The following is a 288,358-nucleotide window of genomic DNA, read 5'->3' as shown; positions in this document are numbered from 1 at the left end:
TTCAATCACTTGGATGCCTAACCCTCACTGATGTAGATATTGTCAGATTCACTTTTGGAAGTGGGACCTGATCTATTATGGAGTATGTACATCACCCTCCCCTAGGTGCCAGTGGGAGCATAAGCCCCAGGAAAAGGACAGCTGAGTAGGGGAACGTATGAACTAAAATGTAGGGAGGGGGGGAAGTTTGTCTCATGAGGACTTGAACTCATACAAAAAATTAGCCTTAACATAGCACAAATCATACCATAGAGTTGTCAAAAAAATGGAAATAAAAAGGGGGAAGAACAGGTAAGAAATACAGATACCCAGAGATACTGAACCAAACCCCAAAAATAAGAGCCATTTCCAGGAAGCAGAGGAGAAGCAAAGAACTTTAATGAGTTGCCTGCATGTTTTTACAATGGAAAACAATGAGAACATTCTTATTTGCAAAGGCCCCTTCATTGCAAACAAATGGAACTCTAATAAGTGTAATTTGCAAGGCAAAAGTTTCAGAACAATCTAAAAAATCCAAGCAGAGTAAATCACTGTCAGCCACTGACACTGTCAAAACACTTTGAAGGAAAAAAAAATACAAAATTGCTCAGATATTGATAAGGATGTGCAGTTTATGTAAAAGTAGAGCAACTGCTTCTGAAGACTAGAAAGCCTCTTGGCTGTTACCTTGTTCAGGCCTTGAGAGGCACCAAGAAAGAGATCACCTCTGTGCTAAAAGATAAAGGGTTTCCCCTCAAAGTAGGTAGACTAGACTGTCTTACAACACATATGGAGCCGTTCTCCTTAATTTATTTTCCTTATTGAAGGTGGGTTCCAATAAGCAGGACATTTCTTTTGCAGCATTCCTCTGAGATGAGAGCATCTCAGCATGACCTTTTCACCACTCCATTTTTTACTACAGTACTTCAGTGAAAATTACGTTTATGAATACCAGGATAAGCCACAAATGTTTGCATCACAGAAAACAACAATCCATAATCTGATTTTGACAAGGAAATCTCTGCAGAAATTTGGCTACTGGAACACACATATCTTTAAAATGTTGCATACATTCAAAACATAGATGGTAGAAGATAATTCCCAACTGCCTTTTCATCTATTTCTCTTCTCCAGTGTTATTTCCAGCTTACTATTTGCAGCAAGGGAACTTAGTTCACTTAGTTAGATCCATTTCTAACTTGAGAGGGTCATACTGTTTGCACATTAGAAACGCAAAGGTGAGCAGGTCTGATGCATTCAGGACATTGCAGAACAACATCATGTATTGAAATAGACCACTGGTTTTAAATAGCCACAAAGCCATCCCAAACCTTAGGAATGGCCCCATTGACTCTCCATGCTTCCTTTAGTGATGCTGCAGGCACCAATTCATATTTGGAGACATGGAGTGTACGAGTAAGATATAAAACTCTGTTAAGAGTCAAATAAATAAGCAAATATGCAGCCTCCACTATAATTTCCTGACTTGATGCTTATGTGTCTAATTAATGGTGTTTAATCACACAACAGAAATTTTCACTTCAGAGAGTGTTGTGGAGGTTGAAAACATTAACACAGTTATCAATGATCCATTGAGCGTGCAACTCTGTGATTATTATTTTTTTATTATTATCCCAAAGTCTACAGTTAATCATAGCATCATACAATCACAGAATAGTTAAGGTTGAAAGGTACCTTAAAGATCATCAGGTTCCAAAATCCCTGCTATGAGCAAGGACACCTCACACTAGACCAGGTTGCTCAAGTCTCATCCAACCTGGCCTTAAAAACCTCCAGGCCATCCACAACCTCCCTGGGCAACCTATTGCAGCACCTTACTACCCTTACAGTGAAGGATTTCTTCCTGATGTCTAAACTAAATTGCCCCTCTTTCCATTTAAAATCATTACTCCTTGTCCATTACTTGTCCTATCACTATCTTCTCTGATGAAAAGCCCCTCCCCAGCTTTCCTGCAGCCCCTTCAGGTACTGGAAGGCCACTATAAGGTCTCCCCGGAGCCTTCTCTTCTCCAGGCTGAACAGCCCCAACTCTCTCAGCCTGTCTTCATAGCAGAGGTGCTCCAGCCCTTTGATCATCCTCACGGCCCTTCTCTGGACCCTCTCCAACAGCTCCATGTCTTTCCTGTGCTGAGAGTAAAGGAAATAAATATAACTACATACCACAGTTTTTTTCAAAGTTAAAAATATATTTGCTTATTAATACCAATGTACTGTAAAGTGTGGTGAATAATGAATTCAGAGGAGAGAGGGTGCCTGGGCACTGTTTTTGAGAATGCTGTTGCAGAAGGTATTACATGTCAGAAATATAACCATCTGAAATTTGTTAAATATTTTTTGTTGAAGAGCAGAATTTATGAAAAACATTTTGACAGGATTTTATTTCACACATAAATGAACACACATGCTCAGACCAAAACTTCCTGTTGTGAAATCATTGAGAATAACTGCTAAAGTGACAGACAGACAGACATGGTCTTTATATTCTGCAACTACTGCTTTCTGTCTTTGTCCTGCTCTTCCTTTCAGTCCATTATTTTTCTCATCCTAGCTCTCTTGTGGTCCCTAAGCCTGAAGAATCACAGACCCTTTCCTGCAAGTCTTGTATTTCTCATACATATTATTCTACAAACCTTTCTTTCTCTTTGCACTATGGCAAGTGATACCTGTAGGCAGAGAAGAGGAATATGAGGTACAGCCATCTTCTCTCTCCTGACACATACTGGTCACCAGGTTGGTGCAAATCTTTCTTTCTGAGTTCAGAGAAGGGTCCTGCAAAAAATGCTTCCTGGTCCTGGAGACAGGCAACTTGACATTTTTTTTCTGCTCTAACATGTAGCGAAAGCACAGAAAGAGTCTTAACCTCAGTATTGATGATAAAAAATAAGATGCTCGAGTGAATAAAAAGAAGAATTTCTGCAAAAAGGACTGTAAGTGTTTTTATTCCAGCTTTGGGGGTATCTCTTAACAGCCTGAACAGTAGAGCTGACCTCTATTTTCTAGCCTCTGCACACAAAAAAGAATGAAAGAGGAAAAAAAAAAAAAGAGACATTCTTTAAAAAATCAACTCCTTTGCTACTTAATAGGACTCTGATCACCCATGTAAAATGAGTCATGTTTTATTACACTCTTCTCTAACCCTGACCTCCTCCACTCAGACACACCTCATGGAAAGAAAGGTGGAAGCACAATTTCAAGGGCAAGAAGCAGGTAATAATATTAAATGGCCACGGTGGGACTGCAGCAATGGATTGAGCAGATTGGATTTGCCCAGTGCACCAAAATGCCCATTCAGCCCTCACCTCTTTACAGGCTGCCGTCCCAGTCCCTCTGTGATATATTTCATGGTCAAATTCAGGTGATGACATGGACAATTTAGTGTCTGAGTTCTTTCTAACCCAGGACATGGTGTTGTAATTACACGCTCCAGTGCAGGCCTGCATTCCAAGATAACAAACAACCTTGTAAAAGAGGGAGAAAAAAAATCCTTTAATAGAGTGCAGTTCCCTTCTCCCCGGACTGAGAAAGCAGAACAGCAAAGGAAATTTCACAGCATCACTGTGTACCTGGAAGGGCCAAACAGAATGAGTCCATGTAGCGCAAGAAACTATTCTCCAAGAGCTAATGACCACTTAAAGCATAGTTTCTTCCTGCATCATAAGTGTTTTGCTGTAGGCTTAATGCAAATGCAATTTTCATAGGCAGCTCTTTCCCAGATACAATACCTCTGTCAATACTGCTTCAGTCTCTGGTCTTGCTCAAAACACTCCTCATTGAGCATCAGAGGCTCATTCCATAAAGCAGTTTTCATGCAAGCAAATTATCTCCCAGCATACAGTCAATAAATATACACCCAAATTGTCTGCATTTCCATGCTTTGGTCCCAAGACTGTGGGAAAAGACTGTGGGTTAGGACTGCAAAGTACTGTGGGATACAAATGGTAGGAAAAAAATACCCATGTATCAGAAGGCAGAAGGAACAGAAGAGCAGATCACACAATTTCTCTTCAAGATATAATCAAGGGAGACCCAGTAGAGGCAAGATGAGACTGGTAGTAGCAATATAATCACATAGATGCTTGGAAAATGCTCCACATTTTTTACCAGTATCAGCTTCAGCTTTCATTCAAAAGTTGAGAGTTGTTGCCTGATCTGTTGGTTGAAAAACTTATGGTTACCACTGCCTCAGACACAGGATCGGTCTCTTTTTGGGTCCTTCAGCTCTCAGTCCAACATCCATTTCTAGACTGGGTCCTCAAGGTTTATCATTCTGTCATTGCCTTTTAACAGCCCTTGAGTATTTGTGTCCTTTAATTTGAGCTGCTTCCTGCTTTTTTTTTTTTTTTCCCCTTTACAGTCTATTTATACATATGAATGCATTCACAAGAAACATCCCAAAAGTCAAGTCAAGAGATGATAGATATTATGTATTAATAGATAAGATACCCTCTTTTCACTTATATTTTTTCAAGCTTTGTCAAGAACAGATGTTATTTTATCTTCAGGCCAACTGGAACAACAGCTCAAAGAGGTATGAACCATACCATTCATCTCAGCATGATGTTAATTCAGGGTTGATCTATATATAGGCTGGAACTGAAAAAAGAGCAGCCCTATAAATCATACCTGCAGTTCAAGTGTGTACATGGATATTTTGGAGGCTCATCCACATGCTAACCTGATTTGGCTGAATCAGTGCCAGAACCTGTGATAGACAAACCCCAGCGTCAGCTCCAGTGTCTTCTGTGCAAATCTGACAGAGATTTGCTGAAGAGGGAAAGGCCACTCTGAATGTAAATGTGTTATCACACCAAGATTCAATGATGAGTTCAGATTTAAACCTAAGCTACTATTTTTGTTCCAGTTTGGGTGCATATAAGCCCTTCAATGCCCAGAGATAACAGCTTAAATGTCACTACAATTAACCTTTGCATTCCCGATCACGTCTCTGTAACTTATCTACTTTGCATCACTCTATTGCCACACATGGACAAGCATAGGAGACACAATGCCTTATGTTTCTCCTCATGCTTCTCAGCGAAGAAACAAACTTAACGGAGTTGTGGGGCCTACTGGCACAAATCAAACTCAAGGAACCCAGGAAAGCCCAGAAACTCTTTGTATCATATACAAACCTCTGTGCAACAAGGAAGAAGAGGGGTGGAGGAATTTTCCAGCTACTGTCCCTTCCTGCCTCCACGCCTTCATGTCTTTTCCACATGGTTCTGTCTCTCCTGGTACCCTACAGGTGGCTTCACACATAATGAAGGCTGTCAAGCATCAGTTTGAGCCTCCTGGTGTCACGCAGCAGCACCTAATGCTCTCCTTCCCCTTTTGTCCCCTTAACAAGGTATCTCTGCATTTTGCCATGTGCTGAGGGCACATCCAAGCTGGTGGGCTACCTGACACCTAACACAGGTACAAGTGGCAGTCTAGCTGCAACAACTTGATACCTGGGCAAAATCCAGGATCGGGGGTTGATGGCCTGTTACCCCTACAAATGCCTTGTCTAAAAGCAGCCAAGCACATTAGCTGAAAGCAGGACAGTCTGGATATGCTGCACTCAGAGTAGTTACTAGACAGTGAACAGATCCACAGGTGATCACTGGACAAAGAGGCAGAGACCAGGCAAGTAGGAAAGGATCACCAAGAGTTTTGCAAATGCACAGCCCACGTGGAGGTAATTAGAATAAAGGGGGAAGGAAAAGAAAATTAATTTGTAGATGAAGATAGAGCAGAAAGGGAGTAAAGATGAAGCAGGGAAAATACTGAACTGGTGATGGCAAAATGCGGGCACCAGTAGAGATTTGACATTGCACTGCTGGAAACTAATTACAGTGTCATTTCTTTATCACGGGCTGACTTCTTTTGTAACACAAAAATACCTACTTTCATTATATTCAGGCTCTGAGAATAAATGTAAAAAATGTTCCTCATCCACATGACTTCAAACCTGGCTTTAGCACTCTGTGCAATACCTGCTCTGTGTTTTATGGGTGCTGAGCCTCAAAAGCAGGCTTTGTACATAGCAGAACATTATTTCAAGGCTGGGAGAGTAAAACTGCTGGTGATGTATACAAAAATGTTTACAATGTTGTGTGATCAAGTGTGGTGCATAAACACACCCAAGCTCTGTGCACATGCGATCACTGACATATTTATGCTGTGGCTCTGGAGCCTAAATGCAAATATGTGCAATAAAGCAGTAGACTGAGACTTTCAGGCAGGAGGGAACAATCAAGTACCATGTGATGAAACAAAACTGGAAACCACTCCATCTTCCAGATTCTGAAAGGAGATTTTTTAGAATATTTCAGTGTTAAATGCTAGTTTGAAAGGCATTGTAAAAACTTTTAATTTAAAATTGAAATTAAAAATAAGCCTTTCCTTTTGAAATTACAAACATTCCTAGGAGCTGCACTTCACTGCAGAAATTTCCAATGACAGCAAATAATATTGTGCTGGCAAGCTCTCAAGAGGCAGGCTGCTTTGCACATCAAAAACTGCTACCTGATGGTGATTTCACAGGAGGAGCAAGCATGTCTTATGCCAAGCCACTATCTTAAGCCTAACATAACAAAACTGAAATGGCTGAATATAAAATGCATGCTAAACAGCAAGGATAAAGTTATAGAATTCAACTGGCTGGTGACCTTACAATTCAACTAACAGATCATTTAGATAAATTTGACTGTTTTTCCATTCATTTCTATGAGCTCATTGATATGAGGTCTGTAATATAGCTATACACAAGCACAGAGTAAAGGAAAGAGAGAGCACTGTAGCCATATCAATATATCTACCAGATGCTGAAACAAAAAATACACTAATGAAGCTGCCGAACTTCAAGGGCCAGCTGAAGGTTAAGATGTGTTCAGCACAGGACTAAAGTTAATGTATGAATTTATATTGATTTCTCCATTTATCAAAAGTTTCACTGCAAATGCTCATGAGATGTGATTGCTATAAAATTAAAATTTGAAAAATCAAGTCAATACTGACTTGCAGCATCACATATTACTGTGTATAAAGAAGATTCTGGATGAACAAGAATTTTTAAAAAAAGGAGAGATGCTTGTGAGAACTTTAAGACAGTTGTGTTGCTTTGTATGGATTGCTCCTTCACCTAGGGGGAAGAGTACAGATAGCATCTTCACCCAGGAACATCTAGGTGAAGACACTCCTAGAAAAAAGATAGCTCACAACAAGTAAGATAATTAGTTTCTAACAGCAAGCAATACCTTTGCTAAGTGTTTGGAGAAAATGGTGCATTTTTGATATGTAGAATTCTTCACCGTTTTTTCATCACAAGCATCAAAATGGTTGAGGAGGGAGATTAGGGACACTGTTCTGACAATGAGAAAAAACTAGTGTATCAAGCTCTGTCTTCATCTTCCCTCTTCCGTAGCCTCTTTTTGCCTCTTCTCAGCCCTTCTGTACTTCGATAATGCAGCTGTTTAGTCTGGAGGAAAGAAAAGAGAAAAAAGTTCCTGCCTTTCTTCTTTCTCTGCACCACAAAACTTTCTCATCTTGAAATGCAACCACAGCAGACTCTTTTTTTTTTCTTTATTTTTTTTTTTCCCTAGTCTCCCACAAACTTCTCCCCACTAAACAGAAAATCACTGAAGATAAGTTTCAGGTCCATAGTTCTGGCCACTGACCAGTGACGTGCTGCCCAAGTTTTATGAAGAGGCCTTCCCATTCCTGCCAAATGTTCTCCATTTCAGCCAGGGATGTGTGACGTACAAGCTAATCCCAAATCATGAGCCTCACTCCATCAAGAGACTCGTTTTTAATCCCTCATGACTCTTACAGACACTGTAAATCTCCAACCCCCACCATCTATTTCTTATCTGCAAGAAAAGTCAGCACCAGTGTTCCTCTAACACACCCGTGCTGAGAGACTAACATAGCCAGTGCAACTGCTTAAGGGTCTGTTTGCTCAGCTTACAGGATAAAAAAAAATTCAAATACAAGAAGCCTGTTACAAGAAGTAATTACAGTCTCCTTTTGCTGTAAAGCTCTGACCACCCAGAGACAAGAGGCCCCATTCCTCTTGTTCCTCGGTACATTCCTACATTTCCCTAATGTCTGCTAGTCCCTAAAATGCAAGATGCCCTCCTCAGTGCACTCAGACCTTCCTTCCCTCTCTTTGTCATTTTTTTAGATAATCTTAAAATAAATAGTCTTGGCATCTGTTGCTAAATTCATCACCATTTATTACCCCACAGGAAGGTCTGTCAGATCAAGCCTCAAAGAATCATAACCTCCTTTGTCCCAGGGGCAAAACCATTCCTCAAAAACCAAGCCCTCAAACCCCCAGTTTTTAATCTCTCAATTTCTCTCTCAAACAACCTTTCTTCAGCAAACACCCTGTGGTCTCAGCAAGTAGGTAGAGAATAGACCAACAGCAATATCAATAGGCCCTTCAGCAATTTTACAGGGACATTTTCCTAAACAGCAGGTTTCCATCTGGTATTAACCCTGCTTTTCTCCCTCTTATTTTTCCTACATTCACTATGCAGTGACAAGAGAGGGGACAGCCATTTGCCCCTGAACTAGAGCAAACCAAGGTCACACACAGCAGTGAGATTGTCAGGAAACAGTAAGAGTGTCCTCCCACCCAAGAGAGGACAAGATGGGAGCCAAGGGCCATCTCAGCCCAAGAAGAAACCTAGAGAGTATCTGGAGAGAGACTCCAGCACCAGGGGGATGATAACCATTTCTGTTGACAGCCCAGCCAAGGCAAAGTGATGGATCACGTCTAGGGACCATCTTGGGAGCTCAGTGAGGAGCAGATGTAGAAGGGGGTTAGAGATGGGACTGGACAGGATATTAGAACAGAGGTTCCTGAACTGAAACAGAGACCAGGGCCCATGGGCAGTGTGGGTGGAGTGACCTTGCTGTTCAGGGCCATCAAGGCCAATTAGTGCATTAAGGTTCCTGACAGCTGTATCTTGATAAGCTGGGGTAAAGCAAATAACTTTTAAAATTAAGTCTCTGGTGGAACTCCTGGAGAGTGAGCCCTAGTCCACAGGCTGCAGTTTTGTACCTCTCACACAAAGCATCAATGAATTATTGCAGACCTAGCACCTCAGTAATAATAACAATGATGACATATAGTCTCTTGTGTGGTGGACTGAAAGAGGCAGTCATGGCTCAAACCTCTCAGCAGAGAGTTGTGGAAGCCAAGAATACTGCCAGTGGAGGAGAGGGATGATCCTGTGCAATGCTGGGACACCACCAAGATGAACAAAGAAATATTTTCTGTACAATTTTTGTGGGTTTTTATGTTTATTAAAAGAAAAAAATCTTACTGGAGCTCTAAGCTGATCTTTTCATTCCCTTGCAAGCTGAGCTGTCAATCTCCTTCCATTTTCTCAGGCTTTAATGCACCTGACACTCTGCGTGTATGATAACTTGTTATATCTTCTGCATCTAGAGCTTGCTATCCTACACAGCTCTTAATGTTGATGTGCAACTGCTGTAAAACATCTGGACCATACAGAACCAGTCTCTTCTCTCACCAAGTAAAGAATTGTCCTACATTAAGAGGAATGTTATTCCTTTCATCTTCTCTCTTATTGACTTGTCCAAGAAATTTTCCTGACCCCTTTCTTGCCTCTCCTCTGCAGTGCCAAAAGGCAAGAGACTCTTCCGCCCCTCCTCTTCTAATTCTGACTTAACTCACTCCTGCCACAGAAGAACCTTTCTACAGAACCACACTGCACTTCATCTGTGATCCAACTCTTGTGGGATCCCTATTCCCCCTTACTTTGAAAGAGGACACAGGTCTTTCATTTAAACATCACCCCAAGTGGGCTAGAGGCCCAGGCACTACCCCATGCAAAACATGCAAGTCACACTGCACAATGACATCCTTTTTTTGAACAGAAATCCCAAGAAACATCAATTGGCTTGGTTTCTCTCCCAGCTTATTTTGCTCTGACACACACCTTTGCTATTTCTTTTTTTTCCTTCTTCTTTCATACAGTCTTCATCAGAAGAAAATTTCCACAAGAACTACTGTTTTCTTAAGAGGTTCTTATATTGTCTTAACCTTAAGGAACTTTTATACTTGGGGTACTTTTTTATATATATTATTCCTTTCTCCTTCCTTCCTTCCTTCCTTCCTTCCTTCCTTCCTTCCTTCCTTCCTTCCTTCCTTCCTTCCTTCCTTCCTTCCTTCCTTCCTTCCTTCCTTCCTTCCTTCCTTCCTTCCTTCCTTCCTTCCTTCCTTCCTTCCTTCCTTCCTTCCTTTCCTTCCTTCCTTCCCTCCTTCCTTCCTCTCCTTCTCTCTCTCTCCCTTTCTCTCTTGTTTACTTCTTCTTTTCCCTTCCCTTCCCTTCCCTTCCCATTTCCCTTCCCTTTCCCTTCCCCTTCCCTTTCCTTTCCCCTTCCCTTCCCTTTCCCCTTCCCCTTCCCTTTCTTTTCTTTTCTGTACTTTTTCAATGCAAGTTGCGTATTTGTTTTGTAACATTGCTTTGTGAATTGCTTTGCTTCTCCAAGGATGAATCTTTATTTTAATTTAGGTTTTCCTTATTTCCCATTAGCTGCCTTGAGTATCGCCTGCGTGTTCCTCATGAAAAAAAAAACACCAGACTGACTATGCTTTGTTCAGGTTGGTTCTAGCTAGTCCATGTGGGTCAGCAAAGCAGAAAATAAAGGTGAAGAACTAGATCTGTAGTGGAAGAAGATAGGAAGTTTGGAGAACCCTTTCCTCACCACCCTCACTGTTGTGTACTCAACCACTTTCCTGTGACATTTTTCATGTATAAATTTGCCACTTTGAAAACCTGGCAAGCCTGCTAGGGGAGGACAGAAAAGTGGAGGAAATACAATGGGGAGGGCCAGGCTCTTCCACTAGTTTCTGCCACTGGCAAGATGAAAGACTCTGGGGTTAAGGACACGGGAGGTGCATCTGCAAGGACAGCTGAAACTCAAGTGGAGGAAGACGCTTCCAGAGGCAGCAAAGCAGAGGTCTGCATATTGAAAACAGACAATGGGTGTCAGATGATATTGATTCCTAGATGTCCCTCTCTCACCCATATATTCTTCCCATCTGAGCTCCACTCGCGTTAGGATGGGCCAGTGTAATCTGTCTTCCATATGTTGCAAAGGGAAACTGTCTCTTCAATGGCAAAACCGTATCAATTGTTCCCTGCCAGACCCCTCCCCGTGGCCAGTGATGAATGGCCCCAGCATGCAGCCTGCTCCGGGAGATCTGCACTTTGCTCACTGGAGATTGCAGCCTTTCTCCAAACCTTTCAGCAAGGTTTAACAAGTTCATATTTCTTAAGCAGACCATGTTCACAGAACTCTGTCAAAAGTGGATAAATCAGGCTGGAGAGTTACAAAGAGGCATTATCTTGTCACTTGGGCTGTTGCTGATGGGTACTTGGGAACCTGACTCCCACTCCCACTGCAATCAATAGTGGAGAGGTAGTAAGGTCTTTGGGACTCTGGGCCTTAGTGGCCAAAGGATTTTTTCTGTATGTTAGGATTTTTCTGTTGCATTTTTATGCTGCCTGTTGACCTCAATAACAATTCAGTGGTTCTGGACTGGTCCCAAACTTTAGGAGGTAGGAACCTGTTCTAAATAATCACTATTTCTTATTAAATCACTGCGTTCCTTTGTCACTATATTTTTAATTGAGGACATTGTTCAATTTCCTGCTTAAAAATATGGTTTTAAGGATGTGTCCTGTTGCCACAGTTTGGGTCCCACAAAAAGTTCAGTAAAATCTTAAATCCTGCACCAGTATGTAACCTCTTCCATAGAAAGATATTACATATAAAAAAACATACCTTTTTTTCCATTGACATGGAGCTGTAAACACCCGTTACCGCAATAGCAGGAAAAAGTCAAGTATGTCAGCTCAACGCTCCTGAGCAGCTGCAGCATCCCTGGCAGAGTGGAATCAGACTGCACTGTGCTCATTGCCTGGTTCTGTATAACATGACCTCACCGAAATATTGTGCATCACGACCTTGCTTCTGTTGATTCCTCAGCATCCTTACCCTTATTTACCTGACTTACTTTCTCTTGTTTCTCTTGTTCTCTCCACCTTGCTGAAACCTTTTTTTCTTCTGCTACTCCTTTTTTTTTAAATGTCCTGCTATGCTCACTCACCACACCTGCTACTGTCTACCCATGTCCTAAGAGAAGGGCTGCCCCCTCCCATCAGAGCCCTTCTCCTGAGACCAGAACCTTCAATCAAACCAGATGAAGCAGCTGCATCAGCAAAGACTCCCAGAAAGCTGTCATCCCTGACTTCCTCCTCTGGCAAAAAAAAAAAAAAGAGATTAAGGTAAGGGGAAGGTAGGTGCTAGTGCATCCCTAGCCAGCAGGTCTGAGTATTAAGCCCCTGAAAGTCACTTGCAAAGAAATGGAAACGGAAATAAGACAGGAACAGAAACCCGACAGCAACCCAAGCAGGAACAGAAAGCAAGGCTTGCTCCCCTGCCGGAGGTCCTGTGGGTTGTGGTAGTGGTATGAACAAGGACATGCTATCATCATCTGCATGAGACTGCCAAAAAGGTGGTGTGGTGCTCCCAGGCATGGCCCACTGAGGGGCCTACATTCTGGAAAGCAAAGGTTTCTGGGATGGCTTCCCCACAACAGCCTCAAGCCACATGAGTAGCAGGGACACTCAGTCTGCCAGGCTGCAGTTAATCTAGTACAAAGCCAAATCCCAGAAATATGTACAGTGTTGATGTAGCAGCCTCAGCACAAGCTTTTTTGATCTATTGGTTTGCTCCTTCTGTGTCACACTACTTGCTAGTGTAGATGTAAAGATTTATAGAGGAAATATTGTATTGGTGCTCATGGAGCATGAGAGGCAGTATGCCTGTACATGGGCATCAAAAGGCAAGGCAGAGCAGGGGTTAAACCCTGCTGATAACAGAGCAAGTGAAGAGACTGAGATGCACTGTAAGACCACAAAAGACTGCAGATAACAAAAACGAGCTGGGAGGCACTGGATGGAGAGCTGACTGCACTGAGGACATCACAGGTGTGAAACAACAGCAGTGTAATACAGCTCTAACTTGCCCAGAGACTTCTTTATCCACAGGGATACAACCAAAAATGACAAAAATAACGATATTTAATGTCTTCTTTTTTTTTTTTTTTTTTCACTGAGCAAACCACAGCAGACAAGGCAACATACCAAGCTTGTAACATCCCCTAATTCATAGGGCTGTGCCAATGCCAGATTTCTCAAAGACGTGTGTAGCACCAACTAGTTCAGCCATTAGCTCCACGCACATCAAGAAGCCAGGGTAATGGTTTAGCAGCCCAGCTACCTCCTTTCCCTCTCAAAGCAGGGCAGGCATTAGGTAGAAAAAACTAATGTGGTTGCTCTGCGCACAGCTCCTGTCACTGTGACACAAAGATTTTGCTGCCTGTTGGAGCATCTGAAGGTTTCTGTTCTCAGCATTTATGTGGCCAGGTGCAAATTTCCTAAAGGAAGGCAGTGGGGGGCAAAAGGAGCAGAGCTGTTGTTGCTGCAGGCCATTAACACCTCCTGGAGCTGTGCATGTTAGTCCAGGTCATGAAACATGGGTCTAGCCAGGCTGCACAGTCCTCCCTCTCCTCCCAGCTCTGGTCTCTCCCTACTTCTGTGTGCACAATGTTTTACACATACTGTAAATTTGACATGCCCATCTACCCTTAAGGAGCAAGGGGCACTGACTACACCATAGATTAAAGAATGCTAAAGACTGAAGAATGCTTGAAGGAGCTGGGAATGTTTAATTTGAGAAGGAGGAGGCCGAGGGGAGGCCTCATCAGTCTCTACAACTACCTGAAAGGTCACTGTAGAGAGGTTGGTGCTGGTCTCTTTTCACAGGTAATTAGTGATAGAACAAGAGGGAATGGCTTCAAGCTGCAACAGGGCAGGTTTAGACTGGACAGTAGGAAACATTTTTTCACAGAAAGAGTGGTTAGACACTGGAATAGGCTGCCCAGGGAGGTAGTTGAGTCACCATCCCTGGATGTGTTTAAGGGTCGTTTGGCTGTGGTGTTGCTGGATATGGTTTAGGGGAGAGCTTTGTAGAGTAGGGATGGTGGTTGGACTCGGTGATCCCAATGGTCTTTTCCAACCTGAATAGTTCTATCATTCTATGATTATTAGTTTAAAACTGAGGAAGTGGAGGAGTGGAACAACTGGAAGAGTGGGGAGTTGGCAGATTTAATCCTTTTTAAGCATGAATGCTGAACCTGTGGGATTCACTGTACCACTGAGGTCAACAATTTGTTGCTGTTCAGAAAGGGATTAGGGATTTTTATGGATAATGAGAACATATACAGTTTTATTAGAGAGATTTGGAAAAATGCTTTGAGATGAGATCTAAGTCCTTCTCATGTTTCAGGGCATAAGCCAAATATTAAGTGATAGAGGCTGGAAAGAATAATGTTATATTCAGTAATCATGTACTTTATCATTCCTTTCTACTTCTGATACAGCAGGCACTGAAAAGAGACTGTGGACTTCAGATCAATGGTCCTTCCCAGGTCATGCCAGGGCTGTTTCTAAGGCAAGGAGGGTCTAGAGTTTTCCAGTACAGCAGTGCATGTGGATCCACCCACCCAAACAAGGGCAAACAAGTGTTGTTCCCTACCCAGGCACAAATGCAGGTCTCTTAAAAAGTAGGCGCAATGTTTCCCCCTTTTTTACAGCAGGATGTTGTGCAGTTTGTGGCACGTTAATTATTATTTACGGGGCTGCTATAAAAATTAGTTACCTTTTTATAACAAAAGGCCCACAGCCAATATTTTATAGACAACACACAAAGGGGTTTGGAATTGATGATTTACAGATCAGGAAATAACACTTAATCAGCTTCCCTACCTTCCCAAGTGGGGCTGTGCAGTTTTACGCCACCTTGCCATTTTCAACTCATTATTTATTGATGTTGATTGCTTGACATTTCACAACAGGATACACTTGTTCTGAGAGGTGCACTCTGGGATTTATCCCGATGTGGCCAAGAGGTGTGGGTTATATTATTTTGCCCCCAAGTCAGCTGTATCGTATGTCCCAGCATACAGAGTGGTCTCTAGTGTTTATGTCACACAACATAAAACCTGCTTTCACGGAGGGCGACTGCTTCGCTTGCACCACCCACGCAGGGAGCCCAAGAATGCAAAGCAAATACCTCACTTACACCATCCCCGAGGCTTGGAAGGCACATCGCCCCCCTGCCAAAACACCACTGCTGCTCGCCACCACTCAGTCCTGTGGCATCTTTCATCCCACCGTCTTAAAGCTCTTTATCCCCATGAATCAATGAGCTGTCACCATGATGTGGAAAGACAGGGGATAGCTGCAGGTAATTTATAGATAACTAAATGGAGGCACTTCTTATGATCATACTCCCTCTTAAGTGCTACAAATCACAGTCAGTTGATCAATGTCTGCAAACCACTCGGAGTGGTTTGCTCTTCCTGCATCACTGCTGAAACACTGCTAAGGCAGTTGAGGCCATTATGGAGTGAAGGACAGTCTGATGTGCTGCCACCAGCAGCACGAGCAGGTGAGGAGCTGCTCAGCATCACACCTGGCGGCTCTGCAGAGCCGACAACAATGCTGTGCAGGAGGGAGGATGCTTTACCAGTGTTCTGCCTTCACTACCCTGCATCCCTTCCTTGCTGGAGGGGATACGGAATAAGAATTAAATTGAAGTTTGCAGTCTCTGACCCTGCAGACTGCTACCTGCACCAAACATGGGGTTACAGCATGATCATCCATACCTAGGGCTCTGCACTCCTAACATAGGTATTTTTAACTTGGGAGCTTCCAAGCCACAGCTGTCAGCATCTTTTGGGAAAGAGTCATTGTAAAAGGATGTCTGTAGCTCAAGTCAACCCAAAATAAAAAACGAAAATTTGCTTCTACTAGTTCTACACTCTCATGCAGGCTCGTATTAGGTCTTGCAGCCACATGCTGACCTCTAGCAAGAGGGTGGTTATTCCTTAAGTACGCACAGCTTTACATTCATCTCTGTCATACACACTGACAAACAAAAATATGGGACCAATGCTCATTCTTTTATCTGGAATTAATTTTTAAAGTAAGACTACTTCATGGCCAGCCAAAAGATAAAGAGCCCAGGGACAGCTTATTGATTTACTTTGCTGACTGTTTTTGAGGAGGCACTTGTTCTTCAAATTGTACTTCAGTGACTTTTCATTTACTGATTAAGAGTGGTTTTTTTCCTATTTGTTCTCTTATTTCTATTTTTATTTAAAATCAATCATAAAACTAGTTCTTATTTGTTAACAAGTATTGCTTTAAGACAAAGGAATCAACACATTCTTATCAAGGTCCCTTCCAACCTTAATGATTCTATGATTCTATGAAACAGTATGAAACATATTTCAGCAGTTTATATGTTACAGCTGGCTGAACTGGAAAAAAAAACAAAACATCTGCAAACATGCCAGCAACCCCCCATCCTATAATCCAGTCCTCCAGTCTGTCCAGGCTTTCTTGTCTTTTTCTATCATCTAGTTGTATGCCAACTTTTGGTTTATTTAAATGCTTAAACCAGGGCTCACAGGCATTTGTTACAGCTTTTGTTTGAAAGTACTTAGCACCTATTTAAACTCCACTTCACATGCTTCCACAAAGTAATTGCTCACAGTTCATCTCATGAAAAGGAGGCAATGCAGACATACATATACAGAAATACATGGTAATCTACAACCGGTAACTTTCTGGGAAAAAATAGTCTGAGCACGAAACAGATAAGAGAAAATCTCTAGGAGCTGTAAGTCATGAAGAGAAGCATATGGCCCGCTCAGTTCAGATTTTTGGCAACTTCACAGTGAATTACATCCTAATTTTTAACAAATGGCATCTATTTCATTAGGAAAGATTTCAGTAACATTTAGGTGGGAGCACAAGTCTAAAACCCTCCACAACTGGACAGAAAATGAAAGCTAAGAGCATGTTAAATCAGCAACTAATATATCTACAGTAAGCATTTAGTGGACAGAAGAGGAAAGATAAACCATTGTGCTACACAGGGCAGTATGCAGTTTCCAGTGCCACCACTTCAAAGGACCACTGGAAAACCTAAGAGCATCTACATGGTTTCTGTAGTGATGTAACAAATCTTTCTTCCAAACTGCTACCCATTAATCTTAAAAAACTTGAGATTGGGGTATCAAAAGTAATTCCCAGGTAAGACATTCCAGTATCTTAGAATATGTCTATTCCAATATGCCTTACTGCAAAAGCCATAATTAGTGTAGCTTATTCAGAATAAAGTTAAGAGCTGACTCGATTCACAACCTTAGGGAGCTAAAGAGAATTCAAACATCTAATCAGTCTGTCTAGTTATCACATGATGTTGAAATTCAACCCTACGTTGAATCATTAACATACATGTCTAAAGACAGGAAGGGATAGAGACCCTTGACATTCTTCCTAGTAATTGGTGATTACTAACTTTACTATCAAAATATGTACCTATTGTCAGTTCAGATTTGTCTGGTTTTAGCTTGCTGTCATCAGTACTAATTATGCCTTCCTATGGAGGACCAAATCCCCTACAGCACTTAGTTTCTGCTTTCCATGGAAGTATTTACACAGTATATTGCCTCTGACTATTCTATTCAAGGCAAAAGAGCAATCAAGTATGAAAGTTTCTCCACATTTTCTATAACTGAAGTTTCTGTAGCACCCAGATCATTGTCATGCTTCTCTACTCTCGTCAATTTTGAAAATATTTTAAAATAGAGAACCTGGAATTCAATTAATTATCCCCATCCCATTTTCACCGAGCTGAAGTCTCCTCTCTTCCACACACTTTCACCCCTACCTAATGACTGATTTAGTTCTTTCTACTATCTGCATCAGGTGGAGAGATCATAGAATATTAACATAAAATTATATTTTAAAAAATTATTCACTATGAGGGTGGTGAGACACTGGAACAGGTTGCGCTGAGAAACTGTGGATCCCTCCTCCCTGGAAGCGTTCAAGGCCAGGTTGGATGGGGCACTGATCAATCTGGTCTAGTGGGAGGTGTCCCTGCCCATGCAGGGGGGTTGGATCTAGATGATCTTTAAGGCCCCTTCCAACCCTAGCCATTCTATGATATGATTCTATGATCCCAAATTGAGGTCCCCATAATAGCATACTGATAAACTCTGTTGTATCATCCCTGTTAATTGCATCAACTGAACCACTCAGGAGTTTATTGTACAACAGATCTACACACTTAAAAGCCTCTTTGTCAAACTCTACCTCTCTCCCTCCACAGGGAGAAATTAATCACTCAAGGGCTTCAAACAGCATGTATCTGGGCCAAGATGTCTGATATTAATTAATCCAGCAAATGAAAAAAAATCCAGGGACTGTAACTTTAATTTAAGATAGGAGGAACATGCAATAGTCAACCTTCAGAATGAGAATAGGATACAGAAGACTCTCAGCTCCTTAAGTCTTTAAGTTAGTCCTGCACTTCTTTCAAACGTATATGACAAAGTTGAGGGGTGATCATAACGACCTTCACAAGGACTGTTTTGGATGGACCCTCCTCCTGAGTGTGGGGTAAATCAGTAGTAGCTGCCTACTCTAGATGGCCAGAATGATCCCTCCATCACTTGGTGGGTACTCTGAACCTCATGTGAAATACTTCTGTCTTGTCAAGAGGTTGATGTGGGAGGATCCAGTGGTCCTCAGGGAAGAGGTAAGCTGGGAAAAACCCAAAGAATTTCCTCTTGTGGCAGAAGTCTGTTCCCAGTGTGCATCTTTGCCAGGGGCTCTTTAAACACAAGGAACAAGCAATAAGCAGAAAAGGGATATGTAAGCTGGACAGCTGAACTATAGGAAACTGTAGAAAATGTTATACTTATGGGACCTGTCCAGCCTACCTGTGCATAATTCCCTGCTCCCAGAATGAAGTTTTTGAGTTCCTTGTTCAAAAAAGGATAGGCACTTTTAGTCTATTTGAGCCTTAAGTAATTTAGCTCAGTGCAGAAGTTACTGCTGAAATTCTCTAGCCCAAGCTATCCAGTGTTATGTGCAGAGCTCACACTCAGGCTTTAAAGTTGATTAATCAACTGAAGGAAGACTAAAAGAAGAAACATATCTGGCTTGATTCTGCTGAAACAAGGAGATGACACTGGTAATCCCTCTAAGGCTTCAAAGATCATATAGGCAGAAAGTAGAGTTCCTAAAGGTGACTGAGGTGGATGTGAGCGAAAGCAAGGGGATATGTTGATGCAAATTTAAGACAATTTCCATCCTGCCTTGAAGTTGAGTCAAGATCTTCTGTGGGTAGAGTAGGAACTTCACTGCTGTGGGCTTGTTAACTGGCAAAACACTGGAAACCACCTCAGAACCTTCTCCTCAGAGTGCTGCAATGAGGACCCTTGCCTCATCCAGAGTCTTGCTTGCTTTTCATTTAGGATCTCAGAAGAAGCATGCCTCCAGTCCCCCCCACTGCTTGCCCTGGTGGCAGGAATACCCCTTGCCTGTGAGCTAGGCCTGTTTGCTCCCAGCCTGTGAGTGGGGTCCCTCTTCAGTCGCCCTTGTACATGTGCACTTCATTGTACTAAAGCTATGTAGCAGTGCTGGCTTGATTTATGAGGGCTGCATTTCTTCCAGTGATCCCTGCTGGTACAGGACTCACTACTTCCCTTTTATGTGTCTGTGTCAGAGGGCAACTGGCAACCAGCTGTTGGAAACTGATTTAAAAAAAAATCAAAAACCACACAACAAAAACCTTTATTATCATCATGATATTATTTCAAGTCCCAGTACCTGCCTGTAGTCTCTGTAAGGAGAGCAATGGAAACAGTGGTTGCAGGCTAACTTTCTCACTGATGTGAAGAAAGTAAAATTAAATTATCAGATTTCCCATTTGGACAAGGCACTGGAGTTAGTGAACCAAAACACATTCCCTGGGAATCCCATTGCAAAGCAACAGTGATTCAGATAGAGGATGTGTTTTCCCAGTAGGGTTTATACTCAGAGACCATACAATATACGTATTTCCCCCTCCTAGGTGGGTGTTAATAAGGGGATATCAAAACCCCAGGAGCAATAATTACATTAACAGCACCTTTTTCTTCAAAACAGCTCTCCTCTCATACATGCAATCCAGTCAATCTATTGTGCTGTTGTACACTGTGCAGATGCAGCAGTGGTGGAAAGAGGTGGGTGGTGCTCAGTATCAGGGAGGGCTCCAGAAGTATTCTGGCACTCTGCCGCCTTCTCTCACCAGGCAAACACAAGGCTCCTCAGGTGGGTCTATAACCTCTGCCCTCTTCATGTGCACCCATCCTGTTGCCTCTCTAGGACTTGCCTCAAACCAAAGAGTTTTGGTTTCCAGCTGTGCCAGAATTACTGGGTGTCACAGTTTGACACTAGGGTGGCTGGCCACAGAAATTTAGGATACACAGACAGAGACACCAGCAAATGGTCCAAGCAGTATAGAAATGCATTGGAGAGAAGTAGCCAATCCATCAGTCTGAATGTTCTTGCCTCAAATGAACTTTGCAGAAATATATTATCTGGAAATCCACACATGGTGTTGACAGAATACCCCTCAGTCTACTTCACAAAGTTAGAAGTCTTTGTATTTGCAGCATTCATCCTCTTGAGCATGTCAGTCCATTCCTAAGACCTGCTGAACTTCAAGGACAATTGCAACCAATCTGAGAGAGAGATGAAGGTCTCTGAGGTAAGTTCTTTTTTTTTTTCCTTTTTTGTTTTTAAATTGACAGCTAAGTAGTGGAGAAAGGGCCCTGTTAGTGTTTTCAGCAATGGAAAGGCATAGGAAGGAGCTGGGGATATTGAGGTCAGATGGAGTGAATAGGTTAAGATCTAGAAGCCAGGAGAACTGGAGGTTCTGTGAAGGAAGAGGTAGGGAGCTGGCTTCTTGCAGCAGCAGAATAATAGAAAAAGTGTAGGGATGCAAAGTACCAAACCATAGGAAACCAGGCTTTGTGAGTCCATGGGCTTATGGACCTTACCTACTCTGCAAAATCAGTTTGCTAAAAAAATTTACCTCTCAGTGAGGTACATATGGGGCATTTTTGAGAAGGGCTCTGTCACTGTAGCACACTTTAATGAACCAGACAACTGAAGCAATAGGCATTGAGATGGGTGGCAGGAATTTCCCTATCAGATGCAGCATCTGGGGTTGATGCTTGGCACACGGGCAGAGCCAGGGCTTTTGAGACTGCATTTAGACTCTGGCTGAGGGAAATCACACAGTGACTGAACAGAAACCCCATGGAAGGAAGACACCCCAAGCCAAACAGCAAACTCAGCTCCCTCATGCTGCCCAGTACCCTGTGTCTCTCAAGCTGTCCCCACCCCACCTCCCCACTCCCCACCTCCCCCCTCCCCGCCTCCACTCATGCCAGCTGACAGCCCGTCTCAGGAAGGTATTTATTTTTGCATTATTGGTTAGCTTTGTTTTACCTCCTAAGTAAACTTTCCAGTATTTATAGCCTCGCCTCCGCACTTGTAGTATATATTAGCCTTTTATGCCTTCTCTGTCACCTGCTGAAATGAGAACTCAAGGTCTTCGGGCCTCTGTGGCCCTTCCCTTACATTAACTTAAACCACACCAGATGTGGGCCCTTACTGCAGAGGAAGACTAATTGATTTCGCCAGTCACAATATGCCTATTGTTTTTTAACACAAATAAACACTGTGGTGTGTGGGGTTTAGGGTGATTTTTTTTCCCTTTTTCTTTTTTTCTTTGCCACAAAAGCCAAAGGTTATTCAATTAAAGGAGCCCAGAAAGTGTGACTAATAATCCACGGGCAAGGTATTTCTACAGTAAAAAGGCTTGGGGGAAAAAAAAAATAAAAAAAATAATAATAAAAAAATAATAAAAAACACCAACACAACTCCATGCTACTCTGAGAACAGCAGCCTCTCCGGGGCTGGCCATAACTGTGATGGATGGCTGGTGTGTGTAAGACGTTATTATTTGTTATGTGAGTGGGGGGAGATGGCAGGCACATTGGGTAGTACACCTGCTGGGCTCCAAGAAGCAAGAACAGCTGTGTGCATTGATTTAGACGCTTGCTACTTGGGGCTCCAGGAACGAATCAAGCGACAGCTCATAAAAAAGGAGGGTTTTATGATTTTTTTCCCCCCTTCTTTCTGCAAACAAACGGCCACATCATATGTTTTCCTAACGCTGCCATAACTCAAAATTAAATCCCAGCCCAAGGTGTCAGGCTGGTACCATGTCAGAATTGTAATGGCTTATTTTAAAGGTCGTTATGGATGTACCAGGGAAACACTGGGGGTTTCTGCACAAAGGTGCCATTTCGTTTTGCTGGAGCTCAGGCACTTAAGGGCAATTAGCTCCACTGTTAAAAAATGAGCTGAGAGTGTTTTAACTGGTGATTTTATGCTAATAACAACTACTAATTCATATTGTTAAAAGAGAAAGTGCAGGCTGCCAAAGCTGCACCAAGCAGCATACTGTATGGCTCCAAAGCTTCCCCTTGTCCCTGGATCCTTCCTCCACCACAAGGTGTGCTGCATGCTGAGCTACATGTCATGGGGTCAGCAAACCTCTTCCAGAGCAAAGCAGACCAAAGCCTGAGCACAAATGCTGCAGCAGGGACAACTAGGACCCCTTTCTCCATCCTGCAACCATGCACACCTTAGTGTTGTCTCTGGGGGCTACAAGTGCTGCGGATGCTGCTGGATCCCATCACTCAGCACCAGGGAAATGCATCATTCAAGGCTGCATTCTAGGCTTTACTAGCCCATGCTCATCAGCTCTTGTGTACCAGGGTGCCTAGGAGAGCACAGCAGTTACACCCTCAGAGACACACCTGCAGTCCCATGTGCAGCTGGAGGTCAGATGAGGTGCCACCAACATGATCTCAGAAAGCCACTTGACTGCTGCCTCTGGAGGAGCAGGCTCTGAGTGCTGCTCTCTTGGCTGTTTTGGTACCAGAGCAGGTACAGCTCTGACAGACAAAAAAGATCTGCATGAGCTTTCTTTACACAGATGCTCCTCGGGACAAAAACATACTTTGAACAGTATCCCAACATCCATTCCTTCAGGTGGGTGCAGGAGACTAAATGAGGGAGGAGCAGCTCCTGTTCATTGCTCTTCAGATGCTCTCATTTTCCTCCTTAACTCTGTTATTGATGCAAAAGATCCCAGCCTTAGAAGAATGGATTGTACTCAGCGCATCATGCTCGTGTTGAAGAACTAATATTTGGCCTCTTGTGCACATAAATAGGCACAAACAATTAAACAAGGAGAGCCTTATAGGAAAACTGGACCACATGGCTGGGTTATCCAAGAAAATGCAATTGGTTTTGCTTATTTTTAAGAAGGAAGGAGATCATCGGCTTTCAGAATTGAGGGAAAGTTGATCTATTCCCACTAACTGCCAAACAATAAGGTGCAAAGCCATAAAAATGATAGAAATTAAATTAATGTGAACATTGTAATATTATCCAGTCTGTTAGACTTTCAGCTTTGCCTTTCAATTATGAGAATGGCAATAGTGAAAAAGAACAAATGTCTTCACAAACATAAAATTGCCCTATGGGGGCTATTTATGAAGTTTTTCTCTGACCTGCCTCACAGCTGTGACATGGCAGTTAGCAAGTAGAAAATTTGAAACAGAAGAGGAATAGAATAGAAAATACTCTAACAAATAGAAAATTATATCACTTTCTGCATTAAATTCTGAAAGAAAAACCAATAGAGCCCTCCTTTACAGAGACATTCATGGGTACGCCAAAACCGCCACAGAATGGCAAAAAGCATCAGAGACCTCGGCAAGCAGCAGAGGAGCCTTTGCTGCTCCTCCTTGGTCTAACCTCACGTAGTCTTAGGTCCTTTGGTTGTCCTGGCTGCACTGTTTGGAGGTACCCTCAGTCTTCAGGCAGAAGGCCGTGCTGTTTGTAATGATCTCTGAGTTTCTTTCTGCAGTGCTCAGCTCTCCCCCCCTGAGCTCTTTGCCCCATCTACTCTAGCTAGAAACATGCCTGGCTATTCCCTGGAAACAAATGGACTGGCTAGGATACCTGAACCTGGCTCTGCAGAGGCTGTGGCTGTTTTCTGGTGCAAGTGCTTCTCTTTGCTGCCAGAGGCCGCTCAGGTAACGCCCGTAGGAGCAGAAAAGAAAGGTGCTCTGCTTTCTCTCTCTGTGTTCCTGTTGCTGAAGCCCAGCGGGGTTATGTGAAGAACCAAAGGGCTTCCTCACTCCACTGCAGAGTGGGGCAAAGTGGCATGTTGCAATCTGAACAAATGCAGTGAACGGAAACGTTAAGAGTATTCTAAAAAAAAACCCCAGCATCTGAAGCTGCACTTCAGCAGCCAGTGGTCATCCTTGGGAGTCCTGGCTCTTCCTTCTCTGTGTCTCCTCCATCCAGCTGCCAGTAGGCAACTCTCAGACTCTCCTCACACTTTAATGGGAACATAAAACATTAAGCTGTTCACAGTAACACCAAAGAAAAGTGAACGAGAAATCTCAGGTTTCCATATTAAAGGTTGAATGAAATAAATCCTGGGACCACAGATTGGATAGCGAAAATTCTTGCAAATGTAATAGATGCCCTCTGGGGTCAGAGCTGAGGTTCATCTAACCCTGTAGCTGTACCCAGCAGTGGCAACAGGATACACAATTTTGGAGTAAAACACAAACCTTGCCACCAGCTGTGGTCCTTAGGACCTACAGTCGCTGGATTAAGTATGCTAGAGATTACCTCCTTTGTTCATCCATTTATTTCATTTTATGAACCTGCTATCCATAAATTTGCCAAAATGCTGAATTCTGTCTGTCTCCACAAACTCCTCTGGCAACAGATGCCAGAAATCAGTATCTATAATTTTAAAACGTACTTTCTTTTCTTTTATTTGTTTTAATACTGTTTTCTTCTAGCTTAATCATATGCACCTGCAGTTTTTATGTAACAGTTCTCAATTCACCTTTTCTGCCACTTACATGATTTTGTGGGATGCTGAGGAAGGGAAAATAACACAGTGTCTTTCATGGAAATACAAAAACCTGCCACATTTTTTTTGAACAACAGTCAATAGTTGTAAGGGAGAACGGTGTCATTTGGATAACAAATGCAACTCAACATAATGAACCCATTTATTTAGGTAGGTAAAACCTTGGAGGGACTTAGAGCCACAAGAGAAGGTGATACATGTCTGAGCCTTGGGGGCTCAGAAATTTCTTTCTCCTTCACAGAAACAGAACAATAATCATAGTACCCCGGTGCAATATGTTGCTTGATCTGTTGTTGAAGAATCAAAAAAACCCACTGTGGAGTAAAACCTCAACAGTTTGAATTGTCATAACTTCACTGTCTTTGATAGTATAATGACACTTTACAATACCGTTTTGCTTTAATAAAAAGAAAAAAAGAAAATAGAAACGTAAGGCACAAAGCCCACCATGGTCCTGTGAATCTCAAAGTGCTTTCTCACACACTCAAGAGTTTTAATCCTAACTCCCTAAAAACAGGTACTAGAATAAAATAGAATTTTACTTCAGCCTCTTTCACAATGGATAGACTTCTTTTTGTGCAACTGTAAAAAAAAAATGCTAAAAGACCAATATTTTTCCTTAAACGTTCCCACAGATAGGGAGCACCTGTGAAGTGTGGTTGGCTCACAGAGTCCTTATTTCTTCTGATGTTCTCATGCTTTTCCCATTCCCTATCCAGCTTTTCAACAGGGACATGTATCTCTCCCTAGGTTTCTTCTGTACTGCACAGGACTGATGAAAACCAAGAGCTGGGGTAAAAAGACACTTAGGGCCACTGCTGACATTATTTTTAAATTGTCCTAAGTACATATCCTTCTGTGCCTCTGGTAATGTGCTAGAACAGAATCCCACTTCTCAGTATTTATACTTTAAATCTCTGTATATGCACTGCATCTTAGGCATCTCTCTGCTTTCTTAGGTATCTCTGACTTTTCACATTACAGTAAAGTCTGGCAAGGGAAAAGGGAATTGTAGTAGCAGTGGGAAACAATTGAGGCAACTCAAACAACCAAAAAAGTCTAAAAGTGCGTGAAACATTTTTTTTCCACAATCAAGATGAAGTGAGGCACATAAGGTAACAAGTCACTCTCTTAGAGAAACTGTCTCTAAATCCTGAGCTTACCTGTTAATCAAACTGTAATTTACCATATGATTTTGGACCTGACATGTTATTCCATATAATTAACATTGACGATCAGTAGGTTTTTTATTCTATTGATTTTTAGATTCCAAGGATCAACCCAGGCAGTCAGATGCCTGACTCCATTTTATTGCATAAATAGGGAAAAATTCCCTAAATATTTTTTAACATAAAGCTGATAGTATATGAATTTACAGAAGCTCAGAATCTGTCTTAAAATTACTGCAGCAGAGAAGAAACTCCTCCTAAGTTTACTGTCCATTTAGGTTTGGAGAAGTGCTGCAGCTACTTAATCTGCTAAGAGCAACAACAGTATCTCAAAGCCATCTCTAAACTGTGGTACTCATTTATAAACACACCAATACTTTTCTAGAAAGCAAACCAACAGATTTTAATATTTGTTTATATTAAAATCAATAAGTATTTTTTCTCCCAGCTACTCTAGGTTCTATTTTTGCAGAGAAGACAGTATAGAAGCATAAATAAAAGCTTAGCGTTTAAAAACAGTGAAATACAATAACTTTCAAGCATGTGTAAAAACAAGTAATTTCAAGGAAAGCAGAATCATAGAAGGTACTCACTGTAACACACATGTAACAGCCACACTCTAAATTTTATTCTACACACAAATAAAATTACGTGTTAGACAAAACAGTTACTGCCTGTACCTCCCAAAGGACATGCTTGTCCATTGTTGGAAGCTCTAGGAAGTATTTTACGAAACACAATATCCCTTTTTAACAGTGTAGGGCAGAGAGTGAAAAATCCCCAGTCCTATCGGAGTAAAATTAGAAGAAGAGATGGTATCAGAGGTAAAGTTTGACTGAAAATTAGTGTTAACATTTTAATTTTAACAAACACCAGTCTAAAATCGTCCCACTTCTTCTAGAACTAGACATTTTCAAGTAATAGGAACATAGTTCTTCATAATTTCTTTGTCTACTGTGAAAAAACAGACATAAATTAAGTAGTAGGATTTGCCCAGAAGTAGACAGGAGTTGTGTTTTATGTCTAAATTGAGAGAGCATCTCTCCAGTAACCCTACTGCAGTGATTCTTCACTGCAAGAGGAGCATGTTAACTTCTCAGCTTCTGAGATCTTCTTCTGACACTCTTGTTCTAATATCTCAAGGTTTCTTGGAAGTCCCTTATTCACATGGTGACCCTAGCGTGTATATTTGTATGACGCAAAATCTGATAGGATGATGGCACACAGGAGAATGTATTTGTTTTAAAAATATGTACTGGTTACCTCTTTCCCTTTCACGGTTTTGCATAGGGGCAGGCTGCCAATGCTTGACATGTTCCAGATGGACATACAGAACGGCAGTGTGGGTCGGTGGTGCCTTGTTCTGTGGTTAGACCTCAACACAGGAGGATAGGAAACAATGGGGGGAAAGTAGAATGTCAGGCAAAGTGTCCCAGTTTCGGAAAGGGCCACGGGCTTTTAATATTTTTACCAGCACTTTCTCACATTACAAGCTGACAGGTTGGTACTGAAGCCCTTGTCAGTCAATCTCTCTCTGTATTTTTCCCTGGTGTTCTGTTAAAGCCAAATAAAACCTGTTTGCCTCTGCTTTTCTCCCTTGTTGATGTATGTAAAGTTATCAGCTTCTTGCAGGTGTCTGCTGCTTGCATTTGTATTGACAGTTTAACAAAAAGAATCAACCAAACCTGAGGCCACAGAAAAGCTTTCACAAGAGGGGTCAAAAGGGTCTGCTACATTATTAGCAGTGCCGTGCTAGAGATATTTACCTGTTGGTTGCTTTTCAATTGATTCAACATGTGGACACAGGGAGGTTGGAGATTTTAGATTAAACCCACTTCGAGTTAAAAAAACTGGGCTAATTCCGAGGGAAAAATGACTGCTCATCCTGCTTTGGCTCCATTGTGACTTTTCTCCCTGTTTTTAAGTTTAGCCTCAAATGGAAGAAAATAAGCAAACAACAAATAGAGAAAAAACCATTCCAAATAAATAGGGTTTTGACATCTAAGAAAGCCAATGTTGGATGAGGTAATCTCATCACAGTCCATAAAACTATCTCTTCCACCCTCTGTAATACACATGTTCCATTCCAAGTTCCTCCTTAGTCTTTTTGTGGCTAAAGTGAACTAAACATCCCAAGCAAAATATGTGTCTGATTTATTGGTTGTCTGGGAGAATTAATGCTGCAAATGCAATAATGTCTAATTTCAATTCAAAAGGAAAAACAAACCCCAAAAGCATAGACCTCCCCATGAAAGAATTAAGGAACTGATTCATGGCTTATAAAGCCAGAGGGGAGCAGCCTGCACGTCGATCCTGACCTCCAGGAGAGCACAGGCCAGACCACTTCTTCTCTGAATTACTTCCTTTTGGTAGGAAAGCACATCTTTAAGAGAAACAGTCAATCTTAATTTTCAAATTGCCAGTGATAGAGAACTTTGCAGAGCCACCAGATTTGTTCTTTTGATGATTAGCTCTCCTTCTCGGGTAAAAAACATGTGTGCCTTATTATTCTTGGTCTGAAGTTACCATATTTGTATTTCCAGACATCGGATCCTGACATGACTTTCTCCAGGAGCTAAAAAACCAAACCAAACCAAACCAAAGTTCTCAGTATAGGCAGATATGGACAGTCATGTTTATAACATTCTTTAAGAAACTGAGCTCTTTTGGAGCCTTTTACTCCAGTGTATGCTTTCCAGCCTTTTAATTTTCCTCTTGATTCTCTCATGAGACTTTTCCTACTATTCATTATCCAGCTTGGATTGTGAACATCACTAAATGTTATGACCACATTGTCACCAAGAACCACACCTGTATCCATTTTTCTCTTTCTAATTCCCCTCTGTAACCCTTTCTGGAGGTCCTCAGGGAGCTCCTATTTGATAGTGTATTCACTGTGGTCCCCAGCACACTCCAGAGTACACATACAGTGTATCCTGTCAGTATGGCCTAGTTTCTTTTTTTAAATGAATGCCTTTGCTTCCTAATGTGTTGCTTGCATCTGTTTCACCAGGCAATCTGGTCTTCATCACTGTTTTATCTTCTTTTTGTTGTCTTTTTTTTCTCCACTCCATACTTTGTGTCATACTCAGTTTTTGTCAGTATTAACCACGTATTTTTTTCCTAGTCATTGATAATAACAGTAAATATTTTAATTCTGAAAACTGACCAATGCACTGCTCCACATAAACCACACCTGTTTAACAAAGATTCCAGATTTATAATATTGCTTTCCAATTTATCAATGCATTTTAAAAACATTCAGGATATAATGCATTAAGTTTCTGAGTGCAAACACATAGTGACACCAAATTAAATTCCACACTGAAGGCTATTTTATTGACATGCAAATCCTTATGCAGTATATTTAGAGCTTCATCTCCCCTATATCTCAAGATACCTGGACAAGATCTGTTTTACATAAATCCACTTTGAACATAATAACTTTTGACTACAGAGACTCTGTCTCAGCCTCCACTATTTTGTCTACCAGTTTTTAACAGGCATCTGATTACTTCAGTCACGCTACTTTCCCTTTATAAGCAATATTGTCAGAAAGCTTATACACAGATATGGACATATTTTACATTTTTAAAGATTTTTTTTTTAAGTTTTTTAAAGATTTCCAGAGTTTACAGCCCTGTTCTCAAAGTCCAAAATTCTCCCTTTCATATTCGAGACTCTTCACTGTGGTTCTTTGGCCAAGGAGGGCTTTTCATATAAATTTAATCTTCTGTGCAGAGCACAAACCTCCACAATCTGGAAAATCTGTATTGGCATTCAAGTACCCAGATGTTTGGTGAATTCAGTGACCAGAGAGTCAACCATTACCCTCTTCATCTCTACAAAGTCAATGTCATGTATATGAATGAATGGAGACCTAAAACAGTGAAAGTAGGGTGCCAGAAAATAATGGAATGGGTAGATATATGAGCAAACAGTGAGCCACACAGTGGCCAACTGCATCTTTAGCCATCCTCCTTTTTTCAGACGTGCAAGGACATGCAAGGGAGATAGTACTAATAGCTTTGTGAAGCAAATAAAGAAGCTAATTTTGGTTAAATTGTGTAATTTGTGTGTATTTTACCATTGAAACATAACGGACAGACCCTGTTTGAGCTGCAAGTACTGTTTTTGTACCATGTGTTTTACCTCCAACATATAAGCTTTGTCCTTAGGATACCAAAGAGCAAATATCCACCGCAGCCAGGAGTTTTAATAGGTTAAGGAATTTCTGGGCCACTAACATAGCTTTTAAATAAATCTTAGATTCCTGAAGATGTTCCACAGAACTGGAGAAAAAAAGTAAATCTCATGCCAGTAATTATAAATGATCAACAGGAAGGCTCAGGAAACTATAATTCCCTAGAAACTTGGCTTAGCAGCCCAGGGTTTGGGGCAGGTGGAGAGGAAAGATTGGAAGACATACCAGCAGAGAGAGATAAGAAGACGTACATTTCCCAGTGGCACATCCAGCATCTCCCTGTAGTATTTTCTTTTCTCTTCTCATTGACTGAAAAGTGGAAAATATCCTTAGCTAATCATTTCTGGAAGAAATGAGAGACTCAGAGTTCGACATATGGAGAAAGCCTTTGGTTCCAACAGTCTACTTTTCATGTGCATGTCTGAAGCTGCCAGACACATGCTTCCTTCACATCTAAAGTATTTCTTCTGACCGCTGGTCTTCCTTTTCTTTTTCTTCCCTTGAGACTGGGCTGTGGAGGGAATACTTCATTACAAAGTGGATGTTTTGTTTGCCTTATACTTTTTATTTACTCCAATATGTTGCATATAAGAAGATCTCTTATTCAACTTGCCCTGGAGAGTATTTACCACATATCAAATATCATAGTTGATTTGATGTGGGACTTTAATCCTAAAACCACCTGCTTTGACCCTGTTTTGGCTAAACCATAACAGGCATTAGTCTCGGTGCAGAAGTGGGTATTTTTGGAAGCCACAAGAAAAGATTCATTTTTCAAGTTATACCACGTATGGCTTTTTTTAAAAATTGTTTTTTATGCACTTGTTCTAAAAAGATGCTATTTTTGTGCCTCCATAACTGAAGAACCTCTGAACTTTGCCAGCTGAAACTTCCCAGGTGTTTACTTCGTGATGTTCTCAGGTTGCAAACTAACAAGTTAAAATAACGGTAAAATAATCCATTTAACACACTTCTGTGCACATTCATATTCCAAAAACTCTTTAAGGTGAAAAGTGGAGACTCTGGACTCCTAGGGATATTGGGCACCCCCATGTAATTGATCACAATTTGTTCCAACATTCAGACCTTGTGTAGGGGGGGATGAAAATATGGGGAGATATGTTACGAAATCAGCACAGTTCAGGAATTTTTAGCTGCTGCTGCCATTCGGTTGAGCTTGGCCCCAGTGCTGTTCTAAGCAGACTGTGACACTTCTTGGCATGGAGTTTTAGAATGGTGAATGGAAAGCTGATAGCTAATAGGTCTCAGATTTAATCATGAATCATGTACATGGTTATGTTCAGTAATTTCTCTCTAGCATGACTGAATAGTGGTGAAATTTAAGTAGTAATAGTTCAGTTTGAAAAGGGTCTTGATTCCCCTTGTATTTGTGTGACAGTTTTCAATAAATATTTGAACTGTACTAGGATAATCAGTGCATTAAGTTTCATTCCAATGATCCACCTGTTTCGCTTTTTCATCTGTGGCAGCAGTCAATACACAGGCTTATCAGGCAAAGTTTGTCAAATACACCAACAACAACCTAAGGGAAATTTTCTCCTATCTTTGTTTGACTAGGAAATGAGCTTACATGTCAAAATAGCAAGGTACCCAGCTGTTATATGCTTTAATTTATTTGTATCTTACTTTTCTTTTACCTATGCAGCCTGGCATCATGGTTGTTATGCACTAAGCTGTGACCATGACAGAACTACCTGCATTGATACTCATTTTTTTGTTTTGTGAAGAAAATGGATTTATAGCCATTAGGATTTCAGATTATTTCTTCTGTTGTGCACAGTTTGCTTCCAGTGTTGAATGCTTCTCATTCAGTGAGAGTTCAACGGCCATGGATGTAAGGAGTATTCAACACCCACTCTTCAGAAGCTTCGTTTTCCAAACCTTTTTTAGCAGAACTTCTGCCCACCCCAGGGAAGACCTAGTTTTCTATCTGCAGTGTCCTCAGGGTGGTTGTTCCCCTGGGATGACAGCTGGATGTGACACAACAGATGCATGGAACCTTCTTAGAGGATGGGAGGTGCATTTTGTCCTGATGCTGTAGGAAGGCTGAGGTTGCAGCTTCCACCAGGATGTGCTCCCCCTGGGGCAAGCTAGAACAACCACTCCTTCACAGTCGAAGACTTTAATCCCAGCAGAAGCTGAAAGTGCTGAAAATCTGCCAGGAATTACTCACGTGAAGATTATAACTAATTGAAAAAAGATATGTGGGAATGGCAGGAGTACGGAAATCTGGCATCTCCCTTCATGATGTGCAAAGCAACACCCAGAGTCCAGCTGATAACACAAAGAAGATCCTTCACCTTTTTTTGCCAGAAACAGAGGCAGGAAGCAGGAACCTGAATTATGTGAAGTCCAGCAGGTGCTGGCACCAGTAAAAAGAAAGGCAATTTCAAATAAAAAAGGTGAAGTGGGCAGGCTTCCTTAAAGCATATGTACAAAATTTCATTATTGTTAAACAAGGGAGCCAAGCACAGCCTTTCATTTTCAGCTCCCTGTAAGATTGATTTGATCGGTATTTAGTGAGGGACTTCAGTCTTTTGTAGCCACCTGGAGCAGGGGACAGGCAAAGGCCAAGATATTTCTCTGTCCAGGTGGCCCTCATAAATATCTTGGTGGAATTTATTTTCTTTCATTTACTTTGGCATTGCTTGGGCACTGCTTGATTAAGGAGTGGTGTGTAGGAACTGATATGCCCACAGATAGACAGCCACATCTGCTAACCATTTGGATTAATTATTACACCTGTACCATAAAACACATGTTAATAAAGGGCTGGCGAACAGGTTCAGGTTGCAGTTTTTAAAAAGCCCAGAGAAAGCAGAATGCTAGCTATATAAAAAAGTAAGCCAAACCTCTTCTTGATAAGATGCTGCAGGCTACTCCAACCACATACACGGAAGAGGCAACGTCAGATACCTACAAAAAATAAATCACACATAGGAGGAAAGCACATATCCTGGCAAACGATGCCTTTGTAGTCTGTTGGCTAGAAGGTGAACGACAGTACACGTTCTTTCTTCCCTTCTTTCTTTGCTGTTAGATGTAAAAGGAAAAAAATCATTAATCACTCTGCAGGATACAGCACTTAAATGGGTAAAGTTGCTGAAGGGGTCTGGTTAGCATCAGCCGATTTTTCATTTCCTTTCAGTGGGGACAGTGTGGTGCTCTGGAATCCCCGGAGCCCAGGAGCATGAATGCAGGTATTGAATTTTCAGGAGACAATTAAGACCAAGCATGTGAGATACAATCATATTTAAATTAATTCAGGTACCTCAGCTGAAGTCCTAAACCCTCTGCCTTCCTTCTTCTTTGTAAGGCATATTTGGGAGGGCTTTACTGGGCTGGCATTAATCATTAATCATATGAGTCTTGTGTCAGTTGTGATAGAACACAATGGAGCTTTGTATTTATTATTTCTTTCACTGAAAAGTTTTACCATATTACTTCTGCCAATGGAAAATCATTTTGCTCAACAAGCTCTTCAAACAGCCTTTGCCTGGTTGTCACAGCCCTTTATTCAGAGATTGCCTGCAGTTGAAATGGAGTGAATGTGAGCCCTGAGCCTGCTGCCAGTTCTTCATTATTTGTTAGATGCCTCCTGACCAAAACCAGCTTCCATCATGATCTGCAGATGGGCCAACAAGGAAGACAGAGCATAGCATCATTGTGAGGATGCCTGCAGGCCACCTCACTTAGGGCTTCATCTGTGGTTGATGCTTGTCTTTGTCTGTTACCTTTGGGGGTTTCTTTGGCATATGAATACTTGCCACAGTTCAAGACTGGCAATTAAACCAGTGACAATAATGCTCTTGATCCCCTCCTCCTCCCACCCAGGTGGGGAAAGGAGAGAGATAATAAGGAGAGAGGCTTTCCGGATTGAAAACTAAACTAGACAGCTTTAATTAAATACTAATGATAAAAGAAGTATGTCCAATTATATACAGATGTGTTCAGGAATGTGCAAAACCCTACCACCTCCCCCACCCCCAGCAACTCCCATGGCATCTCCTGAGCTGTGAGCAGTTCTGAAACCTCCCGGAGCTGCCAGAGGGAGCGGCAGAGCAGACAGGAACTGAGGGGAGAGTTATGAGGGTCAGGAATGCACAAGCCTAGGGATCAGTGGTGATGGATAGATGGAGTCCTCCCTGCATGCTGGCCATGGATGGAAGAGAAAGCAAAAGAGAAGGGGCTTGACTTCCACGATCCCTGAATTTATACTGAGACCTGCGTAAATACATGGTAGGAATACTTTGGTTCACCAATTTTACCATCTATCTAGTCTGCTCCTCCCTACAGGAGGAGGGTAGATACAACTGATCCGCTCCTTTGATGTCCAAAGTAGCAAATCTGACAAGTAGAGCAAAGTGTCTTTGGTCTCTTGGCAGTATCTATAGACATTTGAGTGTTATCAGTCCACTAGCCGAAAAACTTGCTGTTACTTTCAGTAAGTGTGCTGCTTAAAAGAGAATTCCTTGAAGGAAAAAAAAAAAAAAAATCAATACCAATAAAATGGGCCTCATCCTGGCTCAAACCAGGACAATACTCATCACTGCAAATATCATTAAGGAAGGGGCATATCACACTGCTCTGAAGCCCAGCGCCACTGGGCAATACTGTGTGGTTAAGGAGCTATTACTGAAAGGAGGAAGTCAGAGTATGCACCTGTCCCTCAAATGGCTCAAACAGTACTTCACTGACAAACCAAATAGTTCAATACAATTGGTTCTGACTTCTGCAATTGCTCTGAGAAGCCTTGTCAACCAGGTGATAGCAGTGGTCTGTGCTGTGCCACCATGCCCTGCACAAGCCATGGGATCAGCTGCACATGTGGTGGGTTGGCCATGGATTACGAATACAGCTGCCAGGTTTGAGGCTCTACAGCCACCACTCTGTTTCAAGCCCAGGTCTTCCTTGAAAGGATGGATTCACAAAGAGTATAACTACTGGGCTACTTCTAATCCTTTCCTTTTAGGCCTTGTCGAAGCATGAAGATAGCAAAGGTATCTGTGGTGGGTGCTTCAGCTGAACCCTTCAAAGGCTGTGTTTGATACCAAGAGACTGACAAAAGACTGGCAGCACAGCCAGGTGAAGACACATTCCTCCAGGGAAATTAAACTTCAAAAGGTAGCTGGGGCTCCTGTATCATTACAACCCCACCTCCAATCTCTGCTAAAATGCCTGCAGATAGGGGCAGTTTGTAAGATTTGATAAGCCTAGCTATGGGATGAACAGGGAGTCTGGACTGCACCTAAGTGAAGGTTGCTCTTTCAAGGACACTTTTTATGACTCAAGACAAAACAATGAAGTTGAATGTCTGCTTCTCCTGCCTAAATCAAAATGTGTATGTCAATATGACAACTTGCAAGGAATGGGAATACAGCAGCATAAAATACACCATTTTAAGAGGTAGTCTGTGATGAGTCTGATAAGGCTATTTATCCTTACGTCTGCTTTATTTTCTGAAGGTTACTTTTCCCTACAGCCTCAGTTTAAGTATCTGTGCTCTTCATCTGTATCTGTTGGTCAATCTGTTCTGTTTGCAATACAGAAATGCAAAGAATTTCCAGAAATGAGGTTATGGCTAATGGCAAATCTATGGCTAACATCATCCCCCTGCAGACATACCCATTTGTTTTGCGATATTACATTATTTTCCTTGCTATGATCTTTCCCAATAGATATCAGTACATGCAGAAGTTTTAGCAGATGGAAAAAATAATAATAATTTTTTAAAAATCACATTTCTATGTATTTCTATTGCAGTTTAGAAAAAAATGGCTTGTAGCATAGTGACATTAAAGTGAAGGTATTCTTCTAATAGATTAAAAGCTTCTGGGTCTGATTTTGGTTACTTCAGTTGCTTGTTTGTTTGGGGTTTTGTTTTTTTGTTTGTTTGGTTGTTGTTTTTTTTAATATTATTTATATACAATGCAGGCTAAATCTTCTGAAGAAGACTTTACCTCGGTAACACAGGCATGCACATAACAGACTAACAGTTTACAAGTTCATAGACACGCATACATTTAACTGATTTTGAGGACTGAAGTTAAAATTATCATTTAATTTTCTTTATTTTCAAATAATAATTTTGCATCCTTCTTTGTATCACCACTATATTATTCAGTAATATTTTTGCAGCTGCTCTGATAATTTGGGTTCTGTCTAGGTAACAGATGTCAGCTTTTAGCAGTTGTAGTATCTGAATTGCTGTGCAGAGATACTACTAGTGCATGAAGCACATTCATCCTTCTGTACTGGAATGATCCTTGGAATGTATTAATTGCAAGTTATTGTTTAGATTTACTATCCAGCTCCACCTTCTGGTAAACTCGTATTAAATCTACCTTGTTAAGTTTCTTTCTACTTGTAAACACTGAAAGCAAATGCTTTGCTTTGTAACTGTGGTACTGACCAACATTTTCAGGATTAATTTAGTGATCTGTATTCACCCTGCTGATCACTGCATTTAAACCCCACCATCTACTTCAGGGACACATGGAGTAAAAGCAGCACTTTTAGAGTAAGCAATAAGATCATCTGCATTCTCAAGCCACTGAAATGCCTGATTCATTACATTTCTTAAGGAGCAGATCCCAGGCTCCAAAATTACAGAACAGCTTCCTCAGACGCATACTTAATCTTAGCTGTTCTTGAAAAAGAATGCACAAATATATCCAATGAGGTATATGCTCATTCTTGCACAGTTTCTAAAAAAAATAGGTACAAATACATTTATACTGAAAATTAAGCATTCGTTTTACTTAAGAATCTCTCATTTATCTCTGCTTCTTTTCTTCCTTTTGAAATACTTCAAGCAATCAGACTGTTCACTGTCAAGTACAGGGAATGTCCAGTACTACTGATCCATGAGGCACCTAGAAAAGCTGCATTCCTATCTTGGGCCGAGCTTGGAGACACAATGAATTTCAAAACTAGCTATTTAATTAGTGCATTTATCCAGGCTCTTATCTTTGTTTTGGGGTGGGTTTTTTTAATGCATACATCTTGCCTGCAAACTTGCAGTTTTCTTTTGCATCCTCACCTTTTCTATTAATGTGCTTCTGGTGTATACATCTCTACTAATAAACTCTAACAGAGTTGCAACACATGCTTAAGATCTAGTCAAGAGTCTTGTGTAATGTTCACTTCTAGCACCTGAGTGAACAGTGTGCTGCAGTGGCAAAGAAAGCCAACAGGATGCTGGGCTGCATCAACAAGGGCATCACCAGCAGAGAAAAAATCATCATCCCTCTCTACTCAGCGCTTGTCAGACCACACCTAGAGTATTGTGTTCATTTTTGGTCCCTGCCCTACAAAAAGGATGCAAACAGGCTGGAGAGGGTCGAGAGAAGGACCACAAGGATTATCAGAGGGCTAGAGGACCTGCCATATGAGGAGAGGCTGAGAAAACTGGGTTCGTTCAGCCTTGAGAAGACAAGACTTAGGGGAGACTTCATTACCATGTTCCAGTACTCAAAGGGTGGCTATAAAGAAGATGGAGATTCCCTATTTACAAGGAGTCACACGGAAAAGACAAGGGGCAATGGGCACAAGTTGATCCTGGGGAGATTCCAATTGGACACAAGAGGTAAATTTTTCACCATGAGGACAGTTAAACATTGGAATAGTCTTCCAAGGGAAGCAGTAGATTCCCCCATATTGGACAGTCTGAAGTCTCAGCTTGACAGGGTGCTGAGCCATCTCATATAAACTGTAGTACTACCTATAAAGGTTGGACCAGATGATCCTTGAGGTCCCTTCCAACCTGGAATTCTATGATTCTATGATTCACACTCCTTGACACAGTTTTCCCAAGCCAACTAAACCCTCATGGACAAAGCCAAGGCACAATCTAAGGGATGGTGCAGGACAGCGAGTATTTCCTGCAGGCATTTTGGGCAATGATAGGCATGTCACCAATGGTAGGTATTTTTTAGGATTGTCATAGTCTACAGCTCCATTTTTTTATTCCTGAGAACATAGAAGGCTGACAACCTGGTTCACCACGTGGCTATGCAAGTGATGCATCAGGCCATGCAGTCCTAGTATACATTATGTACAAACCACAACTTAAAAATTGGTTTCTTCTCTTCTTACTCCCTATAAGCAGACCAGTGCAGACAGAATGGTTTTCAATACACAGAAGGCTTAAGACTGTGTGTATTTAATTTTCTCTTGAAACAAAACCCTTAGCTTCTTCCCCTGTTTCTACTCAAGCTCTAGAGCTAATGGGAATTTGCCTGAGTAAGAACTCAGCATTGTCCTTCTACTGAAAGAAAGCATGTTATTGTTTCTTGCTTAGGGCATAAGACAGCTGTTTTTAAACCAAAGTCCCATAGGTCTAAGTACGAAAGGACACCACAGTTCCACCCCTCAAAAAGATCATGAGACAAAAGACAATGGGCAGCTACAGACAGATGAACGAGCACACAGATGCAGAGAGACAGAGCTGGTCAGTGCGATGAGCTGTGACTTAACCATTGTCACTGTAGGCATCACTGAAAGAAAAACAACTGGAAAGAGAACCAAGCCAAGAGAGACATTTTATTTGCAGAGGAATTCGCATCTCAGCACTTGGAGGGAGGCCAGCCAGAACAAAAACCGGAACTCTTGCAATGTTGGGTGAGAAAGGGGCACAGAGTCCACAACGGGCATGCTCTCCTGGCAGGCTGGCCACACGTGGGGACTTGCACAACCTTCCAGCTGCAGCAAATTGGTACATGCCAGCAACCACGAAAACACTTCCGTCACAAGTTTTCCAGCCAGCCAAGCCTGAAAGAGGCTGGTGGAGCAGCTTTTGTCTATGATTACAGGGCACTCCTCCAGGAATGAGGGGTAGAAAAGGAGAAAACGTGGTCATTAAATCTGAAAATGTAACATGCAGGCACTACAGCATGGCACCATAGGCTTGTCAAAGAATCAATATATTCCAAGTGAATGAGAGATGATAGTGTAAAAATTGACTGTAGACAGGCAGAAAGACTAACCCCTTGCATTTCATACGTGGGGTGCAGAAGGTGGTTGCAACAAAAGGCGACATGATCACAGTGGCAGGCTACAAACACAAAAGGCAAACTGACAGAATTGGATGAGCATTGCATACATGGAAGCTCAAAGCCCTGTCACACTGTGCAAAGTGTCTATATGGTCTGGATGGGATTCATGTGTCACAGGCTCTGACCACATGGACACTGATTGACCAGCGGAACAGAGATGCTGTCCCCAAGAACTGAGAAAGTGAGCTTTTGTCAGCCTGAATTTAAACTGTTAGTTAGCTGTACATAAAGAAGTGCAGCTAACACAACTGAGATTTTAACTTGGAAGAGAAAGGGATTTTTTTAGCAGTAACTTGAATTGCCTACATGGAGTGTTCTGCAGGTCTGAGGCAGTCAACGGATTTGTGTCTGTGCCTGATGAGCAGTCTGAGGGATTTTAAATTGAAAGAGGTGTCAGAAAGGATCAAGCTCATAAGGAAATTTGAGCCTGACTGGGCTGTGGTCAGAGGAAAGAAAAGTTACCTCTGAATTCAGTCATCTGCAGGATATCTTTTTCCTAGAGTGTTAAAAATAGCACAGAAGAATGGTTGGCCACCACCACCAGACTGAAATGGCTCAGGCACTTCCTCTTCTCTGAAAGCTCCTCTTTCCCTTGGCTGGAAGGAGACTCACCCAAAAATGCCCTGAAAGATGATGAAAAGGAGACTGCTCAGCTAAAGTTTCACCTCACCATTTTCTGTTGCTTGCAGTCTCTTCGAGTTATCTATCCTCTTTTTAAAAATGTCAGTCCTGGCAAGCAGTGCTAAGAGGTTCCATATCCTAACTGAGACAGGCGAGGATGTGTCTGTCAGAGGTTCAACAGCAAGAGAAAGTCACTCGTGTCTCTTCTGGTTGTTGGCAGATGTTCATTTGAGAAATCTAGGAGGAAAACATATGTTTCTTTCTATGTCCCCTAATCCTGCTTTTTTTTTTTTTTTTCTCACCAAAGAAATCAGATGTCTTCTGCAAAGCTTTTCTCTATTGATCTCATTTTAACCTATATAACTTTGAAGGTAAGTTGGAAAGCTGTTTTGCTGACCCACAATTTTATTCTCATAGTAATTCAGTGCCTCTCTTGGTTTCTGGCCTATAATGGCAATAGTTGCCATTCTAAAAAATACTTCATCTTGCTTTTTCTTGCCAGTTAAGTTCAAACGTCTTACATGCTGTGTGGGGACCCATTATATTTAATCATTTTTAACTCTTTTTTTTCAAGCTTAAAAAGAAGTAACCACGCCTCTAATGAGTAACGGGATACAAAAATTATAACCGTGATTTAAAAAATACAACGTGTAGTCTGTCACATTATTTTAAATTTCTTTGTGTTTAGATACTCAGTTCAAAATTGTATGTGCTAGACCTCTTAGTGGTTAGGAAAAACAGTGGGGAGTTACTAGTCTGGAGCCAGAGGGTGTCTGATTTTCGTTGGAAGCTGGGATATCCAAAGCAGGACTTGGAGGAGCCAAAAGTCCTTCAGAATAATTTTTCTGTTTTGCAAAATAAACAAAGAAGGATTCAAATGAAAGCAATGCTGGGACAGATTCCCATAGGAACACACAGCATATTCTGGTGGAGTCCTGGGGCTCTTTTCTGCTTTGATTTATACCAGCAGCATAAACACCATTTATTATTTACCAGCTGCCAAGAACCAGCAGAACCTACAGGAATAATGTGATTCAGTAATCTACAGTAAAGTTATTTCTTGGTTACCTTGTAGTTTCCCCATCTTTGTGCTCTCATGTAACCATCCCTGTGCATGTGATCTGGTTGATTTCTTCAGCAGGAATATTAAGATCCAGTACAACATCCTATCTCCTGTCATTCTTCTCTCCTTCTTCAACAAATAGATTCTATAACAGCCAAGTTTTAGTCCCTATAGAGCAGAGTTACACCAATGTCTTACACCACTAATCGTCTCTACGTGTTGTTGTGGTTCTTTGCCTTTCTCTCCTGGCTGGCTCGCCATTAATGTCATGGTTTGGGCCCAACACGACAACAAAGGAACAGCCCCATGGCCACTCATTCAACTCACCCTCTCCACACACAAACACTCTGGGATGAGGACAAAGCTCCTGGGTTGAGACAAAGGACAAGGAGGGTTCTTCACTGATTAAGGTCCTGGGCAAAACAGACTCAACCTGGGGAAAAAAAATAATAATTTAATTTCACACTAATCAAACACACACAGGACACAGACAACACACAGAGCAAGGCTTGCAGATGTTACCCCACCCCTCCCTTCTTCCCAGGCCCAAATCACTTTGTTCCTGGTTTCTCTCCCTCCTTTCCCCCAGCAGCACAGGGGGACAGGGGATGGGGTTTAGAGTCAGTTCACAGGCTGGTGGTTCCTGCTGCTCCTTTCTCCTCAAGAAGGATTTCTTACAGTCCTTCCCTGCTTCCCCAGGGGTCCCTCCCATGGGAGAGAGTCCTCCACGAACCTGTCCTTCATGAGTCCTTCCCACGAGGTCTGGAGCTGCTCCAGCCTGGGCTTCCCACAGAGTCAGGGGCTGCTTCGGGAACAAACTCCCCTGGCCCCGGGGTCTTCCAAAGCTGCGCAGAGTTCACAGGCAGCAAATCCTCTGGCCACAAAATCCAAGTCCAGTGGCTAAGTTCATCCCTTCTGGCACCTTCAGGGAATGTTCCACCATGTTCCTCCATGAGTGCAGGGGGACAGCTGCCATCTTGGTTGCAGGGAAACTTCTGCTTGGGCACCTTCTCCCCCTTCTTCCTCACCAACCACCAGCGCAGCTCTGCCTCTTCTCTGCTCAGGTGTTGATTCTTTCCAATGTTAATCGCAGAGGTGCATCTGTTGTCCCTCTAATGTCTCCTTGGCTGGGTTTGGAGCAGGGGGAGCTTCTCAGCTTCTTACCAGAGCCACTCCTCTGGCCCTTCCCCTGCTATCAAAAAACCCACCAAACCAGAACAGTTGTACAGGAACAACCTGTACCAATATTACATAGTTGTACTGGAATAACTGTATCCACAGTCAGGGAGTGCTCTACCAATGTAACTGCTGAAATAATTACATCAGTGCCAAATGCACATTAAAACGTGTTCTTAGAAATTCTAGACATAAGCAGGGAGGTGTCTGTTGCCTTAAGCTCTGATCCAGCTTCAGAGGACAGTCTCGCCTCCGGTTCCGTATCTACCTTGACATCCATCATAAATGGCCAGCTTAGATCAGCAGGACAGCTAGTGGGAAATGCTGTTTTTCAGGAAATTTTTCTGGTTACAGGATGATCCCTAGCACAAAGTCTCAGTCCTGTTCCCCTGATTCTTGCTCCTCCAGCCCCTCCATAACCATGGCAAGCAACTAGGAACCAAGAGCTGAACAGACTTTGCTCATCTTGCATGACAGCTTAGACTGTTCTGCACTGAAGCCTCTAGGCAACCTCTTAACAACTGTGACTATACTGTCTTTTCCACTTGCCTAATTGTCCTGTGGCACACAGGGAAGCTACACTCTACAATGCAACAATGTGTACTCCTGCATGTACCTTTTAAGAAAAAAAATACCCAAGGGAACATGTTTTTTTCAAGGAGATCTGTTTTTAACTCTTTTGTGTGACTTCAGCTCCTTTTAATTATTTTCCAGGATTAGAATATATCATTCTTGACTGTTTAGTACTTGAAGTGGGATGTTTGTTTAAATTCTTTCTCCCTTACGCTTCAGGCTAAACAATGCACTGGTGTCAATAAGTCACTTCCCACTGATTAAAACTATTTGCAAGGTCATAGATATCAAATACTGGGATAGACACATGGTCTTCTATTCTCAGCTTATCATTTTACTGTGCACAACCAGACAATTCCAGAAGACAGTGTGAAAAAGGATCTCAAGACAGCACCTTCTCCATCCCTCTGCCTCACAATGTTCCAGCTCCACCTAAGGCATCCCCAGCAGACACAGCACTGAATGGGAATGTTGCCTTCATTTCTGCTGGAGCCAAGATAGTTGAAGGCAGGCAACAGTGGAAGCTGAGAATATCACTGAATGGAGAGAGACCTTACTCTAAAGCAATATTTCCTATGCAAAATACAGAAGATTAGAGATTTAGGTGACAAATTCATGTTACAGCTAAGTTGATCTGCCTAGCTGCTACTGAAAGGTATTAACCTCTCTGGTCCTAGTGCCCTTTCCCAGTGGCACCAGTCCCAACACTTTGTCACATGCTCCCATCCTGGTGCTTACCTTATCTCACTGGAGGCTGATTCACACAACTAGCCCAGCAGTGAGGTCAGTATTATGTTGTTTAAAGTCCCTAGAGCATTGTGGCATCAGACTAGCACTAGGGAGATGTAAAACAAGTATCAGGAGCACAGGAGTGGGAAGGTGTTTGTGGCATGAAGAAGGAAGCAAGCCCCACAAACACCTTCCCCGACTGCTGTGTCTTGGGCTTAGCTGCAACCTGGAATAGCACCCTCAACCTGCTGTTGATGTTTTAGGTGGGCAAAAGCTGCCACTGCTGCAAAAGCAGCAACCCCATGGCTAGCTGCTAAATCCTTCCTTCATCCTGCACCCCTCCTTGTGCTACCCTGCTCATTTGTGCACTCACCCAATCAGCCAAGCAAAGAAACCAGAATGAAGAGTTGTCCAGGTATGAGGAAAAGGACAAGGCAGGACCTGTGCTTTAGGGACAAAGTGGGGCTGGCTCACATGGGCTTGCTTGAAGGACATCTGCAGCAGTCATATGCACCTGTCACAGCTTCCAGTGCTACCACCATCTCTCCTGGGTGCTCAGATAACTAGATAACTTCCTTTCCAAGCAACAGTACTTGTGCCTTATTTACTCCACCATTAATATGCCTCTTTAAGCTCCTTTAATATGAGGCTTTAGTGGGGAGCAGCAGGAAAATGTTTTGTTAGCCAGCACCAGGGAAAACATCCAACTATTCTTTCTTCAGCATGGCACTGACCACTCTCATCACCTATGGCTGATGTCCTAGATAAACCACTCAGATGTGCTGGCCAAGCAGCACTTCGTGATTAAAAAAAAATAGTTTAATTTAAAATTAGGCAAAGAATAGAGGGAAAAGAGTTAGAAGTTGATATGCTAAACTCATCACTCTTTGTCATGTTTGGGGATTTCATGGAAGGGAGGCAGCTTGATCAGGGACCAGGACCTCAGCGGTACTTTGTCCCAGTTATTTCCATGTTAGGGGCATGGCATTGGGAGGGTTGGTGAGAAATAATGCCAACCCCTCATTGCTCACCAGCTTCAGAGGCCTTTAACTGGAAAGACACCAGCTGTGGATTCACTGTGGTTTCTTACCATATAGAATTGCTTTTCTCCATGATAAGGTACTACAACATCCTAAAGTCATAATGCAACTGCATTTGTTGAAAATGTTACCTTTTACAACAGTAATTGCTGCGGTTATTATCATCTGCAGACTAATTTTGCAGCACTGACAAGATTGGAGCTATTTCCAATGGCAGTTCCAACTTTCATTATCTCCTCTAGCACCACCTCCTGCTTGTGCTCCAGGAACCGCATCAGCAGGGAAGGTTTTACAGCCTGTGCCTCTTCATTAACATCTTGGTACTTGCAGTGGCTTTTCGTCTATTGCCATATCATCTGTACTGCCCTAAAGAAACTTCAGGCAGTAGAATGAGGGGGAAGACTGAGCAGCTGCAAAACTTCTCCAGTGGCAAAATGAACAACCAGGCCATTTCTGTTCACAGCCTTTGACATGAAAGAGCTTGGTGCAAACAAAAAGCATGGCAGACGAACGTTGTGCTTACAGGAAAACATGTTTTTCTCTGCCTCTGTGAAGGCACCATGTCCTGGAGGATGAAATGCTGAGTGAAGACTGCCTGCCTGAGCCATGGTCTGGCCGAGGCCTCTGCTTGGATTTGGATTTTCCTTAAACCACAACCCTGCATGAATCCCAAATTATCCAGAGAAAGAAAAGGCACAAATGAGGTGTTTGTGGTGAGACAGTCTCCATTCAAATAAATGCAAAGTGACAAGGAGTTTTTTGCAGGACTGGCAAAAAAGTTTTGTGGGGTAAGGATGGGGAGGTTGGGATGAGCAGGCTGCTCGGGATGCCGGGGGAAGCAGGAGGAATGGCTGAAAACAGCCGGTGCCGCTGTCAGTGGCTTGGAGATGGGGAGATGAGCCATTGTCTGAAGCTGGAGCAGAGCTGGCTGCTACACCTCCCAGCCCCTGGTCAGACCGGGGGGAGCCTGTCCTTCGTGCTACCACAACATGGGATAATTCAAAGTCCCTGCCTCGACCTGCAGGCAGGAGTTCTGCCAGCAGAATGAAAACAAAACCGCCCCAACTAAGTACATAGAAACTGTGCTCTCAGCTGGAAATGGCTTTCTGCAGTCCTGGGCCTCTCTCAAATGCCAAGTCAGCGTTTTATACCCGTCTGGGTACCAGAACTATGGTCAAATTGCACTGTCGCTTGTTGAAGAAGTCTAGCAGAACTATTTGCTGTCAGGGAATTGTTTCACAAGTCTGGGATGATTTCACAGACGTTTTGCTTCAGAGAAAAAGCTGGAGGACGTGGTCTAACACTATCAAAAGACCATGGTTTCTCTGAATGAAGCGTTAGGCTGTGACCTTGAAATGGAAATGTTTTTCTTTGTCATGTATATTTTGACATAATGTTTTTAAAATAGGGTGTCAAAATGAAATGCTTTGATCTATCAGAAATTAACATTTTCCAGAACATTATTTCACAAGGAGCAGCTATATTTCAGAGGAAGAGTGGATCCTCACTTATTAAATTCCTAAATTTAAAAAAAAAATTTAAAAAAAATCCATTTTTCACATCCCTCAACGCTATTATCAGTCTGCACAAAAAAACACTATTTTCTCATTCTTCCTCATGACTGCAGTTCTATAGCAAATATGCAAACCTCCCAAGGTATTCACTTACTGGAAGCAGCAATTCAGGAGTGCCATGTCTTCCTAGGGAACATATCTGAATCTCCCCAAATGTTTGACCTCCCTCCGATAGCCTGCACGAACACTAACAACTCTAATGCCTCTCACACTCTGTACCTAATGACAGCAACTCCTGTTGCCAATTAGATGAGATTAGGGGAGAGCTGTCTTGTGCATACTGTACATGACAGCCTATTCCTAGAGCCATATATTGCCTCTAAATTGGCTAATGCTGAATTCAGGATGGAAATGGAAAGCTATTTGTGGGAGGCTTGTCCCGAGTCCCCAGCAGGGTGTGAGAATTTGTATTTAGTGCTGATGGTAGGGTTATGCTGCATTGCTGATGGATGTAAAAGCGGGCTGCCAAGAAGAGACTCCAGAACCATTTCCTAAATAGCAGAGATAAAAATTATTGTTAGAGCCTAAATCTGCACTGTTTTCCTATTTTTCAGGCAACTCCAAGCTGCCCGAGGGAGCAAAGATGTAATTCACCCTCAGAGTATCATTATGTGAGTTTTTGTACACCGTGATTTTTATACCCACCACACATTGAAAGGGAAAACTTGGGAGGAGAGTGAGAAAGAAGAACGTGGAGAAAGAAGAAAAACAGCCAAGCAGGCTCACCAGATTTGGAGACTGTGCAAGAGCACCATCATGTCAGACCACATCGTACCCCTGTGTGGTCCGAGGTGTCTTAGCAGCCCATGAAAAGGAAACCTGTAGCAGAGTAATCAAACCAAATTTTCATGCATTCCATTCTCTTTCTGCAGTCTAGGTGGGGACCGATTTTAAAACACAAATTTTGGAGTAAAGTGTCTGCTTTTTGTTTGCCTAAGTTATTTTAAACATGACACAAAATTTTTGCCCATCAAAAATTTCTGTTGGAAATTTGTATTGCACAAAAAAAACCTTTGCCTCAAAGAAGACCTTACTTTAAAAGTGTAATTTAAAAACAATTTTCTGCTCTCTGTCAAGCTATAAGTTTCAAAATCTTGGAATGTGTGTTACAACAGAATGGATTTAGAGCTTTGTTGATATTTATTTTTCAATTTTTCTTTTTTCCAACTTTTATTTTGTTTAGTTTTTCAGTATTTATTTCTTTTCAAATTGTTCACTGTACTGGAAAAGTTACAGGAAAAAACCATGAGACTCAGCTGCTCTTTTCAGTTTCAGTTTCCATTTTTTTTCCTTCATAAAGTAGTTTTTCTGAGTTGACACAGTTTTAAAAAGCCATAGGAAACAAACACAAAAAAAGTTAAATAAAAGCATTGATATTTTTGTTGTCAGTGCCCAAAAGAAAGAACAGTAAAAATAAAATTGCCTTTGGGAAAAATAGAAAAAGGTGTATACAAACATGAAAAGCTGAAAAAATTATACCTTTATTCACCCAAAGGAAAAACAATGTTGTATTTGGGGCTTCTGTGTGAAATACTTCTGTTTTTCTAACAGCTTTGATCCACATATACATTCATGCAGAGGAAAAGAACTAAAAAGGGTACTTTCAAAGCTACTCTGTTTTTCTCCATCGTGAGTGCTGGTGCCTACAGAAAATAAACTTTTATTGTTGTACAAACCGAAAACGTATTTACCTTCCCCCCCCCAGCCCATGTACATCTTTAAGTAGGGAAGAGTTTTAAAAAGAAGGATGGCCATAGTATTGTTAGGAGTATATAAGAATTAATTTTCCTTCCATTTTCACATATGCTGAGTAGCAAAGCCATATAACAGGCAGGTCACGTAAAAGAAGAATATATATCTGCTAGCACATTCTCATTTGTATTTGTCTGTTTACACAGTCTCTCACAGAGTTTTGTGTTTGGCAGTCTGATCTAGTTTTAACTTTTGCCCTCCACAAACTACGTTTGTTTACAGTCTGTCCCTCTTGTTGGTGACAAGGAAGAATTGCTTTTCAGGCAATTTTTAGATCCCCTCTACCCTCCTGTTGCAATTTAGTTATATCCTATCAGGAGGTTCTGACTGACATTCCCAGTAGTGGACTCCTCTACCAGGGGGAAATGTCAAGACCTGATATTCCCTTCCCTTTACCTTCAGCTAGAGAAAAAAAAAAAAAAAAAAAAAAAGACAGGCTGCAAGACATATTTGCCTCCACTGACTTCTTTATTTTGGGTTGCCCCATCACATTAAGATCAAGCATGTACGGACTGCAATCTCAATATTATTGAGGCTGATAAGTAAAATAAAATAAAATAAAATAAAATAAAATAAAATAAAATAAAATAAAATAAAGTCAACCCTTCATGCCTTACCTCTTTGCCACCTTTACTACATTTCATGTTTGCTATTCTGCAATATGAAACCATTATTGAGAACTTTTTTTCATTTTCCAGATTCAATTTTTTCCATTGCTTTTTTTCCTCTATTAGGCTCAAAATGTTGTATAGCAACCTTCATTCAAAGATGGTTTTTGCCATCTATAACCAGGGATCTCTAGACACTTCCTCCTTAAGTTTTATTGGTGTGTTGGTTTGAGGAATAATATTGATCTTCCTAGTTGTGTAAACTAGCAATCTCCTTACTAATTAACATAGAGACCTCTTCATATTTTATCCCATAAGCTCACAGGAATATTTCTCACAGATTTTAACATGCAGGTTTGTTTTCTGTGGTATATTGAGCTGGGCCTAAGGAACCAGCAGGACCTACTGTTGTAACACCCTTAGTTTATCTACTGTGTTGTGATTTATGGAGAATTGTGATATGAAGATGGCAGAAATCAGTATTTCTTTTGGAGAACTCCTTTGTATCTCCACCCCATGGCTGTGAGATCCTCAGAAAGTCACACAGCAGATCAGATTCTGGTTCATCTGCAGCCAGTAACAGAATATTTTGGGCAAGTGTATATCCCACCAGGTCAGCTGCTAATATTTTGCTCTTGCTTTTCAGCGAGGCAAGCAGGCATGAGATACTCTGACTAAGACCCAACTTGCACATTCCCAACTAAAGCTTAATTTGGCTGCCTTGCAACATCTGTGTTGTGCTGAGTCCAGTATCTCTCTGTGCTTCCAGAGCCAAACTAATCTATCATCACAGGCAGCAGTTTGGAAGATACTAACTGCTGCTGCCTCAGGTCCCAACTTACTTACAAAATGAAAAGAAAAAAAAGTCCCAAATTGTATTTTAAAAGGTGCCCTGTAGCTGAGGCTATCCTTCCAGGCAGAATCAGGCCAGAGTTACTCCCCAGACACTCCTCCCGCACAAGAGGTGTATATCCTTGAAATTTAATAAAAAGAGTAAACGACACCCCATAATTTTAGTCCCAAGCACTGGCTGAAAGGTGACATTACACAATAAGAGTAAACCTCCTGCTCTGCTTATACCAGACGAGTACCCAGAGACATTTCTGCCATAACTCCCAAGCCAAAATAGCAATCGGTGAAATACAACCTGCTTGCTGTTGTCAAAAACAAGTGCGAGTATTGTAGTTAATGCTTGGCAGCAAGCCGGGGAGACAAAGTTCACCGGAGGGGCCCTGCTGGGGATTCCTGAAGGCACTGTATAAATCTCCTCTCCCCACCACCGACAGAGGCTCACGACACGCTGTGTATGGGAGCACCCCGAGAGGTATGTCCCCGGCTGCCGGCCGTAAACACACGTCACAGCCCAAAATAAAGACCGCCAACACACGCGCCCTGCGGGTGCATGTGAGCATGAGGAGCGAGGGGGAGCTCTTCATGTGATGCAAACAGCTAGTCAGCTCTTCATTTGCTGCAGCAGATAATCTCGATCTGGTAGTTGTTAACTGATCACTGAGATTCTCACTCACTTGCCTCTCACTGGGCTTTTAGAACTGATAACCATGGCCTGGTCCTTTTGGCTCTCACTGGCCCAGCACCCACCACGAATCGTCCCCCAGTAATTCAGTTTCTAACTCAACAGCTCAAAGTCAATTCACTGTACATCTTTTACAGAACTATGTAATCTTACTTTAAAGGTTCAGAGTGATGCAGCATTTACCTTAGCAATTGCTTATCTGTCCCAAAGCTCAAGTACATCCACTATTTAAAAACTGTTCCTTATATTAGGTTTGAAGGTTCAGCTGTCAGATCTTGTTATACATTTGTCTGCTAGACCAAAGAGCTTGGTCATATCAGATATCTTCTCCTCGTATAAGTAATTATAGAACATGATTGAATCGTTTCTTAAGCTCTTTTACAAGTGAAACAATCAGATCCCCTCTAATCTCTCATAGTAAGCATGTTTTCCAGGCCACAAACTGTCCTGGCAGGAGTCAACAGAGTCAACTGAACTCAGCAGAACTACACCCGTCCTCGCTTGCTCAGGATCCCCAAAATGCTAGCATGAATATTTACAAACTAGAAAGTGTCTAGGTATGTAAATAGACACATTCTAGTTTCATACTTTTTATTCAGTTTAGAGCAAGCCCTCCCATTAATTACATAATGTTCATACATCTACTAAAATACACAGACTATCTATAAATGCAAAACTAAGCAAAGTTCAGAATGTTTATCCAGTAGAAAATTACAACATCTCACCTTATTTTATCCCAGTTTAACAACTGGAATGTTAGAATTTCTCTGGGAAAGAAAATTACACTTTTACAAAAAATGGCAGAACATTTGTGTTTTCACATTTTTCAGTGCAGACATATCACAACAGCATTACCCAAAATAAAACACTTCCATGTGAATCAATGCTGTTGTGAATTTACATTGCCTCCTCATGATAAATTGCCTCACAGCTTGGTACAGTAACAAACACTTTTGGTGTTCTGCAAAAGGCCACTCTCCCTCATTAGCCCACACTCTCTCTCCCTGGCCAGCTCCTGCCTTATGGAGCCAGACAGCAACTGGGCAACAAGAAAACTATATGGCACTGCAGGAAACAAGGACTTCCATAGAGCTTAGCTGTGGGAAACGGTTAAGAGGGTAAGTTATAACACCAGCATTTGGCCTAATGCTGTACTGAGCTGCTCTGAAATATTTTAGGTGAGTAGAGCACAGCACAATTATCTGACCTGAGAGTAATGACGACTGAAGTATTCCACACTCACAGTATGCTCTGCAAAAACTCCTGCCGGCTGATTCCCTGTGGGGAAGCAGGGAAGGACTGTAAGGAATCCTTCTTCCTGAAGAGGAAGGAGCAGCAGGAACCACCAGCCTGTGAACTGACTCTAAACCCCATCCCCTGTCCCCCTGTGCTGCTGGGGGGAAGGAGGGAGAGAAACCAGGAACAAAGTGATTTGGGCCCGGGAAGAAGGGAGGGGTGGGGTAACATCTGCAAGCCCTGCTCTGTGTGTGTCTGTGTCCTGTGTGTGTTTGATTTGTGTGAAATCAAATTATTATGTTTTCCCCAGGTCGAGTCTGTTTTGCCCAGGACCTTAATTGGTGAAGAACCCTCCTTGTCCTTTGTCTCGACCCAGGAGCTTTGTCCTCCTCATCCCAGAGTGTTTGTGTGTGGAGAGGGTGAGTTGAGTGAGCGGCCATGGGGCTGTTCCTTTGTTGTCGTGTTGGGCCCAAACCACAACAGAGATGCATGCAAGCACGAAGCCTGAGTATACAGTACTGCTAATACAAGCACATAACCAGTTATCGGCCCTAAAAATAGACACAAACCCTTATTAACAGCTCCCAAAATGTAATGCAGTTCATGTTATTTTCTTCATGTCTTTTCTCAAACATTAGCTCTTAAAGCAAAATGATCAGTGCAACATCAGAAATCTACTTTTACAATAAAAATGTTGCTCTTCTGTCATCAAAGCAGTAAAGAAAAGATTGAAAACACAAATCTGACAAGCTAAAAAAAAAAAAAAAGATAAAGAGGACAAAAGAAACAAAAATCTATCATTTTCCCCAGTCTTATGACTTACTCAGTCTTGCTCTGTTATTTTTAACACTGTTGGCAACACTGCAACAAGCTCATACACATTAAAATGCATTCACAAGGGAAACCTAAAAACATAAATGCATGGAGATATTCCTGGCATGAACTCAACGTAAGTGTGCATATCTTACCACCACTGTGCAAACATGGATGTACAAATGATACGGATGAGGGTACCTTCTGCAAAATGTATAGATGTGTAGCACCTGCAAATACTCAACAGGCATCCTGCACAATACAGTCACACCACCACAGTTATGCACGCACAAACATTGCAAACCCACATACCTGCAATTTTGGAAGCACAAAATACTCTGACTTTCTGAGGAGAAGTAACGAAAATATTTTCATTTGCAATTGATACTTTGAAACTAAATGAAAAATTTTGGTTTGGTTCAAATTAAAATGTCAATTTTTGGTTAGAAAAATAAATGAAATGCTTTTATGTCAAAATAGCAATTTAAAATGACAGATTTCCTTCGGTTTCAATTTAAATTGTTGTTTTGTTTTGAAAAAAAAATATTTAACACAGAAGGAAAACAGAAGTTAGCGTTGTGTTTCACTGGGCCAACCCAAGACAAAAACACTGTTTGGAGAAAAAGAAAACCAACCAGAGAAATTGTAATGAAAAATTTTCATTCAGGTTTTCCCTTGGGAACCTTTTATTTATAGACAGTGGTAATACACATGTACAGCCTACTTCTTATTTCATGTACACATACGATCTGTAAGAGTATTTCATAAGGGCGCAGTCCGAGCACTTTGCAAACACACACTCTTGAACACTTTGTATTTGTGCTTTCAACATTTGTGCAAGCCTCAAACATGCATTGGCCAGCAGCAGACACACACATGTGGTCTCTGTTAAGAAAACCAAGAAATAAAGCCAATTTTAGATCAAGTGAGCTGTGGTCCCCTGGCTCAAGTTCTGCTGCAGGTGATTCTATAAACAAAGTTTAGTGCCAATGTGAAAGAACAAATACGCTATAAATAGTTCACGACTTCCAAAACCCCTTGTCTCATTCCAGTCCGTGTTCTAAACCAAACCAGCAGATGGGCTGAGAGCACTTCAAACCCACTTCTTGAAATAAAATGCTGGAAATAAAGAAGAACAGCATGAAGGCAGTAAAACAAAATAGGAAAAGGAGGAGGGGGGGAAAGGCTTTAATTTATTGGGGAGAGCGCTGGGAATGTAAAAAAAAAAAAAAGCAAAAAAAAAAAAAGCAGGAGTGGAAGGAAGAAAGGGGACATCACCCTGCCTGATTGCAATTGTCATTAACTTGCAGCAAGGGTATTAAATTGCAGTGTGGGTGCAAGTGCAGGCGGCCCACCTCCAAACCAAACCTCCTCAGCATCTGATTCTTCTCTGCCCTGAGTGATTTAATGCCCTGGCCCATGCGGTTTATTTACTGCCTCTTGCTCCATTTAATTGAACCCAGGGGCCTTCGCACCCGTACGGGTCAGTGACAAAGCATTTGTTACCTGTGCCAGGCAGCACACCAGAGGCAGGGGAGAGGGAGGGGATCGGCCATTAAAGCACAAAAAGCAACAGTTGGAGTCTGTGCAGGGGGACGTGGTTCACTGTGGATTCTGATTAGTTTTATGAAGCAGGAGGTTACTCTGACATCTGGAGAGAGTTTGCAAGGAGCTGAGGCAACTCTGGGCTGATGCAGCAGACTTCCCATGTAATGGGCATTTACGCACAAACAGAGGTGTTAGGAGTACTTGGGAAAATCCCCAAATTCTCCAGTGCAGGTTAAGTGCCCTAAACACAGTTAAGGAGGCAATTGGTTTAACCTTTATAGCAGCTGAATGTCAAATAAAGACAATTACTGTGCATTTAAGAGTAAGAAAAGTAGAGTATTAAGGTATTTACTTACACAAGAAATCAGTGATTGCAGCAACAAAACAAAGTGAGACAGCATTATTATAGGTTATTAAAATTAAGATCTAGTAAGATTAAATAAAACCAGAGTTATATATTTAATTCAGTATTTCCATGTGTTGAAGTATAATTCTACTGCCTGAAAAATTTGCATTCAGTGCTGCTGGAAGTCTCCATGGACATGAAGTGGCAAAGACAGAGTGATAGCTAGTGCATCTCCAGGAGAGGTCACTATAATATGACAACATATAAAGATTTAGAGTACACACAGAGCAGGCAGAGCCATGGAGAGAAACTGAGGCTGGCTCCACAGAGGGTCGTTCTGCACTAGCATGGTGATCCATGCTCCCGTCCACTGTGCTGAGAAACATGCTCTGTTATACCCCAGAAAACATAAGGCTGCAAGACTAGCTCCATGGAAACTCTTTTCAGGAAGAATGCTACAAAAAGAACAGTATGGCTGAGAGCATCCATCATTCAGGAATAGAAACAAGTTGGTCACAAATGCCATACAGCTGATAAATACAACCACAGTTACCGGACACTTGTTGAGGTCCTGAATGCTGAACCAAAGCTGAAATGGATTTTTGTCACAGGAATCCATACAAACTACATTGTGACTGTTAATGGTTATGTAGGCTTCTGGCAGCTAGAAGGACTGCCAGACATTACAACAGTAGCTACCAGAGACCAAAGAGGCATTTCAGCAGGCATGACATAATCAAAAAGCATAAGACTTTGGGTTCTTTTTGGGAAGGCTGTGGCAATAATCCATGAAAATGAACACCCCATCTCCATCACATAGCCAGTCAAACAGGGATGCTGTTAAAATTGCTAAAATTCTTTCAAAGTTGCAAAGATTGGCTTTGTGCAACCTGCTCTAGTGGGAAGTGTCCCTGCTTATAGCACAGAGGATGGAACCTGATGATCTTTAAGGTCCCTTCCAACCTTAAGTGTTCTATGATTCTATGATTGTAGGAAATTACTAATTGTGTTATTCCAGGGCAGACTGATGCCCTGGAAAGGCACTAGCAAGAATTTTTGGTGTTTGGAGCTTCAGCATAAGCAAACCCAGGAACAGTGAAAAAAGGAATAGGGGGGGGGGGGGGAAGGGAAAAGCAAAAAGTTGCCTTAACACATGTTTCCCAGAGTTCTGGTATTTGAACATGAAGTGACCCAGATTAAACTGTTCTCCCAGGAGGAATCTCATCTTGTGGAAAAAATGTCACAGGTGTCAAACAGATAAAACTTTGTTCAGAATTATATGAGTGGATGGCCTTTTTTCCCTGGAAGCACGGATGGCCAACTCAAACACACAATCAAGACAGCAGAGAAGAATCAAAAAGCCCATTGCACTTCCCAGCCAGAAGCAAGAGGAGTTTAGCCTGTCTGGTTGGCTGGATGGAAACACACTGTCTGAACACCCACCCTATCAAACAACTGAGGGCAAGGTGATGCCTTTCAGTTGCAAGGAGTTACAGTTACACCTTTATCAAATCACTCACAAACTATACACAAAATTCCACACATTTTAAAGGTGTCAAAAAACAACACTTCTTAGCCAAAAAAAAACTTTTTGCCTTTGCCTGGGAAATTTCACAGGGAGTTGCCTTTAAAAAATCCACATTATGCCATATGTCAGTCAGTATAGGTTTTATGGGACTATTACACAATGGTAAATATGTAAACAGATTATCCTTGTGTTTTATTTTATTCTAAATAAATGTGCCAAAAAAAGTTGGGACAATAAATGATTAAACACTGCATAGTCTCCACCACTGTCAAATTATATTTGCACAGACATAAAAAAAGTAAAAAAAAATATAATACCATGAAAAAAGTAACTTCTTAAGAATAAAGAGGGAACAATAAAACACTGAGCAGGAGAATTTGCACTCTGATTCCAGATGACAAAACTGAATGTTATGTGCGCATGACTGAATAAAACCTGAACATTGAGTATCTTGGCATGATATCACACAGAATCAAAATATGTACCAGAAGAGCAGGCAATGCCACTCAAATGCTTTGAGAGGATGAAGAATGACATTGGAGTCACTGGATAAGGGCAGAAAACTAATACACACATCTGCCACTGGTCTCAAGCTTGGCTGGGATTGTAAGGACTCACAGTGCTTCTCAGGCATGCCTCCATGAGAGAATCAATATAATCTTTGTTATCAAGCTGGAAGCAAGATGCAGACAAAAATAGAAAACCCCTGAGCCATGTCTCCTAAATTTCAAAGCTTTAAACCATAGTACATGTAGGGTGGTTTAATGGTTGTGTTACCAAACATTTAAAATTGTTCAAGAAGAATACAAATTAAAATCAGATCAGTACCTGGGCAAAGTTGACAGCTTACCAGCACAAACTTCTTAAGTTCATCAGGGTATGGTCTCACTTTCAGACTGCAGTACTATAAAGGTGATATATTTCATGAAAGTGAACTTCAGGGAATAAAGATAGCCAGTAGATAAGGTAAGTTCAGTGAAATCTTTCAAAAACCATTGTAAAAGTGGAGACAATTGGAGTATCTTTCATCACGATAGGCAGCATCAGGAGATTAAGGAGATTAATGCTATTTAGACATTAACTACATTTACAAGTCTCTCCCTGTACTTCCCTGAAAATAAGGAATGTAGTTAAATATTGTCTCCCCTATAAGACTTCTTCATTAGAGACAGTACACAATGACAAATACCACTGGAAAAAAATTATTTTTAATTAGTTTGTTTTGTTGTAGATGTGCATGCTTGATTAGTAGAGTTGGGTGTTACTTGCAGTGTGCCCAACCATAGCTGATTTTACCAAGTCAAATGATTTCTACTTAAGGGCCTTGTGAACTTTATCCAATGGAAGGAGAACTGAGTATAAAGCACCAGGCTTCAATTGCTTCAGAAAGAAAATCTGGGAGGGGGATCTGTGATTAGAGAGCCAGGAAATATTTGATAAGCAGCAGACCTAAGGAACTGTTACATGTCCATTTTCAAAATCCCTCTCTTTCCTGCTGTGCAAAACCAAGAGCATTATTTGGCTATGTGTGAACCACAGAATGTGAAACATCTGGGGTGGGGGTGGTGGTGGTGGTTAGACAAAAGGAAGGACAAAGGAAAAAGCATTTATGTATTCCTGTTCCCTCACTGAAAAGGGCATTTTTCTGTTATATGTGCTCTGCAAGTGCTTGTATGATGCAGCATGGGGGAAAGAAAGGGGCTTGATTCCACCTAAGTGGAAGGACAGCACTTCAGCTTCAGCAGAACAAGTGGTCTGCAATCACCCTTCACATGTAGAAAGAAACATATTTCTGGCAACAGACCAAATGAATAAAGGGAAATAAAGAGAAATCTGACTCACTTGGATTCACAAGAAAGACAAAAAAATGGGAGAAAGCAGGTGTCAGAGAATGCCCATTAAAGCTATTCTCACTTTGGCTGAAATGGGAAATAATGTCATGGAAGTCCATGCCCCAGAATACCAGTCAGAGCTCCCTGCACCATGGGGCTCCAAAGGCATTCAGCCTGCCCTGGAGCTGGCAGCAGCAGAGGTACAACGTGCTCTCACTCAAGCTTCTGCAGGATGCATAAGGGTTTTGAATATGTTTGAATGGTAAGAGAGAACAGTCAAGGCTGCCATGATAGTATGATGGAGCATAAGGTAAATTATTTTTAAGTGCCTTGGTTTCCTTTTTTCAGACCTTACCAGGCAGCTCCCCATTGTGGTGAAAATTAGGTGGTTTGCTTCCTCCTCCTTCATCCCACAGAGCATCCTTCTGTGAGAAATGATGGGACCTGCCACCACCCTTTCCACCTTGTTGCATCCATTCATCGTTCCTGTTAATCAACAGAGGAGCAGCTCTAAGCAGCCAAGCAAGTAGTGAGGACCTGAGAACAGGAAATGGACTTAAAGTGGTGGGGTTCAGCCCTTGAGGGATTCTGCAAAGAGAAAACTCAGAGGAGAGAGCCTCATCTGGTAGCTCCTCTTGCACCACCTTTGCTGTGGCTCTGTTCCATCAGGACTCTGCATGTCACTGATTTTCCTCTAAGACAAGACCAGAAGCATGGCTGGAGTGACTGGGAGGTGACCACCTGCACAGCAGGGGTAGCTGACAGATCAGTCAGCACAGAGAGGGAGGAAGAAGCAAAACTTCATGAGAGTGACAGGGAAGGATGCTTGGCTTGCTCTCAGTGGAGAAAGGCCTCTTCACCAGAACATTCCCTGTTGAGGGGGGGACAAAGGATCAACGCCCAAACAATTTATGCCCTGTAAACTCAGATTACAAGCTATGAACAGGTTACAAAGAAAGACAAACAACAGCTTTCATTATTTACACACCAGGAGAAGAGCAAAGACAGGTTTGGAACTATTGCCTGCATACTTTGGGAGTAGTCATCTCTCCCACAGTCTCAGATTTGACATCTTGATATATTGCAGCATCCCCTTCTACTGACTGCTATTGATTTAAATATTTCTATGCAGCTTGCATATAGCACCATATGGCTCATTGTTGACTGTCTGAAGAGAATACTTCAGCTTCCATGTTTGCTGGGGGTGGGCTCCTGACAGCCAGTAGCCTCTGTGACGGCATCGGCTGGCAACAAGCCCATTACAAATGTAGCTTTTCCCTTGATAAAATGTTTGGTGATGAATTATACTTCTGGTTGAGAAGTTGTATATTTTTTCAAATTTGTATTTTTCTAACCTCAGTTTCCAGATGCCACATCTATTTATACCCTCATCAGCTAGATTAAAGGATATCAGAATGACATACATAATCTCCTTTTGTAGACATCCACTTATCATTATTAAATTATCCATTAATACCCCTTTTCTTTTTAAGGCATGTTTTCCAGAATTATTTCTTTCTTTCTTTCAGTTCTTCATACCTTCTTCAATATTCCAACATCATTCTCTGAGTCAATGCCATAATCAAATGTAGCACTCAAGGAGTAATTTTTACAGTATCCTACACAGAGGTTTTGTCACCTCCTTAGTACAAAATCATTTGAACTGCTTCTGTTTTTCTTCTCAGGACCACAGTCCCTGGTCTGTGATCCCCTTCAATGAACAAAGTCTGCATTAATTTTCAAAATAGTCACTTAGTCACTTAGTCACTCAGAAGATTCAGGCTGCGATGTTTCTTAAAGGGTTTTCCGCTACTACACTACAGGTAATCACTCTGATCTAAACTTGGTTTAACATTAAGCATTGGTCAGTAATTTTTAAAGAAATATACAAAGGCTGTGCAATTAATCATTAAAGAGAATGGAGCTAACAATAACATGAAGATCTCACAAACATATCTTGAACACCTATATTCATACATTTCAGTTCACAGATTTTTGAACAAAGATTCCCATTTAGAAATTATTGATTCTGCTGAAAAGATCTGTGGGAGTACAGCTTAGAATAAATACAGAGGATTGTTCTGTTAAAAGTGTGAATAAGCCACAAGAAACTTATACAGACAAGGCTGAATACAGTCACACATGCAATACAAATTCACAGAAACAGGCATACCCAAATGTGAGGTTTTATGTGATTAAACACTGCATAGTCTCCACCACTGTCAAATGATATTTGCACTGACATGAAAAAAAGTAAAAAACATACAATACCATGAAACAAGTAACTTCTTAAGAATAAAGAGGGAACAATAAAACACTGAGCAGGAGAAATCTTTTAACTTCAAAATGTCTCATCTCTTTTTGCCTTGGGAATAAAAAATGCCTTTACAGTCAGACTCTCAGCAGCACTCTCCAGACAGGTTATAGGGTGTTTTGTGGGGTTTTTTTCAGCATTCTTATTTGTATAAGGCAGTCTGTTCAGTCAAAAAAAGACATTATATATAATCCTTTTTTGCACTCACTAAAATCTGCGATTGTTCCCTAAAGTGATGCATTTCTGTAATTGTAAATTTTGAGAGAAAACTTTACAGGCAAATCTGACAAATTTCTTTTTCTAATCCAGGAAAGAAGTGTTTGCAGAACCATCCTGATCGTTAAAGAACAATAATTTGAAGGCAGTATAACCTGAGAGACACTCTTTCCACTGTGTCTGAGTTACTGTCTCATTTAGTTCAAAAGGAAACCCTGAGATCAGCCAGGAAAGTACATGCACATGCACATGCAGAGCTGAATAATTCTGTATAAAGGAATAATTTCTAGTAAACCTGGAGAATAAATACAGATGTCATGTCAGCCTGCAAATGAACTTTTGATGAATCATTAGATGGTACTAATTTGTCGAAGCCAGAAGTCAATGAAGAGGGTGAAGTCATGAGAGAATTGCGTTCCAATGATTAGGTCAGTGATTATCTCACTTTAAGGTCCATGAACCAAAGCTATCAGGTTGTCCTAGCATTCGTGCAGGACTCTTTATGGAGCATTCCATAGTCAGTGCCAAGGATGCCACCGGCTTTGAGGTCTGTTCTTTGCTAACTTTTACCTGTCACTCATTATTTCCTACACAATTTTTACAAACAGTGATAGGAACGTAAGGATGAGAGGAATTTAAACCCCCTAAAAGTGGGCTGTTGAGCAAGCCAGGAAAAAAGGGATTCAGCTTCTAATAGATAACAGTTACCCTCGATATGCTTCCATCTCAAAACACCATGTGTACAGAGAACTAACGTGCAGATGATGTGGTAAGCCATTTGGCCCAAAAGAGGAAATTGCATTCAAGTATAAAAGATTGAATCACTCGGATACAGTTTTCATACTGAAAATAAAAAATGTTATTTTTGCTGCAACTGGCACTAAAGCAAACTGTTTTTAAAAGGCCTGTCCCTGCCAGTTCTTACAAACTGCTGTAGCAGGTCATCCTCTGAGGAGGGCACTTTGGGGTGGAAAGGAGAAAGTACGCACAAGTCCAGGGGTACCATTTGCAAGGATGGCCTTCATCCAACTCCATTATGTCAGCCCAGGAGTCCTGATGTTAAGGATTAGTTCTGTTCTGTATGACCTCGTGAGTTTCTAATATCACATCTGACAAAAATCACAAGATGTCACTAGGTCTCTGAATTCTAACTGGTACTGATCTACATGGAATTTTCTGGCACGTGTTGGTTAAGACCAAGTCCCATGCAGAAACCAGTTGTGAACATGAGATGTTACCACTCACAGTGAAATATCTACACGTTTCAGGAACTGCATGGGTAAGGATTTCTTACAGCTATTGGAAAACCACTTACTACAGTGTATTTCAACCTACAGTTATTCTTCAGGGAGAGGTATTACATGTCACTATTTATGACAAGAAGCTACCCATTGCAACACCTCTGAAGTAAGGGGGAGTGGAAGGGTTTTTATTTTCAATGACCCACTGGACCACCTTTAGCAAATTCACTTCTCTCTCTTGAAATAACTTTCATAGATCTTGTATGAAGTATGCTATATTATTATGGGGAAAAGATTTTTCAAGCTTGTCATGTTGTCATATGATAGGACAGGTGTCCCACCCCATCAATAGCGGTTACTTCATGCAAACCATCAAGACAATGCTAAGTTTCTTAGAAGCTTTCCTGTATGTGCATGCTACCTATATGTAAATATATATATATACATATATGTAAATATATATATATATATGAAAAGGCTAGGAGGGTTTGATAAGTTATTTGTTTAATTTATAGACTAAAGGAGAAATGTCCAGAATTGCATACTAGCCACTGTTATGTTATTAAATATTTTTTCTGGGCCACTCTGAGCTAATCTGCTGTCACACTGCCAGGAAAACAACAGTGCTATGCTGCTGGATTGCTCGGGGTTAGGATAACTGATGACATCAGATGGATTTGTAGCAGGGTTGAGTTTGAAATTTTGTGGTGCAAAAGCATGATCCTTAGAGAAATTATCAGTCCTCTCAGATCAATGCAAAAGGCACAAACTAAATAACCCCTTAGGTCAGTGAGTGAACAAGAAGGTAGCCTAAAAAATGGCAAGGAGTGCTGACACAGTGGCAGGAGCATGTCCTGTTGGCACCAGTACTGCCACTCACATGTTTGACTGCATGGTGCTTCTTGTGTGGTGGATTCCGGTGGATGTGGTTATCTTCACCACCACAGGAGAACAATATTGTTAACTGGATGCTACCAAAGACTGTGAACTCCTGCCTTCCCAAGAAGCTATTTTTTCCACAGTGTGCTCTGAGAACCACCAGCAGGCATCTGTTCTGCCATGTACCAAGCTTTGGCAGAACAGATGTTACAATTAATTATTAACTTAAAATTGCACATGGTTGTAAACAGCTAATGACTTAAAATTTTAAGTGATTTGTCAGACAGTTGGAGTATACTTCCTATTGTTGGAAAACAGCCAGCACACTCAGTGGATAATGTACTCAAGTGACACATCTTCCGAACATCTGCCCTTCTCATCCCTGCCTGGATGGAGCTTGCATGGAGCCTGCACCTAGCTACCTGTCTAAAGACCCACTTGCTCTCCCAGTAATAGAACTGTGTCTAGTGCATCTCTTTCATCCCTTTGCAGACTTATTTTTCAGACAGTCCCATCCAAGTCTAAGTATTTCACTGTACTTACAAGAGAGGCAAACATAGACTCAGCCTACCTACCACACGTGTGTAAATACTGGCTAGTGCTTGCACTCAAAGCACAAGGGTGCAGCCTGTAAGCATCCATCACATCCTGACTTACACCCGGGGCTATAAAATGGGACTTGAAAAAATAGCAGTTCTGTGCTTTTTGAAGGATGGGCTTAAGTTTAGAGAGACAGACAGAGCCCTGGGGGTGCGTTCTGGGCATTTCCTGCTGGACTATGCAGCTGTAAAGATCAGTCACATTATAAGCCTAACCAACTTGACAGAATCCCTTTAACTAAATCTGCAAATGAAGGCAACCCCTGGTGGGAAGGAAGGGCCACTGCGGCTTAATTAACTGTTAATGAAGAACCTTGGCCTTTCCAATACTAGTACAGGACAACTTAAAGTAACACAACCAGCTGGGGATCATTTTTGGAAAACCAGAAAGTTTGTAGCCCCCTTCACAGAAATGATACTTCTCTGCCTTTTAGTGTTTCTGCTGTGCTCAGCAAGCCTCCAAAATATGAGATGTGAGCCACAATTTTAGCTGACCATTGCCAATTACCTTCTTACCCTGCCAGTTACCATTGCCAATTACCCCACCATCCCACTGTCTCCACATCACTGTACTAACCATGCTTACAGAATATTCTGACCTAGAAATTATCATCTCTTGCTAAATACACTTAGAGTCTGTTCTCTGAATCTCTTTTAACATTGCCTGAGCAATGGCCTCAATTAATTCAGACAGTTAATTTCTGGATACAAAGCAATGGTTAGATGTTGTCAGGTCCTCAGTTACAAACTATCCACCTGCTAGTTTCAGGTACTGACCTGCTAAGAGACTGAGTAATCAGTTTTTCTTTTTTTCCACAATAGGCAAGTAATTTGTAATCATCAGCATCCACTGGTGTGTTGTGGCAAATGAGATGAGGTAAGAGAAAAAAAACAGGGCTGATACTTGCTTTCACACTATTGACAAAGGTTCACTACAGGCATCCAAAACATGGACATACCCATGGATGTTCCATCAGCAGCAGTAATTTTCCTGTGAGCTAGCTCTTCATTAATATTCCCCAAAGTTTACACACTGTCATAAAAATCACGGAAGTAGAAATGGAAAAGTTCATTGTTTTAATGGTCTGTTGTGACCAAGGAAGGCAAGCTTCTTTTGCTGTATTCAGCAATTCTGTACTTCTTTAAAATGCAGCACTGTTTCAAATGACTCAAGAGCTGGCTCTCACCATCTCTTGTAGAGAGAGTTCCACAGCTAATAAATGTCACTGAAAAGATTTTTTCACAGTGGCCCACCTATGTTTTGGTTTCTTCATATTTATCTCATTACTCAAACTGAAGTACTTTACTCACTTCGGTGTTTCATGCTGAAGTACATGTGGATGGCTCACATGGATTTATGGAGTCTAGAAGGGAACTCTGTGATGATTTAGTTTGACTTCTATATAACATACTAAAAAATTTTTTGTCAAGTGATTGCTTCATCTCAGCCATTAATTTGTGGCAGAACCAAAGCATACCTTTTAAAAAGACAATATGTCTCCATTAAGAGACTTCAAGTGGCAGGGAATTTATGATGTCCCTGAGTAGAGTGCTACAATGGTTCATTACTCTTATGGTTAAAATTTTAATTCTGAATTTTAGTGACCTGAACCAAATCTTGTTACAGCTTTCACTATTAAAGAATTCTCTGTTTTCAACTCCAATTGAGTAATACTTTGTTTTTAATTTATCTTATACTAATTGTGAGAGTTTAAAGCTGTCTGTGGTATTGCAGTCTTCACAGAAACAGAGGTCTCAAGTCTACTCAGAACTACCCCTCCAATGGTGCTCATTGCGACTGACAGAGATCCACCCCTCCCCATACCTTAGGAGACCTAAATCTTTGTGCTTTTTTTCTTTCCAGAAAAATGGCCAAAGAAAGAAAATGAAATTTGAATGAGTAATTGTTATTGCTTTTTCTGTTCTACCTTTGCGTTACTTTTCATGCAAAGATCCAAAGGATCTGTGCTGAGGCAAGCAATGCCCTTAGTGGGAGCTGGAAGGCATGGCTCTGAGCAATATAAGCACCAATATGGAAAGGAGGAGAGGGCAACAGTTTTCTCCAGAATGCTATTGTTATTTAGTAAACTTGTTATTATAGAAAGTTACATATGCCTGTTTCACACTAATGCCCACTCTGAGTAAATAGGATCTTGGCTTTTAAGGATTTCTCCCAAAAGCCTTTTCACACATGGAACAGAAGGGAATTCATCCTAAGCAGCTAAAAAATATTGACAGCAATAATAATACTTTCACAGTGGTTTGCACATTTGGCCTGTTGGGCATACATTTCTCTGTACCAGCATAAACTGTTTTGGTTAGAGGCTTGACTTTATTTCTACCTTTGAATTATTGCCTCAGCTGTGGATACAGTCACATTTTATGCTTATCCTGGTACAGATTATCTTCCTCTAGTAAAGGAATAAGCTACACCAGTAGAAACAGGTGTGGATTCACTCACCATAAGTGACTGTGTTGTCACCAGCAGTACCACGTGTAGTCTGTGCTTGCCTGGATCACGCTGTGCAGCAAGGGTCATGCAGCTGTACAGCTGCTTCCCTCATCCATCCACTCTGCCCCATTACTAGCACCATTTCTTGAGCCTAATAGCATGTCTAAGTAAGGGGGTTCCATAAGACATCCACTGTTCACAAAGAGTCTTTTGGATACAAGCAGAAATTGGGTACCCCAGCATGAAACAATATTCATTAGGTTCATTAGGTAACTCCTAGAGAAGCTATGTTTCCCTTGCAGGCTCCTCTGCCCTTCTCCTCTCTCTGACCTTGCTCAGAGACCTTACAGATAATTGGTTCCCTTGACTTGTTCTCCTTGGCTCCACCATTCAGCTGGTGATCTACACACAAATGCACTTGCCTCGGCATTTGCCAACACATTTTTAGTGCTTTGGTTAAGTAGATTTGTACAGGTCTGGGAGAAACAACGCAGCTTCTTATCGCCTGCAAACAAAGTCTCCAGGAAAGTCAGTCCCTCAGGCAGCTTATGTTTTACATCTCACTCTGCTAAATCACATGTGGGCTAACTATTCCCTGTAATTTGGGGTCATTCAGATAGTGTCCTTAGAGTTAAAGAAACAGATTTTTAGTTCAAATTCCAAGTACTGTCCATTTTGGGAACTGGTGAAAGTGTAGAGATCACTGGTAGCTCACCTCTGAAGCTGATTCAAACTCCATTCTGAGGAGAAGTCATAGGAACATAAATGTAAATTCACAGAACTGAGATCAGAAAGAAATTAGGTCTCCTACAGAGAATTTCAGAAGGCTTTGGAATATGACTGAGCTAGTCTTTTACAGACTCCAGTGGTGTGGGTTTGACTGAGGCATATCAGCCAAGAAGAGGAGTGTTACAGAAAATTACTTGTTTGGAAGCAAACAGAGAACAAGGTTTTCTGATGCCATGGCAGCATGACATCCGAGTAAAACTGCGATGAGACAAAGCACAATCATTTCTCCCTCTGTAACATTGTAAGAGAGGGAAAATGCTCCAGAAGAAGTCAACGGGACTATTTTTTTGTAATGCAGCATTTTCAGCACATCATCCATCATCAGGAGCTGTGCACAGTCCACTAGCAGCTACTACTGACTGCAACACCTACCATCTCCCTTGGACATGAGACAAAATTCAAACATTGAGCCATGTCAGTTCTGCAGAGATAAGAACTAGTGATTTGTCACTCTGTGATTGCACATTTCAGATAAGAGAAATTACATACAAAACTTACAGAAAATCTCATCTAATAGCTGAGCTGAATAAAGCCCAGATTCTTTGCCAGAAGGTGATCTCTACTCAGTTCGGTTTCAGGATTTCTGCAAGTCTTAAAGAGCCATTTAAGTTAAATTAAAAAAACTTCTCATAAATAAACAGTTTACTGACCAAACTTGCCAAGGCTGCATCTCCCCAAACCTCAAGGGAAGAATTGGCTGTACTGAATCAGCTACACTGAGAAAGGTCCCTCTCTTCATGCCTTCAACACCTCCAAATCTTCCAGGGCCTGCTGGGCTGCCCACAAACCGACAGCATTTCTGCAATTAAAATAAACTGGCCTAGAGTCAATTTTACAAAAGGAAAGTGCAGGATTTCTTTATGGCTTACAGGGGAGAAGGCTGGGGGAGAGATCTGGGGAAAGACAGTAGTAGGTACAGAGTAGAAGCAGTGTAGCAGAGGAGAGATAGGATGCAGTTGCAAAAAGATGTCCTGTGCTGCCCTCGATTCCTAGAATGAGTTGAGCTTTGGCCATGTGAGAAAAATACAAGTCTTTCCACCCAACAAGAGAAAGACTTTTTTACCCTTTTCTTTCGGGCGTTAAACACCTTGTTAATTTTTCAGCGATTAACAGCCGTTTAGCACATGGAGAGTGCGGTGGGCAGCTCATGCAGACAAATAAATTAAGGCCAAGAATGCATGCTAAGATGAAAATCAAAGCTGTCTGTTTTATTGGAAAGGCATCTGTAAATGAGAAAGGAGGAAATTGGTATCTCATTAAAAATGGGAAAGAGAGCGACAGCAAGAGAGAGGGAGGGAGAGGAAACTGAAATCTCGTTAAAATAACTGGAGAGTCTGTCCTAATTATATGTTTCCAATTGCTAACAAGAGGATATTTGTTAGAGGTTCAGAGTGCTTTTTCTCCAACCAAAACAAACAGTATTAATGGCATTATTCTGTCTCCTTGGTGCAGTAGCAGTGACAGAATCTTTTTCAAAATAAACACGTTGGGGCTGGAGATCAGCAAAGTTAATGCAAGAAATAAAGGTCAATTGCTTTTTCTCTTAATGACTAGTTGGAGTGTTGTGGCCTGACCTCTACCCCCCTGCACGTAAAGTGGCAGGTGGGGCTTAAAAAGAGGCAGTTCAGCTTAGTAATGAACTCGTCCATAGGGCAGCAGAGGCACCCTTGCCCTGAACTACAAAGCTAACAGCTCCCCACAGCCTCACCAGGTGCCTGCATGTTGTGCTGGAAAATTGTGAGATTTGTCACTCAGTTCTGAACTCAAAGATAAGATATCATGTCTATCAGAGAAGTGGACCGAATGCTGGGAACTTGAGACATTTACTCCCAGTTCTTCCACTGGCTGATTCAACGACTTTGCAGATGCAGCCTTTCCTCAGCTGCCTTCTGTTTAGACTGAGGGTGAAATTATTTTCCTGTAGCATTTCACGATCCCAGTAGAAATGAGACAGAAATTTGAGGTTCTACCACACTGCAGAAGGAAACCTGGAACCTGCTTTGACTAACAAACAATCTACAACTCAGCTTGTCTGCGATACTCCAGATTTTGTCCCTCGAATAGCCACAGTCAGGTTCAGGACATCCACCCATTCTCAGGCAGCAGAGCGCTCCAGCCTAGCTATCCTGAAGGAGGTAAGACCCAAACTCTCTGTGAGAGCAAGAGGTGGAGTGGTTGTAGGCACTGTCAGGAGTACTTAGGTTTTGTCCAAAGTTAATAGATTTCTCACACTGGCTGTAGCTGACATCACAAACTGTCATGATCCTTCTGTTGATCCAGCTTGATCCAGCTTGTTCTAGAGCATACTGCAGCATGTGTCTGCTCCCAAAAATATACTCCACCTCTGCCCTATAGGAGCTCAGGGCCAAAGTACAAAGGGCATATGAACCTATGTGCTTAGGAGACAGCTGAATGTCATAAGCAAAATTTATTAAATCATAGGCAGGTACTTTGAGGCCATGATGACTGATGTGAGGACAGGGTGCTGTACTGGTCATGTCTGTCCCAGGTTGCACAGGAATGGATGTAATGAACTGAGCTGTTATAACTGGTGCCAATGGCCATAGATCTCCAAAGTAACAAAAAAAAGTTTTATATTCCTTGCAATAAACATGATCACAAGAACATGATAGAGGCAGGTGGGGGGATGGGAATGCCATACACTACCCCTCCTATCATGCTGCTGTGAAATTCTTTTTGGGTGAAGAGTACCATTCAGTAAGTCTCAGACTGGAGCAGAATGGCTGAAGGCCAATTTGCACCCCTTGGCCAGAAGACACGGTTTATTCTTTTGCATGGAAAAACAAAAAAAAACCCCAAACCTCCCAGAAAACACCAACACAACAAAAGAGGACAATGTAAATGTAGACAAAATCTCCTAAGGTAATTCTAGGTGGCACATGAAACTCACAGGCATTAGAAACAGCATAGGTAGCTCAAAGCTAGCTTCACCAAAATAATTATTGTGCTGCCAAGAAGGAGGAAATACTTGGTGCTATCCTGTCTACTGACTTAAGCTATACTGCTTTTGGAGCTAGTTTTGAACATATATTCTCAGCTATCTCTTCCACATTGTGCACTGGGCCATGTGGCATAGCCTTGAGTCCTCCTGCCCTGTCTTAAGAGAAAGAAAATGTGGCAGACTGTAAGACATTCAGACATTGTGAGTGGGTGAACAATGCCAGGCTCAAGTGAACATCACTTTAAGCTATTAATAATTTCTGACCTATAAGGGGCAAAGTCAATGCAAATACTGAGTACTTAGTGGCTGGGTTTGATGATGTTACTAAAATCGATGCACAAAATAGACATGTCAGATTTTACTAGAAGGGGCAGTAACAAGCCAAATCCAGTTTATGATCTCTTCATTGTAAAACAAAATCCACAAACACCTTCCCTACTGCTTATTGTTTTTACAGACTATAGCCAAGGTACCATTAAGCTGTACGTAAATCGAACAGGGAAGGCTGGCTCCAATTTATGTCACTATGAACCACCCAGTAGATTTCTGCTATTGTATAAATACTTACAATGTTAAGGACAAAAAAGGCTTTGAATTACTTCGCTATGTTCAGAGAAACTCTATGCATCTGCAGTGGAAACCATGAGGAGGTGAGGGAATGCACTGGTCAAAGCAGATGAGACTGCTCATGCAAATACAGCATGGGCCTGAATCAGACAACCTGCTTTCTAATGTAATTTCTTCCTTTCTTCCCTTTTTTTTTTTTTTTTTTTTTCCAGGCAATTTCTCTGATAATACTGCATGCTGGTATCACCAGCAGCACACAAGTGTGTCTAAAACCCTGACGACAGTAATTAATGTATTCCATCAGCACCCATGTCTCGAAGCCAGCTGTTTTGTTGTGAAATCTGCCAAGCCCCAGAGGCAGCAAACCATGCCCCCTCCTTTTACTCTGTACAATGGCTGGTGTAACTTTCACTTAACGATTAGTGGCTTTATTCAATCCATCAGCATAGGGCAGGGGTTACACTACTCTCAGGGACATCCAGCAAAACCTGATCTGATAGAAAGCACTCTGCTGAAGGAGAAGTGCCTATCAGAAGAGTAGCTGCAGGTGGAGAAATGAGAGAGGAAAGAGGGGAGGCCTTTCAGGGAGAGAAAAAACACTTTTGTTCTGCTTAGTTACCGAAGCATGCAGTAGGATTCCTGGAGAAGGGAGATCTCAGCTGATAGACTTGGACAGGGGAGGCTGATAAGATAGGAGTTATGCTTGATTATTGCAGTGACCACCAAACTGTGCATCTGACAGTCTGTCTTTTATTCTGTTCCAAGCAGTCTGAGAAACCTTGTTTGTACTGTCAAGCCCCTATAACTTCCCTGTATGGAAAGCCTCATTGTTAACTGCACTTAAAATAGCAACAGAGCATTTTTATATACCATGTGTATTTTCCAGCCTGTGAGTTGAAAAGTAACTTCTGATCATCTATAAAGAAAATAATCTGTTAATCCAAGATTTAGAGGAGCTAGAAAAGAAAACCACTTTAAGAAATCCTCTTAAAAAAACCTTTGCACTTCCTAATGAGTTTATGAGTCACTAAGGCTGCCGCTGTCCTCTGTTCCACAACAAGAATGTGCAAACAAATGAATTTTCTATCACTATTGTCTCAGTAAAAGAAAAGAAGACTCAGGTAAAGAGATGGGACTTGAACTTTGCCCTCTAAACAGGTAGGTTTATAACCTTTCTCAAATCTTTTGAAGGCAGTAGTATCAAGGCATTACCCACCAGTAACATTAAACTTTAAAAGTGGCAGACACAAATGTTCTATAAGCTTCCTGTTTTCTCTGGACCCATTTCCCAGCCAAACCTCCTTGGAGGCTCTCAATCAGTGTCTGTTGGCTGCCCGAAAAGTCCGTCAAATCTACCGTCTCTTACCTTCCTGAGTTGCACTGCAGCTTGCAGTTGGTTCCTGCACTCCAGGTCCTTTGTTTACAGTAGCCCTCTCTAGTTTAGCTCTTTTAACTCATACCTTTTGCCTTTTCTTTGAACAGGAAGTCTGTGTGCTTTATTTCCACCTTCTCAACTCTGCTCTTAATTCTGTCTCATCTATGATCAGGAAGGCTTTTGTGTTACCAACACTGAATTACTGGATGGACAAAGAAGCTGTGCATCCTTCCACTGGAGTTGCCTGTTGCTGCACATCCACCTCCATCACCTGAAGTGGTTGTTGCTGCTCAGCCTCTCAGGTCAGCCCTACACTGTCAAGTGTTGCCAACAGCAAATTTTCTGCCTATATGATGCTAGATGTTTTCCTATTCTGTTGTTGTCTTCTTGGAAATATCCTGGACTGTCTACAGTTAGGAGCTTTGCTTCTCTTGTCCCAGCATTTTTATATTTCTAGGACTCCTCTTTTTTGGCCAGAATTTGGGTCTTCTTATTCTTTTACCTAACACGTGTAAAAGTCACATTACTGTCATAAAGTCATGTGGGGAATAAAAGGAAAGTGATAAATTTCTAATGTCTAGCAGAACACTGAGCTTCACACTTCAGTGTAAAATAACCAGTGTTGCTACCCTGTGTGTGTGTATTTTTTTCATACTTTCCAAGTTTGCCAGCAGTGAGTCCAGAGGCCTGTACCACTCTGACCAAAGAGCATACCGCTCCTCTTGATCCACCACTCTTTTGCCAAAACAGCAAAAATCAGCTCTTACTAATCGTTACTGTAGGTGACAAACACCTTCAGTAGATAGGTGCAATATTTAAATATAGGTAAAGACTCCCTCCTGTGGAGCCTATGAACTTTGCAAAAACCCTAACAGGCTTTGCAACTGCTCTGCAGGGGAAGCTGTTAGTACTAAACAGAACTCAGGACAGACTTCAGCTTTGGGGACAGACCCCTAAAAAGATACAGGCAGTCAGTCTGAGCTGGTGGCTTCCAAGTCTAAATTTGTTAGCCTGAAAAAACAGATTCAGCTGCTGCCCAGATAAGCTGGCAGCTACAGTGATGTGGCTGTGCATCACTAAACCATTTTCGGAACAAGTAATGATGGCTGCATGCTGTCTATCACCACATACCTCACCTCATGCTCTTTGCACTTTTGATGTCATGAAGGTGTGGGGCTGGGGACAGCTGGAGGCATCTGTGGGTCGTGCGGGAACTTCTGCCCCATGTTCACGCTTCTGCTGACTGCTTGGGCCTTCACTTCTTCCAGTCAGTGGGCACGAAGAGCAAAGAGCTTTCTTCTGAAAGACGGCATGGATGAAAACCGGGGGGTCTGGCAGCTGAAGTCTGAGCTCCAGAGACAGCCCAGGCTTTTAGCACTTAAAGTTTCTCAGGTATTTCCACTGGTGTGCAGACCCTGTTTCGGCACCGCCAGCACTGCTCAGTGCCCACCTCGCAGCTGAGACCCCTCCAGCTCCAGACCTCAAGCCGCCTGTCCTGCCTTCATCCACCATTGCAAAGGGACTGTTGCTGCCTCCATGGCACCAAACCCTGAGGGAGTCCGGGAACAGGGCAGCCTGGGAAAGGCTCGGGGTGAATCAGCTCTTATCCCTGAAGGGCAACGGGAAAGGCTGCCAGTGAGCAAAGGCACGAACACATTGCCCACTGCTGAGCAGGCTTTGCCATTCGTTTCTCTCCCATCATGGCCTTGGTCAGGATTTAGGAAAAAACATGGGATGGCCACAAACAGCTGGATGGTGGCTGAAGGGAGAAGCCTGTGAAACAGCCATGGCTTAAAGCAAGGCTGGATGTGATGGTGGGAAGCCCCCAGTAGTGCTCAGCACAGTGAGTAGCAAGCGCATTTTGGCAGCCCAAAGGACCCAAGCTCCTTTAACTCCTTCTTGATCCAAGGCTGGCCATTTAGGCTTCCCAGAGGAAAAGGAGGCCTGTGTGCATTTTATTTCTCCCAGAAGATTTGCAGTCAGCTCTACTATACACCTGCCACTCTGCCAAAAATAATGTAAACAAGGTCCTTCTGTTTAGTCGGTAGCCAAGAAAATATCTTATATTTTTAACAACTCTGGCCCTGATTATCACGGGTTTTTTTCTTCCTTTCACTTCTGCTGTTTTTAATGGCTTTTAGATGCTGTATCCTCCTGTATTTAGACACAGCCACACAGGTCCAGGGTCAAACTTTGAAGCACAGATCCAAGGACTGCAATACTACACTTAGGGGTATCAGAGTTTGAAAGTAAAATGTGTTGGATACACTAACAGCGCTGCAGAGATGTTGGTGCATCTTGTGGAAGACCTGTGTAACTCTGAAAAGGGAAGGATGTTTTCGTTGCTTGCTTCAGCTATCTTCTTTATATAGACAGTATGTGCTGCTGGGGAAGGAAAGTACAGAGAACTGTTCTAGTATGATTTAGGATTTATTTCACTTTTCAAAATTCCTCTATTTTGCTTTAAATTTATTTTTTTTAGCATTCCTTGAGCAAAAAGTGCCTAAATACATCGTACAACAGGAAAATTGTTGGACTTGCGTAACTAAGAAACATACAATGGGATTGTGGTAAAACATTCTAAAAAATTTTACCTCCGGAGCTGAGACCATGTACTGAAATGGGAGATCACAATAAAAGTCCAAACATAACCTTAATGACAGGTTTTGCTGTTTTGAAAGCTATAATACAGGGTAACTACTTGTACCAGCCCAGCATATGGGGGACTTCTTTGTCTCTGACACTTACAAAAGTTTCCTTTGAGCTAGGAAAACATCTTTGGGTTCCTTAAATGAATCATCAAAAGAAAAGAAATAAAAGGAATAAAATTACAAGGAAAAAAAGGCCTGTTGATTCCATCTAGTTCAACAAACTCCCAAAATAGCAAGAGAACACTGCCAAACCTCTGATGCCACAAAGTTCACTCATTCCCTGACCTGATCTTGTGTTTTTCATTCCACACTGGAATAGAAAATTTCACTAGCTCCTTCTGGACCCGCACATCTTGTCATGTATTGTTTGCTCTTTCTCTACTGGGAACACCTATAGGTCCTAAAATAATAAGAACAAAGAAGATCCAGAGGAGGGAAAGACAGAGAAAAGGATGGCTATGTGGAAAACCAGAAGATAAGAGAAGCTGAAGGCACACACAAATTAAGAAGGAAAATACAGGGGAAGGAAAGGAGGGAGGAAGGTGATGAGAGGAACAGAGCTGGCCCTCAGAAAGAAAAGGAGATTATGGAGAGGTATTTTACTTTCCCATCGATCTGCTAGAAGCAGAGAAAGCCACAGAAATAAATTAACTCCTTGTTTCATTGTGTATTCGGTGGAATTCTCCCATCTGGTTTGACATATCAGCTGAATCTACAATCCACCCTTGTAGCCTCTACAAATACGTCAATCAAAATGACCTGCTGTGAAAGCTGTGAAAAGGCACTCTTTTGTATTATCCTCACATGCATGTTAGACCCACACAGAATCCCTGCTGTATCTTATTTTCAATCACCGGACGATAGAAAGCTCCTACAGATGTTGTTTTTGCCATGCAAGTAAAGGAATTTTGTGATGTGACTAAACCATGGAAGATGAGGAAAAGCCATGAAATGGGGGCTGGTGTGTGAGCTAGCAGAAAGGGGATCAGTCACACATGGGAGTATCTGACACAGAACAAGCTAAGCACTTTTACATGACTCATTCTGGAAACATGGAGACAACCAGCTTTGCAAATATTACTAGAGAGCTGATGATGAAATCGCTACAGTCAACACAGATGCTCCTATAAAGAAGCCCTTCAAGAAACTCCTGAAGCATCAGTGATGGCCAAAGAAAACTTCCCCATTATACCACAGAGCAATTTAAACAAGTTTCACCATCCAGCTATAGAAGTTTTCTCTGGGTTTTGGTCTCTCTTTCTTTTGTGAATCTCAGAGGTTCTTGGACCACAAAGTCAGCTTGGTGATTTAATAACAGGTCTAAATCCATCACCTCACAGGAAGTTTGAGGAATAGCTTCACTGTATCGCAATGTTAAGTTTAGATTTAGTTAAATTCTGAGGAAGTTGCCAGACATAGGCAGCCTGATTGGTCTGTCATTGCCAAGCTAGGCTTTATCCAGACATTCAGTGTTATATTTGCCAATCCTACAGATCTTTCTTACTTGTGTAAGTAATACATGCAGTAGGCAAATTTTAATTGTTTAGGCTTGCACATCGCTATCTGAATTACATATACCTGAACTCCCTGCTCATACTGCAGATAACACAACACTTTACAGTCATTCCATATTACTACTTTTTTGTCTTCTATCATATGCTTCCTTCACATTTCTATTCCCATCAGATAGACATAGTGGAAGAATTCTATCTTTTAAATATATAAATTTAAAATTTTCTATTTATTTTTATTCTTTCTTAAAGCAAATAATGCAATACATTCTAACTCCATGCTGTAAATTTACCCCAGTGAGAAATTCTGGCATTTCTGTGAAAAGGACTGCGTCAGTGTTTTCTGGTACAGAGTGGCACAAATGAAATCAGAATTATTTTGTGAGCATGCTGAGAGGAAGGACTGTAATAGGACATCCAACATCTTGTGAAACAATGATGATAAGCAGATAGAATGGCAAGATGGGGACTAACAATAAAATATATAACAAATACATAAGGCCTCATTTGTCCCTCTTTCAAAGACAGGTAAAGTCAGATCATAGTTTTCTTGTAAGTTCTCATACCGACTCAGTGAAAAGCATAAATACCCAGTAGTCTTACTCCCACCTCCTAATTCTGAATATCAAGTCCTGGTGCCTTTTCATTAGCATCATACTCCTGATACATGGTCTCCTGCAAAAACAAGGCGGCACATGTTCCATTTAGGGCTTTTCTCTGAAGAAAGGCACATTATTTCAGAATAACCAGAACCTTACTGGAGGATGCCTTAGGTGACGTTACTCCTATTTCCTTCTGACAGGTAGTCACAACTTAAATAAATGTGTCTTGGTGGAAAACTGATACAGCAGTGAACACTTGTGTATGATCCCTGATAGAGTCCTTGGATGCTTCACTGATTAATTCATTTCAACCTGAGAGTTGTTTTACTGGCCCTGCTGAAGTTAGCTAAGTTTTCAATTGGCCTGCAATTGGATCTTAATCATCCATCTCAAAGGTATGAGGAGCCATTTGAGCCAACCTGATGACTCACTGTCATGCTAAGCAGGTCACACTTGTCCTAAAGGGTTGTGTAATGGTTGGGGGAGGGAGTTCACCAGGATGAACTAAACTGATCTGTGCTCATCTCAGTCAAGCCTCTGTCCAGCAGTAAATCAGATCCTGTGACACAAGTAATCAAAATAGAAATCTGATGTGCAAGTGTCTTTGCAAGCTGAAGACTGCTTCTTTCTTTAGACAGCAGACTAGTAAAATGATGCCTCACGTAAAGTGAGGTGGAAACAGTTTAGTAAGGCCTACTGTATCAAGCAGATTTTCTGTTCATAGTGAGAACACTGAAAGTACGACAGGAGCTGGTTTTGTTGTCAGGTTCTGCCAGCTCTCTCACAAATGCTCTGAGAAAACCAAGAGTCTGGATTTTAGAAGAAATAAGGAAGAAATTTAAAAAGCTGACTGGGGTTCAGTTTGTGCTTTCCTTACATACATTGGGTTCTTGAGCATTGGATCAATAGGTCTTCAAAATCTGAATAAATAAGCAGCCTCCTGACCTCTCCTCCTAGAAGATGCTTCCCTCCTGTATCTTCTCCAGGAGCCTTCCTTGCTACCCTGCTTCACAAAATTCCACTCTCAATTCCCTATCAGATAACCAAGGTGAAGTTTTAAATAGGGGAAGCTTGGGGCCAGCTACATAGCCTCATATGGGAGAAATGCTCTCCCTTTCCTCTTTTCCTGTCATATGATCAGATGCACAACCACCACATGCCAAAAATGCCAGCATCCCACATCACGTGAGAGGCGCACATGCGGTCGCATAATGGTGAATAACATTCAGCCATGTGATCAGCTCACTCCTTGTCACTTGATGGAAGGAAGGGCTGCGGGGACTTCAGGAAAGAGGACAGCAAAGAAGAAACTAACAGAAAAATAAACTAACAGAAAATTTAATCCAGCCTGCAACACTCCCTCTCCAGCCACCTCCAAAAACACTTCCAAGTCACACTTCCTCCTACTGATGGGCAGCTGGAAGGCTGTCCTAGGCAGAGTATGCCTTGGCCATATCTTTGTCATCACATAGCTGAACTATGGCTTCAGGAAAAAGCTTTTAGCCCGTAAGAAACTCTGGCTACATATAGAGGGGAACAGGCTGTCATTTCATCCATACATATTTGTGAGCCATGATATCTGATCCCCTTGTGCTCTGGGTGTTTGCTCTAAAGATGTGCAGAATCAGAATCAGGAAATTAGGATCAGTGTCTTCTTTGCTATCTGCTGCTCCACCTACTTGTCATGCTTTTTATATTGTCTTCTCTAATATAAACACATAGCAGTATGTTCTTCCAACTTTTTAAAATAAACAAAAATTACAATAGGTGTGTTTCTTCCCATGAAGCAACCTTTTCCCTTCCAGCAGCAGCTTCCTACACTATTTCCACTGTTCCACTGGATCACTTCCTTCACGCATGCATTCTCTGAGCCATCTCTGGTATTGTCTATGGCATTCCTTCTTGGATTCCCATCTCTTCTGTGCAAGAAAACATGATATCTTCATCTACATCTTTTGGGGTAGTTACACATCCTACCTGAATAAGCTGCAAGGACCTGCTTAAGCAATAAGTAGTGTGACTGATGCTAACAAAGGGGAATGCACCTCAGTAAATCCATTCTTGAAATGCCTCATGTGGGAACAGGTCATGTCATGGACTCAAGCTTAACATAGCTAGACCACAGATAGGAAAGTTTATGTGTTTGACAGTTCATTCAGAATGAATCTTACAGTGTATGAGGATAAAGATGGCTAAGCACATACAACTTCCAGGTAATAAGTCTTTGCATCAGATAAGACCCTTCTCCATCCTCCAGACTTTTGTCTCCATCATCATTTTATCTGGAAGAGGACTATTTTTTGTTGTTTTTATGACACTTAGCATACAGAGATCTTTGTCCCATCACAGAGGTATCTGAGGCAAAAAGTAAAGCTGCTGCTTTAGCAAATGGGGACGCAAGGAAGATTGCTCCTTTGGGGCTTTTTGCCATCTCAGTTTGGTTCATTCTCAGAATGAGCCACGTCACTTCAACAAACCAGCTTCATCAATTTGAGGGTATGCATCAGTATTTTTGCTTGGTCAAGATAATAAGTAAATAAGTAAATAAATAAATATTCACTACTTCTTAGTAACTTTTTTCTTAACAGGAGACATTTTGGTCATTAAATTTTTGTGGTTTGAATTAGGAACAATTTGTTGTTTTGTTTTCAACACAATGTTGAAATGTTAGGATCTCCCAAAATGTCATGAAATGTAGATTATTCTGGTGTGTCATACAGACTCCAGTGACAGTTCCCTCTGAGGCATTATGTCTGTTTCTACTACCCATCCTAAGCTGGCTTTGAAACTTTTGGGCCAACCTGAAATGCTAGTATAGGAGCTGTGGGATCTGGGCACAGAGGTGCTTCCTATCCTTTCACTTTTGCTAAAAAAGGCAGCTTCTCCAGAAAAGGACTGAGACAGAAATACCAAAGAAAAGCAGTATCTTTGGCCTTCTCAGCTGACTTGGTGCACTCCATCACGTGAAGCCATTGTGCTTGCTGTACTGCTGGACCTGCATTCCAGGAGAGATATCTGATCCCCTCAGGTGAAGGCTATGGCCAAGATATTCCTGTGGTTGGCCTTTGGCTTTGCTCACCTTAGCCCTTTGCTCACCTGGCACTGTGTGCATGCCTTGTTGTTCCCCAACATCTGGCAGAACTCTGTGATACGATTTTGTGTAATGTAAGTGCAATTGAACACTAATAAAAGAGGAATTTGAGGTGGGTTTGTGTGGACATTCCAGTACTTACCTTTTGCTTTCTGCACAAATGTTTGGACTGAGCTGAGGTAGAGTACTTCCAATATAAAAATAAAATATATCTGAAAAATTCTAATTAATTCACTGACAGTAAGAACGGCCTCTGAAGTGCTAATGTTAATGATAATGATAATTATCTGCATATAAAATTAACTGAACAATCAGAGTTTATATCAGTGCTGAATATACCACTTCCTATGTGGCACCTTGTGAACCACATTTCCTTAGCTGATCATTCTTCTCCACAAATTTTACTGTGATTTTTTACAAAGAAAGTGGAAAAATCTCAATTTGAAGAATACTCACATCTCAGCTGAGTAATCAAAACTACCAAAACCAAAACGACTCTGTATGTTCCAAGAAGCTGTATATATTATCATTTGATTCCCTTATATTTTTTAAGAATTGTCCTTTTTTCGAAGTATTCACAAAAATAACTCTCTTGGAAAAAACCTAAAATGGGCTACTTCAAACTCAGAAGCAATTGCTATTAACATTTTCCAACCTGAAATCAGCCTTATGAGAGCTAACATAGAGTGTATTGAGATATCTTAAAGGACAGTATGACAGAACATCAAAGCAGTATTTCTTTCCTACTAGGACCCATAACCACAAACTGATGGAGTCCAAAGTATTCTCAATGAGCTGATCTCAGAACTGGGAATGAAACTTCAGGCTTCTGGCTTGAAATCTGCCATTTGAGCACTATTAAAATAATGAAAACAAATAATAGAGCAATAAACAGTACTGCTCCTGCACCAGGCATCCCCAGATGATACTAGCACTTAGCAAAAAAAGGAGACATTTTAATTATATGAAGATTTTGTGCATTACGAGTTTCAGCCCTTGATAGCATCAGTGTCTGAAGACAGCAGTTGGGCAAGCAGCAGAAAAATTTACACTCTGCCTCAGTGTCTGACCGGAGTGAATTCTTGAAACATTGTCTTCTGTGAACTGCATAAGAGAAAGAAACACCTATGAGTCCAGTAGTCGACAGCCTGTGTTCAGAGCATGTCTCTCATGAACAAAGCAAGGTACCAATGGGTACTGAGGTAGAGAGATCCTTCTTGCGGGTGTTTCTCACCCAGCTGGGAGGCTAACCAGCATTATCCAGGTGTCACTGCCTCACATGGACTTGCCACCAGCACCTCAACAGAGCAAGTGCCTGAAAAAAGGGTGTCAATATTCTCAAGAACCACATGAATGAAGGGGAGAGCACCATGTGACTGTAGAGAATAGCATGAGTATTCAAACCTCTGTTTTTTCTGCAGTAAACCTGTTATTATCTGAACACTCCATCTTGGTTCCAAATATCTGGATTTTATCAAATTCACCTATTTTTGAGAAACTACAAAATAAAATCCATTCAGGAGACAAGGAATAAAATCCTTCAGGAAAGTAACAGTTCCCTTTAAAAACCTGGAATGAGGCTCCGATCTGCAGAGCCAGATTGCAACAATGGCAAAGGAAAAAGTCATCAAGGAAAATGCTGACTTCATATCACACCTGGTGGTAACAAATCCAGCTGCAATTTCAAGCAGGGGAACGGGACTTCTCCCTCATCACTTTCAAGTCTGCTCTGTTTTAAAGTTCCTGCTAAATTTGACAGTTTAAAGGGGCATTTAATGGAATTGCTCCTTGTACCTTGTGTTATGCTTTAGCTTTGGAAGGAAAACTTGCCAGTTTTGCTGAAGTCCTGCCAGGATTGTGGCAATGTGCGCTATGCATGATCTTCCATTTGGGACAGAAGCAAGATGGTCACTTGCACAGACCTTTTATAGCCATCTGAAGATCAAATGACCTGCTGTGGTTCTAATCAGGGCTCAGCTCTGCAGGAACTGCCAAAAGGAAAAGGCCAAAGGAGAGAGAGAATTCAAAGCTCACATCATAACAGCAATCAAGCAGGGCCATAGTTACAGGCAAACCACAGAAATGAGCAGAGTAACAGAATTATCCAACTATCACAGGCACATTAATGCTGGTCACATTCCAAAGCACTCATTACAGCACTCCAGTGTAGCTCTCTGTACAGCTGGTCAAATAATGCATATCAAATAAACGATTTGACAAATTTTGCGGAGTTTCAAAAATAAATTATCCCAAAAAGTGTGCTTTTTTAATTATTCCCACAGCTGTAGTCTTGAGAGTCCAGAAATATGTTCAAACTTGCCTCTTTCCCTCAGTTTGCTCACTCTCTACATTTTCTTAACTCATGCTCCCCAGTTGCACTTTCTGAGCAACCCTGTTAAAATAAGTCTCTGGGTGCACATTGCAGCCATCCTAAGCAACACAAAACAGCAACCGAGCCTACCTTGTCCAGTTCTCCTGCGCACCCCGAGGCCTGAACAATAAATCAGTATGTCAGTACCGATGACAAAGCCCAAAACCATGAGGGTTTCTCCCAGACAAGTCAGGCATCCAGTTGTACTTAACGAACACTCCACTGAAGTTAATGGCACCGTGTATATTTACACTGGGTGAGGATCTGCTCCACCATCATGATTACTCCAGTCAATGCACATTTAAGAAAGGGTCCTGCTTAGTTGCTTCCTCGAGCTTGCTTCTCTGTGTCTAGTATACTGGAGACTGTAAACACATATGACCCAAAAATTTCAAATTCCTCTGATAACCTTGTTTGAAAAAAACAACAACACAGAGTATGTATTTCTTGAATTTATCCTAGTTCTTCTGAGTGACTTTAAATGACATCTGTGTTTGTACAGCCAAGATTGTGCAGTTATCTCTGAATGCTAGACCTGACTGATTCAGTTCTCCACAACTGAGAAATATATAGGCCAAAGTAAATATTTTTTTTTTCACTATGGTTAGGAACGGGAATGAAATGGCAGGAAGATAATTTATTCCCTATCAACAAATAGAATTTCATTTCCTAGGCCTGCTAGACCAACTCCTTCAATAGGTTTAAGTGTACATGTAACTAACAAAAAAAGTCAACAATTCAAAGCTGTGCAGATATATTTATTAAATTGTTTGATTTTGACTGCAGATTGAAAGCTCTTTTACAAGAGGTCCCAGGTACCTGGCAGATCAGCTCAGGCTCTTGGTTCTAAGCAAAGCTCCCTTGTCTTGAACAGTGGAATTGTCTGTCGATAGAGGGAGGCTTCTGACCACAGGAAGCTGGAGCATGACCAGGACCCGGGCCGGACTGGAGACTTTTGCTGCCTGGTGAAAAAAAAAAGTGAATGTTCAGTGTTGCTGCTTTTAGGATTAAATGAAAAACCCACCTTCTTGGAAAGGTTTGGCTTTTTAAGAAAACATTAATCTTTTTGTGATACATTCATTGAGAAAACCAAGACAAACCTAGCATTTCCTCATAGCAAGGGAAGAGAAGTTTTGAATTGCTCACTACAAGGGATGTACAAGCATCAGGGTTATTAGCAAAATTGTATTGGAACATCATATTTAGATTCAGAAAGATATTACCACTTCAATGGCCTGTATTCTGCACATGTGAAACAGACTCAAGTACAAACCTCTCAAAAATTCTCATTTCTTTTCGACTACTCTTTAAAAAATTTTACTTGAATCAACTGTGCCTAAGTGAGGACAATGTAGAGATATGCACTATTTCTTTAAATCCAGAGCAGGGCAATAGTATGCCTAAAATGGAGTATTGGAGGTAGATTTATTTTCCTTAATCTAATAAAGTTGAGAGGGAGGGTGCCCGTACTGATCCATATCATTCTGGTAGTTCAAGCCGCTCACAAATCCTCTATCAAAAATGGCTGTTAAGCAATGTTGCAGTCTCAGTGGGAAATTAAGTTGTGGATTGTTCTTACGATTAAGACAAGAAGAGTGGTGTGTGCTCATGAAGGCTGTGTTGGTGATTTTAGGCACACAGCCAACATATATTTGTTAGAATCTGGACAAGATGTGCCAATTCACTCTATAAAAACTCCTGAGCAGTCCAAGCAGTTCAGTAAAGTCAGTGGAAATTTAAGCATAAGGAAAAAAAGGGTTCAGAAACAGAAACAAGTAAAAATTAAAATGTGGATCTAAAATGGAACAAAAATATTAAAAACAGAAGTAAAAAACAGAAGAGCATTTTGACCTGATTCTTCATGCATTACAAGAGCTCTTAAAACACAAAATCTTTTGCATTTTACCTTTCTTTCTCTTTCCTCAGCTGTGTATCTTTTTTCCCCGTTTTGTATCTTGCAACATGAGAGCTGACTCCAACAGCACTTTTATGATCCAAGGACAAGCTTTCAATTCTATCAGAATATTGTCTTTAAAATATGGAAGTGGAAGGGGAAGGGAGAAGTATCTAGGGGGGAGAGATGCCAGAAAGCACCAGACTGTTTTTTTTTTTCATATGCAGAGTTACCATCTATTTTGATTTTTACAGGCCAGTCTTGAAACACAAATTACATGCTTGCATCCTACAGGATTGCAATTTGGGACTGTTTGACTTGTAGATCCAAAAGCTGCAGCCCTTTTGGGTGAGGATTCCCTCATCTTGCTGTTCACATGAATCAGGTGGACATGGGATAAGAAGGTCTGGGCTCAGATGTAGCTGTCATGTACTCTCAGGGGACTTCCTAGAAGCCAAGGGCAGTGCAGCAGTGTTTCTGGTGGTTCTTGGCTAAGGGGTAAGTCACTGCAGGTATGACAGCTGCTGACACAGCTTCACGGGTGAGGAGGGCTATGAAAAGCTTCCCTTCCCTGACCCATCTACTCAAGTCCTGAGGGAGACTCAGAGAACAGAGTTGGAGAGACATTTATTTGGGACAATGAAGGAGGGACAACAGGAGAAGATGGCAAAAAAATCATGTAAATAGTGAATGAAGCAGAGTGGGTGTGAGCACAGATGCTAGGGAGGTTGTTAGGGAAGAAGACCCCACTGAGATCCTAAAACGGTTGAGAGAGAAGTGAGAAAGAAATGGAAATAAAGAAAAAGAAACTTAGAGATCTATAAGAAGGCAGTGCTTCACAGAAAAAGTGCCATAAGAGCAGCTGAGTGGGTGAATAGGGCATTGGGTCAGCTCTGAAGAGGACAAAAGTAAAAAGAAAACTACACTCAGATTCAACCACTGATGCAACCCATGAAGCCATTCAACATAAGGACTGGGGACCAAAGGGTGAGGAAGAAGGAGGTGGACAGATGAAAAATTCAAAGAAAGAATTTAGAGAAATTGGAAAAGGAGCAAGGAGAAGGTACATCAACAACAATTAGCCAGGATCCTCAGTGCAGTAATTGGGTCGCTCTTGCCACCAGAAAAGGACTTGGTCTCAGTAACAGGGAGCAGGACTAAACAGAGACTGCAGGGTCTAAATGAGCATATAACGATCAAGTAGGGATTTCAGAGGAAGCAAACGGAAGAGGTAAGAGGCATAAAGCTGGACACACTACATCAAGAAGAAGGAGAGGGTGGAGGGAGATCCTGGTATTTAGAACCTGCATATTTCTGCCTTGAAATGATGAGTCAATTTATTTTGGAGAGATTTATACTTCACAGAGGGCAAAGGGGCTGTAGATCATCTGTCTGAGGCAAGTTACATTTGAGTCATTGGTGTCAGGTGGCACAGGAAGGGTTAAATTCAAGTCTCACCAAGCTGCTGTACAGCTGGTGAAATGCATCTGTCAACAGAACTATTACTGTCATCCCCAGATCAGCACAATGTCCTTGACCCTGGAGGTCAAATGAGAGGCATTAGCTGTTACACAGACAGAGCTGTCATGCTCCGGTGGGAACAGAAAGGTTACAAGACCAATTGGATCAGCCCAAGAAGTAAAACTGTCCCTTCTTATCCAATAGTGGCTTAGAGGTGCAGGTGAAGTGTGGCATGATGGAGTTAATCCAGCACATTTTCCCTTTGGAAACCTTGATTTAAACATTGCCTTTCAAGCAGGCAAGGGGTGGAACTCCAGTTATCATCCTTCATAGTCCCCATTTATGTGCATCACAAAACTGTTGTGTAGTTTGCTGGGTGCAAAGCCTGCCCTGGACATTGAATGGCTGAAGGCTGGAAGGGCATGGGAAGCAGATTTGGAGCGGGGAGCACCCCAGAGGTGGCATAGCTGAGGGGCAGCACAGGACAGAGGTTGTAGGACTGCAGCAGTGAAGAGCTGCAGGACAGATCAAGAAAATTTGGGCTTTTTACCATAAGAAGATGGACAAGGGCACAAAAAAGTTCTCCTTTTTGAAGTAACTGGTAGCATTCCCATTGACTTCAGCAATGTTTTTTTATCATTTCTTTGCAATCACAGTAATAACTTCTTGATCATAACAGAGGCAGAGGGTTCTTAATGTCTCATTTCTCTGAAGGGATGTAAAGTCTTAAAGCTAAGATTTCATTAGTGAACAATTTCATTAAACGTCCTTTGATGATATATATATAGACATATAATCCAGTGTTGCTCAGTTGCCAGGCCTGGTAATTACACCCCAGCTTAGCTGAAATATTATCTAAATTGCATTTTTAACTGAGTGATTGACAATGGAATGGCAGCATTTCCCTCAATGCTAGAATATGGCAGCATGGAATCATAGAATCATAGAATGGTTTGGGTTGGAAGGAGCCTTAAAGATCATCTAGATTCAACCTCCCTGCCATGGGCAGGGACACCTCCCACTAGACCAGGTTGCTCACAGCCCCATCCAACCTGCCCTTGAATAGTTCCAGGAATGGGGCTTTCACAACTTCCCTGAGCAACCTGTTCCAGTGTCTCACCACCCTCACACTAAAGAATTTCCTCCTAATGTCTAACCTAAATCTCCCCTCTTCCATTTTTAATCCATTCCCCCTTGTTCTCTCACTACAAGCCCTTGTAAAAAGTCCCTCCCCAGCTTTCCTGCAGGCTCTCTTCAGACACTGGAAGGGAAATGAGAGCACTATGGAGAGACAGAAGAAGCAGAGAACAAATGCAGAAAAGGTGAGAGGGAAAAATAATCGGGTTCTCTCTTTATTTTCTTTTTTTGTGAATTTATTGAAAACTGTAAATCTGGCAGCACATTGTTTAGCTCACAGAAGGGCTTCCTGTCTTGCATCTCTAACTTACACCCTGCCAAATATTTTCATTTCTTTTGAAGCAACATACACTAGCAAGACACTTCTGCATTACTGAAATCGGGGACAAGCTCCCCACTGCAAGCTGCGCAGGACTCTGCCCTTCTGTTTGCCTCTGGGTTCTGCAAATCCTGCAGTGTCTGTGAAGTTAGCTCACTACCCACAGCAGGTGGAAGCTCCCAGCCCCGCAGCAGCTGTGCACAGCCTTGATCTTCAGGTTTTCACACACAGTCCTCAACCTCCCCTGGCACAAGCCTCCTTTCCCTGTTTTTTTTTTAATGCGGAAAGCAGTAACCCTCTGGCCTGACTAGTCCCTTGCTATCACATTCCACCAGAGGAATTCTGGGCATGAAGCTTCACAGGGCAAACAGGTCTCCGGCCCTCTCTAAATATCTCCAGCTCCCTGCCTCCCTCTCCCTCTGTCCCTGGGAATCCACCCTTATCCACTGCAGCAGGGACGATATTTTTGAATTGTGTTTATTTGTTGGCACCCTGGTGTGAAAGCGCTTCCCATCAACTGCATATTAAACTTGTCAGCAGTTTGTGAACATTTTCCTCCCTCTCTGCCCTAACTAATTTATGACTTTGGGGTCTCCTGCTCCCTTCTATCCCACATTTCACTGTCATTAATGATAAATTAATCATCCTGATTTTTGTTAAAGTGACTTCAACCATGTCAAAATGGTAAGAAAGGGACTACTTTCACCCTAGGAAAAGTGAAGTTAGAAAAGTTGTAAATTGAGTTTTAGAAAAACATAGGTGGTAATACACTATGATATCTAGCCATTACATGTTCACATAATCTTGGAAAGTCCGGGGTCATTTGTGCCTGTACTCTTTCCATTGATCCATAGCGACTGGTTGGAACCTCTGCTGGGTCTTCCCTACTTTGAAATCCTTAGGGACACTGCAAAAACCAAAGACTGTATTCTCCATTACCCTGAAATCTCTGAAGCCATGAGTTATATGCATTGATACAGCCTTTTATTCACTATACCCATCAATACATTAATACCTCAGTTGCTTGATTACTCAAGTATGCCTGGGCATTTTTTGCAATCCCGGGCTCCAGGTTCCCATTTCTTGCATACATCTCCCACAGTGAATTGTTTTTCAAGGGTGGTTTTGGGAGCTGAATTTAACTTAGTTGCAGTTCTCAGCAGTCTTCTTCAGGAAAAGGCGCTATTAAAAGCTTTCTGACTGATGGAGGCAAGTGAAAATGGTGTGATGCTGTTAATTCACATGGATATTGACTATTTAGAATTATAGAAGAGGTAGCTGAGAGTGCCCAGCACACAAGGAGTGTGCATCACCTCCCTTTCTACTCCATCACACAGAAAGGAAATCCCCCCACCTTGTTGGCAGGGTAGAACCACCACAAACTACATTCTTTTTTTTTTTTCTTTTTTTTTTTTTTGTCATTTGATAGTTGCTTCTGATGAGCTGCTCCAGCCTTTCACTTCCTTGGGCTAGTGAAGACTCATATGTCCACATCAATGTGGACCCAGATGGGTCCTGGACCTGCTATCAGAACACCCAACTATATCTAGCATAGATACTGCCAACTTGAAATAAGCTCTAGCTGATTAGAACCTCAGGCTATATTTACCATCCTATTTTCCCAGGAACCTGGCTACATAGCCCAACGAAATACAGAATTTCAGGCAATAACTTTTAGTTTCTCTATAGTAAGAGCTCCAGTTATCTGAAAAACCCAGCACTCACAGTCTCAGCTTTCCAGATCTACAACACACATGGGCACAATTCATTGAAGCCTCTGAACTTTGCCTATCTGTGAGCTAATTAAATGTCTTCTGTAGCTGTCTGGCATTGATACAATGGTAATAACACTCAGCCTTTACCACCTACTTTTGTAGGGACTTAGTCACTGTGCCACTGTGCCATTACAATTCATACTTTCATTGCTTCAGAAGATCATCGTTACGTGCTAGGGAGGGGACTAGAGAAGAAATCTGCAGAGATGGAAGTGTGAAGGAAATACCTGCCTTCTCAAGGAGCATTTTCCTGAGACCACACGTCCTTAGGGCCCTGGTTTTGCACCACATGCCTATTATACTTCAGCTGTTCCCTTCAACTCAAAATAGCATAAAGAACCTCAACTCAACCTGCATAAAGAATCCCCTTATCTGCATCCTGTCCCCACTGAAGCGAGGGAAGGTGCTTTGACAAATTCAGACCCAAAATCTCTGGATCTTATTTTTTCATTCCTCCATCCTGGTGTCCAAATTTGCCCAGATCTGTCAGCCTTTTCAGTATACCATATGAATTGTTTATATGACTAGTGTTTCAAGAAAAGGGTCAGTTACAGGATAGAAGGGAAAGAAGAAGTTTTAATCTCGATGAAGGGAAGTAGACAGTGGTTCAAATTTATAGTGTTGGGCTGTCTGAGTCAGATGCTTACAGACATATTGTAAGAATTTGATATTGCTAAGTATTTTGTCACTGCTGTATTTGCATTTCTATTGTTTTTACAAAGCATTTCACAGCAGGTAAATAGACATCATCCCAAACTGAGAGGTTAATGTCTTGGCTGAAAAATTAGCAACTTGCTTCTTGGGGACTGAAAGTAAACTCTGATTTTTCTCTTTGTTGGCCAGCTTTTTCTGCCACACAGTGGAGCTGTCTACTTCAGGCAAACTGCCTGCCTTGGAGTATCATGACAAAGATAGTGCCAAGCACTGAAAAGTGCAGCAAGGTGAGTGATCTTCTACTGGTTGAAGACTAGAAATGCAACAGGCAGAAGTCATGTGACTAGATGCTTTAAATTCAACTAATTCCATAACTTAGCCTCTCCCTGCATATATTTAATTTGCTTCCTCTCTGAATACTTGTCTCATCTTTCTGCTAACATAGTTACGTCCTTTCCTTCTGGGCTCTGATAGTGTCTCTCTTACCAAATTTACATCATTTGCAATTGGGCCACTTTGTTATTTATGTCAGCATCATCTTGGCTGGGACTAATAAGGCTTTGTGTACCCCAAGGCTGCAGCTATTTCTCTTATTTATATGAATGATTTCTGCATAAAAGGTTTTGCCATAGTGTAAAATTGATGACATAATTGTGGGAGAGTCTACAGGAATATTAAGGAGGATTAGGCTACTATCAACAAATCAGGTTTTAAGTAGTGTTCTGCTGGGCAAGGAGTGTTTTCAATTAATTTGTAATTAAATAAGGGAAGCAATTTAGTGAACTTGGAGAGATATTCCAGCAAACGGTTTATCTCATCAGTCTAAACCTCACATTCCTCCAGAACAGGATCATTGTTTAGATCTTGGGCATGTTATATGATCCGACCTATAGGAGTAATTTAATAAAACATCAATATTTTTCTTCTATTAACCCTCAGTGTCATGCTGAATGGAGAGAGCTGCCTCCCTCCCTTCACAGTTCCCATTAGGTCTGCACCCTCTCTAACTGGCTGGACAGGTGTTATCACTAAGCAGCCTGGGGTTTTCTAACATGAACAAATCAGACACTCTCCAGCAAATTCACAGGACAGCAGTAATATATGGGGAATGGAGAAGAAGCAAGGGAGGGACAGAGAGAGGACAGAGAACAATGGAGGGGAAACACACTTGGCTTTCACAGTGGAAAACTTGGTGTCCCTTGGAGAGACTTCAAATTAAGATGATGGGATTTGTTCATATTTTCTCAAAATATTCTTTATAAAATCATTTCTTCAATCAGACCCAGAAGTATAAGGTAGTTTAAGAGGACCTGAGATGAGCAATTCCAGATGGGGTTCTATGCATGAATGTATTCAGGGCAGGCAGAGCAGGGATTTGCCAATTGCTTAAAGGGCTTAGTGCAACAGCTGGGCACATTTTGTGTATGACCAAAAATAAGAGTTTGAATTAATGCTGATGTTCAGACATCTGGACTTGCAGCTATTGTTCTTTGCTCTTTTTTTTTTTTTTTTTTTTTTTTTTCCCTAATAGCCAGAGTTACTCCATGAAGCAGTTTGAGGAGTGGAGAAAATTATGACATGATGGAAAAGAAGCCAAGAGATTTTGAAGATAATTAAGAAGTAGAATAGGAAAGAAAAAAAAATTAGGTGCAAAGGCAGTATAAGGAGATAGAGCAGGAGATGCTGCAAGTACAGAACAGGAGAATAAAGATGTTGGGGGCAAGGAATTAGAGAAGGGAGTGAATGAATTAGGTGAAGACAAGACAAGCAGATAAGTGAAGATATCTTAACTATGTTGTTGAAGACTCACTGCAACTGCTGATAAAGAAAAAGAAGACAGGTATTTCTGTATAGTTTTCTTCCTTTTCAAATGTCCTTTCACTCAGATTTCTCCTGCCCTCTCTGTCCCCAGCTTCTCATTGTCATATTAATGATAAAACATTTGTGTGGAAAATTTCACTTTAAAAATTAAAAAATGAAATTGTGGACATTTTTATTTTTGTCCACATTGAACACATTCTGATAAATTTATTTTAGAAGCTGCAGTGGTACTAAAGTTCAAAAGGAAAATGTCAGAGGGAATGGCTTTTGAGTCAGTGTTCCTCTTTGTCTCCTTGTGAAAACTATGAAAGCTTGGCCAAATTGGAAAGGTCTAGTTTTGACATGCACAGGTCAAAGCTGTGCAGCTGAAGTCACCAAGAATTTTGCACATGCTTTGCATGCATGCAAAGTCAAGTAGGTTGCTTCTTCTAGGCACTGCTCCTAGAGTTAATAGTGATAAGACAGACTCCCTCACGATTGTGATGATCTGCAGCTGGCACTTAGAAAACGTGGTGGAGAGGACCTACTGAGTGGAAGCAGGCAAAGAGGGGAGAGGGAAGGAATAAAACCAATTGATACAGAGCAGGAAATCAACTGGAGCATAGAAATGGCAAACTGGAGTTGTCTGGCTAATGCTTAGGGCTGGGATCTGAGGAAAAGGGAAGGCTACATCCAGAAGGAAAGAGGAGGAATCTGAGGAGGAAAGATTCAGCTTGAGGAGAAGGCTGGAGCCACAGATTATTTTGGAAACCTGTTAGATAAAGAGGTGTGGCAGGAGAGAAATCAGTTCTAGTAGGAGTTGTGCCCAAGGTAAAGGAGTTGGTCTAGATAAAGCCAGAGGCTGGAGTGGGAGCAGAGAGTAAGGAAGGCAAAAAAAGAGGGTGGACACTGAGGGTGAATGAAGAGTCTGGGAAGCTGGAGAGGTATGGGGCAAGAGAGACTGTGAGAAAAGCAGGTAGAGAGAAATGCTTGTAAACACGGTGCTGTAGAGAAACAGATTGGTCAGGGAACTAGTCAGTGCTGGTTACACAAATGAGAGAAGGGAGCCAGAGACAAGCTGAGCCAAGACACTGGGGCATGGATGAGGAAAAAGGTTTTAACTACAGCATGTATCTAAGTATGGGGAAAATACAGAACTGCAGCAAGGACCTGGGAACAGTGACAGGGCACAAAGGATCACAGCTTGTTTGGAGCTCGCAGAGAGGATCCCCTTTGATCACCGTCCCCATTGGAACAGAGTTCACATCTCACCACTCCTTCCTTGCCATGGAGTCTCACTGAAAGCAAATAGCATGTGGTAGTAAGAATTATATGACCTCATCTCTTTTTAATGCTCATTCACCTAACAAATAGCAAACCTCTGCTGTTACCAGTTATTTCAGTTAGCTCAAGTGACAGGGGCTGCTGAAAGTGATCTGAAGTTATCAGTTGTGGAATTAAGGATGTCAGTGTGATCTTACATAACTGGTTTATTTTTCCCTGAGTTCACCTTTCCTCTTTGAGGCCTAGGAACATAAACTCAGAAAAATATTTTAAGAGAATTGTATTAAGCTGTTAAGGTCAAAAACTTTTAAGTTGTTTAAAATAAGGTCAGCATTGTGATGCATGCATCATGTCAAAAGTATGAGGTTATGCTACTGTAAGAAGTTAACTCTGTTTTTCTTACAGTTTCTCCTGTGATGCTGTATTAATTTCTACTTTTTATCTAACAGTGAATTCAATATCCAGTTTGAATTTTAGTGCCCTGAGACACAGTTTTCAGCATATCTGGCAATGGTTCCAACAAAAATATAAACATCTGTGCCCTTTTTCAGCTAGACATCCTGCAGAGAAAATGCCTAAGACAAAAAACAACTTATACAGCTTTTGGGGGATTTCTCCTTTTCTAGAAACTCCTCCTTTCCCACTCCAGGAGCTGTGGTTCACCCTGTCCCTCTCCAGTTCCTAGAGGTAGGTCTCTTTAAGCTATACAGTGGTCTAGGTATTTTAAAGTTAAATAAGGCTTGAAGAATTTGATCATATTTTCAAATTTCTGTTTAGTAACGTCTTCTTATCTGAGTGTGGCTCAAGCAAGCTCAGTATCTCTGCCCATACCTGAAACAACCATGTGCTGCTATGTCTGTTTTGCCTCAGTAACTTGGAAAATTGCTTTCTTTCTGGAAAGACCAGGCAGGACTGGGTTACAGAGCAACATGAAACTCTGGGCCCATAAGAATTGCCTTGGTTGCAGTGTGAGGTTTCGTATTTATTTGCTATCCAACTCCAGGCGTGGAACACAGCCATGGAATTGACATGTTTATCTTTGTTTTGGTTCCACCAAAACCTATAAATGCAACAGAAATGCCAGAAAATGGTTTCTGAACTTAACCGCTGCTGAGCTTTTGCCCAGCTGTACAACCTCTTGCTTCCCCTCAGATAATTATGGAAGGACCAGAGGCTTGACCCTTGGTCAGATCTGAAATTTCTCCTCTGAAGAAGGGGAAAAAACAGTTCATAATAGGAGCCAAACAAGACCAGAGGATCTGCTGTAGAAAACAACCAATTCATGGAGCCCAAATTAAAGATTAGGCATGGCCATTTGCTTCCATTACAGATGATAAAGCCAGAAGAAGCCATTGTGATTATCTACTTCAGCCTCCTGCATAACACAAGGCATAAGACTTGCCTGAATTAGCTTATCTTACAGCTATAGCATGTGTTACAGGAGGAAAAAACATCCAGTCTTGCCTGGACGCTACAAAGAAGGGTGTTCCAATTGTCCCCAGCCATTAGCTGTGTTCCACATTAAATATGCAGGGCCTTCTTTCCAGTCCAAACTAGTCTGTTTTCAGCTTTGCCCACCGCATATTATCATGCTTTTGTCTGCTGTACTGAAAAGGTCTGATCCTCAGTCTGTCTCACCTGTCACACTTGAATGATGGGATGACACCAGTGAATGGAGTCATCTCAGCAGTGCAGCTCTATGAAAGACCATGGACTTGAGCTATCTGTCCGTGATGAGGGCAGAAGCTGTAAGGTGCCAGCAGGAAGATGGTAGCAACAAGTCATCCAGGACTTGAACACCACTCATGAACAAACCCCTCATCTCCCTGTTGGGGGTTGCAGAGCATCGCTGAGAGCTCAGTTCTTTTAAAACCCATGGGGACTCCTAGCAGGAAAGACACAATGACTTTCAAAACACTGGAAATAGTATATAATTGAAGGTGTTATTTATAAATAGCTCTCACTTGTTGTCATGTGGCCAGCTTAATTAAGTAGTGCAGAACGTGTGCGGTCACTCCCCTCAGACAGAAAAATCTGTATTGGGCCTTCACCCTTATGCGAATTTCCTGACCTGACAGATGGGGATTGAGTGTCTGTTTATGCCAAGAGGAGTTTGCTAACATTTTTCCTCTAATTACTAATTATACCAGTGAAAGGGGTTTTACGGCTGGAGTCCTGGCAATGTGAAACTCAATCATCAGAGATTTGCAGGAAAGATGGAAGATTGATGGGTGACATCAAACAGCTGACAAGGAGGCCAGGGCAGCCAGACTGACAGCAGCTGCTCCAAGGGGCTTCAGGGGTGGGGGGCAGCTGTGCAGGGGGGAACAAGGGTCCATGGAGGAGCAGCACTGAGGGGGTTGAGCCATTTTAATAGTTTCCCCCCCCCCAGTCATTTCAGATATGAATGGGTCTAATCTCCCTGGACTCAAGGCTGTATGTGAAAGTGCATCTACCAACAGGTGGTAAAGCAAAGTAGCAGGGCTGAAGGCAGCTGCTGCTGCAGAGAGGGCTATGGCAGAGGGCTCCAGAGGGGACTGCAAGCACCAAACCGAGGAAGAGGAGATCAGCTCTTCTGGGCTTCAGGTTTCCCAGATTGAAGCCTAAACATCAGTGTGTCTGTTCCCTGAGGCCCTGGAAACCTATTGTCACACTCCGCTATGGAATGCCAAGATCACTGCAAAGAGATCCATGAAGGGCAGTTTCCTTCTCTGAAGGAGACAGGAGTTACATGTTCTCATCAAGCTGCATAGATTCCTGTTTAGCTGTCCAAACAGGAATCTGTCCTGGTGGTCTCTGACTCAGTGGTGGGATCAGTACATCACCTGATTCTCCAAAAGATGTTTGTCCCTGGCTGGGCTGTGTTACCTCTACCCTGTTGGTACCCTGCAGGCTGGAGACTGGTGCTGCATCACAGTGGTTGTACAAGCTCAGTCTCCAGCGGTCTTGCCACAGTGTACTTCACAAGGCCTCCAAGCCACTGGTTTCCTTGGCATTCTTGGAAATCACAGGGATTGGCTGCCAGATCTTCCCCTACATGCTCACATGTCTAAGCTGCAGCATCTCCCACTTCCAGCTGCTCTGCCAGTGTGACTATCCAGACTGTGTCTCCAGTGCTGACAGGAGGTCTCCTTCTGCAGGACGAGTTAAATCCATTCCTTGACTGACATTCTCTGAGTGGACATAAGAGCCCTGATGCTCACACAGCTACTTCTGCTCCCAGCATTATTGCTGGCTTGCTGGTGTCACCCTGAAGAGGATTAATTGTCATACCATGAGCCCACATCATTATGCCAGTGAACTGCAGCCCACATCCTGCCCAAACCCACTACTGTAGAAAGTGACCAGAGTGGCCACTGGGAAGATATGAACTGGGAGTCCACTGGGGAGTTGAGAGAAAAACAGGCTTTCACTGCTGCAGTAGGCATCTGATTGATTTGTATAATGTTAATTAAATTTTCATTCTTGAGAAGGGCCAAACGAATGGTGTTTGGTTTTGTATTCCATGAGTATGAAAGAAGCACACGGCTAAATAGTGAGCCTTCCTTAGAAAAATGGCTTTTTGCCAGGTGTAGAAGAGCACACAGCAGCAGTAGCATAGGGATGAGCAGATATGTGATAATACAAACTTTTTCAAGAGTCCAGTGAACTGAATTTCAAACTGGTACAGTAAATAGCGCACATGCACATGTATTAATACGTAAGTAACCACTGCCACCCAGCCAATAAATGAGGTAGCTCACATTGCCATAAACTCCAACTCAGCTAACATGCCTGCTTTTCAGCAGAGTTGGCAGGATATTATAATGAGTGTTTTCCAGAGCTATACATCAGGAGTGTAAGTTTGAAATAGCCAAATGACCCCAAAGGAAGTATTATAGCTTAATGGTTCAGCATATGCTCTCTCAATCCACTGTTTCTGGCCCAAGTGGGTAGCCTTAATTGGAAGAGTAGTTGGAGGGACAGCACAGGGGATAACTTTAACACTTGTACTCCCTTCCATGAAGGAGCCCACGTATCTGTTCTACTGAGGAAAGGCTGTGGTCTCCTACACTGATGTTTGCATATCTATGCTTGTGCTTTTCTTCTCATAGATACAAAGTACTGGGCATCTGTTACCTTAAAGAACAGTCTTGCTCTTTCACCATGTAGAAGAAAACTGCTAATAAGAATCTAGCCTGAGTTTTGCACCTCTGGTTTTACACATTTATACAGAACCACACTGAAAATATAAACATTTAACGTTACAACTAGCTTTGTATTATTCTTTCTTTCTTCAAAGTATATTTTTTACATACTACTATACAGAAGTATCCTACATTCTTTGAAAAAAACCCCAACACAACAGAAAACGTAGCCAAAAGAACCCACAGGCTTTTAGAAGCACCCATCATCACATCCTCATAAATATCCTAGAAAGCAGCCAGGCAGGACATCCCCAGATTGATCTTTATCAGACTGACAAGCTGTTCTTTTAAAAAGTCTAATGCAAATTATTTCCAGGGCTTCCTGTCTAAGTTAGGAGCCTTTCAAAAATCTATTAAAACATTCTATTTTCTCATTGACTTGAGGATAAGAAATGGATTAAAGTCTGTGCATAATGTTTTCTCTCTTCAGCAATTATTTAAATTCCTACTATGCAAGTGGATGTCTAGAGCCCACAGTGGGATGATGGGCAAACCAGTGGATTAAGGTAGGTTGAGGTAAGGCTGCATCTGGAATATTGTGTCCAGTTCTGGGCCCCTCAGTTCCAGAAGGACAGGGAACTACTTGAAAGAGTCCAGTGCAGAGCCACAAAGATGATTAAGGGAGTGGAACATCTCCCTTATGAGGAAAGGCTGAGGGAGCTGGGTCTCTTTAGCTTGGAGGAGACTGAGGGGCGACCTCATCAATGTTTTCAAATATGTTAAGGGCGAGTGTCTGGAGGACAGAGCCAGGCTTTTTTCAGAGATGTCCAGTGATAGGACAAGGGGCAATGGGAGCAAACTGGAGCATAGGAGGTTCCACATAAATATCAGAAAAAACTTCTTTACTGTGAGAGTGACAGAGCACTGGGACAGGCTGCCCAAAGAAGTTGTGGAGTCTCCTCTAAACACATTCAAAACCCACCTAGACAAGTTCCTGTGTGATGTGCTCTGGGTGATCCTGCTCTGGCAGGGGGGTTTGACTAGATGATCTTTCGAGGTCCCTTCCAACCCCTAAGATTCTGTTGTTCTGTGATCATGCTGCATGATCAGTTGTCCTTTCTCATGAACACTCAGGAAAATAATTTGGTTTATGGTATTGTAAAGTTACCTATCATTTTGCCACAGTTCTGAAAAGCAAAAAGGATAGCACTTTCTTTAGGTAACTCCATGATGCTTGGCAGTAAATTTCTGTAAGTTTCTGATTTGAACAGCATCCTGGTATGTGTAGAGGATCAACTGACTAATGGTTCATTAAAATCTAATAGAACCACTGGATGAGAAGTGCTGCCAATCATACCTACTATGTGGTGGTAATCCGCTCATTCCGGGCAGAAAAGAAGGGTAAGCCAACACAGTTTGTCCTGTTTTTCCCTATTAGAAAACCCTTTAATTAGATGTGAACATACCTCCAGTGATCCAGGATGTGTGGCCAAAGGCATGAGAGCCATGTACATAAACTCAGATGGCCCAAGGTACCTGGGGAGCTAGCTGCCTACAGATCTGGGCCTCAGCCTGTCATTTGAAGTATCTAGAATTACTAAAACTCTGGTGGCAAGGTCTGCATGAGGTAAGTGTTGAGATTTGGTAGTCAGTATTTTCCTTGCTTCAGAACTGATCAGCTTTTCCCACAGCTAGCTTACTGCCCCAAAATAACAGCAATACATTTGCAGCAGCTTGGAATCCCAAGTACTAAGCTCTAAAAAAGAACACAATGTGCCAATTGAATCTTTTGTGCAAACGCTACGCTATGATCTCCAAAATAAATTCCATCACCTCTGAAATGAAAGCTACCATAGGAGTGATTCCATTTCAGAGTAGCATTTTATTACAATCAAACTCTCACACTTTTTGATGGCGTAGCTGTCTTTCTAGTGTTGTCTAAACATCATTAGACCATAAGACGGCCTTTCATGACTAGTTCATTAATCATCTGTCCTTGAAAGAAATAGTCCTTCTTGCAAAACCCACAGAAGTTCATATAAATCTTGTAAAGGTCAAGCTTTTGTATAAGAGGAAACCAGACAAGTTGCACTTAATCCATACTGGTAGCATTGGCACTCAAGGCTTACTGATGGGAGCATGCAGTAAAAATAACTAATCCATCTGTGTTTTCTTTAAATTGTTATTGCTTAGTTGTCATAGGATGCTGTGAGATGATGAAGAAAAGCAAAAGTAATTAAAGGGAAATTGAAAAAGATGTGAACACCCAAAACAGCTTTCTGTTGGCATTTAACATACATTTTAAAGAAACCTAAGAATTTTTGCTTTCTTTCCTTTTGCTCACAGACTTACTTCGTCATACCTTATTACAGGCAGTCATAAAGACTTCATGATGTTTGTGTTGAATACAACCATGTAGAAGAGATTTAGGGTTTAGACACAACAGATGGTGCACTGGGCAAAACTGCTAAGCTCAGCTGTTTATCTCAATTCTCTCCACATTACTGTCAAATGATGGCTAGTACCTCTCGTAAAAATCAATACATACAAAATAAGCATTACAGATGACATGGTCACTGGCACGGGCAGGTCAATACATTGGGAGCATGGCCAGATTTTAGCTAACCTTTTAGCTACCTTTTCCACTGGTGGCCCTCAGCATCTTGCAACCTTGCCACAGTAAATGCTCTGCTTTGTCTGAAGTAACGAGCTGGAAAGAGATGGGAAAAGGCCTGGGTTTTCATTCTGACTGATGTTAATGGGAATGAAAGAATTTGGCTATGGGAATTAGCGCTAACACTGTTTGTTAACTAAGAAAAGTGCTGATTAGAAATAATTTTAAACTTGACATAACTTGACATGATATAACACAAACGCTGTATTTTATTTGCTGAAAACTTACTGAACCCATATGAAGGGGTGGCCATAGCAGAAGCTGTATTATATTGATGATGAGTTGTTACTAATTGTTCTTTGCAACTGTTATTTATTATACAACACCTGTCAGTAGTTAAGGGGAGATGCTACATTAAAGTAGGTGTTGGCATCTGATACAGATGAAAATATTGTTTACCCTTCCTAAAACGATGTTATTTGCTCTTTAAATAAATAATTATTTTTCTGAGAATCTTAAATTAATCTGCTCTCCTTCAAATACCTAATTTCAGAAATGAAAAAAAACCTGACAGAGCCGTATTCTTGCTATCATCTGCAGAAACAAAGACTGCACAAATTCTTTCAACTTCCTGTCCTGTTAAGACTCACTAAAATCTTGCATGTAGGATATGTATGCAGACTCTAGGGGGCAAGAAACTGTTTGGATTTTTTTGTAGTTACTTTGCATAACTGCATGTTTGCCAAAAAAAGCTGAAAAATAGCACTCCATTACAGGTAATTTTTTTAAAAGTAAGTCACATTTCATTATTTTTTCCATCTCTCACTTATCTTGGGTAGGAGGGTGCAAGAAGAGGCCCTGACAGGCAGAGATTCCTCATAGCCTGTTCATGCCCATCACCTGGTTTTTACTGTGCTTTTCCTATGGCATTATAGATGGTCATGGCTAGATCCTGATGCCCTCAGGAAGAAGTAAATCTCCAAATTATTTGAGTTTCTATAGGATGACTGGCCAAATTTTAGGTTATGAACTGAACTCATTAACTAGCACAATACCCAGCATTCCCATACACTTTTATTTCATACATCACCTGGGAAATGGTCATAGTGGGGTGCTCAATGAAGTGCAAAGGAGGAAGCATTCCAGCATAGCTGATGAGGGAGAAGACCACATCTGCATAAATATTTTTGTTGGAGTGCTGTGCCAGGAGCTCACAGACTGGGGTGCTTGACAGGTGGATCGCAGATCACCAGGACTACATCCATCTAGAAGCAAGGACTAGTAGGAGAGAGGTGCTGGTGCTTCAAATGTCACTGCTGGGAGATCCTGACTTTGAATCTTTATGGTGCCACAATCAGCTGACACAGAGGTATGTGATGGCCAAGGGGAAGTATTTCAGGGGACTGGGGTCCAGCTCGAATTTTGGTGATGCAGAAAAAGATAACTTTATGAAGTAGGAAAGATGCAGGCAGGAAAGAGAGAAGGACGGAATGTTGTTCTGGTCTGAGGTAAGGAGATGACAGACTTCAGGCAAGGCATGACGGGTGTTCTGGAACACAGTCCTTGGACTGGGAAGTTTTATCATGGCTGTCCCATGGCTGTTCTATAAAGTAGAATTTAGGCACAAGTATGACTGAGAGAGACAGGCACCAAAATAGGGCAGGAAATAGTCATTACTCCATGTACTTTAAAGCCTACTCACTCAACTAGACCTGCTGGGGAGTCTATCTTCTCAGGGTATATGTCCAAATAGTTTGGAAAGGAAGGAGGGGGAATTAAATTTGAAGCAACAGTTTCAGAGTAATATTTACTGTTGCAATTTAGCTATTCTGCAATTGCCCTCAGACAATTAAAAACCATTAAAATACAAGTTCACAGAATTAGGATACCAAGGCCAAAGAATTATGGTTCAAGGCATTTAATTACTCCAATTCCAGTTCAGATTGCAAGTAGTTTTATAAATCTCTTCTCCTTAAAAAAAACCATACAAACAAAACAAAAACCAACAACAAAGACAATGTCATGTCTTTCCACCACTTACTAACAATATTTTCAGTGCAAACTCTGGCATACATCAAAGGTCTGTTTACTCCTCCTGGTGTTAATGTTTGGTTTTAATAGATCTAAAACATGTTTATTTTTGCACCAATAACAGTATGTTTCAAATTCCACTTATTTAGGTTTTGCTTTGTTTGGCTGTTGAGAAAGGTTAGTGATTAGTGCTCAGCACTACTGTATGAGACTTCTTTTCTTGATGGTGGCAGGAGTGAGGAGTGCTACAGAAGCAGATCTCCATGGAGAGACCCCCTAACCTTATGGAAACCATTCCTTTTGTACCAGAAGCAAGCAGGCAATGATACAGGATTTTAAAGTGCAGGAGAAAGAAGTGGGGGTGGGGAGTTTGGTTTTCTGTAGGGTGGGAAAATGTTTTCCTTGGATTTATTTCTTTAGAGCGAAAACTAAAACCTTGTGATCTGCTTCGGAGAGGAGCAGAAATAAAGCCTGAGATATCTGAAATTGGACTTTTTGGCTGACTGGCAGCACTGAACTGCTTCCAAAATTCAGTTACCTAGAGACAGTAGAACTACAATACCAAATGCAGAGGGAGTCTTTCTTTAGAGAGACTGTTACACAGCATCCAGCTGGAATTTGGAAGTCATTTTACTGACAGATGATAATGGATTTCATTTTGAGCTCTGCCAGGAATCCTTATACCACTGGCTATAGAGAGGGGAAAAGCATTCTCCTCACACATGTATGCACGTGGGAGAGCAGACTACAAAAGCATGTTTTCCAAAATTAAATGCAGGGCCTTATAAGTTGTTTTCTTTTTTCCCCAGTAAAACAAAGTTGGTGGAGACTCTTAAATGTAAACTTATTTGTATGTTTAAAGGAAGTTTGATCTGTTCTGTGTGTTACGCTTGTGATAAGCAACAGAGGCTGCATACATTTGTAACTCAGCTTGACAGGAAAACACGACTGGCCAGGCCAGTACTGAATGCTGAATATCTACAGCTTCTTTTGATTTTGGCCACATTATCAGATGGACAGCCTTAAACAGGTTAGGACTATTGATTTGTGTATATAGTGGCCCAGCACCGGCAGGCAGGCCTTGCCACGTGGTGGATGGACTTGACTGAATTGCATTGCCTTTACAATTTAGCTGTTCCCTTTCTCAGCATCCCTGCATGTTCTTACAGTCCAGCAAGCACCTAGGAACCCTTATTTTACTATGAAAGCCCATTAAAAACTGATGAGGAGAGTTCATTTTATTATTTCATCATGGTTAGAACTCAGTCTAATTAAGAAATCATTGACCTAGAAATCGCTGGCACTAGAAAAATTTTAAGTGCACCATGTCACATTGAGAAAGGGGCTGCATTAAAATATTTACTCTCAGCTTAACCTTTGTCATTTTGGGGCACATGCACTTATAATTTACTGATGTAGAAATTAGCTTTCTAGATCCTAAAGCCACGACAGATACTTGGTCTGCATCCATGAGACCAATGCAGTTCATGTGGGAAGCTTTATGCGTATTATATAAATGTATTTAGAGATGGAGAAATAAATTACAAGGAATCATTTGGTGACCAGAGCAGCAACTGTAGGCAAAGACCTCCTACATCCAAATTGGTATGAGAGAGTTTAAGGAGGCTGTGGAAACACATGCCACAGCTGCCAAATATGTGCAACTTGTGAGACAGTTGTGTCCTGGGGGGTTGCAAACTTCAAGCAAAAGCTGTTCCCAGCCCAGATGCTGCAGTGCTATGAAACTGGAAAGGAAAGCAAATTCAGGTTTGTGTTCTTCCCTTTCTTCCTTCCGGAGATAAGTGTTCTCCTTAAAAAAAAAAAAAAAATTAAAAAAAAATTTAATATACCTTTCTTCTTCTTTTAGAAATGTAAGGAATATGAAGGACAGTTTTCCTTAGCAGCCCTGAAGGCCATGTTAGTTTTTCTAGGCAACTTTCTGGAAAGTTCTCTAAAATGGAAACAGCTTTCTGAAGCCATAATTCAGGAAGCCTCCCTGTTTAAGAAACATTTAAATCTTATGAAAGCAATATAAAGCAATTAAATGTGTTCTGAAGGACTCAGGCAAAGAGAACTCTTTGCTCAGTTCTCAACTAAAGGCGAGAAGCTGACGGTTCATACTGAAAAGATCATTTTTTCCAAGTATTTGTCAAGCATTTAAAATAAGCACTTAAAAAAAAAATTAAGCATGATTAAAATTTATTTCCCTCTCAGTCAGTCAGGCTTTAATTATTTAAGATCCAAAAAACTTACTAGTTCTTTAGTCAACTGTAGTCTTTCAGGAAATATCAAGTAGAGGACACATGACTTTTACAACCAGTAATTCTGTTCCACTCCGTACACTTTACTGGAGAACAAGTAAGTGGAAATGTTCTTTAAGTCACCCTAAAATACAAGGCAACTAATGTTTCTTTTTCCTGAAGGAGGTAAAGAGAACACCTAATTTTAAATATTCCTTCTATATTATTATTAAAAGCATGGGCACAGGAACATGTTATTGTGCCTAGCTGCTCCACAGTATTAACTATGCCCACTTTCTTAACCTGCTGTGTAAATTCAGATTACACAGGGCTGTTAATCCCCCTCCCAGGGAAAGGCAAGGTACCTTTTATTCACACAGAATACTATTTAGAATTGCAAGTGTATTATAAATTCATGGCTTTCATTACTCCACTCTCATTAGTTAATGTATCGACACATTATTTTTTCTAATAAGCCAGCAATAAACAGCTGACTTTATGATTTTTATGTTGCCACTCTCCCCAGAAATCTCACCATAAATATTCTTCTCATACACGAAGTCTTCACGGATTTGTCTGTTAACTCTTGCACTAATGGCAGACCAAATTTCTCCTGCATGGAAATCTCAGTCATACATATGCACATCCCTTTTTTGTGCAGAAGGTGCCCCAAACTGTGTATTGTCTTTCTGGAGCCTTAATTTGCCTGTTCCTCTCATCTCTGGCTTATCAATGTAGTTGAATACAAGTTTTAAGACTGCAGCAACTTCATCTTTTAGTTCGCAGAAGGAAGCTGGAGGTTTACAGATGGCTCAGAGACAGCTAGGCGTTTTGCAGCCCAGACCACTTGGAGGAAACAAAGGCTGTAGTTTCCCAATATGTTTTATTTGTCTCTTTTGTCTGTTGGATGACTTAACCAAGAGGGTTTCAGTGATCTAGTTTGCAGCTTGGCCTACTAGCATCTTTGGCAGCACAACTGAATGGACAGGGACAAACAGCCAAACAGGAGATGTCTTTAGCTGACTTCACTACTGGAGAACCCATTTTAAGACTATACACTAGGGGTCTTTTTAGTAGGGAATAAATACAATTTATTTCTCTCCTTTGTTCAGGAAAGTGGTGGAGATAATTTTAAATGAACTGATGTAAGTTCCCAGTGATCAGCTGTCCCACCACAGCTTGACTCACCACTTGCTGCAACAACCAGCAAGTTATCTAGACGCATTTACAAAGACAAGAAGCAGCAGCAGCAAACCATTTCCTTCAAATAATCATTATTCATCCCAGCAAACACATAATAAACAGGCCAGTTCATGGTATTCACTGCTATTGCTCATATTCCCAGGCTGGCATCAACCTTACTGTGTTTTAACCTTCCTAATGACCTCGTGCATACTGATCCAGGTGTGGGCACAACTAAGCAATCCTCTCCCACGGGCATCTTGGTACTGCGTATTTCCAGCCCTACCACCAGGATCTGAGTGCACAACTCCCTCCCATTGGTCCTCTTGAAGCTTGTATCCAGCCCTGAAAACTGAGCCATGAAAAATCAGAAGGGTGGTTCATAAAAAGGACACATGGCGATGCTGTCTGTGCATTCTGCCTCATACCTCTGTTCTGTTCTCCTTGGTCAACTTCTGATCCTGCCCTGTTCCTCCTTCTGATACCCTCCCAACACACCTCAGCAGGCACAGGCTGCACACCCAGACTTCAGTGAAGGGTATGGTGGGAATGTCACACTGCCTATTTCTGCCAACTATCGAGGTCGGGTTTTTTTTTCTGGACAACAAAAGAATAAATCAAAAAGAGAAAAATGGACACCAGCCAAGAAACAGGGTGGGGGAAAATGTTTATGGTGTTGGCAAATTAACTGTGCAGCTTTCCCATGTAACTAACTACATCACTGTCTGCAAGCCCAGGGAAGATACCCTTCTGCAAATTAAGATGGTATGAGATTCGCCTGTTACGTGCTCTGTGAACCTAAATTTGTCCTTCTCCACTAAAGCTGCGTCATTAAAGGTGGTTTATTCAGCACATACCCTTGATCAGCATCATCCCAGAATGGAATTCTGACAAAAGCAGCGAGGGGCTACGCAGCAGGGACTTCAGGCTCTGACGACATTGAAGGCTCGGAGGCTCCGAGCAGCCCTGGTTGGTCTGAGGGGCCGGGGGGAGGGCAGCCTGTGGCTCGGGATGCTTTCACCAAATGTTAAATCACAGAAGAGTATTTCACTCGTCTCCAGCCTGAGCTCACGACGTGACTCCTCCGTAATGAATTCTTTATCTTGGCAGCCTCCCCTGCTTTCTCCCGGCCGTGCCTCCCTCTCCCCTCCCGCTCCCAGTAACCTGACGGATGGGTAGCACTCGGGGAGAGCCCTGGGCCCGGGAGCGGGCCTGCCTGCCTACCTACCTGCCCACCTACCTGCCCGCACCTGTGCGCTGCCCCGCCTGGCCGGCCCGCAGGCGGCCGCGCTCGGCTCACCCACCCTGCGGCGCCGCGGCCTCGCCTCGCCGGAGCGCCCGTGTCCCCCCGGCAGGCTCCCACCCTTCCCGCGCAGCCTCGGCCAGGCCTCTCCCGCGGGCGGCCGCAGGTGGCTGCCCGGCCCTGTGCTCCGACCAGGGTGCAAGAGCGGCTGAGGAGCCGCGGCACAGCTGCTGCCGGCCCCGAGCGCTGCCCGCCGCAGGAGGGACGGGGCCGCTACGAAGCGCCCGCCGGCCGGGAAGCGTCGTTGCCCCGTCGGCGCCGGTCGCCAGGGCGACGCGTGGGGCCTGCCCGCACCGCCATGGGCTCCAAGAGGCCCAAGACCGGCGGAGACGCCTCCGACCTGGCCAAGACCTGGGAGGCCGGGCTGGTGTCCGCCCGCCTCGAGGAGGTGAAGGCAGCCGAGGGGCAGCGCGGGGTCGGGCGAGCGGGTCGGTGGGCCCTGGGGCTTGGCGGGGGCATCGAGGCGGCCCCGGCCGCCCTTGGGGAGGGGCCGCGGCCGTGTCGGTGCGGGGGGCTCCGCGGGACCCGCAGGGCTGCCCCGGAGAGGGCCGAGGGTCGCTGCCCCGCCGCCGGCTTTCTCCTCCTCGCTTTCTCCTCCTCGCTTTCTCCTCCTCGGCGCTTTTCTCTCTGGGGTCCTTCGGTGCCAAGTGTCGGCTCCGAGTGAACTTCTTTTATAAACTGCTGAACAGCGAGGTTTGATGGAGGTGCTGACACAGCATTAACCGTCGCGTTGAAAATGTGAGGCTGTAATTTTCCTGCTTGTGTTTGTGCAGCTAAAAGGCACTTTTCCCCCCCCCCCCCCTTCCCTCCCCTTCTTTTACAGCATGTGAGGATCTAGAGGCGTGTTTAGCTTTCCAGGTTCTGTGTAAGCAACGTAGCTCTAATAAATCTTGACTTGTGAGAGAGAATTTGGTTTCAAAATAAGGTAGTAGTTTAGCAAACAATAATATTTATCTAGCATGTGTTTATCTAGCGCTGCTTCTGCAAGTGAGACAAATGGCTTCCGTGTTCGGTGGGTTCCTGTTGTGCCCTGTTCAGAAACCGGGGGTGATTTTGTTGCTGTGTTTTGGATTATTTTGTTTTAAACATGTAGTTCTGGTAAGTATAAGGACTTTTGTATTCTAGAGAAGGCTTTTAAACTGGCTAATCAGTTTTCCTGAAAATGCCACAGATGTCCAAAAATCTCTTAAATACTTGCTTGCTTTTACTTTTGTTTGGTAATAACCAGATAGTACAGGTTTAGCCAAATAAAATCACTCTTTGAGATAAACTACTCAGCTAAAGTGGTTGTTTCCCATTTTTCCCTAGAATGTAGATTTTCAGGAGAGTTCAAAGGCCGTTAAGCCTTTTCTTGCCTGTGAATCTCACCTCTGCTCTAGCAGAACCTCCCTGAAGCATGAGATGGGGTGGAGGTTCAATCTCCATCACCTACTCGGTTCCTGACCTTTCTCCTGTGCTTACAAGCAAGGTGCCAATTAGTAATTTATTTAATTTTTTTTGTGATGTTTATTGTGGTTGGGGATATTGTCCAGTGAATTCAGTGAACATGTGCTTCATTTACTCTGCTGCTTCTACATGTAATTTATTGCATTTGTTAAATGCAAACCATTGTATTAAAGTATTTTAAAAGGTAGGAAATGAAATGCTCAAAATTTAGGAAATGCCAAAATTAGGAGTTTTTCAGGACCACACATTGAGACAGATGGAAGGAAACTTCTAATAAGTTCACTGACTGGGACAGGGGTTCTGTAGGAAAAAATACATGATCATCTAATTAAAGATTATCGTAATGCCTGTTCCCATGGGGCTGAATTAAGATGCCATCATTCCTTAATTCTGGTGTTGTCCAACCATTTTCTGCTCCAGTTAAGCTCTTTCCACTTTCTTTGTCTTGCTGTTAGCAGACAGCCTTGGGAACATGGGAGAAACTGTCTCCCTGCTGCGGTCAGATTGAACTCAGGCTTCTGTGATGCTGGCTAGCCACTGAAATTTCTTCTTGCAGGAAAATTTTTCTTCAGCTCTGGTAATCCTGGGCAGGAGCATACTTGGTGCAAAACTGTCAAATGCCAGCAAATCTTTCCTGAGTATGTGAGAATCCAGATTCATCAAGTATGGCCAAATGTGGCTATACTTCATGTAAATAAATGTGCTCTGTAAAAGCACATATTTGACACAAGTAGGGCTGTGCTGCCAAATTTTAATTCCTTTCTCTTGAACATGGAGGGAAATTGAATATCTTAATTACTTAATCACGTAGGGTTTTTTATTAAAGGATAAAAATGATTTTTTAAAACCAAACCTCATTCTGCAAATAATCTGAGCACACGATCCTTTCTTCCTCCCCCCTCCAGTCTTACAGCATACAAGATTTAAACTCAAACACATAAAAGTCAGAAACTGAAAGTAGCCTGTAAAAGGGAGTAGTGAGCAACTTTAATTGTAGGTGTCAGCAGACACACTGCCAAAATTTTTTTTTTACTCCTCAGTGTTGTATGTGATATACTATATGAACCTAAAATTATTAGGAAGACGACAGGAGCTTCTATGAATTAAATAAATTTCTCTCCTCACAATTAATGTGTAGAGTTTTCAAATCTTTTACTTGTATCCATTTAGAGAACATTCTTTCCCTTTAGTGGAGTCAAAGGGAATTTACTAGAACTGGTTTTAAATTGTACCAGATAGGCTGAGCAATGAAACTTCACATTTTAATGTGTGTTTATGACTTACAGTATTTTATTAGTCTGATCTGTGAAAAGGAGTTATTTTACCAGTGGTGGTAACATTTTATGGACGGGCAGGCAAACTAAAATATGATTTAAATGGTATTTACTAACCAAATAATTGCTTTTACTAAACACCCTGTGAAAGCTGGCAAGCAGACAACTTAAAAACATGTACAGAGGAAATACGGATGTTGCCGAGTCTCACATTATAGTTTATATATATCTTTTTTATTTCTAATATGCTACACAGAGGAACATGGAGCTGCAAGTTGTGTTTGCCTTTAGATATTTTTATCAAAATATTTTGACTGGGTTCACTGCAGAATTAGATTACAAAATATAAATGAAGATTCCTAGTTAGTTTTAAACGTTGCTTTAGATAAAGGGCAGTATTTGCTAAGTGAAAGGTGAATTCTGAGTAAATACAACCTTTAACAATTTAAATAATTTGTACCTATTATATACCATTATTAGCTAGTGTAAGTAAGCATAGAAATGGGAAGCCGCATTCAATCTGTAGGATATCTCTCATTTTCTTGACATTTTAGGGTCTGAAAATTGAACTGCAATTAAAGCTTGTAAAACCACTGCAAAGTTTCTGGATAGAATGGCTTAACATTTGATCACTTTCCATACTGCTTCTCTTTGGGGAAGAATTAACATTCAGTTGAGTTTTGATACTCTCTCACCTGCCCAGATTATATGCAAAAGCTCAGGCTCTTAAACCCAGAATCCGTTTGTGATACGGGCACGTGTCAAGCAGCAGATACTGAAAGTGGACTTGCAGATTCTTAACAGTGATGCTGTGAGAAACGGTTCTTCTTCCTCACATAAGTCTAAACAAAATGCCTTTTAAGATGCCCTACACAGTCACAACATTAGGGCTGCAAAATTACCTTTCCCAGTACTGCCGGCTGCACTTAGGAATTTACAAGCTCTCTCATTGTTGAAAGCAAAGTGTGCTAGAGGTAATATTGCTTCAAGAGTTCAGAAATCAATAATAAACCTTATTATTTCTGAGGCATTACTTAAAAATCAGGAGATTAAAGAACTCTTGCTGTTTGACGATGGAGTGTTTGGAGTTTGTTTTTAAATGCTTCTCTTCAGCCATTACAGTTATATTTGAAGTTGTGCTGTAATTAAATGAACCTGTTATTTGTGACACTTAAGAGAAAAAAACAAAATTAGAACAACAAAACCTACATACCACCAGAATAAATGATGATGCAAAATGACGGATACTCAGAATGCCTAAAAAGGGGAGCTGAGAGGTGAGATGGCTGCTTGATGATTTTCCTAGCCAAAGAGATTAAGAATCTGGTACTGCAAAAATAAACAATATTCCTGACTATTTCTGACTTCTAGAGAAGGTAGAACAGCTGCCTTTTTGTGTCTAGGAAATGAAGCAGGGAAAACCAGTATATGTTTAAAAAGGAAACAAATTTTTGTGACCTACATCTTTTTTTTCCTTCAGTATGGATTGGATTTAGTGGTTTTTTTTAAATGTACCTGTGGTCTTCCACTGCTGTTGTGACAAGTAAGATAGGTATGCTAAGTTTACTGGTTTTTAAGAGTTGGGGAAAAAAAAGTATATTACAGAAGAACACAATGGAGGCTTGAGAACAAAATCAGAAGATGAGACACTTTTTGTGTTTTGTAAAAAACAAGAATTTTGGAAAACTGCTAGCTGCTTACTTTTTTTCTTTTTTTTTTTTTCTTCTTTTTTTTCTTTTTTTTCTTTTTTTGTGTGTGTTTGAATCAGTGTTCTTGATTCTGTGGGCTATCTAGTGCCTGCATTTTGGTCTCCTTCATTCACAGTACATACTGCTAGATTATCCTCTCCATGGCAGCCTCCCTAGACTATTTCCATGCTTTCCCAGTAGTTATTTTTTATGGTTTTCTCTATCCTGTTCTTTAAGCTGGGAGCCTCATTTGAGGTAGCCTTAGGGTCACTAATCTATCCTCTTTCAAATCCTTTCTCAGGTCTCACTTCTACAATAACATTTGAAAGAATTAAAGTAAGTAGAAGAGCAGTTGTATATTGAGGGAGAAAATATTTTTAAAGTAACCATATACATTTTACTACTTTTCCTTCTCATTTTTATGTTGTGATTTTAGGTGGTTAGCTGTAGAAGCTGAGTCTGTTTCTTCTCTATCCTTTCAGTGCCTTGAACATTAAGGATACTGTTACAGTATTGATAATATAAGAGCAATATTGCAAAATAGTAGAGTTTTAAGGTTAGAAAAGAGCACAGTCAATTAAACACCTCAAACTATGCACTAACACTGCACATTCACTGACCTTTTTGTAGTTGCTGTTCCGCTTTTCTGAAAAATGATCTTCAAAGTTGGTCAGTCTGGAAATACATGACATGCTATTAGTGACTGGGAATTTTACAGGAGTGTTTTTTCTTCATTTTGGAGCTAGGGAGGTATGGACCATCTCTAATACTGTTTATATTTTTACACAAAGACCCTGTATCAAGTTGCACATACTTCTATAGAATTAAGTTAGGTGGGGTTATAATTTTCACTGCCAGTTATTTTGTAGAGGCTCATTTCAGGTATATTAGACAGTATTTTGCCTATGCTGTAAGTATTCTCATAGCTGTTCTGTAGAGAAACTTTAGCTGCTTGTTTCTTTGAAGCAGAGAATTATGGGGGGTGAGACTGTGTGTCACACTGATGTTAAGGAGGTACCTTTTGCTGAGGGCATACCTTTTTCTGAGAATGCTTCGTGTTTGGATAAATCCTAAGTTTTTTGAAAAATTTATTTTTCACAAGCAGGACTTACCCTCATGTTTTGCTTTGGTGCTTCGTTACTGGCTGCTGTGAAGGTGGGCACCACATTGGAAATCATGAAAATTCTTTCCCCATTGCTTTTAGTGCCTTCCCAGAGAAGGCATAAGTGTCAATAAGGAGAAAGTCTCATTGCTCAAATGTAAATCTGAATGTGCCTGGGAAGTATTAGAGTGGCTAGAGAATAAGGATTTGGAGAAGGAATGTGAGGATGGAGGAAGCTGGAAGTGGGATCAGGTAATGAAACCAGGGACTAGCAGGACAAGGAGATGGAGGATGAGAGCTGGAGGAGCTAATAACTAATGTGGGAAGCATTAGGGGAAGAGGTGGAACTTGGATGAGGAGCAGAGTGGAAATGGAAGGAGAAGTGACCTTGGGACAGTGGTGACCTAGAAGAGACAGGACAGGAGTAAGACAGGTTTCAGAGACATTGTTGCAGAATTATGTTAATCAGTGCTAAGAGATGTAATTTGTGGGTTACAGGTTTCCATCATGTTTTAAAGAGAACTTGAAGAAATATGAAGGCAGAGGCTTTAGGACTCTTGTCGTGAGCTGATGTTTTTTTACAAAAACATTTGAGAGCAGCGTCCAGCTCTCCCACTTGGGCACTGCCCTTATCTTGGTTTATTACTTGCTTGCCTGTGGAGGGTTTATTTGCAGCAGATGTAAACAAGCATGTTTTCCCTTCTCTTTGGGACGAAGCATCTGTAAACCAAGCATTAACCATTTCACTCTTCTATTCTGGGGCCTCTTTAATAGGACCGGGAGTTTTCATTATTAAATCCTTTTCATCTGTAGATCCAATTTGTTCCTGAATTTTTAATTGCTAATTTGTTTAGTCTTATGTGGGAGGAGAGGAGATGGACCGTTCCCCACAACTCTGATGGAGGTTTTGTTGCCTGTCTGCAGAATTGCAGGAAGTTGTGGGAGCAGGCTCCATATTGCTTCTGGACCACCCTTCCCTACCATCTGGGGTAGAACCTGACATTCCTGAGTCTTGTTGCTTATGTGCTGTCAACAAGCTGTCTGTGAGACATACTGGGCCTTGTTCCCGTCTTTTGGTGGTCCTTGCTGAAGAGGACAACATAGCACTGTCTGTTGCTCCATTAGCTCATGTTGCAGGTGCATGGTCATTCTAAAGGCTCTGGCAAGCCCTGGGGACACCACGATACTGCCACATGAGGGCATTTCAGTCTCTGTTCTGAAAGCTGTTGTGGTTTGGGCCCAACATGCCAACAAAGGAGCAACCCCATGGCAGCTTATTCAGCTCCCTGCAGATACACACACACTCTGGGATGAGGACAAAGTTCCTTGGGTTGAGACAAAGGACAAGGAGGATTCTTCACTGACTAAGGTGCCAGGCAAAACAGACTCAACTTGGGGAAAAAATAATAATTTAATTTCACACTAATCAAACACACCCAGGACACAGACACACACAGAGCAGGGCTTGCATATGTTACCCCACCCCTCCCTTCTTCCCAGGCCCAAATCACTTTGTTCCCGGTTTCTCTCCCTCCTTCCCCCCAGCGGCACAGGGGGACAGGGGATGGGGTTTAGAGTCAGTTCACAGGCTGGTGGTTCCTGCTGCTCCTTCCTCCTCAGGAAGAAGGATTCCTTACAGTCCTTCCCTGCTTCTCCATGGGGTCCCTCCCATGGGAGAGAGTCCTCCACGAACCTGTCCTTCATGAGTCCTTCCCACGAGGTCCGGAGCTGCTCCAGCCTGGGCTTCCCACAAGTCACGGGCTCCTTGCGGAACAAACTCCCCTGGCCCCGGGGTCTTCCAAAGCTGCTCAGTCGGAATCCACTGGCAGCAAATCCTCTGGCCACAAAATCCAAGTCCAGTGGCCAAGTTCACCCCTCCTGATGCTTTCAGGGAATGTTCTACCATGTTCCTCCATGGGTTTCAGGGAAACTTCTGCTTGGGTGCCTTCTTCCCCTTCTTCCTCACCAACCACCAGCACAGCTTTAATCCCCCAGCACAGCTCTTCTCCCTTAAGTGCTCCTCTGCTCAGGTGTTATATCAGCTCTTTCATATGTTAGTCACATATGAAAGACGCATCTGTTGTCCCCCTAATGGCTCCTTGGCTGGGTTTGGAGCACGGGCAGCTTCTCAGCTTCTTACCGGAGCCACTCCTGTGGCCATTTCCCTGCTACCAAAAAACACACCAAACCAGAACAAAAGCCTAGGAAATTATGCATTTAAACACAAGTATGGACATCTAAATGCTCTCTGTTCAAAGAATGGTAAAGGTTTTGTGTCCAACTCTTGGCAGCTACGCAATGACAACTTTAATCCCAGGTAACTGTAACTCCTTTGCATGTGTTTTGGTGATAATACTGGAATACCTGGCTCCTTGATAGTATACCAGTAGCCATCTTGGCAACTTTAAGGATGAGGAGGTTTCATCCCCCATCCTCCCTCCCCCAACTAGAAAGGGGAAAAAGAAGTTCAGTGTACTTGTTGCAGTCCCCACACAGGCCATGGCTGCTGCGACTTCACCGTTGAGCTGTGACTTCACCGTTGAGCTGTGACCACTGCTGCAGGCCAGCTGGACACTCACAAATTCCATCATGTTTGCATGCCCCTAGAACATCAGTGACATGCTTGTACTTTCCTGCATTTTGTAATTTTAGAAACTTAAGATTTATTTTGTGCTGCTGTAAAACACCAAGGAAGTTTATGATGTGTGGAATTGTAGTGGCCCTTTTGGATTAAGTGTCTACTTTGAAACTATTTGCAGTTTCAGAAGACTACACTTAGTGCCCCAGGTGATCTCTCCGTCTTTTTTTATTTCTCTGAATATTCTGTGGTTCTAAAAGGGCTATGTATGTCTAATTACATTATGCCACATTCATGTGATGTCACGCATTTTTACCTTAAGAGTATGACAAACTATTTCCCTCCGTGCAAGAATTTTTAGTTTAAAACTTAGATCAACTGTTATTTTTCTCCCATCCCGGGTCAGCACTTGCTCAAATGGCAAACATTTAGAGTAGGATTTTTTCCAAGCTAAGAAAAGGAAAAATGAAGAAGGGTACAGCAAAACTGGAGAAAGAAACTTCTCCTTTTACCATTTACATCTGATTTTTTAAAGGTCCTTTTCCTCACTTTACTGTCAATTCCAGTTTTGTTCCTCTTTTCACAAATACTTTGTACAAAATATACCCACATGAAAATATTTCCATCAAAATCCTAAAGTCACCACTCTCCAATTGGTTTTTAACATCTTTGCTGTGATGCACACTGGACTGTTATGGGGTGCTGCTTAGTCTGGTCTTGATTAGCCTGACAGTGTCTTGGAACAACCTTAATCTTACTGAAGCTCTTTCTGTAGTTACCATCAGGCAGCTTTATCAAGATCTTTGCAGTTTGCACATGCAGATATGCAATGAAAACAGTAATTTGGCGGTTCCTGAAGAGTGTACTGCACAAACATTGGAAGTGCTCATGGTTCAGGCGTCACTGGTGCTTTTAGACAGTACTCTGGAGTGAGACGTAGATGTGCTGAAGATAGCCACTCATTTTGTGAAAGAGACTCCATCCAGTAGGTTAAAGCAGAAGAAAATGGAAGAGTAACCGGAAAAGTTGCTTAAATTACATCATTTTTAAGCTTTTTACACTAAGTAATGTGTTACAATCTTCTGTAGTTCTGCATTTCTTTAATGCTGAAATCAGGGTTGTTTTTTTCTTAAAAATATATGTTTTACTCCAACTATTTGAAAACTGCTAGTGGTTTTCGTTTGTCAATATTGTAGTGAAATATAACTTGCCATAGATAAATATTCTTAGTGAAACCATATAGGAACCGTGGTATGCATATACATATATACTTATAAAACATCATACAAATAATGCTGCAGTTTTCAGAAAATAGTATCTGGGCATTATCTAATTCCTGGCATGAGGGAGCAGAAATTCGTTTAACAATTTTCTTCCTACAACAAATAATGACAACTATACAGGTAGCCAAAATTCACTTCTTGTTTGCTTATTGAGATGTCAAATCTGCAAATTACATTTGAAAGTTACTTTATCTTGGTGTGATGCTACTGCAGCGTTTGCCCACGAGGTTTGTAGAGGTTCTTAGTAGGCATTTATGTTTTCCATAGCGTAATGCTGCCACCTGATGGCAGAAAGTATTTGGACAAAGTCGCACGTGCTTTTTCGAGTTTTATACAGTTTATTTCAGAATGATTAATCAACTGATGTTGAATATGACATAAAGGGAGTAACCCTATTTACAGAATTACTTCTTGAAACTTCCAGAGAAGTGCTTTTGTTTGCTTGTGTTTTAATATCTTAAATATTTTCTTTTGGAAAGTAGGATGACTGGAAGCCTAGCATCGCTTTTGTTGTGGGGACCAAAATTGAGGATCAACTCCACACCAAGGCCCTGTCTCTTGCTGTGCAGGTGCCACAGCGGAAGCTCTTCAGTGTAATAACACGTGAAGATATTTACAAACAGGTATTCCAAGAAAGGAAGTTTTAATAACAAGCCGAACCCTAAATCTCACTTCTAGATACTAATTTCTTTGGTCTGTGGTAACTATAAATTTCATGTTTGATTGAATTACTCTGCGGAAGTTTTAAAAGTTACACTAATTCATAGGAATTAAAAATGGAAAATTAAAAGCTTACTGTATAAGCTGGCCTGCTCCTTCTAAATATTGAGGTTTAGTTAGACTTTTCTTCAAGGTGCTGATCACAAAAGTTCCTTCCCTAAGGTACAGGGGTCCCATAAGGTGATTCCTCATTATTCTGGAGTGTGAGTGTAGTGTTTGCAAAGGGGAATAATGAGTGAAATGTAACTTGTGTAAACTTCAGATCTCACAGTGGAATACTTTTTTTCCTTGCAGATCAGAGAGTCCGGAAACCAAAAGGGAAAAAAGGTTAAGGATGTGCCCATGTACCATGAGGTAGGTTAAAACAAGTATTGCAATGTCAGTGCTTTTTTGCACTGAGGTAAGTACAGCTGTGAAAATGTGTTACACGTACCTGAATGAATGCAAATCTACTGGGTGTAGCTGGTAAAAACACTCAACCATCTAGATACTTGGACTGCTTTCTTTTTGTGATACAGTCATCTGTTGGACTGCTAATTAAGTGAGGATCAAGATGTCTTTTTAGGGATACTAATTTTATTATCTTAAGAATATGTTATGCTGTCTTATTTTGATAGTGGTGTCACAAATTACAGAAAAATTATTAGACTCTGCTCTGCTAGATTCTCCCAGTAATTTGGAGACTTAAACCATCTTTGTGTGCTGGTATCCATTACAATCTCAGTTTGATGTTAAATTCTAACCTGGTTCCTCTAGTGATGTATGTCAATGGGGTTAGGAATCATGCTTAGTACAAAGAGGACTTCCTTCTCCCTACCTTGTTAATGTTTTACTTAAAACTTGTGAGAGGTTATAAAATCCTGTGATTAATTAGAAGATTGCTTAAAATTTTCTCAGGTAGAGTTTTATGGCCCTGCAGACCTGGAGCATAAAGAATTTTGGATCCCTCTAAAAAGATCTTGTTTGCATTTTAGTTCTGCAATGACTAATAAACTTTTTATGTGTCTCAGGTTTTGGTGGGCTTTATAACGGGTCTTTTTAGTTACAATCTGTTTTTCAGTAATGCCAGACTACTATCTGAACAAGTCCCTTTGGAATTATTTACCACTGACATGACTGTGAATTTTATGCAATTAACCCTCATCTTTTAGGACTAGCCTCCCAGGCAAACCCATCCGTATATTACCTGGGATGTAAAACCCATTCAGTCCTACTGACAGAAGGATTTTGAAGTCTGGCTCTAAGCAGAAGCTTTGTATGATACCTGTATTTAATTACTAAGAGAAATTTTCCTTGTGAAGTGGATACTTACTAAATTCCAGCTGTCAGTGCTGTGTCTCATTAGCTACTTACTTTACTCCTCAAAGACTTTTTTTTTTTTTTCTCCCCTCCTTTAACAGAGAATATAAAATGCCTGTTTTGACCTCTCGCTTGGACTCAGTTTCCGTTCTGGCTGTAGCAAATTAGAAGATTGATCATGTTGCCACAAGCATTAAAATCTTGCTTCTCTGGGCAGAATCTGCTCCTGAGCATTCTCTTAAAGTCCATGTGGAATTTGTGCATTCAAAGCTTTCACTGCATTAAGGATAAACAAATATAAGGTTAGCACAGAACACAGGGTTGTGAAATGTTCCGAGAGGAGCATGTCTATCTTAACTGCATACAGTTCTCTTCTTCGTGGTATGATTCAACACACTGGCATTTCCACAAGCACATATTAATTTCCAGGGAGGCTGTGAATTAGGTTTCTGAAGCTTAATGGCCTTTGAATGTGTGAAGTGTAGGTGTGTGTGCATTTGGGACTGGTGACATACATGGTAATGTGATTATTGATGGTATTGATGGTAACATTGTTGCCCATGTCATTGGTTTTGCACATTGCATCTACTGAAATGCAGGGGGTTTTGATCAATTTCAGGGCAGCAGTCTGCAGTGCCTGCTTTCAGTCAAGAAACTTTAACATACCACTCTTGGTATATTGCAAGGTAATTATATATCATATTAAAATAAATACTCTAAATTATTTCCCTTCAGGGTTTCTATCATCTTATTATGTTGTACTTCATATCACCCGTATTATACAAAATGAAGTGGATATGGGAAGGGTTTATGAATAGGCAGAGAGAACATTTCCAAATCCAGGAGACCTAGGCATTTAACTCACGTCTCTTAAGTGACTTTATCAGGAGTCTTGATTTGTATTTTTGTGCTAATTCCAGCATGTAATTAAATTATCTTAGGATGAATCTCTCATAAACAATATGAAAGGTAAAATTTTATTTTTCCTGTAAAATATCAACAAATTTAATAACTAATCAGATAAATTTTTCATGTACAGACTTACAACAGGCAAGGCCTGAAACTACAGTATGTTTTAATAAAATGTATGCATTTTACAAGCAAGGTGTGGATCTTTTATTGTTTATGTACCTGTTTCTATTAAGGCTGGTAATGTCATATGTAAGTAAGGGGCTTTATCACTAGTTTTAGCGTTTTAGTTTTCAAACTTGAAATTTTGAAAATCTATTCAAGCCTAAATTTTCCATCCTAGATTTTTTTCTTGAAGCTAGGGTTGTTGTTTTTTTTTCTTGAAAATTCTGGTGAGATTGACTTCATGGGCCTCTTCATGTGAAATGACTGAATAGATGGGCTTGCTGAAAGTGGAGAGTTGAGTAAAGGGTTATGGCCATGAGAGAGAGAGGGATGGAAGAGAAAGGGGTATGGAACAATTTTGTTATTCTCTCAGATAACGTGAGGTTCTTGGAAAAAAGGATTGTGGAAAGATAAAAAGGCACAAGTGGCAGAGACCAACAGTTTTGTTTGGATGTGTGTCCCAGAATGATGCCTTCAAAATGTGTCCTTGTGCTTATGAAGCTAGTAAAACTGAATAGTGGCATACTTCCACACACTTCTCTGACTCATCTCCTGGAAAAACTATCCTAGGTGACCAAAAAGGCTTGAATGCAATTAAAAATATTAATCTTTATTCCACTTCATGTCATGAATTAATGGATTGATTATACTTTCTCATAGCAAGGCTCCTATCTGTAGTTGTCAAAGTGAAAAACATGATCAAATCAGGGGCCAAATCTAAATCCTGGCCCATTCTCATGCTGTAATTATGTTAGACTGGACCAGAATAAATCGGCTGTGGAGAAGTGTTTCCCATCTTTTGATCACTGAGTAGACAGCTAAATGTACTGGTGTCTCCTGCATTTTAGGGGTGGTAGGTAGCATGAGCACTGTGCACTGAACTCCAGAAATCCTCACTAGGTTTATGATTCCTGAGGACAGATATAGATAAATACAAGTTGGAAAAGCTCCTAGGCATTGCAGAACTCTGTATGTACATAGATATGAAACAACCTAAGAAATAACCAGGAGTACCTCCATCTTCTGCTAGGCTCTGTACAGTATGCTGTGAAAGAGGTAAGCATGTTTTAAGTGGAAAAGAGGATCACAACCTAGAGGAAGAGGGCATTGCACAAGCAGAGTGAGGTCTGTAATACCAGCAAATACCCTAAGTTGCAGGGGGTGGGGGAAGGAGGTGGTTGGAAGGTATGGTGTAGTTGAAAGGAAAGTTTCCTACAAGTGTGTGTTTGGGGTTGGTTTTTTTTTCATACTACACCTTCTGTTTAATGATACCTCTTACCAGAGAAAGCTATTCTCTTTGTGAAAAGACCACCACCTCCTCCTCTCTCCCCCTCTCTCCCCCTCTCTCCCCCTCTCTCCCCCTCTCTTCCCCTCTCTTCCCCTCTCTACCCCTCTCTACCCCTCTCTACCCCTCTCTCCCCCTCTCTCCCCCTCTCCTCCCCTCTCTTCCCCTCTCCCCTCCTCTCTCCCCCTCTCTTCCCCTCTCTTCCCCTCTCCCCCCCCTCTCCCCCCCTCTCCCCCCCTCTCCCCCCCTCTCCCCCCCTTCTCTCCCCCTCTCTCCCCCTCTCTCCCCCTCTCTCCCCCTCTCTCCCCCTCTCTCCCCCTCTCCCCCCCTCTCCCCCCCCTCTCCCCCCCTCTTCCCCCTCTCCCCCCCTTTCTCCTCTCCCTCTCTCCCTCTCTCCCTCTCTCCCTCTCTCCCTCTCTCCCTCTCTCCCTCTCTCCCTCTCTCCCTCTCTCCCTCTCTCCCTCTCTCCCTCTCTCCCTCTCTCCCTCTCCTTTTCCTTTCTTTTCCATTTTCTTTTTTTCCTTCTCTTTACTTTTTTCCCATAAAAAACCAAAATTGAATTGGTGATAATTGTTTTACCCTTCTTTCATTTGTTTTTCATTGAATCCTCTGTTTGGACACTAGGGAAATAATATTAGCTCCTTTTTTATTCTGCAGTGATCAGCTTTACATTACCAGTACTTAAGATACTTACACTATTCTAGTTTCCCTGTTTTTAAGCATTCTCAGCTTACTTTTATTTATTTAAAATTGCTTTTGTTCTCCAAGGGTTGCATAAAGTCAATATTCATCATATAAAAAAGCTCCCCAGCTACCTAATTTTAATACTACTTTGATTACATTGTCCAGGTCTACTGGGTGTTGGTGTGCCTAGCTTTAAGAGATCCCTTTTTGCAACTTTCCATTGATATGATTGGATATATCTACTTATTAATGAAGTGATGCAACCTATTATCTGTTGTTTTTCTGAATATCGAGCAAGAATAAGCACTGAATTATCCCTACTTTTCCTGTATCTTTACTGACTCTTCTACTTTTCCCATTTAATACTGGACCAATGCCATGTTAAGGATTTTTTTTTTCCTGATACAGTTGTAGTTTTTAAAAAAAGCACATCTGTGACTGCCTTTATCACTTCTGGCATATGTTGGCTTACCCTGTTTTTTCTTGCTTTTCTTTGATAATTCTGAAATAGTGAAGACTTTTAAATCAGACTGTCCAGGGCCTTGTTACCCATCTGATTGCACTGAATTATCTCTCTTATATTCTTGCATGTGACAAGCAGCCAAGCATCAGCTTGCATGTCACATGCAGGAACTGTTGATATTTAAATATAAGAGAATATAGAATTTTGATTACAAATTGTTTGGCTTCTTGTCACTGTTGGCTGAACACAGGGCCTGTTTGATTCTCCTGTTGACTTGCTTCCAGACCTGCACAGCAAATAGTTCTCTTACCAAACATCACTTTATTTTACCTCCTTGCTAGCAGGGAAGGAATATCAACTCAGCTGCTTCAAACTTCAGTACTCATAAAAGCAGAAGTGGTAGTTCTATTATCTGAGTCAAGATATATAGCAGCCAATCTGTATCAACAGACATATTGAGTAATCAACATAGTTGTGCAGTTTAACAAACTAAAGAGACCCCCAAATTAAATCCTTCTGCTGCCAAGCATAATATGCACAGTTTTGCCATTAAAATCCTATTCAGTTGAGTGCTTGCATGTAAATCTTAATTAGTTCATGCTTTGTACAGCTCATTTTCAGGACTAAAAGGTTATTGGTTAGCAACAGAATCTTGCATTGTTTTAAAATTTGTTATATGGTATGTGGGCTTTTTTATTTGGTTTGTGGGTTTTTTTTTTCCCTAAGATTATGCTGTCAGAATCCTTGGAAAATTGTGTAATGTTTACAGTACTTCTTGCCTTAATAGGCAATAGACTGTAGCAGAGACAGAAGGATCCTTGGGTTTTCTAGGTGGAAATGAAACAGATTCCTCTCCTGTCCCTTCTAACACAAAATACATAAACCAAAATATTAGGAGTGTTTGTAAGATAGTAAAACACAGCGATGTACAAGCTGAAGTGGAAAAATTTGATTTAATTTAGCCAGGAAAAAAGGGATTTAAAGCAGTCTTTAAGCATTTCAGTGAATTAATCGTTTACTGGAAGAGTTAGAATGTAGACTTGTGAAGTGAGGGCCGTTGCTGGTAAGACTATTAGAAGTGCTGGTCACCTCATGATGTGAAGAGAAGGTCCACTTTAGATTGGAACTGAGTGTAGCTCCTGGAATAGGTGCTCTTACTATTTTATAATTATATAATTATATATCTAACTATATCATATAGCTATGTATTAGATATATTTTACATATCTATTAGAAATGTGTGTGCTTGTGTGTAATTATTCAAAACTACTGCTTTCTGTTACTCACCCCAATTACATGAATTTTGTTCAAGAAACCAGTTAGGAATAGCTATTCTAGTTCTAAGTAACTTACGTCCTCTCTTCCATAGGTCTTAAATACCTAAGACATTTTTGTTATCTTATACACTTTTATTGTCTTATGCCCCTTTTTTTTAGACTCTCTTATCATTATGTGTAACAATATCTTCAGGGGGAAAAAAAAGCATCACTAGGGATAGAGAATGTGCCTTTTTTTGTGTTAAGGTTCTTAGTGTAGAAAAATCAGAAGTGTTGGTTTTAGCTTGATGTAACAGAAATAATACTTAATGGTGAAGAGTATTTTCACCCAAGAAGCTACAAGCTGGTATGAGTTGTGTGGCATCTGGAGGAGAGCAAAGACTGGTTAGTAGCCAGGGTATGTGTCACTGAAGAAATGAGTTTCAGAAATAATGCTAGTCAGGAGTATTTTTAAGAAGCCTTTAGGTTTCTTGTGGGAACATATAATTTAAGGTGAAATGTTTTTGTGGAAATGTATAGATTTTGACAAAACACCATCAAAAAGGTTTTGGTCAAGGATAGGCTTTCTCAAAATCAGAAACAGTTGTATTAAAAGCCAGCCTTCTCAGATGTATGTCAATAGAATTCTGTTTTGTAATAAAAAATACAAAGATTTGGTTTTCATTTTGCTGTAGAACAAAAAGTCGTTGTAAAATGGAACTGTTCAGGACCCCAAACTTGTTAAGTGTAATTGTTTGATAAGAGGGTTTGACAGTAAAAACAGCTCTGGCAGCTGACTTGAATGGTCAGGATAGAAAGATTAAATTTTTTTTATTATTCCAGTACAGAAAAAAAAAACCAAAACAAACAAACACACAAAAAAACCCAAACAAAACCCCAACACAACAGCAAGAAAGAGTGCAGTCTTATATATAATAATAATAAAATGGTACAGCTCTCCAGTCAGCCTTTGTCAAGTGCTGTTATGTTGCATACAAGAAAATTTTCACATTTCAAAATTTGAAATTTCAAAATAACTTGGCCCTTAAATGGTATAGATATGCAGAGGATTAATGCTCAAGAAACAGTTGGGAATTGTCTTTAAGTGAATCACAGAATCATCCTGGTTGGAAAAGACCTTGAACATCATCAAGTCCAATCATAGCCTAAATCCTGAAGGTAACTTTTAGGGATGTACTGGCTCCAGGGAAGGGTAAGGGACTTTAAATTCTGCTGTTGGCACTGTCTACTCATGTATCTGTCTTCAGCTCTGTTTTATATGTTACTAAGCTCCTGACAGCTACATTGTAGTCCAGAACACAGTGTATATTGTAAGTGATCCCACCATATGAGGTATTTGTTGACATGTCTTATAAGGACAATTACTCTTACTTAAAATTACTCTGCCTTCTAGGTTCAAGTATTTAGGTCAGTTTACTTAAAAGGATAAGAAAAAATGTTACCATTGGATTAGCCAGTTTGATAAATCTCATTAGGCTTCAGCAATTTGTGAATATCAATGTGAATGAGGCTTGTGGAAGACTACCCGTGTATGCATATCAGCTGAGGTTGGATTTACACCCCCCCTCTTTATCTCACAGGAGTCCTTTACAAGCAATTGAGTTTGCTCTGATGCCAACTGAGTAGGGACAATTGGCTGTGCCAAAGTATTCTGAACAGTCAGACCCCAGGCCACAAAGCTTTGGCATCTTTAGCTGAATTGCAAATTTGCATTACCCATATTTCTCCTAGATAATGTTAAACTATTCCAAGATTTCCTACCCCTTGAAGATTTTACTAGAACTCACTGAAAAAAAGCTACATGAGCTTCTGCCTGTCCTACTTACCTTAATTCTTACTTCACAGTGCCTTTCATTCATGGACTTCTCAGTGCTTGCTAAGTTACTTGGACAGACAATTGCTTTACTGCACCAATATCCAAGTATCATTGTCGTATGTCTTCTTATAACTTGGCAAAATGGAAACAAAAGAAAATGTCCTGACAAAAGAAAAGGCATTCACCTGAGTTGAGCTTTCTTTCTAGAACAGCAGAGATCTCACATAGTGCTGTGTTCTCTATGCCAGTCCAGTATGGATGTCTTAATGACTCAGGTCACCCTAGTGGCATTAGAGGTGCGTGTGTGATGAGGTGAATAGTTCTAAGCATCAGGTAACAGCAAAGGGACTTTTATTTCAGTTCTAGGAAGCCCATGCCACCTAAAAAGAAAAAAATATTGCCCAGAGTAAAGACATCCCACCGTGTCTTTACATCAGCCTTTACCGTTATCAGAGCATCCAGTGCTGCTGCATGATCAGTAGTGGCATGTGTAGTCTTTTGAGCTATCAAATTAAATACTGTCCATTTATTCCATAGATTTATTTATTCCGTGAGACTGAACTGTTGTTATTATGCTCCATTCAGTCCTAGAAATAGTAGTTGTTTACAGTCAGTTTCTAAAATATGTCCAATTCAGTATCCCTTTCTAGGGTCCCCTCTAAGCACAGTGTGTCACTTTAAGAACCAGGATTTCTAAATGCTGAAAGCGGGGCAAAACATGTTGAGATACTGCAGGAAAACAATCTGTGTCTTCCAGTTTTCTGTCTCCTAAAAACTGGGAGGTCAGGCTCTGTTATTTACATGAGACAACTCAACATGTTTATCTTTTCTTTCTATTTCACCATAGTGACTCTTCTTCATAATCTTAACTCTAGGATTCTAGATACAATACTCTTTGCATGTGCTGTAATTTTACCACTGTTGTAGTTATTTGGCCTGAGGCCATTAATAATTTATTTTCTGTGAAAGAAACTTGATACCTTTTGAAATTCATATATCTATTTAAAACTTGCTTTAGAACACTGAGGAGACTTTGGCTTTCCTTCCTAGATTACAAGGTTTCCTGCATACATACAGCTTGGCATAAGATTTCCTGATTTTTCTGTGCAGATTTTGTTGGAATCTCTGTGTGACTACAGCAAACAGCAATAATGTCTGTAACAATGTCATCCTTAAATTGGTAGAGGGACCCTCTAGAGTAAGCAAAGGAAATGCTCCTCTCTGTTCTTTTGCCTTCAAAAATTTCAGGTGACTATAATTGGTTAATTAAGGACAGTAATGTTTCTCAATCAGAGCAACTAATCTCAGAATCCTTTATGCCTAAAGGAAAAAAAAAAATGCCCAAAGCCCTTTTGCAAAATTGGACCAAAGTGGAAAGCTCCTTCCTAGGAGTTTTGTGGTGCCAGGTTCACAAGGAAATTGGACTTCTTGGCCCATGAGTTCTGTGGCTTCTTAGGAAACTCTGGCAAGATCTAGCTGGATGGGTTCTGCCAGATGAGACAACTTTGCTTCTTAAATCTTTTTGTTCCACCTCTGATTGGGTTCTCTTCCTAGCCAGATGCAATGTTAGAGAAGCATGACTAAATTCCTTAGCTCTGTGAAGTGTAGATCCAGTTGGCTGGAATTACTGGAGGGAATTTACTTCTCGGAAGCATAAAATATCCTACTTCACAATGGAAAGACTTGCTGGGAAAACTCATGCCACTGAAAGGTAAACATTTCATTATTTGCTCATGGCGATACATCTCTCTTCTCAAGCACAGAGCACATCAGACTGACCTGTCCTCGCTTTTTAAAAAGGCCTGGGTTCTGTTGGAGTTCTTCAGAAATCACTTAAATGCTACTTTCAAGTATCTCCTCCCCAATAAGAGTGTTTAAAGCAATCAGGTCTCTGAAGAGTAACATGAAAAAACTTATCTATGCATAAAACTCCTCTTTGCTGAAATAGCAGTGATCTTTGGAATCACTGGATATTCATACTGTATTTTGTCTTCCCTTAGAGCAGCTTGGTTTAGTAGCAGTTAGGTGGTCAGGGAGCTATAGGAGGTACATGTCATAGATGGTGAGAGCTCTTTAATAAAGCCATGATAAAATGTTATCCTAATGTTTATGTAATATGTTTTCTCATATTTACTTAAATTAGCTTACTTCTCTGTTTCCTTAAAACATTTTTTAAGTACTTGTAATATTAAGACACATACCCTGTGCACTTCTCAGGAAGTTCTCATTCTGTGTTTCTGAGATTAAGCCAGTTAAGGTATGCCCTCAGATTGCACATTTTCTGTAGAGAGAGATTTGAAGAATAGACCTTCTAACAATGGACATTTCTAACTAGGTTTCTGCTAACCAGATCAAGCTGTGTTGTGATTTGGCAAAAAACACTCATATGAGTGTTGACCTATTTTTCTAGGTCACAAGGAGCCATTGCTGCTGCTTTCAGGAATGTTCTCACAATAGCAAGGCAGATATTTAGTACATGAACAACATATATATTTGTTTAGTATTGCTCAATAGTGAAATTGTCCTATTATTATTTTAGTAGATTTGTTTGAAAATGACACTAAGGGGCAGAAAGAGCGATCACATCTACCTTTTTTTTTTTTTTTAATTCTCTGGAATACATACTGTTAGAGTCTTTCATTAAGGAAGATAATTAATCATCTTAGCTTAAGTTTTACAGTCCACATTGTGGATAGACAAGCTCTATATGGAGTTCTGTTAAGGCATACAATTGATTTACTGGATTACATGAGTCCTTAAGCTCAGTTTGAATTTCAGGTCATTAATTCACAATGAAGGATGATGATTAAACAAGTGATCTTTAGACATCATATTTGGGAGGAGGTTCTGAGAGGAAAAATGAAATGAGGCAAATAGTCTGATAGCAGAGACTAAATTGCCTTTCAACACACCACAGGTGTGATCTGAAAGAGATTGTTTCAGTCACTTCAGTGCCTTCCTGAGATTCTTTCAAAATGATTTATTGTAGTATGCTACAGTCAATGAAATGACATCTGCAGATTCAGAAATAATTAATAATGTGTGTAAGTAAGTCTTTTTTGAAAAAATAAATTTAGTAGTATGACACATGCAGGTTTTGTTCCATAGTCTGTCTTGAAAACTTCTTGTGACTGATTCCCAGTACTGATGGCAGATTGTACTAAGTTCGCTTTTTCCCCCCCTACTTTTATTAGCTTCCTCAGGAAAGCACATTTAAACAGTAAATAATAACTTGCTTGGTATGTGTAATCTTGATTGATGGCTCTTCTGCTTCAAATTGACTTGAACTGTCAAGGGATTTGAATTACTAAGGAGTTCTTCTAGGAACCATTATGTTTCTTTTAGGAATTGTTATGTGAGACTGACGTGTAATGGCCTGGATTTCTTACAGTTTCAACAGGAGGAAACATAGGGCTTTAGAAGCTCATCCTGGATTCGGGAGAACTACATTATGAAATGGGCTGACCACTGTTCATAGCAAGTGCTGCTACTGCTTCCAAGTAGTGATAAAGCTGTGAAAGTTGATAATGCAATTTATCACTTAGAAAGTTTTTCTGACTATGATTTTAAATGTTTCCCTAACCTTTAAGAACCATCTTCTATCTCAATTGCTCTGGCATCTGCCCATCTGCCCATAGTGTATTGTCAACTGCAAGCATTTATGCAGTGTTTGGATGGCTTGAAATGCATGCCCTTTGCACCAGGCAGATAAATCTCTGCGTGGTTCATACTTCCACTATATGAGATCGAATACTGCATCACTGAAGCCTTTCTGCCCTTCACAAATGTGACCCCTGCTGCGTGAGGAATGCTAAGTTTCCTCTTCCTTTAAAGGAAAAGAGACCCTACCTAACTGAGTTTGTCCATCCAAGTTTCCATGGTTTCTCACATAAGAAAAAGGTCGTCACTGGTAGGATGAAGAATAGCCAATCTGAAATGAATCCACCTCATAGTATCCCAAAAATTTCCTTTTGTACTCTTACCAAGTCTTTGTCTTCAGCTTTTCTTTTTTATTGAGGCTCTTTGGATTCTTAACTGTTTATGCCATGTGGCTGCATAATTCACAGGGCCACAAATGAAGTAAACATGCGTAAGTGTAATAAATTTAATTTCTTTTCTCTCCTGTGCATGGATTGATCTATGTTCTGTCTTTAACAGTGATAAAGGATTGTTTTTCATTAGCTTATGCATAAAGCAGCTTTTATGTTGCTGGATGAAAAACTATTTGCTTTCTTTGTATTGCAAAATGTGGTGTACTCATTTTATCTTTGATTTATATATCAGACCTCTTTCCACAGTCATGAAATGTACTCCTGTAAACAGAGCTTGGTTTATGCTTCTATAACACTTCACAGAAGAAAATTTGGTCCTTCCCACCCACTCAGAGTTGTCCAGCTCACTATAGACCTTGGACAAGTCTATTCCTTTCTGCATTCTCTATCTACAGAATGGGAATAATCATGATGCATTGTTTTTGACTGGTAAAATTCTTTGAACTTCTCAGGAAGAATGGGTTGTAAGAGTCTAAGCATTCCTTCCTTCTTCCATGAGCAATAAATCAGCAACTGCCATGGAGCCAAGTTACTATATATACACTTTTCAGGAATCCTTCCAGAATCCCTCTGTTTTCCCTCTATTGTGTTTCAAGAAATGTGCAACTCATCTAGATTAGGCGATTGGGAAGCATCCCTTTCCATAGGCTGTTAACACCACTTCTGAAAAAAAAAAAAAGCTGTATGAGAATTTTTCTCTCTAAGGGAAATTACTGTGATATTTCTGCGGAAGTATCTTTCTTTCAGAACACAGATTTTCTGTAGCTAGCTCAGGGTGGCTATTTTTCTGTTGGGATATCTAGTAGTTTCCAGTGTGCCTACAGTTTGTGGGAGTTTTAAAGTCTGTTCTTAACATATCCTTGCTTTTCTGCCATGACTGAAGTCCATAGGAGTCTTTCCAGAAGCCTTCTATGGTTGTTTTTTGAGATAGTGACCAATAAGTAGTCTGAGTATGAAAGATGTAAAGCAGAATTGTCTTAATCCTGATGTATTTTCCTACCTGTATGTTAAGGGGATAATCACATTTATTAGTGTTGGAGGGGCAGGACTGTTTTGGGAGGGCTTATAAATGCAAATATTTTTTATTATTTTGTCTCCCCGTTACTTGAGTCAGAAAAATCTGACATTTAAGAGATTTCTTTTTCTATACTTTGCTTTCCTGTGTATGAACCAATATTTTGGTATATAATCATCTGGATTTCATTTTGGGTTTTTTTTTTTTATTCAGAGAAGTATTTTTAGTGGCTACGTTTGCTTACCTAAGTTTTATTTGAGAAGTGAAAATTTCTAAGCCGGGCAAGAAACTATGAAAGCTCAAAGCTAATGGTGGAGTTTACATTAGACAAGACACAGTTCAGTGAGATGCTGTGTGCACCTTCATTGTCTGAATATTAGCAAGCAAAATTGACACCATATGTGCCCAACTGTAATTGCTCCAAGAGGGGAAAAGAGAAACATGTCAGAACATTTGAGTAACACCTAATTCAGTTCATGGTTATAAATAAAGCTGATGGTTGCTTAAAAACAAAACTAGGAAAAATATTATGGTTATATTATTCCTCAACAGCGCTTCCTACATAGGTGAACTTTATTACAGAGACAACACAAGTGAAAAGAAACATATAACAACTTTTTATGGTATTTTTATGTTATTTTATTTTTTTCGCAGTAAATAAAGTGGTTATGAGGCTCCAAGGAAAACGGCCCAGATGTTAGTGAGTTGTATGAAATTTAGTGGAAACAAGCTGTAAAAAACATAGTCATAAAACAGCCTGTCAATGCCACACATCTGGACAATGCAGCTGTATGTTCCCGCTGCTGTCATCACCCTAAGAAAACTCAATAGCCTTATTTCACCCCAATTAGGCTGCATACCAACAGAATCAGAATTACACAGGGAGGGGGTGTATTTTCACCAAGACAGACCCTCTCAAATTCCCTTCTAGAAGTATTTATCTCTCATTCAGGGCTAGTGCTTCAAACACTAGTCACTTTGTAAACAGTACTCCAAACTGTTTCCCTGGATTTGCTATCTGCTAAATGCTTTTTAATTTATTACTTTTTAATAAGTAGTTGCTTAATGTTGCTTCTTTGTTTAAAACCTAAAAAAAATTGACATTTTACTGTAAGATCTGTATGTCTGTTGACCCTTACATATCTCATAGAAGTTTTCTCCATTCTTGTTTCATCTCATACTGTAGCAGATATAACTTCATTTGAGGTCTTAGAAGCCAAAGAAGAGCTGTGTGTCTTACTGATATCTGGTTTTCCTGAAAGTGTGGCCATTTTGACCCCCACATTGTTCAGTGCGAGGCAGCGTTTCTTCATTTCAGCATGCAAGATACCTGTCAAATGCAGTATTTAAAATATGCAAGTAATAGTTATTTGGGGGAATTTTTTCTCTGCAGGTGATAGAAGTAGCCAAGGCCGTTCTGGATAGTGGTGAAGAAATTCCAGTAACGCTAGTTGGAAAGCTGTTGAAATTTCAACTGCTTTGTCTCAAACAGAAGGACCTTCAGAGAAGAGAAGCTGAACGCAAGGTACTATATATCCTTATGCAGGATGCTTAATTAATTTTATGAAGACACTTCCATTCAAGTGCTGTTGGCAAAACTTCAGCTTTCTCCTCATGCTTGACTTACTAGATCTGTAATTGAAGAGAAATGTGAACAGAAATGTGTTTTTTAAGTTAATTATATTTTGAGGGGAAAGCTCTCCATTACTCAAATGCAAGTGAGATGGGGAAAAAAACAAAGAAGAGCAAAAATATTAAAAAATATTGTGCAAGAACTCTTTTCTAGCATGAGAAGTAGTTATGTCTTAACTGAGTCTTAGGAGCAATAGAAAACAGAGCTAGAAACTGTCTTCAGCTGAATATATCTCTGCTGAGGTAAAGATAGGAGAGGTTATTACTTGAGAGGTATCAAGGATAGATGCAGAGCAGCACTGTGAAGTTGTTAGAATCATGAATTGTCTCTCTGAAGGAAATTTGGAGAAGTTGTCTGCTCCATCCTCTGGCACTATGGCAGGGTAAATTGAATTTCTTCTTAAAACCTTCCACTACTGTGCTTTAGTTTTCTACAGCAATCAGTATTACTGCACGATTGTCACAATGTAGCCATTTCTCTTGAAAGCATTTCTAAATTTTACAGAAAGGAAGTGCATGAAGAAGGGAAAAGCAGGAAAATCTTTTCTGCTTTGCTTTTTAACTTGACCTAAACATAACTTCTACAGCTGGAAAGGCTTGTTCTGGTTTTTCAGCTGGATCTAGGAAAAGCAACTGTGTAGAGTCAACTGCCCCTATCTCATTTGCATTTTCCCATTGCTTTAATAGCCTGTAAAGTGACAGCAGCAGGATGGTAACAGTAACTTAATATTGTTTTATTGTGTTTAATTTAGCTTTACAATCCTTAAATGTCGTTCTTGTGTATTTACTGTGTAGTACTGGTGCTGGGTAGAAATAAGGTGGAAACTTTCTTGCTCTTAAAGCACCTCGCTTTTCTTTAATATATTTTGGATTATTTTAATTTTAGACTGGCTCTGAGATTTTGGGATTTATAGTGTGAGTCTCTGGGATACTTACAAAATCTTTTTTCATTCTTTACTCTTAAATTACTGAGCTGAAGTTAACGTAGGTGTTTTTGTTTGAAAATAATGAGAATGGCTGAGTAATATCCTGTGTGAAATGAGCACAAGACTCTTGATTCTAGTTTATAGTAGACAGGTATTTACATCAAAGAAAAACAGTACTGGTACCATTTTACACCATACTTGAGGCTGTTAACAGAGATGCTAATGTCTTAAGAGAAATTTAATTTTTTTCTTCCTTCCTTTCAGTTCAGGGAAGGTTTCTGGCTGATGCAAGTACTGTATTGGTAGTACCTAAAGCAAAAGCATTCTTTACTCATCTTTCTACCAGTATGCATTCTATCAGTTTTGTGGTTATAACATCTACCTACCTCTTACAGTTTCTTCTTAATGTGAAGTCTATTTATGATTTACTAAGACACTATTATTTACTAAGCATATAATAAACTGAATGGTGTGTTTGAGAAGGATGAAGGAGAGTGTTCAAAACAGCTTTACCACATCAACTTTATACTGGCTGAGAGGGAAAAGTATTCAAACAAAAAAAATGGAACCACTAAAATTTTACAACTGTCTGCCCTTTGTTCTGCACAAAGGCTACAGTGCTAACTTAGTTTATTCATCTTGTCAGGCAGAAGAGCAACAAAAGGAAAAAGTCAAATATGGCAGGAAGGACAGCCTTACTATTGCCAAGACTGCTGAGAAAGAAAAGACAAGAAGAAAGTCAGAAGTTAGCCCTGTACCACCAGTCCCTGTTAAAAAGGACACCAAACTGAAGCGAAAGGGAGAAGTGGAAGAGGAACACAAATACATTGGTATGTAAAAATGCAGATATACTCCTGATAAACTTGCTAGAAATCTTGCACCCTAGCTTCTGAGCACCTTGTTTTGTTCTATGTTTAAAAGTTAATATCTATTTGGCAATATTAAACCTTTGCCACTTTGCAGTTTAAGGCACTGTGTTCTGCTCAGTATTAGAATAGATCGTGCAGTTCAAGAAGTAAAGTACAGATGGCACCAAAATGTTTTCACGTGTGTAGGACTTAAAGAAAGCGAGTAAACAAATCCTACAGAACCTTTCTTACAGAAAGATTCTGGAATAACTACATTTAATTTGTGTCAGTATCCAAAGGTGGCTTTCTTCTTGTATTATAAAATATAACAAAGCTGTCTACCATTGTCTGGGGAGTAAGCCAGGTTCTATACAAAGGGCAATATGGTTTCATTTGCTGTAAAAATACGTGGATACAACTGAGACCTGAAGAAATCTACTCCAGATACACAAGATAAAGAGTAATATGCTAACTAGTGCTGAGAGAACTTTTATTCTTAATACATAACATCCATGGATAAAAATTTCAGTGGAACAAAAAATACTGGAGAATATGCATGGCTCTAATCATTAGTTCACAGTTATATTTAATTTGGACCAAGGAATGTTTGGGCTACATCAACGTAAACAGGATCTCTCCCTCAAGAGAAGCACTTACTGGTTTTTTGATGCATTATGTGTACCTGCTATTGAACTGCTGCAGGCTTTCCTGACTTTGTCATCATACCTTTGTCTGCATCTCATTCAAGATCAGTGGTGCCCTTCAAACATCTAAAAATCATCAGTTCAGGTGTTTAGGATTTTCTAGTGTCTGGATTTTCTATCTTTCCTTGAGAACTTGCCAATTAAGGTTCCCAAGGACTTCACACTAAAGCTTTGCTTTGTGTCTGGCAACAAAGTGATGCCAGCTCCCTTTTTTAGTGTCAAGGGCATGTAGATCTATGACACCTTACAACTAAATATAGTAGTTTAAAAATCTTCATGCATATTCCATATGTGTTTGAGGAAAAGACACAAAGAACCTTGGGTGATCCTTAAAGCTGATGCAGTGAAAATTATTTTAGCACTCTTGGCCACTCTATAGATTCATAGAATCATTAGGTTGGAAAAAATGTTTAAGATCATCCAGTCCAACCATAAACCTAAAACTAAGTCCCTAAGCACCACAACCCACACATCTTTTAAATACCTTCAGGGATGGTGACTCCACCACTTCCCTGGGCAGCTTGTTCCAGTGCTTGATAACCCTTTCAGTGAATATTTTTTTCCTAATATCCAGTATAAACTTGCATGGTTTTAATTTTTTTTAAGATAGTTGTATCAAGCAAAAACAAAAAAATCAAATGAGGAAAATGCTACAGTTTTTACTGCAGAGTTGTCTGAGCTATTGCTTATATATGAGCATGTCTTAAACTCAGAGACAATCTCTGTCTGTTTCTGGTAGCTAACAGTTATTTTGTTTTTCATCCCTAGTACATTATCCCCTTTCTGAAATGGAGTATTTCTGGTTTTTGAGCAATCTTGAGATTACTTGCATTGATGTCTGTCATCATTTGAGTATGAACTAGTCATTGATTTTGAGAACTGACTGATTATTTTCAACTTGTCATAATTATTAGCATAATCATAATTACAACTGTTGAATGGCAGACAGTCTTGTCTTCAGCATGTATACACTGGAATTTTTGGATCTCTTGTCAGTCACTAGACATCTGTGTTTTTTGGTAGAAAGCATTAATGCTCAGTAATGTGCTCATCATTTTTTTTTCCTTTAGTAACTGAGGCATCAAAAGGTGTAGTTCAGTTTCAGTACTAGAAGTGATATAATGGACTAGTTTTCTTCTGGTTTTGATTTTGCTTTATGCAATATATGTACTGGACTGTGCTGGCTACTTCCTCAGTCACTCTCTGTCCAAATTCCTGAGTACTTTTATGTTTACCTAATGTTAAAAGAAAAGACAGCTGTGTTCCCAGCCTGCTGCTCCAGGTGGTAGCAGCATTTGCACGGCCCTGGCTATGTACCTGACCAGAGGCAGATGTCAGTTCCAGGAGAACTTTTTTCCTGCCTTTTTCTCTCCCTTGAATGAATGAGTCCCATGAGCTGAGGAGTGGCTAAAGGACTTTGAACTGTATTGTGACAGTAGGCGTAAGAAAGCTTTATATTCTATTTAGATTTAAAATTCTGTGTTTTGTTGTTAGTACAGGGTAGTCTGCACTAGTTGTGTGTGTTCCATAGCCGATGGAGAGAGACAAGAGCTTCAACAGGCAGTTTTCTTTTGTCTCAGGATAAATAACTATGCTGAAGAAATTAAATCACCTGATATGTTCCTGGATACCTGTATTTCTCCACGAGCCATCAAGAGAATCTATGCAATTAACTTAGACTAGAATCAAGCTTCTAGAAGGCTTGTTTTTACTTACATAATACTTGACCTTTTGCTTTGGTACTGAAATGTTGCTATGCCTATTTCTGCAGAACTAATAAGCCCAGAGCAAGCACTCAATGATACTTCTCATCTGTGCTTTAGGGTGAATTTGGGTATGCCCTTTGCCAGCTAAAAGGACCAGTGGGAGCTGCTGTTATCAGGTGATGAGGATTTTGATAGGGACTCCATTTAGTAAAAATAAATCTGTTGGGCAGGGAGCAGTCAGCTAATCCTTCAGAATTATTGCAGCTAATGTAACCTCTCATCTAAGACACAGTAATTTATTCTGTGTGTCCTACCTGGCCACCTTCATGCTGGATGCAATAGTACAGCTTAAACTACTACTTAGAACATGTGAATATGACCTGAAGCTAAACTGTTCCTTAAAGAGAAACAATTACAGAAATGCTGCTACAGCTAGCATTCTAGTCATAATCAGCTTCTTCAGTTTTTTCTCCTGGTGCTTCTGCAATTGTTACTACTGACTTGTATTCTTTCTTCTGAGTGGTTTGCTACTGAGAACTTCAGTCTAACACACGTAATATTTTGAAACTTGCATGTAATTACCCCAATGAGGTTATAAAATAATTGTCTTCCTGTCCTTAATTTGCAGTATGCCTATATGGTCAAGAAAAAACTGAATTCAGTTTAGCTGTTAAATGCCCTTGTTCCAATATGGTTTTGTTGTGTTTTGAACAGATGATGAACCAGATGACGGTGCCAATCATTACTTTATAATTTTGGATTTCCACAACCCTCAGCTGCTGCCTGTGATGTCTGATCTTGGGATTAACATTTCAAGTGTAATTAGAATTTCTTCTGAGAAATATAAGCCATTGCAGACATACTTGGAAGCAACAAAACTTCAAGGAGTATCTTTACCTAACGGTAATCTGGTCATAAGAACAAAATTTGTGTAGAAAGGGAACTACTTTGTATCCTAGCAGAGACTGTTCCTGCTTTGGTTTTCTCCCTCTCTGTGCCTCGTGTTTGTGCATACTACCTGTGAGCAGCTCTGTTTGCCAGTCACCAAACCAAATTGTTTGCCAGTGCAAAAATTTGCCTCAGCTGGACAGTGGAAAGAGGAACTGACTAAGCAGGCAGTGGCTGCACACAAAAGAATTAGGAGGGGAGGGCAATAGTCAAGGGCAGAACATCTAATGATTGATCCTGGCAAGTCATGATGTTTCTATGAAAGGGGAAGCCTAAGTATCATGCATATTTTTATGTGTTTTTTATTATTAAGCTATGGAGCAGAGTTAGTAAAATGTTATTACTCTTCTAGTATAAAACTGGAATGTCTAGCTACAAAGCTATTAACACAGTGCCATCCATCTTTTCATTCAAAAATGCAGAGAGATTAATCCATTGATGGAGCAGCCCTAGATGCTGTTACCCTGCCAAGATGTGCTTTCGAAGCTGAATTTGTTAGGGGAACATTGCCACAAGTGAGGTATTGTCCTGAATCAGAGGATACCTTTCACTAGCAGATGGAAACAGAGAGAAAGGATGATCCTGTGGCTGAGATGAACTGTTAGGAGCATAGAACTGTTTAAGATCAAGGGACTATTAGACCAGTGATCTGTCTCCAGAAGTGCCCATAAAGTGATGCTCAAGAGAGAGTAAAGGAATGGAAGGAAAATGAAAGAGGTGTAGGAAAAGCATGTATGAAACTTCTCAACATATACATCACCTAGCCCCCAGTTATTTTCAAGTCAGGGGATTTTCCTGAGCCTGGCATGTTTTGGCTTTGTAGTAAACTCCACGGATTTAGGTTTTTTTGGGTTTTTTAAGTCCTTTTTCAGTCTCCCCTTGAACTCATAAGAATGTCTTATACCTACAGAATCCTTTGGCAGAGAGTTCACAGGTCTTCTGCACAGTTTCTGGAGTCACTTAGTGGAACATGTCTTCCAAATCACGATAAAACCATTTTACAAGTTAATTCAGAAACATTTCTCATGGGTGCTACAGCAGGCATATATAACTTGCAAAACCTTAAAGAGAACAGCATCTTTTCAAGAGTCCACAGCCTCACTTAGTTGTTTTGTTTCAAACCTGTGAGGCCACTGGGATTATAGAAGTGAGGTAGTTGGTCTTCACACTTAGGTTTTAGAAGTCCTAAGCACCCGAAAGTCCAAATGAAAGCAAGTCACTGCAGGCTTGTGTCCTTATATCTCTTAAATTAGGCTATAAAAGTATTCCAGAGTGGAATGACATTGAGATAACATTTTTTTTAATGTGTAGCTAGAAAACCTTTAAAAATTGTTCATTATTGTGCAGGAAAATGGAAAGCATACAGCTTCTACACTAGCTATTTGTAGTCATACTGTACCTTAATCTCCTTTTGCCCCAATTTCCACACCAATGAAATTTTGATGATAATAATGCTTACATACCCTGTATTTAAAGAACTGATTCACCAAGGTATGTGCTGGCAGCTTTGGAAAAATGCAGTCTGGCATTTTGACATATCCTGGGTCTCAAGCAGTCACTTATGTTGTTCACTTTGTGAGGGGAGGTAGAAGGGGTGCTTTTGGCGTTGATGTTTTGTGTTTTGTTTTGGTTGGGTTTTTTTTCTGCAAGACCTATAATTTTTTTACTGAGGCTTTGTCTTCCTGGAGTTTGTTAATCCTAAAGTTGAGTGTCAGATTTTTGCTGAGACTCTGAGGATGGGATTATTTTAACAATACTTGCGAAAGACTGATACATGTGCTTTGTGTAAAATGGAGATGTTGTACCATGGTTTATCTAATACTTACACATTTTTGTTGTAGAAGCAGATAAAAGAAAGGAAGATGAGGCTATCAGAAACCTGGAAACATTTTGGAAATACCTGTACCCAGTTCTGAACAGTGGAAAGCATGGATCAGATCTCTTTGATGTTGCTGTACTTCACCACATAGTTAAGGAGAGTGTCTTTCCCGCTGTTTGGTCGGACAAAGAAATGCTGGTCAGTAGATTCTGCTTTCACAATACATGGCATGCTTTGGGGTTTGTAACACTTCACACCAATTTAGAAATTGCAGGAATTGTAGTTGAAAATTCTATGAAACAGAAACAGAGTAGCCAATATATTTATAATATTGAACAAAAAATACTTCTTGTGTATCCAACAAGTTTGTTCATCATATATTCACAACGAGTCCTTTGAATAAAATACCTGACTTGGAATTTCTTAATATCATAGGCCACAGCAGCAGAGTTTTAAAGCAGTTCGCAGTATTAAATTTATTCAACATCTTTACATAGACCCAGTTTGAATCTCACTAGAGGGTCAGATGTCAGTATGAAATTACACAAAAATTGTATTTTTGTTCTTGTAACAGCAGGTCTACTTACTACTTTTATCTCAGAGCAGTCCCATGAGAACAAATTAAAATTAATGCAAAATGCTTTCTGATATAAAATGTTATTTTAGCACATCCAATAACACTTCTTTTGGTCCAACCCAAAACATGTCTCTAGCTTATTACTCATTATAAGCTACTGAGTCAGGACTCTTACTGGACACTGGAAGAGACAGTGAACCATTAGAAAAGTTTTTTCCTAGCCTAGTTTCTCAAGTATAGTGAGGTAAAAGGGTCCTGTATTTTTCAATCTACAACACTAGTATTAAAAAAAACAATAAACTTCTATAGCAAAATAAAGCAACATGGCACAATTTAACTTACTGTATTTAAGTCTGTATTATTAGGGTTAAAGGACAGACTACATCCTCCTAACACTTACTTGTAATGCATCACATCCTGTGTATAAACAGTCTGGTGAGCTAGAGAGTACCCTTGATCCTGAAGTGATCAGAACTGTTTGTCTAAATCCACAGTGGTTTCTAAGGCATTCATTAAGAATGCCTCAGTTGTGGTTATGTGCAGAGTTGCTAGTTACAACATTACTGATCATTATACTCTAAATCGGATCTCTAAAATATGAAGCTTATTTTGGGAATGAAACGTTTATATCTCGTCTATCTTCCCCATAACCACATCTTATAGGAAGATGACATTGATTAGTTGTTTTATTTGTTATTTTCCTTCTAGGCCAGGATAATGGTTGACCTTGCGAATATGCTGCAGGTTGATCACCAGTAGAAACAAACACATATTATGTAGATTATTTTAAGTTACCTCTCCTGTTCCTTCCCATCCAAAAAAATAGCCTACATTCCAGTTGCAAGAGAGCAGACCTTGACTGGTTACTGTTAGGCCTTACAACAACTGGAGTAGCTGGACAAAACTCAGTCCTTACCAAGTGTGGCAGACCATCTGGTGTGGCAGTGTTTTAGGCAAACAAAGATGAGGAGGCCTTGTTTTCTTAGAATAACTCTATAAACATTTTGAATTAGTGCAGAAAAAAATCCCTTGGAAGTTTTTCAAAGTTACAAATCAGCTGGTTAGACAGCTAATGACTCGTGTGGCTAAGTTACATGATACTTTTGTATGCAAACTTCATCCTTGGGTTTTCTCTCCTAGCTCACACTTGGCACTGAGCTGTTTGAAAACATTGCTCGTTTAATGTATGACTGCCTGGACTGGAGAAGACAGCATTGTAACTACTTGAAAAACACCAGGTTCATTAATGTGACTGCATTAACAGAGAGAAAGTTGACACAACCACCTGGAAATGAGGCAAGGTTACCTTGTGTTGTACCATGCTTCTTGTAGAGGATAACTACTTATAGGCTTGAATTACCTGTCTTAAATTCTGCACTGCAAAATTTGCCTTGAACCATCACTCCATGTGTAATTTTCTATAAATAAAATTGGGATTTTTGTCTTCAGCATTTAAAACCTCAAAAACAGAAAAAAAAAAAAAACAAAAAGCTGAGCATTGGGGAAACTGAAAAAAGGAAAATTCGAAGGCTCATACAGACGTGAAGTATCACAGGTGTAAAAATTCCTTAGATACATTCTGATGACACCTTCATGTATCCAAAAAAAACCAATATGCCTGTACAGAGCTATGACTTGTTTCAGAACTTTGAACTGTTATTAGTTCAAATAGTAAAATATTATTAGTTCAATGCAAGATCAGTTTCTTTATTTTGTTTATGGTGGACAAGAGCTTAAGTGAGCAGAAGAAAGTGGCTTATAGGATGTGTACTAGCTGAAGGGAAAAAATGAACTTAGTCCATCTGTGGCAGTATTAGTGAATGCTCATTTAAAGCATTCATAAAACTACATTCTTACTATCTTGTTCTATTCAGTTAGGGAGGATTTGCCTCCCTTAACACCAACCATTTAAAAGATTAGTATCTAGGGTGAGTAACTAAAGATAAATTCATTTCTCCCACCTATTCATGCAATTCTCACTCGTTCCACTGTTTCTGAGGGATTTTTATCTTTTCTGTGTTGTTCCTTTAGGTGCAGACAGCATTAGAGATTACACCTTCAAAGACAGAAGGGCAAGCAGAAGATCTGCCAATGACAATTTTATCACAGGGTATGTCTAAAGGATTAAAGCACTGGTTTGTGGCTGTTCAGGCTGTCATACCATACATTCATCTGACAGCACAAATCCTGAAACTGCATAGTAAGCTGAAGATGTGCTTTGATGTTGTGAGAGTATTTTCTTGGTGAATACAATGTGAAAGTCTGTGGAAACTGCAGTGGTGATAAAAAAGTTCTTTAGGAAATAGCTTTTTTCTCTCTGTTCCTAGTCACTGTCACGATTAAAAGCTCTGCAGTAATGGACTTTGATGGTCTTTTTCAAGAGAAATTGTCTGAAGGTTGAACTGCTTGGTAATGTAAATTGGCATTTCTGAAGAAATCGATCTTAATGTTTTATTCTCTATTGCAACAGATGAAGAAGCTCCTTTCTTGGCTGATTCTGTGGACATGAGATATTACAATGACTTGCTGAGTCAGATTCCTGAGGAGTGCTTTTCCGTACCCTTAATGCTGAACTGCATGTTGGAACAGGTGCAAATATTCTCTTTATAATTCCTGTGGCTGATTTGGCTTAGACCTGGTATGATAAATTAACTGGAGGTCAATAATTCACTCTGTTTCACTTAAAATAAGAGACTTTGCACAGAAGCACTTAGCAGGCAGGCTTAATACAAAGGAATCGCAGCTTGAAAGTGGCTTGTTTGGTTTTCTTTCATACTGTGCACTTACCCTGTATATGCACTATTATTCCAAAATTATTTTTTAAAGACTACAGATTCAATATAATGAAATGAGGAAAAAGTTCTAAATTCTTAGCTTAATGTAATTGATACTGGACTCTTACTGTTTTACTCATTATAAAGGTCTTGGGACAAGCCTAACATAGAAGTGTCATGTATCAATGCTAGTGCTAGACAGATCTGGCTTCTGTTGAGTTCAGGCACAATCTGTAAATTAGCAAAAACCCACACAATGATTTGGAAACCTTCCTGCTTTTAGAAATAGAATTTTAGCGCAATCTTATTTTTTTTTAATTCTGCAATTTAGTCTGAAAATAGACTCGAGCAAAAATATTCAAAATAGGGTCCAACACCTGACATAGAATTGGTTTTTAATTATCTTCATTAACAATTCTAAATTTTTCAGTTTGGAATTTTTTTTTCCTCATCTTTCCAAAAGAGAATAATAGGACAAAACATGTAATTCAATTTTCCATAATCTTGGCTTTTGAGCAGTAACTAACATGGAGAATTGCATTTTTACTGCTTGTGGAAAAAATACTGTGGTTTTCTTTCTTGGCCAAATTTAGGGATATGTGTTTTAGCTTATAGCAAGGTCTGCTTGGTAGTATCAATGAGGTTAAGCAGCAGTCACACTGTAATGAAAGCTAACATAGATCCTGTTTGCCAGGTTATTGCAAGCGAAGAAGACCTTACACCACCTAGTCTGATGGTGCCAGAGCCCCGGGCAGACGGGCTACATCATGCTATTGCAGATCATATAGCCTCTGTCCTCCCTTCTCTTTCACTCTCTGAGAGTGAAAAAAAGGTTTGTTTCGTCTTTTGTTAATTTCCTAAAATGACAAATAAATCTGATTTTTGGGGTTTAACACATCTTTCTTTTTAACAGGATCTCTATGACTACTTTTCTCCTCAATACAGTGAAAAAAAGACTGTCACCCCCAAGTACCCTCTCTTATTTAACTACCATGATACCCTGGCCCAGCGGTTGCACCTGCTGGAGGTACAGTGCTACCTTATATACTTTATATAGTGCTATAGTTCTAAAGTCCACAGGCAGAAAATATTTAATGCACTGGAAAGGGTGGAGTGGTGTTATAAAGCAGAATAGTATAGGCTAGAGTTTTCCTGCTGAGATGAACACACTAACACATTTTTAGTCTCCGTAAGAGGCAATGAGTTACTGCTACTGAAATAGAACAGATCACAGACATAGAGCATTATATTGATTTCAGTGATGTGTTTGCATTATTAGGAATGTTTAGTTTTTGGCACAGATGAGAGATTTTACAGAACTCTGTTGATTTACTGTAATACAACACTGATGAAGCCACAGAAAATTAGTGTAAGAAAAGATCCAGAGTTTGTCAGTGAGTAGAAGTGTGCTTAGGTTGGTGGGGAAGTTCACTGTAACTCTGGTGCTTTGGTTTTTGTTCCAGGACCAGAAGAGCTTAGATCCGGAAAAGATTGAATATGAAATGATGGATAAACTGCCTCTTACAGAACTTATCCATTTCACCCTTCCTTCAACAGAAAACATCACTAAACGCTTGGCCAGAGTTCACGAGCTCATGCATTATTGTACCAGGGGTAAACTGATTTTCTTTCTTATTGATACAACTTCTATTTTTTTCTTCTTGTTGATGAACCTATTAAATAGCAGGAATTTTGGGGTAAGTTTTTTCATCTGCCTAAAACCTTTGCAGAATTTCATGTTTCCACATTCTTGCTTAACCTCCTCTAAAAGTTAGGGCTGACTTTAGGCCTCAGTTTCATGGTTAATGAGCAAGGCTATACAAGTATTAAATATTGTGTGACTAAGAGCTGTAAGTATGTTGGAACTCATTTATTTAGTTGTAGTCACAAACATACAAACACTTACTAAATCTGAGAAAGGAAAAAAAAATAGTTGTGCAAATTTCTGTTTTGATCTTATGATGATTTTAGGAGACACTGGCATAAACTGTCTGTTTATTTATCAACACCGTTTCGGTGGAGGAGCACATGTATCTGAGGTAGAAGACTTTTTGGACAATAAGTGGCTTTCAGAAGAATGTATTCTGTATGAGCTGGTGGTGATAACAATTAAATGGCTTCTATAATAGTCCCTTTATCAAACCAAGAATGCATTAATTTCTTCAACCATAGTCACTTCTGCAGTTACCTTTCTTGGACCATGCATACAACCATGACATACACTGTGAAACAATCCCAAAGACTGCATAAATACCCTTAGGCAGATTGGAAGGTTTACTGTAGAGTACTAAGAAATATAAACATCCAAATCCCTTTGGTTACATTTATGCCACCATATAACGCACAGGATTTGAAGGTACTTTCCCAGCTATTCAATCCTGAAATCCCTTGTGTTGGGTTAATTTACATTTGCTGTATTGTTTCTAGTAGTTGGTATGTTCATTTTGGACATGAAGCTATTAAGGTATTAAGGTATTGCTGTAACATTCCAGCTGATGGGTATTAAATTTGATGGTCTTCACTGGACCATTCTATACTGCCGAACTCTCCTAACTGTTTAACTTAGATAGTAATGGCTTCATTTTGAGCAAGAAGGTGATTGATTTGAACAGGAGGTGAGATACCATTTTCAAGATGCGTGACAGGCTTGGGTGTTAACTACCATAAAGACACAACGTTACAAACTGCAGATACTCTTTGTATTATTTGGGCACTGAGCTACTGGTCTTAAAATTCAGTCTATTGTGATTAGCATTCTTATATGGACACCAGTGCATACAGAAGAATTATTATTGCCTTTGGACTTTGCATGATCTTATGTAAAATATGTGTAAAATTTTGTCTGAAGAGAAAAAAATAGATACTTGATTGGAGAAGCTACAGATAATTTTTAAAAAATTGTGATAATGGAAGCTTCTTCATGATCTGAAAATAACTAGATGCTAACTGGTATGGTAAAGTCTACTCAGATTTTAAAATCAACATCTTTTATATAAAAGTTAATGAACCAAGAGGTATTCAGATGTGGGAAACACTTCATTTAAGATGGATTAATAGTTAGGCATATAATTTTGCAATTTGGAAGCATTCAGCTTTGAATGCAATCTGGAATGTAGCTCACATAATTTGATCCAATACCATTAAGGAAACTGTTGTTGGCTGTTGCATGGTTGCCAAGAACAATACACTTACATAGTGTTATATTTATCTTCTGCTGAGCTATAAGGACATTTTCAGTTAATGATTTTAATTCTTTTATAGGACTTCTGAGTTGGACTGAAGTAGAAAGAGCCTTCAGAGTGTTTACTTTTGAAAGCCTGAGGCTGACTGGGCTGAGTGACTCTGGTCTCCTGGAGAGCTCTGGAACCATGGTTGGAGGTGATGCCGAACTGTGTTGTATCCCTTGGGATAATCCAGCCATGTTTGCAGGACAGCTGAGACAACGCTTCCTTATGGAAAAGAAGCTTAGTGAGCAATCTCCAAAAGATTCTGGTAAAAACCTCACTGTTTACATTACTCCTGAAGAATTTAATCTGCTATTTATTTTACCATATCATTTGCTATTTCAGGGCTGTGATATTTTTTACCTGTTCAAATCACTGAATTTCAAGTACTGTATAGTCTATACACTGCGTATTTTTGTAGAATTACTAGATAAAGACAAAAGCGAACTATTTTGTATGACATTAACAGTTCATTTAAGCAACTCTTTAAAATTATATCTGTAGAAAAGCATGCAGCAGAAAACTGTTTTATTGCTTATGACATCAAATATATTTTAGAGACACAAAATACTGAAGACATGCTTAAATACATTTCTGAATACAGACTTCCATGAGTTGTGATGGCAGCTGAGTCTTTACAAAGTCAGCAGCAGCCGCAGAGTGAAAGCAAAAGTGATGTATATGGTTAATTAGATTATTTGTTGTGATTGAGTATTAGGAAGTGGAAAGGATCTGTAACTTACACATGAGGACTCTAGAAGGTGGTATAAAAAGTTGAAAATTAAAAGAAAAGTGTGCATACATACTTTTTCCTGTACATGTTTTTCTTCATTCATTTTTTCTTCATTTACAGTCTGTATAGTTAGTATATCTTTAGCAATTTGTGTGTGACATTTGAGCCATCACAACTGTTGCATTCATATTAGAATGGGAAGATTTTAGATAAAAGGGAAAGAGATGGACAACTCTTGTAGACAATGCAGAGTGAATTTTCTGCGAGTTCTACATCTTCTCCTGCAGATTCTAACATAATGAAAAGTTGGCCTGTAGTAGTGCTGGCCAAGAAGCAACATTACAAACAAGATAGTATTTTTCTGGGACATGAGAAAAATGGAAATTAGATCAGTTTAAGCTGCTATACCTTTAGATTCATGATATTGCCCATGCTTTCTTAGTGTAGTTGCCTAAGCAACCAGCTTAGATGGCATCCTTTCCTTAGAAGGTCTGAGCAGAAAAAAATTGATCCTGCATTTCTGCTTTTCTTGCAAATTTTTAAAACCTTTGGATGTTAGTTTATTTTTCTTTTCTGCTAGTCAAAATGCTAAATATTGCAGTTGCAAACATAACCTTCAACTTTTCATCACTCTGCAACAGTAAATACCAATAAGTGTAAACTTTTGCTTTCAGATTTTTTAAATCTTCTAAAGGCAGTCAGTAAACAGGTATAATTTCCTAGAAGAGCAGAGCCTAAGTATACATATCTGGAAGCTTAAGCTGCTTATGAGCCGCTTATGAAAAAAAGTTCTCCAGAGTATTTTCTCCCAGGAAGAGTATTTTTCTTGTACATGTGAATTTTCATCAAATATTAGTGACATCTGCCCTTGCTCTGCACATAAATAATTCTATTAAAAGGGAATTATTTTTAAAAAATATGAGAACCTAGAAATTGGTCTCCAACTCTCCGATTTATATCACGTGCCCTCTGCAACAATGGTTGTTTATCAGGAATAACTGGTCAGATCCTCAGCAGAAGTAGTATTTTTTAATAGCTTGTAGAACTCTATAAATTCAATTATTTTCAAGTTTAAAATATTGCATTTTTCAAAAAATATGTGAATATATTTTAAAAAAATTTGATTTTGCCTTCTTCTTTATGCCATCTGTGCAACAGAAAACTTGTTATGGCTTCTCTTGTATACTAAGCAGAAAAGTGGTTTGGGATGTATGAGTCTTGGGGACACTTATTTTTAATCTTTTTGACCAAGCAAGACCAAAAAGGACAGAGAAAGAGGATGATTTAAGTAGATCTTATAAAAAGTTATTTTCTTTTTTTAATGAAGTGGCTGGCACTTGTTGTCCCTGGATTTAAAAGTGCATTTTTTGGAAAGAAGTGTGGCAGAGCTGATAATGTATTTATTAAAATAGTGTCATAAAATAAAGCTTCAACTTGATAGCATTCTCATCAGGAAGGCTAAAGAAATTACCTCATTCCAGCCTTAGTATTTAAGGCTGAAATTTCTGGAATGCATCTTAAAATTCTGCTTTTATTTTCCAGAACATACAGGAAGAAATGATAAAGATGGAATAGATGGTCGGGCTGATCCAGTTTTGAAGAAGGGGCTGAATCTTTATGTTTCTGATATGGCAAGTGTGATGTATGGAATAAACTGCGCTGTATGGCATGAGACAACAGAAGATACTGTTCAGTGCCAGGACTTGTTACTGTGGATTCCTTTGCAATGCTGCATACAAATGTTAATTTTGTGATGTTTGGTGAATAGTGCCATAAGCACTATGAAATAATTTTCTTTGAGTTCTAAGGTGATGGGTCTTGGTGGATCTACTAATGACAATTTTATGCTCATTTCACTGAATACCAGGGGTCCAATACTAGCAGCAAAGATTGAAATTGCCAGACTGTGTCACCCTAGTAGATTGTGTAGTTTGGCATCTCCAGAAACACCTGCCGGCTGTGCAGCCCTGGATAAATATAGCAATTTGAAAATTACTTCATAGAACATGTTTAAATATTCATAATTGCTTACAGAACTCAGAAACATATAACCTAATAATCAAAATATTTAGATTATGGTTGCCATATAGAAAACCAAGACCAAAAGCCTTTGGGAGTAATTGCATTCTTTATTAAATAGTGCCATACGGATCTACACATGTGCAGCATTATGCAATTTACTGTGATACAACATGGGATGCTGTCTATTAAGTCAACAAGATTACAGTTAATTTAATACAACTGACAGTGAAATGTTGATATTCATTATTTTGATTTGGTGTATTTTGAGGCGAATCTGGAAAATTCTGGCCTAGCAGCAAGCTTAGAAGATATCAAAAAGACACAGAGGCGTTGTCTGACAGACTGGACTTTGGCTGAGCATTTTCAACCCCATGTTCTTCTTCAGGTATATGTGAACTGATAATTTTGTACAAAGTCACCCCTCAGAATGCTGTACAATGAGTTAGTAGCAGTGTACAGGGTATTTCCTTGCTAGATCATTGATTCAGTTTTATCCCTTTTAATGTTTTTACCAAAACTCCTTTTTCTTTAGCTGCTTTTCAGTTTATTGTGTGAAATTGAATTTGTAATGGCTTTTTATTTCCTGGTTTGGCCACACTGCAACTGTACTTTTTGGAAGCAAGTCTTTTAGCCAAACGTGTGATGGAGAAAAAATTATCTTGACTTTAGGGGTGATCCTACCTGGCAGTTATGGGAGTTATTAGTGCAGTGTAAGTGAAAGCATACTTTGCAAATACCTATGCAGCGTATGTTTTATTGGCAAATAGAAATTTTTTTTGTAGTGGTAGTTCACCCTTTCAGGGCTACAAACTTCATCTTTAGAAGTCTTGCAAGCTACAGACTAACACTTATCTGGCAGAAAGAACAAATGTGGAAGAGTTCAAGTGTAGGTGGCTTAAGTTGGTGGGCATTCTTTTGGGAGGAGTGGATTGTTAGTTCCTGTGCTGCCTTGAGCTTCATATGCTGCAATTCAGATTCAAGGATCACCTCCTCCAATCCCGGGAGCAATGCAACCCAACAAAGAGGAAGGCAGACATGAATGCCAGGAGGCTGGCATGAAGGAACAAGGAGCTTCTGGATGCACTTAGATGTAAAAAGAAAATCTAAAGAGGGTGGAAGCAAGGACAGGTAACTTGAGAGGAATACAAAGAAGTTGTTTGAGCAGCCAGGGATCAGGTTAGGAAAGCTAAAGCCCACGTAAATGTGGCCAGGGACATCAAGGGTAACAAGAAAAGCTTCTACCAGGTACATCATTGATAAAAGAAAGGCTAGGGAAAGTGTGGGCCTTCTCCAGAAGGAAACAGGCAACCCCGTCATGTGGGATATGGAGGAGGCTGAGGTGCTCAATGATTTTTTACCTCAGTCTTCACCTTCAAGGGCTCTGGCCACACCAACCAAGTTGCAGAAGGCAAAGGCAGGGACTGCAAGAAGAAAAATCTGCCCATTGTAAGAGAAGAACAGGTTTGAGACCATCTAAAGAACCTGAAAGTGCACAAGTCCATGGGACCTGCTGAGATCCATCTGTGGCTCCCAGTGGAACTAGCAGATAAAGTTACAAAGCTGCTTTCCATCATATTTGAGAAGTTGTGGCAGTCTGGTAAACTTCCCACTGACTGGTATCCCAGATGGGATGGATGACAGACAATGCATATATGCAGCAATCAAGATTTATTGCATACAACATTGGAGATTTTAATTATTCTGGACAAGAGGCATGAGTACGGTAAAAGTGTTGCAAAACTGGGAGACGAGAACAGAAGTGCAGTTAGGATGCAAAGGCTGTATTAGCAGTGAATTTACTACTTATAATTAAACAACAAAGGTTAACCACTAAGATGCTGGCAACTTACTTATCAAATACCATGCTAGGCCTAAAACATGAACCGTCATCTTTAAAGGATGCACATCCACTTGGCCCTCTGTTTATACCCAGACGCCGGCCATGAACGGAAGAAAGAGAGAGAGAGAGAAGAAGGAAGGCAGACGGAGAGGCGAAGCGAAGCAGCGAGAGAGCGAAGCAGGAAGGAAGGAAGTTTTCTTCTGTCATCTCCGACCTTCCCCCGAGCCTACGTAGATATATGGGATGGAATATCTCTGGCCAGTTTTGCTGTTCGTCTAACCCAGCCTCCCACAGGGGGGCCACAAATCCCCCCTCAGTGTCTCAGTCGGCGGAGCAAAGGCACGACCTTGAGGGCCCAGCAATTATAAAAACATTCCAGTGTCTTATCAACCTAGCAGAACACGCAGTTGCTAGTTGAAGAAAGCTCACTGAAAAGAAAAAGAAAGGAATCAGCAAAAGAAAAACTGGCTTTATCCTGGATGGGGATACGTTCCCCTTTTCCAGTTGTAGCAGGATGCTCCATCTCTCAAAATGCCTGCCTCAGTTCCCTACTATGATTCAGCTGCTTTTTGTCTCTCATTTTGCAGACCCTGGCCTGCAGCAAAAGGTTTCCATGAGAAAGGAAATGTCCTAGCAAACTCTGAGCTGGTAACCCCCATTTTCAAAAAGGAAGACCTAGGGAACTACAAGCCAGTCTCCCCTCTGTGCCCAGGAAGATCACAGAGCAGATCCTCCTGAAAGCTCTGCTAAGGCACATGGAAAAAGTGGAGGTGATTGGTGACAACCAACATGGCAGCATCAAGGGCAAATCATGCCTGACAAATTTGGTGGCTTTCTATGATGGGGTCACAGCATTGGTGGAAAAGTGGAGAGCAACTGACGTCATCTACCTGGACTTGTGCAAAGCATTCAACACTGTCCCACATGACATCCTGGTCTCTAAACTGGGAAGATATGGATTCAATGAATGGACCACTCAGTGGATAAGGAATTGGCTTAATGGTTGCACTCAAAGTGTAGTGGTCAGTGATGAGTGGAGTTCCTCAAGGGTCGGTACTGGGACCGGTGCCGTTTAACATCTTTGTCAGAGACACGGACAGTGGTATCAAGTGCACCCTCAGCAGGTTTGCTGGTGACACCAAGCTGTGTGGTGTGGTTGGCATGCTGGATGGAAGGGAGACCATCCAGAGGGACAGGCACAAGAGGTGAGTCCATGCCAACCTCATGAAGTTCAGTAAGGCCCTGTACTGGAGTCAGGGCAATCCTCAGCTCAAATACAGGTTGGGTGGAGAATGTATTAAGAACAGCCCTGAGGAGAAGGACTTGGTGGTGTTGGGTGATGAGAAGCTCAACATGAGCCGCCAATGTGCACTTGCAGCCTAGAAAGCCAACTGTGTCCTGGGCTGCATCAAAATAAGTGTGGCCAGCAGGTCAAGGGGAGATGATTCTTCCCCTCTACTCTGCTCTCATGAGACCCACCTGGAATGCTGTGTCAAGCTCTAGAGTCCCCAGCATGGGAAGGACAAGGAGCTCCTGGAGCAAGTCCAGAGAGGGCCACAAAGAGAATCAGAGGGCTGGAGCACCTCCCCTATGAAGACAGGCTGAGAGAGTTGGGGCTGTTCAGCCTGGAGAAGTTAAGTTTCCAGAGGGACCTTATAGCGGCCTTCCAGTACTTGAAGGGGGCCTGCAGGAAAGCTGGGAAGGGACTTTTTCTAAGGGCTTGTAGTGATAGGACAAGGGGTAATGGTTTCAAACTGGAAGAGGGGAGATTTAGGTTAGACATTAGGAAGAAATTCTTCACTGTGAGGGTGATGAGACACTGGAACAGGTTGCTCAGAGAATCTGTGGCTTCCCCCTCCCTGGAAGAGTACAAGGCCAGGTTGGATGGAACTTGAGCAACCTGGTCTAGTGGGAGGTGTCCCTGCCCATGCAGGAGGATCAGAACTAGATGATCTTTAAGGTCCCTTCCAACCCAAACCATTCTATGAATTCTTACTTGATCCTGTCACATGCTTGAAGTCCAAAGCACCTGTTTAGTATCACAACTGTAAAGTCTGGTCATACATTTCAGTACATGGGGAATTTCTTCTGATGCAACATATAGCTAATACTAGCTATCAATAATTAGTGAACCTTTTCAAAACTGATGGAAAATAATTGCAACAGAAAATAACATTTTGTTGCAATGGAAGGTAGCATTCTGTAATATTTATTTCTTTATACTACATGTCACCTGAACATAATTTTTATACCATCTGCTATTAAGGTTTTCATGTTTAAAGAGAGTATTTGTTGATATGGAATTATTTCAGTTTTACTTCAGTTACATAGTTCTGTAAAAATAAATTTTAAGGCTTTCCTCTAGCTATAACTTTTAGCCTACAGACAATGTAAACATTGAAAATTCTAGGGCAGTATGAAACAGTGGAATAATGTAGAACACAGTACATGTCAAAGATGTTCACGTTATAGTGTATCAAATTAAATAAAAGGTAAACTTAACTGAGCTTTAAAATTATTTATTTATTTAAATGCTTTGTTATTTAAATTTGTTTAGATGTTTATTTCATATATGAGCTTATTTGTTTATTATTTAGCCATAAAGTTAGTTTCAGAAAGTGGAGCATAGTGACTGCCTCTTCTCAATAGGAATAGCAGTGGATTTTCAATTTCCACTTGCCTGAACACTTCAGATTGCAGGATTCCAAATGCTTTCTGTGCGTCTTGTAGGAGAATGAAGTTATGAAGCATCCTTTGCTGAAAGCTGTGCTCTGCATCATCTGTACACATGGTAATGTCTAGAGGAAGGATGTACCTTTATTTCTTTCCTTTTCAGGTTCTTCATGCTGCATCCCAGGAATATAGATGTATTGATACCTTTCATTATACCCAAGAGAACTCTTTGCTAATGGTTCTTCACAATCCTATGAATCAGCATCGTTTATGCCAAGAGACTTGGAATACTTCATTGCTCTCTAATGTTGGTTTCAGGTAGCTGATTTTATCTTTCGTGTGTCATTCCCAATCATTTTCAGTAAAAGCCTGCATTGTTGTACTTTGGGGCAAAGGCTGGAAATTAAAAGATATCGCAGTGTAACACATTTTTGAGAAAGCAGGTCATGCAGGTGGAGAATGTTGATATATTTTTTAAAAGAATTCTGTTAAGACAAAGCTTTTCAAATGAGGAGGACCAGGCCATAACTGTATATGACTCCTTATCATAAACTATAAAAATACATATAATGCAGATATACACACAAAGTCACATTAGGGATATCCACATCAAGAAAATTATGCTAAGGACACTTCAGGTGTGGCAGATTAAAAAGCATATTCTATCTAAGCATATACTTATCAGGTTTTTCAACACTGTACATAAATTGGGTGTCACTGGGCAGTTTATTCAAGAAAAGCTAGGAGCCTTTTATTAGTATTAGAATAATTTTTTTCACAGATTACCACATTCTTCTTAATCCATTGTCTCCATTTGTACACCAGTTTGAGGCATGCAGGTGATTGATGTGTCCACTATTAGAGCTTTTGTCAGTGGACCTATTCAGTTTGGCATACATTTTTGCACTGAAACAGCAGTAAAATGTTCGTGTGGATCCAGCTGCTCTTCCAAATAATTGAGTGAAAACAGAATATGTGTCCATATACTGATATATAAAGAAGTTATGATGCCATAGGACATCTGAACTATATTTATGTCATTCTGGTGCTCTATGTATTAATTTGATTTGATTTTTCAAATAGAATTTCAAGCAAATTCACCCCACCCCCCATTTTGTCTGCAGGCTTCCTTTTCCAAGTGAAGTGCCTAATTTATCAAAAGATGGGAATCTTTTAATGGAATTTTGTTCTTTCTGCCTATATATTTGATCAGGTTTCAATACTAAATAGGCAAGGTGTGCCTTCCTGAAAACATTTTCAATTCCATTTCATATCTCTACTGTCAGTTAAAGAGGTCTGTGTGAGTGCCTCTCAGCTTTCCAGGCACTTGGACTCGAATTGGTTGCCATGAAGAGAGACTGTTGTCATTAGCAGTGACTGGGACCAGAGCCAGAAGAGATTTACCAGCAGAAACACAAAGTTCCCTTGATAAAATGCTGGCTGTTTTATGGTTGTTAGGCAAATCTACTAAATGTCTGGTCAATTAGGGGTTTTTTTGCATTTATACAACAACTGAAATCTTCCCCCGAAGGCAGTGAAAGATGGTGTGTTCAAGTAAACCTGGGTCTTGCATTCAGATAGACCTGGGCAGAGGGTCAGTGGTCTCCAAGACTGTTACACAAAAGTCTGTTGGAGCTAAGAGCTGTTCACTTTGCCAGCTATTCTTATTCTTCTCTGGGGCACTGAGCGTTAAGGGCCTGAATCAAGTTGTTGAAACATTAACACCTAGTGCCGGTTTAGCTGCCTGGTGTACCTGAAAATGCTGACACATGTGACATCAGACCCACAGGACACGCATACTCTTTTGGAACAGACACTGGAGACCAGATCACATATCCTAGTACATCTAATGTCACTTGGTGTTTACATACACTGAGTAACACCTTATCCCAATGGCATATTGTTGTCATGTTGTCTGTATGAGCAGATTGTGAGGAACCAGCAATTCTTCATCTGTGGGTCTTTAAACAGTTTGGCTGATCATCTTGAAAGGGCATTGAAATAGCCAGTTCAAGGCCAACTGAGAAATGGGAAGAGGTCTTGATACCTGAAAAATAAAATTTGCTCATTTTGTGTCCAAAGAAGGAATGAAGCATGTTCTCTGATAGATAGATGCATTATAATTTTTTTTTGAGGATGAAATAGTGGCCTTCTTCATCCTTTTTACTCTTCCACATACAGTGGAAACAAGGCTTAGAAATTAAAGATAGCTTCTGCTTGGGGCACACCATATTTATGCAGTGATGTTTCATCAGGTTCTGTTTCAAAGCAGCAAGGAGTTCCCAAAGAAACTGACATGAAAGTTAACATGAAGTTTTGACTTTGGTCTTGTTTCATTAAAAAATTCAATGGCATTTCTATGTATACTACTTGTTGTATTTGAAGAGCTCTGAGCTCTTATTTTATTCTGTGACGTGTATCATAGAATTACAGAATGGTTTGGGTAGGAAGGCACCCTAAAGATCATCTAGTTCGAACACCCCTGCCATGGGCTGGCACACCTCCCACTAGGTCTGCCTTTTCTCTGCAAAATAATCAGCATATTTTCTGACCTCATTCAACCTTTTTCCTGAAGAGAATATCAAATTTCCTGACAAAGCATCATAAACATAAGCTAGTGAATGTTTCCAAGCAACATAACACTTCTGTGGAAGACACTCTTTAAATACCTGGAGTGCTTCAGTCTGTTGCCTGTAATTAGCATCCAGATCCTGCTGAGTTGCCAGAAACAGGCACAAACACCACTTATTAATTAAGCAGTAGTATTACTGGGTTTTACCTTTGTTATTAAGTAACTGGCTCATGTTGAATTTAGTAACAATTTGTTGATTTTTATTTTATTAAAATTGCTATCATTCTAATATTTGAGATATATTTAAGAGTCACACTTACACCGCAGAAGAGTTACAATTACACAATAGATGCTGTGCTTGACTATCTGTCTGTTAGGAGCCCTGCACCTGTGTTTGCTTGTTACCTCTTTATTGGGACATTTTATAAGACTCATTTTGTAGGGTTGTTCCATAGTTGCTGTCTGGAATATATTTCTGCTACCTGGTGGTCAATTGTTTACAGTGGGTCCTGTTACAGCAAATTCTCATGCAAGGGAGATGTTAAATTTCTTACGTTGCAGCAGCTTTTGCCTCTGGAGATCGCAGTTACCTGTTCTTCTTTATGCATATCAGGTCATGTAGTTGATGTAAAACAAACCAAAAATTCTGCAATTGTCCTGTTCAAATGGTAGGCAGCAGGAGGCTGTGCCTGAAATCCAGTGGATGCTACTGACTAGGGGATCCAAAACCATGGTCACATGTATCTGCAGTGATAAAACTTTTCAACTCTGATTAGGCTAAATGACCACTATATCAGGAAGCCAAATGAATTCAGATGTTATCAAAACCATTCTTTTGCTCAAAGTTAATCTTAATGACACTTGTTTACTGTTTCATAGTAAACATATTACACAATTTACTGGAAAAGAATAATCTTTTCTGAGAAATGATTCTGAGTCAGACATTGGCAGTGGTGACATAAGAATACATATTAATAGAATGTGTATTTTTGACTTTGAATTACTGTTTCATTGCCCTAAAATATTTTCCACACAAATAATCTCTTTTTTTATGTATAATGTATATTCATCTTCAAGTTATTCCAGTACTGGCAACTCCAGTTTTCAGCCTAGTTTTGCCTTCTGTTTTCAACATCTTTTTTTTGATAACTTGCACACTTTTCTCAGATACAAGCAGAGTCACCTTGTCCATGCTGAGTATATGATTAACAGTTTCTCCATGCGAATTCCCAAAGCAGGCTCCACCTACATTGCAGAAGCTGGGAGGGACTTGTGTATCTTGGAGCTGTACATGAAGTCTATATGTCTCCAGTCTGTGTAGATAGTCTATGTATTAATTCTCATGGACTTAGTACGTAAGGCAGCAATTAGAACTTCAAAACTGACATGAGGTCAAGAATCTGTTGTACTGCCTACATGTTCACAACCAAAAACTGTAATGCTTTGGGATACAATTTAATAATCTTGAACTTATAAATGAGAAACATGGTGAAAATACACTAGCTGAATCTCTTGCATTCTTTAAAAGCCCCTTTTAGCTTTGCACACACGACGAATTTTACTTTTAAGGATTACGGTAACATCCCAAAAGAGGGTTGGCAACTGTGGTTAGAAGCAGTTGTTCACAATGAGTGGTTTTAGCTGTAATTTCAGACACCTTTGGAAGATAAGACAATGCAGCTACAGATACCAGCTGCAAACTCTGGATCAGTCTGTCATTCAGTGCTCACTTCCACTCAGTTTTTAATAGTGAGTATTCTTCATTATGCCAGGCTATGGTGCACTGATTCTCTAATCTGGATTTGGATGAGAATTTCCAAACACCTTTTGTGTCATACTAATAAAGAAGAGCTAGAAATTAAACAGAGTAACACCTCAGGTGCTAAACAAATAAATGAAGTGTATTCTAAAAGACAATATAAATTGAGAACATCTAAGAAAATAAGCTATCCTTGTGGTAAAGCAGTGAAGAGGAGAATGAGACTGAGCCTTTCCTAAACTGAATGTCTCTGTATTTTCTGGTTTACTGGATTTTCTGTTGGAGCAGACGTTCTTTGGAAGACAAGTTTCTAATACTTCTTTGCAGAAAGGATAACCAGAATCCCAAACTTAAGATACCTTAAGTAAATACCAGCCAGGCAAAAGAATCAGCTCCTGTAAAAACTGAGAAACCCTGTCAAACACAAGCTTTCTCGCTAAGGCTGTAGGATAATATTTTTATAAGAAACTGAGAAGCAAAGTGATCTTGTTGTACCTGAAGTCATATTAGTGAAAACTATGTTACGGTAAACAGAGGAGTGTTGTGCTTTCAGGAATTATCTGGAGCTGGTGGCTAAATCCATTGAAGACTGGGTGAAAGAGGAAGAAGACAAATACCAAGAAGAGAAGATAGCTAAGGAAACAGAGGCTCTTAAACAGAAAAAAGCCATGGCAGAAGGACCTTTTGAATTGTCTGCAAGTGCTGTTGAAACAACTGGCTTCCCTCAGAGATCCAGAAGTGGGTATCTTTTTGTTTTATCCTAGAAAATTCATTTTCCTGTTGAGTGCTGAGACCGAAAGTTTCTCAGAGCAGAACTGCATATCATAGAATAGCCCTGTTTGTCATCTGAATAGATATAAATGTTTTGAAACTAATTACATACACATATTCAAATATTCTGCATCATTCTCTGTTCTGAAACTGAGGTCTTTAATGTCAATTTACATGGACAACAGCTGTATTTAATGGAATTACTTAAAGGATTACATACAAATACTAATATCTGTTTAGAGGACTGAAGAAATGAAAATACCATCAGTAGTTAAAGCTGGCAACATGGTTCAGGAAAATTCCTATTTTAAAAGGGCGGGGTAAAAGCTGGAACTCAAAAGCTGTGGGCTAGAAGCTAAAACTGGAAAGTGGAATTTACTAGACTGCAGAGAAAACTCTTACTACAAGCAGCATTTTGGGTAGTGAGAATTGTAAGCAGTTTGTACAGTAACTGCTGAGCAGGCAGAAAAATCTGAAAACCCCTTTTGAGAAAAGAGAACTTTTGTCCAAGTTGTCCATTTGTCTATTAAAGTGATATTAACCATAATTTATTGATGTTTGGGGTTTGCTTTGTTCACCCTTTTTGAGAATGCACTTTGAAACCTCCTAGTACCAGCAATTAGCATTTATGGAAATAGGAATGTTATTCCTCAACCCCTCAACACCTGGTTATATTTTGGAAACCTAAAGGGCAATTATGACTTCTAAATCATAATTTGTACCTATCTAACTGTCATAAGAGCTAGACTCTTTCCCATCTGGTGCCTCATGACAGATATGATTCATAGATAAACTCACTTGCTGAAGAAAAGATAATTACCTGTAACTGGGACGTGCAGATGGGCAATAGTGTCTTTAGGTGATTTCAATTTCACTGCCACTGCTGTAACTCACACTGCAATTTCTACTTTGTAATACAAGGTAATTTAACTGTAAGTTCCTGATAGTGTCCTTTAATTTAGCTTTTCTATCAAGTAAACACTGGGCGTAGGAGCATGATATAAAACCACACACCTAGGAAGATAGCCTTTTCAGGAGTCACAGGTGCTATAAAGCTCTAATACTAACAGGGAATATAGTAAGTGTTTCTTCAGTCAAGGTTCAGACAGCATTTATTCACTTTTTTGCCTTGAAAGGTTGTAATATCTATAATTCTGGCAGTGAGTTTATTCTGGTGTTTTGTGATCTGGTTAAAGTACTGGGTCTGAATTCTGAAACAGTGATAGTAGCAAAAATAATAAATACTGCAAAAAAGCCTTGTTGCAAGAGCAAGGCCTTCAACAGCAAGAAGCAGAAAGTCTATCTTTAAAGACGTTGATATATTGTTTAGTATTTTTGTGCCCAGTTATGACTATAGAGTAATGCTGCTTGTCTGATAAGTTTTTTCTAACCCAAACAGATTTTCTAATTTATCTCAAAAAATATGTAGCATTTTCTCTATTCTACTTTTATACTTTTACTGTTTTCAAATACGTCTTTTATTTACTTGCACTTTCACTTTTGTATTCCAAATATTTTTCATTATTCCATTTTTATATATTTATAACCATATTTGTTGTCCTTTCATTTCTCAAAGGCAGCCTGACACCTGAGAGCATAATGGAGACCATTCCAGATTATCAATTCAAAAAAAGGGATTCGTTTATCAGAGAAGGTTCTCTAAAGGTGAGGCAAAACTATGTATGTTTCTGAAATGAACTAAATAACGCTGCTTTCCCAGGAAAGTAAGACTTCATTCCTACATGGGCTTGACTCAATCTTCCTAGTTTTTCTGCTCTTGCCTATTTTTTGTATACTTTATTTCTTATTTTCTTTAATTTATTCCTTATTGATTCAATTATATTATTTTCTTAAGGGAAGACTGTTTGGAGTTAGACTAGACTTTCCAAAAGCAATTCATGATCGCAGGATTAGGAAGAGAGTGTTATGGATAATACTTTACTTCTCGTTGAAGTTTTCAGCTTATAAAAATATTAAAACATAAGAACTAGATTCATGGAACTAGTTATTTACCCAACTCCTACTTTCACTGTCTACAGCTCTTTGAAATTAAGGAGTGTAAGTATGGTACCTCAGACTTCCCTTATGACAGAGGATCCCATTTTATGGATGTAGACCATAGTCATGCACTACAGATGAATTGGCTTGCTTAGGTTCACACAGTAAGTTCCTTGGCTAAGGTAGTTTTTTAACTCTTAGCACTGGTGCTATCCATTAATCTGCACAAGTCTAGCTTAACTGATGTTGTGTTCCCCTGCTTTTTTTGGCCTCTCACGTGGTATGTAACACTCTGTACTTAAAGTACACGTATTGGAATGTACATATGAAATGGTGTTAACCAGTTCCTGGGTACTCAATTTGAGCTGGCATGGCGCAAGTTAAGCTAATGCCTAACTTGTCACTGTGAATGCTTAGCATTTCTTCCACAGAAATGCTTGTGCCTTCGTATGCTTAGAATATAAAATGCTACAAAGCCCCAAATACTCTGGAAAATCTCAGATATCTTCCTGACACGAGTTGATAATTCTGGCATTGATAGCTCATTCCTCTCTCTGTAAGAAAATAAAATAATTTTATCTCACAGTTGCATTTTGGGAATAAACTAATACCACTGATGCATTGTGATTTGGTGATGCAGATTGTGGAGAAGTGCACAACAAAATAATTATTTTATGACTGAATATGTAAGAAGCAGTTAATCATCTGATATGTCTCCTGTGGTCAAGAATGACCGATTCTGTGGACTGAATGAGTAGTAATTTTACACAAAATATAGTGCATAATATTGTAAAACTGTAGACACATTTGGAAAACATTTCTTAGAGTGACTTAGAACATTGGTTCCTTTGAGTTTGTTTACTTGTACTCTTTTAAGCATGCACATACAAAATACCTTGTAATACAAACAGAAACAGTCTTTTGAATTCCTAACACTCAAAATAGGCTTGGAAGAAGGAGCAGGACCAATTACTAGAGGAACAACTTAAGGAAGAAAAAAAAGGAAAAAAAGAAGCTTTGGGAGATAAAAAGAAAGGACAGGAGAAAACACATGAAGAAGGTGATAAGCCAGGAGAAGATGCTGAACTTGAGGAGGATTCTAGCACCCCAGAACCACAGCCTGAGAAAGTGTATAGGGTAAGAAGTCTATTATTGCATCAAGTTAGGAAAGTGCTATTTATATAGAGATTCAAGATGACAGCAAAACTATTATTCCTTATGGAATTGGAGTTCAGGGCAAATTAGGCCTAACAAGGTCTTGTTAAACTCCTTTGTTTTAGCAGTAAATCCTTTCCTAAAAGTTTTGGAGAACAGTTTCTGATGTTTAAGATTATCCTATACAAGACTTACTTAATTTGACTTTTTTTGTGCGTATGTATGATGTGACATGAACACACAGATAATAATAGTTTTGTGCCCATGGAAAATACATTATGGGACAAATTTTGCCTAAAAATGTGATTTTTCAAGGGAGAGGGTAGGAAAGGGGAACATGAACCTGTCCCAATGCCCATAATCAGGGCCTGTTAGGCCTACTTGAAGTTTTTGCCTGTCCTTATTAGAAATCAAGGAAAAGGAGTTCAGTGTTTCTGTTATTTTCTGTTGAAAAATTTGTGAAGTTGGAGCCTTAATACAAGTTATTCTGCCTGTTGTACTAACAGGTGTATTTCTTACAGAGAGAACTCTTCACTAGTTTTGTCCAAACAGTTACTCAGGAGTTTGCACTGCTTTATATTTACAGTCTAAGCCTTGCATCCAAAACTTGGGTAGTCAATATACTTTAGTCTAAATTTGCTTAAGTATAGACTTCAAACTCAGAGATATATAACATCTAAATCCGAACCTATTTGCATACACTCACCTATTTTTGCCAATTTGTGGCTCTTTGAAAGGCAGAGATCTAAAAATCAGATTTATAGTGTCTGAATTCCAAAATCCAGTGGGTGGAAAGCTGAATCTTTATTTGCCCTTTATCTGATCCAAGGGCACTGCATTTTGTCACTCTGTCCAGAATTTTTCTTTCACTTCCATTACATGTTAAGCTACCAGTCTACTTGTTGTTCTTCAGTTTCCATGATGGCTCCATACCACTGAAGGACCAGATTCTGCTGTCATGTGTAACAAATTACTTTAGTTAGTAACTGAGAAATTATTTGGATAGGAGAACAACATGCTGTGTATTTGACAAGTTGTTATTACATTAGTTAAATATCTAAACAAAAAGATTGGCCAGAACTGTGGGATTCTGGTGATATCTCCTTCATTTACCTCTTTCATGTTTTCTGCCTTTCTCATTTATGCATAATCCAAAACTTGGTTTTCCAGTTTTTTGGCTACAATACAGGGGAGGATCTCATTCAAGTGTCAGGAACCAATCAATATCTCTTCCCATGTGATGGAGGACAGATTCAAGTAGAGAAGATGGAGTTTTTAAAAGGTGATTCTTTCATTTTTTACACTAACTGATGGCATAGTTTCTTAATCCATAAAAGCTTTTTCATGTGCCAGTAGCAGAAATTCAGTTAAAGACATCGTGAGAGTAATTCCTCTATCACAACTAATGTTTACATTTTCCCATAGTATGTTTGCTATAGATAAATAAATAAAGTACCAGAAAAATAAAAATGGGGAAAAATCAGTTCATTTTTATCTGTTCAATGGCAAATAGTGCATGATATTTCAAGAATATATGTTGCAATAATTTGTCCAGTCAAATGCAATGTATCTAAGAAACAGGAGTTGTTCTACTCTGTTTAGTCTAAGCTCAAATAACTTGAACTTCATCTTCGTGGTCTCGTAATAAGCATTTCAGCCCACTCCTGAACAACTTTCTTTTTGTGTTCTTTATAGTTGCAGATGCTAGGTTTTTTTAGGTCTGGGGCAGTTCTGAAGCCTGGTGGGAGCAATAATAGTATTCCATTGTTTTGCAGGTCCGACTTTGATAAAGGTGAAAGTGATAATAGACAAGCATAATTTCTTCATTCATATCACAGACCCCAAGAAAAACTTAAAAGAAATGGCAGTGCGAGATACTCATAAAGAACAAGAAATTAAATCAGGTTAGTGATCTAATAGAAATAAAAATCCAGTTGGACAACTTAAGCACCGTGTAGAGACACCTTAGCACAAGATGTAGAAGCACAGTACAGGTCAACAGGTGCAAACAACTTTCTTTTCCAAAGCCAATAAATGAATTAAAAGAGTAAAGAGAAACTAATTTTCTTCAGTTGCAATTCAGCAATTTCTGCTGCTGGTGGACATGTTGCTAACACTCAGAAAGCATTGAATCCAAATCCTTGCTGAGCCCAGGAAATAGTGTTTCCGAGAATGAAGCCAGTCTATAATAATTTGTGTGTTTACCAAAAACACTACAAAGTTGCTCTCACTGACAGAAGAGTATTGGAAAAGTGTAAGTTGTGGTAGGTGTGTTAGCTCTTAATTTTCGTCAGTGTCAGAAAGCAACCTGTTCTTGCACCTTTTCTTTGCTTCACCTGCCACCTGTGGTATAATTGTAGATTGTCTGAATAGAAAATGTGCATCCCTTCCACAAGTGAGATGGTTCTTGTCTGTCTTACTGAAAGTAGACCTGTATCATCCTGGGGTCTACCAAATGGCACTTTCAATCACCAGTGTGCTGGCATCTGAGGCAAGTTGTATTCACCTGGCAAGAGTGAGTGGCCTTCCTCCTGTGTAAACAGGAGTACCATATAGAAAGGCAGTAGGGAAGGGAAGAAGCAATCCACTCTGGTACTTGGCAGTCGCTGAATGGTACAATGATAAGCTTTTAATGCAGTCAAAATGGCAAAACAGCATCCTGCAGGTCATAGTCACCAGTGAACATTGCAATGACAGACAGTAAATAGGAGAAGATGGGTCTCAGTATGTGTGCTTTGCTGATGAAAGAACTGGGAGATGATTACTTGTTGGTAGCTTGCCTTAACCTTCTTTTGTAATCTTCTCTGCTGCACCTCACAATTTTAAGAAGCTGTTCCCCATATTGAAAATCCCAAGGATTTCCTCTTACCAGCAGAAGGCTCCTTTAAGGCAGTAGGAGTTGAACTAGGGGCAAGGTTGGATCCAGTGTCACTGTCTTGGAGGTGTTACCTTGCATAGTTTGTGTGGTTTTCAAAGTTGATGTACTCATCCCATGATGTCTTGTCCTGCACCTCTAAGTGAGCTTGTCTCCTGATCCACTTTCACAAATGCCAGACCTATCTTTGGATCTAATTTGTCAGCTTCTTCTTCCTTTTTACTTTCTCCTCAAGGTACAGTCCCTGTGACAATATCTGAGAGACAGGAACTTTTTTTAGTGCGTAGGCCACCTGTGGTAGAAATTAACACTTCAGCATTCTTGTCAGCCAGGAAGGGGACAGAAGCAAGGATCTGTGGCTCCAGAACTACGTTCTTTTGCTGTTCAAATTCACACAGGCTTTTTACTAGTTGTTGCTATTAAACTTGTTTTTACACACCTAGCTAATTAGAACATAATTTCTAGATGACAAATTGCAGCTATATGACACAAAACAGACTATTATATACTGTCCTATGAATGGAATGATAAAGTTTTCCCTGTCCTATATTAATCTATTTTACAGATGAGTGACCCACATTGAGTAGTCACTGTTCACACCAATCATTGGTTTGCACGTCAGGTGCTTCGGGTATCTGTTGTTTGTGTATGTCTTTAAAATCCATTCCATTTCTTTTTTAACAAGGAAAATTGAAAAATCAAAAGACATCTTGGAGCAAGTTTGGATCTTTTTCAGCCACCTTGGAAAATGGAATCCAGCTGTCCGTGAGCTATTATGGACCTACAGGGAAGACAGCAGGTAAAGTAAGCAAATAGAAGAGGATATTTGAGAACCATAGGAGAAATTATTTTTTTTCCTTTTTTTTTTTTTCTCTTCATACACTCCTTAACCCAATAATTTCTTGCATGCAATTCTGCCTTTCTCAGCAGCTGTTACTACATGGTGAGGAATTTTCAGCAAGGCTCAAGATGAGATTACATTGTCAAGAATATTCTATGATTCCAATTTCAAAATGGAGGGAGGTCTCCATGCTTTTTTACTTACTGTGAAAACAGAGCAGAGCAGGGAGAAACTTGCAAGTATTGTTATTAAGTGGCCCAGCAAAATCAGCCAATTAATTTGAGCCAAAGAAAATGTGACTTGCTGAGGAATCTTCTTGGTTTTCCAAGGAATAATATTTTTTTAAACTTATATAGGTGATTATGGAACTTTCATTTTATGTTAGGAGTTGGACTTTGGGTTAAAGTTGTATAGACATAATGAGGGATTTCTCTCAGCCTTTCAATAAACACATTCACCAACTGGAAGCAATTGCTTCACAAAACCACAGTGGAAATAACGTCTGATTTTACCAAGAGCTTTTTCTTTCCATTACATTTGAAAGGCCACGGAAACCATCATATGGATAAATGCGAAACCCTCCTGTGATGAGAAAATAATCCCAGCCTTTTTCAGCTCCTAAAATATGAAAACATTTAATTGAATGCATCTGTGTGCGAACTGTGGTAAACCGTTCCACTCTACACTAGTTTTAATTATTCAAATACATTTTACAAATTAATTACTTAGAAAGGACTTTAAGAACTTGGGCCAAGAGAGCATTTCCACTGTAGTGGATGGTGAAAACTTGTATTTTGGTGTAAAAGAGAGACTTGCCTAATTAAACACCTGCATGTCAGCGGTGATGTTCAGGCTTTTTCACATCTACTTTGGAATAATCCTTGCCATGTTGAGCTTTAGTGCAGCACTTCAGACTGGCATTCTTGAATTGTTTGCTGCATTTCTACAATCACTTGCTTATGCTTAATTCCTCTTGTGAGTTTTTGTATTATAAGTGCTCAGAAAAATTCTGTCCAGAAATATTCTGGCTTAGACTATTCTCATATGCCATCTATCTCTAATGTAGAACAGTATGCCATGTCATCCACAGTTTCTCTTCACTGATTGGTTAAATTGAGTAAAAATTACTCATTTCCCTTGCATTACTGAAATAGTTTTCAGAAACCTCTCAAATTTTCATTTTTTCTTACTGTTTTTCTCATTTCCATCATCCTTTTAGGGAAGCTAAGATGACTAAAGTCCTCAGCCTTATGCATATCTTTTTATTTCTTTGTTAAATGTTAATATTGGTTTAAGTTTTGAATTATTACTTGTTTTTCATAGTGTGACCAAAATCTAATTTTAGACCACCTTACAGCCAGGCTTAGAAGTAAATTCCTCACTGCTTCATTAATCTGGTACTACTTGAGCATCTATGGGGCTTTTGCCTCTGGGTGTTATAGAACCTTTGCACTTGCTCTTTGTGCCTTGATGAAACTGAAAATACAACTCCAAGTGCTAGAAATCTGCATGTGTGTGCAGGAAGAAGGAAACCTTCCTTAATCTGACTGTCCTCTGGAATTTCCCATCTCTCCCAAGATATCCAAAGGCACTTTACTTCAGTCTCAACAATTCACTCTTTTTTACTGTTACCTTTAAAGATTATGTTCTCAATTTTCAGTGCAACCAGAGTAAAGGGGCAGGTGAAATTTCCTTAGGGGTCAAGAGCCTATAACAGCTTTTATTCCCAAATTCAACACTATGCAAAGTCGTGTCCATCTGAAACTGAGTGAGCTCCACTTCTCAGCATGGGTAGCTGTGATGGAGGATAGCTCCCCTCACTATACGTATGAACTTTCTTATACCCAGTTTGCAGTGTTCACATAGATATTTATACTCACCTGACAAGATGGATTACCTTCACTGATTATTTTGTTGGACAGTTGCCTCAGAATCCTTCCTTTCAGCTATGGTACTTGTCTGTGGAGCACCAGCTCTGTCAAAGTTTATTATTCTTCTCGCCATACACCATCCACTAGATGGGTACTATTACTTGCTTATTTCATAGCCATGCCATCTAATAAATGTGCATCAGAATGGACCCTGTAGAGAATTTTAAACTATCCTATTTTACGTATCAGTGGAGAATTTATCTCTAGCATGTTATAAATTAAACAGATGTGTTCACCTTTTCTCAGACTTCCAATCAGCTGTAAAAGCCACAGAGCTTTTATTGCGGCACTTCAGGACATGCTGCAGTGGGTTCTTTTCTGTTGATTTATTTTTTTTGAAGTGGGGGGCAGTGTTGACAGTTGGATGCAATTATCTCAGAGGTCTTTTCCAACCGTAACAATTCTGTGATTCTGTGTGATTCTTTGAAATTTCCCTTTCAGGCTAAAGATTGTGGATCTGTTCAGATAGCTGTGTGTTTCCCTATCACTGTGACCAAAATAAAACTGAGATTGAAGGTTTCAAAAATGAAGTGAAAGGTATATTATCCATGGACTCCTAAACAGGGCTTTTTCACCAGATTATCTAATAGTTTCTTCTAGCCTGAAGGTCTGAAATTCTGCGTGACTTTTGTAGCTGCCATAAATCCAGAATCATCCAAAAGGCAACTGAACATGCAGGCAGCCTTTCTAGTAGTTCAGAACTTGGTTTTTAAGGTGACCTCTGCATTTTCTTATCTGCAGAGCTAAAACCATCTATTCCAAAACTTTCTGGAAATAGTGGATGAATTAGCACTTAGGCCTATTTTTTATCTTCTTCAGCCAAAATATACTAACACTTCATCTGCAGAAAATTCTGTTATCTCACACCAGAATGGTTCTGTTAGCATGCTTCTGGATGCATGTCCTTCCTTCTTTGTCTGTGATCTGGCTTGCAATTCGTCAATTGGTTATTTAAATTTTCTTTGCCTAATATATCAGTTTTCACATTAAATAAGATTGTTCATTGGAAAAAGCAGAACTAAAATGTAATTTTACCAAAACAAACAAATAAAAAATTCTAAGTATTCCTAAAGACATTCTTGAAATAACTGACTTGTCAGTAAAGTTCATACTTTATAGAAACTATGTGGCAAATCAAACTTGCTTTATTTACTTTAAAAAGGTTTTCAAAAGATAATTTCTGAGACCATTATGTTTTGCTCACTGGTGTTTTCAGTTCTTATCTACAGTGTGTGGTCAAGATGTGGATAAGAAATTGGTCCATCAGGGGTAACAAATTCTCCAAAAGAAACAATAACTCAATTTCTTAAATTGTCTGGATGGGAAACAAGGTGTCAGTTCATGAGTTGTAGGTTTGGGACTTAGGCTGCCTTCAGTCAAGAAGGGATGATAAAAAATAAAATAAAATTAAAAAAACAGTTAAGGTTAGAGGTGGCTGGGGTTTTCTGTTTAAAGAGAAGTGTAAATATGTTGAAACAAAAAAGTTTACAGAAAATCTTAGTTTGTATTAATTTTATTTTCAAGAAACTGTTTTGAAAGGCAGCATGCCTACTCCCTGTCAACACGCTAAGCAGACTGTCCTCATGCTTGGCCTTTTAAGAATTGGGAGATTCTTAGCAAGTCTGGATCATCAGAATCTTTCTGAATCATTATAGCAAAAATAGAGCTATGTAATGCAAAACTGCTGGAGGTAGTCTGTGCTAGATCAGCCCATGATAAAGCATAACAACAGTGATCATTTCCTAGATACTAGACTCAGAATGTCTCCACCTATCTGGGTATTCTGGAGGTAAAAGAGAATTTTTTTAATTGTGTTTTTTATTTTTGAGAGACAAGTGACAACCCGTGGGAAACAATAGTTTCAAGATGTCTTTTAGGCTGACGAGTAGATAGTCTACAGAAATATTTTCTAAATAATTTCATATATTTAGTCTCTCTATCTGAAATAATAACTTCCTCCACTGAGGTGATTATTTCTAAGGTAAAGTTTAGTGTACAAAATCTTGTTAAAAAAGAAAATGTGTTGGTCTCCATTTATTAAACTTACTTGTATTAAAAAGATTGCTTTTCCCTTTCTTAGATGATGAAACAGACCTTCTCTTGGCAAGAATTCTGAACATCCCTTCTGTTCATAGTCCGACCATAGTTTCTCCTGTTACATCAGCTTCAGGAAAAAAAGATAAGTCTGCCAAACAAAAATCAGGAAAATCTCAGCCAACTGCAAAAGCAAGCCTTAGCAAAACAGGCCTTCCATCACCTGATGACCAGGTAAAGCTTGAAGAAGGAAAGGTGAGAGAGCAGACGTTATCCAATGAACACAGACAAAAATTCAGTACATAAATGTATGTAACAGAAACACACATTCTTCTCAGAGGGTTTCAGACTGTGCCTTAACACATTTCTAACAATTTTTGGTGCTTCTAAGTAGTTGTTTTACATTTCTAGCTGTTCTCAGATGTACATACTGGCAGCTATACATGAAGCAACCTTTATGACTCCATGATGTAAAACAGCGTGTCTTCCATGGTCCACATACTTATGTCAGTTTTGGTTTTACAGTTACACCTGTTACGTTATTAATATCTCAGTGACTACAACTGCTCTAGACATTAATTTTCAGTTTATCCAAGTAGGAAAATTTTTCTGTGTTGTCTAAAACTTGTATTGTAACATCTAACCAACCAGTAAATAAGTGGAGACAGTTTTGCAAAAGCTTGCTCTGCAATTTGGTCTTTCCAGCTGATCACAAGCCAGGGACCAGCAAATTAAGGAAGTTATTTTTGTGTATAACTGAAGTATTTATTTCACAGGACAGTCCTTTGGAAATTATGGATGACATTTCAAAAGCAGATCCTGAATTTCTGTTATGGAATACTTAGCACAGAGTAATACTGGAATTACAGGACCATGCGCATAAAAAACGCACAGTTTTAATCTGAAACATCTTCCACAAAGCTCTATGAGAAGCTTTTTTGGCATAAAAACATGAGTGAGGGAGGCCATATCAATTCAGAAATGGGTCACAATTCCACTCTGCAAAATTACTAACCTTGCTTATTTCAGCTTGCTTCAGCTAACTATTGGCAGAGTATTTTAGGCAACCACTGTTTCAAGAGGTAGAAGGGCAATATGGAAATGAAGGGTTAAATGCAATGCAGATTTATTAGAAACAGGAGATAGGTTTAGTTATAAAGCAAGTGAAAGGGGAAAGTAATAAGACAGACAAGGGTGAATGTGTACTGGGAGCTGTAAGAATAGCCTTGGAAAACTCTCTAAACACCATATACCTATGTTGCTTCGATATGGATTCTGCCCATATCCACAAAAAGCCTGTTGACCCAATTTCAACAATTTGAGCTAGGTTTTTAAAGAGCATAAGCATGGAAAGTGGTGTTCGGAGTCGCCAAACAGCACTCAGCGTAACATGCAGCATTTGTGTGGTGTAAACAAACCCTACACAAAGGAATTCCTCTACCATTAAAATTCAGTCAGGAGGATGTCAACGTTCCTCCTCTTCTTCCAGAAGACTTTACTATTTCATTTAGAATGTCTTCAGTCCATTTTTGGTGTTTTATAAAAACCCTGAAAGACAGTATCCCATATTAGTGCATACAGCACCCTGCTGTGTGAATATGCAAGTATTTTGGAGGGCAGGATTAAAATTGAGCTGATAACAGACAAATTTGTATGGAAAATAGGATGCAATTCAGTAAGAATAAATGCTAGGTTCTATAGTTACATACAAATAATCAATGTACAGAATTAATTCTATCAATAGCAGTTCTATAAAGGTCTGAGTTGCAATGAATCACAAGCTTTAAATAAGTCAACAATGCCATCTTGCTGTGAGAAGGGCAAAGACCATGTTGAGGTGAATAAACAGGAGAATAGCCTACTAAATATGTGAAGTTATTTTCCATTCAGGGCTGATAGGGCCTCAGTTGAAGTAATTGTGTCCAGTTATGGATGCTGCACTTCAAGAAAAATGTGTGCCACACTGGAGAGTTCTAAGGAAAGCACCAACGTCAGAGGTCTAGAAAGCTTGACTAGTGGGGAAAGATGAAAAGACTTGGTTTGGGTTTTTTTGATCTAGAGCACAAAGACAGAAGAGCCTTCTGTAAAGATGTAAAGGGACACCATCATCTCTTATGCTGCCCATATAATCAGAAGAAATTATCAGAAGTAAACTAACTTTTTGCAGGAGAGATTCAGGCTAACCAACAGAAAAATGTCAGTAAGGGTAGTCCAGGTAAAGCACTGGCATAGATACCAGGAATTTCCAGTCCTGATTTTTAGAATAGGTTACATTTTCTCTAATGTTATAGACATACTTGATTTTTTTTATCTTTATTTTTTTAACTATTAGCAGGAAGAAGTAGATGACAACTGAGGTTTACTTCTGCCCTAGTCTGTGATTTCTTCTCCATGATCCCGTGACTATGATCTTAGGGTACTGAGGATAGCCTTAATTACCCAGTAATACTATGTAAAGTAACCATAAAATGTACAGCATCCTATGTGCTGAAAATCAGGTGACAAAACATCTGCCAATTTTCCCCTATATCTCTATTACTAAAAATCAAGAATATGGGGTAATATCAGGACAAGTTCTCTCTGTTACATCTCTCTGCAACCCAAAGCTGTTTTCATCTTATGACTACCAGCAGAGTGCACTTCATTGTCACACGGGGGGATGACATCAACGGATCTATTGTTGTATTTTTTGAAAATGTTCCAGAGTCTTCAGACATTCTTTTGGTCAACCTCATCTTTTGTAGTCATCGGAACAGTTTCCACTACAGACCAGTGCACAGACAATTACACATTTTGACTGCCAAACATTCTTTCCTGTCCCCTTCTCAAGTCAGTGCTTTATTTGCAGCAGACTAGAAATACTGCTTTACTTATCCTTTGTGGTCTTTTAATGATTATAGGTAAACCAACTGATGTGCAACTTCAATAATTATTTCACGCTGATCTGCTTCACATTCTGCATTTCTTGTCATCTCACCGCTCTGCACAAGATAGCATAATGAGTCAGCAAAATTAATAAAGTCAGGAGGCTTTGCTCTTCAAGGGTTAATAAGGAGGAATGGAAGAAGAAAGCATATAATTAAAGAAGATAACGTAATGTTTCCACTTCAGAATCCATAAGCTTTCAAAATGTTAAAAATGAGTGGTAGAAAGCACTTAACAAAAAAAAAACAAAACAAAACCCAAAACCACTGATAATCTGTAGTCTAATATTTTCTTTTTTCTCTTAAAATGTAAAATAAAACTAATTCATTATTAATTCTGTAGGTGGAAATGGAAGAATCAGCTTCCAAAACACAAGTGATGTCAGATGCTCTTGATTTCCCAAGTTTGAATGTCTCCTGTCCCAATGGACTAGTATTAACTTTCCTTGGTGAAATTTTTGGAGGCAAGTTTTCTGAGCCACTGCAAAGTAAGGAATTTTAAAATAAGTTAAAATTATAGAAGAAAATTATTTCTGCTTTGATGGCCTTAGATGTAACAACATTAATTTTTTAACATCTCAGATTACTAAGCCTGTCATAATGTCTGTTTAATAATACTTGCAACATAAATTAATGTGTTTTAATGCAAACAGATGTGAAATGTAAAATGGCAAGTAGTTGGACATAACAGATTGGAGGCAGGGAAGCAGCAACCCTAAAAGCACTTCAGACTCATGTTGGATAATCAGTTGAATAAACATGTATATTGGAATTCCAAAGAAAAATGAGCAACTTCAATTCATAAATACGTATCTTTCCAAGAATCTTGAGTGATAATAGGAACATTTTTATGTTACCTATATCTGCACCTCCTTTGGAATCGTGTACTGTTCTGAAGTCCACAAGACAAGATGTTCATATTTTGAAAGATTCAGGGAAGACTAACAAGAATTATTAAAGCATTGAAAGATGTATCTTACAATGAGCTCATGTCACCAGAGAACCAAATTTAATTACCAAAGAAAAGATCAAAAAAATGACTGGTGAGAGCCTGGAGGTACAAGGAAACAGAATTTTGGTGACAGCTTGTAAACACAGGTATTGCAGATTTCAAGGGCTTGAAACTGAAAGGTAGTACTTTATACCAGAGTTAAGTTATGCTCTTTTTTTAATGGTAGGAATGATTAACAAAATCAACCCTGTGGCTGGAGCCAGCTTGGCACATTTTTCCAGTTTAGGGTAAATGTGCTTTGATCAATCTGGTAAGAAGTAAAGAGGATGCAGAAGGTTTTCAAAGGTAGGTTGTTTGGCAAGGAGCATGAATTGAAATGCTGAATAGTTAAGGTTAACAGCACAAATATGGACATGGACATGTACATGTAGTCTCTGGACACAACTACCATAATTATACTGATTAGCACACTCAACACTGCCAAAATTTAATCTAAAAACCTTATTTGTTCAGGTAGACAAAATATCTAACTTCAGTTTATAAGCAAGCTCAAACTTGGTGAAACTCAGTAAATTTTTCATTTTTATATGCAGTTAGGAAATTCCTCTCACCTAATGTCAGTCTTCCTAAAGTTCAGCACCCATAATAACTCCATCTTCAAGTTTGTCTCATTTTCATTTGTAAAGACAGACACCTCCACAGGAGGGTGCAGAGTTTGTGAACAGTTGACTGCTTTGAATTGTTTTTGAAAAAGAGAGTTTGTCTCCTACTCTGTGTATTATACCTTCTGTAGCCACCATGATGCTGGGTGTTTAGCACGGTTTGAATGTGTGCTAAGCGTTATTAAGTAATTCAAAATTTGTTCTCAGATTTGAAAGGTGAAGCCACTGTGTCTGAAGCTGAGAAAGAGGTGGTAAAGGAAAGTGAGGCCAAAGCAGATGACGTTAAGGAAGAGGAGACCGAAGCAAAGAAGGAGGAGGTTGTGGAAAGTGAAGAGAAGGAGCATGAGGTTACAGAAGGTGCAATAAAACACAAAGACACCAAGAGAGAACAGCCCAAGCAGCATACTCTGGAAATTCTGGTTAGGCAGAGTTATCCCCAAAAGGTAAAGAACTCTCATCTGTATATGCCTGTGGCATGGCAAATAGAGCAAGAAGTGTCAAGAGTCATCACCAATGAAGGAACTGTCATAAAGTACATGATGGATGGATCTACCCAGGTATGTTTAGTGAAAGTCATCAAAAGCAGCCTGCATGTGTGATTACCCTTGAACTTGTGCTTGTCAGCTGAGAGAAGTGTCCCTTTTGTAGATGAAGGAGTCATCAGCACTGAGTTATACAGCCATGTCAAAACTAAAATATGTTCGTGGCCTTGTTCAGAATCAGAACTTGAGGCATATAGGGAACTTTAATGATTAAGAGTTTAGGCATGTGAAGATTTTCAGCAGTGTTGGGATTGGGAAATAGCTGAATGTGGTTTTGAGAACTACATTTTTTAACTTAAACATCTGAAGTGTGCAGTAGTTGGACTTTTTGGAAACACAAAAGCATCCATATTCAGTTATATGAACAGTCATATGGAACACAGAAAAGACCTGTTCTTCAGTCCCGCAGACAGCTTTAGATATCCTAAGTTTTCATCAAAAGACTTTATATTCCTAAGTATCTTCTTTGTATACATGGATTTAGGTTGCCCAGAATTCTGGTACCTTTCAGGTGCTATGGGCTAGACACCATCTTTGCGGTTACTGTGATTCATCTCAAGCAACTATCTTTTTAAAGTCTGAGACTCTATGTGTAGTTAGCAAACAGATTAAAAGAAGAGTCCTCTTGATTGGACTCAGAAACCGTCAAAATATTCCTTATTTCCTTGATTTTTTTGCTAAGTAGGCCACAACTCCTCATGCAGGTTATTTACAGTCATTCATTACGTGAGCTCTTAAAGCACTTAGCCAGCATTTCTGAGAAACATACCCATTTTAGAAGTATGCAAAGATGCTAGGTGCTGTGTGTCTGAATATTCTCAACATACTGTCTCCTGACAGAAGCATGTAGATCTTACCTGCCTAGCATAATTGTATCATCTTTGTATAAGCAGTTTTTGTGTGCATCCTTCTTTACATTAACTTAATGCTTATGACTCATCGGGAATGTGTTGTGAATAGATAAGCATTCAAAAAAGAAGATATAGTTAATTACCTTACAGTAACTGTGACTCTTGAGATTTTCTGTATGCTGTCCATTTGTTTTTCACATTGTCTTCTCCCTAGAACTTCAGGACTGTATTTGTAAATGAATTCAGGGACAATTGTTCCCTGCCATGGAACATGCATATTAAGAGTTGAGTGTGATGGACAACAGAACTCAGAAACCAACTATAATAAGATAAATAACCATGACTTCTTTTTGTTAGCTGTCTTGATGGCTTGAAAATTAACAGCACTCCTAGACATGGAATATCTGAATACAGATCAATATGGTGATACAGGTGCATTACCATTACTAACAAGAAAGTAATCAACCCTTGACCACTTAAATAGTCAAAGAATAATATTTACTTTTATAATACCTATTTGTTACTAGAGTCACTATTTATTACATACCTGAACTGCAGCAATTAGCAGGCCCTTCTTTTTGAGGTAGATTCCTTTTTTTTCTTGTATTCATTTTAAGAGTTTTCACTTTTTTCCTCTCCCATCACCCATTATATTCTAGCGACTATTGCATTTGTGACATGTTCTTTTTAGGCTTTTTGTTGGTGTTTGAAGTGATTTTAACCTCTAGTATGTCCTTGATTTTGGTAGATTCTGTTTGCTGATGGCACAGTGATTACAAGTCCTGATTCTGGCCCTGTTCTACCACCACCTACCATTCCAGATAATATGGAAATGTTACTAGAATTGGAGCCTTTACCTGAGACCAGCACTAATAAAGGTAACTTTTCCATTGTTTTGGACAGAATTAAAGTCAGCCAGGCATATTTCTTTAGTCTGAAAATTCTGCGGGAGTGAAAATGCAATTTCATCTGTTCTCAGCTGCTGCACACTGCTAATGTATTACCTTCACCTCAAATAATTTCTTACTTATACCGGATTTCTTTTTCTACTAACATGCTAGGACTCTAAAAAGTAAAAGGATATGTAAGAACTACATCAGTAGCAGAGTGGTTCAACACCAAGCTATTTAAAAATAAATCCTTGTAACTACAGCAGTGTCAAATCTTTACTTATGTATTACAGTTTTTAGTCTTGGTATTAAGAAATGCTTCACTTGCAGAGGACTTAACTATATTTTATTTTCTTATTGTATGTATTCCAGGGCATCAACTATTGGTCATTATTTGTTGTATGGACTTGTGGTCTGTCTCAGTATAATAATTTGTGCACTGTTTTGTTTGACTGAGAAAGAACCAAGTAAAAGTTTACTTCATACCTCAGAGTGAAGTCTAAGATCACTGTCAGCACTACTTAGAAAACACAGAATTATTATAAGCTGTCATAATAATAATTTATAATTTATTTGAAGCGTGTGAATAAAAATTGTTGCCAAAGAGAGGCCACTCAAAAAGAGACTTTCTGAGCCATCAAGTCCAGTACTTGTTCTTAGGTATACCTTTAGGAGAGCTGGAAGAATGTTTAAGAACTTCTCTGACAAACCATCTTAGAATTTTCAGTCTCAGTATCTGTGGTCAGTGCATATCCTTCATTTATAATCACTTTTTCCCCTCCACTTTTCCTTTCCGCTGCTTAGCATCCTGTCTGGACCTTGTTGTTGTCTTTTGCATATGCTTAGTCTAAGTTCCTTTTCTTGAATATGGGAGACCAGAGTTCTCGATCACATTCTTAATAAGATCTTTCAAATTCCCTTTCATAACAGAATGTCCATCCCTTTTCTTCGGATGCACTGTAGAATGGTGTTTGCCTTTTTTGTCACCATATTTCCACACTGGTAACTTGTAGTCATTCTGTATGGAAGATACCCCCAGGTCTTTTCTTCTGCTGTTGCAAACTTTGTTTGAAGCAGGATTGTTTTTATTCCTTTTTGCATTAAATTCCATTCTAATAGGTTGTATAAAATTCCTGTTTAATTTTCAAGCTCAGTTTTGGATAGTTGTTTTTTTTTTCTGTAATCCTTTCACATTTTTTTCTGTGCTGGTAGTCCCTTCCAAAGTCATGTCATAATCAGATGTCACTGGTATGCTGTTTACTTTTTCTGTGTCATTAACACGCACGTGAAGCAAGCTCAAGAACACACCTGTGAGTAACAGCACTTGTGATTACCTTCCAGACTGATAAACAATTCTTCTTTAAATTCTGTCAAAATAAACACTCACGAAAACTCTGCACTTTATTGGTTTTGTCTTTTGCCTTAGAGAATGCAAAGTCTGCAGGAAGAGGTAGTATCGGAAATGGTGTATCACAGCCAACCAAGGATGAGCTGTTTGAAAATACTGTGCAGGGTCCAGTTAATTCTGAGCAACCTAAGGAGATCAAGGCCGGAACCTGGATAACAACAACCCCATCGGGCATTCGGATAGGCACTGAGGGAGCAAAGAGAATGGATCTGAAGCCAGTCTTAACCTATCAGGGAACTGACCCAGCTGATGGAACGGTATTGCTATTTTTGTGTTGTTATAGTACTGTTTACTAAGCTAAGAGACAGGGCTGCCATTGTGTAAGTTGTAGGATTTTTCCTTTGAACGCATATCCTACAGCTTGTGTTATTACCCTGGTACTAACACAAAAACTTTAAAGTTTGAAGAAAATGTGATTGCTTGGTCTCTGAAGTAGATGAAGTTGCAGTAGTTTAGCTTCGTCAGATTCAGTACATAATGCCTTATTTTACTGCTGTTGCTGTTTGTGACAAGTGGCAGAAAGACACACCAGGGTTGGAAGGATGGGGTGGTAGTAGGGGCCTTCAGCCTCTTGCCCTGGAGCATGCTGTGGACACTGCAGCACAGGTAAAGTCTTACTGAGCCAGGCGCTCCTGAGGTAATAGGAGACAGCAGGGTAGCACCCATGAAATGCCTTGGGGGAATAAAGGAGTGTTTCTCTAAGAAGGTGACATGGCCAGCAGCCCAGCTGAAGTGCCTCTACACCAATGCACGCAGTGTGGGCAACAAGCAGGAGGAGATGGAAGCTACGACATTGTGTCAATTACAGAAACTTGGTAGGATTAATCCTGTGACTGGAGTGTGGCTATCAATGGCTACAAGCTGTTCAGAAGGGACAGGAGAGGAAGAAGGGGTGGAGGTGTTGCCCTCTATGTAAAGAAGTGGATAGAGTGTGAAGAGTTGTCCCTAAAGAATAGCCATGAGCAGGTCAAAAGCTTGTGGATAGGAATTAGGGATGGTGTCTCTGGAGACATTCAAGGTCAGGCTTGATGGGGCAATCTGCTCTAGTGTGAGATGTCCCTGCTTATTGCAGGGGAGCTGGGCTAAATGGCCTTTAGAGGTCCCTTCCAACCTAAGACATTCTATGATTTTAAGTATCACAGTGCTAACATAAATGAGTATTCCTTCATTCTTTCAGGTCATGACTGTACGAGATGATGAAGTAACAATTGTTGAGAAGCGGGATGGTAGCAGAGTAGTAGAACATGCTGATGGTACTAGGATCACAACTTTTTATCAAAAACGTGAAGAGTGTTTTGTACCAGAGGATAGTGAGGAACGAGGTAAAATCAAAAGAGGAGCACTTATCTTTGATACATCTTGTGAAGCAGATGAAATTGTCAAAATACACTAAAAGCGGCTCATACCAATAGCCTAGATAACAAATCCACTCGTTCAGTCTAGGTTTAGTTTGTTTGCTTAGTCTTTTTTTCAGTATTAAGTACAAAGACTGCGTTGTAGCAAACAGACTGATTTCCTGCTCTCCATGTATGTGCCTAACTGACCCTCCTTCACCACGAGGCCACAGTACCTGAGTTCTTGTATGTTCATTGCCCACATTCCACCAACCCTGATACAACAAACAAGCTGATTTGAGTCTTAACTGAATATATGTGTGAGGACATCCTCATGTTCCCCAGAGAGGAAAAGGATTCACTGAACTTGGAAGTATTGAAAATTGGATTGAAAATGGCCATGGAAAGTGCCACACCTAGTAGAAGTGAAATTACATTTGCCTGAAACAAGTGGAGCTAACAGTCATCTGCGTTTCTTCTGGCTGGCAGTATATTCTGTATGCTTAGTTCAGTTGCTGTATAAATTCTGTGATTAACATGAAGGGTATGAAGACTGTATGGGTGTCAGGACTGTTGTGTTCTGGTTGTGGAGCACCTGCCTGTGGAATTTTAAAATCCAAACAGTGACCTTGAACTGCTCTGACTATTCAATAGGAAGGAAATGGCCAGATTAACATATTAGTTTGATTTGTTTTCCGTGACTGTTTCTGCTGCTGAAAAGGAATTTATTCACATCTTAGAGCTTGTATTGCAGGCATACATTTCAGTGGTCCAACTTGTATGTTACAAATATCCATATCATTGCCATTAGTACTGTACTCAATAAATTAGAGACTACTTTCCTGATCACACCAGCTGCGGGTGGTTACAGACGTTTTTTGCTGTTGGATTTTCCTTGTTCAGTACACAATCCAAAAATTTGAAGACTGCATATTATGTGATAAAGGATGTTATGAGGTCTGAGGGACTTTTACTGAGGAATTAAAGGTCCAGCTTTATGAAAGAAAAAGCAAATTGAATCCTAAGACTTTTCCGTGGTTCATGTGCTTAGGTCTAATTGTTCTCTATTAATTCTTAGATGAACATTTGGAAGCCGTCACAAGGAAGGTGAAATGTATGCGAGTGGAGAATCCTAAGTTTGCTACTGTTACAACAAATTGTGAGGATGGTACCTGTTGTACCATCTTTGGAGATGGCACATCTATTACAGCAAAGCCACAGGGGACATACCAGGTACAAATTATTTTTAGCTTGTGAAATCTGCCTTTGGTTGTGAAATCTGTATTTGGTTCCAAGTTCCTTGCCATCAGAGTCTCTCAACTTGACTATTTCAAATCCCTTCTCTATAACCTTCAAAAATCCTGTGATTCCATCTCTTCTATACTCTGCCAATATTTAGATAATAGAGGTCCCAGTCGACTGGAAGCTGGCAAATGTCCAGCTTTTCAAGAAGGGTAAAAAGGAAGAAGGTCATTACAGGCCTGTCAGTCTTACTTCAGTGCCTTGAAAAATTATGGAAGTTATTCTTGGAGTTACTGAAAAACTCTTCAGAGACAATACAGCCATTGGTTGTAGCCACCATGGGTTCACGAGGGCAAAGTCCTGCTTAACTTATTTAATTTCCCTTTATGACATTGTAACCCATCTAGTTGACCAAGGGAAGACAGTAGCTGTGGGTTTGGTGTTGTTGTGGGGTTTATTTGTTTTAACAAAGCTTTTGATTCACAGTATCCTTCTGCACAAAATGTCCAGCACACAGCTAGACAAGTCCACAATATGTTGGGTGACCAATTGGCTGATGGGTTCAGGCTCTAAGAGTTACAGTCAATGGAGTTTTATCAGGCTGGTGGCTAGTCACTAGTGTGGTTGCTCAGCTTTAGGGTCAGTGCTCTTTAATGTTTTTTATAAATTATCTGGACACAGAAATCAAATGTGCATTAAATAAGTTTGATGGTGATACTAAACTAGGAGGAGCTGTGGACTCCCTCAAGGGTAGAGAGGCCTTACAGAGAAATCTGGACAAACTAGAGAGCTGGGCAATCACCAACTGTATGAAATTTAACAAGAGCGAGTGCTGGATTCTTCACCTGGAACAGGGTAATCCTGGTAATTTTTACAACTTGTGGGACATGAGGCTGAAGAGCATCTTCACAGAAAGAGATGTGGGAGTTGGGGTGGATGGTAAGTTAAACATGAGTCAGCAGTGTGCCCTGACAGTAAAAAGGGCCAACCATCACATGGAGTGTATCAAGCACAGCATAGCTAGCTGGCTAAGGTGGATTATTGTCCCACTGTGCACTGCACTGCTGCAGCCCCACCCCAACTACTGTGTTTTGTGCACTTCAAATAAGAAGGACACTGAACTATTAGATAGTGTCCAGAGGACAACCAAGCTGGTGAACAGTCTCAAGGGCAAGGCTTAGGAGGAGCAGCTTGGTTTGTTAAGTTTGCAGAAGAGAAGGTTGAGGGGTGACCTCCTCACAGCCTCCAACTTCCTCAAGGGGGGAGCTGCAGAGGGGGAGGTCTGCTGACTGTGGTGACCAGTGATAGGACAGGAAGAGATGGAATGAAACTGCATCAGGGAAAGTTCAGATTGGACATTAGGAGAAGATTCTTCACCAAGAGGGTGGTTGATCACTGGAACAGGTTCCCTAGGGAAGTGGTTATGGCATCAAGCCTGTCAGAGTTCAAGGAGAGTCTGGACAACCCTCTTAGTCCTATGGCATAGTTTTGGGTAGTCTGGAGAGGAACAGGGAGTTGGACTCATTGATCCTTATGAGTCCCTTCCAACTTGAGATATTCTATGATATTTTCCTGCAACTGTACAGTATATTTAAATCACAAGCTTAAATTTCCTTAAGGGAAAGAAAATATTACAGAGACTAACATCAGCCTAATTCCTGGACCTAATCTTCCTTCCTTTTCTCCTTCTAGTCCCTCAAAACTGGATGATTCAGTAGTAAAAGTCTGAGAGCTCTCATCTTGATTTGCATCTGTTCTTCATTGGTATGATACCTTTAAAATAAAGATTTTACCTTTCGACTGAACCTTTTCCCTTCTTACTGATATAGGTTTTACCCATCAAGGCAGGTTGTCTTTTCATTGATGAAGATTGCTCAGCAATTTATACCCATGAAGTTCACAATTTTATCAGCAAGACAAAAGAGAAACAAGCAGAGAGATACATTATGAAACACACTTCAAGCACTGTTTGTGAGATGATGGATTCTGAAGGAAATATTTTCAAGGTAAACTACATGGAAGGAAGCAAGTTTATTAATTTTCAGTAGTTTTATCTTATAAACATCTCTCAAAGTCAGCTTGTAGCCTTGTAGCACTGAAAGTAACCTTGCCTGCTAGAAGGAACAGCTCCTGAATCAGGCCTCTGAAAGGTTCTTGATGTGATCATTTTCCCTTTTTTGGCATTTCCCCCTTTTTAGCAAGATTGAAATGAAACATGTGGTGTACAGTTTGCTTCATCTGTAAAGTTACCTTAATTAGTTGACTTGTCTTATAGCAAAAAATCATCTCTGCAATTGAGAATTAAAAATGGCATTTCAGAAGGTCCACAGAAACACTCTGATCTTCTGATAAGGCAAATATTGCTGTAAAAAAGAATTATTCAGGCTTTAAAGTCACACTGATTGTGCTGTAATCCTTTCACACATAAGAGATATTTTTGAGCTAGTTTAATATTTAGTTTTGGGTTCAGAAAACATCATCTAAGTGTCTGTGACCTACATACTGTTTTCTAGTCAAAGGTTCTAATTAAAGTGTGACATATTTAGAGAATACTTTCTATTGCTGCAATTGTAATCATTATGATTTTCCTACATTCCTGTGAGACGGCACTGAGGTTCCCCCGGATGTAGGCATTATTATACAGTTTTCAACCTGGTTTCCTAGGCAGAAGAAACAGTGCTTATATAAATCTGTGCCATCTGCCAGTCTCTCTCTAACAGATTTTTAATTAATCAACAGAGGGGTAGAAATTTCAAAGATACCAAGCTCCTACAAAATCAATGCAATTCAAAACAGCGCAGAAGTTACCTGGCATCAGCATCAGCACGTCCTGCTCTTTCTCAGCTGATACTTAGGGAACAGAGAATGAAGACTGAGGAGGCTCTGGGGCACTTGAAGGTTTATTGTGGGAGCAGTGATCACAGGGAATATGGAGGGATGTATTAAATAAGAAAGGTGAGACTAGTGGTTGGTAGGAATGGCAATCACATACAGGTATAGTAGGATTGGTTCTTCCTCTGTCCTAGTCACACCTGATACTACAGGGAAACAGACGTGAACTGGGTGTGTCAGATTCAGTTCGTGAACCACCCTTGGAATCATTCTGGTTTAAACGTATCTTCCAAAGCATCTGGCCTTCAACTGACTACACTAAGAAATAGAGGCATTATTATATCTTGTGTGCATACCTTAATGGCACATAAGTTAATAATCACAAAGAGGAAATAGTGTGGAAATTCACTCAGTATTGTCATACGATTATCTTAGACTGTATTTCTCAAGTGAATAAATGCCTGAAAAGGGACCCTCTATAATCTGTATCTATAACTATCTCTGTGTCTTCACATAGCAACATGTATATAGATGTGTTATATAGGTGTATATATTTATACATACATATATACACCAGGTGTATATATAGGTAGCTAGCTGGCTAAATAGATATAATGCATATAATTTATATCTCTTCATGTCTATATAAATGCATGTATATATATATATAGGGGTAGATATTTGTGAATACATTCGCCTATATACATACACACACCTGTATGAATATGCTTATTTTTCTATATATATACACATTTATATTTATATATACACCTATATATGAGTATGTATGTACTATGTAACTATTACCTGACATACTGGTGTATAGACACATATATATATATATATATATAATTTTATATACATTTGTGTGTATCTGTCTACGTAGGTGTATATATATAGATACATATATACATCACAAAGGTACATCAGAGCCTGTCTGAGTTACCTGGCTTGACCAGCAAGTAAGTATTTGTGTGTGAAGTTGCCTGTGGATGCCTGCAAATATATAGGTTGAAGATGTAATGTCAGCATGGCTAGCCCCATTTGACAAACAACAGTCCCTGAGCATTTATTAAATATCAGGTTGTGGTATTAGCATTTATCATATAGCATGTCTTTCTAGAAGTGTTTGTTATGCTTTTTTCACTGTCTTTTCAGTTTTCTTTATCTTTGCCCTGTGGGGGGGGACGGAAAATATTATTTCAACCTGAAAGAAGTTTTTTCTGTCTCTTTCACTGGGGTAGGTCATATTACAGTTCAGCAGCAAGTTACTGTTTTAAATGTATCAGGTAACTCAGTTTTATATAATTTCTATTGCAGGTCATGGCTGATGGCAGCACATCTGTGTGTGTTCGTAGCATTGGCTCTGATGACAAAAAAGACAGATGGTTCCCATCAGTACTCCCAGAATTTAACAAACCTATCAGTTATGATGAGCATGTGCCCAGGTAAACTGCACTGGGTTCAGAGGTTTATACTTTCTTTCTTCACTACACTGTCTTTGTACAGGATTTGTAAATTTGTGCTTCCCTTGCTCAGTACTCTGTATTTGCACATTTGATATCATCATCTTGGAGTTCCATTTCCTTGTTTCATCACAGCACTTTTTCATTTTTGCCATCTAGAAAAGAATGAAATTTGAAAGCCACTGGATATGATTGGTGAGGTGGGTTGACCTCAGCCAGCTGCCAAATGCCCACCCAGCCACTCTCACTCCCCCTCCTCAACAGTACAGGTGGAGAAAATAGGATGCAAAAGGTCATGGGTCAAGATAAAGACAGAGAGATCATTTTCCTTTTGTTGTGACAGTCAATATAGACTCAGCTTGAGGAAAATTCATTTAATTTCTTGCCAATTAAAATAGAGTTGGATGGTGAGAAGCAAAAACTAGAACACCTTCCCCCATACCTCTGTTTTTCTCAGACCCAGTATCACTCCCTCTTTTCTGACCCCTCTAACTCTTCTGAACTGTGCAGAGGACTGGGGGGAATGTCAGTCCATAAAAGTTCCTCTCTGCTGCTCCTTCTTCCCCACACTGTTAACCTGCTCCAGCATGAGTGCTTCCCATGGACTGCAGCCATTCAGGATAAACCTGCTCCATCGTTAGCTCTCCACAGTTCTTTCACAAAATACTCATGTGCACTGGTGTGGTCCTCACCTCAGACTGCAGGGGAATAACTGTTCCACCACAGTCTCCTCCACAAGCTACAGAAGGGGTGTCTGCTCCAGCATCTGAAGCATCTCTTCCCTCTTCTTCTCTGACCTTGGTGTCTGCAGAGCTGTTTCTCACAGTTTCTCTCCTCACTCATCACTGCCTGTGTAGCATTTTGTCCTTTCTTAAATACGCTCCCAGAGGTGGCACCGTCTTGTCTGAAGGGCTCAGCTGTGCCCTGCCGGGGGTCCATTTGAGTCAGCTGGAGCTGCCTATATCTGGTATGGGGCATCCCCCCACTGCCTCCTACATCTGATGCAATCCCATGTGTGTGGCTTGGCTGTGTAGGTTCTTTGTCATCTATATGGATGGTTCTGGAACCGAGCTCCTGCGAGGCAGTGATGTACATAAATACCTGGCTGAGGTCTCTAGTGATCCCACTGCTGCCATCTTGCAGGATCCTGTACAAGAATGTCCAGGTAGGAAACATTCGTTTCTTTTCTGACAAACTAATAACAGCAATGATTAGAAAGGTGGAGCCAGAAGTTTCAAAACTCCTGTTGGACAGGAAATTTGAAAATGTTTTTCCTCATGTAGACAAGTACCCTAACTTCTAGCAGTGAAGCAGGGGGAAGAAGGACCATGTGGGAAAACTCTGGGAAGCAGAGAATTAACTGAATGACACTGTAAAGGGATAAGTGAACAAACAGCTAGTGTATCTTTATCTGCTCTCAGACACCCAAACAAAAGCAATTAGCAAATGCATAGATTCTCTGGGTGTTTACCATCAAGAAACATTAAATGTATGACAGTCTTCAGTAATCATATAGCTCTATTTATCAGTGAAGACAGTGGTACTCTGATCTTAACCCTTAGACTGGCTGTTGGAAAGGATATATATATGTTATTAAGAAGCTGGAAAAATAGGACTGAAATAGGGGATGCACCAAAGATCTGGTAGTTACACCCTAAAATGGTTAGTTGTCATTGTAAAGTTAGCTGGAGATACTGCTTCTGTAAAATACGCTGTGACATAACAGGTAAATACTAAGAAAATATATCTTTAAAAAGACAGGAATGTGTGGTTCCCCTGGATATTGAGGGTTGATAAGGGGGGTTTGCTTTAAGTCATAAGGTACTAAGACATTCTTTGCAAATATTGATATCATAAGCATGGGGAACAGCTTTCCCACTTGCAACTTTATCAGATTTTGCACAGTTTAAAATGCTGCTTCTATTTGTGATAATGACTAGTACCCTGTTGTATAAAGTGAAAGAAATAATTTTGCCATGGGAAAAGGAAAAGACAAAGGGCCCTGAGGGAGCTAGAAAGATAACAAAAGGGGAACGAAAGATCAGGAAGATGGAGAAGATGGACCCAGTGAGAATCCCAGTCAAGAAAACTTGCTAACAACCAGCAGGCATTTGCACCACTAGTATGTCTGCTTTTCCAGACTTTACACTCCACCTTTTCCCAATACTGGCTCAATTTGCCTTGACAACAAGTCTTCACAATTTTGTATGAATGTGACAAAATACCTTAGTGGCAATACCAATTTCAAAGCCCACCTAGGCAGATAATAGTAGAATAAGTAGACTTTTGGGGTGGGTTGGAAAAAGTATTTTAAGAACATTAAAATTAATGAGAACAATAAAAAGAGATAATAAATCATCTCTAATGGAATCCATACAGTGATCAAATAATGAAGTATAAAATACAGTGAAGAATGACACGTTCTGAATATGTTGACCTACTTCTGAGATTAGTATTCAGTGAACATGGGTCAATGGTATGCTCTTCCTTGTTTGGGATACTCCACACACTATGGAGCTGAGCTTGTTACCCAAGACTCAAAGCAAGTAGCATAGACAGTTTGTTGTGAAATATGGTCTGAGTAATACAAACTTGTCCAACTATCCTAAAAACACCTCAGTGATCTGGTATTATCTGTAGCCATGAATATCACATTTTCACATGGATTTTTACTACTTGCTAACAAGGGGTTTTTTTATACTAAGGTAAGTATATTTTTCTGGAGGCCTGATACACTTGTCCATAATTTCTGGATTTGAACTGATTCTTAGCAAAGTGTATCTTTGAACCAGGTGTCTTAAGTATTACTGTCCTCCGCCCTTTGGCTGATGACTCCCCCTGGGTCATGAAGAAAGAACCAGAGAGCATTGTTCCTCCAAATCTTCAGTCAAGGACCCAGGACACATTTTCTTCTCTTGAGGTATAATTGTTTCAAAAGTGTCTTTTGGTGCGTAAGCAATAGATGCTTGTCTAAGGGTGGGGAAATGAAGTTCTAAACAATGTGACATCATTACGTCCAGTTTATTAAGGCTTTTCAGCTGACATATACATTGCTGATACATACATTTAGTCAGTAATATTACAGCCTCTTGCTCTTTTTGCTTGCTCTTATCCATGTCCAGAGGAAGATCACAGGTCCCTCAACCAGAACACATCATTGGAGAGGTCTCTGCATTGGATCCGCAGACCGGACGCGTTTGCCAGTACACCTCAGAAAATGTCCTAATAAACTGCAAATCCGTCAGCTATTCCAGTATAAGTCACTCAATGATGAAGTAAGAGGAAAGCTGCAGCTTTACCTCAAGGTAGTACAGTCACATTGATTCTTTCTTCCAGTAGGCAATAGAGAGCAGACGAATTGGGTGACAGGAATTGGCAGTACATACCAGAGGGAAAAAAAAAAATATCTACAGTATCTACTCCATTTGAAGAACAATCAGCATTTCAAGCGTAGACAGGTGCTCTAAGAAAAGTGTATTTCTGAAACAGCTCAAATGTTCCCTTTAAGCTGTCATGGAACCTACTTTTCTGTGTAAATATGTAGGATCCAGTACACATAACAGAAAGTGCACTAACAGTTTTCTTCCTGTCAATATTGGTATCTCTTACTTTGCTTAAAGTTTAATTTCCTTCACAAAGCCTTAAAAACTTAAATCTATAAAGTTGTACAGGAATTTCTGACCCACCATGTTCTACAGTTAACTTGGTGACCAGATCACTGGGACAAGTTCTAGACTTGGTTATGTATCTGTTTTCATGAATCGGTACAGAACATTTCCAGGCTCAAGTCTGAGTTCTGTCACTCTGTCCATGTCTAGCAAATAGCTCTCTAGCCCTCTGCCAAAGCATGTGCCCATCCCTCATGACTGACTGGTTCATAACCAGATGCAGGCTGCACCTCACATGCAAATGTTCTGAGTTGGAATCTGAAAGTTCTGCAGTTGATCCTTGTAAGCAACTTTGCACTTCTCAGTGTCAGCATAAAACATTGATTTATTTAATTCACATTGTGAAGATGCTCTTAGAAGAGATTTTAGAGTTAAAAACTCACTCTGACTTACCAATTAGAGAATAACAAAATACATGTGTTCTATAATTTATTCATTTAACATGTTTTGATGAAGGCGTTGCAAACTGAATTTGTTAACAGCAGCTGAAATTTGTGAAGGTTGTAACATGTTCTAGCCAGCTAGGTGTTTTATATTTTTATCAATTGCATTTCAAAGAAGATGTGCTTGCAACAGAAAAATATTTATAGTTGTTGAGCATTTTTAGAACATGCCAGTCTATCAGAATTAATTTTTACCCTTTTACGGTCGACAAATATATTTAAATATTCTTTAGTTTTCATGCTGTTCTTTCAAAGGTAACACTTCAAATTTCCATACCAAAATCCCAAGTTAAGTCTCTCCATTGACAAGATCTGTTATTGAATTTCAAAGAAAGAAGAATGCTGTTTGTTACGTTTGGAATGAAGAATTGCAATTATTGGCACTGAAGAGTCATTTATAATAAGTGTATTGATTTGCAGTGGAAATATCCTCATTTCTCATGTATCAATATTTAAATCATGGATTTTTCCGGAAAGAGATATCTTCAATCATTAGCCAAATATTCACTTTGGCATAATTAAATCAAGATTTAAAGAAAAAAGTATTCTTCCTTTCTCTGTCTTCTTTTAAGATTTAAGATGCATGAAAGGAATGAAGAAGAACTGGAACCAGGAACCGACTGCTCCTGCAAACCTTGGCTATTCATAAAGCTCAGTACTGCATGTAGCTTTCTAGCTAAGTGGTGTGTTAGGTCAGGCTTCTGTAAGGAGCCTTTGATTTTCCATCCAACTGATCTTCTAAAGCACAAGGAGGTGTGGGAAAAGAAAAACATTCTTTCCTGTGCCACTTGGTGTGATTCTGGCAAAGTAAACTTCTGTCTAAAAATGAAGCATCAGACTTTTTCTGAACCTAATTTTTCAATTATGATGTTTTGTATTTCCTTTTCCCTAATAGGAGGTAAAACATGAGGGAGATACAGACTGCAAATAATGTTCATTAGAACACCTTTTATTCATTAAGCTGATCTTAATACTATGATTTATTATTAATAGCAGCCATTTACTCAGCATGTTTCTTTATTCACTCTCAAATACATGCACACTCACTTGTACTTGCTCGGCTGGTGCAACAGTTGGGAGGCCAAACGTGCCCACCTACTGAGAATCAGGGAGTCACAGTGGCACACTAGGGCCATGGGTGTAGTTGTTGGTTGTGATCCCAGTCACAAAGTTCATCGTGGATGCTACTGTGTGCCAGTGGCCTGGTAGAGATTCAGCAGAGTCTTGGTGTCCTTGGTATATTAGTTCTTGCAGATTCAATAGTCTTGCTAGTCTTCAGAGTTGATTAGTCCTTGGTAAGCTTTCAACCTGTTACCTTCTCAGCATGCACTCCTCTCTTTGACCTGCTGGGTTTTTTAAAAACTATTTATCTATGCAAACCTTTAGATATCTATATAAGCCATTCACACAAATTCACAGAAGGAACCCTTATGACATTGAGAAGAAGCATATATGTGCATTACTTGTACAAAATCTTTTCTCTGTATATGTGCCCCATAAGTCTACCTCTGCAAAGAAAATATCTACATCTTGTTATTTTTCATTGTTCCACCAGAAATATATCAACAACATTTTGGAGCAGGAAGATGAGCTGGAAGAGATGAATGTCAAAGACCCAAGAGCAGAAGAGGAAAAGGATAATGCTGCAAGTCTCCGTGAACTGGTTATGGTGAGAAAAATACTAATTTGAATTACTTTTTCCAACAAAACCATTGTATTGCATTGGAAGTGTCAACCTTGAAACAAATTATTATCCATTAATAAAACAGCAAATGTTAGGATAGTACAGTGCCAGCTCTTTTGTAATTTTATGGTAAGGCAGAGCCACACTCAGCATTCAGCAGGGCTACTGAATGGCACTACCACCATTTTGGGGAAGGAATGCTCAAAACAGTTAAAGAGATCAGCTGTACAGAATGGTACATTCCCAAACACACAGGCCAAAATTCCTCAAATATGTATATCCCCCAACAGTAGAATGAGAATGTTTCCAGTCTATTTTCACTGCAGCTGAGAGACTTCTATTTCAACCACAGCCGCCTCCATAATGAAAAGTTTTAACCCTGCTTTTGGGATAATCCAAAAACAGTCTGGAGGAATATTGCTGTTACTGCTGAGCTGCAGTTATATTTTTTTGAAAATGTACTCTCCTACTCTGCACAGATAATTAGAATATAAAAAGAAAAGGGAGAAGAATAGGGAAAGGCGGGAAACTAGGGAAAGAAGGACTTGGGCTCACAGTCAGGAAACAGTGAGGTAAGTGGGAGATGAGTGTTAAAAAAAATTAGAAAAGTTCAAGCAGCAAAAGTGGATGGGATGAATTTGTATGAACAAGAGAGATGCCATTTACATCTTATTTAAAGTCATCAGTTTGCTCTATTTCAGTTATTTAAATTACTTGTTTCATACAGCTTCCTTTTGTTTGGTACCTTGCACAATGTGAATTCACATGATACATTTTTAGTAGTTATTAAACCCTGTTTTCATTTTTTACTCTCATTTAAAAAATATTTTTATTGCCATTAAGTTAACATATTAAATTGAGACATACTGAACTGAAAAATCTGGTATTTGAAAAATGAGATCTAGCCATGTTAGTTTAGATATTCACTATTAGGTGATCTGTCTACCTTTTGAAAATGAGTGTGTTCTAGCAAACATCATCTTAGCATTACAGTCTACCTTTTAAACCTTGTCTCAAAGGAAGTAGCTAGCAGAATAGCCAGGAATGAACTCACAACCTTTGTGGAAAAAGAAATATAGAGAAGTGATCTATCAGTAACTCCATATGCCTCTATCCTCTAAGCAGACATTTATTTGCTTCTATGAGATCCAGGAATCTCAAATGCTGCTCAGTTCCAGTAGACTTGTCTAGTGACTATTGATGGTTGTTCCAGCTGTTCTAGGTACAGATTTCACATTGAAAAAGTATCTTCTGAGCAGTAGTCTCACTGTGGACCTGCTGTGACCCAGAAATTGACATCAAGAGTCTCCACTGTTTCTCAGCTCTGTTACCACCTAGACTGCCTGGGCATGGGAACTCTGATTTCCAGTTAACTGCTTCAGGGAATGTATGAGAATAAAGGAGACAGCTTAGTTTAGAGTCTCTTACTCCTTAAACACTTCAGTGTAAACTAACTGCAAGAGAGCTCCTTGGTAATGGAGCCTGCAAATTCCTGAACGCATTTCCTGTTTGACTTGGTGTTGTGGCCATGAGTCTCAGATCTGGTTCAAATCCTTTACAGAAGGATTTAAATTTGAACCCGCATAGTTGGTTTAATAAACACCAACCCTAGGAAATACAAAGCCATCTGTGAAGTACATCATCCAGAAAGAAACACACCTGATTAGACCAGGGAAATTGTCCTTCGTTTTCTTTTTTCTGACGCACTGGAACACCTCCATTCTTGCAGTCACATTCTCAGCTAACAAGGTAACCCTTCTTTAGGATGGAGATCTCTGAACAGGAGGCTGCTGTTGTGAGGTCTGTTTCTCACATCATCACAGGTTTTCCTTCTTCATTGCAGACCTTCCCTAACTGGGAGAAGTCAAGAGAGAATCTCAGTGATAAAGGTAATAAAATTTTGATTTCTATCTTTTAAAATTGTACAATATTGTATTTTTAATATGCTCTAGTGTTATTTTTAAAAAGAAGTACCATGAAAGTGAATGAATCTATGTGCTATATGTACCTTCTTCTGTGTGATTTTCACAGGTGACTGGAAATGGTTAGCAAAATGTCTAGAGTTTTCTTAGATATAAGATCTATGACAGTACTTGGTTACTTTTATACAAGTGTTCATTTTTAGACAAGTTTTTGAGAGCAACTAGATAAATACTGGTTGTTTATTACACTTGAAAATCTGCTCTTAAACCATCATGTGTTTTGGTTACATTAACCCTGCCTAAGGGAAAAGATGGAACAATGTATTAGCTTTCCCTTGCATTTTTCTGTTAAAGTTTTCGCAAGATACTTGTTAACATTAATAAATGTTTTCAATATGTACCAATAAAGATTAGGATGGTAGTTTCTTTTTAAAAATCCATAAACATTTTCCACAGAAAAATTAATTAATAGTATCCAATCGCATAGCGATGCCAGCCACTTTTAAAATGTTACCTTTCTGCCTTTCCTGCTTTGTCAAGTGTATTTCAGCTTGTTAAAAAAAAACAACACACTGTACAGAGTAAATGGAAACTGCCACACAAATGCTTAACAATTTTGGCATGGCATTATTAATGAAGATGATACTGTCAACAAAAAGCTCTTCAAAAGAGGGAAAAATAGAAACAAGAATAGAAGTCTATTTTAAAGCTGACCAAAAAATCCCAATTTTGAAGTTTGTAATTACTTATTTCTCAAAACACTAAGAGACGCTGTCGTAGTCAAAATCTCTCAAATCCACATCCTAAGTTTTGCCACAGCAATTTGTTTTCAAACAAGGAAATTTCTTTGTACTCAGAGTTTAGGTTCAAGGCGTGAACTGAACACATTTTACAGAAGATGTCAGAGGAAAGGGAAACTCTTTGTTAAAGCCCCAGAGCTGGTCACGATCTTAAATTTGGAAAGACTGGCTTTTCTCCTATTGAACTAGTAGTTCCTTCCATGACGATTGTTGATTATCTCAGCTTCACAAACACAATTTAGCACAATTTAAGTAAGCTGGAAGTACTAAACGTCCACAGACAGAGACCTAGAATGTTTCTCCCCAGTCAGAAAGTGGCTGAATGTCAGTAACTTTTCCTATTCACGGGTATTTGGTTTGTATCTTGAAAGAACATAAAAATATTTCAGGAAATACAGGGTGGGGATATGGACTTGATCTGGTTTTGGTGCTTTCTACATTTAATTGCATTAATTTCCTGTTTGTTAACGTTCTGAACTTGATTTTGGAATTAAGTTCTTTCAGTGTCTTCCCTCATAGTAATGAAGTGATCATCAAGTGACAAGAAACATTAAAAATATATCCTTTCATGGTTTGTATTCATAACGCTTAGTAGTGCTTTGCAGAAGATGCACATTCAATAATGCTTCTACCTTGCAGCTCATGTAACTGAGCTGTATGAACAGGCAGTGCGTTCTCCTCGCCAATGGCGCACAGAGATGACAATCACTATGCAAGGAAAGGACCAACAGCAGAGATTCAGGTAGGACAGACCAGTGAGAACTGATGCAAATGTAAGTAACACCAAGGGTGGAACCAAACACACAGGCCAGGCAACACATCTTACTGACTGTTCCTAAGGACTAGGGCCTAGATCTCTAGATACATGTCATGACGTTTTACTGGCTTTTCCTATGGTTATTTTGTCCCTCTGTGTCTCTCCTTTTTATCTGAAGGATAATTTAGAGTTGGTTGCAGAAGGATTTTGAGGGTTTCTTTGGTTGAATAATTAAATTAAAATGCAGTATGAGCAAAGAATTTTGTGCAAACCCTAGAAGCTCAGGTCAGGATTCACCTGAGGTGTTAACATAACTTAATCTCATAAAGAGTGTTTTCTGTTCAGGGTTATCTTGTAAATATTATTGTGCCTGTAGAACATTATGCTAGTTTTCTCATTTTCACTACTTTGTTTCTTTTCTCTTCATTCAGTCCAAAAAGAGTACCAGTGTCCAAGTGGAAGAAAAGACAAAAAGAGCACAGGTAATAGTATTAGTAGAACAGACAATTATGTATTTTATGGGCCAACTTAAGTGTGCTTTGGAAAGACTGTTCCTGATTTTGTTCCTTTATCAGAAATGCTCAACGGATGGTTTGAGTCTCTCTCATTTTTTCAGAACCCAGCAGTGTTATTGTCAACTCCTGCTGTTCAAAACAAGGCTGAAGCCAGAAGCCCTGGTTCTGTTTCCTGGTTCTGCCAGCAGCCTGGGAAATGAGTTGTATTAATATATTTTCAAATGCTGATGCTTATTTAGGTTATAATTTGCATATTCCACACGTCCGAGCTGATATTTCAAGTAGAACCCCAGACACATGTCTGTCACAGGCTAGTGCTTCCTTCTCAGGGCAAAACTGTCCCAGCTCTCTCAGCCTCTCCTTATATGAAAGATTCTCCCAGCCCTTGATCATCTTTGTGGTCCTTATGAGTATCAGGGAGCTCAGGAACTGGCACAGTACTCCTCATGTTGCTTCACCAGTGCTGAGTAGAAGGGAAGGGTTCACCTCCCTGGACCTGCTGGCAACACTCCTCCTCATGCAGCCCATTATGCAATTTTTGAGAACTACCTGTACCTCAGTTTCCTGCTTGTAAAGTTTTTCCCATGAGGGTTCTGAGGCAGGTGCTACAAGCTTTGGACTAGAAGAGATTGGACGGGAGGAGTGTGCATGTGCTTATGCATATAAACATAAACTTTTTTGTAACACTGAAACTTGTATTTAAAACTGACCTGCACTTTTAATTTGAATCACCTTCTCTTCCTCTCAGGTTTTTAAAAAATGACCCTTTATCTCCCACTGAGGAACAGTGAAGCTGTTTAATGAGGTCATGAAAAAAGAATCTTTACAGATGCTTTGAAACAGCATATATTGCTTAAAGTGTACATTTCACAATCAGATTAATTTTAATGGGAATCTCTGGTCCTGTGTAAATCCAAAGACACTGAATTTCAACCTGCAGATATGGTAATTCACAAAAGCATTTGGAAACAAACCAGGAGTAATCTCCAAGCCATTATTAATTGAGAGAATAATAGGATAACATTATTTTTTGGAAAGTCACTTTATGGACTCTTTTTCCATGGAGATACATAGAGTCATAGAATCGTCCAGGTTGGAAAAGACCTTCAAGATCATCAAGTCCAACCATCCACCCTACAACCCCCAATCACTAAACCATCTCCTGAAGCACCACGTCCACCTGTTTTTTTAACACCTCCAGGGACGGTGCCTCCACCACCTCCCTGGACAGCCTGTTCCACTGCCTCACCACTCTTTCTGTGAATAAATTTTTTCTAATATTCAGCCTGAACCTCCCCTGGTGCAACTTGACTCCATTTCTTCTTGTCCTATCCTTAGTCACCAGGGAGAAGAGGCCAATACCTGCCTCACTTTCAGGTAGCTGTAGAGAGCAATGAGGTCTCCCCTCAGCCTCCTCTTCTCCAGGCTGAACAGCACCAGCTCCCTCAGCCTCTCCTCATAAGACCTGTTCTCCAGACCCCTAATCAGCCTAGTTGCCCCTCTCTGCACCCTCTCCAGCACCTCCATGTCCTTCCTACACTGCAGTGCCCAAAACTGCACACAGTACTTGAGGTGCAGCCTCACCAAGGCTGAGTAGAGGGGCAAGATCACCTCCCTGGTCCTGCTGGTCACACTATTCCTGATACAAGCCAGGATGCTGTTGGCCTTCTTGGCCACCTGGGTACACTGCTGGCTCATGTTAAGCTGGCTGTCAGCCAGATTCCCCAGGTCCTTTTTGTGCTGGGCAGCTCTCCAGCCACTCCTCCCCAAGCCTGTAGCACTGCTGCAGGTTGTTGTGGCCAAAGTGCAGGACCCAACGTTTGGCTTTACTGAAACTCATAAAGTTGGCCTTGGCCTATAGGTCAAGCCTGACTAGATCCCTCTGCAGAGCCTGCCTGTCCTCAAGCAGACCAACACTCCCACCCATCTGCCAACTTACTGAGGGTGCACTCTATACCTTCATCTAAGTCATCAATAAAGCTGTTGGATGGGATTAACCAGGAAAAAAAATAAAGCCACTTGCCTTTTTATCCCTTCCATTTCTCAGTGTTTTAACCATAATACTGAAAAAAGAGGGTCAACTCGGTTATAATGCTTTTTTCTTTCTTTTCCTTACCAACAATGTTGAAACTTACTTAGGAAAGAACTTGAGGAAGGAAAGGAGTACATAATGGCAATAAGAAACAAAACATTTCCTCCGTATTTTGAATCAGAAATCGGCAAAGAGTTTCTCCAAAAACAGGTAACGTAGCTGAAAACTCAATGAATTTGTGTTAGGCCAGCTAGATTCTGTCATAGTCCCACAAAGACAGTTGTGGGTTTACTTCTCAACCTCAATTTATCTCAAGAAACCATTTCAGAGGACAGTGGTGGCAGAAATTAGTACTGGGAATTTTATTTTCTTGTCAGAGGAAACGTGTATTGGAATGGATTACGTTTATTGAGGGCAAACTCTGTAGGTCCCTTACAGAAACTCTGGAGAGAGTCTGATTGAGAGCAGAAGCTGAACCTCAGGTCATTTCACTTACCCCTCAAAAACCTCTCTCCTCTAACTAGAAGGGGAATTAGTAGGTCTGACCACTAACCTTCCTGGGTTAAAGACAGCCTTAGGAACTTTCCTGTTGTCATCTCCCCTGATAAATGCTGTAAGTGCACAAAGAATACTCAAAACATACTTTGAAAACTGAGGTATAGTTATGCTTATCTTTTTTGTAGTTACCACTTTGGTTCTGCCTTTTTTTTTTTTTCTCCAAGTTTTGTTATTTGTTGGGTTTTTTTGTAGCTGGGGGGAGGGTGATGCCTGCTGGAGTTTTTTTAAGTGTTTGTTTGGGAAAGTCTCTTTCTTTACTCTAGATTGCTGATGCAAAAGCACAGTCTGTGGGACTTCGTCCAGTTAAAAAAAAAGAGAGTGAAAAATTGCCTCTTGACACAATAAAAAAACCCAGCAAAGGTAAGTTGAGCTCCACTGCCTGGGAGCATTTTAGTGTCTTCATTGTTTTATCTAGTTGATTTGTCTGATACTGCAGTTGAATTTAAGATTATGTTATCTGACCCACATGTATTCCCAGACATTTTAACACATGAGCTATTTGGATCAACATGGCTGTATCTATTCTGGTAAACTAGACATACCCAGCAGCATTCCCTGACATTGAGATCCAAAAGTATGGAGGAGGCTGTGTAAATTCAGTCTCCTAAAACGAGATTGCTTTTTCTCTGGCCAAAATTTTGTACCCCAGAGTTGTCTTAGGGGAGACTGCTAAGTGGTATATTTAATAGCGAGCCAGTGTTCCAACAGTTTAACAGTATAGATTTTCATGTTCCAGTATCTGGGAATGTTCCTGTTCAGTCACAGACTCACAGAATGTTAGGGGTTGGAAGTGACCTCCAAAGATCATTGAGTCCAACCCCCCTGCCAGATCAGGACAAAAAAAAACTAGGGCAGATCACTCAGAAGGGCATCCAGACAGGTCTTGAAAGTCTCCAGGAAAGGAGAATCCACTACCTCTCTGGGGAGCCTGTTCCAGTGCTCTGTAACCTCACAGTAGAAAGTTCTTCCCCATGTTGAGGTGGAAGTTCCTGTGCTCCAGTTTGAATCCATTGCCACTCATCCTGTCACAGAGCACAAGTGAAAAGAGGTTGTCCTTACCTCTTGATGCCCAGCCCTCATGTATTTATAGCCATTAGTTAGATCCCCCTCAGTCTTCTCTCTAGACTGAAAAGCCCCAGGTCTCTCAGCCTTTCCTCGTAAGGCAGGTGTTCCAGTCCCTTAATCATCCTCATAGCCCCCATTGGACTCTCTCAAGTAGATCCCTGTCCCTCATGAACTGGGGAGCCCAAAACTGGACACAATACTCCAAGTGAGGTCTCAGCAGGGCTGAGTAGAGTGGTCTATGAGACTTGTACATTTAGTGTATTAAGGGAGCCTTTGTAGATATCACTGAATGTGGAAGCACCATAGGCCTTGGATGCAAAGGTGAAAATTTGTGCTATGAATGCTGCAAAATGCTCAAGAAACACCTAAATGGAATGAACAATAGTTAAGGGTGGATGAGCAAGAACTGAGGAGGTCAAGTTTAGAAAAAGACTAGAATAAGTGCAAGAAAAAAACTGGGTGATGGAATTTGGAAACTCAGCAGTAAGAGGGGAGCTTGGGGAATGATGAAAAGCAATAAGGAATAGGAAACATACAGGCTAAGGGTAGTTTGAAGGATAGAGGAGGAAAGTAGTGATTGGATGACAGGGAGCAGTGAAAGAGTGAACCATCATCTTAGGTTTGAGCTTCAAAACACTGAGAGGAATTCTTCTGTCCTGCTTGAACAACAGCTCTGACTACTTACTGAAATAACACAGACTGAGTTATACACAACAAAGAGGCATATCAGAGAAGCAGCCCACCACAGGGCTTCATCAGATCCCCACTCACTCCCGTTTCCTCTGTTTGCAATGACCACGTTGCAGACACCAGAAGACCTGTGTTGGGCTGCCTGTCAGCCCTTCATGCGTTACTGCTCCATTAGCTAGAGAACAAGAAATGGCTAATCACAAAATATGCATTTTTGATCCCTGTTGCTCAGGGAAGCAAAATGTCCCATGCAGAATTTACGTAGCCTCTCATGCTTGTGTAGACAGCTTTCCAAGTTTGTCTAAATTAAAGTGCCAGAGACTTTCTGATTATTTTATCTGTTGTGTGTGTGAAAATGGTGATGATAATGAAAAAAAAAAAAATTAGGCCAATTCTTCTATCCTTGAACTTTCATAGAAAATAAAATTCTTTTCTGAACAAGAACATCAGGATTAGGCTGAGTGTGATGCTTCATATTTTGTGCTTTCGGAAATGTTTGCTTTCCAGCTGCCAACAAGGCTTCAAGATCACAAGAAACACCCTCTAAACGTAAAGGTCAGAGTCCACTGGCGAAACCTGCAGGAAAGCGAAGAAAAGATAAAGAGAAATCACCATCATCCCTTCAGGGGAAAAAAACAAAGTCCTTATCAAGTAAAAAGGTAAAAAAACATAGGTTATGTTCATAATACTTCCTCTAAGTCTGGACCGGCTTGTGACCCAGAAATTGACATCAAGAGTCTCCACTGTTTCTCCGCTCTGTTACCACCTAGACTGCCTGGGCATGGGAACTCTGATTTCCAGTTAACTGCTTCAGGGAATGTATGAGAATAAAGGAAATAGCTTAGTTTAGAGTCTCTTACTCCTTAAACACTTCAGTGTAAACTAACTGCAAGAGAGCTCCTTGGTAATGGAGCCTGCAAATTCCTGAACGCATTTCCTGTTTGACTTGGTGTTGTGGCCATGAGTCTCAGATCTGGTTCAAATCCTTTACAGAAGGATTTAAATTTGAACCAGCATAGCTGGTTTAATAAACACCAACCCTAGGAAATACAAAGCCATCTGTGAAGTACATCATCCAGAAAGAAACAAACACCTGATTAGACCAGGGAAATTGTCCTTCGTTTTCTTTTTTCTGACGCACTGGAACACCTCCATTCTTGCAGTCACATTCTCACGTAACAAAGTAACCCTTCTTTAGGATGGAGATCTCTGAACAGGAGGCTGCTGTTGTGAGGTCTGTTTCTCACATCATCACAGGTTTTCCTTCTTTATTGCAGTCCTCCCCTAAGTTGGAGAAGTCAAGAGAGAATCTCAGTGATAAAGGTAATAAAATTTTGATTTCTATCTTTTAAAATTGTACAATATTGTATTTTTAATATGCTCTAGTGTTATTTTTAAAAAGAAGTACCATGAAAGTGAATGAATCTATGTGCTATATGTACCTTCTTCTGTGTGATTTTCAGAGGTGACTGGAAATGGTTAGCAAAATGTCTAGAGTTTTCATAGGAATTAAGTTCTTTCAGTGTCTTCCCTCATAGTAATAAAGAATCTGTTAGGTTTTAGTCAAGTGAGAGAAAGACACATTAAAAATATATCCTTTCATGGTTTTATTCATAAGGCTTAGTAGTGCTTTGCAGAAGATGCACATTCAGTAATAATTTTACCTTGCAGCTCAGGAAATTGAGCTGTGTGAACAGGCAGTGCGTTCTCCTGGCCCATGTCCCACAGAGACGACAGTCACTACACAAGGAGAGGACCAACAGCAGAGATCCAGGTAGGACAGACCAGTGAGAACTGATGCAAATGTAAGTAACACCAAGGGTGAAACCAAACACACAGGCGAGGCAACACATCTTACTGACTGTTCCTAAGGTCTAGGGCCTAGATCTCTAGATACATGTCATGACATTTTACTGGCTTTCCCTATGGTTCTTTTGTCCCTCTGTGTCTCTCCTTCTTATCTGAAAGATAATTTAGAGTTGGTTGCAGAAGGATTTTGAGGGTTTCTTTGGTTGAATTATTAAATTAAAATGCAGTATGAGCAAAGAATTTTGTGCAAACCCTAGAAGCTCAAGTCAGGATTCACCTGAGGTGTTAACATAACTTACTCTCATAAAGAGTGTTTTCATTTCAGGATTAACTTGTAAATATTGTTGTGCCTGTAGAACATTATGCTAGTTTTCTCATTTTCACTACTTTTTTTTCTTTCCTCTTCATTCAGCCCTGAAAGAGTAACATCAGAGTCCGAGTGTGAGAGCAAGCTGGAAGAGCACAGGTAATAGTATTAGTAGAACAGACAATTATGTATTTTATGAGCCAACTTAAGTGTGCTTTGGAAAGACTGTTCCTGATTTTGTTCCTTTATCAGAAATGCTCAACGGATGGTTTGAGTCTCTCTCATTTTCTCAGAACCCAGCAGTGTTATTGTTAACTCCTGCTGTTCAAAACAAGGCTGAAGCCAGAAGCCCTGGTTCTGTTTCCTGGTTCTGCCAGCAGCCTGGGAAATGAGTTGTATTAATGTATTTTCAAATGCTGATGCTTATTTAGGTTATAATTTGCATATTCCACACGTCCGAGCTGATATTTCAAGTAGAACCCCAGACACATGTCTGTCACAGGCTAGTGCTTCCTTCTCAGGGCAAAACTGTCCCAGCTCTCTCAGCCTCTCCTTATATGAAAGATTCTCCCAGCCCTTGATCATCTTTGTGGTCCTTATGAGTATCAGGGAGCTCAGGAACTGGCACAGTACTCCTCATGTTGCTTCACCAGTGCTGAGTAGAAGGGAAGGGTTCACCTCCCTGGACCTGCTGGCAACACTCCTCCTCATGCAGCCCATTATGCAATTTTTGAGAACTACCTGTACCTCAGTTTCCTGCTTGTAAAGTTTTTCCCATGAGAGTTCTGAGGCAGGTGCTACAAGCTTTGGACTAGAAGAGATTGGACGGGAGGAGTGTGCATGTGCTTATGCATATAAACATAAACTTTTTTGTAACACTGAAACTTGTATTTAAAACTGACCTGCCCTTTTAATTTGAATCACCTTCTCTTCCTCTCAGGTTTTTAAAAAATGACCCTTTATCTCCCACTGAGGAACAGTGAAGCTGTTTAATGAGGTCATGAAAAAAGAATCTTTACAGATGCTTTGAAACAGCATATATTGCTTAAAGTGTACATTTCACAATCAGATTAATTTTAATGGGAATCTCTGGTCCTGTGTAAATCCAAAGACACTGAATTTCAACCTGCAGATATGGTAATTCACAAAAGCATTTGGAAACAAACCAGGAGTAATCTCCAAGCCATTATTAATTGAGAGAATAATAGGATAACATTATTTTTTGGAAAGCCACTTTTCAGAGTCTTTTTCTATGCAGAGACATAATTCTATTGCTTCATTATATAATTCTTTAGCACCACACCAAAACTTTTCATTTTAGCATTGTGCACTAAAACTATTATCATTTTCAGTTCTAGAGGAAAGGGCTTGTGAATCTGAGAGAATGTCAGATTCCTCCGTGGAATCAAAGCATGACAGTTTAAACTTAATAATTAAAAATAGGCCATTAATTTACGTTGAAATATAAAACCTGATACATGAACTAGGATTATCATAGATAAAGTTATCTGTAACCCAGTCATTCACAATGCAATTAGAATAATTGTATTGACAGCTGTTTAGGTCATTCATGGTGTCCTAGGTTAGAAAGAATAACTTGAAGTAGTGATGAAATAGTATTGTCAGACACTTGCTTTTTCTTTCTTATTTTTGGGGAGGGTTAAATAGCAATTGAAAAGTAATTTATCTTCTATACTTCTTCTTAATTATTTTCTGACTGCCCCGCATGAGATTAAAATAAACTTCTATAATTTCAGATGTATATTTTAATACTGTTTTGCATACTATTCAAGGAATTACTTTAAATATATCTATCAGAGTAACCAGCACCCAAGAACATCATGTGCAATTCTGTTAAGTGTTAGAACTCTCAATATGGTTAAGAGTGGTGACTTCATAGCTGGTTTTAGACACAGCAAGCCAGTGAAAGTGCACTTGTGTAAAACTGGACTAAATCAAGCTGAGAAGATAACTGGTCCTGACTGTGGTGAGTTTTACCTTCAGAAGTTTGAACAGCTTTTTCTGTATCATCGGAGCCATCGAGATTTTCTGTGATATAATAGGGAAATCAGATTAATTTTGTATTATAAATTATAGATATGCATCTGAAATACCAATTCTTAGATTTAAATGTTCATTGGAAGTTTGGAAAGACACTGGTGGCAGTCTGAGACATGTTCCATGAGATGTAGAGAACTGGAACATGCTGAGGAGGAGTTCTTCCCAGCAGCCAGTCCACAGTCCATATGCATTCTGATCAGCCCCTCCATGGATCATATCCTCCACATCTGAGGAGGACGTTGTCAGTTCCTGCCAGACCAGCCTGTTCTTGATCTATCATTGAGAAGATTTACAGTTACAGGAATATAATTGGATGGGATTAACCAGGAAAAAAGAAAAAAAGCCACTTGCCTTTTTATCCCTTCCATTCCTCAGTGTTTTAACCGTAATACTGAAAAAAGAGGGTCAACTCAGTTATAATGCTTTTTTCTTTCTTTTCCTTACCAACAATGTTAAAACTTACTTAGGAAGGAACTTGAGGGAGGAAAGAAGTACTTAATGGCAACAAGAGACGACATATATCCTTCATATTTTCAATCAGCAATTGGCAAAAAAATGATCCCACAAAAGGTAACGTAGCTGAAAACTCGATTAATTTGTGTTAGACCAGCTAGATTCTGTCACAGTCCCACAAAGACAGTTGTGGGTTTACTTCTCAGCCTCAATTTATCTCAAGAAACCATTTCAGAGGACAGTGGTGGCAGAAATTAGTACTGGGAATTTCATTTTCTTGTCAGAGGAAACGTGTATTGGAATGGATTACATTTATTGAGGGCAAACTCTGTAGGTCCCTTACAGAAACTCTGGAGAGAGTCTGATCGAGAGCAGAAGCTGAACCTCAGGTCTTTTCACTTCTCCAAGTTTTGATGGGTATTTTTGGTAGCTGCAGGGAGGGTGATGCCTGATGGGTTTTTTTTAAGTGTTTGTTTGGGAAACGTAAAGTCTCTTTCTTTCTTTGCTCTAGTTTTCTGATGTGACAGTACTGTCTGTGGGACTTCCTCCAGTTCAGAAACAGGAGAGTGGAAATTTTCCTGTTGAGATGATCGAAAAACCCAGCAGAGGTGAGTTGAACTCTGCTGTCTGGTAACATTTTAGTATCTTCTTCATTGTTTTATCCAGTTGATACGTTTCATATTGCAGTTGAATTTAAGTGTATTTATTATTATTTAATACTTGTGAGATTGAGTTATACATAACAAAGAAACATATCAGGAAAGCAGCCCACCATGGGGCTTTATCAGATCCCCACTCTGTTTCCTCTGTTTGCAATGACCACGTTGCAGATACCAGAAGACCTGTGTTGGGCTGCCTGTCAGCCCTTCATGCCTTATTGCTCCATTAGCTAGAGAACAAGAAATGGCTAATCACAAAATATGCATTTTTGATCCCTGTTGCTCAGGGAAGCAAAATGTCCCATGCAGAATTTACGTAGCCTCTCATGCTTGTGTAGACAGCTTTCCAAGTTTGTCTAAATTAAAGTGCCAAAGACTTTCTGATTATTTTATCTATTGTGTGTCTGAAAATGGTGATGGTCATGAAAAACACTTGTCACATTATTTTCCTGTTAACTTCTCAATGTCTCAACACCATGACAGATTCCTCACCTTCACCTGACCTTCTGCTTGAGGCACGTTCAGAACAAACTGAGGGTTCCAGTGCCAAAACAGGTAAAGTTGCCTTCAAGAATGTAGTTTGGAGCAGGTTAATATCTATCTTTTTACACCTTTTGACAAAAAAAATATTTACAATAGAAATTTAAATCCACCTGTATCTGATCAGCTTTCTGAATACACCTGGACGCAAGACTGGCAGAAAGGGAAAGAGGCATAAAACTAATGGGAGAGATTCTCTGCTTTACCTAAGGGAGAAAAAGACCATCCAGCTGTGGTAGCTGTCTTCTCACTTACTTGGTTTTTCATCACTTGCACTGGTGTTTATGTCTTCACTGCAAGTTTCCACTGATATGCTGCCAACTAGTTAGTTCTAATAATTATATATAATATAATTATAATTCAACTTTGTTTATTAGTTAAATTTTAATTCCTTGCAACTATTAAGGAGGTTTCCTAATGCCTTTCTTGACCTCTTACATAAACATTAGACCAGTTCTCCTATCCTTGTGCTTTCATAGAAAATAAAAGTCTTTTCTGAACAAGAACATAAGGATTAGGCTGAGTATGATGCTTCATTTTCTGTGCTTTTGGAAATCTTTTCTTTCCTGATATAGACAAGGCTTCAAGATCACAGGAAACACCCTTTAAACGTGAAGCTCAGAGTCTGCTGGTGAATGTTGCTGGACAGCCAAGAAGAGAGAAAGTGAAATTACCATCCTCCCTTCAGGGGACAAAACCAAACTCCATACCAAATAAAAAGGTAAAAAAACATATGTTATGTTCATAATAGTATCCTCTAGGTAATCTCTTTTGTGTGAAATATTCATTCTGAAACAATACCATAAGGTATTTTGAATCTTTCTACTGAAACAACAGCAGTTGCAATTAATGTGTAAGTTTCCTGGCAATTCTAAAAGTATCTTTCCTCTCAACTGCCAGGACAAACTCACTACCCACATGGAAGCTCTGATTTCCAGAAGAGAAGGGCTTCCCCCCTTCCTCCTGAGATATGTAAATGGCTTAATATGTCTGAAAACTCAAAACCAGTAGAAATTTGCAGGCAATATTAAAAGCATCTCTTCGGTTTTTACTCAAATTAGGTTGTATTTTTGTAATTCTTCAGGCTGAGTGGACAGAGGTCAAATATAGGTTAAGTAATCTGAACCCAACTTGATGGCCACCAGCTTTCTCTGTTGTCTAATATTTTAATTCTGTTTGCAAAGGTAGAAGATACTGTTGCAGGAAAGGTCAACACATCTTCTCTTGCAACAAGAAAACAGGATCTTAGCTGTTTCCATCTCATTCCACCCAGTGTGGCACTTGGAGTGCTAAAGGAAGGCTGCACCTATGCAGCCACTGTGATCCTGAAAAATGCTGGTGTGAATTTCTCAAGGTCAGTTTGAATTTTAGTACCTTGGTTTTTAACTATCCAATTATGCATTGCTTGTTAATTGTCAATCTCTTTGGATCTGATTAACATGAGATAAAAAATGGTATTTTTATATTTGAAATAATTTTATAAGGACTGACTGGATGGAGGAGATATTAGAAATACTTCTGCATTTTTTGTGTATTAGTGTTACAGGGAAGATGAAAAGCAGTGGGGAACAACAGGTCCTGTATGCACAGTCCTGGACCATCACAGATGATTTCTTGGTTGTTACTGAGGTTCTCATGTTCAGGGCCCAGTCTTTCTTGGCAGCCAGCATTAAATTTGTGTTTGGGAAATGTTGCTACAATTCTAACCAGACACAGCTGTGTTCAGGCAGACACATCTTTAGCTGCATTGAGAAACAGCACCAGTGATGACACTGGGAACAAACAGAAGATATTTTTGCCCGCATTTCCCTTACTGAGTGTCCCACCTGTCAGTGCCTGGGACAAAAGAGCAGTGCATGCTGTTCTAATGGGGTGAGGATAAGTTAGTCCATTTCTGAGTCTGCAGTCCAGGAGATTGTCTCTTGCCCTGCATGACAAATCACAGGAAATTATCATAGTTACCCAGCTGCAGTTTAAAGAATATATAAATACAGTAAGAAAATGTTTGTGACTGCTTTTCTGAACTAGAACTCCCCTTCTGAGTGTGTCACCGTTTGACTCAGGTCCGACAACAATGCCCTTGATCCCCTCCCCGTCCCACCCAGGTAGGGAAGGGGAGAGAGAAAAAGAGAGAGAGACTTGGCTGGATTGAAAACTAAACTACACAGCTTTAATTAAACACTAATGATAAAAGAAATTATATACAATTATATACAAATCTGTTCAGGAAATGTACAGAACCCCTATTGCCTCCCCCCACCCCCAGCAACTCCCACAACACCCTACTTAGCTGCAAACAGTCCCAAAAAATCCCGGAGGTGCCGCTGGAGAAAGCACAGAGTGATGAGGGTCAGGAGAGCTCAAGCCTGGGGGTCGATGGTGATGGATGGACAGAGTCCTCCCCAGACACCGGCCATGGACGAAAGAGAAGGGAAGAAGAAGCAGGAAGGAAGTTGTCTTCTGTGATCTCTGACCTTCCTCTGAGCTTATGTAGATATATGGAATGGAATATCTCTGGCCTGTTTTGCTGTCTAACTCAGCCTCCTACCTGGGGTGGGGGGGGGGGGGGTGGGGGGGAGGTGGTCATAGATCTGCCTGTAGTGTCTGAGCCGGCAGAGTAAAGGTGTGACCTTGAAGACCCAGCAGTTAGAAAAACATTCCAGTGTTTGTTATCATTCCTAACTGGAACACTCTGCTACTAGTTAAAAGAAAGCTCACTGAAGGGAAAAAAAAAAAAAAAAAAATCAGTAAAGGAAAATTGGCTTCATCCTGATTCAAACCAGGACACTGAGTGACTGGATGAGCATATGTGCAACCACTCCTGCACCAGCCCAGTGCCAGTGGTTTTACTTCAGTGCTATTCAGGCAGGCATGCCTATGACCCCTGTCCTCCCAGGTGCCATACATATGACAGGAAAAAGGGCAAAGCATATTACTCCCACTCAGTTTGCTCAACTGCACTTGCCTTTGCTGCTCTATTTGTGCTTTGCTTTTTAGCTTAAAGGAGAGCCTGCAACCAGTGGCTTGCACCTAAGGTTTGTGACTTCAAAGTAGCTTCATCTGGTGGGTACAATCCTACCAGATGGTTTCAAGAATTGCAGTACTCAGTGGGAAGCTTTCATTTCACATGGCTCAAAAACACCAAAGCCTAAACCAAGCTTCATAAATTCCTGTATTTCCACCAAAGTTTTCCAGTGTCAGCTTTACTCCCCCCTATCCTCAACTACCTCCTGCAGCTGGAGAAGTGCTTACTTTATTTAGCAGCTGAGAGCTCCTATTTAGGCCAATTTCATCCATTTGTCCTAATGGAGAGTTCTTTCAGAAACTTTGGGCAAGCCAGGCTTGGGCCACTCCTGTTACATGAGACTTTTCTTCTGCTAGACCCACAGGTCCCAGGAGAAGGAAGCTAACTGAAAACAGGGAAACGAACCTCCTATTGTTGTGCTAGTCTAGGTCATTCAAAAGCTGGTTCCTCTTCTTAGCACTGGTGATTGTTCCTGCAACATTAGCACTGGTTAAGGAAAACAGTAAAGAGGGCATGAAATACTCATAAACATTTGTGTCTGACATTTATCATTCCTCAGTAGCTAATTATTATCAAATGAGGAGCTCCCAGGAGACTTAGCCTCCTGGGATCATCACAATCCCTTGTGATCATTCCACCAACTAGGCACTTTAGAAATCTGTTCAAGACCAGCTCAGAGAGTACTGTACAGCTGCTGCCATCAGAACAGCTGGCAGAGATGATTTTTTTTTTAATTGGCCTAGTTAGATGTGGCCTCAAAGACACATTTTTTCCTTTAATGCACATTTAAGCATGATGATGCTTGCATGACAGCAGATCACACACCAACATCCGAGAGTTCAAGATGTGCATGTTACTTCTCTGTCTGTAGACAATCAAGGAAATTGCCACCATTATTCTGATAAATCTAGCTTATCTTTTTAAGCCTTTTACTTGATGCTTTCAGAGGAGAGCTAAGTGCCTAACTGCTGAATGACAGCAGAACATGCTGAGGGCAGGAACAAAGCCGATGGTGGGCAATTCTGAGCCATGTCTGCCTCATGCTGAAGCCAAAACAGTTCCATGGCAGAGTCTGTAGTTAACTATGTGCCTTCTGAACAGTCCATACCATAGTCTGAACTTGTTGGGACATCCTGACAAAAATCAAGTCTGATTTCTCCTAACAGCCAGCTCTTCAAAGAAAGCACAGGAATTTTGGCAGCCAGTTTATAATTCAGCCAGAGGTCTCCAAAAGATGGAACCATATCCTAGAAATGCCTCTTCTACTGCCTTGCCTTTGACAGCTTCTGGTGCAAGTGCATGCTGCTAACTCTTCTTCAGGTGGAACTGAAAATCACAGGGTGAACTTCAGAGCTTTGCAAAAGTAGAGGTCACATCTGCACTAATCATATTCAGAGATCTTAGCAGTGGAAGTTGCATACACAAAAGGACTGCACAGATGTGAAACAATCAGTGAGAAATAAGGAAGTGAAACTACTGCCTTAGTGGGTACTGTGAAATTATTTACACAAAACTTATACCAGCATCATGCCTCCTGCAACAGAATCATGTCAAAGGACTTGGAATAAAGTTAAAGGCTTCTGGGTGCGTGACCTGCAGGTGTTTGCCAAGAAGATGCAATTTCTACTTCAGCTTTCTTTGTGTGTGGAGGCTTAGAGTGCTGCTATTTGACATTCTGTTGTAAGGACCAGGCAGTGCAGCAAGCTCTTTGGGGATGTACTTTGGCCTGTTGATCTGCTTCTTTGGGGGTTTTTTTGTTAGAAACCTGAGTCTTGGCGAGAAGCCCAGGAATATCCCTGTAGCCCAAGTTGTACATATTGTGACAGGAAGGGTAAGCTAACAAATTCTGCTGCTGTTTGCACAAGCAGAGGAAGAGCAGACACCCTACTTCCCAGCAGTGACCTTCTGCCTGCCTGAAAGTTTCTGGCAAACTGATTCCTCTCTTTCTCACAGGTTTCGGGTGAAGCAACCGCCTTCGCACACTGGACTGAGAGTGACATACGCAGCAGGACCTGTAGGTTACACAGAAGATACTTTGGTTTTTGCTAGTCTCAGGTGGCCCTCAGGCCATCTAGGGCTCCTCTTGCACCAGCTGGCTGGGAATAGAGCCAACGGGGTACATGATGTGTTTAAAGTTATTTGAAGTGATGCTGCCTTGTGTTGTCCTGCTGCTGCCTTCAACCAAGCACCCTGTGCACTGTGAGTCTCAGTCTGTACCAGAATGCAGAGGGATAAACACCTTAAGTTCAGTGGAAAGCAGCAGGTCAAGCACTGAGTTTAAAGAGAGCCTTTTGATGCAAACAGGACACTCTACCACCATCTGTCTTCCCGTGGTTTAGGGTGCTTGTTGTATCTGCTCTGTCTTATGCCTAGCCTGTATCTTCTGTCCCAATACCATCAAGAATTTAACTTAGGGTGGTGAGACACTGGAACAGGTTTCCCAGGGAGGTTGTGGCTGCCCCATCCCTGGAAGTGTTCAAGGCCAGGTTGGATGGGGCCCTGAGCAACCTGATCTAGTGGGAGTTGTACCCCACTAGGGTTGGAACTTTAAAGTCCCTTCCAACCCAAACCATTCCATGATTCTGTGCATTCTTGCCTCAGCCATTTCTTCTGCTTGCAGCTATTCTCCACCTGAAGTCTTTTACCTAGCAAAGTACCACAGCACATGAAATTGTCCCATTAAGTAGGAAGCCTCTGTGCTTCCTGATTGTGTTCAGTCTCTCCAGCTGCGTGTTGTACCTGAATAAATATTGTGCCAGCCAGTATCCCCACAGCATCCCAGTAGTACCTGGCAATATCTCAGCCAATGCTTTTACAGGCATGGAATCAAGAAGCAATTACTGGTGCAGTGAGGTGGTGCCAGAATGGGAGTTAAACCTCCTAGTCCAGGGCCCCAGCCACAATTCAATAACTAAAATGGCTGGAATAATTTCCATTCTCTTTGCCCCTCCACACATCCCTTTTGTATCTCCTTTTTCTCCCTACCTCTGTGTTCTTTTTAGAATAGTGTTTGGGTTGGAAGGGACCTACAGCATTATCTAATCCCAACTGCCTGACAACTTCAGAGGTGACCAAGTTAAAGTATGTTATTAAGGGCATTGTCCAAATGCCTCTTAAATACCAACAGGCTTGAGGCATCAGTCACCTCTCTTTTTATTATCTCCCAGCTGTCCCAATTCCCATAGAGCCTAAAAGGAAATTTAAGCGGAAAAAAATGCAAACACCTGGCACTTTCCAGCTGCAATGTGGAGAGACACTATTTTGTGCAGACCTTTCTAGTGAGACAGATACTGGGTAACTGGCAAGCACAATCAGAATCACAGAATGGTTTGTGCTGGAAGGGGCCTTAAATCATCTAGATCCAACCCCCCTGCATGGGCAGGGACACCTCCCACTAGACCAGGTTGCTCAGAGCCCCATCCAACCTGCCCTTGAACACTTCCAGGGAGGGGTCAGCCACAACCTCCCTGGGTACCCTGTGCCAGTGTCCTACCACTACTAAGTCTTCCATTTCATAAGGTAATGCAGAACAAGAACCAGCTCCAGGGACTGCTGGAGGGGACTATGAAACATGTACCTTACCTGTGAGTAATTCTCTGTCTCTCCTAGGTGGCAGCAGGTTTGCAGGTTGAACTGGAGATAGAGATTTTTGCCATGATAATTGGAAGCCACGATGCCCATGGCCTTAAAGAAATTTCCCATGATATTGAAATAGTAACAGAAACAGAGACTCTTCTCCTGCCTGTGAGAGCAAATATCCTTTGTTGTCTTACTTCCCACACACACCTTCTAGCATCAACCCTGGGGACTATCCACCTGTCAGGAGCCTTGAGCAGTTTCCAGTGCAGGCTGCTGAGGCAGCAAGATGTGCTGTTCTTTTTAGAAACACACAAAGGGGTGTTTTCAAAAGCACAACAGAAGAAAGGGTGAAAGTTTGTTTGCCTTTTAATCAAATTTATACTTAAAAGCCTGGGAGGTCTTCTGGATACCTCTAAAAGAAATGGCAAGGCAGGGTGCTTCCAAACACACTAGAAAGTTCACTCCTGGTCAGGGGCAGCCTTACCAAAAAGAGGAGAACTTCAGGGTCCTCTGAGACAATCCAGAGTACTAGCTAACAGCAACTCCATCGAGGCTTTAAATACTTTAGAAGTGACATTCAGACTCCCCAGATTCACTTCATAGTGACCCAAATAAGTCTTTAATGCCCATTATAACACATTTCCCAGGGAGGTTGTGGCTGCCCCCTCTCTGGCAGTGTTCAAGGCCAGGTTGGATAGGGCTCTGAGCAACCTGGTCTAGTGGGAGGTGTCCCTGCCCATGCAGGGGGGGTTGGAACTAGATGATCTTTAAGGTCCCTTCCAACCCAGACCATTCCATTATATGATTCTATGATTATTGTGAAGCTGAGCTAGATGGAACTGGAGGCATAGCAGCAAAACCAGCTCCTGCTCTGTTCCCCCTCACCAAGTCCTCAGTAACACACTTGCAAACCAGCCTCCAAGACATTTCCTTCCCCAGTATTTTACCTGGTCTTTTAATCTTTGAGCTGAGGGCAGTAGTACAGATTCCAGTTGTTTCACATCCTTATTTCCAGAATTCATCCCAGCCTCCACATGTATTATTTGAGTTAAATGCACAGAAATTGTTAGATCCTTAACATGATATTCCACCTGTGTTAACCACTGACGTGTATGAGTGCCGCCCACAAGGATACCCCCAGGGGGGGATGGCAGCAACGGTCCGGGTAGTTCCTCCAAGCCCCAGGGTTCTATTACCCCGAAAGCTTTCTAGTTAATGTAAGTACTGGGTGCAGTGATACCAGCCATAAATCAAATCACAGCTGGTTTACCTCAGCTTCTGACCCATGTCGTCAGCAAACCCCACGCAACTGACAGCACAGCTGTCACACACACGCCACACAGACATGACAACCCGAGACAAGAAAAGGGAAGCACTGGGGGATGTTGACCAAAGGACTCACTGCAAGAGATTTACAGACCACTACAGCTGCTGAGCTCAGTGGAGGCACTCACAGCAGAGCCTCCCAAGTCCTTCACTTAACTGTCTCCACATTAAACAAGTCACCAAGCTTTCTGGCAGCAGGAGGCTGGATTTATTGCAGTTAAGCCCTAATAAATCAGCCTCTATTTAACACTCTTCACTTTCTAAAACCAAGCCTTACTGCTGACCCTTTGACACTGACAGCAAGTCTAGTAAGAGACAGGAGTCTTACAGAAAGACAGGGCAACCTGAACATGACAGGTCCAAGCACACACAACCCTCTGCAGACATCATTTCATACGGCACGTTTCTGTAACCTCACAGAATCAAACTATACGGAGACTCTTCCCTGCCAACGAGGAAGCCTTACTGGGAATTTCTCCTCAAAGCACCAGCCAACACATTTAACATGAGGCTGTTTCACCCACATGAACTCAGGTGCTCTACATACAATTGATAGTGACAGTTCATAGACAGGAACCCTATGGATGTTTCTTCTCAGCTCAAGAATCCCCATTTTCCTCATATGTGTAACATGGACATCATTCTTTTCCTTTCAACTTTAACATCTGTAAGTCTGCCATGTTATCTAACAAGTCAGTAAAGAAATCCCACCTGTATCTCATTTCCTTTCCTCTGGAGAAAAAGAGAAGTGACTACATCAGTCAGTTCTCAAAAGAAACTGCAAAGACACACACCTCTCACTGCTGCATCTGCTCTAGGACTGCCCAGAGTACATTAAACATAGCTTTTTGTTTCCTGTTTAAGTATCTTCTTACCTTTTCCAGTGTGGAATTTTACCCCCCAGAGTACCATGCAATCATAGTCTAGAAGAACAGCAAATTTAATGGCTTCCAGCTTAGGAGCTTACAACCTGGAGCTCATCAGTGAAGGCAGTTTAGCCAAACTTCTCACTTAGTGTTGAAATGGAGGAGTAATCGCCCACTCACTTCACAGTTCAGTGAGACACCCCCAGTCTCAACAGGAATTCTGATGAGTGTCATCTCCCATTAAAAGCTCCAAGTGGAGAGAAATTAACTACAGTTAACTCCCACTGGGCTAATCCAGCAAATCAGTCACTGTCACTAAAGCCAAATTTCTTTGGCTGTTCCAAGTCTTTTGAATTGATTGGTAATTCCTTCTGAAGGTGGCTCCAGCTACCCAAGCAGCTCTGCCAAATGCCTCTTCCAACATTCCTCCTCACAAAAGCTTCTGGACTCAAAACCATCTCCATCTCAAACATGTCAAGGAACGCTGGACTGGTGGTTTCAGGGTCACAAAACATGAAATGCTGACACTCCTAGGTTAAGTCCTGTGCTTCGTTAAAAAGTCTCATTCAACCATTCAGAAAAGAAATAGCCAAGTCTTTGCAGAGGCACTGTGACAACGTTTTAAGTTCCTATCACCTTTCCAGGTGGTTATCACCACAGCCAATTATTTCCTCTATTGAGACGTAGAAACTTCCCTGCCCTGTTAGAACTGATCACAAATTTACCCCAATTCCTAGCAAAAGCAAAAGAAATCAGATGAAGCATCTCCTCAGCAAACTTAGTCATATCTCGTATTTTTTTCTAGTTATTTGTATTTAAAACATTTCACAAATATTCTCTTAATGTACTCAATATACTGCACAGGAAGCTGCCCATGTAAGCCTTCAGTATTCCTGAGTGGACTGCCCATCCTGAACTTGTGGTCAGGATTTTTATGCTTCTCCATTTGTAAAATAAAAGCAAACTCTTACCTAGTTGGAGCCCAGACAAGAACCATTTCTCATGTTGTTCCCTTCCAACAGCATGAGTAGAGGCCATTTCTACTGAAGCCAGGCCCTAGCAATCACAGTGCTCACACAATACTTGCAAAAAAATCTGGATGTAATTACTGGGTTTGCTTGAACAACTGTACAAAAGTAGAGCTGGGGTTTGGTTTGTTGGCTTTTTTCTTTCATGTTTTCTCTCCTTTCACTACAGGTCAGAGTCCTAAAAGAATCACATGAAGATCAGCAATCCTGAAATACCCAAATTTCAGTCCAATATTATGGAAACATCCCAATGTAGGCTTTGTCATTTATTAAATAAGATTAATGTGAATGAATATTTTTGTCTATCCCCTATTAATGGGAAAGGTGGTCCAAAAGTTGCACAGCCTTCTGACGTGTCTGTCTGGAATGCAGGCAGTGGGAATATTACTGTATTCCAACCCCAATGTTTGATACTTTGCTGAATGGTTCCCAATAGGTTTTGGTTTTAAAAGGGGTTAGGTTTCTAGAACCTGTGCTGTGGCACCTAAAATATCTTTTAAGTACTGAGCATGCAGCGGATTTCACTGAAAGCAACTGTGATTCTTCAAGAAAAAGCTGCTTATCTGCTCTGTTCTTCCAAGTTTCTGTTTGCTTTCACAAAGGCTTTACTTCCTGTGTGTTCACCTACCTTTCATGAGCTGCAGACACCAGGTAGGGATTATGAGTACAGAAAGTTACACTGGAGAGGGATCAACAGAGCGGGATTCTGCTTATATCCTCTTGTGCAGGTGAGCATTTGAAGATGACCAAGGCTGACAGAGAACATCTCCTGTCATAGTGGACAACTGAGCCACTCAGAGATGGCCTTCCCAACACACACTTTGTTCCTACTTACGCAGTAGTGACTAAAAGAACCTGTGAGACACCATGTTTATGTATCCAAGGGCAGTTCTGCTTTGTTTTTATCAGTTCGTTTCCAGTGAGGTGCTTTCCTGTGCTTCAGGCTTTTTCCAGCATGTGACATGCTGAGAGATGGGGAATTTTCCTGATATATGCAGATGACTTGTTCTCTCAACACTTGACAGTGACTGAGAATTCCAGTGTGAAATATGAACTCTCCCATCCACGCTGTTAGGCGGGACTAATATTCTAACACTACACATTTTAAGTTGGCACTGTATTTGCACGTGCTTTCCTGCTCAGGTTTGTAAATCTGGGGAATTTCACCTAAGGAAAGGGCAAAGCTGAGCTACCCAAGGATACTGGAATTCTAGTCAGTGAATTGCTGGGACAGGACAGACCTCTTCCTTTTAACACATACACTGAGCTCCCTCAGTAGCCATCCGAGTGCTGCACTGGTGTTCTCCACTCTCCCACCAGACATGACTATTAGTCCATCAGCTCTTTGAGTTAGATTTGACCCATGAACCAAGGCTGAAAGCCAGCTCAGGAAGCTGCTGAAACAGATACCCACCTGTGGATATTGTTTAACCCCTACCCACAGATGAGTAAAACTTTCTGACCACCCGAGTCAGACACATAAGTCCAACAGTTGGCAAAGTACCCAGAAGCAGCCCCCACCCCATCCACCAAACCTGTGATTACTGGTAAAAGAGGAGCAAGTACTAAAAACAAGGAAGAGCAGCAGAGACTTGCTCACTTTGTCCTGCCCTGCTGTGAAAATAAATAATTTTATCTGACACAGGACAAGTACAACATTGCAACAATTCAGTGCAATTTCTGAAAACTGGAGCGAATACAATGCAAACCACCCACACTTCTCATGCTCTGCCAGCTCCACGGAACAGCACAATCCTGGGTGGCAGACCTTTCATTTGCTCCCACAGATTTTATTCTCAGGAAAAAAATCCTTTGAGTACTCACACACAGGGCAGGGCAGCTGAGGCTTTACTAGAGAATTATCAGGGCAAAACTCCACGCACAAAGTTGTCTCATAAAGCATATATAAATATGCCTTCAATAGAGTGCAGCCATGTTTCTCCCTGTCCTACTAAAAAGTGAGCTCCTGTAAACCAAGTTCTCATACTGGAAGAAGTCACACAGCTTTGCACAGAGGCTCTAAGCTCTGCCACAAACCACCAGCAGGTGTCAAAATTGGGTAAAATCTTGCCAGCTGCCTTCCCTGGGTAGGGCATTGTCCTGTGAGCAGTCCATGTGCTGGATTCACTCCATTCAGTTAAAACACTGCCAGAATGAGCTGACCTCTTCTGCAGGAGAAATGGACTCCATTTCTAACAGGCCCCTTTGACACCACCTCAAAAACAGTTCAAATGCATACATATGCAGCAGATTACAGACAGTTCACCTCAGAGACAACTACTCTGAGTTGGGATTATATGCTGGGTTACACCACATGGAGACAGACTTTGTCCCAGTCACTGGATATCACAGATGTTCAGCCACAAGAATGCTTCCATGGCCAGCACTCAGGTTACATGACCCCATCCAGGTGCTCTGGGTCTTGGGTAGCAAATGCTAGAGCATTGCAAGAATCATCTTCTTCTTCCTCTTCCTCTTCTTCTCCTCAAAACGGTCAGTAGCATCAGCAAAAAATGTCACCTCATCCTTGGCCTCAATCTCCCTCTTTAGGTACTGGAGCCCTGCCATGTTGAATCCCAGCACATCCTGTGGAGACAGACCAGCACCACACTGTTGGGCACATCTCAAGCTTGTCAGGGGACAGAGGGTCCTGAACTGCCCACCCTCCACTAAGACATAATGAAAGCAAGACAATCCAGAGATTTAAATAAAGCAACATTATTTAAATGTAAACTTAATCTAAGCAGGTGAACAGTCAGTCCTGCACTATGTTCCTCACAGTTCTCTCTCAAGAGCAGCTGTGATTCACTGTATTTTCTGAAAGACAAGTTACTGGCAGGCACCTGCATTATTTGAGAGACTAGTAGCCACAGAAAAGTCCAAGAGAAACAGAGAGTTACTCACCTCCTACATGTTTAGAAACTAGTGAGCCAAAGCCCAAATACATTCATGAAAGACCAAGGGTAAGCAAGGGAGGGAGCTTGAGCACAGGCTCATCACTGGGTAGTCTCACATCAGGAAGAGCATAAGGAAAAGGCAGCCTGTTTGCACAGGAGGAAGGTGAGTTGGGCTCAGACTGCCAAACAACTTTCTCCACGGACACCACAGGCAACACGCGTTGCCCACAGACATTGGCCCATCCAGTTATTCCAGAAGAGGGGAGGCTGCAACACTCACCCGCGTCTCACTGACTCTGGAGATGGTGGTTTTCTTCAGATTTTCTATCACTGTCACCAGCATATGGTTGCTTGTGATCTGCCCAAAGTGTATCCTGGGAACAAAGCAGGCAGTGATGTATTGCAGCATTGTTCTTGGCAACATCAGAAAGCCCCTCTCCTGAGCCTCTCTATGTTCTGGGCATAAGATTTTTCTTAAATTAGGCTTCCCCAGACCAGCCTCATGTAAGAGACATAGTCAGATTTATCTGGACAAGTTATTTTCTGAAGTTTCCCTTTAAAATACAGTAGTTCAAGGAGCAGGTCTCTCTGGAGCACCCTCTGAGGGCATGGGCTCTACAATATCACTGTGCCAGCCAACAGTGCCACTTCAGCTTTGATGCAGGCTCTTTCATCCCAATGAGGTTTGGGGGACCAGGACCAACAACTCCATCTGGGAATGTCAGCACTGTGTGTGTCTCATCAATCCATTCCCACACACCATTTGCTGCAGTCTGCAGTGATTCCTTATCTCCTGCAGAGACCACATCTTTATTCCCAAGGAGGCTTCCCAAGAGCTTCAGAGCCAGAGATGTATGAGAAGGCCCAAATTTTCCCCACACTCTTACGCTACAGGCAAGCAACATCATCTTTGCAGCTCCAGGAAACAGGGTGCACTCCCCAGCTCTGTGCTGTCCCAAAGCACAGGAGCAAGCAGCACCTCTCTGTCCACCTAACTGGCACAAAGTGAGTTCATGAGGTGCACCAGCACAAGGGGCCCAGAGGAACCAGCAGGCCCACTGCTGACCAGAGCCCTGCTGGGCCTTCCTTGGGCCCAGGTTCTGGCCAGCAAAAGCAGCTGAACTAAGCCTGGCAGATCTGTCTGGGCAGATGGAAGACTCACTTGAGCAAGAAGAGAAGAGCTCGACACAGGAGTTCAACATCTGAGCCCAGTTGAATATATTCATTGAAGAGTCTGAGCAGGTCAGGGACATAGGAGAAGGGCAGCACCAGGAGAGACTCTTCCAGCTCACTGAGAAGAAAGCAGAGGGATGGCAGCATTAGTCTCAGCCACTGCACTGCTACAGATGAGCATGTAGCAAGTACTTCCATATAGGTAGGTTCTGGGACAAAAGCTGATAAGCACCCCTCACTGCTGGTCTCTGAGTGCCCACAAAGCACAGTGCCTCAGCACAGACTACAGCCCAGGCCAGGGGACATCTTCTGGCACAGGGAGCAGGCACACAAACTTCCCTCCTCAGCATCTCCAAGCTGCTCTTCATATACATGTGCACGTACAAACCCAGGCTTCACCCAGCACTCCCCATGGAAGTGGGGGAGTCATTTCATTCCCCAAATCCATGCATACTCGAAGAGACTTCCAGGAACAGCAACTCCCATACCCAGCACAAAACACTGTTCCAGGACCCCAGACAGTCCTAGGCCCAGAAATCCAGCTCCCAGTCACAACAATGTTCAGCAATAAGGCTCTTGAGACTCACCTTGACTTGACCTTCTTGAAAACTTCTAGCACATACGCAGAAGGCTGTAACAGACGAAAGACACCAGCTTTTCATATCAATAAACATTCCAGGACAAAAAAACATGCCTCAAGATCCATTTCACCCAGTTAAAAACATGCAATCATGTCTTGTGAGATGGACAGATCAAGCCGAGTATAACAAAAGGGGAAATTCTTTCAGCTTCAATCAGCTGACACTCTGAGAAGTTCTCCCTCCCCAAAACACAAACAGCTTTCTCAGGATACTCTAAGCTGGTGAATAATATTGTGAAACCAGCTAAATCATCTCATATTGTATTCAATGAATCTTGTACAACCTGGCTAAAAAGCTTGGTGAAACAGAGAAATTATACATATAAAACCTTACACAAACTCATCTCCCAAAGACTTAATTCCTGCTCCTCCTGTTTATCTGCTGAAAGGGTTTGACTGTGTTTGGCAGAGCTGGGAAATGCCAAAGAAAATTGCCTAAGTACTAAGTCCCAGGATTTCATTTACTTCTGTTCAGTCTGTTCAAGTTATCATTAAAGACACCTATACTCATGGAGGAAGGGACAGACGGGCTCTTGTAAGGTAACTACAGGTGGTTAGAAGGAAGACAAATGTCTGTTTCATCTGGTATTGATATACTAACCAGAAAAGGAGAGAATGAAAAAACAAGGATCTTCCTAAGGGTAATTAAAAGGCAAGCTAGGAGCATACATCAGAATAAACCAGGAAAACTTGAACTAATCAGAGTAGTGGATGTTTTTTAATCAATTAAATCCATGTGTGTGCCTTTTGTATAATCAAAAATTCTCAGAGTGTAGTAAAAACTGTTGTGCACTAGTGGGTAAAGTCACCAGCTCTAGCTTGAAACTCCTGGACATTTAACTACCATACAGAATTTTCTCGATGTAAATTCTTTAGGAATAGAAACAGAGTCGGTAACTGCTGACATAAACCTGGGCAGCAACAACACAGCCCTGCCTTGCTCTAGCTGCCCTGCTGTGGCTACAGCTGCACAGGCAGTCATTTGAGGGTCAGGAAGCCTTCATGTACTTGAGTTCCTGCTTCTTGAGTCAAGGCAACACAGTAGGTAGAGACTCCCTGTTCCACAAGCAGAGTCTCCAAAGAAAGAGGGTAAGCCTGCCAGTGGATGAAAAGTCTTTGTTCAGGGTCTGACTTACTGACTGCTCACTGTGGTCAGTTCACCACCACATAACAGGACAGGTCTTAACTTGCAGCTGTGTTTTTACCTAGAGCCCTAGCACTTGAACTAGCACGTTCTTCCAAGACTTTTAAACAGGTTCAAAGCCCCTTCTTTGTACCCTGGGATTCAATGAAACATCACCCATGTCTAAACAAACTGTTAGCTACAAGACTTCATTCACCCCTGCTCCATCTATTCAACCTGCAATTAACTATGCCTGTATTCACAGAGGAAGGGAGAGAACAGCTCTGGCTAAGTGTTTACTGATGTCACCTGGTGGAAGAGGCAGTGACATGGGTTCTTAATGACACATTCCAGTGGATGCTCAGCTATTCTGTGTAAGACAGCACAGCTTCTCTGGACAGCTTCTCTATAGCACAGCAACTGCACCCTCCTGGAAGCAGGAGGTGTGCCCTCAGGCACAGGAAAGGTTTGAACTAGCTTTCCCATATTTTGGGGAATACCACACCGGCTAATGATAAGGTACATGATATGGTCATGGCTACCATGAGTGTTGTTTAACTCTGATGGGGTTAAACTTCTGTAAAATACATGCCAAATATAAAAAAAAAAAAAAAAAAAAACAACACACACCACAAGAAACAGCACACCACCACAAAAACCCCAAACCGTGTTCACTTTGCACAAGACTTTGTTGTCTCTGGCTTAATTGCTGATCCTGAGTCAAACTGTGACACTGAAGTGCTCAGTTTACATTTCAAGTTGTACCAAGCAGTCCTCGTCCCCCACAGCAACCCCATGATTCAGCTCAGCTAGCAAATCAACCAGCCCCACTCCAGTTGAGAATGGCCCACTGCCTTTGGCCTGAGCATTCCACTTACGGTGATGTTTCCATAGGCACGGAGGATGGGATTGACTGGAAAGGGAACCTGGAAACATAGAATGGGCTAGAATGAGGCAGGTGTGTGTGTGCTCAAATGCATATTCCCAGAGAACACTTGAACCCACAGTAGAAGAGACCTTTTATCAAGTGTCTACCTGCAATTCCCACACCTCCATCCTCCCCAGAACATCACTGAGGGCCTCTTTTGCAGCCACTAGACAAGCTCATTCTCAGACATATATGATGTGTGAACTTTCTTCCACTCCTTAACTGTCACTTTTCCCACTTACATCACAGCCCCTTACTTAGCAAGGAGTGTTGAGGTGAAGGCTTTGGGTCGAATTTGCAGCAGCATGTTCTCCAAGGGACAAAACTTTCATCCTACTATGGCTTTAAACATAAAGATAATTGGGAAGAACACACCACTAACCATGCCCCAGGGCACGGTGCCATGTTGTTCTCCAAAAGAGAATCATTTTGGGGTCAGGAAGCCTTCCAGCTTCTTTGCTATGTCCAGCTGTTCTGATTTTATCTGCATGCTGAGCCTTTCCACAGCACTGGAAGAACACCCCCCGAGACATTGGCATTTGTACATTCCTCAGTTTTTTACCTCTTTTCCTGCAGCTTTGCATATAGCCTTGTGCTCTGTTAGTTTTGCCATCTCTTCTCTATACAGCTCGATTGCTTCCATGATTCGCTCAGCCTGTGCAGCACAAGAATGGCACATCAGTGACACCACACAAGCCAAAGCAAAGCTCAAGTCCAACTGGACAAAACAGAGGGAAGAAGCAGAGGGCCTGACACAGAGCATCACAGGCCATCTTGCTGAGAAGGATAACCTTTGCTCCAGGCCTCACCACTACTCCAAGTGCATCGTTCATGTCCTAAAGATGTCAGACACAACCCACGTTCCCCCCACTGCCCCAGGTGCTCTCTGCTGCAACTTCAGTTGTTGCCTTGACATGGAACTCCACCCACAGCAAGCAGTACCCCTTCAAGGCACAAGCCAGGGTCGGGCCCATTTTGACTATTCAGATTAAGGATTTCCTCTGTATTTACAAGAGTACCAGACTGATGAAATCTGCAGCCATGGAATTATCCACCCCACACCTTCGCAGTACACCTCTCATGTCAGGCACTGCAACACACTCCCACCTTCAACAGATGCCCACAGGACTGGGCAGAACTTCAGGGAGAGGCTTGATATCTAAAGAACACATCAGCTGCAGTCTGAATATCTACAGGAACCTCACACCCCATTCCCTGGAGATCTGGGGAGTAGATAGTTCCTGGTGGGTGACTCCAGAGTCAAACCCCTCCCTGTTGGCCATGAAGTGGACAGACAGCTCTGCAGGAGAGGCAATTCTGTCCTTACAGGACAGCACAGGTTACTCCTCTTCAAACTGATGCTCTGACCCTGTGGCAGACCCCCTACCTGGGAGACTGACAAGGCCCAAAGCAGTGCTGAGGGAGCCATACAATCTTACCGCTTTGATGGTTTCAATGGTCTTCTTTCCTGCCAGCCCCGTCTCTCCTTGTGTCTCTCCAGCCACCTACAAAATACAGAGTCTGCAGCTCTCTCCTTCCACAGCCAATACATGTAGGCACACCCTGTGTCCTACCACAATCTATGCTAAGAAAACCTGGTGATTTATCTGGGGGAATACAGGATTTCCCAAGTGCACAGCTCTTCCTCAGGAAGAGAGGCACCATGTAAACACCAAGATACAGGAAGCAAATAAACACAGTTCTTGTTCTGCCAACAGAGTGATCTGATCAGTGTCAAAATTACCAGAAACACAACCCAAGCATCAAGCAAGAGGCCTGAGCAAGAGGCATCAAGCCTCCCCACCCACCCTGCACTACATGGACCTGGAAGCAGCTATCAGAAGGCAGCCCAGCCTTGCTGCAGAGCTCCGCGGAACCCAAACTGGGGAGTTAGGAAGGGGAACAGCACAGCAAGGTTTTGATGTCCACAGCTACTGAGCAGCAGTTTGGCCAACTCCACACACTCTCCTGAAGTTCTCTGTAGGAAGTATCACAGCCAACTGCATCTTGGGGCAACCACAGCTTCAGCAGCCCAATGTCCCCTGCACCTCCTCAAAAGAAGAAAATTAGGAGCCCTCTCTGACACTTCTTCCATGCCTCTTAAAGAAACAGGTATTATATTCCTGTACAGTCAGAATGACACTGACACACACAGATGTTGAAGCTTACCACAGGCTGCTCTTCCTTTGCCACACTCTCTTCATATTCAGCTTCTCGTTGCTACAGTGGATAAGAACAAAAGACATGAACACACGTAAGCAGGCAGCAAGCAAGGGTACAAGTCCCTTCCAGACTGGCTATTCAAGGCAGCCTGCAGCTTCATGCAGCTCATTGCAGAGCCAGGACAAATCAGCAGAGATCAACAATGCCACTGCAAAATGTCCTGGTCCCAACCAGGAACCAAGTCCCAGCCCCATGGAGAACTCTGGAATCTTCCAGATGGAAAAAAATTAAGGTCTCTTCTCTAGATGCAGGAACAGCCCTCAGATGGCCCACCAAGCTGAGACAGAGGCAACAGCAATTGAGCAGAAAGCCTTCCACCTGGCACACAGCAGAGAAGAAAAAATCCTAGTCAAGTCCCAGGGTTGTCCTAGCCTGCGAGAGGGAAAAAGGCTCCTGTCCAGCATCTCACATGAGTAGGGTTCCATCAGTGTGTAATTCACTATTGGTGTGTTCATGACCACCTTATTATTCGAACTTGACCCAAACAACACTTTTCTGGCATCTGGAAAAGAAGTAATCTGTGTCTCTCCTTTTAACACCAGCATTCCTATCACACTGGCCAACTACTGGGCATCAGGATGCTGCCTATGGGTCACCTCAGCTGACTGCAAAAAGGCTGGCACAAAAAAAAAAAACCACACAAAAAACCCAAACATTTATTGCCAGTTTCTCATCCACTCCTGCTTCTGCACACCTTTCTACATCCTTCCCCCACTGTGGTTTGAGAAACGTTCTAGGAAGGGGAGACAGACTCCTCTGAGCGATACAATGAAAAGAGTTGTAAACTGTTCCTAAGGAATTTTCAGTTGGATATGTGAAACAAATGCATCTGCCAACAGCAAGGATGGTTCAGCACTGGAAAAGGTGCTTAGACAGCCTGGATATTCTCTTTCCTTGGAGATGCTCATGTATCAAGACAAATCTCTGTGCAGTCTGATACAGCTTCAGGTTTATTCTGCAGTGACCAAGGGGATGGACTAGAGACCTCCAGAGTTTCCTTCCTATTGAAGGCTTTGGTTCTGTGATTCCTCAAAATACGAGTAGAAGGGGATTCTTCCAGCATCCCTGAGCTCTGGGGCCCGTTACTGAGATAGAATGGACCTCTCACAGTTGGAAAAGGGAAAACGAAGACAAACTGCATTTAACAGGAGCAGTGGCCCCCATCACTGCACAACAGCCACCTGCTGAACTGCCTCCAAAGCAATTGAAAGGAGTACAGAAGAATAAAAGAAGGTAAAAGACTGTAGCCAACAGACGTGTAGAGAACCACAGCTAATGAGGAAAGTCAGGGAAATAAGAGAGAAGCAAAGTAGAGGGCAAGTTAGCCAGGCGTCTGCAATGCAGCACAGACAGGCAAGCACCTGCAACATCTGTGGTGCTGCCTCCAGGCAGCTGAGGGCAACAGTCCCATCATGCAAAAGCTGCCAGTCAACCCTGCAACCAAGGCTGCAGTTAGTAATGAGCAAGTCTACCAAGTGTGCAGCCAGACTATTCCACAGAAAACATTAGGAATCTGCCTGCTGGACAGAAAAGAGGTCTGGACGTTGTCTTTGGCAGGAAGGATGAGACTCACCATCTCCCTCTCCTCTTCCAAAACGAGTGGCTCCCTTGTCCTTTCCCAAAGGCGCAAGGACTTGTCATGGGATGCCGACACCACGTAGTCTCCATTGGGACTGAGTGCCAAGCACCACACCTCCTGGTGATGCCCCTGCACAGCAGACAGAAGAGATAAGTCAAGAACACCACCCAGCTCCCAGCCCATGAGGGATGTGCTGCTCACACAGGGAAAATGCTTCCTTTTCAACAGTCTCCAAAAACTTCCTACCTCCAGTGTCTGGATATGCTCAAATTTATCTGCATCCCACTGTTTAATCTTGTTGTCCTTCCCAGCTGTGAAGAAGAGATGGGATTTCGCCACAAACTGCAGATACATCACACTGGAAGGCAAAAAGGCTCAAGTTTACCCACTTGGGGAACACTGCAGACCTTCCTCCACTCTGTGCTGGGCAGAAGGGTTATTGCTGGACCACAACCCCTTGGAAATAAAACAGCCCACAGCGCAGAGATGCTGTAGTAGGATTTGACTGACCTGTCATCATGGGCAAAGAGAGAGCGGTGGCAATCCCCAAAATCTAAGCCCCAAATTTTCACATTCCTGTCAGCAGAGCCAGTTGCAATCAGAGTCCCATCCTACACAATAACAAAGAGAGAGGGTGTGGGTAGCTGACTGGCAGCCTCATGAGGAATTGCTCCTGAAGCAGGGAATAAACAGTGCTGAGAAGGCAGATACCTGGCTCCTCAAACAAGCCCTCCTGATTTACTCCACCTTCTCTCACCAGGGTGGTGGTACTGGCACAGCCTCCCTGGCTCTTTTCTGAACCCCTGCAGGCTTTTAAGACCTTAGTTACATCTTGACATCTCTGGCTTTCGATGAGTGTCATTACAAGGACACCCCAGAGCAAGGTGCAACGCAAAATTAACCAGGCATCAAGGGACTGCTCCACCTCAGCATCCACTAACAAAGATTTCAGGCTCCTCTCACACACAGTAACTTTAGCAGAGAGCAGGCTGCACCTCTTCAGATAAGGAACCACCACAGAATTTTGATTTCCACTTGCTCTCAAAATGCTCTGGTCAATTCTGTCATGACCACTACTCTGTGACCCCTCCCAGTGGGCACAGGATAAGGAGGGGCTTTGCTATGTTAGATCAAGAAACTGCTAAGTCAGGAGCAAGGAGACAACAAGAAAGCATTATCCTAGAGGCCTTGCTGTCAGCCGAGGTTCTTGCAGTCATCTATATCACCACAGTCCCATCTAACACACAGCCCTAATGATACTTACATAGGAGATGTCCATACACAGCACTGGCAGCTTGTGTCCATACAGAGAGAGGAAAAACTGAAGCAGAAGAAAGGTGTCTCAGTTAGACATACTTGGTAGAGACATGCCAAAACCTCAAGCTGCAGGCTAGTTCTGCTCTGCCTCAGGAGCTTTGTCTTCTAGCACTGCCTCACTTTCACTCTTGCCCTGAACACTGTCAGCAGCAGGGCCATGACAGCAGAACTGAGAAGAGGATGCAAGGTCCCAAGAAAGCTGAGGTAACTCTGGTGCTAATCACCACTGCCTATGGAGTTTACTTCTGTTTCTCTTCACGTGTCCGTCAGTGCTGGTCTGTCTTCTGTCCCCAACATTCATGATGTCAACTCACAACACCACCACACACTGCTTGCTCACCAGGAGGACCCTCCTCCCCAGCTTTGCCTCTGCTATTACCTGTTTCATGCCCATGACCCTTACAGTGCCTCACAACTCTGGAGTGCCACTGTGCCTGCAGGGTTTCTCACAGAACCATAGAACGGTTTGGGTTGGAAGCGACCTAAAGATCATCTAGTTCCCTGCATGGGCAGGGACACCTCCCACCAGACCAGGTTGCTCAGAGCCCCATACAACCTGCCCTTGAACACTTCCAGGGAGGGGGCTTCCACAGCTTCCCTGGGCATCCTGTGCCAGTGTCTCACCACCCTCACAGTGAAGAATTTCCTCCTAATGTCTAACCTAAATCTACCCTCTTCCAGTTTAAAGCCATTAAAAGCTATTGTCCTCTTGCTTCCTACATTGTAAAAAGCCCCTCCCCAGCTTTCCTGTAGGTCCCTTCAGGTACTGCAAGGCCACTATAATTTATAGTGAACTTTGCTACCTGCAGGTTCACAACACTTTCCAGATGAAAAGTGGATCCTCTCCCCAGTGCGGGCCAGCCATAGTTCTCTCAGGTTTGCTAGCCAACAGGCAGCTGAAATGGAACACACGGTCTCTCTTTGGTTCTTACTAATGATCTTTCAGGCTACAGTTACATCACTCCTTGCACAGCCTCACAGCCCACTTGCTCATGGCACCTTGAGTGTGTCAATATAGAAGATCTTCACAGTGCAGTCCAGCAAGGAGACAGCCAGCAGCTTCTGGTTGGGGCTGTACCGCACACAGAGCACGTCCTCATCCAGCTGCAGAACACGCACGTGTTTCATGGACAGCCTGGCAGCAGGAAGAGGGAAAAAAACCCAGTTGTTATCCCAAACAAAGTTGGAAAGAGGTACAAATACAGTTCCCACATTGCATGCTGGGAAAGCAAGTTAATTCTAGTATGCAGCTTGTCATTTCTCATCATGACTGAAACAAGACAGGGCTGCAAACAAGCATGGCACCGCAGGCTGATAAACTTCCCTGCTAAATTTACTGCTTAATGATCCTGGGGCACATCTTGTGATTAGCAGCTAAATGGACACACAAACAAGGATGTGGCAAGTTTCCTCTCTCAGCTAAGCTCAGACTTTCACAAAGCAGCAGGGAGCTCGCATGCTTCTCCACGTGTACCATGCACATGTCATAGGCACTTCTTACAGTGCACAGCAAAGGCCAGAGGCCATCAATGACAATGGATACTGCAGCTGAACATAGTCTAGAAAGGTTTCATTTCTCACCTTTTCTGAACACTGCTCTCATCCTTCACCAGCTCAAACTCCCAGAACTTGACACATTTATCAGCACCTCCTGTCACAAAGCCACGCTGCAGGGGAAAACAAAAAATGTATTGTGAAAGCAGTTTTGCAGTAACCCAGAGAAATTCTACAGCAAGGAACTGTCAGCACACCAGGAGGTTTTTGAAGTGTCCCACATTCCTATGGTATTAATGATTAAGTGGACACCACCAAGAGAACTTGCTCCAGTTGGAGCATGCATTGCCCATTGGCTGAGCAACAACAGCAATTTCAAAAGCTCTAGCACATAAGTCTTAAGACAAAGCCTGAAATGTATATCAAGACATAGGCTGAAACTCTGGGACCAAAAGCAGTCATGTCAGGTGTAGGCAATGACATGCTCGTGTTCTGTGGGCAAGGTGACTGTTACTGGATCACACATACCTCACCACCACCCCACAAGCACAGCCTTCTGAAGGAAGAACAGTTCAACATTACCCTTGTGCATTAAGAACTGAGGTAAAATTTGTCCCATATGTTTCAATTGGTAGGGTGAATGAATCTCAAGAAGGTTATTATGGTTTTGATTCCAGTAAAAACCACTCCAGTTTCTAGTGCAACACGACCATGTACGAAAAATAAGAAAGGCATCCACATCAAACAGAAGAAAGTGGAAATCAACAGAAACCTGAACTGCAGTAATGGAGAAAAAACTGATACAAGGAGTAAAAGAGACAAACAGATTTCTACAGCCTGGATGGTTAGGCCAAATAAGAGGGAGAGTGTGCATGTAAAATGGGAACACCAAAAAAAAAAAATTATCTTTTCAATAAGGAAGTATGAGAACTATTAAACAGCAATGGTCAGTAAGGACAGGTTCAGTAACATTTTTCATCTGTTGTGCTCAGGGGAATGCCACGTGCCATAATCACGTAGCAAGACAGTGATGAAAAACTGCTCCAGAACTTCAAAAGGCTGTCAAAAAGCAGCTACCTATGTCAAACACTTATAAATCAACCGTTCAGATCCCCCAAATCCAACACTTTTACAGAGCAGGTACTCTCTGAATTGTCAATATCCATTCTCTGCAACTTCAGAAATACTTGGGGAGATCCAGGAAGAGACAAATGTAACACCGTAATTCAGACAAAGTAAGCAGGCAGGCCTAATAACTGTGAACATAGTGAACAGAAGTAACAGGTAACTACATTTCCATTAAACAAAGTAAACTGAACACAGAGAAAAGAGCTCATGGAGTATTATTTTGATGGGGATTATCCTTTTCCTTAGGATGAAAGCTGTAGTTTGTAATAGTAAGTGTTGCTCAACCAAGGCATGCCTCTTGGTGTTATGTCACATTTTCATTACAAAACTAGGATAATATAGTGCAATAGAGCACATCCTTCATGGATTAAAGACCAGCTAAGAGGTTTCAAAGCTTAATTTTAAATAAAAAATACCTAATACCTTAATACTACACTGCTTACAGACTTTCTGAAATTAGTAGAAAAATAACCAATTAAATATACCTAAAGATGTCAGAGCTACTCCACCTACCTGAAAAAGAGTGTTATATGTTAGGAAGCAAGGATCTAAGCCCCACATATATGCCTTCTGCAAAGGTGTGTCCCAAAATGGGCTTTAAGGGACACAGTGGCTTATTGTCTGAATATACATTCTCGCTGCAGAGCTACCACCAAAAGAGCTACTTAAGTCCTCGGATGGATTAAAAAAGCACTACTGCATTTGCCACTGGCGTAAATCCTATCACAGTGCACCCAGATCCTGGGATCATCCGCAAAAAAGAACCCCACAAAACAAACAAACAAACAAAACCCCCTACAGTAACTTAAAAACTACTACAAGAACAATTAAGAGCCTGGAAAATGTATCCTGCAGGGACAGATGTTCAGCATAAGGACCAGCAAATAGACAGACAGGGAGGGCAATTTGGTCGCTCAAGAGTGGTTCAACACAGAGGAAAAACATCACTATGTTAATAAGACCTTAAACCAAGCAGAAAAGCAGCAAATATAACAAGGAGGATAATCTGCCACTGCAGCTGGTTATGAGAGGCTGAAGCTCTCCACAGCTGGAACACATCCACAAGGTGTGTATTGCCACACACATGGCTCCACCACAGAAGTCTGAGTGTTTTCAATCATGCAGAAGCCAGATGAGGTGCTGAGGATGGTCCTACTCAGCTCAAAGACTCATTGCCACGTGCCATACAACTAGAGAGCTTGTTCATCGAGCTGTGTGTGTATCCACAGTCAAAATTTTTAAGACGCTACCAGCTGCAGCCTCCACCTCCCAAGATGAGGAGTTCCCATGCCCCCATCAACAGCGCAACCACAGCAGTACAGGAAGAAGCTACAAGAAAAGACATGCAACAGACAATGCTTAAAAGTGTGGCTGAGTTACCTGGTCTGGTGAAAGAGCAATGGACCACACTGCCCCCTCATGAGCATTAACTGTCTCCATCATACTCCCAGAAGCCAGGTCATACAGATGCAGCTTCCCTGTCTGTGGAGAGAGACACATCACAGAGGACAAATGAGCCCCTCCACCTTCACGACACATGATAACTCCTAACAGGAGAGCACCCCTGCCACCCATCTCCTGAACAGCCAGCTTCATTAGATGGCTGTTACATACAGATGGGCCAAACTCCTCCATCAGGGACTTCCCACTGCTCTCCCCAGCTGTCCAGCTGAAGCCACAGGAGCTACATAAAGAGTTTAGGAATAGAGCAGAACCTGACTGTCAGAGATGTTTTTACACCTAAACCAAGTGCTCCCGATGAGGAGACACACTGCATTTTCTGTAAGGCTGCCTTAGTGATATTCTCAAAACATCTCCAGACCTGGGCAGTCTGGAGTGCAGAAGGGACAGTACTTACCTTGGTGCCCACAATGACCTGCCGATCTCCCGGGACGAAGAGGGAGCAGAGCGCGTACTCGCAGTCCATCGTCCGGATACACTGCAAGGTCGATCTGTGGGGAAAGGTAGAGCCCAAAACCTCTTATCACACAGAAAATCTGGCCCACTGAGTGAGACGTGCCACAACAGCCTCTGCCCACAGCAGTCTTTTCATCTGGGGCCAGGAGATACACCAAAACCATCCTCTGACCCAGATCCTATCCAGCATTATTGCTAAGAACATTTTTCATAAAAACATCCAGTTACATGGCTCACTGTCCTGATTTATTGCTGTTTTGAGCAAGGACAAAGCTCCTGTTCTCCAACAGCAATTCCTGTCACTCAGGACAGGACGGGAGTATAAGACTTAAAGGAAACAGAGCTTGAAATCAATACTGCTCAGGAAACATTGGGATAACGCTCCAGATCAAAACAGCAGCCTACTCAGTCTACTACTGGATCCTTCAGATAAGATGACAAGAAAAGCATGTTCCCTAAACAACACACTGTAGCTAGTTTAAGGTAACAGTATCTCTTATTAAAGCAGAAAAACAAACTAACTACAAAATATAGTCTATACTAGACTACTGTGTTCGCACTTTAGTGTTTAAAGATTTGTCTTTCCATACCTGCCACTAAACTTCACCTCAGTGCTGCTTTACAGCCTCAAACTCCGTGAGTTTATTATGCAGTTTTAGCTCTATAGCTGCTTAGTTTCCCTAAGAAGGAAAGAAGTCAGACAGCTTTCTATTCACTTCCTTTAGTTCATTCACAATTTTAAATTTCTCCAAAATCCCCTCCTCCTTATCACTGCCTCTCTGACCCATAGCTGCCTGAGTTCTGGAAGACTGACACACCTAGGACAGAGGGGACTGACACAACTGGACTGTGTACCTGTTCCAAATCTTTACAGACTCTGCAGCTGCTGAGAGAATGGCAATGTTGTCAGAGCTAAAAGCCAATGTCCTGACATCACTGCGGTGGCCTCCAATGGTTATCTTGGATGCACGGACAGCCTGTGGGACTTGTGCTGACAGGTTCAGATTGTATGTCTCAATTACGTTGTTCTGGAGCAGCAGTACGATCTTCAGCTCTCCTTTTGGAGAGACAATCAAGTCAAATGACCTGTTTGATAAGACAAAATCACAGCTGTACACAGGGGCAGTAAGACAAAATGTAGAGGGGATCAAATATCAAAATCCACTGAGAAAGAGGAATACAGACAAGAGGCATGCCCCAGGCAAGCACACACTAAGCCACAGAGGTGTGCACAGAGGACCACTTGTGGAAGAGGTGTGAATGGACTGGAAATCATGATAGGCTTCTCCCCAGCTCCAAGCTGAACAGATATCAAGGGGGAAACTCCTTCCATCTCTCTCTGTATTGAGCTGTGGAGAGCTCTCCCCAGGTAGCTGCATAACCACAGCTCACCCTCTACAACAGGCTTTTCCACTCACTTGATTTTAGAAGAAGCTTTGATATTAGTGACCCGCTGAATCTCCTCCTGCAGGCTCAGCTCCACACTCCTTTCAGGCTCCTCTTCAGAGTTTTGTCTAGAAATGTCAGATAATGGAGAAGAGTCAAACAACCCAGCTCACCCAAAAACCTAACACCCAGACATTAACATAAGGAAAACACCCAGCCTGCTGAAAATAACCCCCTTCCTATCCAACAGTGCTAACTGTATTTAAGAGCAGGGCAAGACAATGGAGTTCATGCTGGTATGCAGACTACTAAAGAGACAGACTAAAAAAGGCAACCTCCTCTGTGCACGAGTTTCTACTCTGGAAAGTAGATCTCTCCCTAAGGACTATTGAGAGGCATGTGTTAAGTGCCAGGATACCCAGAGAGACACTTAACACAAAACAAACTTTATTAAAGATCTCTCTTGTATCTCTGCCTGATGTAAAACAGTAGATGAGGTATCAGAGTCACTCTGACTTCTCAGGTGAAACTCCCATTCCTGTACATCCTATCAAGGATTTTATTTGACGCAGCAAGCAGTGTAAATATGAAAATCAGATACAGGTGAGCAGCTCTGAAAAACCTGTTTTATGTTTATTCCTTTGCACAGATTACCTTTTCTTGCAGGAGGAAGACTCAGAAAGAAAGGTATTAACTTAGTCTATGGGAGCAGAGAAGTGTTGTATAGACAAGCACCAAGGATGCACAGAAGCAGTGTCCACAAAATAAAGCAGCTAACATAGACAAAATGACCAGTAGCTTGGAATTCAACCACAGTGTCATGCTGCTGAAGGGGTTTTCTAACACACCTCTAGACACAGACAGCATCTCAACACATCCAAGACTGCTTACTTGCTTTTTTTCTTTGCTTTCTTCATTTTCTTTTCCAGTTTCTTTCGGATTTCCTCTTCAGAAAGGACAGAGAACACCTCCAGAACAGCATCTGTCCCCTAGAGACAGAGCAAATAAAGTCAAGGGTACACAAAGACCTGGCTGGCCCTTACAGAAATAACCCAAGGTCTCAAACAGCCTCCTCTACAGCTCAATAGCAGAGGCCCCATTACTTACATGGCAGGCCAAAATCTTGCCTGTTCGGTCTGTGGCAAGAGTAACTACTCGGTCTCTCCCCTCCCGCATGATGGATCCAACTTTGCTGCACTTAATGAGGCGCTACAGGGAAAGAAGGAGAAGAATTTTGGTCTGAAAGGTCCAGAAATCTTCTCAAGTAAACTCAGAAACCTACTGGCAAGGCAAGTCCAGAGAAGAAAGGGTAATAAACATATAGGGTCTCAGTAGAACAGCTAGCAAGGACAATCAGGGACAAAACAGGCATTCGTGAGTGCTACAGGCTTACCTCCTTATATATTGTTGCATCTTAGCTGAAAATAGTAACTGGCTGTCTCAGTAAAAGAATAACTTAACTTTATTGCAAACTACACCCATTTAAGAGAGAGAGCTGAATTTTTATGTTACAAAGGTAATACAGCTCAGTTCCTCTGTCTGAAGAGGCAGAGAAGGTGAGAACTCTTAAATTGGTGGCCGAAGGGAAAGAAATCCTCTGGAGAGAAAGTTGGGAAAGTATTTATCAAGTTATCAGTTATCTCCCATAGCTACAGGCAGTCTGAAAACTGAGGAGAACCCCATAAAGTTCCACTAGAAAGACAGATTCAGTGAAGTCTCCACCAGCAGAACAAGTGGGAATGGCCTCCTGCAATTGAATCTCAACCACATTTTGTCACAGTGCAACTCTGACCGCTCAGCTTCTGCTACTGCAAAGATGAGCATCAGCACTGAACTCAGCAGTTGCCAACCAGCCAGTAACTATTTTATTGCCATGTTTTTTGATGAAAGGGCTTTGTTAGCACTGTCAAATTTTAAACATTTGTTAGTCCTCCCCAACCAGAAGGCAAAGAAAAAGCTTTCAGTGAAGCATAACGTGTTTTGGCACGCATACTTCTGCTGATGTTTCACAGGTAGATGAGGCAGCAGCTGCTGCTGAGGAAGATGTTATGAGGCAAGACAAGAATTACCACATTTTCCCTAGCAGGCTAAATACGACACTCAAGGTATAAACCAAATACAAAGCAGCAATGTACGAGAGACACTAACATTACAGCTGGCTCTGCAAGCAGCACCAGGCAAATGGGGTTACATACACCATCACACAGACAACATGAAAAACTGAGCTTACTTCCTCAGGATGCTCATCGAGCTCTAGGGTCTCCATGTCTTCAGTGTTTTCTTCTGCTCCAGGTGTAGACTCTTTGCTTTTCTTGGATTCTGGCTCATCAGAGTCTACTACCTGTTCATGGACAAAAAAACCCATAAGGAATACCTTAAGCAACAAGAGCTAAGATATGCTGGTATCTGTCTTGCACTCCACTTTCCTGAAGGAGCAAGTGGTTAGCATAACACTGCAAAAAAGTGGCCTACAGCATGCCTGTAGGCCTCAAACACTCCATGTCTTCCCCTGCTTATCATCCACCCACAAGACTGTCTTCTCTACATGGAAGCCAGAAGGCAGAAAGATCTGACACACTCTGGAAATCTTGCTCTGGAAGTGCTCACAGCTTCACTAGAAAGCTCAAAATGCAGAAAACAGCAAAGTCCAAGAGCAGCTTCTGGCATCCTCAGACAGCAAAGATGTTGCTTTGGACCCATTTCCCAGAACATCCATCAGATTTAACAAGCAGCCTGGCAAGCCTGTGAGGGGTTACAGAGGGAACATCTTACCTCCTGGATGTAAGTGATATCCCACACTCTCAGCTCACTGTCACCACTCCCAGTGATCAGACGCTTCTCTCCAGATAGCAAAGCCATCCCCCAAACCTGTCCAGAGGCACAATGTGAGGAATTGGCTTACGGCTCCTTTGACTATCATAAAAACAGCAAAGCATCTTTAATTGATTTATGTAAAAGGCAAGCAAGAAAAGCCTGGATCTAGCCAGGATCTCCTCTGGGCACATCCGCATTGGATCTACCACCTACTGAACATTGATGCTCTCGGGAAGTTTGGAAGTTTCTCATTTGCTCATCCCTAAAACCTAGTGACAAGCAAAATGTATCAAAGTGCCAGTTTACAACTCTGGAGAACAGGGAGAGCAGAGTGAGCCATGACATGTAATCTGAAGTCCCTCCACCCAACAGCTCCCCACACATCATCTTTACCTCAGTACGGTGTCCAACTAGAGTTTTGAAGCAGTGCTGGGTGTCCAAGTCCCACCATTTCACCAATGTGTCTTTGCCACTGGAAGAAAGAAGAAAAACTCAGGACCCAAGGAGAGACTGCCAGAGTTCATGTGCTTAGAAAAGTGGTAGAAGTACAAATAAAAAAATCTAAAACATGCCACAACATATCACAGTACTGCAAAAAAGTATCTAGCAAGTCACTGAAAACTGCTTCCTTCTCTGGATTCAGCTGCCAGCCCTGCTGTCACACAGCCTCCTTTCCCACTTATTTAGCATGAGAACAATCTTCTTTGCTCAGAGTGAGAACAATAAGCACAAAGTGCTGAGCAATTCTGAAGCTAACTCTAATCCCCCCCTCCACGTTCTCCACCCGTGCTGTGCCTGCGCTCTGACCACGCTACAAGAAAAGCAGATGCCTGCACTCTAAGCAGTGACTTGGAGCTGTTCTTCCTAACAGAGAATTACAGCTGTTTCAAAAAGCCTCCAAACAATCACATCTCCTTGAAAACACATTTCTGGCTATATTATGCTGCCCCAGTATTACAAGAGCACCCAAGAAAAGTCAAAACTTCAACATTTCTACAGATTCTTTTGGTACACCCTACAACAATTAATACTTCCTTTATTTTTGTTAACTTTGTTAGAGCCTATTTTCCTCAGTAAGTTTCAACAAAATCAAAACACAAAACTTGTTTCACTACTAAGCCATGTCAGGACAAAAAAACACCCAATCTGATTACAAGTGGTATTTATTTTTAATCCATCTCTTTTGTTACATAGGATTGAAAGGTACTTGTAAATTGGACATATGAATATACCACAAAGGTTCTGTACACAAAGGACTGCAGCTAGCTGCTTAGGCAAAAAGAAACATCTAATATAAGGAAGCAGAACTTTGCATCTCCAGAAAAACAGAGTAACATCTCTATTAATAAAAAAAAAATAATAGAGAGGAATTCTTTGTCTCAGTTTAGCGACTGAGGGAATTAAGAAGCACTTCTAAAGCTGACCTGCAAAGACTTGAAACTGCATTAAGAAAGAGGCATCCTCTACCAAACAAACAAAATACTTTTTCAATTTGAAAGAAGAAAAGAAGCACAAGAAACTTGTTCTAATTTTACAGTTAACTGATTGCATGCACTTTCCTAATAAGCTATTAGATGACACATTAATAAATAAAAAACTGTTGACTGATGTTTGGGCAAGAGTATCTTCCCTCAACTGTTTATTATTAAAGGGTTACAATCAATTAGCAGCTCATGTTGAATAATTGAAAACTAACTTAATTAAAAGATGATAGATTTTTTTTAAATTCCTATCATTACAGCTTACTATGTGAATTACACATACAGAAGGTAAATCTGCTAGGTTCTTCGAGAAAAACAGCAAAAGTCAGACACATACTGAACATATTATCACTATTCCTTGTTACAATAATTCTAAATTGCTATATTTACCAGCAAGGTCAACCATTTTCCAAACACTATTTTTCAGGACAGCCATTTCCATTCTGCTTACCACATCTGGAGTGAGGCACTGGACTTAAGAAATATGTGGATGTCACACAATCATACTCTAAGATGCTCGTGGGTCTGAGATACCACAAGTTGAGAAGGAAAATACAAATCGCCACACCACCTCGGATGTCTCAATTGCAAGTAAAACTGTGGCTGCTTTCATGATTGACCACCACACTTTTAGCCTGGCTCACCTGGTGACCAACAGGTTCTTCTCCTTCAAGAAAAGGACTTGAGTGACAGCATCCTTGTGTCCTCTCAGCCGGTACAGACCACTCTCATTGATGACATCCCACACAATAACATCGGTATCCTGAAACAGAAAGAGTGTCTCCAAGGGACTGGCACTTGTCTCTGCAAAGTATCTACCTCTGCTATGAGATTTAAAAGGTTACCTGAAAGCACAAGTTCTCACTCAGAATTTGAATGTTAGGAATGAGCAAAGCAGGTGATATTCCTTCCCCTGAGGTACAGACCCACAGATGCACCTCTGCCCTGCCTTTTGTTATTCCTGAGCTCACAAGCTTCCTCACCTTTAACAGCTCTATGCCTGCCCTGCAGCCCCTGCTGCTCTCCCGGCCCTGGGCTCCCCAACTCCACCACTGCCTTGCATCCCTAACTTCTCTCACTGCCATCCCCTGGCCATAGGCAGAAGCCACATAACCCACTTCAAATACCAAACGTTCTCACGCAGGTCAGCCTTCCCCGTGGGGCATCTCCATGAAAGGGCCATCGTCCAGATGTGCGTCCCTCACCTTTGAGCCAGACACCAGCCGGCCACCCAGATGGTCATACTGCAGGGCTGTGACTGCACTCTTGTGTCCATTGAAAGTGATGGTTGCTTCTCCACTTAGGAGGCTGAAGACACGGATTGATCCATCTTCATACCCAACAGCCAAGTGCAACCCGTCTGGAGAGGGGCAGAGGCAACTGACCTCCTGCTTGAGACCCTTAAGGATAAGAACCTGCAAGTTTTAGGAGATAAAACACATGTAATGCTGGAAAAGACCTCTGAAGATCATCAAGCCCAACCACCAACCCAACACCACCGTGTCCTGAGGTGCTACATCCACATGTTTTTTAACACCCTCACGGGTGGTGACTCCACCACTTCCCTGGTGCAAGAGTGGATCAGAGGACCCGTGTTGTCTGAACGTTGTCATCAGCAACTACTGTACACTCCTCAGAGGACTTGCTCTCAAGACCCTTCAGCAGTTCCACTGCCCTTCACGCTTCCTGCCACGAGATGCTGAAATCACTGTAAGGGCTACTGACCACTAGACACTGAATTCATAGGGAACTGGGGTTGCTCAGCCTGGAGAAAAGGAGGCTGAGGGGAGACCCTGTCACTCTACAACTACCTGAAAGGAGGGTGTAACAAGGGGGGTGCTGGTCTCTTCTCTCAGGTAAAAAAAGTGACAAGACCAAGGGAAAGGGCCTTAAGTCGTGCCAGGGGAGGTTCAGACTGGATATCAGGAAAAATTCCTTCACCGAAAGGTTGTCAAGCACTTTAGGAAGCTGTGGAGTCAGCATTCCTGGAGAGATTTAAAAGACACGCCGATTTGGTGCTTCGGGACGTGCTCCAGTGGCGGGCTCGGTAGCGCGCCAGGTGAGCAGCTGGACTGGGTGAACTTAAACGTCTTTTCCAACTTAAGATTATGACTCCGGGCAGCAAAGTCCTCCCACGTTACAGCTCGCGAACTCCCTACGGGCCGCGCACAGCCAAACGTCGCTGGGAGTCGTTCCTGCTGCCCAGCCGAGGCGCGAACGACAAACCTCGAGGGATCCAGGAGGGTACCGAGAGCGGGCTCCGGCTCCGGAGCAGGAGGGGGGCTGCGGGGGGGGGGGGGGGCACCCGCCTTCCAAGCCGCCCCCTTCCCCCCCGCCCCATCCCAGCCCCGCAGCACCGCCCCCCGGCCCGCCCCGGGGGAGATGCCCCCAGGGCTCCGCGCTTCACCTTCTCCCCCTTCCGCGTGTCCCAGACGAAGACGTGCTCGCAGGCCGGCACGGCCACGCAGCGGCCCCGCTCCCCGCGCCGCGGCACCCAGGCCGCGCTGCCGCGGGCGCTGCCCACCAGCCCGAAGAGCGCGGCCGGCCCGTACCGCAGGTACTGCCGGGTCAGGCCCATGGCGGCCGCGGGGCGAGCAGCGAGCGGGGACGGCGCTCGGGGGGTCCCGTCCGCTCCGGCCCGGCCCGGCCCGCTCCGGCCTGTCCCTGTCGCCGCCCGCCACGCGTGCCGGGACCGCCGCCCCGCCGGAAGTGACGCGCTGCAGGCGGCGACCGTGCCGCCCGGGGCGGGCAGGAGCTGCTCCGGAAGCGGAAGGCGGCGGCGGCGGCTCCGTTTTTCTGGGTGATGCCGCCGAAGCGGCGCCGACTGGGACCCTCCGGCGGGGCGGGGGCGGCGGCGGCGGCAGCGGCAGCGGCCTGCCCGTGAGTTCCTGCGGGGCTGCGCTGCGGGAGAGGCCGGTGCGGGTGGGGAGCCGCTCCTCGGGGCTGCCCGGCCCGGCCCCGCCGCCGCGGGGGGTGCTGCGAGGGGCGGGAGGCGGCAGCGGCCTCCCGCGGGCACCCCCGCCTTCCGAGCCCGCCGCTGCCGCGGGAGGCCCCGGGCAACCGGGATGGGCGGGGGGAGAGGCCCAGGAGGGGCTTGTGTGTCCCCCCCGTGTGCCCCCCCCGTGTGCCCCGCTCCGCCTCCCCCCGCCCCGCTGGCGCCCTCGCCCCCGGCTGTTCCCCGGGAGGGCAGGCGCGGCTGTGGAGGAGCTTCTTGCGCGGCCTCAGTCCGGCCGCGCTCGGCTTCTCGTTCCTTGCCTTTCCCCCGGCTTTTTGGGGGGGCAGAGCTCCGACGTAGAGGCTCCCGCGGCTCCCTGGGTCCCGGTGCCGGCCTCGGTGCCCCCCTCGGTTTGACTTCGGGTGTTTGGTTCGTTGCGGGTGGTTTGTTGTGTTCCGAGGGAAGACGTTTTATCGTTCGTGTTTCGGGGTTACCGTCCGTGACCTGTGGATGCTGTCTTTTCAAAACTGCCAAATTACGAGCCCGTGAAGAAGGTTCAATAGTCGGCGTGCACGTGGCAGCCTGAAGTGCCTTGGGCGAGTGCGTTTGTGTGATCTGAGTTCACTTAGTGCGGTTTAGCGGCTTCAGAGAAAATGCTGCGTCCTGAGCTTTGAAACGGGTTGGGGTCTTCGTCTGGCAACCAGCGTCATCTCAGCCCTCAGGGAGAAGGAAAAGAGGCAGGTGGCCACGTTCAGTCTGCGGTTTCGTTGACCAGTGTTGAGATTTACGACTTTCTTGCTCTTTTCTTGCAAAACCTTTTTGGGTGAAGGAATTTCGTGCCAAAGTGCCTGAGTGTAAGAATTAACCAATGTGAGGCTGACTTGCAGTGCTTCAAAACCCACTGAACTGCAAGGGTGAGGGAGTATGTTTTCATTGGCTTGTTTGTAAGGTTGGAGGTTTTTTTGCATTTAGGGTTTTGGGTTGTTTGGGAGGGTACGATATTTTGGTCCTTTTTTTAAAGTACAAACCAGAACTACATCAACATCTCTGACAGGACAGATACTTACATACCCTGCTACAAAACTGCTTTTTGTTTAGAAAAAGAAATGATAATTTTCAGAAAGGCTCAGGTCCTTTCTACACTTGGAAACTTGTGTCCAGCACTTTCAACAGGAAGGATCACGAGTCAGTTGGAACAACTTAATAAAGGTGATGTTTTCACCTCATGCTTTTGGAAAAGGCTTGTCTTTGCAGGTATCCTACCAGTACTTGCATTGCCTTTTTTTTTTGCAGACAAATAGCAAAACTAGTAAGAAAGAGAAAGTGGTTGAGTTGGAAATGGGTTTTTCTGTTTTCTGCTCGCTGTAGTTGCATTGCAGCTTTGTGAAAGGTCTAGCTCCACAGGAGTTGCTCCCAGTGAGCTGTTCGTGACCCGGTTTGATGTTCTTCCTTTAAAGCACCTAGAAGACTCCAGTGAGAATTGGAGTGTGACAAGTTGGCAGAGGAAAGGAGTTGTCGTTTCCATTCCATGGATCCCTTGGGTGCTCCTTCCCAATTTGTGGATATTGACAGTCTGCTAGGCTGGAGTGATGCCTATGAGGCTAAGCAGCTGGACCCTCACCAAAATCCTGTTGAAAAAGCTCAAGTTGCTGTTAGATCACCTTTTCCATACAGGAAAGACATAAATGCAAAAATAATCTTATGGTAAGTTCCTTGTGGTTTGGGGGTGTTTGCCATTGCTTCTCCATTTACTGTGAGATCAAATTGCCTCATATTTCAATTGCTGCTGTAAAGTCTTCAGGCCATCCTTTCTTGCATCAAACATTACAGGTCTGAGAAGAAAATACTCTTTTTGTTCACTGTAAACCTGCAAGTCTTGTAATTTGCTGCACTGTGGGTTATAAATGGCATGTTCATAGGCATTCCTTGATGCAGCAGACTGGAACTGCACCTCCACTGTTGTACTCTATACTTCATACCAAAACACAGTTGGGTACTTCAATGTAAATCTTTAAATTTAAAAAAATATACTTACTGTCTACTAGTTTGCTTGCTTGCTTTCTTTTGCTGGTATAATTCTGCTTTCACTTTTCAGATTTAGATCAGTATTTCAGTATTCCTTTTACGTGGTTCTTGTGGCTTGCACCAGGCTCTTCTTTTTCTCTTTTTTTTTTTTTTCTCTCCCCCACCTTTCTCCATTCTGAGTCTGTCTCCACAGTTTTTTTACCAAAATCATTTATTGAAGTGCAGTGTGCTGTGATGAACTTACTTTACCAGTTTTGCTGTTTGGTTTTTGTCTTGTAACTCGGATACTCATGTCTGCCTTTTAGATGAGTTTGTTAATTTTTGTTAACCAATATGGAGAAGCATTTCTCTGGGACACAGATTCAGGGATCAGCCTGAACCTCTTTCTGGTTAATACATGCAGGAAATGGAACTGTTCATGGATTTCCTGAACCTGATTAACTAAAGAAAGAGAGAAGTAAAAGGTTACACATCTCTTATGACTTGGGCTTGGGTGTAATAAGTGTGTGCAATTTCAACTGTAACTTGAATCTCTCGCTGTGCCTGAGAATCTTTATTTCCCTTCCTCTGCTCTTTGATCCCAAAATCTCTTAACGGCTGCTGCTGTGACAAAAAGCAGGTCAGAGTTCTGCTGCTCCATTGTCTCTTGTGCATCTCTGCCTTGTTTATCTTCTGCATGTCTGATCCTTCAACAGCAGAATTACTGTGATCAAATTGTGGGTTCACAATTTCGTAACAAGAGCAATGACGCTTGACTAGCTGCCGTGCCACTCTAGATCCTCCCTGGTCTGAGGAAGAGCAGTAGCAGCAAGGTGCCCTGGGTTGTCTGTGTGCAGATGGAAAAAACTACATTGAAATTATCTTGGACATTTGAAAGTAGTATACCACAAGAACTATGTATTATCTCTTGGAAATAAAGGGACTTTTTTTTTTTGTTGGGGTTTGGTTGTGGGGTTTTTTTTGGTGGTTTGATTTGGGTTTTTTGGAACATACTGCACTCCATCAGCTTAACATGCTGCTGTTGTGCTGGCTACATAGAAAAGGCAGTACTGTAGTTGTAAGTCCATCAGTTTTTAAGGAAATGACAGGTAGCATGTAGTCTTTCTTTATCAGTTAGAGGCAAAGGATGGTTTTGCATGATGAGCATGTCAGGATACGCTATGCTCTATGGGCACTGGAATAATGTTAATGCTTTTCCTATAACTTGGCATTTCCTTGCTTGTCAGCACTTATTTGAGAATACACTGCTTAATCTGACACTTAGCCTGCAATAAACTGTTTCCTTGTTTCCTCAGGAAAGGAGATGTAGCATTACTGAACTGCACAGCCATAGTAAATACCAGTAATGAGTCTCTCACTGATAAGAATCCAGTATCTGAAAGTATATTCATGCATGCTGGGCCTGACCTGAGGGATGAACTCCAGAAGCTCAAAGGTAAGTGGCTGGAGACATGTTTATCTTGTTGAAATCTATTGTCCTTGCATAGTACAAAGCTTCAGGATTTGGATATAAACTAGAATCAAGGTACAGCTTTTTTTTTTTCTTTTTTTCCCCAACGTCTGGTGTTAATGTGAAATAAATTGAAAAAACACATCCTGATCGCTTCTCTTTTTGACATTTAGGTTTCAGATCACTGAAAATCTGTGGCACATACTCAAGTTGCTGAGCCCTAACTTTGTAATACAGTAATTCCCATTGTCATCTGAAGCCACTTAGTTATCTTATCAGAGTTAGCTAATCAGAGTCTTTACTCAAGGGCCTGGTCTTTTATATCTTCAGATCTTTTTCCCATCCTGTTCAGTGTGAGTAGAGTGTGGAAGACAGGAACTCAGGTTCACCATTGCACAAATTAAGTGTGTACTAATACACACTTCGTGTATCACCTTTCAGGCTATTAGTATACATCCACAGTCTTTCAGGAAACTATGGCAATAATAGATGGAATGATAAAACATTGCATGTCTAAGTAAAGTCTTTGTGACTGAAATTGTTCAGTTCAGTTGCCTGTTCTGCATAACAAATTACTTTATTAGAAAGACCATCCCTTACAGAAGACTATCCTGGAAACATTAAATTTGCCTTACCTAGATTCTTTATTAACAGAGTTTATGGCTGATAATGAGATGTACAAATACTCAACTTTATTCCCAGCACCTGATAAATGAAGTTTTTCCTTATTTTGTATGTGAGGAACAAATTGTTTCTAGTTATCCAAGGTCATACAAAAGTCTAATATAGTTTTCAGTTTAAAATTCACATTTCTAGTAACTATGGTACTGGACTGAATTTTGAGACCCAACCTTGATTAATCCCTGATTAATACTGCTCACTCTTGGGTAACAGCTCCATTTCCTTATCACGTAGTAACAAAATGGATAGGGGAGCATTGATATTGCTAATACAAACTCTCAGCAACTTAAACTACAATAGAATAGGCATCCTCTGTTTTTATAAAATCATGTTTTGCTGATTCAGCTTATTTTTTTGTGAGGAACATAGAAGTAAAACAGGAAGCAGAATAACTGTTCCACAGGAATTGAGAAAGTCAGTGTACGTCCTTTGGGTGGAAACAGCTGTTAAAATAAAGCAGATGTTGTAAAATAATTAGGATGCTTGTATGAATGCCAGAACTCTTCTGAAATAAACTTATGTTTCTTGTGTGCACTGTGAGAAGAGAGGGACATAATTTCAAGGAGTCCTTAAAATTTGAGATTTATCAGCTCTGTAGTGAATTCCTTGAGCTTCTTGAATTCCTTTTTACCACACTGAGTTATATGTAAATTTGCATCCTCTACCTCTGGGAGGACACTGGTCTTCTCTCTAATGTGTGCTGCAGGTTCATGACTCCTATACATGACAGTTTCCTTCACATCTTGTGATCAGAGCTTCTCAGAAATCAGTTCTGTGACAATCTGCTGGCACACTGCATGGAGAAGGAAGGAGAGGCTGGATTACAGCTTTATCTTTTGTACACCCACAATGTGTTTGTCATGGAAGGGAACTTAGTTAAGAAATAAGTTTATGATTCTTTTGTCCCACCTGCCCATTTTTTGTGCTCTTTCCCATTTACTTTTTTTCATAAGGGAATTTTCTTGGGGGGGTGGGGGGGGGAAGTGGAAGTGTATGGTCCTTGCTCTAAAGCTGTATAATGGATGCAGTGGTGATTTTCAGTTAGTTCTCTCCTGCTATATTACTACTGCTTGGTGTATATTTATATTTCATAGACTCCAAGGAAAAAAAAACACACATTCTCCTAAAGCATGTGATGTGCTGACCTTTCAAAGGTTTCTGCTTTCTTAAAGGCTCAGCTAATTTGTGCGTTCCTGGGAACAGGGTGTAGTTTTGATTCAACCAGAAATCTGCAGCCAAAGGTGCAGGCTTGCAAATGAAGTGCCATTGATGTGTGCTTGTCTATCAACACGTACTTGTTGCGGTCTAATAAAGACCTTCTGTAATAGCACTGCATAGTAGTCTTCCAACTCCAGTGAGACTTTTTCCCCACTGCATGCTTAGATGGAGGATTCAGACTTTCCATTTTAAACTTGGAGAGAAATCTGTTATAGTGTTTGAAATCTCATTGGGGACATCTTGACTTGGTTCCCAGTTTTGATGCAGACCTTGACTTCATGCAGCTGACTCTACTAGCTCACCTCGCTGTGTATCTTCAAATAAGAATATTTGCTGCTTGTTTTAGTTTTATACATTTTGAAGAGATCTCCAGGCAGAAAGCTTTGGGAAGTACTACATGTCATGCAAGTGTAGGTAGAGATAACCAATGCCACATCTGGTTGTCTGAATTTATTAGTTTCCCCACTGATTCACAACTATACCTCTGACAAACCTGCTTCATTTTTTTTCACAAGACAGTTTTTTCTACAGGCTTTTACTTGTTCTTTTGCAGTTGTGTGACTTGGACCATGAAAAAAGAATAGTAGCTTGATATCTGATACATTAAGCGTTTCAGTTTTAGCTTGCACTTTTTCCATATTGTGCTTATTTAATGGACTCCTGAGTTGAGGTGTCTCAGAGGATATGCAGTAGTTCAGAGGAGTAGGCTTACTTTTAATATGCTGTTACATTCCCTCTGATTAACCCAGAAGAAACAAGGAGGTCTGCAGAAGCTCATGACACAATTTATTAGATGGAGAAGTTTACAAGATGTTGGCTTGAAGGCAGTGTGTCATTGCTATTAAAGAGACATGCTGAAAGTTTTGAGTATGAGAGATTCTCTACCTGGAATGTCTCTTGCCATAAAATATGCCTTCATGGACGCTGATAGCCTGCCTGAGCACCACGTGGAACAGAGTGGAGAGAGAGTGGTGAATGTTCCTATTCAGAGGGCAGTTTCACGGTTGACTTAAGCCAATCTCCTGCAGTGCTGCTGCCAGAAGGGTGGTCGCAGCCTCTTGTTCACATCTCATTCCTTCTCATGGGCACTAGCAACCCGTAAGATCAGGTTGAAAGCTAATCCAATGAAAATACTAGTTTTCAGCCAGATCAGAACACTGTAGTGCAGCTGTACAAGCAGAAGGAAAAGGGTGGAAAATGCTTGTCTTTGAGGGCAGAAAAAGAGGAAAACCAGAAATACTTCTTCAGCTGTCCAGAACTGGAGTGGTCTAGGTTCAGATGAAGAAGGGGAGAGCGAGCAGACTTTTCTTTCCAGGTGCTAAAGGAAAAACAGACTTCAAACAGAGGAGCTGTTCCTGGATTTTTCATTCTCAAAAATGTATTGAGAAGCTGAAGGGAAAGAGGGGTGTATGGATGTCATTGGGGGGTTTGACAAACTCATTTATAATGCAAAAAACTACAGGTATTACATATGAGTAACTGGCAGGGGACAGCCAAAGAGAAGTCAAAACCAAAAAGAGGTAAAGATGTCAAGTATGCTAACATGCAGTAAGTGATCCTAGAGCATGTAGCTGGAAGGTGCTGGGAATGGTACAATTAAGTGTGTTGTTTGAGCCTCTGTGCATTCAGACTAGACATCTAGTCTGTCAGGAATGCCATGATCTCCATGAGAGTCATACTCCTGCCTTCTGGACATGAAGAAACTTGCAAAAACAAAGAAGGCTTCCTTGTTTTGGGAGCGTGGATGAAACAAATGCTTGATCTGTTCGTTTTTAATAGCTTTGCCAAGAGCTGGTGGCTTTGATTAAGGATACTTGTAGTCTTTATATCCAAAAAGCAATGTCCTCAAATCAACTTGTTAAATTCAGAAGGCCGTTTTATTGCTGGTTGTGTAGCATATTTGTGCATCAGTTCTCTGCACTTTGTTAAATCATTTCTCCCTTTGGCTCTGCATGTAGCCTAGTTAACACTGCTATTAAGACAGCATTTTCTGCAGTTTCTGGTTTGTTCTTATACATGTAGTTTTAATTCAGAGGTATAAGCACAGCTCGTGGCTCTTCAACTTGGCAATGTGCATTTGCAGCCTAGAAAGCCAGCCGTGTCCTGGGCTGCATCAAAAGAAGCATGGCCAGCAGGGTGAGGGAGCTGATTCTCCCCCTCTACTCCACTCTTGTGAGACACCACCTGGAGTACTGTGTCTGATTCTTGAGCTCCCAGCATAAGAAGGACATGGAGTTGTTGGAACAAGTCCAGAGGAGAGCCGCAGGGATGATTGGAGGGTCACAGAGATGATCAGATGGCTGGAGCACTGCTCCTGTGAAGACAGGCAGAGAGTTGGGTTCTTTGGCCTAGAGAAGAGTAGGCTCCAGGGAGATCTTATAGTGGCCTTACAGTACCTGAAGGGGCCTACAGGAAAGCTGGGGAGGGACTTTTTACAAGGGCTTTTAGCAAGAGGGCAAGGGACTAAGGGGAGAAGAGGGGAGATTTAGGTTAGATATTAGGAGGAAATTCTTCACTGTGAGGGTGGTGAACAACCAGGGAAGTTGTGGATGCCCCACCCCTGAAAGTGTTCAAGGCCAGGTTGGATGGGACTCTGAGCAGCCTGATCTAGTGGAAGGTGTTGGCCAGTGTGGAGGGGCTGGCTCTAGATGATCTTCAAGGTCCCTTCCAACCCAAACCGTTCTATAAGTCTATGATACTAAGCAGCTGTTAAGAGACGGAATGCTATCCTTAATATTTGATATCTAAACCAGAGACTTCTCTACATGGAGTCGTCTGACTCTTCAGTCAAGCACTTGAATTCTTCTCAATTTCTTTTCATGACATTGCCCTTTATCCTTATGTTTATCTTTTTCAGGGTGCAGGACAGGAGAGGCTAAGCTGACCAAAGGATTTAATTTGGCTGCCCGGTTCATCATCCACACAGTGGGACCCAAATACAAAAGCCGGTACCGCACGGCAGCCGAGAGTTCTCTCTACAGCTGCTACCGCAACGTTCTGCAGCTTGCCAAGTGAGCACACAGCCTACGGGGGAGTGTCTGCCCTCAGTGGTCAGGGCAAGCCAAAACCCAGAGAGCAGAATTGCTCTCAGTTTCTCCCTCTCCACCCTCCCAGGGAAAGATAAAAGGGGAAGGCAAGGCTGGAAGTTTAAAGCTAGAACAGGGAAGGGATAGTAACACCTGGGGTAGTAATGAACGATATACAAATGTGTTCAAAACCTGATTTCAGTGATCACTGATGTAAGTGTCCAAAAGTCCCCTGTGGCTGAGCCAACTCGGGAAAATGGTCCAGGGCTCTTCCAAGCAACAACTGGAGTCAGATCCTGCAGAGCACGTGGCAAGCTGAAGACAGAGCACAAGGCTCTCCTACATGTCTGCTGGACAAGCGAAGTGAGGCAGGAAGGAAGGAAGGACAGACTTTTCCCCTCTCGTGGCTTTTAGAGAGTACGGCAGGAAATGGGAGGGAATACTGACCCCTTTCTGTACAGCCATCTGGATCCCTCAGTGTCCTAAACAATGCCGTCTCTCTAGGTCCTTGTATTAATACCATAAAACTAGCCTGTGCTGCCTCAAGTCGTAACGGGGTTTGTCTTCCATGGCACATAGTTCTAGATACTTGGGTCTGCACAGAGGCCAAATGGCTGTGAACATATTCTCATGTGCACTGGATTCAGTTAAGGACATGGGAACATTAGTGTCTTCATTGTATACTTCATGCCTTTTCTTATCTGTACTGTGGTGTAGATAAAATATGCAGAGAGATCCAAGCTGGTTCAAGTCCTACAACAGCATAGCTAGAACTGTGCAGCATTGAGTGACTTTGAGGAGAGGTAGCATTGATAATTGCACTGAGCTCTGTGCTGCAAAAAGCTTTAAATGAGCTTGCTCAAGCAGCAACTTCAGGCATCTCTGCAGCCTATGGACATAGCCACAGGCAGATCTGACTCCTGTATCAGCTTATACATGCAGCCTCTCTGCCTTCATACAACAGCCACCTACAATTCTGAGTCAGGGTGCAAGGTTATTTCTAAATCCATAGTTGCTGCAGATGGGTTTGTAGTTTTTCTTCTTTGATCTGTGGTATTTTCTGCTTCCTCTTAGCTAATACGTTTTTTGATCTTTCTGCTTTCTATTTTTGTGTTCTTGAGATGGCTGTTGTAATAGTTGCAGTCACAGAAAAACACCTGAACAAGAGGTCAGAAAATATACTTAATATTAGGGCTAGGGAGTAAATTCTTCCAAGTCTGAACTGTGTGATACAGTGCAATAGGAGCTGTTTCATCATCAAGATGACAACTAAGGTTTCTAGTACTGGCCAGTTTTGTTCTGCCTCAGAAGTAACAAGCAAAGTCAGGTCTGGATTGAAATATGTTAAAAACAATTAAAAATTCTAATAATTCTACTTACTGAATTCTGAGTGCCCTTCAGTCAATCTGTTCTCTAGAGTAACTTTTGACACTTGTGAAATTGTCTGCCAGCTCTGAGCTTGCTCAAACTACTCTGATGACTGTTGGCAACACCTCTGCTTTACTCTTCTCTGACTCACTGCTGGAAGCATCTTACTGATCCTAAAGTATGTATCACTCCATGCCAATGATTGTTTAATCATACCTAGGACTGAGTAAGCCACCTTGGTCTGCCTCCTCTATCAAAACAATGATAGGTCAGATGGAGGAACAGGAGAATGTTTGCAATAGAGGGCACCTTTTTTTCCTCTCCTTTCACTCACTGTTAATCCTATACAGGAAGGAAAGTATTGTGGAAAGGATTGCAGGGAGCTTCAGGGAATGACTCGTTCAGTCAGGATATGAGAAATTGCAGGAACAGCATAGCTGAGGTAGAAGGACAAATCTGAGAAGACACACAAGAGGAAAAAGTGTAGAATCTTTAATGGTTCCCTTCTTCTCTGCTTAATGAGTATGCATCTTGCCAGGAAAGAGTCGTGCACAAACTTGAAAGAGGATTACTGCTGTGTAAACTAGTGTTACCTACTGTACTGACAGACATTTGTTCTCATCTTACCTTCTATTAATTTTTTCTCTTTCTGGATTTCAGGGAACAAGCAATGTGCTCTGTAGGATTTTGTGTGATTAACTCTCTGAAAAGATGCTACCCCTTGGAGGATGCAACCCACATAGCACTGCGTAAGTGTTGGAAAGCAACATAAACTGGGTGGCAGTATTCAGTTCTCTTACCTCTGACAGACTGACATTGATATGGGGAAACTTTTTTAGAGGGCTGTAGTTTGTTAGAGGCTGTAAAAAGGCAGGGCCTTCCATGGTTGATCAGGACATGGAGGATATAAACAAATGATCCTTTCTCTGTTGAGAGGTTTTCCGTACACATCCATGGGATTCGGTGCTGGAACTTACAGTCTTTAATATATTAATTGATAACCTGGAAAAGATGCTGAACAGTGAAGTGAAAGAGTTTGTTGGTAATAGAAAATAATAGAAAATGGTTCAGAACAGCTAAGATTGAGACCTTTTTGTTGAATAGCTGCGGATGGACGTCAAGCAACAGAGTGAATTTCATCTACCCTTTTAATGTCATCACCATATCCAAATGTAAAGTTATGTTCTTCACCTACTGACCCACCCCTATATACTTCTGCCTTCACATGCAAAATGATAGGCTAATTCAAGGGAGCAAGATCTTGAGATTATAATAGTTCAGTGAAAACAGCAGGTCACTGGAGTTTAAAGCAACCTGAGTAAGGCACAACAAAATTAAGAAAGTTATGTTATACATCTGTATTTTGTCCACCCTTCAAAAAGAGTATGGTGGAACTAGAAGAAGTTGAGAAGGTCAACAAGAATAGTGAAGGGCAAGAAAGACCTAAATAAGCTGAAGTCATTTTCAGGCTGGAATACACTGAACTTGAAGTGAGTGTGATAGATGTCTGTAAACTCACGAGCGGCGTGTAAATGGTGAAATCGGCTGTTCACTGTCTTCTAAAATAAGAACCTTCAAACAATGCTAGGGTGAATCTGGTTCAGAACAAACAACAGGAAATGGTTCTTATGCTCACACTATTTGTTTTATGGAACTACCTACCAAAAAGCATTGTAGGTGCTAAAAGTTCTCAAACTTGTTTGGGTTCAAGTGGAAACTATATTAAAGAAAAAAATTAAGGTTACTAAAATCAGAAAATTTTCTAGACTGACAATACTTAAAGAATAGCAATCAGAGAATAATACTGTGTACTTGCCTGGTTCCTACTTTTCCCTTTTCTCTTTTGACTTTTTCATTTTTATTGGCCTGGTCCTGTCTGCTTTCCACCACCACCACCCAGTCCCTGGACCCTCCTGCATGGTACTTCTGCTCAATAGCAAAGTTGTTGCAGATGGAAGGAGCAGGTTTTCCTCTTGCTGTGCAAGCTGACTGGAGAAATCTTCCTTACCTTACCCTCTGTTTAGCAGAGGTGCTGACCCTGCAGAAACAGATTTGTCCATTGCTTTCTCTGCTGTCTGCCTGTAGAGCGAGACATCTGAAAACATCTGCTCACATAGGTTCAGAACACTGTTTGCTGTGGAACAGCACAACTGCATTTGTCCTGTAAAGCAGTGTTGCAGATCAACCTAATTACATATAAATTTCTGCACAGGAAGTATTTGAAAATAGCTCTTCTTAATTTTTTTCCCTCTGCTGTTTCTTGGAGAACTCATGCTAAATTATTCTCTGTAGAGCAGACTTACTTCCTTTATTTCTCTCTTCTGTTCTCTCTAGAGAGCTATATGCTGCTCAATAAAATACTGCTACACCAACCTATTTGTTTGGACACTTTCTCTCTTGGCAGTCTGACAGGAAAGCACTTGAAAATCTTGATGTGTCAAGATTATTGCAGATCAAGGACCTCATCTGTACAAAGATGTGTTTGACTGAGAGCTTGGTTACAAACCATTTTCCCCCCCTCTGCTGGAAGTGCTTAGGAACTTGACTGTGTCTCTGGATTATGCTCAAGCTTTGGGAGAGTCCAAAAAAAAAGTTATAGAGGAAATAAATTCTCTCACAATTTGCAAATAAAAATTTTATGTGCCTTTTAGGCATAGCTAACCTCGGAGATCTTGGGTGGCTGACTCTGTCTTGCACCAGCTTCTGCTTTGGCTTGTTTATCATCTTGCTTTCCTGATAACTTAGGGCTCCGTGACTTGTTCTAGGAAAATCTGGTTTTGACAGTTTCCCCAGGACTCTGTAAAAGAAGGATTTGGTTTAATTTTGCAGAGCCATAGAATCACATTCCACAGACTGAGGAATACCTAGTCAGCTAAAAGCAGAGAGATACTTTTTCTCTTTGTATCCATCTCTGAAGTGAGAAGCAGGAGAGAGTGGAGATGGAAACTCCAATATGGCAAACAACCCATTTGGTATGTTAAACTACAACTTAATCCACATTGGCTTGCAGCCTGTGGAGCTGTTTTGTATGAAGAGGGAGATGTCTATTCTGCACTCTGTTGACTTCCTCACTTGTAATTGTGTGTGTAAATTTCTTCTCCTGTTTTCCTAATTACGTATCATCTCCTTGCTTGCAGGTACAGTTAGAAGGTTCTTGGAGATTCATGGAGAGACTCTGGAGAAGGTGGTATTTGCGGTTTCCGAGCTTGAAGAGGTATCTCCTTGATCTTCATTCCACCAAAATTAATGGGCATTTGATCTTCTCTGCAGCAGTATTAACTCCTGCATTGGGGAGCTGAATTCAGATTTCCCCTTCAGATTACATAAACTTTTGTTCCCACAGCATTCTTTTGCCTCCTACTAGAACAGTATCTCTCCTAGTACTTTCTTAGCAGTTACTATGGAGGTATTGATTCTTTTCACCTCTGCTTCCATGTTCCTGACCCATGAGCAGGAGCTGCTACTAGAGGTTATAGCATGCAGTTGTGCTGGATGGCATCTGCCAGCCAGAAGGGAAATCCCTCATGCAAGATTTCCTCCTTAAGCAACGCTGCTTCTCCTGTGCTTTCTAAAGGCCAGTTTAGCACCTACAAACACCTTAAACATTGCTTGCTGGCTTGTTGAAACAGCAAGCTTAACATTAAATAATCTATGTTCAGATAGATGCTAGCAGTCTGAATGTTGACTTTTCTTGCTAATGGCTGTTCCTGGGCAAAAAACCCACTGTGTTGATGTTCTGTGGCATCTGGAGGAGGAAAATACCTAACTTGTTGGGGGTTCTAAAACTGCTGATCAGTTGGAGAGAACACATGAAGTATGACAATGTTTGGTAAAGATTTTTCACTGTTTTCCTCCATGTAGGGAGAGTTTCTCTTGACTGGTTTTTGCTTTTTCTTTTTTTCCAGTCAGATGGCTAGATGATCTATAACACAAGTAGCCTTTGCTGAATTCTGTCATCCATGCATATTGTAACTTCATTACAAAGCTTAAGTATCTGTGATCTACCTGAGTCTATGCAGGTTGAAGCAGAGTCCTCTCAAGGTCATCTGCCTGTATGGCCAAAAAAAAAAAAAGTTAACCTTGATCAAGGTTATCTGCCTTTATTGCCAGGTAGCAGCCCAGAATAAGCCACTGGGGGAAGTGATACTTTGCCTCCAGGCCTTTGAGAAGGTCCCTGCTACAAGGGCAAGTGTTACTCAACCAAAGAGCAAGGATGCGTGATAGACCTTCACGCGTTTTTTCTTATTTGTAGGCCACTTACCAGAAGTTGCTGCCTCTGTATTTTCCAAGATCGTTGGAAGAAGAGATACAATCCTTGCCTTACCTCCCTGCAGATATTGGCAATGCAGAAGGGGAGCCTGTAGTACCAGAGCGACAGATCAGGATTACTGAAAAGCCTGGTGTTCCAGATGGTGAGTTCTTCACTGAACTTTGAAATAACTACCTCTTAGTCAATGGAGAAACTGAAGAGGCAGGTTTCCTACCCCACCTCTCCTGAGGCAGGTTTTAATCAAGATAGTTGTCAAGCTGCCTTGTTGGCTTCATGTGCTCCACAGTGGTAACTTCTGCTTTCTGCCTCATGGGGAAGTGATGTGTTTAGAGGATGTGGTAGAGCTGTTGTTCTGTCTTTTTCTTTCTAGGGAGGTGGTGGAGAGGTGGGGTAGTTCATTCCTTTTCAAATTTTCTCCCAAGGTGATTAGGAACTTTGCAGATTTTTTCAGAATCTTCTGCAGCCACTAACTTAAAAAAGACATTATTGTTAATGATCTACCCTGATATATTAGCAAAGTGCTGCTTGTGTATTAGCGAATGGTGGTGGAAATGCTGAGATTCTGTTGATACAGCATGTGTATCAAAATAGTAAATGCTCAATGAAAACTAGGAGAAGTTCCCTGAAAGACAGAGGAATTAGATCAACCCAGAGATCACTATTTTGGAAATGGCTGTCAAAGCTCAGTGAAAAAAGTCTGTTTGTAAACAGGTTGCCTTGGTGTTGGGGTTGAGGAGGTGACATGTAGGACATAAATGGACACAGCTGGCTCATTCTGCCTTATTTATTAAATAGCGCTGTGAAAGTTTTAATACTTCTTCAGGCAAAGCATTAAACCATCAAAAGGAGATAAATTGGAATGGGTTTCAAAGGTTTTCTGCTTCTGTGTGGCTAGTTGGGCTAAGGCTGAAAATGCAAAGAAGCTACAAACAACTTACCTTTTCCTGTTTGCAGTTTGACATCTGAGGTACCTACTCCTGCTGATCAGATTCTGATCGTTTTTTCTGTCCTGACTGCTGGTTAGAGTGGTATTTGCAGCTGTGGTTCATCAGTGTAAGGCTTTCAACCATGAGCTAAGAATTTGTGAAATTACTCACTTAGCATGTGTAGGAGCCAATGGGTATAGCAGAATCTGGCACTTCTGTCCCATTGCTATTGTAGCATGTCACACTAAAACTGGGAAACTGTTCCCATCCAGATTGGCCAGAGAAACAATGCTAGAAGGCTTATCAGCATTCCTTGATGATACCAGGTTTGGTGGAGCATTCTGGTATTATCACCAGCAAGCAAACCTGTGCTCTTGTACTTCATCACACAGTCATGTTGTAAAAAATACTATAAAACAATACAATCTCAGGTTGCCACCAGCTCTACAGTACCTGTTCATGTAGTGTTAATGATATAAGAAGATAGTCCTTTCTACAGTCTGACTTCTACATTGAATAAAGCTGCAGTATCTGTCCTTCAGCATACTTACTTTTTCCCCCCTATGACAAATAGGACAGGTGTAAAGCCCACGTCTCTCTCCAGATCTTATTTTCCAAGAGTGTTAGCCATTATCCCTTTGGTACAAGCTGATGAGTGGGATGTGCCCAGTTAGTTACCAGGCAAACCAACATTTTTAAGGGAGTCCATAGTTATTAATCACCTGCTGTCATCTGTCAGTGGCTCTGGTGAGGTATCAGAAGCACATCATGGTATATTGTGGGGTTTTATTTTAATTTGCAACATGATGACTGGGTTGGCTCACTGATACTTAGCAGCATTGCTGTCTTACATGCAGCTCAAACATTTTACACTGCCTTTGTTCCTCCTGCAGATGCTTCAGATGAAGAGGGCCTGGAGGCAGATTTGGCTTTCATTGGCTCCCATGCTTTTGCCCGCATGGAGGGAGATGTTGATAAACAGAGACGCCTCATCCTTCAGGGACAGTTGTCAGAGGCAGCATTGCAAAAACAGCACCAGAGGAAGTGAGAATTTCCTTGTCTGTGTCAAGGTTTTGGGTTAGTTAGCTGTTCAGAGGACCAGCCCTTTGTGGTGATTTTGTTATCTGTAAAACCTAATCTACTGGTGAGAAAATACAGATAAAGTCTGGTGTCACCCTGCATCGCTATGGTAGCCTCTTTGGTCCGAAGGGAGAAGGGAAGGAGCAACAGGAGGTTAAGGGAAGCTAATGATGAACATACTAGCATGCCTAGTGCATCCAGCCAGCTGTCTTGCCTCTTTGCCACAAGATGTCACTGTTTGGTCACCACTGTTTGTAGTGAGGTCACCTGCTTTCAATACTGCCCATTTGCCCCTGAGGCTCTGGGCAGATAACGAAACAGGTTTCCTCCACCTTTCAAACCAGAAAGGTAAATAGGTGAATGCTGAGGCTTTTTTCCTTTACCCATTCCCCTTTAACCCTAATGTGCACGATCACTTTCTTAGAAGCTGGTTCTGTGCTGGAGTCCTCTTGTGGCACGGTGTTTGGCTTGTTTTGTCAGATGAGGCACTGAGTTCACTGTTCAAAGGAAAAAAACAAAACAAAACAAAAACAAACTGGATGTGGCACTGGTTGCTGCGTAGTTGTGTTCAACTTGCAGACCTTTTGAAGAATTTTTCTTTTTTCCTCCTCTTTTTCAAGCACGGACACTGAAGTGCCCAAAGGCCATGCCACTGTAGTTACTAGTTTGTGCATATTCATTGCCCCTGTGAAAATCACTAGGTATGTAATTGACACTCAGATGTCTTTTTGGTTTGGGTTTTTTTTTTTGTCTGACAGTTCTTTCTTTAACACCTTCATAGTTGCTCCATAGCTCAGAAAACTACAACAGTAGAGAGCAGGCTTGCTCAAAAAGAGCTTGTTTTGTCCTTCCCTTATACCTCTTCAAGCTTTTCTTGCTAATCCAAAGGGGAGTTAGATCTGACCAGATATTTTTAACTTTCTAGCTACAATCGCTGGCTGTGTCAGGCAAGAGCTGAAGACCTTTCTGATATTGCTTCTCTGAAAGCCTTGTACCAGACAGGTAAGTTCAGGGTACCAATGACTGGTGTGTATTGTCTTAAAGTAAAAGTGCAAAATAAAAATACAAGACTTACTTTGGACTTGAGTACACAATACATCGTTTTGTTAAGCTAGAAGCCTGACCTAGAACTGGGCAGCATCTCTGCAGTAAAGCAGTAATTCCCTTTTGGGTTTGACAGACTGTGGCAGATTCCAAAACTGCTCTGCTTTAGCAATCTGAGTATACATGCATATCCTGAATTTCCTGTAGCTTTAGATGTAAATCAGCATTGTTAGATTCAGCCAATGCATAAGGTGCTCTGTATGAGATAATTCAGACCAAAAGGTGAACTCTCACCCCTCATTACAAAGAAATGAATGTTACTTTCAGATAATTAGTGCAGAAAATAAGGAGTTGCCAAAGTAACTTTTAATACAGCTTTCCTGAATAAATGAGCTTGCTTTATTTCCCCCAGGTTAGGTATGTGTTGCTCTCCTCTATCCATATTTCCTAATACTGATGGCTGAGTAAGTCCTGTGGGCAGCACATCTTGCAACTTTGAGTTGAGTGGATGAGGAGATGAGGGAGAGGTTCAACAACCTGATGGAGGGTTGAATGGAAGAAAATAGCTGTGAGGTCCTTGCAGTCTGGGAAGCAGAGATGGGAAACCTGTACTCTTCACTTTTACCCTTTAGGTAGCTTCATACTTGGACGTTAAAACCTGCCATAATCCCAGGGGTTTATGTTTGCTTTGCACCATGACAGGAAGAAACAGGCAGGTAGTCAGGCTCTCAAAAGCATGGCTGTGTTTCTGCAGGGAAAGTCTGTTCAGCACTTTGGCTGCTATTTTTGGTCTCCTGAAAAATCAACATATTTACCTTGATCTTTGTGCAAATATCAAGGCTGTGTGGTATCATCTACTCAGTAGCTGCAGTTTTTGATTCTTTTGTTTTCCTTAGACAAGGCTCTGTGGGCTGCAGGTCCAAAGGCGTGCTCTGGGAATCTTGGCAGGCAGTACATTTCAGAGCTTGTTTTCTAGGAAGAATTTTGCTTTGGTGAAAGAACGGGAAGTTAAAGTTTTCTTTTTTTAATAAAGAACATATTATTACTATAGATTTAGGTAAATGTGGAATATACAGGAAAGAAAATTGTAGTCCTTAAAACTCAAGCTTCTGGGATGTGATGTGTCCTTCTTTTTTGAACTGGAATATCTACTGGTATAGTGAGAACAGGAACTCTAGTGTATTTTTTCTGTTGTTATGTTGGAAACCAGAGGCACTGCAAAAATTCTGAGCTGTGACTGTTTCTCCCTAGTTTGAAAGGGGTCTTGAAAGGAATTCCAAAACCAGGCATGACTGAGAGAAGTTTTGAGGCATGTTTTTTTTTCTTTGATAGGTGTGGATAACTGTGGTCGCACAGTGATGGTGGTGGTTGGAAGGAATATCCCCGTAACTTTAATAGACATGGAAAAGGTAAGACTTTGTAAAACTAGAATTGTGTGCATTAAATACAAATACTCAGGATGTGAAAGTCTCATTATAGGGGTAATTCAGTTTTAATACTAAAAACATTATCTTAAAAGAGTTTAATTAGAAATTAATTTTGCTGGCACATAAAAAATTAGTCCCTTATAGAGCTTTGTGTGTGTTAAGGTGACATTTCTTGAGGAGGAACTGGACTATTTTTAGAGAAACAGGCCTGACATGGACTTCTTTTTCTTCTTAAGAGGAAAGACTTGGCCTGTTTATATAACTGGCAAGACATGAAGAGTGAAATGTAACAAGTCAAATTAGATTTTCATGAAAACAGCAAGGATTTATCTCCATCTGTGAGGTCAGCTAGACAAAAAGAGATACCTAAATGATTAACAGTGAAGCTGAAGACTTGGAATGTTTGCCTAGCTCAAGCATGCCACACAGCTTCATGATTCCTGATGTATGAGTGAATTAAAGGAAGCATATTAAAATGTAATGCAACTGTAAAAGAGTTCTTTGCAAATATAAATTTCATTTCTTTCTGTCTCAGGCTCTTCTGTATTTTATCCATGTCATGGATCATATTGCAGTGAAGGAATATGTCCTGGTGTACTTCCATACCCTCACAAATTATTACAATCAACTAGATTCTAATTTCTTGAAGAAACTCTATGATGTTGTTGATGCCAAGTGAGTGTCAATAGAAAAACCCCTTCTATGCAAATATATGTCATTCCCTGCATCTGGTTTCCCATTTATTTGTGAGAGACTTTTGCTGGGACAAAAACCTCAATAAATAATGAAGGCAAGAGGAAGGAAGATAAGTTTCCATCTACCAAACCAGGAAGTTCTGTGCTCTGCAGTCTCCTTTCTGGAGCTGTTAGAGAGGCATGCTAGGTGTGTTGTCTGTCTCTATCCAGAGGTGGAGCTTCTGGAGCCTTGCATCCTTAAAAGTATGTTGCTAGTTTTGAGGGAAGAAGCTTGGGTAACAGGGCAGTCATAATTTGTCCACATAAAAGTCTGCAGGCTATCTTGTCTTTATGTGAAAAATAATAATTCTGGGTTTTTTCCCTTTTACATTTACTTTTCCATTATCTGCCCTTATAGTAGATCTAAATGTAAAATTACATCACAGGCACATAAGCAAAATTATCTGTTTTGACTGTTCAGGTGTGTAAGTGACCTTAATTAGAAGTAACTTTTAAAGCATTTTTTCCTTCTCTAAACCAGGTACAAGAGGAACTTGAAGGCACTGTATTTTGTCCACCCCACGTTTCGTTCAAAGGTGAGATATATAGTACAAAATAAATTCATGGTTTGGGTTTTTGTGTGATAGCATGTAAGACCATAGTATCAGGAGTACGGAGGTATGCAGAAGACTTCCAGAATTGGGCAGTATCTTCTGGATCCCTGGTCAGAACTTGAAATTCATCCCCATCTTTGATCTATGTGTTGTCTTGCAGCCTTAGAGATAAGCTGAAGCTTGGTGCAGCGTGGTTGTCTGTGCCTCATTTTGCTTGTGTTCTTAACAGAGAGAGGTGGAAGGTTTGGATCTCACTTTTTCCAAAGAGAAACATTTTGTCGTTTTTCCTGCTGTCTGGTTTGCAGGATGACAAACCATGACCAAAACCTCTTAGAAGTCTTTTTAGTGTAGTCCATTTCCTGGATGTTTAACCTTTTCTTTACCCACAGGAGGTATTGTATGTGTGCTGCCTATCACTTAAGAGCTGCCCTGCCCAGGGCAGAGGGCAGTGTGTCAAGCTGCCATGAGATCAGGCAAGATTATAGAGTGCAGAGTAGAGAGATGGGAAGGATGCCTCTGTGACTCTCTGTTGAGAGTTCAAGAGTTGAAAAACTGAACTCATGAGGCAATAAGGTATCCTCGGCTGATCTTCAGGTTACCCAGGGAAGTTGTGGAAGCCCCCTCCCTGGAAGTGTTCAAGGCCAGGTTGGATGGGGCTCTGAGCAACCTGATCTAGTGGGAGGTGTCCCTGCCCATGCAGGGTGGTTGGAACTAGGTGACCTTTAAGGTGTGTTCCAACCCAAATCTTTCTGTGATTCTGGGATCTGTGTGGGGCAACAGAAGGAGGAGCTTGCTCCCTTCTATACTTCGTGCATGCTACTCATTGCAGCAGTATGAATACTTCAGACGAACTGTCAGCAGCAGCCCTTCCTAAAATTTTTCTTTGTCCTGTTAAAACAGTTAGAAATGTGATTCTCCATGTTAACATCAGATTAACCTCTGTGTTTATTCTTTTTTTTTGCTGGCATTGATCAAATTTGATAAAATAATACGCCTGCAAAAAACATCTGTTTGTACGTGTTCAGCAAGAATGTATTTGTTAAATTTCCAGAAAGTCCTTTATTTTGTGTGCACAGTTGGGACAGCATGGAACTCAGATCTTCCCTGTTTTTATGTAGATGAGACTGAGTTTTCCCAACAGCAAACTTTCAGTTTCTGTCAGGATGTTGATTATTCCCACAGGGTACAGATCTGAGGTCTGAGTGATGGAATTCGAGCTTTTGGCTCTGATACTCCTGAAAATGTAGGAGCCAGCACAGAACATTATTAAGGGCACAAAGTTGAGGGGAAAAGTAGAGGCTAGGACATACTAGTGTTTTAGATACCCAGTGGTACTTTATCCCCCTCTTCTCTTGCCATGCATTTCTATTTAAGAAGCATTTTTTTAATTGAAGCATGAGAACTCATATTCACTAGTCCACTGCCATGTTCTCTCTCCCTTTGGGAACTGCAGTGGAACTTGGTAGATCTTGGGCAGATAGTTGGGGAGAAGCAGGGAGGGTGAGAGCTCTCTAACTTGCTGGAAATTAAATTGGTTTGTATCCTACTTCTAGCAGCACAGCTGGAGGCAGAAAGAGGATGTATGTCCATGTCTTTTTTGCCAAGTCTTTTCTGTAACAGAAAGGCAAGTGGGATTGCTGCTGGCTGTTGCAGAGACAATCAGCTTATGGAACATGAAGGAGAATATACAGCAGGAAGTCATGATGGAAAAGGTGGCTGCTAAGAGGGAGTGATTTTTCTCTCCCCTCCTTTTGGCTATTTCAGGGCTGTTGTCCCTGTGGAAGATTGCTAGCCCAGAAGCCTCTAATACCTTAACAAATGTTTGGCACATTGATCTTCCTGCTTGGAACAAGGATTTCCTTCCTAGAAATAGTGGAAAATACACCAAGTCTCATCTAGGAGGAGGCTTGTGTATTCATGCAGCTTCCCAAACCCATCACCCTTGTGCGTGGGTCTCATTCTGATATCTGATAGAAATGGTCCATGTTACTGCAGTATTGAATCCAGGCACAGTGGATGTCTGAGACTCATATTGCTTATTTCTGGGCTTTAAGAGGTCCAGAGGCTCATGTGCCCCTAGAAAACAAGCATAGTTCTGAAAGTGATTCGCAATGCCAATGATGACTCTTTGCTTGGTTTCTAGATGTGAAACTTCTGAGGATAATTGCCTGTCTAGAATACATGATTTTCAGTATGCAGAGAGGAGGGTTCAGCAGTTATCCCAAAACACAGAGTAACAGAAGCAGGATGTGTCACTGCAAAACCTGTTTTTGTACACAAATCCTGCCTTTTTTCATGCTTCAGTGGCAGTCTTCTTGTGATCTTTGAAGAACCTGATCCTCTAAAAATACTCTTGAAGTGCTATCAGAGGTTCCTTCATACGCTTGCTTGTAAATGTACTTCTGCTTGTTATTGCTCTAGTTGCTGATATATAAATAATGGGATCTTTGGGGCATTTTTATGTGAAGTTTCTTGGCTCTCCTCTTCTGAGAGCTCCCCAAATATTTCCTCAAGGCTTTTATTGTGGTGTTACTTCTTTTCTGTTAACTTACTGCAGTCCAATTAAAGCTGTCAAACAGAATCATAAAATGGCTGAGACAGGTAGGGACCTCTAGAGGTCCAGCCTCTCTGGTCAAGCAGGGTCAGTTACAGCCAGTTGCCCAGGACCATGTGAGTGGTCACTAATAGGAACATTTGTGACACGTAGAACAGTAACCTCTGGTTCTCACAAGTTTTTTTCTTTTCCTTCAGTCTGCCAGGAAAGGACTAGAAATAAAAAGTAAGGTAGTGCTTAATTTTTAAGAAGGTGGGTTGAAAATAAAAAGCTTGTGAAGTCAATCTAAATGGGAGTATTTAATAACTTGTAGAAATATCAATAGTGTATCACTGGCCTTTGTAAAACACAAATTACTTGCTGGGTTTACATCCAAAAGAGACAGACGTGGGTATACTTAAAGTAAAATCTTGTAAAGTTGATCAGGCTTATTATTGTAGAATAAAATGATAACAGTTTGATTAGAGATGTGGTAAAACAGAAGGACACACTTGCTCAGCCAACCCAAAGCAGAGAGGAGATTTCAGTAGGACCTTCAAACAGCTTAAAGTCTCTTTCTCTCCCTTGAACTGCCTTTTCTGTGAAAACTTGAAGGCCAAGTGCTGAAAATGCTTCAGTCAGATACAGAGTCAAAAAGGTCATATCTGAGCTGGCTAAACTGGAAGTGAAAATGTGTCACTCTACAGATGTTTTTTTGAAGACAAATAGCAGAATACCTGGCAGCTGGGGAGGAGTGAGTGTGGAGTCAGAAACACTAGCTCAAAAGCTCCCAAGACAGTGCTTACTCGCAGCCAGTGGTGTGTACTTCCTGACCTTATTGTGTTATTGCCATGATATTAGTGTTTTGAGCTTAACTCAAGCCTGTTTCACTATGGAGTATTATGTTGAACTTGAAGGTTTTGAAACAGCACCATCTTAATTTGGTTTTGCTGGGATTTATTTTCAGGTCTCGGCATGGTTTTTCACAACCTTTACAGTCTCAGGGTTAAAGGACAAAATCCACTATGTGGAAAGCCTTCAGCAGTTGTTCACAGCCATACCCCCAGAACAGATTGATCTTCCTCCTTTTGTCCTCGAATATGATGCCAGGGTAAGTGATTGCATGTGGCAAGCTTGAGTCTTTGCTCCCAAGTGTAGTTCTTGTGATTCTTCTGTTCTGCTCTGTGAGAGCTTTAAAGGGGCTGATTTTCACATCTTAAGTATGGGGTGAAGAAAGGGAGGGTTCCAGGAGACTGTAGTTGTTCTTCTTTGAGTACCAATTTTCATATTTTTCTTCTACATCAGTCCCAGTAGAGGGCTTGGCTGAGAAGCAGACTCCTTTCCCAGTGAAGCAGTCTAAGTACATAAAGGGCAGACTGCCTTTCTTCAGCCAGGAACTGTAACATAACACTAAAAGCCTGTGGACAAAATAAAATCCATGCTCTGTACCTGCTGTGTTCCTTGTACTGACTGCAAAAATAAATAGGTGTTTCATTTTCCCTTTCCCATGTATCAACAGGCACAGAGAAAGGGGAGGGGGGGAAAGGCAATTGGGAAAAATGGAGCTGTAGAAGGGTTTGTGTTGGTCCCTCTTCCCTCCTCCATCCCAGGTCTCTAACCAAATGGTGGCATGAATTTGGCTTGCATTGGACAAATCATTCCAAAGAGGATGTGCTGTAACTACACAGTAACAGAATTGTGTGTCTGCATGGACGACTTTGGCTTAATGGCGGAAGTTTAACCTGCACTTTTTGCTTTAAATGGATACAAAACTGGGGCCTATTTTTTCCTCATCACCAGCACAGTCCTCTCCTGAGTGAATTGTGGCAGTCACTGTACTTACGGAAGACGAAGCCAGCAGTACCTGCTTATTTCTGCCTGTGTGTCATCATCCATTGCACCAAGCTGTACTGGAGAAGACTTTTGCTCAACTGAACTGCTCATTCTGTTTTCATTGCAGGAAAATGGGCCTTACTATTCTTCTTATCCTCCATCCCCTGACTTGTGATCTGCAGTCCTGCTGTGCTGCTGGTTTCCCATGGATCCACTGACGTGATGCCTGCCAAAACCTGTGCATTTGCCCATGTACAGAATTCAGAGAGAGGGTTTTCCTCCCCCAGCTCTGGTATTTTTTTACTGATGAGATATTTTCAAGCACTCAAGCAATCAGAGAACTCTATACCACTGTGAACTGTACAACTATTTCATATATATTTATCCAATGGAAAAGTTGATTCAAAGATCACTAGGTGTATTTTATTTTGGGGTTTTGTTTATAGAGTTTTTTTGTTTGTTTATTTTTTGAAGCTGTTATATTTGTTTCCGAACAGACTTATTCTTTCTGGGATATCCATCAAAAGCACTTGATCCTGTTTTTTAACTATTACCATTTTCCAGCTCTGTTTGGTAGTACCCATTTCTGACTGGTCTGTACTAATACTGTGCAGTGCCAGCCTGACACATTGCTCATCATATGGTCTCTGTGTTTTACATCTGATTACTTTCCCTTCCTGTTAGTGCTGATTACTTTGGTCTTGACCCAGCAAAAGTGTCTGGAACTGGGAATGCCATGTCTGCAGGCTGAACAAAGCACTACAGCCAAACCAAGATTACTGCAAGACTTAGTACCATCAATGCTTGGTGAGCTAAGAGCCTGACAAAGTCCCTGTTGGTTGGCCTTGGATGATGTGACATGTCAGGATGCCACTACCCTCCCAATAAGAATAAAATTGAAAAGCATTTGCCGTTTCTTTTCTCTAATTACAGTTGTTTATGTTCTCCTTTGACAGAAGTGTTTGTATTATGAATTAATGCCATTTGCCTGAAGGGTGTGTGCAGGGGAGGGGGAAACAGTGACTTCAAACCCAACCTCTGGTGGCAGAGGTGGTTTCTTAGAGGTATCAGTGTCCCTTTTATTTCCCATTACACGGACACTGGTTTTTGACAGACACAATGTATGTTAGAGAGCTCAGCCGTGGGGTACTTATAGAACTGGAGGTGAAAAGTTTTTCCACATATCAGTGGAAAGCTAAAAGAGAAGGGAGAAGTCTCCTGTGTAAAACATAAATAAATACAGAAAGAGGGAATGCCTGATAGGAAGAATGTCACAGCAGTACTGAATATGAAAATGATGGTACAGTTTTCTTGTTTTCACTCTAGCTGCTTTCCTCCCCTGGCTTGTATCTGCTACTACCTCTTTACCAACCAGTTTTCCATATTCTGCCACTTCTGCAATAACTTCCTTTTTAAGCATAAGTGAAAGTCATCATGAGATATCTTAAAAGGTGGTTATTCACACCTATTGACATGGTTGGAAATAGGTAGCTCCTGTTAAAAGATACTGTAAATTGTTGGGATAAACAAGGAAAAAAAATTGTTCCTTGCTCATCCACTTGCATGTCACACTGTGTTTGCAGTCTGAGAGTTTGGGGTTTTTTTGTAAGTTAGGAGTGCAGTGAAAGATGGGACATACCGAGTTTCCCTTCTTTCCTACCTTGGCCTCCTGGCTCAAGGTCATGTTTATACTCTGCATATCCTCAGCACGTTGGTATGTCAGTTACAGATTAAGATAATCACTTGGCTGGGATTTAACAGTGATGCTATATAACGTGTAAAAAGCAAGTTGTTTCGCTTTTTTAAGTGTCCCCCAGGGTCCTTGTGTGATTCTGTTATCAGATCCAAGGTGCTGCTGAAAGCTGGAAACTTTAGCACAATGGAAAACCACCTTGGTGTTAACGTTTGGGGGTGCAGCACCTTATGGTCAGTTCACATGTGATTCTTTCAGCACTTTCCTGGTGGTTTTTGAGAGAAGGAAATAGCAGCAGTCTGTACAGAGCCACCACGTGTCCTTACCTCCTCTTTTCACCTAACTGTTTACAGCTGCCCTTGTCTAGTGACTTTTATAGCCAGCAATGAATTTTCCATGCTTCTTTAACAATTTGTATAGCTTTCCACCCCCAGTAACCATCTGCTGTTTTTCACACCCCTGGCATTTTCAGTGGGGCTCTTGCAGAACAGCCAGCATCCACGTAATAAGCAGATTAAAGGTGATTCAGAGCATATTATGAAAACTGAACTCTCAGCTTCACAGGTTTTAGATGGTTTATGCCCCTTTAGCTCACAGATGGCTCAGAGTCATAAAACCTAAATAGTTCTTAGGACTCGGTCTGCACGTTTTTCAAACTCTATTCCAGTCATTTTAAGAAATGACTTGGCTCAGTGAAGTGCAGATCTGCCTCCAGAGCATTTGCAAAGCAAAAAGGAGATCTTGGCATTTGCATCTTATTGTGTATATTTTTCCCTTGAAAGACTTTGCTTTAATTTTTTATTTTTTTTAACCAAGTCTTTCAAATCTCAGTGGCAAGTCAGACCTGCATTGTGCTGTAAAAATTCTGCATTTTCCAGTGAGTCTGGAGTTGTGGCAATTTACCAATTTTTTACTTCTTTTTTTTTTTTTTAATGGCTTTTAAATGTAACATGCCAGTGGGGAAAAAAAAAAAACCAAAACACCAAACCATTGAAAGTGGTTGGGATTTTCATTGCTATTAATGTGTTTCATTTAAATATGCCAAAATAAGTTTAATTAAACCAGCTGAACTGCATTTAGATGAAGCTGAAATAAACACTGGCATGCCCTAGTGAAGGGTAGGGAAGATGCTTTCTTCTTGAGGACGGCAGGGAGGCAGTCTGTGCATGTCATAGCTCTGTGTGCATTTTAGCACATCTACCCAGTGCAGTCACTGCAGAACTTCCAAGTTCTGATGAAGGTTTTATGGCCTTGCTTAAAGCTATTTCACACCATCTGCAGGCTCGAAAGGGGACTCTCCGCAAGAAAGTGTATTAGTGTGATTAAAAGGGTCATTATTAACTCCCTGTGTGATGTTGACAGTAGAGTGACATAGTTGTTGTCATTAAAACTCAGATGCTTAGGCACCTGTTGTGAAAATATCCTCTATACCCCTGCTGACACTGCTATTAGATGTCTTAAGAGCCAGAGTCTGTCAAGCTGATGCCTGTTCATGGACAAGTGACTCAAAGCATCTTGGCTTACCTGTTGTCATTTGGCCAAGCCAGAATTTGAAGCAATTGTCAAGGCAGTGAAAGGTAAAGTACCTTGTGGCTGCTTCTGTTCCTCCTGTTGTGTTTTGTGCTTGTTTCTTAACTGGATACTGAATAGGAAAGGGCAAAAAACTGTGGGCAAAGTTGGAATGCCAGCTTTCTACAGGCCATTGAGCAGTGTGAATTTACCACATACACTGGTGACAGCTCTTATTTTCTTGTATTCTGCTTCCAAGAACCTAGAATGAAAAAACTGCTGCTTCTGCAGCAATAGCCTAAAACCTTGGTTTTTCTATCATATATGCCTCTGTTGCCTCAGCTTTGTGCCAAATTAGGCCTTCTCCTTCATCTGTCCCTGCGCACTTACGTGACTAATGCTGCAAAGGATTAGCATCCCACTGCTGAGACCAGACACTCTCCATGTGAAATTAATTTAGATGGTTCTGCTATTCAAGAAGCTGATATCAGCCCTTCTCCTTTGTCAAACTGAAAAACAAGAGCAAAAGGAGTTACCCCCTTTCTTTGGCCTCTCTGGGATCAATCTCCTGGTACATCTGTGACCAAGCAACTGAATGAATTGTCCCAATCAGAAACTTGTTTGCACCTCTAAGGATATTACAGAAATTCCTGAATATGTTGATTCTGGCTGAATAGGAACTGATCCCGGTGACTTCTGTCAGCAAGTGCAGTCTTGGGAGAGTAAGGGAGGTGTTTCAGCTGCCTTTGGAGGAAAGGGTAAGAGGTAATCTAGCTGGAACAACTCAAAGATCCTCCAGTGCCAAGAAGCACAAACACCAGTACCTAGCCTATACATCTAAGGCAACTAGCATGCTGGATTTTCTGCATGGTCCAATGGGAAAGAATCAGTTCTCAGGCAGAAGGATAAATGGCTGAGGACACAGACCAGCAATTGCAGGCTCTGCACTAGGGTGCAGATGAGCTGAAGCAGCCCTGAGCCACGCTGGAGCCGTCCTGGTGCTGCAAGGTGCTGTTTGCCTCCAGAACTGAATGAAAGATTCTTCATGTCTTGGGGCTGGGAGGCAGAGCCCTCTTACTTAGCTCATTTGCTTAAAACTAAATCAGAGCTTGGAGGGACAGGGGGAGGGTGTTTACTCTCTGGTGCCAGAATCAACAGAGCGCTCTCCTCCAGCAGAAGATGGGAAAGTGCTGTGTTAAAGAAAAACAGGAAACATAGCCCCCATTTTTAAAAAGGGAAAAAAGGAAGACCCAGGGAACTACAGAAGGGAGGTGATTCTTCCCCTCTGCTCTTGTGAGATACCACCTGGAGTACTGTGTCCAATTTTTGGGTCCCCATCACAAGAAGGACATGGAGCTGTTGGAGAAAGTCCAGAGCAGGGCCATGAAGATGATCAGAGGGCTGGAGCTCCTCTCCTGTGAAGACAGACTGAGGGAGCTGGGGTTGCTGAGCCTGGAGAAGAGAAGGGTCCGGGGAGACCTGGTAGCAGCCTTCGTCTCCCTTGAAGAGGGCCTACTGGAGAGCTGAGGAGGGAATATTTACAAGAGTGTGTAGTGATCAGATGAAGAGTAATTGTTTTAAACTGAAAGAGGGTAGACTTAGATTAGCTATTAGGAAGAAATTTTTCACTGTTAAGAGTGGTGAGACACTGGAACAGGTTGCCCAGGGAAGCTGTGTCTGCCCCCTCCCTGAAGTGTTCAAGACCAGATTGGATGGGGCTGTGAGCAACCTGGTCTAGTGGGAGGTGTCCCTGCCCATTCAGGGTGGTTGGAACTAGGTGATCTTTAAGGTCCTTTCCAACCCAAACTATTCTATGATTCTTATAAGGCTAAGGACTGCAGAAACAAAAATGCTACAGCACCAGGCAAAATGGCCTCTGCCTCCTTTGAATACCAGGTGGATTTCTGATAAGCAGTCAACTACTTGGCACTACAGTCTCTCTAAAATATTTTGAATGTCAAACCCATTCACAAGATGTATAACTGAAAAAATGCCAAGATTCCTAATGCAATTTAGACATAGCTATGGGGGAGGTGACTTTGCTTGGAAGGACATCATGTACAAAAACGAGGGGAAGGGGATTGTATCAGATGATCCACAGCAGCCCGTCTGCCAGCACAGCATCTGTTTTGAATTGGCTAATCAGATCCTGTTTGAAGCTTTTCTCAGCTGTGCTTCCCTTGAAAACCATAGTCCACCTCCAGATGAGGCAGGACTGCTTGCAATTACAGTGTGGTTAGCACAAGAGCAGCAAAACTCAATGTACAGCACGCTCAACACTTTCACAAGAATATTAGGAAAAGCCCTTATTCCGAGGAAAATGTAGGCAGCGGTGCCCCTTCTCCATTCCTCCCATCTACTGGAGGAGTCTTACTCTCCCCTTTTTTAGGGATGAGGAAAAAAAAGGAAGATTAAGTGCCCACCCCTGTGCTGTGGAATAACTGCCTGTGGCATCAAGCAACAGTTCAGTCTCCTCCTCTGATACTGGTGCTTCCGCGTGAAACTGGTTTTAGGAGCAAGATCCAGCTTGGTAGCCAGGGAGTCAGTAACGGCAAGAGTAGCCTGAGCCAGATCCTGGATGAATGGTCTGGAGAGACTGTACCTGAAGTAGAGACTTAAGCCAGTGTATGCACCAGATCCACACTGTGTCTGCGCTAGTCAGCGTGGTCCTGACTTAACTCTGCCAGGTGCCTGCAGCTGCATTGCTATCTGCATAGGTGATTTTCAGATTATCCATTAAGGAAGCTGTGGGAAAATATGATGGGCTTAATTCTTTGGGAACATCCTCGTAGCTCTCCAAGAACTGACATGAATAGCAAACACTCAGAAGAAAGGCTCACTGTGATTATTTTGCTCTTGCTGGGTTATTTGGGGCTTTTTCAGGAAGCTATGCAAGGTCATTTTAAAGTAGTTGGTAAGAATGACTGATTTAATTTTTGGCCTTTTGTTGAAGCCCTGGAGTGACATACTCACTTCTGCTGGGACCAACTGTGGAGTCTGTCGCAGAACAGGAGATGTGTTGTGCCTCTTTTCCCCATGAAAACCTGTGTGCCAGGTACATTGAGGAAAGGTGGTTACTGGGCATGACTGGGAACACTTCTGGTGGAAGGGTCTTCATAGTTACCATTAACCTGAGCTGCTGCCTGAGCTGCAGTTCTTAACCTGGCATACAGAAACACCATCTCCCGAGTAGTTAGAGCAAATGGGCTGTAATCTGGCCTCCTGCTTTAAGAGCAGGGTGAAGTTTTAAATGTGGCTGGAAGTGCTAATGATCAGCAGGATCATTCACAATTGAGTCTTGTTTGTAGGACCACTTGCCTTCTAGCATGACCCTGTGACAAACCCACCCCTACCAGAAAGCAACACAGCATGAAACCTGACAGATATATCAGTACATGTGTGTCCTGAGCTGGGGTTATGTGCCCATTCCACAGAACATGCCAGGTATTGTCCATGCAGTTTACCGTGCTTATTTCCTAGAAAGACCTGATCACAAACTCTCTTGTTCTCACCAGAATGTTTGCACAATAAGGAGCTTATAGTTTGCATGGTTTAAAAGGTTAATACGAGCAGCTGGTTGGTGTAACAACTTGGACACGTTCAGGCATTGCTAATAATTTGGCAGGAAAAGCCTTATTTACATCATCTGAACAGGTTTGCTTATTCACAAGCAAGATGTTACCCTGTCTGCCCAGAAAGGGCATTTCAAAGGTAGTTTTACTTATCAAAGACTGACACTAACAAACATCATCACAGGCATTGTCGGGCTGGCATAGGTTAGCTCAGCTAGTTCTCTGACTCCCTGATCCATCAGCATCCTCTTCATTTGATCTTGCTGGTTTGGGTTTCTCCTGAAGCAGTGAGCCACCATGTGCCTGCTGGATTGAACAAAAGGGAAATGGCAGAAACCTGCAAGAGAAAGTGTGTGGTTTGGGGTAGGTGGATCCATAGTAAGTGAACGTACTCTTCTCAGTAGCAGCCAGGAGCAAAAATGGACTTAGTGCAACCAAACTCGGAATCCTATATATCCTGTGTGGTTTCAGAGTTCCTACAAAAGTCTTTGGGCCACCTAATCAGCAGGCTTCAAGGACTCGGAAATAAGGTAGCAACAGGAGATCCCAAAAGAGAGTCACTGAACCAGCCTGGCACGTGCTCACCTAAGCATGGAAGAGTGGAAAAAGAAACCTCAGATTGTGAGGTCACTTGAAACTGCCACCATCAGTAAGTAAAGCCTAATCAGACCAGCCCACGTGTTATGAAAACACATCAAGGAGCTCATACATGCAGTCAGTATTAAATGTGGACTTGTTAAGATGTTACCAACCTGAGACCAGCTGATGGTCAACGGTAACAAGAATTTCTGTAAGTCCAGAGCCGTAAGACAGACTGCTTAGCAAAAGACCTGCTCTGTCATGGCAGCAGACAGAAGCATTGTATACCTACATTTAAAAAATGCAAACATATTTTGCAGTAATGGTAGGATAGCTTATCTTGGCAGATCCTAATTAAGCAGTTTATGTTAAAGGGCAACACTCCATGTCTTACCTCAGTAGCTTTGTTTGCACGTGAGACTCTCTTTAAACTTCACTCTGTTACAGGAGTATACCAAAGCACTTTCAAGGGACTGATCCAGGGATATTTTCTTAAAAAAAATAAAAATTTAAACCCCAACAACTGATGACCCCAAAGCACAGCATGTAGGAATTTTCTGCATTCCTGGCAGGTGTAGTAGCAGCCATCAGTGGGACTTGCTGATGTAACAGGCCAGGAGAGCAGAGCCCAGGGGCGTGGGATGGGTACTCAGTATAACAGAGTGTACTGAGAACTGAAATAAGATGGGGGAGTTTGTGCAGGTGGAGTGGCCATGAGCAAGGTGCCCTTTTGGACATTTTTCAGAGCCATCGATGCAGTCAGGCACATTCTCTTCTGCTGCATCACATTTTAATGTTTCACTCTATGCACTTTGATCACCATTGTTACCATTAGCAAGCAAAACTGGTTACAGAGTCATTACAGAAGCAACAGTGCAGAAATATTTCACAATTACCAGTAAGCCTTCAAAGAGAGTCACTAAAAACAGACTCTGGGGCTGCCCCCTGCAAAACCCATTGCTCCCTCCTGCTCCTTCCTCCAGTGGCCTATTTCCAGGGGGCTCAAAGTGCAACGGAACAACACCTGGGTTTGAAAAGCATGTCTGGGTTTGCAAGTTGTTTTCTTGATTCCGACAGACAGCGAGCAGCAGAACTAAAAACAGTCTTTACACCTGTGGAAAATCCACGGCAGAGCCAGCAGCAAGGTTTTCTGCTGGAGGACTACTTCATTAGCCTGGCCTTGCATGCACTCCCTGCCCGAGGCAATGCTCATCAGCTGGCCCAAGGACATACACTGGAGCAACCAGCAGGGATGACGGGGGCACCAACTGGTTCCAGTGGCACCAGCTCATGGTTTTAAACCATCATCATTAAATTAAGCATCTTGACTCCAGACATGTCTTGAAGTTTGGCGGTTTTGGGGTTTTGGCTTGGGGTTTTTTGAGTGGGGAGGAACAAAGCTCTTGAGGAACACCCTGAACTCTTCAGTGGCTCTTTGATGTGTCATGGGTCCGTGGATGGAGCATGTGCCCGCTCCGAGGCACGGTGGGAGAGATGGGCTCTGTGCCCACAGCAGCACTTCACAGCTGGGAGCTCACACTGCTCTGAGCCCTCCACCTCCAGCTGCCAGCACCCTGTGCAGTCTAAACAGCACAGGGTTTGCTGTGTCTGGCAAATCCCAAGAGAAGACCAGCTGTAGCAGCTCCAGCACAGCAGCAGAGGGACGTGCACATGAATCCAGAGAGAAATATTCTTTTCTCCTGGCACTATAACAAGCCCTAATGAGAAGCAGCCCACCCAAGCTTTTGAAGAATGAACTCACCAGGAGACTCCTCTGCTCTGATCAGCCTCCAACCTCTCATCCACTTAGGAGAAATAATAAACTGGGACATACGAGTTATGTTCATACGCACAGTTGAGTAACCTCACATAGGGAGGACTGACAGGGAGGACAGGGTGATGTTTGGGCCACTCACCCTGGAACCAGGCAACACCAACAAGAACCCCAGGGAGCAGAAGCTCTCCTGGTCCTTTTGGGGAGATGTGGGAGGGCGGCAAGAAAGAGCAGCCAGGGTGCTTCGCGTCTGCAGTTTTTCTAAAATTTTAAATATTTCACTTTTTTTTTTTTTTTTTTTCCCTTCAGCATTTGTATTCCTGCTGGAATACACCTTTTTGAAAGTAGGTTGTATCAAGGTGGGTGTTGTGCTCTTTTGTAAAATAACAAGCAATAGTACAGGAGGAAATGGCCAAAAGTTGTGCCAGGGGAGGTTTAGATTGGATGTTGCAAAAAAATTTCTTCACTGAAAGGATTGTCAGGCACTGGAACAGGCTGCCCAGGGAAGTGTTGGAGTTACCATCCCCAGAGGTATTAAAAAGACTTGTAGATACGGTATATAGGGACATGGTTTAGTGGTAGCCTTGGCAATGTTGGGCTAATGGTTGGACTTGATGATCATAAGGGTCTTTTCCAACCAAAAATATTCTGTGATTCTATGTTCCATCCATCCTATTCTTGCCACTTTCCAAGCCAAGTAAGGCAGGCTTGACTTTTTATTGTGCATGGTGTGCAAAGCAATGACCTCTTTTTTTCCCAGGACCAAGAGCAGCAGTGCAGCTCTCCCCTTTTCTCCTCCAAGCTTTAGCAGCAAAAGCTCCATTTGCATTTGGCAAAAGCTCCTTGGCTGGACAAAGGCAGCAGCTGAACTGGCAGAAGGTGTTTTGAAGCAAGTTTCAGTCCTTCCCAACATACAAACCATGTCAGTTAAAACAAACTGTCCTCAGACCTTTGCAGCATCCCTCCCAAGGCAAAGAAACAGTGGTGACAGTCACTTATGGTCTCCAAACATCACAGGCCATTTGTGGCTTTGTGAGAATTATATTTGTTGTAAGACTTTTGCTTTCTGGTCTATAAAAACATAAGGTAGCCAAGAAGGGGCTTGGGCTGGATTTGTTTGGGGTTTTTTAGTAATAAATTTGCTTTTTAATCCTGAATTGGCTTGTCTTTGCTTGACCTGCTTTCCCTAACATCTCTTTTCTCCTTCCTGTTTACCGCAGGAAGATGGTTAGTTAAGGATAAAAAGCAATTAAAACCTTCTCCATTGCTAGCTGAAGCAGTGACCACTCTGAATTGCCACATCAAAATTGCTTCTTCTGACCCCTTGCAGAAATCTGGAGACAAAAATGTTTAAAACATGTATCATTTGAATCGTTTGACTGACTAAAATATTTTTGGAGTTTCTTGGTTGCTCTTGTTTTTTCCTCTTGTTTGGGTTGTGTCAAATCCATCTTCTACACTACCAGTACCAGGCAAAATCTTCCAGGGAAAAAAGAGCAACCAAGACATAATTTCCAAAGAAAAACAAAAACAAAAACAAAAAAACAAACAGGGAAACAAAAGGAAGGAAGCCAAGTCTGTCAATGTTGCAGATATTTGTGTCTACTTACAAACAAATGACCAAAAACCATCCCCCCAAGCAAAGCAACTGCCCTCCCTCCTCCCCCTCCCAAGACAGGATAGAAAGTCATTGGTCTTTCTGTTTTAATGCTGTTTTTCAAAGAAAAAAAGAAGTTTTTAAGTTGGAGAAAGAATTAAATGCTCTAATTTATGCCAGCAATTCCCATTGAGATTTCCAAAAACTTTACCCCACCATTTTAGAGAAGCACAGACCCATACGGCTTACACTCCTACCTAGCAAATCAGCAGAGGCAATAAATCAAGGAAGCAGCAAAGACACATTTGAAAAATCATAAACCCACTGACTGCAGCCAGGGGATGTCTGCTGCAGAGTAAATGCCAGCAGCTCACAAACTCAATGGGATGTTCAGCTGGGTCATCCAAAAAAGTGGCTAAAAGGTAAAAAATGGACATTTATTTGGCCTTTCAAAGTTTCCTAATAAGGTTTTCTGTAAGTTACTCTGCAGACACAGTGTAAGGATACAGGGTTATTGTTTTTTTTCTTCTTTCTAGCCATTCTGCCTCATGGCATTTAACCTAAAGGTCATTAAAATAGATATTAAAACCTTCCTTACTCGTACCAGGACATATAGGCTTTACTTGTTGGTTCCTGACCTGTATATTTAGGGAAGAGCAAAGCCCAGTAAGTCCTGCCTCCTGCAGTACAAGGGGAGAAGAGCTGCCATAGCTCAAGACCAGGTGATGGGGTACAAACAAAACCAGGAATATTTGGTGGGGCTTCCAGAGCAGTGATGAAGATTAGTGATCCTAAAGATGGGGTCGATTTGGGATTAGGCTGGTAATGAGCAGTCCCGAGCACAGCTAGAGGGACACCCACAGACTTCCATGAAGGCACCACCTGCGGTTTCTCTTCAACATCCCAGCATCTCCTGTGCTGCCGTGACTGTGCTATCCTCTTCCAGCCTGGGAACAGCAAAGAGCAGCTCAGCAGACGCTTTTTTAAAATTATTTTGGCCCAGTTTTGTTGAAAAATAGCTCAGAATTTTAGAATTATGTGATTCTTTTGTGTAAGATGTACCCTGTTCACAAGTTAAAACTGTAGTCAGAAGGCCACACAATTAGTACTGTTAGAAATGAAATGTAGTGTTGATTTTGCATTCTAGTGTTAGAAACGTAGTGTTGGGTTTGGTTCACATATATATATATATTCTAGTGTTAGGAATATATTGTTTGTTTGAGCACATAAATATATATACTTTAGTGTTAGGAATATAATAGTTTGCTTGAGATAAGTGAGATATCTTCACATTCCAATTACACCAAGAGTGGTTTACGGCCCAAGAAACTGAGGGACTTAATTGGGCTCCATCTGGGGGATCTGAACATGGAGAAGGATTTAGGGCCCAAGATAAGGCCGGACAAAGCAACTTCTATGTTGCTCCTCAGGGCAGGATGACACCAGTAGATTGTTAATTGGGAAGACAGCCAAGGGGGCAAGAAAGGTCAAAATTTTACCTTAAAAGGTAAAAAGTAAACTGCTAGAATGGAATGTGTAAACAGGGGCGGGAAACTTATAGGATAATTTGAAGCGTCGGATAGGCTGTAAACCCTGGAGCACCCAGCCAGTGGGGAAACAGGGGAGGGAATTTTGCATCAGGAACAGGGAATTTAAACCGTTATTCACCTTGCTATGGGTGTGCCTACTTGCTTAGGTCACCCATTCTTGCAAGGATGTAAATAAACTGTGCTTCGCTGAAGGATTTGTGTGGGCCTGTTCATTGCCACGACAGATGTTTCTCACAGTACCACAGCTAGCACTGAGCAGGGACACCCTGAAATAATTAGGTTTTGAATAAGGCAATTAATCAAGAGGTTTTAAGGGTGTCTCATCTAAATCACCAACTTGGCAGAGAAGGCTGGAGGTCTGAATGGATAATTGGACCTAAGGAATTCAGGAGGTGATAAAGAACTAACATCAGAAAGATTGACTGTTGAACCAGTCTTGGGTGGTTGGAGCTACAGAACTTGTGATATTGTGTCTGTTAGGTGAACTTAGCTCACTATAATGTCATTATAATACTAAAAATCACACCCCCAGGTCAAAAAGATCCCTGCCCAGGTGAAGACCCTTCCCCATAGTGATGCAACCATATTATAACCACATGTAAATCAATCATTAACCAATCACTATAAGGAGGATGGACTTAGAAACTTACTAACTCTATAGTTTTGTGTATAAATATGTAATGAAAAATCTGTTTGATGTGTTGGATTGGCGGAAAGGCACCAAGCACCCATCTTTGTACAAACCTGCAGTAAGTAACCAGTTCTCCTTCCTAAATGTAGTCTCTTTGTCTGCCTTTCAGGAGCTATCTTAAAACTGCAAGACTTCAACTGACAGTCCTAATTGCCAGGCCAGCAGCTGCTGAGAATGGGACATGCTGGAGCCCAGTACTTTTCCATGACACATTTGCATGCAGGTTGCATGATGGACCATTGCTCTTGGTTTCTGTGCAGCAGCATGGCTGCAGCACCTGCCCCAGCAGAACCCTCCCAGCTGCCACAAGAGCGATTCTGGCAGCAACCAGAGGAGCCAGCATGTTCCATGGCTGGCACCTGCCCAGCTGGTGCCACGGCCAGAGCAGTGCCAACACAGCCTGAGATGCTGGTGCTCAGGAGAGGGGTTGGTACAGTTACTGCCTCCCTGGGACACAGCTTCTGCAGCATCCCATAATGCGACGTGACTCGAGCTATGGCACGAGCTCAGGGCTTGTTCTGTCTCCCCTTTCTGGGATAAACACCCAGATCACGCAAGCCTGGGGACATGTGCCAGGCAGAAATATTGCCAGTGATCAGATGCATGCCCTAAGGGGCTCTCCAAAACGGCTGTAGGTGGGGAAAGTGTCCCATCCTGGCTCAGAGCCTCATCTCACTGCCTCTTCAAGGTCTTTTTGGGATTTTTTTTCCTCCGGGACAAAACATCAACAGCCTTGCAGCTGATGTTTAGTCTGATCCTGCTGCTGTGTCTCCAGCGTGCTGCTGCCTCCCAGGGATGACTGGCTCTCAGATATTTTGCAAGAAGGAGCTTGCAGGCAGTAACTGAGCTGTGGGGTTATGGAGTGCCCTTAGCACTAGCACTGGCTCTCCTGCAAAGCCAAGAGTGATTGCCATCAAGAGGCAGCACCCGGGGTCCCAATGTGCTGGCATCCAGCATGGGGGAGAGCAGCCAAGAGGTTCAAGTCACTGCCATGAACTCTATCAGATGCACCACGGCTGCCATCTACAGCTGCCAAACTCTCTGAAAATCTCTGACTTCTCTTCAAAGAGTTCCTTCACATTGCAAAACAAACAGGTTGGCCAGTTGAGCTCGACACACACTCCATCTGCTGCACTGTACCCCTCAGACATGGGGGCACAATCCCCCAGCATCACAGAGACATTTTTGGAAGGATCATGCGCTGGGCTGTTCTGTGTTCCCAAAGGAGCAAGTGCCTCTTGGGACCACACATACTGCTTTTTCAGATCAGTTACTGGGATGGACCACGAACAACTCAGAAACTTCCTAAAGCTGGTAACTAGGTTCACCCACACATTGCTCCTCCAGGGTAAATGGGAACATCCCCACCCAGGCACCCACCAGCCCCAAGCTCCACAGGGTGGGATGGTGATGAGCACAAGAAGGGCAGGGTATGGGCAGCACAGGGTGCATGGAGGATAGGGTTCAAGGTTGGGAAATGGCACAGCCAGGCCATGAAAGAGCCATGCACGGAGCAGGTACTGCCTGAATCATAGACCCCACTGTAGGACATCACTCTGGCAGCAGACACCCAGCCGGCGCTGGGACGGTGGCTCAGCCCATCACCAGGCTGAAGCAGAGGTACAGCAGCATACATGGGATTTCTCTGGTGAGAGGCATTTCCCATGGAGCCCTGGCAGGGTTTGAAGGCATCATATGATGCTGCTTTGAGATCCACCCACAACTCAGCCAGCTGCCCAGGTGCAGGTCTGCTCCGCCTGCCTGTGTCAAACGCTGCAGCTGCAGGTGACCACAATGATGGGGGTGGATGCAGATGGAGCAGAGCCAGGCTCTGTGCTGGCCACAGGCTCCCATCTACCTGCCAGTGCTGAGCTCAGAGCACAAAACCAAGGGCAAGAGTAGTTTTGCGGGGTGTAGGAGCACAGGAAAGCAGTGAGACAGATTCCTTATCTCAGGGGCATAAGGGCAGCTCTGCTTCCCACTCCGTCTGCAGGCATACAGGGAGATGAGGAGGGTGATGGGACCAAAGGATCTTGCAGAAAGGAGGTAGCTGCAAGGTCCCCTCACTTGTGCACCCCAGGAAGCACCTGGTTTAGGCTCCAGTGGGAGTCTAAGCAGTCATGCATTCTGGTTTCTCTCTCTTTTCCTCCCTCCTCTGTTCTGCATATTACCAGTACTATGAAAGCTTTCACGCAGGCCACACCTGTCCCTCTGGCTTTGTCCCATTTTAGCTGCCCTGTCCTCTCGCAGAGCTGTGGGTTTCAGTCAGAAAAGGGCACTGAGATAACAGCTATTTCCAGCCACAAGCCCTGCTGTACCACCACTCAGGGTCAAAAGCAGTCAGCCCAGCTGATGAAGAAGATCAGGAGAGGGATGTTCTTTGCAGGACACTGACAGCTCCCAAATATACTGGCTTTCTTGTAACCAGGAAGCCCATTTCTGAACATTTTCCCTTTTGGCTCCAGCTCCCCAGGAAACCTGGCCTCTTCTCCAGGGTGATGGCATGGCCATGATAGTCCCTGCTGCCCATGCTACTGTTGGAACAATGGGAAAGCCAAGTGTGTGTGACGCCTCTGACAGTGAGGGTCTTCTACTGAGGCTGCTGATGTTCTGCTGGTCCCTACTTGAGCATGAGCCAGCTTTTGCCTAGATCCAGCCGTAGGAGAGCTCTAAGCCTGGCCCTTGGTTCAGAAGTTCCTATTTTCTCAGGCCATGTTCAACACACAACTACCTTATCCCAAGCCTACAGAGAGCTACAGGTGGTTCTCCTCATGCAGCCTGCCTAGGACAGCCCAGGAGCACCATCTCATCTCTTAGGGCAGCAGCTTACCAGTTGCAATCATAAGCACAGGCCCTGTGTAGCACTGGTGGGCACTCAGCAACCCAAGACACACCAGGGAGGGGATGCCAGGCAGCTGCAATCATCCCCTTCCAGGGGCTGAAAGAGAGACTGGAGACACCTTGGCCCACAGTATACTTCCCCAGGCCAGTCTTTCCACCACCTGAAAGTTGTGCCCAGACTTGTCAGAGAGACCAATCAGGGCTGAATCTGGCCAATAGCTGTGCTTCAAGCAGTTACTCATTCCCTCGCTGAAGAAGCAATGGGCAGCATGCAACTCAAATGTCAGGGTTTTAAGAAGTTCAGCTGCCAAGCTTATCTTTCTGGAGGTGAGGGAGAATCTCCAGGCTCTAGAGCTTTATTTCAATCCACCCCACCTTTCTTAGGCAATGGAGTCTCCTGTGATATGGGGAGCTGATTCCTTTGCTGGAGCTCCATCTTTACTGACACCTTCTGCAGACCTGGAGGAGGGGTTGGAGAGGTTTGTTGAAGAGTTTGGTCCATGAGCCAGCCATGAGGTATCACATGCAGCTGCTTTGGTAGAAGCACCAGAGCAAGCAGTGGAGACAGGGAAGGGGTGGGCACTGGCTGCAGTGACTTTGTCAGAGGCAAGGGACTTGCACGGCACCAAGATGTGCCACCATGCAGGGCATGGTAAGACTCCTGTCCTGCATAGCAACAAGGCTGCCTGTGACAGGCTGTTTTGCTCCACGTAGTCTAAATCATACTCCGTGGCCAGCACCAGCTCAACTGCTGAGAAAGCAAGGAAAGGGGAAGCGAAAGACCATGACACCTGCTCTGCCTTGCTGTTTCGCTTGTCTCTCTCTCTCAGGAAACCTTGAGTTTCTATATTTGAGCACTGATTATAACCTGGACCTGTTCTTATCCTTGTTTGCTAAGTTTGACTGAGTTCACACACTCCTGTGTGCACAACATGCCACCCTCCAGCTGCCAGGGAGTGCTCACAGCTGGCCAGGATCTCCCCCACACTGCAGGGACATGGGCTCCCAGGGAGGATGCAAATGCTGCCCTCTGGCTTTCTGCACTGCTGACCTGCTGGTGTACTCATGAAACTGGAGATCAACTGCTGACAGCTCAGGCTGGGCACAGGCATGTCCTGCTCCCATGGTGCATAGTGAGAGGTGCCCAGAGATGGAGGGTATTTGGTCCTTGTCCTACAGAGCAAAGCTCTAGAAAAGGCAGAGGCCATAAGGGTTGGGGTCTGTGGGAGAAGAGGGAGAAGAAAGGAATTCCACTAAGCCCCACGCCATTCTGGGTGGCTGGGCTCCTGAATTCCCTGTTGTCCTTCATCAGCACCATCTTCTTGTTCCTGAGGGTGATAACAATGATTTTTCCACTCTATGAGACCTGCCAGCCTGGGAAGAGCTGTTTCACACTGTGACTCCTCTTCAGTCCTATCCCATGGCAGCTTTTCCTTCCAAACTATTTTTCTAGCATTGAAGGGACCTTTAATTCTCCAAGGACTCAAGAGACACTCAAACCCACTTAGGTTTTCAAGCCAACCCCCAAGTCCCTTCACCTTTTTTCTCCCCAGTGTGTCAGAGAGGACACACTGAAGGAAGGCAGCTGAGATGGGTAGCCGAGTCCTCTTTGACTGGGTGCACGTACCACAGAGAGAGCCTCTACAGGCAGCCCAAAAAAAGCCACCTGTGTATCTACCTCCCTCCTCCCGTTGACATTTCTGTGCTCAAGCTGATCTAGTACTGATCTCTCTACCCTTAGTCACTGTCGTGGTTTGGGCCCAAGACGACAACAAAGGAACAGCCCCATGGCCGCTCACTCAACTCACCCCCTCCACACACACACGCTCTGGGATGAGGACAAAGCTCATGGGTTGAGACAAAGGACAAGGAGGGTTCTTCACCAATTAAGGTCCTGGGCAAAACAGACTCAACCTGGGGAAAACATAATAATTTGATTTCACACACACAGGACACAGACAACACAAAGAGCAGGGCTTGTATATGTTACCCCACCCCTCCCTTCTTCCCGGGTCCAAATCACTTTGTTCCTGGTTTCTCTCCCTCCTTCCCCCCAGGAGCACAGGGGATGGGGTGTAGAGTCAGTGCACAGGCTGGGGGTTCTTGCCATGCCATCCTCCTCAGGAAGAAGGATTCCTTACAGTCCTTCCCTGCTTCCCTACGGGGTCCCTCCCGTGGGACAGAGTCCTCCACGAACCTCTCCTTCATGAGTCCTTCCCACGAGGTCCGGAGCTGCTCCAGCCTGGGCTTCCCACAGAGCCACGGGCTCCTTTGGGAACAAACTCCCCTGGCCCCAGGGTCTTCCAAAGCTGTGCGGAGTCCACTGGCAGCAAATCCTCTCGCCACAAAATCCAAGTCCAGTGGCCAAGTCCACCCCTCCTGGTGCCTTCAGGGAATGTTCCACCACGTTCCTCCACGAGTGCAGGGGAACAGCTGCCATCTCACCATGGGTTGCAGGGAAACTTCTGCTTGGGCACCTTCTTCCCCTTCTTCCTCACCAACCACCAGCACCGCTCTCCTTCTCCAGCACAACTCTTCTTCTTTAAGTGCTTCTCTGCTCAGGTGTTACATCAGTTCTTCCATATGTTAATCACAGAGGTGCACCTATTGTCCCTCTAATGGCTCCTTGGCTGGGTTTGGAGCAGGGGAAGCTTCTCAGCTTCTTAACAGAGCCACTCCTGTGGCCCTTCCCCTGCTACCAAAAAACCCACCAAACCAAACCAGAACAGTTACATAATCTTTCTGACATTTCCTGTCTTTTACATGCTGCTGCCACATTCTTCCATACCAAGGTCTTCACGAGAACACATACAGCATGGCCTATCCATTATTTTTCTACTACATGCCAAGGGGATTAGAAGTTAAATGTTCAAGTATGACCAAAACACTGCCCTGAAACACTGGACTCTGGCCCCAGAAAGCAAGCAGACTGAACCAGAGCAGGGAACCCACACTGTAACACCAGAAGAGAAGGGGAAAGCTGCTAGTCAAAACCAGCAGCCAGGTAAGCACTGCCTTCTAAGTGTTCTCAGCTGCCTGGAAACAGGTCCCTAGCAGTTTTTGAGTGAGCATGAGGTGGGAGCTGAGGCTGAAAAGCTTTTCTTCTCATATTTATTCTATTAGAGTCCTAGACCTGAATTATCTTCTCTGTGCAGCTGCCTACAAAACAGGATTTGCCTTGAGACTTTGCTTGTCTATGCTTTTTGAGAAAGAAGCAAAGGAATCCTTGCAGGCCCATGCTGCAAGGAAGAGTGCTGCACAGTAAGTGCAGAGGTGAGCCTGAAGTGACACAAAATAGTAATGCCCTAAAGAAAGGGGCTGTGTGACTATTCACTGTGTGACTACTTCAATTTTCTTCTTTTTCCTTCTGTTTTCAGGTCTCCACCAATAAAAATGGGATTAAAATGTTTCCTGCTCAGATGCCAAAAGGGAAATGAATTGATCCTTGTAAGACTCTCATAGTGAAAGGATCCACATTAAATGCAACATTTGTGACTGGTGAACCAGTGTACACGTTCTGTGGCTCTGAGTAGGTGGATGAAGAGTATTTGTCCAGGTAGCAAGAAAAGCCCTGAGAAAGTTGGAAATTAGTCCTCACCCTCTCTTCACTCTTCTAGTCACAGGAGAGTGTGAGGATGACCTGTAAGCTCAGGAAGAGTTTATTTACTTTGGGTGGAAAGTCTTCAGTCCTATACCTTCAGTCCTTCCATCAGCTGTAGACTAGTACTTGCTCAGCAAGCAAAGACCAAGCATTGGTCACTTGCTGCCTGATCAGTGACCTCCTCCAAGCTCAAGAAGGAGGCTGCCTTCAGAACACTGGTGCAAAGAGCTCTTGGAGAATAAGCACTCCCTCTAGAGCCTCCCATTCAGACCAGGATCACAAGGAACAAGGCAGCTCAGCCGTCGATTTTGTTTTGTTTTGTTTTTTTAGATTCCTCCATCAGCAGAAGTAGCTCTTTGGAGACCCCAACCTTTTTTTTCCCTCCCTCCCCGACACACACCCTCCAGACCTCCTCCATGGCCTGACCACGCCAATTTGGGGGGGGGTTGTCCTTCCCCGTCCTCTGGGAGGTGCCGCCGGGAGCAGGAGCTGCCGCCCCGACGCCGCGGCGAGGGGCGGGGGGAACGGGCGCTGTCCGCGGTGCTGCGCGGCTTTCCGCGGCACGGGGCACCGGGGGACAAAGGGGAAGGGCCGTGTCCTTGGGGTGGAGAAGGGTGTCAGGGGAAAATAAGAGCTAACAAACGAAGCAAACCAAAAAAAAAAAAAAACGCCACACAAAAAAAACCCGCGCACGCCCCTCCCAGAAAAACCCAAACGAACTAAACCAACCAAACACAAAACACCGAGAACTGGAAGTAAATGTGGGAAAACGATGTTAAGGCATTACTTTCTCCACCTTGCACCAGCTCGGGGGTCTCATCATCTCAGCCAAGGTACAAAATGATCGTGACCCTCTCCTCTGTGCACTTGACAACATACTCAGTCCATATTCTGACCCAAATTCCCCAGCTGCTGATGGACAAGGTGCCTTGCTGAACTCTGCAGCAGCGCAAAAAGCAGGGGGAAAGTCGAGTGCCTGGGGAGTTTCAGAAAACTACTTCTGTAAGGATACCTAGTTACTTGCCCTTCCAGCTTTCAACAAGCTGGCCTCTTGATAGATCTATCATTTACCATCACAGGCCCTCCAGGCCTCTCTCCAACCTGGAACTGATAAAAATCATAAAATGACACTCATGGCAGGGGTGGCCCATTTATCAAGGCTGCTGAACAGGTGTGGGACACATATAAAAGGTGGCAAGGAGTAACATAAAATGACTGAGGGATTCACCCAAGGTACACAGGAGGCATGCACAAGAATAATGAGTCACTGCTCCTTCATGGAGGCAAATAATTAGAGACAAAATCAGAGGGGAATGACTTACCCAAGCCTAAAAAAGGGCTTTCAAATGCCTGCCTCTCTTCTCACTCTGTTCTCACCTGTAAAGCCCATGTTCCTCTAAAATGAGAACCTGAAAATGAAAGCTTTCCTTGTTAGTAGTATTTATTTAGGGTGAGGTGGACTGGCTTTGGAGAGAGCAGGAGCTGCTTTAGAAACTTCAGGGGATAAAGTTTATTAGCTAAACTGAGCAGGACTTAAATCACAGGATGTACATCCACAGTTTTGCAGATAGGATCAGGGGTCTGAACGACCGTGATCAGTAACCTTGTTTTGTTTCCTCTTTAAAAAAGCCTGCATCATCAGTGACATTTAGTACCCATAGCACTAAACACATAGGAAGAACTCTTTTCAATACTCTCTGAAGACAAGAGTTCAAGAACAAATTACATCATGTATATTTCCTAATGGGAACATTGCCCTTACAGCCTTGAGTTACATTTTCCAAAGCACTGTGTCAGTCTAAAATGCAAGCAGCATGTGCTTGAAAAATTTTCAAATACACTTGGCTTACAACATTTTAGAGCAAGGTTTTCTGTTCTCCAAGTCCGTTTTATTTCTCAAGCAGGCAGAGAACATCAAGCATGTAAAGCAAAGTCTCTCTTGTGTACCAGCCCCATTGCTCTGTGCAGTGACCTACAACATCCCCTTTCTTTTATGGGGGGCAGAGAATGCAGGAAGTGAGAAGAGGATGAGAAATTACATCAGAAGAAAATGGTTCAAGTAATTCAAGATGGTTTTCAGCTATAAGACCAAAGTGGCTGAAGTTCAAGGAACTACAATAACACACTCCCTCTCCCTTTCCCAGCACTGAAATTTTTCTATAGGAAAAAAGGACAAAACAAACAAACAAAACACACACACACAAAAAACCTGAAACAAACAAAACCAAAACAAACAAACAAACACTCTTGCAGATATAAAGTTGGTTCTAGAAAGCCTTCTGCAAAGCTGTAACTATTTAAAGCTGTTAATGTAAAACCATTCTAACTTCCCTCTATTTTTTTAATGTTTTGTAAAAAGCAGAAAGTGTGCACAGTCACCTTTCCATTGCCATAAAGGAAGACTTCTTTAGCAATGTGACTTGATTGAGCTATCCAGATTCACAGAATCTCAGAATGGTTAAGGTCAGAAGCAAGCTCTGAAGATCATCTGGTCCAAGGTCCCTGCTCAAGCAGAGGCACCTGCAGCCAGTTGCACAGGACCATGCCCAGACAGCTTCTTAATATCTCCAATTGCACAAGTCACATTCAAAAGCGGAATCATCATACTGGGCAGCAAATGCTGCACAAATACCATTTACATTTGGAAGTCTGGCTTCCATCAAGACACTTGTGAAGGCCCTCAAAGAGCCCCACTTTCATTCAGGAGAGCCCATCTGAAAGATGTTGTAACAAGGTGGGTGTCAGTTCCTTCTGTCAAGCAGCAAGTGATAGGACAGGAGAAAACAGTCTCAAGTTGCATCAGGAGAGGTTTAAATTGGATATTATGAAAAATGTGTTCTCTGAAAGAGCTGGCAAGCACTGGAACAGGCTGCCCAGGGAAGTGGTGGAGTCACCATCCCCAGAGGTATAGTGGTGAACATGACAGTGTGCTAGGTTAACAGTCGGACTGGATGATCTTAAGGGTCTTTTCCAACCTAAGCGATCTTATGATTCTGTGATTTTCATTCAGTAGCGTCCATCAGGATGGCTTCTGGAGGGTAGGGTGACACCCCATAGAAGGACCTGGTCTTTCCATTATGACAGAGTGGCTGGTATCCTGAGAACTCCTATTATATTATTAGAGGATTGTCAGAGAAAAGTTATTTTTGTCTCCACGAAGGTCTGTTCCCTTTCAGGTGGCCTTAAAGAATGAAAAAGTTACATCATACTCAGCAGAGGCACCACACACCTTGTGATGATTTCTAGGACTGGTGAGGCTAACCAGCCATCAGATGCATCCTAAATGGGACAGCAATTAGTGAAAGGGGGCTGCTGTGGGGGAACCCCTACAGCCAAGCAAGGCTATGGAAGGGTTCTCATGGCTGACACCAGACTTCCTGTTGTCAGCCACTTGCAGTGTGTGATCTAAGATTTGGATGGGTTTACTGTTCCTGAGTGCTAACCAGGACTGGATAGGAGCTTATGCATGTGCTAGCTGAGTCTAGAGAAGGCCAGTTGTAGCTACTGAACCCCTTGTAATGGTGACACAAGATGAAGTGGCATGTCTTGTAGCATCCTCCTTAACTCAATTCCAGGTTCTCTTGTGTGGCTGTAGCAAGTGGGGAATGCTCTGCTGCTCTGCACGAAGTTCATTGCCCTTGTCCACCGCCAAAGCAACACCCTCAATAAGTGAATGGAAGAAATTAACAGGGAATTATTTCCAATTTTTCTATTTTAAAGTTTGTGTGGTGATTCCCATTGGATGTCACATCATATTATCTTCAAAAGCTTGTGACAAGGAGTCCCTTATTGACCTCATGCACTGGGACCACTCCCTCACACGCATGAGGCATTTCTTGCACTAACCTGTAAAGCTGGAGCCAGATACGAGGATTTATGTGGTTCTTCCTAGATCCTCTCTTACAATGTTGGACTAGAGGCTGTGTTTTCATTCTCCTGGAATTTACCCAGTATTTCAAGATTTAACATTAATATCAGCAGACCAGAATGCTCTCCAGCCAACTCCTTTTGAAAGTTGCTGTTTCTAATAATTTTATCCCTATAGCTAGTGGACTCAGGAGTAGTTTGTCATCTAAGCAGAACACTCTCCCTTCCAAACATTAATTGGAAAAAACTACTAAACACTTCCAGCTTTTTGCATTTTTAACAGACTTACTTAAAAAAAAATCGAAGGGTGTAATTCCAAAAATGGAATACCTTCTCATAATCTTTGAGGAAAATATATCTAGTTGTTTTTTCAGCACACACATCCCCTCACTACAGCTTTTTGTACTTCAGAAGTCTAATCTTCATCAAATGCCACCTAGTATTCCTTTTTCCCCCATATCTAATATTCTGCATATTTGCTTCTACTTGCTGCCTTCAATTTTGTTCAGTACAATGTCTTTTAGCTAAACCTATTGTCTCTCTTGAATTGAGAAATACAGCTTTTTGGCTATTTAATATATTTTTCCTGAAGAATCTTCCCCATTTGAAATTTTTTACTTCTCCACGAGTTGTTGGGTTTTTTTTCCCAGCTGTTTCACTCAGAGTTTCCTCCTGTTGGGATATTAGGCTTTTAGAGATATGCCACAACACATCAAACCAGCAGCAGGAACACCTCACTTCACATCCTGAAGACTATAACTTGGAAATCCCCTTCCAGACCAGCTTCTAGACCTGTTAATTCCTCCTGGCTGAACCAGTCTCATCTGTACCGTCACCAGCTGCTTCTCAGCACTGAATATTTTTTTTCCTGCTGGCTCCCAAATGTTCTGGAGTAATTCTGGAATAATTCTGGAGTAATTTTCATTTGGAACAGGGCAGTGCTTGAAGTCCACGGGGTTGACAGTGACTTCACCCAACTGTGGGCCAACGATAATCAGAGAAAAATTATTAAGAGCATAGCTAAACACACTTGAAAGATGTGACTTGCTCTCCTCTGATAAAGCTCTGGTTTCTGAGTCAGACTTTCCCCCTGAACTATCTGCCTCTGCCATCACACCAGGGCTTCCTGGCACATCCACAAACATGGAAAAAACAAAAGCTGAGACAAGCAGGTCACTCAGCTTTGGAGAAGAGTGAAAGAGATGGTGCAAAGACTTTGCCTCCCTGCAAGAGACCTCTCTACCCTACTCCCTGCAGACCTTTGGCTGGAAGAGCTGGTAACACCCAGCTTGACACAGAGCGGAGAGGGAGACTTGAGCAACCTGCAAGAACAGTCCACATTGTTACCACCAAAACAGAGAGTCAAAGAAAGGAAGAAACACCTCCAGTGGGCTTGGAAAAAAAAATCCTGATCTTCCTATCTGATTTCTGGCCATTTTGAATAAGACTCTTGACCCTTTTCAGTTGACAGTGGTGCAGTTATCTGAGCCAGTCGCTTCAGGATTTCCCCAGTTACTGGAGAGACAAGGACATCTTTAGAGCCCAAGTGATCTCACACTACAGAGCAGTCAGAAGAGAGGATGGGGTTCAACAAAGGTTTCCAAAATAAACTCCCAACAAACAGCATGTGTGCAGAAACTAACACATTCTCTCAGTTTTTCCTGGTACACCTGACACAACAAACAGCTTTTCTCTTCCCTGAAACTCATGACCCCCACACCACGTTGACCTTGGCTAGTGCCTGGTGCACCGACCCCTTGTAGAAATAACATCATGAAAGTTAACCAGAGGCTGAGTTTGGATCCCAGCTAACTCAAAGCATCAACAACCAAAAAAGCACCCACCATGCATCTGCCCCAAGGCCTGCTTCATCTCAAAGTAACCCCCGTGGGCACAGGACACAAGGCTATGTGACATGTTATCAGCAACTTATTTTAGATTGCCATATATCAGGAATCCTTGGCCAAAATAAAGCCTTGCTACAGTGCATCTTTTTTAGAAAAGAAGTCATATAAATCACCTTTTGTGAAAGAAAAATATTGTTGTGAGCCTGTGTAATGTTTCACCACAATTTTTTTAAAAAGTGGTCTTTACAGTGCAGCATAAGCAGCAAAGCAACAGTCTGAATAACAGCCATGCCTACATTTTGCAGTTTTATCACCAAAACCAGGAATCTCCAGGTGGTATCAGAGAGACAGGCTACCACCGGCACCTAAAAAAGAAAAACTGAAATGGCAACTGTGTAGTAAAATATGTGAGTTCTTTAAAAATATTTCCAGTAACAAGACTCCTTTGAATTTTAAAAACAGTTATTTAAATATTCGTGTACAACATTATTACAATTTTTATACCTTATTTTCTCAGTGTTTCTGTACTATGAGAAGGAAGATTTGGTTAAAGTCTAGGTAATGTGCCAGCACTCTGGCATGTCTGGATTCTCAAGAATCCATCACTATGGAAATAAAAAGGAAATTAAACCACTGGAAAAATAATAATAAAAAAAATGCTAGGTTGCTATGGAGCCTGATTAAACTTGGAGGGAAGGTTTAACTTGATGCTTACTTCACATCATTATGCAGTGGATACGGCAGGAGACTGAAAGCCCATGCTGGTGGTCGGTGCTCAGCTGCCATCAGGGTCCTCTGAAATGTCCTGTGCACAAAAACTCTCTCCTCAAGACGCAGAATGGACACTGCCAGCTTTCAGACAGCTCTGGCCACCCAAACCATACGTGTCTTTAAGCAGGTTTTGCAGTCTTCTGACATTTTTTTTTAAAGCAGAGTCACTTCAATAGGTATAAAATTTAGCCATTTAGGTCAGATTGCTTCAAACAGTTCAGAAGCCAGCACCATTACACTGCAGCCTGTTTGTGATATATTAGATACATACACAGCAATGAACAGCTTCCTCTGAGATGGTCCCTCTCACAAAAAAACTTTGTTTGCAATTTATCAAGCATGCCTGAAACAGCCTCAAGAACAGAAAACAGGTTTAATTTGCTGGGTTTTTTTCTGAGGGTTTTATCTTATGCAAATACAGACCAATATAATGCATTATAGCAATATGACATCTACTTTTCTGTGAAGTCTGTGACCTGGAGGTTTTGTCAGCAGTGGACATAAACTCTCTGAAAATGAGCTAGTGTTCTAATACTGCTAGTCAGTCAAGGGATCCCTGAGATGAACTATAGCCCCTTTCTCTACTTGCCTATTCTTTATTACCAGTAAGTAAAATCAGTAATCAGATAAGTACCTTCAAAGTAAAACCTGCTGTTCTGGAATTAAACCCCCTAATTTCACAAGCAGTTTTACAGTTAAAGGCAAAACCACTTCTGTTAAACATCACATTGCTAGTTAATGAACTATTATTATTATTATTATTATTACTACTACTACTACTACTAAATCCATGTTTTCAGCTGGTACTTTCATTAAAAAAATAAAGAAAATTCAAGTTCTGGTCAACTGAAACTCCTGGCCCTAGTTTCAATTATACCCATACAGCAATCTTTAGTTTCTAACCAGACAACATAATTCTGGCTGAGAATACTGAAGGCCAGAGTTCACACCATAACTGCTGAGAGCCACGTGTGTAACACGTAATTAACAAAACTGCACATTCAGTGAACATGTTTTTATATTGTAACTGTGTATTGCAAGAAGTTACAAAGCACAACCATAGACCACCCCCAAACATGGGCATAACACAGCTCCTCTCCAAGTTCTTTCTGCTGGCACGTTGCTGCAATTTTAAATCAGACATGCTTGTGAGAAGACATCTCTACTTCAAAATTGGGGTTCCCCAGTTCATCAGCGTTGGTTTTTTTTAAACACCTGCATCCTGCTATGTGACCTCTGAAATCTCCCAGTATCATCCACCCCCCCTTTCCTTCCTACCTCACCAATACACAGACTTCCAAAATAGCTACTCCTGGCCCTGCCAGCAAGTCCCTGTGTTACCTAAGTGTGCTGCTTCACCTCCTCAGGGCTCATTTTTTGTCTGGGAAATAGTAGCAAATAGAAATCTTTCTTCTGTTGGAGAAGTGCTGCAGGGAAGGAGGCTAACCACCAATGTGAAGCATGCACATACTTAGCTGGAATATTACTCCACAAAGTTTCCTCTGCTCCAAAACAGGCACTGTTTTTTACAAGCAGTATTTTTCTGGAATAACTCCATGAATTTTCTGCCAGAGGCCAAGCCCCATCTGCACATGTTGCTCCCACTGATCAAACAGGGCTGTGGAAATGTAGTCCAGCTCAGTTGGGCAGCAGGACAGCCGTAATGCAGGAGCTCTCATCACTCAGCTCTGCCAGGATATTAGCAAATCCCTTGTAGCATTTGACAAATTCCCTCTGGTGTCACAGGGAATTTGGGCTGTGGGATTGATGGCAAGCTCTCTTCCCAAAAATAGCTTACTTTCTCTTGGTCTTAAGAAAAGCTGCCCAAGAGGAGGAAGTGGAAGGGGGATCTCATAAGGTCAAATGAGCTACATCAGCCCTGGCAGTTAGTCAGGGCGACACAACATTTGGGGAGCAATAAAACAGGCAGATGACTGCAATGACAAACAGATGTGATGGCAAGAGCAGAAACACAGAGCTGTTAATTTCAGTCATGTTGTGAACTCGTTGTGCCCTAGTGACACTTGTCACCACAGTGTTTTAGACATGGGGGTGCAGAGGGAAGGACCAAGGAACTGCTGTTAAGCAGTGACAGAATTGTAAGTTTTCTTTGCTCTCTTT

The 288,358-nt window shown here is 41.6% G+C and overlaps 3 protein-coding genes across 5 annotated transcripts; 2 read left to right on the top strand and 1 right to left on the bottom strand.

The window, feature by feature from the left end:
• The first annotated feature begins 105,131 nt into the window (after positions 1-105,131).
• SPAG17 (sperm associated antigen 17) lies at positions 105,132-211,531 on the top strand. Its single transcript, XM_051609012.1, has 54 exons — positions 105,132-105,221; positions 114,687-114,827; positions 115,219-115,278; positions 129,283-129,414; positions 131,094-131,277; positions 134,420-134,608; positions 136,495-136,670; positions 138,190-138,345; positions 139,081-139,159; positions 139,520-139,638; positions 140,518-140,655; positions 140,737-140,850; positions 141,287-141,437; positions 143,085-143,315; positions 145,323-145,411; positions 146,071-146,187; positions 150,479-150,633; positions 155,200-155,384; positions 156,994-157,082; positions 158,361-158,552; positions 159,741-159,852; positions 160,346-160,474; positions 162,131-162,244; positions 166,298-166,485; positions 169,519-169,663; positions 170,997-171,346; positions 172,931-173,060; positions 174,499-174,737; positions 175,658-175,802; positions 176,893-177,047; positions 178,886-179,062; positions 181,209-181,336; positions 182,389-182,519; positions 184,147-184,274; positions 184,477-184,659; positions 187,021-187,134; positions 188,993-189,038; positions 190,511-190,613; positions 191,060-191,110; positions 193,283-193,385; positions 193,997-194,093; positions 195,996-196,147; positions 196,766-196,811; positions 197,160-197,262; positions 197,710-197,763; positions 200,133-200,235; positions 200,630-200,726; positions 201,261-201,332; positions 201,893-202,038; positions 202,502-202,671; positions 206,296-206,356; positions 207,952-208,096; positions 209,013-209,138; positions 211,311-211,531. Exons 1-53 carry the CDS (start codon positions 105,132-105,134, stop codon positions 209,135-209,137), a joined length of 7,029 nt encoding a protein of 2,342 aa, XP_051464972.1. The 3' UTR covers position 209,138; positions 211,311-211,531.
• Positions 211,532-212,901: 1,370 nt separating this feature from the next.
• WDR3 (WD repeat domain 3) lies at positions 212,902-235,937 on the bottom strand. Its single transcript, XM_051609007.1, has 26 exons — positions 235,649-235,937; positions 234,447-234,656; positions 233,886-234,004; positions 232,154-232,232; positions 231,719-231,814; positions 231,177-231,287; positions 230,054-230,155; positions 229,838-229,935; positions 228,979-229,074; positions 228,416-228,646; positions 227,502-227,595; positions 227,024-227,125; positions 224,603-224,688; positions 224,021-224,156; positions 222,969-223,025; positions 222,215-222,315; positions 221,951-222,062; positions 221,699-221,833; positions 220,072-220,122; positions 219,342-219,407; positions 218,465-218,557; positions 217,853-217,900; positions 215,799-215,842; positions 215,201-215,329; positions 214,319-214,412; positions 212,902-213,727 (listed from the first exon to the last, which is right to left on the bottom strand). Exons 1-26 carry the CDS (start codon positions 235,817-235,819, stop codon positions 213,578-213,580), a joined length of 2,811 nt encoding a protein of 936 aa, XP_051464967.1. The 5' UTR covers positions 235,820-235,937; the 3' UTR covers positions 212,902-213,577.
• GDAP2 (ganglioside induced differentiation associated protein 2) lies at positions 235,713-261,272 on the top strand. 3 transcript variants are annotated; one of them, XM_051609009.1, is made up of 14 exons: positions 235,713-235,798; positions 237,634-237,880; positions 239,497-239,636; positions 244,408-244,561; positions 246,605-246,693; positions 249,082-249,158; positions 250,197-250,356; positions 252,034-252,184; positions 253,146-253,222; positions 254,597-254,673; positions 255,227-255,366; positions 255,907-255,961; positions 259,480-259,623; positions 260,473-261,272. In XM_051609009.1, exons 2-14 carry the CDS (start codon positions 237,705-237,707, stop codon positions 260,518-260,520), a joined length of 1,488 nt encoding a protein of 495 aa, XP_051464969.1. In that variant the 5' UTR covers positions 235,713-235,798; positions 237,634-237,704; the 3' UTR covers positions 260,521-261,272. The 3 variants fall into 3 exon arrangements, with proteins under 3 accessions (XP_051464969.1, XP_051464968.1, XP_051464970.1); XM_051609008.1 differs by lacking the exon at positions 235,713-235,798 and adding an exon at positions 236,015-236,121; XM_051609010.1 differs by lacking the exons at positions 235,713-235,798; positions 255,227-255,366 and adding an exon at positions 236,015-236,121.
• The last annotated feature ends 27,086 nt before the right edge of the window (positions 261,273-288,358 follow it).

The sequence above is a fragment of the Apus apus genome, chromosome 1, assembly GCF_020740795.1.
Source record: "Apus apus isolate bApuApu2 chromosome 1, bApuApu2.pri.cur, whole genome shotgun sequence".
Lineage (NCBI taxonomy): Eukaryota > Metazoa > Chordata > Aves > Apodiformes > Apodidae > Apus > Apus apus.
This window is presented reverse-complemented; position numbering and strand designations above follow the sequence as displayed.

Coding starts and splice junctions, on each gene's coding strand:
- SPAG17 (XM_051609012.1), top strand. CDS start 105,132: ATGGGCTCCAAGAGGCCCAAGACCGGCGGAGACGCCTCCGACCTGGCC. Junction 174,738..175,657: donor CTGACCCAGCTGATGGAACG/GTATTGCTATTT, acceptor TCATTCTTTCAG/GTCATGACTGTACGAGATGA. Junction 202,039..202,501: donor ACTCCATACCAAATAAAAAG/GTAAAAAAACAT, acceptor CTGTTTGCAAAG/GTAGAAGATACTGTTGCAGG.
- WDR3 (XM_051609007.1), bottom strand. CDS start 235,819: ATGGGCCTGACCCGGCAGTACCTGCGGTACGGGCCGGCCGCGCTCTTC. Junction 221,834..221,950: donor AGCATATCCAGACACTGGAG/GTAGGAAGTTTT, acceptor TCTGCTGTGCAG/GGGCATCACCAGGAGGTGTG. Junction 219,408..220,071: donor CAAAGGAAGAGCAGCCTGTG/GTAAGCTTCAAC, acceptor TGTATTTTGTAG/GTGGCTGGAGAGACACAAGG.
- GDAP2 (XM_051609009.1), top strand. CDS start 237,705: ATGGATCCCTTGGGTGCTCCTTCCCAATTTGTGGATATTGACAGTCTG. Junction 237,881..239,496: donor AATGCAAAAATAATCTTATG/GTAAGTTCCTTG, acceptor TTGTTTCCTCAG/GAAAGGAGATGTAGCATTAC. Junction 253,223..254,596: donor GAAAGCCTTGTACCAGACAG/GTAAGTTCAGGG, acceptor TTTCTTTGATAG/GTGTGGATAACTGTGGTCGC.